This window comes from Gobius niger (assembly GCF_951799975.1).
Source record: "Gobius niger genome assembly, chromosome: 20".
Classification (NCBI taxonomy): Eukaryota; Metazoa; Chordata; class Actinopteri; order Gobiiformes; family Gobiidae; genus Gobius; species Gobius niger.
In genome coordinates, this window is record NC_136871.1 from 26,146,387 (window position 1) to 26,375,199 (window position 228,813).

At 41.8% G+C, this 228,813-nt stretch overlaps 6 protein-coding genes across 6 annotated transcripts; 4 read left to right on the top strand and 2 right to left on the bottom strand.

Annotated features, from left to right (window-relative positions):
* Nucleotides 1-22,605: 22,605 nt before the first annotated feature.
* LOC306979666 (leucine-rich repeat neuronal protein 1-like) lies at nucleotides 22,606-26,016 on the top strand. The gene has a single exon (XM_079578738.1). The coding sequence runs from the start codon at nucleotides 22,844-22,846 to the stop codon at nucleotides 24,986-24,988; it is 2,145 nt and encodes a 714-aa protein (XP_079434864.1). The 5' UTR covers nucleotides 22,606-22,843; the 3' UTR covers nucleotides 24,989-26,016.
* Nucleotides 26,017-26,483: 467 nt separating this feature from the next.
* sumf1 (sulfatase modifying factor 1) lies at nucleotides 26,484-31,899 on the bottom strand. Its single transcript, XM_079579465.1, has 9 exons — nucleotides 31,628-31,899; nucleotides 30,071-30,244; nucleotides 28,405-28,479; nucleotides 27,721-27,803; nucleotides 27,518-27,640; nucleotides 27,317-27,431; nucleotides 27,053-27,166; nucleotides 26,907-26,966; nucleotides 26,484-26,735 (listed from the first exon to the last, which is right to left on the bottom strand). The coding sequence occupies exons 1-9, from the start codon at nucleotides 31,889-31,891 to the stop codon at nucleotides 26,634-26,636; spliced, it is 1,110 nt and encodes a 369-aa protein (XP_079435591.1). The 5' UTR covers nucleotides 31,892-31,899; the 3' UTR covers nucleotides 26,484-26,633.
* A 593-nt stretch (nucleotides 31,900-32,492) lies between these two features.
* On the top strand, nucleotides 32,493-156,449 carry LOC306979668 (inositol 1,4,5-trisphosphate-gated calcium channel ITPR1-like). Its single transcript, XM_079578741.1, has 60 exons — nucleotides 32,493-32,718; nucleotides 33,937-34,046; nucleotides 40,131-40,201; nucleotides 53,497-53,606; nucleotides 54,031-54,117; nucleotides 56,298-56,456; nucleotides 62,918-63,016; nucleotides 63,109-63,192; nucleotides 64,390-64,536; nucleotides 64,660-64,755; nucleotides 66,357-66,401; nucleotides 68,348-68,502; nucleotides 69,050-69,149; nucleotides 70,971-71,131; nucleotides 71,235-71,376; nucleotides 71,710-71,868; nucleotides 74,801-74,973; nucleotides 75,069-75,188; nucleotides 75,701-75,895; nucleotides 75,978-76,229; nucleotides 76,378-76,519; nucleotides 76,592-76,745; nucleotides 76,885-77,075; nucleotides 77,815-77,947; nucleotides 78,025-78,079; nucleotides 78,153-78,318; nucleotides 79,417-79,575; nucleotides 79,671-79,742; nucleotides 79,823-79,960; nucleotides 80,577-80,702; nucleotides 80,814-81,014; nucleotides 81,860-82,111; nucleotides 82,377-82,502; nucleotides 82,794-82,922; nucleotides 84,378-84,498; nucleotides 84,936-85,120; nucleotides 89,912-90,060; nucleotides 90,155-90,266; nucleotides 90,644-90,679; nucleotides 104,712-104,756; nucleotides 107,440-107,569; nucleotides 111,229-111,413; nucleotides 121,150-121,333; nucleotides 121,549-121,802; nucleotides 122,480-122,680; nucleotides 122,788-122,898; nucleotides 123,352-123,447; nucleotides 123,514-123,660; nucleotides 124,691-124,798; nucleotides 125,272-125,464; nucleotides 127,917-128,039; nucleotides 134,531-134,706; nucleotides 137,610-137,774; nucleotides 144,339-144,528; nucleotides 144,771-144,863; nucleotides 146,572-146,711; nucleotides 147,266-147,431; nucleotides 152,374-152,534; nucleotides 154,252-154,413; nucleotides 155,904-156,449. The coding sequence occupies exons 2-60, from the start codon at nucleotides 33,955-33,957 to the stop codon at nucleotides 155,988-155,990; spliced, it is 8,211 nt and encodes a 2,736-aa protein (XP_079434867.1). The 5' UTR covers nucleotides 32,493-32,718; nucleotides 33,937-33,954; the 3' UTR covers nucleotides 155,991-156,449.
* Nucleotides 156,450-162,047: 5,598 nt separating this feature from the next.
* Nucleotides 162,048-165,420, top strand: LOC306979656 (class E basic helix-loop-helix protein 40-like). Its single transcript, XM_079578694.1, has 5 exons — nucleotides 162,048-162,195; nucleotides 162,317-162,380; nucleotides 162,572-162,679; nucleotides 163,101-163,224; nucleotides 163,320-165,420. Exons 1-5 carry the CDS (start codon nucleotides 162,122-162,124, stop codon nucleotides 164,201-164,203), a joined length of 1,254 nt encoding a protein of 417 aa, XP_079434820.1. The 5' UTR covers nucleotides 162,048-162,121; the 3' UTR covers nucleotides 164,204-165,420.
* Nucleotides 165,421-167,602: 2,182 nt separating this feature from the next.
* ttll3 (tubulin tyrosine ligase-like family, member 3) lies at nucleotides 167,603-176,464 on the bottom strand. The gene is made up of 14 exons (XM_079578832.1): nucleotides 176,429-176,464; nucleotides 176,239-176,336; nucleotides 175,581-175,746; nucleotides 174,319-174,374; nucleotides 174,087-174,215; nucleotides 173,759-173,873; nucleotides 173,547-173,645; nucleotides 172,923-173,103; nucleotides 171,715-171,863; nucleotides 171,405-171,642; nucleotides 170,521-170,742; nucleotides 170,147-170,360; nucleotides 168,940-169,242; nucleotides 167,603-168,064 (listed from the first exon to the last, which is right to left on the bottom strand). Exons 1-14 carry the CDS (start codon nucleotides 176,442-176,444, stop codon nucleotides 167,651-167,653), a joined length of 2,400 nt encoding a protein of 799 aa, XP_079434958.1. The 5' UTR covers nucleotides 176,445-176,464; the 3' UTR covers nucleotides 167,603-167,650.
* A 1,240-nt stretch (nucleotides 176,465-177,704) lies between these two features.
* slc4a8 (solute carrier family 4 member 8) lies at nucleotides 177,705-224,597 on the top strand. Its single transcript, XM_079578964.1, has 25 exons — nucleotides 177,705-177,987; nucleotides 197,993-198,074; nucleotides 201,165-201,314; nucleotides 203,357-203,492; nucleotides 204,576-204,736; nucleotides 209,102-209,278; nucleotides 211,049-211,131; nucleotides 211,704-211,861; nucleotides 213,109-213,196; nucleotides 213,295-213,441; nucleotides 213,648-213,745; nucleotides 214,241-214,415; nucleotides 215,229-215,362; nucleotides 215,502-215,747; nucleotides 217,110-217,215; nucleotides 217,884-218,045; nucleotides 218,276-218,389; nucleotides 218,464-218,625; nucleotides 220,143-220,394; nucleotides 220,804-220,872; nucleotides 221,710-221,883; nucleotides 221,996-222,127; nucleotides 222,289-222,392; nucleotides 223,356-223,455; nucleotides 223,556-224,597. Exons 1-25 carry the CDS (start codon nucleotides 177,952-177,954, stop codon nucleotides 223,559-223,561), a joined length of 3,252 nt encoding a protein of 1,083 aa, XP_079435090.1. The 5' UTR covers nucleotides 177,705-177,951; the 3' UTR covers nucleotides 223,562-224,597.
* The last annotated feature ends 4,216 nt before the right edge of the window (nucleotides 224,598-228,813 follow it).

Below are 228,813 nucleotides of genomic sequence, written 5' to 3' on the forward strand. Positions count from 1 at the left end.
ATATCGGGGTGCCACAAGGATGCTGTCTTAGTCCCTATTGTACAGGTTGTATACTTCTGACTGTGTGTCATAATGAGCTGTACTATAGCGATGAAGTGAGCGATGTAGAAAAAACATAAGCGCTCATTATAGACTTCAGGGGCCAGAAATCACACGACTGTTCAAGTTAATAGCATTCATGTTAAAATTGTGAGGACATTTTAAGTTTCTGGGCATTTATCTCTCTCCTGGTTTCTTTACATCAGCTGTGCAATTAAAAAAGCTCAGCAGAGACTTTATTTTTTTAAAGGTTTCTCAAGAAATATGGTTTGTCAAAGAAACACTCACTTTTTACAATCAAAAGTGTTTTGACGGGAAGTTTGATTGGATGTTTTGATTGGATCCCCTCAGATACAGACCTTGTACTCTAAGCACATGTGAGAAAAAGGCTCACAGTATTATGGAGGACCCGAGTCATCCCGCACATTCCCTCTTCTCCTACCTCCGTCTGCGGAGCCTCAAAACTCAAGACTTTCAGAGACTTTTTTTATCCTCAGGCTGTGAGGCTCACGAACAATAGCCTAAAGGAGAGCTGAGGTTTTAACGTTTTTATTGCTGGTATGCTTTGTTGTGTTGTATTGATGTTTTCATATATAGATTAGTTTCTTGTTCACGGAGACAGCGCCAGGGCAAAACTTTTTTTCATTGCTTTGGTCCCTTTTTACTTGACGCATATGACAAATAAACTTAAACATGAAGTTAAAACTTGAACTTAAAGGGACACTGCGTAACATTTGGACCATACTGTTGCTATCAGTGCAAAACATGCTCCTATTAACTAGCTCAACACAGAAAATGCTATTACTGCAGTGAATATTCAAAGAAAAAGGATATTCACTTACATTTATAAGTGAATATCCTACGCGGTGTGGCTTTAAAAGATCTGTATCATGCTATTTTAGCCATTCCAAGTAAAGTATAGGCATGTATATGATATATTGTACCTCTACCACTATGGAGTACTCATTTTTGTGATAAATATAAGTATTTTCTGGAGGTATTTTTCAAACCCAGAAGACAAGATGCTTGGATTGAGTTAACTCCACCCCTCTCCCCGAGTGGATGCCACCGATGCAACTTTTGCAGTAGCAGAAATATAAACATCACAGCAAAAAGTGAAGTGACTTCACAATGCAGTTATAAGGAGTTGACATTTGCAACACAGCTTCATAAATGACTGAAACACACAAGCTAACACACATTTTGATTGACTCACCGGCCGCTCCATTGTCACTGGTTATAAGAGTTTAATCCACTTTGGTTCTGGCCATGGTTCATCAAACATCCATCAGTGAAGTGACGGTCACAGAAAAACACTATTATGGCTGATTGTCGCTGAATCCTGGAAAGAAATTCCAACTTCTGGCGAGTGTCATCTCCTTTAGGAGAATGAATAAATAAAATTCAATAAATTGAATAAAGTCCTGTCCTCTCATAGCCAAACGCGCATTTTTGCCACATTATCATTAGGCAAGAAAAAAGAACAGGTGTCCAGAGAAAGAGCTCCTTCTTCACAGCTTTCAGTGCAAACATGACATCTGTTCAGACGCTCAGAGGGTATGTTTGTTTTCTCCACAGGAGGCAGCGCCGTGCGGACACGTCCAGCTCTTCCTTTTTTTTTTTTTTTTTTTTCTACCATTGACAGTATAAGAGGAAGCATGAAAAAGCTGTTTTACAAATTCAAATCAGGCCGTAAGGCATTACATTACAGGCGTCGAGCACTTCCGTTCATTTCTGACGTCAGAAGGGAACAAATAAGGTTGTTTTCCAGCAGAGGGCGGAGCAGCTGCTCATAGAGCAGGATTCATCAGGATTGCTGAGAACTGCATGAATGAAGCCAAAAAACATTGTTTTTGATAAGGAAATAGCACTACTGCTCAAGTAACCATATTTAAATAGGGAAAACGTGGAAGAGCATGGTCGCTTATAACTTCACCCAGGTTTGGCCCCATAGAAGAGCGGAGGAGAGGCTAAATGATAACAGCATCTTCGGTCTTTTTGCGTGACTGAGCGCACGCATAAAAAACAGACAGCTTCACATCAACTCGTCTAAGTTCAGGTAAGAACATATCTCCAAAACATATCTCCAAAAACAGTGGCCTGTTCCTTTAAGTTCCGGTCCTGAGACCTAGACCATGAAGAGAGTTGTACACGAGCGGAGCCAGTGCAGAGACCTGAGCACTGGACTAATATGGTGTAGTGAGGAGGCCGTTACAGATGCACACATAGATGAGCTAGTTCTTTACATGTTGGAAGAATAACATCACCCTTTAAGTTGTGCAATCTTTAACACTCTTCAATGTATTGAGGCAGAGACACGGGCGCAGACGATAGAAAACAAATTCAAAAACCAATGCAGCGCCTGTTCACTCTCTGCAATCTGCCAGAACGGCCTCACAACAAGTTTGACCTTTGAGAGCCACCGTAATATTTCTCCGTTTGTCTAAATGGAGGCTGTTGAGCCAATTGAGAGAGGATTGTCCTGTCGCATTTGTGCCTTTTCTTTTTTTTTCATTTGGAGAATGGATGATTTGTTTTGTGCTGTTGTCAAATCTGGACACACGGGAAGCAGTGAGATAAAAGATGTTGTCGATGTGAGCTTTTCTGACGCAGGTGCTTTTCTATTGTCTCGGGTTTTGTGCAAATATTTGAAGTGCAGCGGCCTGGCGGAAGTATTGTCCCTGGATTATTACGGCGTTTCACAAATTGCAAAGTGCAGCAGATCGATTGATAAAAGTGCGTTTGACAGGTTTTCACATTCTCTAATTAGTGCTTAGATTGGGATAGTGCCTGTGGTAAGAATTAATCTTCTTTTTGTCGCGTCTCTCGTGTTTTTTTCCTCCTCACCCCCATGTTGCTTGGCCTTCTCCCTGATGACCACATGTGACTGGAGATCTAATAAACCCCATGTTCGCTGCAGAGGGAGCTGTCGTCATGGTAACGCCGGCACTAGCTCCGGCAGGTGAACCCGAGGAGGGAAGGGAATATGACCGTTTTTTAAACACACACACACGCAGAGGAGGGGATGGTGCGGGGTTCAGGAACCGGCACTTGAGAGATGTGCTGTTGATGATAGATTTTTTTGTTTGTCTGGAAAGGATTTAGAAAGTGGGAAGGAGCACAGGCAGAGGTAAACAGACTGATTCACGGATAGTGCAGGAAAGTTCATATTTCAGTTTTTTAACCGAATTGCCATATTTGTGAAGGGGGAAAACAAGTGTGGTATTTTGCCAAAATTGGGCCACTGTGCTTATATGTTACATATCTGAGCTCATGGAACCAACAGTTTTGCCTCAGTTTCTTATATGCCTGTGAAAATCCTGCACAGGTCCATCCTGAAGAAAATGTCCCAGACCCCGGGTGTTGCTAGACTACAGCTGAAAGCTCAGGAACTCAGTCAGGTTTTAAATTGGCAGTTACATGGATGTTTTTCTCAGCCTATAATAATCCAGTTCACCTTCACACTTGTGTTATGCTCTGTTGTTCTGTAAATGACTGGCTTGAATGCTAGAATTGGAACATTTTGGTGCAAAATCTTCCTTTTTGTACATCACAGACCATCAGTGGACAGTGGGAGGCACGGTCTCGAACATTCATTGTGGGCTGATGGAAGCCTGTTAATGCAAGCTGTTTAGCGTTGGCGAAAGGAAGAAAAAAAAACAAGTAGGAGAATGTAGCACGTAATAACACAAAAACTTAGAGCAGGGTGTCCAAACTTTGTTTATCAAGGGCCACATACTGAAGTGTATATGAGGGGGAGGGCCACAGATCGGGGCTCAGTGCAGCTCAAGCTTCAAATGAGTGCATTTAGCAAAGGTTTCAACCATAGTTACTAAAGATTTGAACGTTCATTCCTGCACTCTCTCTCACTAGTATTTTATTTAAAGTTATAATTATGCAGAATAATCAGGCGTAGAGTCATTTCTGCCAATGTGGGACGCATTCGGCGGCTCAGCTTTCTCGAGTGTGGCCAGCAGACAGTGGAACATGTTGCCAACAGAGCTGACCACACTGTTGTGTTGTACATTTTTTCACACCAGGCCAAAAAATGGTTTCTTTTCAAACAAACCTGTTCCCACAATGTAGTGTAATTGGTGTGTATGCGAGAGTTTATTTGCAAACTAATGCTTAGGAATGAATGAAGTGTGTGTTCACTTTAGTGCTGTTTGGGGGAAATGTATTATTAATATTATTATTATTATCAGTGCTACACCCTGGTACAAGGTTAATGAGGTTAATGTACTGTATATTGTACATTATCCCTGTTCAAATAAATACATAAATAAAAATACTAAAGATTAGGGCCACAAAAATTGGTGTGAGGGCCACATTTGGCCGCACTTTGGGCACTCCTGTTGTGGGGGCAAGAATGCAACCCTGTGTCCAATAATGACTAAAAGGCTGGTGAACAAGTTTCAATGTAAAGTCCATTAGAGAAAAGGACTTCCGGGGGCCTATGGCACATCCTTAGGGTTTCCATAAGAGGTGTATAGTATATACCGTAGTATATATGGAGTCAATATTTAGGTTCTGGAGCAGGACCACGCCTCAACCTATCACACTGCACACCAACCACTCTTGCTTTCACCTAACCACGCCTCTAATGACTCACAAGCCATTATATACCAAGCCAAGCCTCATCATCTCAGTTTGTTTGAAACTGTCGACCCCTCCCTCCCTCCCTCCCTTCATGTCTGTTCCATTTCAGCAATGATTCTACTATTTAGAAGAGGGGGTTTCACTTCACACTATAACCTTGTAAATAAAATCTTAATTGCACTTTGTTGTGGCGTGGTCCTTGCTAGTGAAAAGTAGTCTATTGATTACAGTCTAGGGTTCTAGCTATATCGTCCATTAGCATTTGCCAAAACATTTTAAAAATGTAAAGAAAAGAGGCACGGAACAACATGACTGCAGAATATGATAATGTGTCTGAGTATTTCACATTTTAGCCTTCCTAATTTCACTAACAGGAAATTCAGAGCAGTGTGCCTGCATTTGAATAAGTCTGAGGACTCAATTCATAACCTTCTCCCTTTGATGCAGCAAAAATAATCCCTCTGTTTGCTTGATGAACATATACATGACCTATGATGCTTATAGTGTCTTATTGTCTCCCTACAGGAAGGACTGCTTCATGGAGGGTGACTTTGAGCCTAAAATTAGCAGCAGATATTCTCAGCTCATTCTCCACTATCAGCAGCGTGGCCATCTCTGACACACACTGAGATGAACCTGAAATCTGTCCACACCGGCGTAATTTGATCTGATTTGGTCCTGATTTGCGCTGATAATTTGTCTGTGCCATTTGTCCTCAGCACCTCGGAGGAATGACGGCATGTTTTCAGCCGGAGAGAGGAGTCACGCTGATCCCCAGACGCAGTTCAAATGCAAAATGATGAAATGATGTAGTCTCTAAGAGGGGAGGGAGGAGAAACAGTCACTTTAGATGAGTAAGTTAATGCAAAATCAGTTTTTAAATATTGTTCCATTGTCAAAAACGTACCAGGAATTGTATTTTGCTTTATTTGTGCATGTTTGGGCGGCCTATTCCTGTTTTCTTTAGTCAGTTCTACTAGTACTACTGCTACTAAAGTGCTCCTTTTTGTAATTCCTTGATTTTGTTGCATAAAGGGAACAAGGGAGTATACAGCACTATCTTTGTTTTATTAGCATGCTGTTAGCAGATAACAATGTGCAATCTTTCCCACAGAGTTACCACAGCTGCCAGCAGAGGGCGCAACAACATCACTTTGAGACGTGAACCAGCACAGACCATGGCTGGTTTTCAATTCGGGGGTATTTTGCAGAATTAGACTTTTTAGAGCTTTTGACCATGTTACAATATCTTATCAGAAACAGACTCTTTTGACCCACTTGCACATGTTTGGGTAATCTTTGAATCTTTCCTCGAGGCTATTATTAGCAGCATGGCTACTGCTCCCAAAAGGTTTCTCCTGAAGTCCTACGTACCCAGGTAATGCTTTCCTCACCTTTGGGTCTCTTGTTAAGAAGAAGTTAAGTGTCAAAATTGGATAAAGTTGTGTTTGTGATAATTACCAAATACCTGCAAAACACAATTTTGAAAAGTAAAATAAAAATAATGTATATATGTAAAAGATAATTGCTTACTCTGATCAAAGTAAGGATCTTTAACCTGTGTGGCAACAGTAAATTCAGATCCAGTACATGACATGATGCAAAAGTCACATTTCACTTTTGATTTAATGTTTTACTGGAGAATACAAGTAATATATATATATATTTTTTTTTTAAAGCAGACATATTTCTCCCTTGGTTTCTTTGAACCCCCTAAAATCTTGTATGAATATTTGATACCATATGGAGATTTTACTAAGCCTACACCACTGACGGGGTGAACAAAAAAAAAAGAAAAATAGCTAGATACCTCCGTGTGAGAGAGATCAGCTTTAAACCCATTTCATATAAAAATGTTATTAATAATTCAACTCAAGGGCACTGAATTTACACCATTGCGCGGCGCCCATGACACATAAATGTCTGGAGAAGTGTGTAGCATGCTCATTGCTCATTTATATTCCGTGAAATGCAGCAGTGCGCTGTATACGAAGGGCCAAAAAGCAATATGCGTCAAGAGTTATAAAAACAATTGAAGAACCCGCACATTTGAGCCAGTACAAGGGCATTTCTGCAACACTAAGCTGGAAACACTAAACCCCTTTGAGCTTTTTGGAATCTTTTTTTCCCCTCATCAGTTGTGTATTATTTCATTCTTGCGAATCCTGTAAGTCTACGTCAAGTGCTCAAAATGCTAGCCCCCACCTGCTGACAAAGAGAGGTGAAGAAATGCTTTTAGGGCCCTGCTGCAAAAATATTGATTCGATCCATCCTTTGAGTGCTTGTAACTGGTCAAAACTACCGCTGGGCCTTTTTGTCGTGAGCCAGCCAGAGTAGAAGGAATTGAAACTCGAATCTTCTTTCTGTGAGGGGAGAGTTTTACAAGATTTTGTTTTTCTTTGCACTTTGCACCATATCAATCAAACATAATGAAAAAAGCAAGCAAAACAAGTGCCTTGGTAAAAGTGTTAATAACAGCAATCGTCGGTGTCTGAGATTTTCCGGCCTCTCCATATCCTCAAGAGCAGTTTATTTCTCACGACCACATGTCTGTCAATGTGCTGCTAGTAAAAGGGCGTGCCGTCACATTGCACTTCCCTGTCCACGTGCACTTCTTCCAGCTCTCCTCGAAGGATTCCCGAAGAGTGAAGGAGCAGTGGTTCTACTCCAAGCTCCCCCCTCTGCATCCAAGAGCCCAGCCACTCTGCGGAGGAAACTCACTGCGGCCAGAGTTGGAACAAGGAAGGACCGGTGAATCAAGAGCTTTACCTTTTGACTTAAATCTAGGGCTGAAACAACGAATCGATTAATCGACAACTAATCGATTGCTAAAATAGTTGTCAACTATTTCAGTAATCGATTAATCGTTTTCTAGTAAACACGGACTAAAGTAGAGCAAAAAAGTCATGAAAATTATGTATTTTGGATGAAAACCTACTTTGTTTTTAAAGTGAGGGTCTGCAGTGTTTTGTACATTGTAAATTTCATAAATATCTGTCTTTGTCTCGTCCAATCAGAAAGCAGAATTAGCACAAAGAGCCTCCTACAAACGTTTACTTTAAGTTTACTCCATCAACATGTCCTCAAGTGGCGTCACTTTAGCTCTATGTGATAAAAAAAATCTTAATTTTTACAAGAAAAGCCCAATGAGAGTCCGAGACCAGTTCTTTTTCATGAGCACCCTACACTTATGGCTGACTATAACAATACAACATTTTCAAGAAAAAGCTTTTTTTCAATTTCAGTTCAAACAAGGGTTTTAGCACTAAAGGGTCCAAGCTTAAACGTCTCTGTACTTTGTTTGATTTGTGGGCGGTGTAATAGGGAGAAACGGCTCTACACTCCTTACTATTTTTCAGAACTAAACAGTCATGTGACCTTGTGCCTACTTGAGCTGAAGCCTCCCAACAAATCCTTTATGAATAAATGTGACAAGGAAGACCGGCCTACTTTGTCTAATAGTGATGAGTTTTGTATTTGTCACCATTTTGAGCCCTCGAGCCCCTGGTATGGTCAGTTTTTTATTTAGACATGGACAGTGCACAATTTAACACTGACCACATTGTACCAGGTAAGAGCCAAAATGCTACCTGTTGTCCCTGGGCAGGTTGATGTTACAATACAAAAACGATTTTAAATGTAGATATGTTCTTACCTGAGCTTAGACGAGTTGATGTGTACCTGTCTGGTCCTTGTGTGCGCGCTCAGTCACGCAAAACGACCAAGGATGTCGTTAGCATTTGGCCTCTCCCAGCATATTCCTATAGCTCCAAACGGGGGTGAAGTCGGAAGCGACCGCGCTCTTCCACAGGCACAAGGACCAGACAGGTACGCATCAACTCGTCTAAGCTCAGGTAAGAATCTCAGTAGTGGCCTGCTCCTTTAATTTAAAGAAGTTTAAACATTATAACGTTTTCCACAAATCCTTTTTCCAGGTCATCACTGATCACGAGAGCGAGTTTGATTTTGTAGAAGCCGCCTGATTGAGGGTATAGCGCTGGTCCAGTGTGCCACGAGTCACGACTGGGACAAAAAACAATGTATTGCACTTTCCCACCCCAATGGACACACAAAGGGCAATCGTATTCCAGTGTTAATTTTGTCAACTAAAATATCTAGTCTTAATTTTAGTCAAAGTGATATTTTTGACGACTAAAATTGGACTAAAACTAAATTAAAAGTTTTTCATGAGACTAAAACTATGACTAAAATGTCCAGATATTTTAGTCAACTAAACTAAGACTAAATAAAAATGAAAGGGAGAGACTAAAATCATCCAAACTTCTATTGAGCGTCTGAAAGAGCCTCAGATCATGTAACTTCTCTGCCAAAGGATCAGCTCTGAGCTTTGTTCATGTGGAGCAGCTCCATGAAGCAGAGGAACAACATTAAATATGATTATAATGAATATTATCAACGCAAAGTCCACTAAATTCGTCTTAAATTCAGTCGACTAAATTTACTTGCAATTTTAGTCGACTAAAACTAGACTAAAATCGAATTACATTTTCGTCAAAAGACTAAAACTAAAACTAAATTAAAATATGTTGTCAAAATTATCACTGTTGTATTCTATATCTAGAACAAAACAAAACATATAGGCTACAGTATATCCCCATATGGGCCTACAAAAAGAAACACTTGCTGACTTTGAATATCTTGCAACTAATTTATATTTTTGAAACCTAAAATTCCCCTACACTCACGCACAAGATGATGGATGATATACCATATGCTCTCTCACTCCCTCTCCCTCTCTCCCTCTCTCCACACCCCCCTCTCTCTCTCACTCTCCGTATCCCGGACCTGCGCCAGAGCGGAGGCAGCTGCTCGCCCGTGCGCAGCGTCTCTCCAAACCCTCTCTCCTCTCGTCCCACCTCATGCGCTATCGTCGAACCCCGGACCACGTACGCCATGACACGGCTCCCCTGCGTGACTTCGCCCCGCTCGCCGTGACTGCGCTGACAGCGAGGTGCGGACTGCGCGGGACGTCTCGCCCGTCTCTGGATGCGCGAGGTGAGAGATGCATGTGCCAGATTCCATGGCATGTTTACACAGTAGCGACCCCTGGAACTCGCGTAATGCGTATTTCTTCACTGGAATGCACCGGAGGGAATGCATTTCAACCAGAGAAATGAGGAGGTTTTTTTAGTAAGGAAATGCAATCCCTAAACCTTTGACTAGAGTCTATATATGCGCTGCTTTCTTTTTCTGCGCTGATTTCAAACAGTTAACTAATTATGCACCAAGTAAAAGGAAGAATAAATCTGTCTGCTTTGCCACTGAAGAACAAAACAATAGGAAGATGACATGATAACCAGCCTACCAGTCGTGCACCTTGTGTGTTTTTACTGACTTTGAACCGGCTCGTATTTACTCTATCTTTTTTTTCTCTTTTCTTTTTTTTTTACTTGTTAGCATTACGCGCGGAAATGACTGCAGAAACGTTGTGGTCTGCATCCCTTCTGTGGGATTTTCGCATCTTTATTGCGTCGATAACATTGACAAGAGTGGATCTATAAAAATAATGAGTTTGAAATGAATTGATTTCGTAGAAATATACGAAGCTTAGCTCTGGGACGGGCAATTACGCGCTTTAATTGGTACTCATCCAATTATAGTCGCTCACGCTATGAGGCAAGCAACTAACAGTCTTGCATAGCCAGGCCTACTGCAGGGTGATGGTAGTGGTAGGTAGAAGAGGTGGTGGTGGTAGTTGTAGCATTTGTTTTGTCAGGGGTCAGTGGGAAGGCAGCTGTTTCCAAATAGAGCGTGTGTACAAAGAAGTTCTCAGGATCCATTGTTGGGGTCACCTTTGTCTGTGGGCTTCTCACTGCTGCAGTACACCACCACCTGTTAGGCTGCTGCTGCTGCTGCTGGATGAGGAACAGGGAGATATATATATATATATATATATATATATATATATATATCTATATATATATATATATAGATAGATAGATAGATAGATAGATAGATAGATAGATAGATAGATAGATAGATAGATAGATAGAGATATTTGAATTCATCCGTGTTTGAATTTGAATCTGTGAGATACTTCTGTAGTTTGGATCAGATGTTTACCTCAGATGTGTTTACTCTTCCCCATTAACCCCCCTGGTTTAATGTAGTCCAGATTTATTTCTATTTTAGTCCTGGTTTATCCCTTAACCTGTTCTTTGCTGTAACCCCTGGTCAGGGAGGGTTAGGTTTAGTGTCAGGGTTTAGGGTCTTGATGTGATGTGATGTGATGTGATGTAAGTTGTGTTTTAGACACAGTTTTAGAAACTAGAAGGTCTTGGTTTTCAAATGAGATATCACACTAGCATATAGGCTGTAAACTCTCCTCTGAATACGCTTTGAGATTTGGATTTGCATAATTGCCAACCCTAAATCTAAGTCTAACCCTAAGCTGGCAGATAACAGGTTAACAAATGCCCTTTCCTTTTGGATACATTTGATTTTACTTTCCCTAAACGTCTTTCCATTTGGTGCAAATTCAAGGAGAGACTGCAGATCCCTAAGAGGTTATGCATGTGACATCATAGCAAATCAACACAGCAAGTCTGAATTGTTATCGATTTTCATTGTTGACTCTCAGTAAAGAACTAGCCTATGTGCATACCCGCTTCTGTAGGTCTTCAAACAGTCCAATTCTACATCTAAAGTGGTTGTATGGGCTTGAGAAGCAAACACATATTAAAGAAGGCATGCACGTGATTTGCTGTGTTGACCATTTCTGTTTTGGTATCCCTGAACAAGGCACAGAAGCAGAGAAGTCAAAGGGTTAGAGGTTGCAGCTGTAATGAGCGCCTGAGGAGAAGGGAGTGGGCAGATAGGCGGCAGCTATTGCCAAACCATGGATGTTCGGATGGACCATGTTTAGGGGGGAAGGGATCCTTCTCCTCTCCATTGGGTCTAGTCTAGATAGATTCCAGTTTTTCTTTTGTCTTGTTTCGTCAACATATTTTTATCAGAGCCCATTTGGTGCCCTCCTATGGCGCTCCCTTCACCTCCTGATTTCCCATTATCCCACAGGTTGTAGCAGCTACATGCACATTGACCTGGCTCATGGTCAGACAAAAAAAGGCAACAGCGGCACCACAACAAAACAATTACCTGTGCAGAGAGATGCAAAGAAGGAACCAAAGGCAAGGCAGGATGTTGTTGTTTGCAACTGAGTTGTGTCTCAAGTTAAGCAAAAATAATCAACCAAAGGAGAGGGTGGACGCTGTTGAGTAAGGAGTTTTTCACTCCTTCTCCTGTGTTGTCCACTCCCTTTAAACAATAAATGTTATTAACCACTATTCCCGTTTTGTATCCTAATTAATTACCCAAACGGCGGACAACACCAGGCGTGTTCAACACTGGAAGAAGAGTTAGTGACAAAACAACGCTACACTACCAGCTAATAACACATACCAGCATATAGATGACCAGGATTCAGGAGATTGAATCACGAAGGTTTATTTCCCTAACAGGTCATCTAATACAGAGCTCTGCTTCCCTAGTTCCCTAACATCGAGTCTACCAGCTGTCCATTGCCATAGGAGAGACTGGGTCAGACTAGGGAAGTCAAAGTATTTGTATCACATTAAACATTGGAATATTCATGAGCCTAAAACTAAATCTCATTGGTTCCATTGGCTCCAGTGCTTCTGCTGGTCACGTAGTTCCGCCCCGCGACCCCCAATTTTATGTCTTCAATGGAATGTTGCAACTGATAGGATCCTTCTGGAGAAAGGCAGTTGTTTATCTTACTTTTGGGGCGCGGCGGTTCTGTGCTCACACACTTTTCCTCTGTAACAAAGAACTGAGAATACTTCGCATACATTTTGTTAAGTCAAGCTAAACAGTAATACAAATAAAAAACAGTATAAAACCTTGTATATATTTTATAATTCTTCAACGCCATGGGTCTAACAGGTCAGGAAGGGGCCAAGTCAACATGTGCTGCACATTAAGGGCAGAAAAAACACTATATTAATCAGGATATAAGAAGTTGATAAAGTTGACGGCACCCAATCGGTTTATTAACAGGGCCGTATCACAGCTGATCTCCATGGTAACGCAGGACAGTCAGCGCCGTACTATGGGATAACTGATTTCCACAGACTTAAAGTAGGCAGAAACTGATCAATATCTAAAAAAAGTGTCAAATATCATAATTAAACCAAATTGCCTTTTGGTCAGGAGGAGGAAGGTTTCAAGCATTTCCACCGCAGCTTTCCGTCGCAGATGGCTTTTTATATTGCATTATGTTAGCCCTGAAAGCTAGTCACAGTTGCTAATCATTTGTTAGGATTATGGGCAAAATACATTGAAATCTTTTTTCTGCTTACAGATGTGACTGCCTCTATCCTGTTAGTAATACCAGCTGCCTCTCTGTGATAATAAAACAGTGAGAAAGGTACGATAGATGAGCAGATAGCAACATTCGATTCAGTTTGACTTTATTTGCATTAGAAATATTATCCAGTGTGGCAGCGGGTGGCGCTTCTAATACCAATTGTTATTAGAAGTACTAGATTTACCAGTAGTGACCAAGAAGTTCCTTAGCACTTTTGTTCCTTTTTATTTTGTTTTCAACTAATATTGGTCTATGCACAATGTTTGCTCGTTCCCCACAAAATGGACAATTCGAATGATAATGTTCAATTTAAAAACATCCCGGACTCTATTATCACAATGTCTGCATGCTTTGAAGCTACTACAAATAGAGTTCGGGGAAAATCTACAGTTACCATGAAGATCTGTCATGTTTGCGGCTGTTAGCATACATTTATCATAGACTAGCATTAGCTAAAAACAGCTGTGGAACAACTCTGTTAGCTGCTGAATTACTGCTGGTAAATACGTCTAACTCACCGTGGTGTCCAAGTGTTTTAAAGTGAACAATAGTATACAGTATCTGAACTTTTTAAATCTCCATTAGTTTATAAATGCTGCTAATCCCATGATGCTTAGCGATTTGACATCACATTCCCGAACTCTATAATACAAATACGGATTTAACTGCTTATTGTAGGGCTGTTAATCGAAATTCGATTACGATTTCGATTACAACAGTAAACGATGACAAAATTAGCATAATCTCAAAAAATCGATTATAATTTTTTTTATTTTTAATTTAAATAAACATTTTTAAAAAAGCAGACCGCTGGGATCATTTTCCCTTCGCTTTTCACGTGCCATGGCTCATGCTTTTGCCTGACATAAAAACAAACGGCGCTGTGTGATGATGTCATCAGGCCGCGCTGCTCAGTTTACTTGCGCAGGTGTGAGGGCTGGCCAGCAGGGGGCAGGTGTGAAACAGGGACCTCTCTTTAATCAAGGCAAACTTGAAATCATTTGTACTTTTATGACTGTCCAGAAAACATACAATATCATCAGTGTTGTGTTTTGATTAATAAATAAATAAATAAAGATACGTTTTTTTAAAGTAATCATTTGAATAATCGTGATTTCAATTATGACAAAAATAATCGTGATTATTATTTTTTCAATAATCGAGCAGCCCTAGCTTATTGTATTCGGAAATTTCAATTTTTGAGCCCTTTCCAGTTCATCAGATGATAGTTTCAAGTGAAAATGCTGTTTTCGATGGCGCTTGTCAATAAGCTAGCAAGTTAGCGGGCTTTCAGCTAGTGAGAAATTCCCCCTGTTGCTAATGCAGAAAACAGAGACAGGGTAGGGGAAAACCTAACACTGTCTCTTTAAATCATGGTAAATTGCGTGTGAAATGTTTTAGATGAAGTGTCAAATTCGACTTTTTATTCAATTTGAAGTGTGTTTTGTTTTCATTGTGCGGTGAGGCGGGCGGGTCAATACTTCACTGGCATCCCGATTGGATTTTCCGATACTGCGGCGATTGATGAAGCGCGGACAGAGCGACGCACATGATGAAAAATGATATGAATGCACGTCCAGTCCTACAGGGAAATAAAGCGGCGTATAGATTTTCAATGAAGGAGAAGATAAGTCACTCTCTGGAGCTGTTTGTTTATGGAGAAAAACATTAGGTTAGTTATTTCTTTATGATGATGTAAAAGTCTATATTTACAAATATTTTTGAATTTGATTGTTGACGTGCAATGGGTTTAGACATGTTCAGCCACAAGGACTCTCAGGTGTGCTTTTCGGACACAATGGAGAAACCCTGAGTCACTGTTTCAATTTTGCAAAGCTTTCATGCCAGATGCCCCTCCTGATGCGTTCCATTTTCCATTTACCACACCAAGCCACGTTGCGGTCGTATTGCACATCCAATTATCATAATTCAAGTCGCCGGATATAAAACAGCCATCTTAGGTTCAATATTTTTCATAACATGCGGTTAATTTGTCTCCCCCCGGTAGGCGCTGCTGTGTGGGATGGACGTGTTCATCAGCAGCTGCACAGCCCCTGAGTGCCCAGTGAATACTAATGCAGCCGGAACAGGACGCCTCTCTGAGCTAATATCCAGCTGCAGGGCTTACATAAGGACTCGGGGCTCAAAGTAATATGTTTGTTTGTTGAGATGCGCAACTGACAAGGCATTTCATACTGTATAAGGCATTGGTGTTTTGACCGGTGACAGGTAATGTGACTTTGTTATCTGTTTGTGGATGGGTTGTCGCAGGCAGGGAGTGAAGATTTTTGTGCTCAAAGCTGATGGAAAAAAATGACAACCTTGTTTGTTGAGAACTAGCAGACGAGAGTGATGTTTGCATGACAGTCACAGCAACATGAAAGTTGTGGAAAAAAGCTTATACTGTAAACCTGTCCCTGCAAAGAATTGTCTGTGTTGTTGACTTGTGTTAGGAAAGTTAGGATTGAATTTGGTTCACTGTAAAATGGATTGACACTTTCATTATTTGTAAAGACAATTAAAGCAGAACTAAGTAACTCAGGCCCCTAGAGGCCATAAGCGTCACTGCAGGTGTCGTAGCATGTTACGGTTTTTAACTCATTAATTGTAGCCTGTTAGCTTCTTCTTTGTGATTCCATTAGTGTGTATTGGTGCCTACGACCTGGTGCAGGGAAAGTTGCAAGTGTGGTTTTCTGGCCAGAGACACCAGAGGGAGATGAAAGACCCCCCCCAATCATCCCATTAACAGTTGTATTATCCCCAGAGGGACTACGAAAAGGATTTATTAAGGTAAACAAGTTACTTAGTACTGCTTTAAGTATAGGGTCTTTAAAACCTGCTTTAGACCCAGGCTTCATCCTGCGTTTATAGTCCTGAGTCAAATCCATGGTAATTTAGTGAGAAATTGTAAGGAAACACTTCCTATCAAAAGGACTGCTATCGGCTAATTCAACATTTGTGGGGGAAATAAAGCATTTTTACATTAAAACACTCAACTATAATTTGGGTGATGGCACGTCATTGTGGTGTAATGGAGGGTCCCAAAGTCATACCAGTTGAGAACCACTGTTTTAATGGATGTCTTTGGTCAGTCAAAAAATGGCTATGGAAGAAAAAGAGGTGAACCAGGCATTGTGTTGCTCAAACTAAGTATTGTAGATCATAACACAGGTTCTGATTAAAAGTAGCTGTAACTTTACACCACTATGTAAAGTTTCCTTTTGTAATACTCCACATTATACTTAACCAACCAAAAAAGAAAGAAACAAAAAACAATAGGAAATAACCCCAGATGATTAGCAGCAAAGTCTGCAGATGCCGTCTTCTAACGCGTTTAGGAAATTTATTGGCACAACGCAGACCAGCTCATTATTGCATTTCCTCATTTGATCCTAACCAGGAGCTAACGGTTGAACTTCCTGATATTAGCTCTGAGGAGCCCTGTAGTGTGGACACAGATTAAGCTTCATGGGGATATTGAGAGCGGAGTAAATCCAGGGGCTGAAGGGGCTGCAGACAGGAAAAAAAAAAAACATGAGCAGATTTTTCTTCAGTCTTCTCTCTGGGGCCTGTCAGCGAAGCATCTCACTGTAAAACCGTGAAGTGTTTAGGTCTGAAATCATAATCCGTGCTGCTCCACTGTCTGTTTCCCCGAAGCTTAAAGACAGCACAATTTCCTCGCCTCAAAAAGCAAAATGTTCATTGTATATGGTCTAAAATACAAACTATAGGCATTTAGAGGATGATAAAAGACAAATCAATATCCCAGTCTACACAGATAGTCCCAATACATTATGCAAGGGACACTAAGTAGACAGTGTGCAAATACCACACAGCCCAAATGTACCACCATGGAGCACCTGTAGTGTAATGTGAACAAAAAACATACTTTTGTGCATTTATATTTCATTTATTGTTAATGGGAAACATTGTGTATTATTACATTTACCAACCCGTTAAAGCAGTCACATACAGTACTGCGCCCCCTGCAACTTAGTCTCTATAGCATGGTATTGTGAGACTTCTGCCATGATAGTATAGTATATCACTTTCAATCTGTTAAAGCAAGCAGGATGTGCTAACTTTGTCCTGCAGAAGCTGAGACGAGCTCCACATCTCCCCTACCGCAAACTACAGGCCAATGTTTGCAGCAGCAGAAACAGTCAGAGTTTAGCTTTATGAAAGAAGTTGTAAAACCGCCTGACCGACCTGTTCTGATGCAGCTGAAATCCTCATTCATCGACCAATACCTACAGGAAACTAAATCGGGTGACCATATTCGCAGAGTCTGTATCAGCCACTAATGCGAGGCCCCCAGGGGGTTATGAGGCGTTCAAAGGGTGTGCTTATAAAACTTAAGATCTGTAAAAGTAGTTCTAAATGGAAGTATTTGTTGCCAAGTGAGGGGGGTTACAAAGCTTAGTTCACTACTGACAAAGATATATCATAGAGAATCGCTAATAGTGTCTTAAATTCTGTCTAAAATGTCTGTATAAGAAGTATAGCTGAAAGTTTCCCTTTAAATACTGCACCTCTGGTATTACAGTATTACCCCAAAAGGCACACCATCTGTTCTTTTCGAGAGTATTTCTTATTCCTCCCATTTCTTTATTGTTAGGAAACATATAACACACAATACAATTAGTTAAACCCTCCATGTAAAACTCAGTGATACTTTGGAAGAATGTATACCTGTGTAATACGGTCTCACAGAGGGACCATATGTGCCCAGCAGAGGTCTATATTCCACACAGAGAGGACAGGTGGGACCCCCCCAATGCCTCTATAAGAGAAGGCTGTACCCCAAAGACAGGTGCCTGAGTTCAGCCGCCTCTATATGAAGAAAGACATCTGTACATGTCTCCTACTGTTCTGTTCAATCACTCAAGACATTGCCATAGCCAGGAGGAGACAGATATGAGAGATACGTCTTTTGTAATGCCCTGTGATGAATAACAGTGGATAATGTCATGAGAAACTGCAATCTTCATTTGCATATGAGATGGATCAATTGCAAACATACTCATTCTGCATTCGAAATGGCTGGTTTCTAAAAGTTAGGTTTAATGTGTGGAATGGAGAGAAGACAGAGGAGGCACATGACAAATGGCTGATACTGACGGATGAAGTCGATTTATAAATCAACAAAGGACTAACCTCCTATGTATAAATGGGTTTACCACATAGAAAAAAAACCTCCTACTGGCACTTCACTACTATCAGCTTGACCCTGATTAAAATTCGGTTTTGCTTTTGGTCGTAATTTGATTATAATTCATGTTAAAAATGTAAATACGCAGCAGTCGATGGGCTAAAGCCATTAGCAGCAACATTTCATGCAGGAAACCTATTACTTTGTGATGTGGTATGAGAGAGAGATAATTAGGTTTTGGATAATGCACAGTGATGGATGACTGAGGACAATGTCAAGAGAGATTTATCTAATTAAATTGATACAGAATTTAAAATGATTTGTTTATATATATATATATATATATATACTAGCTGAGACCCGGCCTTTGGCCGGGCCTCGCTAGTTTGCACATTTGATAGTCTGAGATTATGAGTTATTACAAAGAAATGTCCAACCCGTCACACAGTTCAGCTGTAGAGCAGTGGTTCCCAACCCATTCCAAAAACTATGGCCACTACAAATGTTTAAAATAATTAATGCCAAAAATAATTTCAAAGAAACTGCAATTTGAGTGTTTGACGCACCCGTGCTCCTTTCTTATAAACTACAACGACAATATGTTCGCTAAAAGGGAATAGAATTCAAGAGACAGTGGAATAAGTATGGATAAATATTAGGGGTTCAGCTCTAACGGGTCGGTTCACGGTGCAGGACCCGTGGTTTGGTCCATCACGGTAGTGTACAATGTAAAAAAAAATAAGTAGGTTTTGAAATGAAATAGCCTAATGATCGTTATTAGACAGTATTCATAACCTTACAATAGAATTGGCAATGCGTTCAAAGCTGCTTTAGAATAAAATGTACCGCTGGGCTCACAATACGTGAAAGCAAATGACACACATCGCCCGGTTTCGATGCGCGCGCGCACACATACGCGCGCGCACACACACGCACGCACGCGCACACGCACGCACACACCGCCCGGTTTTGATGCACGCGCGCACACATACACGCACCGACGCACACACAAACGCGCGCACACGCGCACACACACAAATCGCCCTGTTTGGTGCGCGCACACGCACGGCAGTCAGATCTCCCGTTGTTGTGACGGCGGGTTGTCCTCGGACAGCAGCACCGCGGTCCATATGGACCCGTGGTCAATGGCCGCGGGCGGCGGGACCGCAACGTGGGGGCCGGCACCACGCACAAACTCAGTACTGTCGCCAGACTTCCTGATGTTCCCAAACGGTCTCCCATCCCAGTTCTAACCAGGCCCGTCCCTGCTTAGCTTCAAAGTCGGTATGGGAAATAAACATGGCGGCGCCCAGGCGGCGGCCATTGAGATAGCGTTTTCTATAATAGATATATATATAAAAGTGAGATATGTGTGCGGTTTAATGTGGTATTTTTCAAGGACACTGAAATGCTATTATCAGGGAATATATAAGTGGGTAATGCACAAAGATAGATGACAAAGCAGAATAATGTGAGGAGAGAACAGACATTTAAACTGTGACTTGTCCTTTTAATAAATAAACAGCACTGTCAATGATTCAATCCATAGCTAAAGAAAAACTAAACGCACTATGATACAATGATAATGGTTTAGGGTTATGGATGTTATTTTAAGTAACAAATATTGTGGAAAAGGTTCTTTGGAAGCAGCTGGGGTCACTTATGAAAAATAACAAATTAGCTTTGAAGTGGAGGATGCACTTGTGCATGGGGCTGGCTGGAAGTTTCTATTTTAGACTAAGGCTCCATGACAACACACTTGGAGAGAAATGCAGGCTCCACAGAAGAAAGGCTCAGATTCCCGTTCATTATCACATGAAGAGAAATAGATTTTTTCTGTGCTTATTTAACTCTGTTGTGTGATTTTTATTCAGTGACATTATGGACAATATTTGAGCTCATAATAGTATAAACAACAATAGTATTAAAATAAATAGTCACCGCACTGTAACTGGCGCATTAAAGGTGAAACACAAACATGACCCCAAAGGCATGGCAATTCTGCACTTGGTTTACACGGCACCAATGTTATGTTTATTTGTTTATTTGTCACGTCACAGTTTTAGATTAAAGTGCGTTTAAATGAGAGCGTGTTTGTGAGAACGGGTCGACAGATGCACCGTCTGACGTGGCGTGTTTACATGCATGAGTCCCATCATCACTACCCATTCACAAAAACAGAGTCAACACAATTATATTAAAGTTGGTAATTTTCCTGCAAACACAGACTGGTTTGACATATTTTGTGATGTTCATCATTCTACTTCCTGATAGGAAACAGGCATGCAGTATACGTGAGCGGGGAGTACAGGATGAGACGTAACAACCCTGTAACCGTCGCTATGGGCAACCACTGAACATGAGGACTGACGCCAATGTTGTTTAGAATATAACAATTTAAAGTTTTTATCCATTAAATTGCCACATGTCCTTTTCTACGTGCATTGATAACAGGTTTAAACCATAAAAAAAAAAAGCCAATATTTTCTTTGAACTTTATACACTATTTTAAGTCCTCAGTATCCCATGACCATAACCTGTGCGAGCGTTTATCTAAGCGACTTTAAACAGCTGAACTCTTGCTTTATGTGTGAGCGGTGAGTGTTGCCCTGGGGGAAGATGAGAGCAGCATGTGATTATAGCACAGTCGACCCCACACTGACTGTAGAGCTGGCTGCTAAACTGGTTGTGTAATGGGCACAGATCCAGGGCTGCTATCATTACACAGCCACCCTGTTTCAGTGAATCAGTGATACCAGGGAAACACTTAGACAATTCGGGGTCAGCAGTGGGTCAGGATATGGAGACGGTTACTCACAAACCTGATGGTGGATAGTTCCACGTCCCAAGTTCATGTTGTGTCACGGGCCCGGTCCTGTTCCTGCCTTGTTCTCGGTGGATGAATGTGAAGGCGTTAAAGCATCCTTGATTTAAAACTGTGCATTGAATAACCACAGCAAAAGGACCAGTGCATACATCGTATAAACCCAATGTGACTTACCAATGTTGTAATAACTCAGATTTTTCACACGCGGAAATTGTGCTTGTTGCAAAAATAGAGCGTCAACATACACATAAACACAACATCTGACAATCTGGTTTCCTGTCAGCTCAGTTTTCGAAATCTCTGCAGGTTGTGTTTTGAAAATCTTGCCCCACTTTCACGAGTTTGTGTATGCATTTCTGCTGAGCACTGAAGCTCTCTGGTGGATGCAGAAAAGTCGCTTTTATTGCTTTGCTGTGTTAAGCATAGTTAAGCTTAAACTGCACCAGCACATTTCAGAATAAAGGACTTGTTCGAGAGATGCAAAAAATGCAAAGTAATGATGGGTTTACGCAACGCAGTAGAGATTTACAAATATTGTTGACTACACTAGGCCTACTTCAACTTTTTTTTTTTTTCCCACACATGGATTTTGTCATTTAAGGCGAGACACTGCAGGGGAATAGGGAAAAAAAATAAATTTACAGATATCAATTTTGCTGTAGATCACTGGCATAAATGTGAGGAAAAAAATGCATTGCAAGTTTTCTGTCATTTTATCTTTTCATATAAGAACAAGGTGTTTTATGCCTAAAAATGCCTAAAATTTCCCATCTTTTCGGCGACGAAATCTGAATAATGGACAGAGCTAGCTACATTCAAATTTATGGTTTCATTTTATTGATAAATGAGTTATCAAGACTTTTTCAGAGGGGATTTTGGATTTCTTGTTTAGTTTTAAAATAAGCTGTTTTTTAGTGGAAGAATTTGTAAAAATTTAATTTTCGCCTTATTTTTTGACATTCAAAACTCAATAAATGGGGCTTAGGGATTAAATAATAAAAATTCCTTCTGAAAAAATCTTCCAAATATTGTTCAGTCCAAGGCTTTAGGTCCGACTGACATGGACATAGTGGCGCCACAATGACAGAAAAATGTGTTTTGAGAAAAAGGCCCTTGAAATTGCATTGTCCCATATAAGTCTATGGGGGAACATTGAATCAGCGCAATATTTAAACATGTTATTGTGAAGATTAGGCATATTTTCTGTTTCCGGGTGAAAGCTTATATGTTCAGAGACCAATTTAGCCCAAAACCTGAAAACTGAAAAAAAAAAATAGTCTTGCCTGTAGTGTCTCCCCTTAAAATAGGATTTGCAAGTAATGCCACATAGTTACTTAAACAAATAGTATTATAAGGGGATTTATTGTATGTAGTTGTACCCCGTTTACTTAAAAACAAAACAAAAACACAAGCATTATCAAACATTTCAGCTTTTTCCCCATTATCAGTAGATTGTGAATGCCCATTATTATTTTAGTTAACTCATTGTTTGTACATTACACTAAGTGCAGAATCAAATTGGATTTGTCTCGGTTCTTCACAGATGGATCAAACTGGTGTGGTTTCATGTTGGATTGCCTTTTATGTCCTTGCTTTTCCTGTTATAAATCATTTGTTTATAGATCTAACATCTTTCCTTTTGTCTCTGTTCCAGGTATAATCCGCTGCTGAGGTGTGACGCAGAAACACAACAACAGCTTATCTCAGAGGAGCTAGGACCAGATGTGCGTCTTGCCTCTTTTCTGCAAATAAACCAACACCGCTCGCAAAAGTGCCTACAACACAAGAACAACAAAAAAAGTGTACTAATGCTTGCGAGATTCCCCTAAAGCCCACTAAAATAAACTCTCATCTGATCTTGAAGAGAGCTACCAGCATGGCGGCCCGATCCCAGCATTGGCCTTTGTTAATCTGGCTTCAACTTGGATTGATTTTTGCTCTTCTATCGTCTGCTTGCGGCAAAGAATGTCCCAGACTGTGCGTTTGCGAGATTCGACCATGGTTTACCCCTCAATCTACCTACAAGGAGGCCATTACCGTGGACTGCAACGATTTGAGGCTAACGCGCATACCTACGAACTTATCGCTTGATACGCAAGTCTTACTCCTTCAAAGCAATCTCATCTCCCACACCAACGGAGAGCTGGAGGCGTTGTTCAACTTGACCGAGCTGGATTTCTCGCAGAATAATTTTAGCACAGTGGAAGCAGTAGGACTCCGAAGTATGAACCACTTAACAACTTTGCATTTGGAGGAAAACCAGATTACTGAACTGCCCGACTACTGCTTGAAAAATCTCTCAAATCTCCAAGAATTGTACATCAACCACAATAAGATTAACTCCATCTCTGCCCATGCGTTTGGTGGTCTTCACAACCTGCTCAGGCTTCATCTCAATTCCAACAAGCTGCATGTTATAGATAGCAGCTGGTTTGAAGAAACGCCCAATTTGGAAATACTCATGATTGGTGAAAACCCAGTTGTTGGACTTTTGGACATGAATTTTAAGCCTTTGGGGAGTCTTAGAAGTCTGGTCTTGGCTGGGATGGATCTTACCGATGTCCCAGCAGATGCGTTCATTGGCTTAGACACGCTTGAGAGCATTTCGTTTTACGACAACAAACTGGTTCGAATCCCACAACTCGCTCTCCAAAAAGTCCCCAATTTGAAGTTTCTGGATTTGAACAAAAATCCTGTTCAGAAGCTACAAGAAGGAGACTTTCGTAACATGTTGCATCTGAAGGAACTGGGCATAAACAACATGATGGAGCTTGTATCAATTGATCGTTTTGCTTTGGATAACCTTCCCGAGTTGACCAAACTGGAAGCAACCAACAATCCTAAGCTATCGTACATCCACAAGCAAGCCTTTCGAGATCTGCCTTCATTGGAAAGCATAATGCTTAACAACAATGCCTTGACCGCGCTTTACCAGAATAGCTTTGAAGCATTGCCAAATTTGCGGGAAATCAGCATCCATAGCAACCCGCTACGATGCGACTGTGTGATTCAATGGATGAGTTCCAATCGTACCATAGTTCGCTTCATGGAGCCGGCTTCCATGCTCTGCTTCTCTCCGCCCGAACTTAAAGGACAGAAAGTACGAGAATTGAAGTTGATCGAAGCAACAGAGCAGTGTTTACCACTCATTTCTCATGACACCTTCCCCAGTCACTTGAATCTCGAGTTAGGCATGAGCGTTAGCTTGGACTGCCGCGCGATGGGCGAACCCGAGCCAGAAATCTACTGGGTGACCCCTCTCGGGAACAAAATCACACCAGATACTGATTCAGAGCGTTACCATTTGAGCAGTGAAGGAACTTTGCACTTGTCGCATGTGAAAGTTGAAGATTCAGGAAGGTACACGTGTGTGGCGCAAAACACAGAGGGCGCGGACACCAAGGTGGCCACTGTCCGCGTGAACGGGACGCTAATAGAAAGCGCACAAGTGATGAAAATTTATGTCAAGCAAACAGAGTCCCATTCAATTTTGGTCTCTTGGAAGGTCAATTCAAATGTCATGATGTCAAATCTAAAATGGGCATCGGCGACTATGAAAATCGACAACCCACATATTACGTATACCGCTCGCGTTCCAGTGGATGTCCATGAATACAATCTAACACATCTCCAACCCGCCACCGAGTATGAAGTCTGCCTGACCGTGTCCAATGTCCACTTGCAGACGCACAAATCCTGCGTGAACGTGACCACGAGAAGCTCGACGTTCTCCCTGGACATTTCTGAGCAGCATCCCAGCGTAGCCGTGCTAGCGGTCATGGTGACGGCGTTAGCATTCATCAGCCTTGCTACGGTTGGCGTCTACACGGCTAAAAAATGGAGACGGAAAAACTACCATCACTCGCTGAAGAAATACATGCTGAAAACGTCCTCGATCCCCTTAAATGAGCTCTACCCACCGCTTATCAACTTATGGGATGTGGACCCAGAGAAGGACAAAGAGGCTACCGACGGAAAGCCATCCGCAGTCGACACCACGCGTAGCTACTACATGTGGTAAAAAAAAAAGAAAAGAAAAGCCCCAAAATAGCACACAAAAAAAGACACGACTTTTGCCATTTTTTGAGGCAAAAGTTCAAGTTGCTAATGTTTTTGTATTCCTGGCTTTGTTGACTCAAGGCGGAGGAATCGAGGACAGGATTTTTATTAGTATAGCGTATCGCCTTTTGTTTGATTTCTTGTGTTTTGTACTCTCCAAGATGGCAGCTGTATGACGCCTATACAGTCATTTCTTGTAATTGCTATATTGCTGTTTTTTGTGGTGCAAGTTCAAATCAGATTGACCTTTTTTGGTACAAATAAAGTTACCTTGACCTTGATAAGTTTAATGACTCTATGCTAAGGTAATACTATGAAGCTTTTACTGCTCAAAGTGTTTGTCATTTTTTCCCCTTCAAATTTTCACACTCGAGATCACTATTTTTATTTTAAAAATTGATTGGGAATAGGATATTGCACAATATTGCCATCAACACATTATTATTATGTTTTCTCCCTTCTTGATTTGAAGGTAATTTTCATTTAGGCTAACTGCAACTTTTTTTTGTAGTATTTTTTTGTTATTTCACCCCCCAAACACATAGGCCTTCTGCATTTAAAAATGTGTGTAGCACTCTGTAAATCCAGCCTCAAAAGTGTAGTTTTATTTTTTATTTTTTTTAATCTGCTACCAACTTAATAATTTGAAAGACACCGTCTCCACATTTTGAGATAAAGGTTACCCAGTGTTGCTTTAGGCTGCATATAGTATAACAACTGTAGGCCCAGCGGACCCTCTTGCTAATTAAGTAGAGATTAATGTTTCTTTTTGCTTCTGTGAAACAGTTTTTGTGCACTGATTGAAATGAAATTCAAGAGAATTTCATGGGAAGCTGACAGCGGTTTATTAAAATGTGGACTGGAGTGTTAGCGACTGTGCCGTAATGTTGTATCAACTATAAATTTGGATTTTCTTTCTTTAATTCAGTGGAGTAGAACTTAAGTTTGCTTATTATGTGGATTCTAGGGGACAATTTTATTTCACTTTTTTTTCTAGATGCACTAGAGATTACTTTTATTTCTTAAGACATATAAGCTGGATACTTTTTGTTTATCGATTAGTTGACTTGTTTTTGCTGTAACATGTAAACACAATAAGTAAAAAATAAATACTTTTTTGGTCATTTTACAGAAATGTGTTCTTTGCTTCCCCCATGGATTACAGTATTTTAAAGATTAAGGCCTTGGTTTTCTCAGTCAAGTATCACATAGAAAATTATGTCTTTTTTTTCCTCATTAAAACTAGGTCAGAGACATGAACAGAGATGGCAATAAAACATATGCCCAGTGGTTTGAACCAGTCCACTGCATTATTGAGAACATACTGCCCTCTAGAGGCCAGCCACTGCATTATTATTATCATCATCATCATCATCATTATGGGATAGCTTTCAAGAACGTTTTATTGTATAAGATATAAAAAGTGAATTATTATTTATTACAAAACATGTACACTGTACATTATTACACACAATTTAAGACTTCTCTCTTTTGTTATATTACATGTAGCATCTGTTAATCTACATACAGCATCTATTGCATGCAATAATTGTATTCAAATTCACAAACATTGTAAACAGAGTGGCAGTAATGACAGTAGGAGGAGGTCACCGTTGGTCCTGAGAGACACAGCGAAAGCCCAGATTTGAAGAGGAACTGTCTGGAGTGTTCTGACTTCTGGCTGCACATCTGTATCTGTAACAATATGACTGAAGAAAACAAAGTCGAGGGAGAAGGGGAGAAAGTCGGGAGAGGAGTCAGTTTTCAAACATTATTATTAAGGCACGAGAAAGAATAATTGCATTCCTGACATAAATAGCACTACTCTATTCTCTGGGTGTCGAGTGCCTGTAGACAAAAGGTCAAATATGGGAGTTTACCTTGTGACACATGTAGGAACCTCCTTTCTTCACCTTGTCAGATCCTGATGGAGGCCCTTTCTGAAAGTTTTCCACAAAGGCACGATTTAATAACATTGAGCAAATATCAAATCTATTTGATAATACATGTAATATTAATTTCTCACAGGGTTATTTTGTTTGTCTGTGGTGTGATGTACCGTCCACCAGTCTGCAGTCCACTCCCAGGCGTTTCCCACTATGTCGTACAGACCAAAGCCATTGGGAGGAAAAGACATCACCTGCGAGATTCAGAAATACTGTATTAAATTGAGAACCATTTGCAGTTGTACTAAGGGTGCAAAGACTATAAACTCACTTTTCAACACTTGAAAAATATTTCATTAAGTATCAAATCTGCTCAAGAAAGTTCAATGTTTAAACTATCTTACTGGAGACGTTTTGACAAATCCATCCTCTCCTGTGTTCTGTGACGGGAACTCCCCTTGCCATAGATTAGCGTAATGTTGCCCTTTTGGAGTCAACTTGTTTCCCCACGGATACAGTCTGTGGCGACACACAAGGAAGTAGAAGTGTTACAAATGATACATAATGAACTAATAATGAATATTTATCATGAATTGATATTGTACCTGTCTTTGAGCCCTCCTCTGCAGGCGAACTCCCACTCAGCCTCAGAGGGGAGTCTCTTGTGGAGCCAGGAACAGTAGGCCACAGCATCAGCCCAGGAGACATGGAGGACTGGGTGATCCGGCCTTTGAAACGTATGAGATTGAACAGTAGTCGTATTGTGCACAAATAGATCAAATATTCTTCCTATAAGAGAGATATTAACCTCTCTGCAACGCTTGAGTCTTTCCCCTCAGGATGTCGCCAATCGGCCCCTTTCACCGGGAGCCACCAGGGGGCAGCAGCCACCTACAAAACCAAACCATTCACAATCGTCTCGTTATCACAGGCACAAACTTTTAAATCTTTTTTGACAGGTGAAATTAAGCCTTAAATCCACATCGCTCTGGATTTGCTTGATGGTTGAAGACTTGCTCAGATTTCACCGCTTTCAGCACCCCTTAAAAAAATCTTCTACATGCCTAAAACGTCAAAGATAATCCTGCAAGACAGACGTATGGGAGTCTGGGGCTATTTCTTTGAATATTTCTGGTTGATAATGATTCAAAATGATAGCTTTTAAGACGTTAAAAAAAGAAGATGTTAAGAAGATGAAAGAGAATCCTATGAATTTAATGCAATGTAAGACCAAGAATGTAAACTCAATGAAGACATATAGCTTGAAGTTATTATTTGAGTTGGCACTAAGATCTGAAGAGAACTTCCTTACTGCATTCACGTGTGTTAGATACTGGTTATGTGAGTGATGATTATGTTATGAATACAAATAAAAGAAAGCAAATTAAGTTACAGTGTAATCTTGATAGCTTTGGGTAAACACAAGTTCTGGAGAAATGTCAGGATACTGTTATGAACAAACAATGATAGGAACAAAAAAAACAACACTTACTGCTTGGGAAATTCCATCTTTTACGGCTTCACTCAAAATCCCCTCAAAGACAAAAGAATCTCCAAACTTTTCTGCCTTAAAAAACAAAAAACAAAACAGCGGACCGTTATTCCCTGCACAATTGGCTGGACCAATGTTAAAGTGCATATGACACATTAGACACAATTATTGTTGGAACATAGGTAACACAATTATATTGAAGCTTTTTAAGATTGTACCCAGCTTTCTTTAGTTTGACCATTTTTGTGATGTTTATAGATTCGCTTCCTTATTGGACACTGACAGGAAGTGACATAGATCAAGGGAAACACGTCCTCGGTGGTGGCTCCTCCAAAACGGAGCCGAGTGTCCTCTCACCGCCGCTTTGAGCTCAACTGGACCGGCCTCTGGAGCGTGCGGCTGAGTCAGGTCACGTGTCAAATCATATAATAAAATGTCAATCTATGCTTACAAAACAACTGTTTATGAATAAAGTTTATCACTGTCAAGTGCATACAATTGCAGACTTAGGCTACATGAACAACCATAGTCCTAATTTCTCAATAAATAGGCCTATTTATTAGGCCTTTCATTAAGATCGATTTTATAAAAACCTATTTTTTCAAACACTTCTACCAATGATTTTATTATTACAATTTTTTTTGTGGAAATATAGTGAGTACAAACAAACAAAGTTTTGGGAGAAAAGGAAAGAAAAGAAAAACATGTTTGCAGTGCATTCTGGGTAATATTCAGCTCTCTGTGGCAGTGGAGGATCCACAGGTGCATCCTTCGTAAATGAGCCAAACGGAGGAGTCGAGCTGCGAGGGTGCGAGGGATCCAAGTGAAATGGAACACTACTTGGCGGCGTGTGACGACGCGGATTCCGTCCGAAGTGGTCGATACAGCCAATTTTAAACTGTTGCCGTGGCGACCATGTTGTGTTAATGGGAAATGATTGAGTCAAAGTGCTAACTTTCCCTCTATCTACTGGTTGGCACTTCCTGTCAGTTAGCTTGATCATTATGACTTACAACAGATGTTATCCATAAGTAATATTTACAATAGCAATACAACCTGTCACACTTTAAACATCGCTCTCTAAATGACCCTCTTAATTTTGAGTAGGTTTTGAAAAAAGTCTGCCACAAAACATGCAAACCTGCATTGGACCCAGATAAAATAACTTACACACCAACATGAGCTTTTTTTTTTTTTATTAAATGAGAGGAAAATTATTATTTTTTCATCTTTTTTTTTAAGGCAAGCCCGGAAATTTAGGATGCATTCGCTACATTCTCGAAATTTTGAGTCATTTATTGTTTTTTTTATGTGTAACTCCATGGTTCATGATACGCCAATTTCGATGCCGCCCTAGAGTTCTTGGGCAAGACACTTAACGTGCCTCACTTTTTTGCTTGTGTACAGCACACTATCTTAAACTTTTTTGGATCCCCATGGAGGAGCTGGAGGAAGTAAGTGTAGACTAGAGAGAGAAGTCTGGGCGTCTCTGCTTCAATCGCTGCCTCCGTGTCTCCAAAACGAGTTGAAGAGGATGGAGACGAGGCTGAGCAAATAACTAAATGCAATTGCAACAGCTACACATGCAAGACAAACATTTGAATCCTGCAAGTCAGAAGGATATTTAAAAAAAAACCCTCTCAATTTAGCAGACATGCCACAATACCTCAGTGATGTACCCGGTCGCATTGACAAAGCTCTGGAACTGGCGGTTGGTGACTTCTTGGACGTCCATGTAAAACGAGTCTAAGTGGACCAGCCTCTGAGGCCCCTCTCCATCTGCGGGGATCGCAGGACTGTCTGTGCCCATCAGGAACTCCCCTCCAGGAATCAGCACCATCTGGGCACGAGAGAGAAGGTCATGTGAGCTACTACTAGACGAAAGACTTTACTATATTTACCAGCATATTTGCAGATTGTACACAACTCATGATTCGGTGCAGAAAATGCATCTATACATTTGACAACATTATAGGAGTGTTAAGAGGGAACTACTTGGACAGAGGTGGAGAGAGTGACTTATTAAAAAAACAAAAACATTGTTAGTCCAAGGCTGGGAACACTGTCCTGTCCCAGAAATACAATTGAGCCAATGAATCAAAATCTCCACACAACAATCACTCACCAAAATGCTTCAAGGGCAAGAGCTTTAAATAACTCTCTGAAAAAGACTTTTGCAGGAAGGCTATAATTAAGGGTTAGCTGAAGAGTAGCGCTACACAAAGGAATGAGAAATGAGAAACATGGGGAAAACATCCCCAAATGTTGTCGCAATGGCATTTCTATGTAGCCAAATATAGGAAGCCCCCGATTATTGTTATTTTCAAAGAGTATTTCCAACTGGGCTGGACTCAGATCATTCACACACTACACATTTTAGTGGATGGAACAAAATAGGCTCCTATTTTCTATGTCTATGATACTTACTCTGTCTGATCTTCCTCATTAATAAGCAAAATCATCATCATTGCATGTTTGGTATGTTTTTCCATGTTTGGTATGTTTTTCCATGCTGAGATATGTTCTTACCGGAGCTTAGACGAGTTGATATACGTACCTGTCTGGTCTTTGTGCCCGTGGAAGAGCGTGGCTGCTTCTAACTTCACCCCGTTTGGAGCTATAGGAATATACTGGGAGAGGCCGATGCTAAAAACATCTTTGGTCTTTTTTGCATGACTGACGGCACACAGTTCTTCCATACCGAGATATATTCTTACCTAAGGTGAGATGAGTTGATATACGTACCTGTCTGGTCTTTGTCTGTGCCCGTGGAAGAGTGTGGTCGCTTCCAACTTCACCCCGTTTGGAGCTATAGGAATACATCGGAGGCCAAATGCTAACAACATCTTGCGTCGTTTTGCGCGACTGAGGCCACGCACAAAAAACAGACAGGTACGCATCAACTCGTCTAAGCTCAGGTAAGAACATATCTCAGTATGGAAAACTGGTAAACTGTTCCTTTAAGCTGAGCAATTGCCAAAAAAGTACATTTAGGTGAGTTCTACACAAATATGTCTAAAGTTTTATAAATCTTAACCACATAATTCATATTTATAATCGAAGCAGACGTAGAAGAAGACCGAGCTAACTATTGGTTCCCCAAAAGTCGATGATTTTTCCCCCCCCTTTTACAAAGATAGTCACAGTTTATGGATTATTATGGCTATGCTCCATTTGCTCGTAAAGCAAAGAACACCAAAGGGACAAAGTAAACCCAGCTCACCTGACTGCCTCTCCTCTCACTCCCTTGCCCCTGTGATGGCCGGTCATTTTCATCTTGGGAGTATTTGACAGCAGGGTCCACTGTCTCCTCTCCCCTTTCATCCAGGACGGTCTCCAAACCAGCGGTTCTTTTGAGGTTCCCACAGCCGCAACTCGCCGTTCTCGCCTGGGCATCATTGTGTGGCTCTGCCCCGCACGAAGAGTCCAGACAGAGAGCGGCGTGTGTGAATATAAACGCCAAAAACACGGGGAAAGTGCGCGGCATGGTTACAGAAAGGCGTCCATCTCCCCGCCGCTCATGTTGTTGTAAGCGTACTTCCGCATTGTCACGTGGGACGTCAGCTGCGTGCTACTTCCTGTTCGGGAAAAAAGTGAATCGATAACAAACAAATAAATGTAACTAATGTTATATACATCATAAATATAAAGAAAACAATAAAATAAAGTAAAAATGTTCAATTATAAGTTGATGCCATTTTTTTTTTTTTTACTTTAAATCACAGTAAAATAGTGAAAAGTATTAAAACACACACAAATATACCGTCTGAAATGAATTAAAAACATAATAATAATAATAATAATAGGTTTAATTAATGTAAGGTTAAACAAAAGCACACATGCAATAAACAGCCTTCATCCTAGTAGGCCATATTCATTAGAGTCAGATAAAGTAAATTAAAATAAATAAATAAAAAATCACAGCATTATTGCACATGTTTCTGGTTTCCCTGGTGACGAGCGGTTGGCGGCACATTGGACATCATTTCCCAGACATCCCCCTGTCCGTGCGCTCAGCTGCAGCCAGGAGCGGCACAGAGCCAAGAGACGATCCGAGAGCGCTGCGAGTGGATACCGCCTGTTTTGAGCGAAGCGCAGCCGAGGAGGGGGCACGGACAGCGGGCAGAGAGAGCTGTCATCCCCCCCCGGCCTACACCCCGTCGACAGTCGTGGAACTATTTACCCGCCATCGCGCCGAGGGACCGGACTCCTCAGACGCATGCCGAGGAAAGAGCGAGATATGCCTGCGCCCTAGCTCCTGCGAGGACCGCCGAACTGTGCGCACACATCCGAGGGTTTTGGACGACGAGCGAGGTAAAGAAGGGGCAAGTTTGGCTCGGAAACTTAGAATCAACATTAGCTATGCTCCTAACACGGGGAGTATGTCTTTACCTCAGGGAGCGAACTTGCCAAACTTTACTTTGCTATTCGTGCGTAATGGACAAAGCTTGGCGAATGTTGCTTTTTGACTTTCCAACTTCAGGCAAGAAAATGATGATGTTTTTGCACTTCTTTTGCATTTGTAGCTCTTTTTTTGTCCTCCTCATCACCATTGCAGGCTCTTACATCTGTACTAGGCAAACTCTAACCGTTATTGTTTTGTTTATGTAACTTTCCCCCGCTGCTCTGACAGATAGCCTTTGTGTTGGTGGCGTTTCTTTCCCACACACTGGAGCCTACCTGCTCTGCTGCTGAGACCTGCAGGTGCACTGGGCTCATCCGCATCTTATTCAGCTGCTACTAATCATGAACAGAGTTATATTTACTCATCCAAACACAGCTGCATATTCACATTATCATCATCCATGTTTCAGTGTTGTTGGTCTTTGGAGTGCCATGAATGTACTCTCTCTCTGTCCAACAGTTCTCTACTTCTTTAGGAGACTAAGTGCATATGACAGATTCGTTTTTTTAGTTCTTTTTTTCACAGTTTGCTCTTGACTCACTGGTACAATATGATTATGGACATCTTACCTCTACGCGAACATCACAAAAATGTCAAACCCGCGAAAACATGACAACTGTGTCGTTAACAATGTTTTGGAGAGTGTGTGTACTGAACCTTTTCTACAGTGTCTTTAATGGAACAAGTAATTGAACATACTGTACAGCAAAACAAAACATGCTGCCTTATATACATATTATTGGACGCGTTCTCATTAAGATCTGACTTTCTAAACCCGCTCATTTTGCTCGATTTTGTCTGAAATCAGGCCTGTTTGTGTGAAGAGTTATGCGCCTCTTACCGCACTCTAAACTTTGCCTGTAGGATATTTGAATAATGAACGGGACCCGAACAGGAAGTACCTCTGGGGGTGCCCTGTCTGTCAGCATGGCACTGCCTGTGACCGCATCTCACTCCGGGTGCTACCAACAAAGTTTTCTCCATGGGGTTAGCAGCGATGTCTGATGGTGATAGAATTTTGCAAGCTGGAGTCATGCCTTGTTTGAGTCTCGTAAAGAAAGAGTCAAGAACACTTCCTCGTTTAACCCGAATGACTCTGTTTTTTCCCCCTTCTTCTTGTGATCCAGCAGGTGACATTGTGAACCATGTCAGATAAGATGTCCAGCTTCCTGCACATCGGGGACATCTGCTCCCTGTATGCCGAGGGCTCCACCAACGGCTTCATCAGCACCCTCGGGTAAGTGAGTCCACTGTTTGGGAAGATCGGCGCTGTCAGATGGCGCCAGTGGAGGCTTCTTCACACCTCTCTCTGCTGCAGCAGCCAGCACCAGCCACTGTTTCTGCTCCCGTTGTTCGAGTGGAAACATTTTCGTCTTGTGTTCGATTGGTAGTTGTAGATGAGAGGAATCATTTGGGGCAGAATCGTCTCAGACAGTGGTACTATTTCAAGTATTTAAAATGGTGTAGGATTTGATTAAGCTGCGAGCTGACGTTTGTTTACATTGTCAACATAGAATGGCTTTGATTGCAGTGTGGTAAACATACAAAAGTTAAAGGTTAAGTGCTTTATTTTTCATATACACAAGTGCACACCGGTGATCTGATGGAGAGTTGGTCCTGAGCCGCTGCAACTGTGCACGCCATGACTTTGGGCTGACCTGACCTATGTGTTTTGGAGATGGAAGAAACCGGAACCCCTTTAGGAGGAAAGAGAGGCACCGTAAAAATTCTTATTATTGATGAGACGATCATGGTCTGCCCTGGTGAAGACTGTATCTGCACTCAGATTACATTGTACCTCTCTTTTTCTCTTGAAATTACAAAGTAAAGCAGTTTGTGAATGTTTTACTTACGGCACATTCTCTCATATATTTTTAGAGCAGATTTTTTTGATTTGGTGCTACACAGTCACAAAAAAAGCATATTTTATTTTTCAGCCTGCACTCGCTATCTAGCCTTGATAAATGACCCCTGTAGCGTTTTTCACAAGCGATCTTACAAATCGCTTGTAACGCCTCCTCAGGTGGCACAAATGCAATACACACACATGGACATTGCTTGCCTTTTTGCTGCAAATAATAAAAATGATCTGAGTATGTCATGTCTTTTTGATAGATGTAATGAGTAACCGTGGTGCCAGTCCAGGATACTTTCAGAATTCTGTAGCCTGTTCTCTGAATTTTATTCTGGCAGTCGTGAGCATTGGCCAATAGCCATCAAGCATTGCAAATTGCAGTATGAATGATCCAAATGTACTTGGAAACTGTCAAACCTATGTACTGTATACTGACTGTACTGTATTCAAGTGATGTTAAAGGAATAGGTCACCGTTATTCCATACAGAGATATGTCCTTACCTGAGTTTAGACGAGTTGATGCGTAACTGTCTCCTCTCCCAGCATATTCCTGTCTAAACTGGGGTGAAGTTAGAAGCTACCAAGCTGTTCCACGTTTTCCCTATTTAAATACAGTGATGTATACAGTTACATAGGAGCACTTCGACGTCAGGGCAGTAATATCTCAGTTTACTGCATGGGCGAAGTGCTCCTAAGGTGTTATTACGCCTTACAATATAGTACCCTTTTTATCCACTTAGAAAATCGATTAATTTAATAATTAGCTTAATTTTGTGTACGTGGATTGTCTAACTTTTCACGTAACTGTATTTAAATAGGGAAAAGCTGTATTTAAAGCTGTATTTAAACAGCTTGGTAGCTTCTAACTTCACCCCACTTTGGGGCTACACCTGTGCTGCGAGAGGCTGAACACTAGCAACATTTGTGTGACTGCGCGCACGCACAAAGACCAGACAGTTACGCATCAACTCGTCTAAACTCAGGTTAGAACATACGTCAGTATGGAAAAGTGGAGGCTTGTTCCTTTAACATCTGGTTAAAAATCACCGCTGAGTCTGTACACCCTGTTACTTTATTATAACATTTACCGGGTAAAACGTGGATTCACGAGTTAATTCATTAAACTCAATATTAGAATTAACTAAGAAAAAAAGAAAAACTATACTTAAATCAAATATATGGGTAAAACAAGAAAGTTATATGTAAAAATAGAATAAAAATATATATTTTTATTCATAGCCTACTGAGATTAAAGGTAGCATGCAAATATCTTAAGCATATCCTTCAAGAACAATATAAAATATACAGGTGGTTGAAAAAAGCGCTTTCATGGCCTCGCTTTCATAAATACTAACACTTCAGTGATGTGAATTCATTTTTTTTAATACAAAACACTAATCTATAACCATTAGAATAGACAGCACTACTTTTCTTCATGCCCTTCTGCCTACCCATCAGAAGAAAAGAAAGAAAGCAATCCCTGGTAGTAATGCACCCTTCTCAGTCACGGGGAGAACATGCAAAACTCCATATGGAAAGACGAAGACAAATCCGAATATCAGGAAGATGAGACAAATCCTAAAAGCAAAACAAAAAGTGATATTGTGCTGCTGATTTGAAATGCTGTTCTGGTCCCGTCTTACCCCCTCCGCTTTTACGAATAAGGAAGTGGTCGCTTATGATGGAGAGAGTTTTTTCGCTGTGACGGGTGTGGGGGCAGGGACATGTTAAGAAACGCATAGCACAGCGCAGCACTTAGCACCTCTGTTTACTGCTCACCCACTCACAGCATCAGCAGCGAGCGCAGCTTTCATCAAACCAGACTCATCTTTGAAAACAATAACAAAGGGGCACACGGCCACATAATGATGATTTATGACAGTATAACTAAGGCCTGCACCATGTTTGCATTGCGGGGCCATAGAAACCAAGTCGGTGTCAGTAATCTGGCACTTTCTCAAGAAACACCGAATAAATGTGTTTGTCAGGAGGCTGTAAACCTGTCAAATAAAAACTGTGGAGATTAGCCATCGATATTTATCACAGATCCATTTTTATCTTACTGGTGTTCAGCAATACATTTCCTACAAAAAGTCAGGCAACATGATTAGTGCATATCAGTAACATATTCACAGCTCTCCTTTTTTTTTTTTTAACAAATATTAGTGGGTGATGACACGAAATTGCTAAAAATAACTGGGACAATAAGCATTTATCCGTATCTGTGAGAAAACAAAGTCAGGAATGTCACTATTAGGGAAGTGCGGTGCTTATTCTGCATCCTCGTTCCTCGTGGGAAATCTTTACCTTGAGAAGAATGCAGTCATGAAGATGGATGAAGGGCTCATGGTTTAAAACTACAGCGTGATTTTAAACTTTGGATGTGACTGAGAGGGGGGAGCGGGAATCTGTGGGTGAGAAAGGCCGCTGCAGAGTCTCTTCTGTGGCCCCTCCATTTTTAATGAGCCATAGTGGGAGGTGGAGAGAGAGGGCAGTTAGAATTACTGACGCGGGTCAATCATGACAATAGATTAGATTAGATGAGATTAAACTTTATTGTCCCCTGAGGGAAGTTTGTCTTAGGCTCACAGCTGCTTGTTGATCTAGACAAACATACTTACAATACAACATAGACACATACATTATTGTCATGTGAGGCCAGTGCGTGAGAAAGTAAAGATCTAAACACTCAGGATATGGAACTGCTCTTAGTCTTACATGTCATGTTCAGCTTAGTTTGTGTCACTGCTTAGGATTGGTACAGAAAGATGCTAGATGCATGTGGAGCAGACACTCATGTTCTTACCTGTAAAATGAAGGGAGTAAATTCAATCATGGGACTGTCATTTATTCAATCTCATCCTACTTGTTGTCAGCAATGGTATAGCTCCAAACTGGGGTGAAGTTAGGTATTTAAATAGGGAAAACGTGGAACAGCTTGGTAGCTTCTAACTTCACCCCAGTCTGGAGCTATACCTGTGCTGGGAAAGGCTAAATGCTAACCACAGTGACTGAGCGCACGCACAAAGACCAGACAGGTACACATCAATTCGTCTAAGCTCAGGTAAGGACATATCTCTGTATGGAAAAACGGTGGCCTATTCCTATAATTCACGGCATTTCTTTCACAGTTATGTTACTCTGTGAACTACGACAGCTGACACTAAACTAAAAGTTGCAGTGTTAAACTAAAAGCTTACATGAACAAATCAGCTGATTTCAGCTGTAGGAAGTCAGGAAGCTCGTTTTGACCCGTGTTCCCCTGTTGTTTTCCTCAGTTGAGCGAGCGTTCATTTGCATTTTCCAACTGAGAAAACGTTGTCCCCACTTCCCGAGGACGACATGAACACGGCTTTTGTCACAATATTACATTTTAAATGAGAAGTTCATTGAATTGCCACTTTTCTGAAACAACTGTCACCACAGATGTTATCCTTCACATGAAGTCATTATTACTGGATAAGGACTCAAATCTGTCACACGCTCTTTAACATTATTTCATCAACAGCACAGTTCATTCTTTGCTAATTCATAGCGTTCAAAATGTGATTTTGTTTTGAATGTTGGGAAAAATAAAACATCATGATTTGAGCACTCATTTCTTAAAATCCAATTTACTGTGTTCTTCCACTTCCAGAAGAGAATGTAAATAAAAGTGAGTGGGCGTGTCGCTGTTACTATTTCAAGAAAGTTCAGAGCTCCACTCGTTGCATAATAATATTACATCTAGCTGTTTGCCAAAGCAATATATCTCTATAAATGCCACAACAGTTTTGCTTATGAATGAATTGTGTATTTCCTCTTTTGTTGCTATTCCAGTAATGCGTGTCTTTCCGTTTTATTTGTGCAACAGCGATGCAGCGACATTGTCCAGGCTTCATGTCCGCACTCCGCTCATCTTTAGGTCCCCCTTTGATGATCCATACGCTCAGTCACAGAGTTGTAACTCGTAACTCGTTCTTGTGGAGAAGCTCCGAGCTGCGGATCTGTTTGGACAAAGGCAAACGTTTCCCGGTGAAAAAAAGAGGAAAATCATGTGGGACTTGGCTTGTCTCCAGCTCAGTGTTATTCAGAGGCTGAAGAGACTTAGTTTGTCACTAAAGATCACTCAGAACATGTTATCATTTCATTACTTCAGCTCAACCAAGGAAAAATAAACGTAAGACTGGCCTGTACATTGCAGCAAATTTGTTTGACCTTGTTATACAGTAATAATTTCACTATTCAATCAGTAATACTAGGAAAAGTTTTTTAAGAACTACTGCTTTACATTGCTTTGTTTTACACTTTTCAAAATATTTCAATTAGTGTCAAACTGATTTTATAACAACATTCCTCTTGGGCTTTCTCTTAATTCATTCTGAGCCAATCATAGCAATTCATTCTATTGAATACTTACTGTATTGCGATATGAATGAGCTGGAATGATCTTCATGGCGACGTGTGAACAAGCAGCTGCTTCCCTCGCTCTCGGTACAGCTGCGTTTTTGCCTTTTTCTGCGAGCTGTATTTGTAGTTTCTGTGTTCCACATTGTTTACTGGATGCTTTTGTGCATCTTTGCCATGTTTTTGTGAGGTTCAGTGGAGTGTCCTTACTGGCCATGAGGGAAACAGCTTTTTAAAAAGTAAACAGCGAGTTGACATTTGAGACCTGCACATTTCATCTTCTGCAACACTGAAGAGGCACCAGGTGCCCCCCACACCTGCAGCACAGAGTGGAGGCGTCACAAGAGGCGCTACAGGAAACAAAAAAAGGGTCAAATGAGGAGGTATCAGGGCAAGACCAGTAGCTAAGCCACACAAATCTTCTGCCTGTATTAATGCGACAAATGTTCATTCACTGGAGAATAAGATGGATTATATTTGTCTGCTACGCTCTTCCCAGAAGATGGTGAAAGAGTGTTGTGCTGTTTTATATTCACTAAGTCCTGGCTCAATGTAAGGCGGAGTTTCACAGGTGACCCTCGGGTGAAGAATGATGTCAGAGTCAGGGGAGAAGGAGTAGGACGAAGAAGATGAAGTTGAGGAGGAGTGAGTGAAGACAGCACAGTGGGTGCGGAGGGAGCTGCGCAGAAGGAAGTGTATGGAGGAGATAGAGGAGATGACAGTGCAGGACACCACGCTGTGAAACAGGGACAAACCCAGGAGGCGCTGGGGAGGATCAGAGGAGACTGAAGGGGAAGGAGTGCTCCGGTTTCCCCCACCTCCAAACTTACTTCATGAATTTACCAACAAACAAGTACATAAATACAAACATTTTGATACATTGTTTTCTACTATATTCTTTTGTATTATTTTTCATTTTATCGTTCCCAGCCCTGCCATATTGAAATAAGAAGGGTTTGGTCGGTACATTCAAACAATGAGACCTTGGCCTCTAAATGTCAAACCATAATGTCCTGAAAACAACAACCCCCTGTTTAATCAGGTTTTAATAATAATATTTATCCTGTGTCTCTCCTCAGACTGGTGGATGACCGGTGTGTGGTGCAGCCTGATGCAGGAGACCTCAACAACCCTCCCAAAAAGTTCAGAGGTAAGATCAGCTGATCCTTCTTCTAAGAGCATGTAGTATTCAATGCAGTTGCAATCATGATAAATACCATCTCACACTATTGACCAATGAGCCAGACACTTCCTTTCTGCTTGTTGTTTGAGTTGCGGATTAGTTTTAGACTCTTCACACGTAAAGTATTGCAGCTTCCATGTCAACATACTGACAGCTCCTCATGGTAAGATCCCTCCTGACCACGGAGCTGAATGTGTTTTGTGACTGTCTTTGATGACAGCCCTCTGAACTTCAAAAAAAACGGCGCTTCCTTTGACCGTGCCGCTGTGCACTGAGAGCTGCTCGCACCTCGACCACAAATAGCCCAAATCCATCTAGTTTCCTTTGCACTCTCAGATATGCGCTTTACAAACACAAGGCGGGAGATTGGTGGAGGTGCTATTATTAGTTCACATACAGGAAGTAGGAGAGATGACCCGCAGCTCCGAGGAGGCTGGAGTTCATGTCGGAGGGAGGGAGAGGCGCTGGTGTAATGCATCATTCAAATACATTCTTTGGTTTAGCAAGTTTGATACAAGAATGTTGAATATTACCAAAAAAACATTACCCACCATGCTGTACTAGTCTATATCATGGGCAAAAGTGTTGTTTTGTTGATGAGCTGAAGAAACTATGTTACAAATGAGTGCCAACTGCTTTTATTAGCTTGGAGCGGACGTTAGCAACATTTGCATCACAAAGCTAACAGAGCGTTTTATAACCTAAAGGCTGAAATACTGTGTGGGCCGGGACCCAGTTCACAAATTGCGAACGGGTATTAGTGGACATCCAAGTGTTAAAGGGGGAACCTTATGATCTTTGAGTGATCTTTGAATCTTCCCCTGCTGCTGTTCTTGGCACAACGGCGGCAGCTCCCTTAAAAGGTCCTACATTCAGAAAATGCTTCCCTCCCCTCTCGAGCTAAGCTTAATCCTTTTATCATGGAGTAAAACACTCGCAAAGGCATCACCACAGCAACACAAGGGCTCTGGTCTTTTATTTTCCTTTCACTTTATTTAAATAGCTGCACAGCGAGTAAGGGGAGGGTTTGTGGGTGGCGCTTATGGTAGGACAACCAGGAAGTGAAACAACTGGATATTTTGTGTCAGCTGTTTTAGATCAATAATGCGTTTTGTAACGAACAAAGTGTAAAATAGTGATGAAGACGTACTTGAGATTATTGCCAAAATGCTACCAGCCCGGGCTGTAAGTGGATGTGTAGTAGTGGCCTCTGTCCCACTCCCGTCAGCTGCTGCAGACTGTGAGGACTGTTCATGTCTCCGAGGCAGAGTACCCTTCAGCTCGGAACTAACAACTATGAGAGCAAAGTGCGACAGAGGTGTATGTTTTCACATTGTTTGTCTTTGCTTCTTGTGGGAGCTGTTATTGTTGTTGCTCCTCCTGTCTTCAGCTGTCCCGCTGAGCCCCGTGTTAATCCTCTGATGTGGACTGATGAGAGCAGGGCACAGGGCCAGAGTCAGCAGCCTGGTACTGTCCTGGAGTAGTTATGTCTGACATTCCCTTTTTTATGTAAACACGCAGTAAGAGCGCTCTATTTAATGGAAACAGGCTCCAGCTCTGTGGAGGATAGCCACTGTCTGCAAGTGCTGCACACTGGGCTTATCTCAGTAGAACTTTACTGGTCTACAGGACTGTTACAGCTATTTCTCCTTAATGTTTACAGCGCACTAACATGCAGTCTCGACAAATTATATCATGTGTTTTTTTTTGGCTGCACAGTTATTTTGAAAGTTAAGGCAAGAAAATCTATTATTGTAGAGATATTTTAAGTGACAAAATCTAAATAATGGATGGAGCCAGGTTTAAATGTTAGTTACAAAGATTTATTTTAGATATTTTGGATATCATGTGTATATCTACGCTTGCCTTGTTTTTGGGGTTCAAAACATAATCCAGCTAGGAATTAGATGTAAAAAAAAGACTGGAGAAAAAAAAATGAAATGAAAGATATTGTTGCAAGAGCAGGAAAGCCTTATTTTGAGTAAACGGGACCTAAAGATTTGTAACGTCTCCGCATGGGTGTGTATATTACTACCTGTTTTTTGCTGCTGCTTTCTCTCCGAAAGGAAATGGATAACAGCGTCCTCTCAGTCGTCTTACGTCAGGGGTGTCCAAACTTTTTTCATGGGGGGCTACATATTGGAGCGTACACGGGGTAAAGGGCCATGGGTCGGTGGTTAGTTCCAAGAAACCTTCGAGTAGCAGAGGTTTAAATTGTGCCTCATGCCTTTATTTATGCTTAAAACCTTCATGCCAGCTCTGTCTCACAATCAAATGCAGTTGTTAGGTTAGAATTGTGTAGAATTATTACATATTAAATAAAAAGGACCATCTCTGATGATGTGAACCGATTCAGCAAGCAGCCCGAGGGCCACCAAAAATTGGTCTGAGGGCCACATTTGGCCCGCGGGCCGCACTTTGGACACCCCTGTCTTACGTACAACTCGTGGGCACCAAACATGTCGATATTTGTACATTCATACACATGTAACCAGGACGCCATTCGACAAAACATCCTAAAATATACATAGTAAAGCGTGAGATTTTTTACTCTGACACCTAAGATGTTGCGCGAAATATCGATATTTTCACCTGCCTCGCCTTAAGTTGTACTATATTACAATAGTCTCCTTAGCGACCCATCATTTAATGTACCTGGGGCAACCGTGTCAGGAGCAGTGGGAGAACTTTGGCAGTAACAGCATCTAGTTTTGAAGTTTGGATAATTACAATGGAAGATTTGTGTGTGTGTAATGATAATGTAAAGGACAGCGTCGTTTCCCTCATCGTTTCATCCGTGATTTATATAAAAAGGTCAGTCTTGTCTTGAAATGTGAGTCAACGCGTTTTGGCTTTCGATGTTCACTCCATGATTATTCTTCTCTGTTGTATAACTCTATGATGTTTCGTTTAATCGGTAGAACGGTGTCAATGCAGCCAAACGTGGGTGTCTGAGCATTTACTTTTAGAATGTCCCCTATTCCCTATACGAGGCTGCGTTTTTTTGTTTAGAGCAGACGGTAGCTTCAGGACAGTCACCAGGATCTGTCTGTGTCCTCGGTGCTTCCTGTTGCTAATAGCTCCAGAGAGGGGGAGGAATAGAGAAAGAAGAGAGGGGGGGGTGTAAGAGGAAGTGGTCATGGGAAGCCATTGGTCATGCTTCATTCACTGCACGTGTTTTTATGAGCTTTTCCTGTCGTCCCCTACAGGATATGAACACTAGACAGGACAATATTAAGAGTGCATTATTGACGTTATTGCACGGCATTGATCAGTGGATTAGAGTACATTATCATTTATATTGTGGTATTATGTAAAAAGCATTTCTTCATGCCATGTTTGTTTATTTCCAGTATTTTGTTACAGCTTGGTTGCTCCTGTGACTTGTGGCCCCGGAAAGCTCCCACCTTTAATATTATTCATTACTAATATTTTTCATGTTTTATCTTCCCCTATCCCAAGTCAATATGCAGACTCCTGTTGTATTTCAGCTCTGACTAATCCTATGTACTTCACACAAACTGCTGCTTTCATGGCTGGTTAACACCGGACTAATATTTAACGTCGTCTTAGTGAAAAATGCTCACTCCCACAAAATAACCAAAGAGCTGCTCTTGGAGCCGCGTGACTGGCTGTGGCTTTTAGGCATTTTACGATAACATCTGGCGGTTTTAGTCGTCAACCAATGCATAAAGTTTTTACTCAGTTGTTTCTATTCATGTCAGTTCCTAAACAATATAGCAGGCTTTGTATTTACTTAAAAAGACAATATCTCTTGGTTTAACTTTGCTTCAAAACATGATTACCATGTCCTGTTTTACTATAGGATTATAGTCATCTAGTTTAGACAGCCAATACTTTTTTTTTCCTGATACAAAATCACCAAATCCGATACATCCTCTTTTATCTGAAAATAATATACGTTTTTTGTTTATGCCAGATCTGTTGCTGCATTTCAGACAACTGGTAACTGGGATGTTTCCCACTTGAAAATCCAACTTCTGACCTCAGAGCATTCTAACTAAATAAAACCAATGTATACAGTTGGCTATAAATAAAATGCTGAAGTTATACAAATGTTCCTAATCCAAAACATGCTGAATAACGTTGTATTAATATATTAATGGGAAAGGCTCAGTTCACAAGTATTTCCCCCTTAAAGAATTTTAGAGTTAGATAATTTATATTTCTGTGAAAATGATCTTAATCCCAAGTTAAAGTTTTATCATTTACGTGGCTACACATCTTCTCCACACGGGTCGCCTGTATGGGACTCCTGTCAAAGACCCTAGCTCAAAGAAGAACTAAGTAACTTGCTGACCTTAATAAATCCTTTTCATAGTCCCTCTGGGGGTAATGCAAGTGTTGATGGGATGATTGGGGGGTATTTCATCTCCCCCTGGTGTCTCAGAAAACCATGCTTGCAACTTTCCCTGCTCCAACCCGGAGGCACCAATACACACTAATGGAATCACAAAGAAGATGCTAACAGGCTAACGGACAAAGCTAACTGTGGTCTAGTGCCACTTAAACAGTATTTACAGCCAAGTTTGAGTGACAGAAATGATCTCGTGTAATTGTGTAATTGGGTTGTGGTGCAATGTACAATATCCCTCTGTCCCTTTGTCTTTTCTGTCAGCGTAGTATTTACTCTCACGGACAATTAATGAGTAAAAAAAACACAACATGCTACGACACCTGCCGTGGTGCCTATGGCCTCTAGGGGCATGAGTACATGATCCAAGTATAGTTAACAATTAAACATGTTTATTTTCTAAGCGGATAAAGGGGGGTTCTATATTGTAAGGCGTAATAACACTGTAGCACTTTGACGTCCGCGCAGTAAAGTCGAAGTGATCCTAAGGTGTTATTACATATCGCATATATCGGGATATTTCAAATTCAGATAAGCTGTTAAAGGGATATTTCAGGATTTTTGACATAGGGCCGCATTTCCTAGTTATCCAGAGTGTTGCTAATTTCTGGAGATATTTTTTTTGTAATTCATGCAGTTCTTATGTTTGAAGAGTTTCGTGGCGCTAGGCTAATGCAAGGCTAGCACATTTCTACGATATCAGCTAGCCTGCATGTGTTTATGTTTACATTTTATAGTGAGTTTTCAATAAAACTACTTGTATGTGGCTTTGACTTAACATTTCATTTCAAAGCTCTCACATTGTGGAAAAAATATCGGGATATATATGGTACATAGATATATACCCTAAATATATCGGGATATGACTTTTGGTCCATATCGCCCAGCCCAACTTGGATCGTGTAACTACTCATGTAACCGTATTTAAATAGGGAAAACGTGGAAGTGCTTGGTTGCTTCTAACTTCACCCCCATTTGGGTCCATAAGGAGAAGAGAAGAGGCTAAATGCTAACAACGTGTTTGATGTTTTTGCGTGACTGAGCGCACGCGTAAAGACCAGACAGGTCAACTTGTCTTAGCTCAGGTAAGAGCATATCTCAGTATGGAAAAATGGTGGCCTGTTCCTTTAATGCTTTCCAATGAAGTCACTAATCAGGTGACAGTATTCGACAAAGTGTTTTATCACAGATAGTGCAAGCCCAGTGTAAATGATTGCTGAGTGACCCCCGGTTTGAGCTATGGCCTTGTTATTAAGCCCTCGAGGTAACTCTGCGCCCGTGTCTTGGGGAGTAGAGGCTGTAAAACATTTCTGGAGTCAGAGGAATGTTAACGAATGCGCCGCTCATTCGTGTGCAGTTCGCTGACCCCAGAAGGAACCCTCCATCTCACAACCCAAACAGTTCTGCTCCCGCTGACGGAGATTAAAGAGACCGCCGCTACACCGAGCAGTCATGGACCAGGCTCCAAACCTCTGTTATAGACTGTATGCGTGTTCAAAGTGTGATGAAGTGACTGTGTCAAAACAATAGGGAGGTCCATGTCACAAAGCTGCCTTGTAGAACTAGTACTGCTATGACTGCAGGGGTCACATGGTATCAGCAAAAGTCCCATAGTTGACCGGACAATTAGTCAGATTCGAATCAAAAACCGGATTCAGATCAAAGTCCCTTTTTAAATCGTGCAATTAGCAATTTAACAAATGCAGCAATTACAAAGCTTTATTGGCATGCATGAATATACATCTTGGCGCTTAAGATAAGATAAGATGATACTTTATTGATCTCACAGATGGAGAAATTGCATTCAACACAAGCAGAAGACATACAGTAGGTGTTATTATTGATGATAATATGCATGAGCTGGTTAGATGAGCGTTATGGGATGTCTTTCCCCCGGAGCCTGAACACTGATGGTGGAGTGGGAGCGGACAGAGGCGGTGACGGGGCGGAGGTGGGTTGCAGCACAGCCGGCAAGGGGACGAGGCCGTAAAGGAGAAGGGTTAAATGCGTGATCCTGGGCGATGATTGACTTCGGCGAAGGTATGGCTGCGATGCTGATAGGCTGAAGCGGAGGTGCTGCTGATCACAAGCTGATGATTGGATGAAGGCAATCTCCGCTGTAATGAGTCTTCGAGTTCGAATTCACGCCGTCGATATTTGAAGCATACAACATTCTTTGCAAGCAACAATGTATTATTTTTATTCTTATTTTTTCTGCACTCACAAACACAATCTCGTTCATCATTGCATATTGCACATGTTTTTAGTATGTGTGTCCTGATTCGATATTCAGTATCGGTATCGGTAACGGATCCAGTTTGAGAGTATCAGTTTGGATCAGGTCCAATACCGGCTGTGAATCTGCGGTCCTGGAGCTGCTCCAGCTTGCAGGTTTACTACAGCGCTGCCGGAGCCGCTATGCTATTGCTAAGCTACTACCGCTAACAGCCGCAGGTTGAATACTCACCAAAAACATAATAATAGCAAAGAAAAGTTCCTTGTTTCCTTTGCAGTGCTGTCATTGAGTTTTTACAGCGGAGTAAGAAACTCATGCAGAATCAAATCCAACAGGGTGATGTTGAGAGTGCTCTTGTATGTGCGCACTTTTTGCATAATTATTAGCCATGCGCACTCCTTTTTGTTTACCGGTATGTCTTTTACAGGCCCTGAAAATTATGCAATAGACCTGAATGGCCTTTAGAAGCAGATAGAGCTGAAACTATTTTATCTACTACTCAAATGCTGTAATAATACCCAATGAATGTTACCTTCTAATTTAAAATTCAAAGCTAAATCCAAAACTTCTGCATGTTTACAGAAAGGCCTGTAATAGACGCCGATTGAATATTCTGTAATATGCAACAGATCACAATTGACTAATTCTTACAAAGGATATAATATACATATTGTTAATATATGTTGTATAATATATTTTAATATATATTATATAAAAAAATGATAATAAGATCATATCGGGAGCTCAGAAAGTGGATCAGAACATCCCTAGTTTCTAGTGAGAAATCAGAGCACCTTAGGAAAATCTACGCAGACATTCCTTCTTGCTGTGAGACACGCTAACCGCTGCACCACCCATGTTTGAAACCTGCTAACCCTATACTAGTCTCTAGACCTCTACAGAGGTTTCATAGGGTAGAAATATGAACTCTTAGTTTAACTGCATATTTCTATTGGCTCTGTATGTTTAAAATGTGCACTGTGAACTGAATCTTTTCTTATTGCAACAACAATACATGGTAGAAATCCTACTAAACTAAACTGGCATTCTTTTGTCTTTTCACTGCACTGTTGTTCTCACATGAAACACTTATCGATCTTTAGAGCTCAAATTGCCTTTACTACAAGACATCTATTGCTAATATTCAACTTTGATGCTATCTTTTTTTTCTTTTCCTCCCCACTGTTTCATGAGTGCAAGCACTCATGAAGTCTTCGACACAGAAATCTGAATAGCTATTAATTGAAGTGCATGCCACCCCAGACCGTTAATTCTTCACATTAGCGGCTGCGAGAGTGATGCAGCTCGCTTGTGCTTGTGCCGTATCTGCAGACTTGTCTTCGCTCTTAACTCTCTCATGCTTTCACGCACTTCCTCTGCCCAATCTGATGTAACAGAGAAGCAGATCTACCAGACTGAGAGTTCACATTGGGAGTCCCCCCCTCTCTACATCTCTCTCCCTCGATCCCTCTCTCCCGCCATACCCAGTCCCTTTGGCCTTATTTGGTCATGTTACAGACACCATTGCAGAATCCCATAGCAGCGAGCGGGAGAGAGGGGGAAGGATGGACACATTGTACTTTAGAAATCTCTCTCTAGTCTTTTAAGTGGAAGAATGATGGTTTGGTGTCGGATGAAGGCATAAATACAGAGAGTGGTTCTTAGCATTTCAAAACAAACTAATTAAATGAAGACCGAGTAAGTTGCAGCAATGCTGGACATTATTGCGAGTCTAATTTTAATTAAATATTATTGTGAGCCGTGAAAGTCAAAGGTCGTTGAGCTTAGACTGTCAGCTGCTGCTCCTATGCGTTTCTAGCTCTCGCCAATCCTGATTGTTCTTGTTAAAAGGCATGTTTCCGCGCGTGTGCAGCTTTGCCAGACAGTGGGAGTAAATCAAGGCCAACCACTGCCATAGAAATACATTTTGTGCAAAAATAAAAAAAATTTTTTTTTTAGACCACAAATTGCTGCTGTGGCAATATCGACTTCCCCGGGTCTCTCTGCACGAGCCAATCCCGTGGCAGAAACAGCGTGTGGTTTGGAGCTGGAAGAGTAAAGTTATTATCATTGCACTGTCTCTTTTCTTGTTTGGGGTTTATTTAAACTGTCTGCCTCTGTCTGTCTTGTCTATGTTCGTCAGTGATATTACCAAAATATAGTTGAAGAAATCATTTATCTTATTTTGATATTCGTCCAGCCTATTGTTCTAGGCAATTTCTATAAAATATAAATACATGTAGAAAGTTGTTCTGTGATTCCAGCACTCATTACAGTGCATTAGACAAAACTGTAATTAAAACAAAGTTAATACTAGAGGTGCACCGATCCAACTTTTTTTGCTACCGATACCGATACTGGAGTTTGAGTATCTGTCGATATCCGATATTTAGACTTTCTTTGAAGTAGTTCTCTAATCTCAGAGAAAGGAGTCAATTAAATTTTTCACTCAATTTTAAAATCAAAGTCATATTTTATTGTCATGTAGTTACAGATCAATTATGAATTATATCTATTGGATTATCTAATGGATAAACATTATACAACGATCACTGGACTTTTCTACACTAAACATCCTTGTGTATATGACAGACTTTAGGTTACATTAATATAAACAACTCACATGAAGTGATCTGATCATTACAAATATAGATCAGGTCTCAAACTAAAATACAAACACTTGACTTCATATGGTTGTTTTATTGTATTAGGCTTCTTCCCATCATAGTTTCTGACCCAGCCTTGATTAGTTTTTAGTAGCAGTAGCATGCACCCGCTAGCTTTAGCATGCTATTGCTAGCACTGCATTTTGTGCGGCGATCAAAAATTGCAGAGTTTCAACGAAATAAGCGATTGAATTCTCCAGGTTTTTAGCTTTAAAATGATATACAGCATGCCCATATTCACTTAGATTTAGGTGGTAAAAGTGTTGTTACCCGATCGTATATTTTGTAGTATCGGCTCCGATATCTGATACCAGTATTGGATCGATGCATCCCTTGTTAATGCAATCACACACATTTTCACAAAGTTTTCACTGGTTTGACATTTTTTGTGTTTATCATTTGACTTCCTTATAGACACAGACGGCATCTCGTCATAGAAGGGGGCGTGGCTTCGCCGGAGGGGAAAATAGAATCTTTTGGGAAACACATGTTTTCACTCTTTTTAGCCTTTTTATGTTGGAATATGAACTTATTTATCACACATAAATAAAGTCAAGTGTAAATCGGGTCCATATGGATATTTTCTCACAGCAGATTGTTCAGTGAAAAAACGGCAGTTGTAGCTAGCGCTAGCTAACCGTTAGCATTAGCCCGATGCTAGCATGTAGCATCATGTTAGCATTCTCTGTTTTTTTATGCATTTATGGGCTGTTGAACCACTTTGCTCCTCTCCATGTCTTAGTACCTATATTTAATAGAAAACTATATTCATAATTCAGCATTTGTTACAGTAGTTTTTAAATAATTAGAGAAATTTTAGATTTTTTCAAAATTGTTTTCCCCCTTAACTGTTTTCAAGAATGACCATATATGGGCGATTCCAGAGATGCCGTCTGTATCTATTGGACAAAGGCACAGGAAGTGACATATGTAGAGGTTAACATTTTTAACCGTGGCCCTGTCAACCATGTCATACAGAATTCGAAAGAAATATCCGTTTATGTCACAAAAGACACAAAAAAAACATGATTAATACTTAGCGCAGATATTATCCATCAAACTAATTCAAAATAACAAAAAAGATTCAAACCTGTCCCTTTAAGCACAACTGCCTGTCTCAGTGAGCTATTTTTCTTTTCTTTTTCCGCCGTCGAGCACAAAGAGAAGCGCCGTCATGAGGTCACCACCAGAGCCTCGAACATAATTGGTTGCGCACTCAATGTTTTTGCATTCAGTGACAATAAAGGTCTGCTCTTTTCTAGTTGTGATTTCAGGGTCAGTGAGAGAGTCATTGCTCTGTGAAAGCCCAGCGTTCAAAGTCCAAATGAAAAGTGAAAGAGTGTTTAGCCCGCAAAGGAAGAGAAAAGAGGAAGTGCTGCAACTGTCCGAATGCAAATAGTGTTGAAATCCCTCGTGGCCAGGGCGGCTCCGTATCTATGAAAATGAGAGGACAAGAGCACAACAGGCTCGTCTCACTGTGTTCAAGGCTACACTATTATCTGAGGCACAAAGGGGCCGTTGTGCTCATCACCGCGTTATCAAACCTTTCTATTTTTTATCATCAGGAATTTCACCGAGTTATTTCAGCCTAAATAAACACAATATTTCTATTTTTTGCAGCTAAATATTTACGCTATTTCCACTTCTGCTTTAAATGTACTGTATGTTGGAATGATTAAATAACAATATATCCATCTAATATATCCATCTAAGCTCAGAATCAAAACAAAGTAAGACACAAACAAAGAAAAAGACAAAAACTGAACTTAGCACTGGAAGTAAAGGATGATCATGTCAGAATTGTAGGCCCTCGTTGTTCCAGTCCCAGTCCAAGTTTGAGTCACTTAGGACAGTGGTTTCCAAAGAAAGCGGGGAAACTGTTCCATTGTACAGGAGCTTGAGGAGAAAGCCTGTTCCTCCAATGGTGCTTCTGGAAACTGTAAGGACCGCCACAGACCTCTTGAACCTTTTGAGTTATGAGCAATCCGCTGTCCCTCACAAACTCACACCGGTTCATATGGGCTCTTGCCTTTTTGCCATATGTAACTTCTTCTCACAGTGTACGGACGTTCCTTTATCTTACACTACGATGACAACACAGGGCTTATTATGTAGAACATCTCTCTCCTCTGATTGTGGTTTAGAGATTTTGATTTATCTTCAGAAGCTGTGAATACTCACCATGTCGGCGGTGAATTTCCTTGAAGCTTCTATTGCCACTTTGATGTGGGAGCAGGACGGGGCTGTGTTTGAAGTGCCCACAGACACACGCAGGAGGGGCAGCTCTCGGACACACAGGACAGGGTTTGGGAGGAGAGGGACCCATTCGTCAGCGATGTAAACGGTCCACACTGTTGCTCACACTGTTTTTTAGGCTGCGTTTGTGTGTGCTTTGCTGAGTCTTAAAGAGTGTATTTCACCGTTGAGTTTACCCATATAACTTAGAGTGTCTGCTCAAAAGATGAGGCAGCTTTTGAAACTCTGTGTCCGAGAGTCATGTCCAGAAAAGGACAATATATACTCCAAGTCCAAAGAGCGGTCCTCAGGTTGACACGAAGGTCATGCGTATCAGACTCTGCGTCAGAAGAGGAGCACCAGTGTACAGGAGGCCCATTACCAAAACAGGCAACATTTTAAATATCATCCACACACTGCAAACCCAGGATACTAGAACCCGGAAGCATCCTGACGCTCCGATTTTATTGCACACATGGCTGCGTATGTGTGGGAGAGGGACCCAGGCCTGGAGCTTTAGCCCTCAGGCTGTGGGATCTGCCATCGCAAAGCCTCTGCCTGGTACTATTCAGCTTAGGTGGCTCCTGTGCATGCTGACTTTCAGACTTGATATGAATAAAAGACCACTGTAAATGATGGTGGAATACTTTCTGACAGGGGTGTCTTACATGAAAGTTGCAGTTTGGCATAATAAAAGTCTCAAAATGTTTACTTTGCTACATATCTTATTTATGCTGATACTTGCACACAAGACTAATGAGATATTTGTGTCTCATTGAGTCCATCATCAGTGCAGCGTGGGCTGGGTTAATGATCAGTTCATTTTCATGTAGTGTAAAGTTCTCTTACTTAACAAAAGAAACACCTTTCCTGACCCTGGGCTTGCACTTTTTGGAGTACCACAGTAACGGCTAATCTTAATAACAAGCAGAAAACTCTTATATTTATTTCAGTGTTATCGAGAAGATGATATTACTAAATTGAAATAAGAAAAACCCTCCAACCTTTATTAATTTGTTATATGATATTATTGAAGCACGTTCAATTGGAAAAGATCAAATTTGAATTAAAGGGGAAGGTGGAGATTTTTTATTTGACACGGGATCCGTTTCTGTGCTACTGGGCAAACACGCGTGAATGGGAGTGAAACATCTTTTGTTTTTTTAAGTGAGTCATCTTCATTTTACACATTTATTATTATTATTATTATTTTTTAAATAGAGTTCGGGAACTCTAACTTGAAAATAAATCGGGGTTTGCATAACATAACATGACAAACAATTGTTCAAGTTGTTTCATGGCCACTTTCCAGGGTCACTTTCACAGTATTGCAAGCAAAAACTAGCCTTCGAGCCTGCACAATCGCTAAAAATGCTTTACAATCACATGGACAGTATTTTTTCACAAACCACAGTGTGTTCAATATACTGAAGGAGGACAAAACAAATTTCATTTCACTAATAACAAATAATTGGGCACACATATTTTGTTTCCAGTATCAGCACCCCGAGTCACAATGTTTTTTTATTTTATTGTGTGCACTACACACTAAAATCATTATCTTTCTTTTGGGGCTATTTTTTTGTCTTGAATAAAAGTGAACAATAAAAGTGTCGTTTCTCTGGCTCATCGTAATAAAGGTTCACAGTTGGTTCAGGATGACTTTTTTTGGCCCCATACTGCATGACGTGTGATGTATCGCAAACGCGCCTTATTTCCATGCAATAAAACTCTTCATTTGTTTGTTTAGACTGCCTGTTCAGACTGTGCCCCATGAACCGCTACTCTGCGCAGAAGCAGTTCTGGAAAGCAGCTAAACCCGGAGGAAACACAGACACGGTTCTGCTCAACAAGCTCCACGTGAGTCAAAGTCAAATTCACAACATCATCACCTCCTTCTCGCTCTGCCGGATCAGAAATACTCCCACACAGCTCTCCATCAGAGGCCACCGTCTACTCATGTCCTGATGTACAGTACAATATGCAAATGTAATTTATGTGGCTGGTTTGTGCAAAGAACAAGGTGAACAGGAGCACTTGCAGGCCTTAAATGGCATCATGAAGCATTTCATTGGATTCAAACTGACATTAAAATTTGACAAAGGAAGATTGGAGTTGGATCATGCTTCTTTAAGCCATGCTGCCATAGAGATGCATAGATTATGGCCTAAAGTCGAAGCTGCTTCTAAAGGTTACATGCTCAAAACCCTTTCTTCTCACTTATCCCCGGTGAGTGGACTGTGCAGCTGGATTTACGATGTATTGCCGCCCCCTCTCTCTGCAGCACGCGGCCGACCTGGAGAAGAAGCAAAATGACTCTGAGAACAAAAAGCTCCTGGGGACAGTCATCCAATACGGCAACGTCATCCAGGTAACTTATTCCTAATACTCTTCATCGTGTCTGTTTCTGTTGTCGGAAGACTTGTCAGTTTACCAGTGGCCTCTGAGCGAAACACAAGGACATGGAAAATAAGCGTTTTATTTAAGGGCGTGAAACTCATCTACGAGCGTGCAGAAACAATGATTCCCCAATTACACCGTGCTCATGACAAAGAGAATCTACAGCGCTCCTGTCTCCTGTTGCTCAATCTTTTTAGCGATTGAGCGTAATAATACCGTTATGTTTGGTATTATTACCAAATATAACGGGTATGTTTGGTAATAATACACGTTATTACCAAACATAACGGGTATTATGTTTGGTAATAATATCTAACACATCTTTAGCACTATCTTACTCATCATTGGTCAGAAATAATGACCTAAAACAACTGAAACAAAAAAAAAAACAGTAGTTTCCCTTCCTGATTTTCACACAACCTCTCCATAAGGCAGGAGAACCTTTTTGCCCTTGGGGCCCAACATTTTCAGTGCAAGGTAACCCGGGGCCCAATCAAACAATTTATCGTTGGTGTGATTTATTTTTCACTTTTGAAGTGATGTGAACTGAGTAGTTATGTTACCGTTTAATAATTAAAATAATTACTTTGCTGGAAAAAAATGTATCTTTATTTAACATACGCATAATCCTGCACATGTTCATCCAATAATTCATAAAAACTAACCTCATATTAGGAACACAGGATAATACACACATTTATGATTGGGATCATATAAAAACAAAAATTACAAGTGGAAAGAAATTAGGTACTTTAAAAAAAATGCATCAATATATAATGATTTTTTTTTAATTAAAATACATAAATATATATATTTAAAGATAATGTGTAGAAAGTGTAAGTTATTCCCTTAATTGTGCAAATTCACATTTGTTCCTCCTACTGTGAAGGGTGTGTGCTTTTCCACCACGAGTGTGGATTAAAAAAAGTCATTTTAAAAGTGCTACTAATGAGATTCCCTCTCTCTTGATGCGACACACGCCTGCTTCCCAGATATGATCAGGTCCAGTCTGGGTGGAATGGGAGAAAGGCTCAGTCTTAGAGTCGCCTCCAGTGTTGTGCTGAGTCGGTTTGGGGCTTTAGTCTTGGTTGTGGTCACAATGGAGAAACCTGAATCACAAAGGTAAAGTGAAAGGGAGAAGCAGTTGCACAGCTCTGAGAGCAAGGCTTGGGCACTCCTTGGAAACAACAATCCAGAACGAGGCCAAATCCAGTTTGTCCCACTGCATCTTCAATAAATCAACATTACAATTAGTAAATTAGCACAGTTAAAAATTAGCACAAATAATAAGATCTATTCCTAAATATCTTAGAACACAGAAAAGGGATCCACTATCCATAAGCGTCCATCTCTGGGATCTTCAGGGAAGAACTCATCAAACTGTCCTGCCAGTTGTGAAAGGTGCTGAAACTAAATCAGTGATCAAGAATGTCAGACAGAAGGGAAACAATAGCCATCCTCATTTCCTGAGTCCTTTTAATCCACAAAGCAAGTTTTCTTCTTAAAGCTTGGATTATGTTAGCAACAAAAAATATGTTGCTATTTCTCCCTTGAAGTGATGTGTTCAGCTGGTTCAGGTGTGAAAAAATATCACAAAGGTAGGCTAGTCTGAAAATGAAATCAGTGTTTGTGAAGTGCTGTGCAAGAGGGGATTTTTTTTGTTTTGTTCATACAAACGATTAAGGACCAGTCGTCTTGATAGCCATCTCACCTCCCTTTGATAAAGTAGCTGCACGTGGTCTGCTGTATAATATGCTAAATAATGTTGTTGATGTGGGTGGTGAATGAAAGTGTACTGTCTAAGATGACACCAAGACTTTTGACCTGAGTGGAGGTGGGGATCAGACAGCCGTCAACAAGGATACTGAAGGACCAGGATCTGGTGAGGGTGTCCTTGGATCCAATGAGTAGGACTCCACTTTTTTGCCATTGAGTTTGAGATTATTTGTGCACTAAAATAAGTGTTAATTGAGACAAAGTTTAGAGTCCAGTCTAAGCATGGTCTTAAGAACTAAACCCGGTTTAGACCAGACTAAGTTTCCATAGTACCAGAGCCAGACTCGTGTTGAACCTGGTTTATGAAATGGACGTGGTAATGACGTGTTTGTTTCTTCACTGATGCAGAGTTTTGACATTTGTATGTCTCCTCAGCTGCTGCACTTGAAGAGTAACAAGTACCTGACAGTGAACAAGCGGCTGCCTGCTCTGCTGGAGAAGAACGCCATGAGGGTGATGCTGGACACGGCCGGGAACGAAGGCTCCTGGTTCTACATCCAGCCATTCTACAAACTGCGCTCCATCGGGGACAGTGTGAGTTATTCACCTTTTCTACCTTTGCTGTGCAACAGAGATGCTACAAAACAGAGGCAGAACTGACACAGAAACGGCTCATGGATCATTCACCGGTGCATTTGGTGAATGTCTATATGGGATTTTTTACTTTAGTGAATGGAACATACACTTCAAAGGCCCTTTGAATTTGTTTTTCTCTACTTTCTCTTCTGATGATTTTGCTCAAGTCAAGGTCTATTTATTTCTTTTGAGCAGAGTGTAATTTCTGTCTCTTACACACATTTGTAATTCACAGTGAATGCTCACTTTGAGGCGCCAAGTCACTGTCATGACTCAATCTGTCTGATGACTTTTATTTGACACTTTAAAACCTTTTTGTGAATGAAAGCAGGCCATGCTGTCTTGTGGGTAGGACCTGGAAAATACATACATTGACTCAAGAGTGTTTAAGCCTGATTTATGTTTCAGTGCTGACGTGTAGTCAAGCAGAAAGAACTTTAAAGCAACATTTCACCCAAAAAACAGAATGAAAGAAAGCATTTTGTGGTGAGCCGCTTATCTCTCCTCAGATCTGCCTGTAACTTTACTGAGAGCAGGACGTCTCCAGCTCGTCTCCATGGAGATGTTGACTAAATGTTGCCAAATATGAATAAATACAAAATAAATTGGTTTGGTCCTCATCCAAATCCTTTCTCGGATTAACCACTGCAAACTGAGCATTTTCTTTGTCTAATTAGTAGCTTGTCATTATTAGCACTTTTTGTATTGGCCCTATTAGAATCCAAAAAGTAATGCAGTGTGCAGCATGCGATGTGAAAAATTAGGTATTATTCCAAACTAGAAATGCATTGCGCCATTGCGATTGACTGCGGAATTGCGGGAAGCGAATGCAGAAATTGCATAAACTGTTTAAATTGCATAAATTGCTTAATTTGCATAATCAAATTTGCATAAACTGGTAAAATGCATAAAATGTCATGTTGCATAAACTGTATAAACTGCATAAAGTGGTAAAATGCATGAATGGGTTAATTTGCATAAATTATGTAAATCTTTAAAATTCATAAATCCTAAATGGCATAAACTCTTAAGTTGCATAAACGGTTTAAAATGCATAAAGTGGTTAATTTGCATAAATTGTTAATATTGCATAAACTTTTATATTCCATAAACTGGTCAAACTGTTGAAATGGCCTCAGTGCTTGATTGGCAGAAGCTGCACAAATGGCTGAAAGGCCTGGAGTCTCCCCATTGGCTGGATTCCCCCATACACACTAATGCAAAAATTCCAAACTCTCGTATAAAAAACTGGAAAACTGCAGAAGGCCAATTTTTTCTCAAAACCCACAAGTTGCAGAAGCTGAACATGCACAAAGTGCAGAAATTGCATAAAATGCAGAAAAAAGTGCAGAAAAGCATGGATTTGCGGCAGCCCCATTATAAGTCAATGGGAAAAATCTCCGACATTTTGGCCGATTGCGGAAAAACCGTAAGTTGCAGAAGTCCCAAAAGTAATAGCACCCTTCTCCTCAACATGCGGAACGTTTTGATGCATAACTTGCATAAATTGCACAAAGCATGAAGGTGCTGAAAGCTCTAGAAAATCGGGAAAAAGATGGAAGAGGAATAACTAGAAAATTTTGCAATTGCTGCGCAATTGCGATTGACTGCGGAATAGATCTAATGCAGAAGTCACCTGAAAAATCCTTGAAAATGCCTTGAAACTGTTACTCTTACTTTCTTTGAAACTCCTGAAGTCCTTGAAAGATTTGAAACATTGAAACTCCTGAAATCTTCAAAACTATTGACACCTTGAACCTCCTGAAATCCTTGAAATTGTTGAAACCTTGAAACTGTTGAAACCTTGAAACTGTTGAAACCTTGAAACTGTTGAAACCTTGAAACTCCTATAATCCTTAACACTGAATTCTTCACCACTCCTGAAATACTTGAAACTCCTGAAATGATCCGGTAACTATGGGAACCTGGTCTGGACTTGCCCTGGATTCTGTGGTTTTCCTGGTTATGGTTGTAATTCCGGTAACTATGGCAACCTGGTCTGGACTTGGTCTTGGTCCAGGTCTTGGGTCGGATATATGTCTGGGTCTTGGTTTGGGTCTTGGTTCGGGTCTTCGTTCAGTCTTGGTCTGGGTCTTGGTTTGGGTCTTATTCTGGGTCTTGGTTTGAATCTTGGTCTGGGTTTTGGTTTGGGTCTTGGTCCGGCTCTTGGTCCGGGTCTTGGTCCGGGTCTTGGTTCGGGTCGTGGTCTGGGTTTCGGTCTGGGTTTTGGTTCGGGTCTTGGTCTGGGTCTGGCTTTTTGCTCCGGTCTTGGTTCGGATCTTAGTCTGGGTCTTGTTTCGGGTCTTGGTCTGGGTCTTGGTTTGAATCTTAGTCTGGGTCTTGTTTCGGGTCTTGGTCTGGGTCTTGGTTTGAATCTTGGTCTGGGTCTTGGTCTAGGTCTTGGTTTGAATCTTGGTCTGGGTCTTGGTCTTGGTTCGGGTCTTGGTCTAGGTCTTGGTTCGGGTCTTTGTTTGGTTCTTGGTCTGGGTCTTGGTCTGGGTCTTGGTTCGGGTCATGGTTTGGGTCATGGTTTGGGTCTTGGTTCTGGTCTTGGTCTGTGTCTGGCTTTTGGCTCCAGTCTTGGTCTTGGTTCGGATCTTAGTCTGGGTCTTGTTTCGGGTCTTGGTCTGGGTCTTGGTTTGAATCTTAGTCTGGGTCTTGTTTCGGGTCTTGGTCTGGGTCTTGGTTTGAATCTTGGTCTGGGTCTTGGTCTAGGTCTTGGTTTGAATCTTGGTCTGGGTCTTGGTCTTGGTTCGGGTCTTGGTCTAGGTCTTGGTTCGGGTCTTTGTTTGGTTCTTGGTCTGGGTCTTGGTCTGGGTCTTGGTTCGGGTCATGGTTTGGGTCATGGTTTGGGTCATGGTTTGGGTCTTGGTTCTGGTCTTGGTCTGTGTCTGGCTTTTGGCTCCAGTCTTGGTCTTGGTTCGGATCTTAGTCTGGGTCTTGTTTCGGGTCTTGGTCTGGGTCTTGGTTTGAATCTTAGTCTGGGTCTTGTTTCGGGTCTTGGTCTGGGTCTTGGTTTGAATCTTGGTCTGGGTCTTGGTCTAGGTCTTGGTTTGAATCTTGGTCTGGGTCTTGGTCTTGGTTCGGGTCTTGGTCTAGGTCTTGGTTCGGGTCTTTGTTTGGTTCTTGGTCTGGGTCTTGGTCTGGGTCTTGGTTCGGGTCATGGTTTGGGTCATGGTTTGGGTCATGGTTTGGGTCTTGGTTCTGGTCTTGGTCTGTGTCTGGCTTTTGGCTCCAGTCTTGGTCTTGGTTCGGATCTTAGTCTGGGTCTTGGTTCGAGTCTTTGTTCGGATCTTAGTCTGGGTCTTGGTTCGAGTCTTTGTTCGGATCTTAGTCTGGGTCTTGGTTCGGGTCTTTGTCCCAATCCTTGAAACTGCAGAAGTATTTGAACTGCAGAAGTATTTGAACTGCAGAATTATTTGAAACTGCAGAAGTATTTGAAACTGCAGAAGTATTTGAAACTGCAGAAGTATTTAAACTGCAGAAGTATTTGAAACTGCAGAAGTATTTGAACTGCAGAAGTATTTGAACTGCAGAAGTATTTGAAACTGCAGAAGTATTTGAAACTGCAGAAGTATTTGAAACTGCAGAAGTATTTGAGACTGCAGAAGTATTTGAACTGCAGAAGTATTTGAACTGCAGAAGTATTTGAACTGCAGAAGTATTTGAACTGCAGAAGTATTTGAACTGCAGAAGTATTTAAACTGCAGAAGTATTTGAACTGCAGAAGTATTTAAACTGCAGAAGTATTTGAACTGCAGAAGTATTTGAACTGCAGAAGTATTTGAACTGCAGAAGTATTTAAACTGCAGAAGTATTTGAACTGCAGAAGTATTTAAACTGCAGAAGTATTTGAACTGCAGAAGTATTTAAACTGCAGAAGTATTTGAACTGCAGAAGTATTTGAACTGCAGAAATGGCTGAAAGATCTGAATTCCCATTAAAATGAATGGGCAGAATTCCCCATACAAATCAATGGCAGAATTCCCAAGCCCGTAGAAAAAAACTGGAAAACTGTAGAACTCAAATTTTTTCAGAAAACTGACAAGTTGTGGAAGCTGAACAAGCACAAACTGCAGAAATTGCTGAAACTGTGGAAAAAACTGCAAAATCTGTGAATTTGAGGAAGCCCCATTATAAGTAATGGGAAAAATCGGCCGAATATCGTCCGATTGCGGAAAAACCGGAAATCGCTGAATTCCCAAAAGTAATAGCAGGATTACGCAGTCAATCAATAATAAAGAACATGAAAACCAATAATTGACTGCGGAAGAATTCCGCAGTCAATCAATTAAAAAAAAGAGGACAAAACAGGAATAGCAAACTTAGCATCTTTTTGAATGAAATGTTTGTGAAACAATAGTATAGGTGGTTTTCATGACGTTCTTGGAGGTCAAAACACTTGCAAGCGCCATACTAGCAACACTGGCTTTGAAGGCTAGCAGGCTAATGTTCTCGCCCAGACCTTTAGATAAAAGTTTAGATAAATTTGTTGATTTGTTCAAGCTCCAGTGAAGTAACTATACATTAATTCACCAGCTCGCTTTAGCTAGCTGCTGTTCGCGCCTGGTGCTGTCATTTAGTAACACACTCCTTATGTTAAAATAAAACCTCACACAATAACAAAACAGAAAGAAAGGAACGGGAGTGTGAGCCCTATCCCCCCATTTTACCCAAAAGGTGTAGTTTATTCCATTTTGTATTTTTTTCAAGTGTCTTACAGGCTAACCGATACCCTACTGCTAGTATGTGGCAAAGACAAAGCAGTCATGTTATGATATATATATGATTACCGTCTTGCCAAGGTTGTGACCCTGAAGTGAAATGTATCTATTTATATTTGTATGTACTTCAAAATAATATTATTCAAGTGCTGTGCTAACACTACTCTAAATTTGCTGCCACATTGAGCCTGTAGTTCGAGAAATGCCACAGCTACCATAGAGATCCGCCATCTTTGCAGCTGTTAGCATATATTTCCACTGACTAACATAAACTAAAAACAGTATAAAAAAGTGGAGAAAAAAGCCGTGGAACAACTCCGTTAGCTGCTGAGTTACTGCTGGTAAATACATCTAACACACTGTGGTGTCCAAGTGCCTTAATGTGAACAATAACTCCAGTATTTTAACTTTTAAAATCTCCATTAGTTTACAATTGCTGCTAATCCCATAATGCTTAGCAATATGACATCACATTCCTGAACTCTATACTGATCTTCCTCTATAAAGTCCTCTGCGTTGGCTGAAAACAATGAGATGACCTTATGTTGACCTACTGCAGTGCTGTACGTCAAACAAAAACAGCAGCCACCATGAAACACTCCCTCTCTCCTAATCTCCGGTCTCCTCCCGCCTTTGCATGTCCTCTGATCTGAAATCTCCAGTTGGCAGAGCGTCTTCCCTGTGGCTCCTGCTCTAAGCTCCTAATCACCGGGCCACGGCAAACACAAACTAAACTGTTTGTCTTAGATACCGAGAGTTACCCGCGGGCAGAGTGTCCCAATGAGATCAATGCCCTCCTGCTATTTATAATGGCACCACGGGAGGCATTTGGAGATGGTTGATAGGGCAATTATCCTTGGAGTTAAAGGAGTGAAAAGGGCACTGTTTTTAGGGTTCTGCTTCAAACAGCCGGTCTGTGGCAATGCAGACATGACCACATTGTTACATTGTTACAGCTAAATAAGACTTGACAGTTGCTCAGCGGCAACTTAATGAATGAGTAATCTTTGAAATTATAAAATTAGCAGCTGGAAAAGGGCTCTGTAAGAATAAGTTTGATTTGACTTAAAAGGACTTCAACAAAAATTCAGAAACACATTTTGCTGAACAGGTCTAAACACCAGGAGTTACATCCCTGTGTTAAGCTTTATACACTGCCTGTTCCAAAAAAAAAATAGGTCAGGTCTAGGTTCAGCAACACCTTGTGCCCAAAGGATGAGATCAGCTGATGACCTGAACATCCTGAACGACCAGGTTATTCCATCAATACATTTCTTATTCCCTGATGGCACGGGCATATTCCAAGATGACAATGTCAGGATTCATCAGGCTCACATTTTGACAGAGTGGTTCAGGGGCGTGAGACATCATTTTCAGTCCCCATTGAAAACATCAACCTAAATGTATTTTTTCCAAATTGTATTCATATTTTTATTAATTTTAATGTTGTGGTAAAAGGAGATATGTGCCATTTTGTTCAAAAACAGCCTCAATGGGTGCCCAATGCAATGTTGAGTAATGAGTTGTTTATAAATCAGAAAAAAGTATGTTTTGCTTCAATAGTATGACAAACGCTCAAGTCGTGCGCACCTTTCACATCACCGTCTGAATCTGGAATGGGAATATACATTTCCTTTACTTTCTTCATGCTTGTGTGATTTCCAAATAAGATCCCAGTGTTTGTTTTTCTTGCAGGTCGTGATTGGGGACAAAGTGGTTCTGAATCCTGTGAACGCCGGTCAGCCGCTCCACGCCAGCTCCCATCAACTCGTGGACAACCCTGGATGCAACGAGGTTTGTCTAATGATGTGCTAAAATAAACATTTATGAATTAATTTTGTTTGTTGGGAATCCTAGTGTGTGAGATACAAACTTTTTCTCCTCAGGTGAACTCGGTGAACTGTAACACCAGCTGGAAGATTGTTCTGTTCATGAAATGGGGCGACAACCAGGAAATCATCCTGAAAGGGGTGTGTATTTCCGTTATTGATTTAGCAACAGTTATTTTTTTTGCCAGATGCTCTGCCTCCTTCGTCTATCCCTTTTAACGGGCTGTTTGCGCGCGAGCGTCACGTGACTTCCGGAGTAGGTTTGTCTTGTCCAAATAAATAAATAGCTCCAGATTACACGGCAGGCAGTGAGTTACTGACGAACAGTCACAGCATCATGTTGAAACATCACGTCAGGAGCAAAGAATTCACTGGAGGAAACTTCATGTTAGGTGTTTATGTCAGAACAGCGCCAAGATTTTGAACGAGCCTGCTTTAAAAAATAATAATCTTTAGTATAAATCCTTTTTCGTTTAATGTTTAATTTTAGAGGTCCAACGAGATCCAAAATTCCCTCCGAAAAAAATCTTTGTAGCTATTATATCAGCAGTATAATCCATTCAATAGATACAGACGGCATCTCGTCATAGAAGGGGGCGTGGCTTCGCCAAGGGGGAAAATAGAATCTTTAGAGAAACACAATTTTTCACTCTTTTTAGCCATTTTCTGGTGGAATATGAAATTATTTATCACACAAATAAAGTCAAGTGTAAATCGGGCCCATATGGATATTTTCTCACTGCAGATTGTGCAGTAGAAGTGAAAAAACGGCAGTTGTTGCAAGCGCTAGCTAACCGTTAGCATTAGCCCGATGCTAACATGTAGCATCATGTTAGCATTCTCCGTGATTCATGTATTTATGGGCTGTTGAACCACTTTGCTCCTCCCCATGTCTTTGTATCTTTATTTAGTAGAAACTATATTCATAATTCAGCGTTTGTTACAGTAGTTTTTGAATAATTAGAGAAAATTTACATTTTTTCAAAATTGTTTTCCCCCTTAACTGTTTTTAAGAATGACCATATATGGGCGATTCCAGAGATGCCGTCTGAATCTATCTCCAATTCATCTGTTATTTAGATTGTGACGCTGAAAATATGGGCAATTTTGACCTGATATCTGTCACAACTTCATTTTCTTCCTTGATTCTTGTTTCCTTGACTCATGTTTGTATTGGTGTGGTAATTGGATTTGTTATATCTGGCCAACATCAAGCTATATGTATATTGTATGTATACTTGTCAGATCATCAATACAAGATCTTTGGTGAGAAATGAATGCAACACTGGAGGAAATACTAATCAGCTTAATCTTTGACTCATATGTCCTTATTGATAGGGAGATGTGGTCCGACTGTTTCACGCCGAGCAGGAGAAGTTCCTCACGTGCGACGACCACCGGAAAAAACAGTACGTCTTTCTGCGCACCACCGGGAGACAGTCCGCCACCTCCGCCACCAGCAGCAAAGCACTGTGGGAGATTGAGGTAAATAAACATCCATGATTGCACTTTGCATTTCATTTATTTATACCTTTGTCATTTTAATTGCATTTGAATTATGTTGATATTTCCTTATTTTATCTGTTCTCTTCATGTCTGTAACATTAGGTGGTGCAGCATGACCCGTGCCGAGGAGGAGCCGGCTACTGGAACAGTCTCTTCAGGTTTAAACATTTGGCCACTGGACACTACTTAGCTGCAGAAGTGAGTCAAGTAAAAATGTACCGTACGTTACGTTCATGACATCGCGAAATCGAAATTGAGGTGGTGGGCAAAATTCAATGGTGGCAACGATGGCAACCGTCAAAATGCAGTTATTTTTTACTTGATTTACAGACACAGATGGCAACTTTGGAATTGCCCATGTATGGTCATATCTGAAACAGCCAGAGGGGGAAAACAAGATGAGAAAAAAACATTTGCACTTTTTGCAACCACTACTTTATAGCAGTACTAAGTTTCTCTTGCCCCTAGAGGCCATAAGCACAACTGCAGGTGTCGTAGCAGGTTGCGATTTTTAAACGTATTAATTGTCTTGGAGAGTAAATACTACGCTCACAGGAAAGGCGAAGGGAGAGAGGGATATTGTACATCCAATTATACAATGGAAATAAATGTTTTCACTCAAACTTGGCTGTAAATACTGTTTGAAGTGACGCTTGCCCGCAGTTAGCTTTGCCCATTAGCATGTTAGCTTCTTCTTCGTGATTCCATTAGTGTGTATTGCTTGCTCCGGTCCGGTGGTAGTGAAGTTGCAAGCATGGTTTTCTGGCCAGAGACATCAGGGGAGAGATGAACTACCCCCCAATCATCCCATAAACACTTGTATTACCCCCCACAGGGACTACGAAAAGGATTCATTAAGGTAAACACGTTACTTAGTACTGCTTTAACAAATGCTGAATTATGAATATATATTTTTACAAAATGAAGATACAGATAGGTGGAGTGGAGCAAAGTGGGTCAACAGCCCATTAATACGGACGCTAACTAGGAAGCTACGTTAGCTTCATGCTACATATGCTAACATTCACAATGAGTGGCGTTTTTGCTTCTACTGAACAATTTTCTATGCAAAAAAAACACCCAATTTTGGCTTGGTGTGTGTGGAATACATTGAGAGTCTGACAGAAAATGGCAAAAAAGAAGGGAAAATTGTGATTCCTATGAGAGATTTCCTTCCCCATGCCCCCTTTGTATGACGCATTGCCTGCATCTATGGCTCATATTTTTGTTATCAGGCCTACTCGGACAATCCACTTGAAACAAAGTCAATTACAAAGAACAACGTCTTCTCTGTCAGCGCCTATGAACTTAGGTCAAATAATTTTCTCATAAAGGTGTCCAAAAGTTGTGACAATATATGTATAAACATGTGTGTGATGTCGGCCAGCAGAATAGACTTTCATCCATAAGAATATGTCAGGTTTGTAAATCCACTCACTTAAAAAATAACGATCAGGGAAAACATTTGTCCATTTTATTTTTTGCAGATTTCTTTCAAAAATAGTCTAAAACGTGAACACAACCTACTCCTGATCTTGTAGTATAGCAAGAACTGTGGAACAAATCTATTCTCCTAATAATTTACTAAAATGATGCTAAATCTCAAGTGAAACCAAAAAAACTAATTTTTAAACAAACATGTATTGCCCTCTCATTTGCCACATCATGATGTGATTGCTGTGGTTAGTGGACTGCGGATATTTATTCATTGTCGCAGTCGCCGCGTTAGGAAATGTGTCGTAATGTGTCGTAATGTGATCCAGATACAAAGTACCTTAGGAAGTATTTTATTTGTGCAGGTAAACCCAGAATATGAAGAGGAATGTCTGGAGTCTCGATCCTCTGTAAGAGACACACTTTTGAAAATGTCATTAGCATAATTATTTTCAAAAATAACTGATTTCAGACATCAGCACTGGATTATTCTGTTATTTCACTCTAAAAAGCTATACTTTTTTTTTAAATGTACACTATCAAGCTATGACCAGCAGATGGCAGTGTTCACTTTTGAATTGATATGATTTGCGAGCTCCGCTTTCTACATGTGACTTTCCCATGTGCACATAGGGTTTGTGTAGGTTCAATGCCACTGTCCTTCGCCCCATTCCTTAATTTGCCTCGTCGTCCCTCTGATAAACCAATGCTGTTTGACATTTTGCCAATGCCAAATGCCACTTTGTTCATTTGATTATTTAGTGACGCACATTCTTGAACACTGAGTTTTATTGCCTCATTAAATCAATACATTTAACCAGAACAATTCCAAGAATGCCAGTTAATTGAATTGACACAGTTATTTCAGTTATTTGGCACCCATTCCCAAGAGCAGCTATACAAACCTTTGGGTCACTTCGCTGCTGCTTCTACAGGCCTGAAGGTTCATTCAATTAAATGAATAAAAAATGCTGAAGTTGAAAATCTAATTTCTATTACAAATAGATAATTATCTTCTGAAGGTTTTGCCATGGTCCTCACTGTCTCCAGACCTGAACAGCATTGAAAATCTGTGGATAGACCTTGAAAGGGCTGTCCTTGCTAGCCAGCTCAAACATTTCTGAGAACGGGAAGAATGGGCAGAAATCCATTCATCTAGAATTGTTTTATTCCGATAACGATATGCGATACAATATGGCCCCCACCCCCACCGCATACACAGACCATCACAGGACATGTTCAAGGGCAGCTGAACACAGACAATAAGCATGTGAGACAGAACATGACAACCAGCGGAAAATAACTGATACGATGCATTGCACAGATCCTTTTCGCACTCGTCTCGATTGCACTAATCCTTATTGCACTGATCACTATTGAAGTGATTCCTATTGCACTGACCCCAAAGGCACTAATCACTTTTGCACTAAACACTATTGCACTGATCACTATTGAAGTGATTCCTATTGCACTGATCCCAAATGCACTAATCACGTTTGCACTAAACACTATTGAACTGATCACTATTGAAGTGATTCCTATTGCACTGATCCCAAGTGCACTAATCACTTTTGCACTAAACACTATTGAACTGATCACTATTGCACTAAACAATATTGAACTGATCACTATTGAAGTGATTCCTATTGCACTGATCCCAAATGCACTAATCACTTTTGCACTAAACAATATTGAACTGATCACTATTGCACTATTCACTATTGCACTGATAACTATTGAACTGATCACTATTGCACTGATCACTATTGAACTGATCACTATTGAACTGATCACTATTGCACTGATCACTATTGAACTGATCACTATTGAACTGATCACTATTGCACTGATCACTATTGAACTGATCACTATTGAACTGATCACTATTGCACTGATCACTATTGAACTGATCACTATTGAACTGATCACTATTGCGCTGAACCCTGTTGCACTGAACCCTATTGCACTGATCATTATTGCACTATTCACTATGGCACTGATCCCTATTGAACTGATCACTATTGCACTGATCCCTATTGAAATTTAAACCTCTTGGCTTTGATTGTTTACAAGCTGTGATAGTACTTATTAGCAGGGTGCCCAAACTTTCACTGTGGCCTTATTTCCTTTTCTGGTATTTTGAAAATATTTGAGGGAAAAAAGGAGAAAAAGGAGAAAAGTTTGAAATGTAATGTGAATGTCTCATCTGCCTTCATACATAAAACAGACATTTTAACCAGGGGTGCCTAAACCTTTGCAAGCAACTCACTGTAGCTCTTATTATTGCATAGCTGCAGTTATTGATTATAGTGTTATTTCGCGTATACATATCATAGTGTACTCTTGTTTTCTTTAGATGGACTCAGAGCAGGAGGCACTCCGAGTTCGGCTGAGAAGCATCCAGGACAAAGTCATGTACACTTTGGTGTCGGTCCCAGACGGGAACGATATCTCCTCCATCTTTGAGCTGGACCCCACCACGCTGAGAGGAGGGGACTCTATGGTGCCCAGGTAACACGTTTCAAAGTGATATCTGGTGTTGTGATCTAGCACAACCGTTTGAACCAAGCTCCATAGCAGATAGCATGGGGCCATGGGCATTCTTAATTACTCTTTCCCCCAGAGACTTTCCCTTTAAAGGATATCAGGAGTGCTGTGTACTGTCATGCTCCTGACCTTTGTGATCGCGTCAGGAGATGATCTGGAGTTTTACTGGGCTGTGTGGGTGGGCACAGATGGAAAATGAATGCGGAGGTTTTTCATCCTCAAGCTCACGTAAACTCATTATGGCGTGACCTAAACCTACACAGCTGATGGGTCATATAAGAGGACAGGCTTGTAAACATTGTCCCAACATTATTGTGAATATGATGAAATTAAATAGGCTCATGATTTTATTCAAAAATGCTTCTTCTTCCAGTGTTTTGGTGCATTTGAACTTCAAATTAATCATATTTGACTGGAAACATTACTGGCGGGAAAGCTCAATTGTAATATTGTAATAATATAGTAATATTAGAGATTATTGAATTCAATTTGTCTGTTTTGTTTTTTCCAGAAACTCATATGTTCGTCTCAGACACTTGTGCACAAACACGTGGGTCCACAGCACGAACCAGCCCATCGACAAAGAGGAGGAGAAACCCGTCATGCTCAGAGTGAGTGAATGAGTTCATTCTTTAATGAAGGGACAGTTGACAGATTTGTCTAATAATAATAATCATCATCATCTATCCACTGTTTGGGCCTTGTGCTAGTGGAGAGATGAAGAGGACAAGGTGGCTGTTTTAGTCATAGATCAGGGTGGGGAGTGGGAACTTCCTTTTTGAAAAGTGTGTGGTGATGTTAAGGAGGGTCAAAGAGGGGTGGGTGAGGGCCCTATGGAATGGGCTGGATGGGGCGTTTTGTGTCCACACCTGTTTCACTTGCTAGTATGCTGTGCTCATCACGCTGCTACGCACCTTTCGTCACTTAAAATTCCCATGTTCCTGATCGTAAATAAATGTTTTTATAGGTGGATGCCTTCATGGATCATTGGTCCTTACTTTATTCAAGAAGATTGTCATTGTGTAGCTGTAAATTCAGACCATTATATGACAACAATACACATGTTTAAGCCCCTTGTGATTATTTCCTGTCAGGTTATCTCAAATCCCTGGTTTATATAACGATCGTCCACAGACACTGTGAGACCTGTGCTGGATGTACAGTTATTTATTTCATTTTCAAAAAAGGAAGTTCCAATACCCCACTCTGTATAATGATTGAGATAATCAGGGGCAATGCGTTTGCGTCTTTGTTTTCAGATTGTTACAAAAACTTCCATTAAAAATGTACTGCCCAACCAAAAAAAAGTCACCACCTGGATGTAACTGTTCTGATCTGTGGTCGCTGCAGTTGGTCAGGTCTAGGTTCAGCAACACTATGCGCCCACAGAATGCGATCAGCTGACGAGCTAAACATCCTGAATGAACAGGTTATTCCATAAATATTCCAAGATGACAATGTCAGGATTCATCACGCTCACATTGTGAAAGAGTGGTTCAGTGAGCATGAGGCATTTTAACACTTGGATTAGCCACTACAGAGACCAGATCTTAACCCCATTGAGAATCTTTGTGCTGTGCTGGAGAAGGCTTTGTGCAGTGGTCACACTCTCCCACCATCAATACAAGATCTTGGAGAAAAATGAATGCAGCACTGAATCTTTTGGCATTGCAGAAGCTGATGTGTCACAGCAAATGTGTGCTGTAATCAAAGCATAGAGCGTGTGACCGTTTTCTTTTTTTTTTGTAAAATCTTTTTTTGTGTGAAATCTTTGTTTATTCGGAAATATTTCAACATCATAATCTTATTTGTTCTGCACTATTATGTGACACCATCTCAGTCTAAATTAATCTGTGATGAAAGGAGCACTTAGCTCTAGAAACTTGTTTTGCTTAATGAACACAAAGATCCAGTTCAGAATAAATAAGATTAAGATGTGGACTTCAATGTTTCCTGGTGATTGACAGTCTTTATACTGGATTACAGTTAAGATTAGCCGTATTACCAGGAAATAAAGGGAACATGTGTTGTCATAAGTACCATAATTTCCATGTTATTCCACTTGTTGATACCATGCATTGTCTATCCCATTTATAACCGCGTTGTGGATATAATATAATTTAAATGAGTCATATTTCTTGTCCATGGCCCTTCAAATGCAGCCAATTATTTGAAATGCTTGATAAAGAATAAAATAAAAAATCTTTCTAGTCAGTCTAAAATTTAAAGTGACCCAAATAATTTCTCACACTGACCTACTTTGAACCCAGTTATGTGGAGCTGCTGGTAACACACCACGATTCATCTGCCACCTTTTATGAACACAATGCATCAATATCACAGCAGGATTCCTGGTAACATAGGGAGCATTACATCAGTTTTTGAGCTCTCACAAAAGACAGGACTGAATTTGTTTTGTGTTTTGTTCGCAGATCGGTACGTCCGCACAGAAAGAGGATAAAGAGGCTTTTGCCATCGTCCCGGTTCCGCCTTCTGAAGTCCGGGATCTGGACTTTGCCAACGATGCCAGTAAAGTACTTGCTTCAATCGCTGGAAAACTGGAAAAAGGCACCATCACACAGAATGAGAGGAGGTACAGCTGATCAATGGCATCTTTTTAGCCATTAGGTGCAGGGCTGCTAATATCAGACAAGGGATTATTCTTCAAATCATACTTATGTTGTGTTTCTAACCAGAGCAGTTACCAAACTCCTTGAAGACCTGGTGTTTTTTGTGGTGGACATACCCAACAACGGACAGGATGTTTTAGAAATCATGGTCAACAAACCGAACCGGGAACGCCAGAAACTAATGAGAGAGCAAAATATTCTGAAGCAGGTAACAACGCCAAATCCATCATATCACTTCTCACGCGTGAGTACGATATTACAGTACCTTTGGTACAAAAAAACCAATACTTAAACACAGAAGAACAAGACTTCCTGAGGCAGAGCAGAAAGGTCTGTGAGATGAAACCTGCCAGCTCTGCTGCAGCAAAGCCGATCAAACAGGCCCTGTCCAGATCATTGCTGAGCCCAAACACCACAGTATTGCACAGTCCACTGGGAAGAGCAACATTTTCAATAATATCTGGAGACATTTACTATTGTGCGCCACTATTTGACCAATAATATGACATTGCTACTGACAGAATTACGTTTTTGTGAACAGATCTTTAAGCTGCTGCAAGCCCCGTTCACAGACAGCGGCGATGGCCCGATGCTGAGGCTGGAGGAGCTCGCCGACCAACGCCATGCCCCGTTTAGGCACATCTGCCGCCTCTGCTACAGAGTCCTAAGGCATTCGCAGCAGGACTACAGAAAGAACCAGGTAACGCCCCTGTAACTAGCAACACAAGTCACATGACACCATTACTTTTATAGCATGGCAGCAGAGATTGAAATATCGTCAAGGGACAGTGTTGATTAGGTGAGGCTCACGGTGCAGTTACAGATCACCGGTGTTCCATTCAGCCCCATTCATAGTAATGATCCCGTTTGGTTTGGGAAATTAATATGGCTCAATCTCCTCCTACGAAGCCTGTTTCTTAAAAGGGCATAAGACGAGAAGCCCCGCCCTCAAATTGGCTACGAGCAACCACATAGCTCAAGAGCCTGTCAATCATGGATTTAGGCTTCCCTTTTTGATTTCTGATATTACTAGCTGAGACCCGGCCTTCGGCCGGGCCTCGCTAGTCTCCACATTTGATATTCAGAGATTGTGAGTGACTACAAAGAAATGTCCAACCCGTCACACAGTTCAGCTGTAGGCCAGTGGTTCCCAACCCATTCCAAAAACTATGGCCACTACAAATGAGTAAAAGAATGAAGGCAAAAAACAATTTCAAACAAACTGCAATTGGAGTGTTTGATGCACCCGTGCTCCTCTCTTATAAAGTACGACAATATTTTCGCTAAACTCGGGGAACAGGATTCAAGAGACAGTGGAATAATTATGGATAAATATTAGGGGTTCAGCTCTAACGGTTTGGTTCACGGTGCAGGACCCGTGGTTTGGTGCATCACGGTAGTGTACAAGAAAAAAAAAGAATGAGTAGGTTTTGAACTGAAATAGCCTAATGATCGTTGTTAGACAGTATTTATAACCTTACAATAAAATTGGCAATGCGTTCAAAGCTGCTTTAGATTCAAATGTACCTCTGGGCTCACAATACGTGAAAGCAAAATAGAAAACAAATGGTACAGCAGCAAAGTTAAAAAAAAAAGGGAAAAAAACTACGCAGTGCAGGCCATGCGCTCGTTAAGTGGTTTCATTTTCGCTTTGACTCACACGGAGGATAAATCAGTCGGAGCAGGGCGTTTGATTAGAGGCTCGTGTTTGAGCAGGTTTTGGGCACGCACGCACATACACACAGGCACACATCGCCCTGTTTGGATGCGCGCACACGCACGGCAGTCAGATCTCGTGCACTCGCGTTTGTGTGACAGCGGGTTGTCCTCGGACAGCAGCACCGCGGTCCATATGGACCCGTGGCCAATGCCCGCGGCCGGTGGCTTCCTGGTGTTCCCAAACGGTCTCCCATCCCAGTCCTAACCAGGCCCGTCCCTGCTTAGCTTCGGAGGAACGGTCTCCCATCCCAGTTCTAACCAGGCACTTCCCTGCTTAGCTTCAAAGGTCGGTATGGGAAATAAACATGGCGGCGCCCAGGCGGCGGCCATTGAGATAGCGTTTTCTATAATAGATACAAACAACGGCGTGGTTAAAAATATGACACTACCCCACATGGATCACATGGGTCGTAGCAACTTTTAGAAAAATAAAAACTCTTTGGAGCCAAGTTTACCAGGTGTCTTTTGGAGTCGCCCTTGGCCACCAGGGGGTGGCATTACAGCAATGTCAGCTCCATGAGGACCAAAGAGAGGAGCTTTCCTGCTTGTTTGTTAGAATAAGGCATTTTGTGCACATTTTCAGCGACGAAATCTATCTAATGGATATAATATATGGTTTTATTTTGTTGATGTATTATTATTATTATTATTATTATTATTATTATTATTATTATTATTATTATTATTATTATTATTATTATTATTATTATTATTATTATTATTATTATTCAACGTTTTTTCAGAGGGGATTTTGGATCTTGTTTTATTTTTTAATTTTTATTTATTTATTATTTTTTTATTTTTGGTTTATTTGAGCAGTTGAAATTCTGCTCAAAAGGAGTGGGCAGAAGCAAAAGTTTATTATATTATTTTTTTATAAGTTTTTTTGGGTTCAAAGCTCAATAAAGATATTATAAGATATTAATAAATCCCTCTGAAAAAACTTTAAAATCTTGTTAGGTCCAAGACAGGAAAGTTTGGAGTCCGTAGCTACGAAAGTGGAGCAAAATCCTCATTTTGAGTAAACCAGCCCTAAAGCTCTGTAACATTTCTCCACTCTTCTGTACCGGGTGTCTCGAAGAAAGAAAAATACCATATGTGGATATAATGTCATGTTGAACATGTAGATATAAAATATGTCAACATTAGCTATAGTGAAGTTCCGAGATATCTCCACCTCGCGGGCGACAAATCGTCATAAAAAAAAAATCGTACAGGATAAGTTTTGTCAAATTTGATACTCTGACCTGAAAACTAAAATGTTGTGGGAAGAAGAAACAAGCAAAATCTCCACTTCAACCACTGTGTGAAAAATCCAAATTTTAATAGAGTGAGATAGGGATAGATATATATATTTCTTTTTTACTTTTGCCGCAGATTACTGACATAAATGCCATTTTATTTATGTATTTACATAAAAATGGACAAACTTGTCACATTTTCAGTGACAAAATTTGTCATGCACTCTGTAGATCCGAGTGCGTGCACCTGCACAATCAGTAACATGAAACTCACTAACCCGTCTCGTTTGGGATTTGTTACCTATGTATGCCTGTAGTTTAGATGTTCATTCAACCCTGTTTTATGACATCAAGCATTTATATAGGTCCTTAGTTGCTAGGACAAGCCGTTTCCAAGGAAATGAACAAAAGCCCTAAGCTGAGAAAGATGATGCTAATAACCAGAAAGCACATGTAGACTTCCCGTACTCAGAATCAGAATTGTTTTACTGGCCATTGTTAGTGATCAGGTTCACAACTAGGAATGTTTTTTCCGATACATTTGTGCAACATGATGAATTGCCAGCTTTAGCTGCTTGTAATATCATTTGTTTTCTGAACAGAGCCTATAAATCAGCTTCTTTCTGTTGTGTAGCATCTGTTCTTCTGACAGTCTGTGCCTCTGTTTCTCAGGAGTACATAGCCAAACAGTTCCGGTTCATGCAGAAGCAGATCGGGTATGATGTCCTGGCGGAGGATACGATCACGGCTCTGCTCCACAACAACCGTAAACTGCTGGAAAAGCACATCACGGCGGCGGAAATTGACACCTTCGTCAGCCTCGTCCGTAAGAACAGAGAACCCAGGTGTGTGCATACCTCCTCACGCCACATTTACATTCTTTTGAATAGAATACATTTATACATATCGTTGTTATACCCTTTCTTCCATCTGTGTGCAGGTTCCTGGACTACCTCTCAGACTTGTGCGTGTCCATGAACAAGTCCATCCCTGTGACACAAGAGCTCATCTGCAACGCTGTTCTGGATCCAACCAACGGAGACATCCTCATAGAAACAAAGTGAGGGTTTTTCTGTAATTACTGCCATTAAATCTTGAGTTGATCCAAATTCAGAAACAAACAGTTCTTTTTCAACAGAAACTGCATCTAGAGACTTAAACCTTACACTCTTAGACATTTTTTCCCCTTTGCAATACATGACAAATCACATCTTGCCAAAAGTGGGACACAAAGCGTGTCTAAGTGGGACAAGTTCAGATCTGGACTCCAATCCATCTTATGCTCCCTGAACCATTCTATCACAATCCAATGTGAGCTTGAAATATGCCCGTGCCATCAGGGAAGAAGAAATCCAGTGTTGGAATAACCTGGTAAGTCAGGTAGTCGGCGGATCTCATTCTTTGGGAGTATAGCGTTGCAGAATATGGATCTGACCAACTGCTGCAACCCCACAATTAGTTACATCCAGGTGATGACTTTTGTTTGGTCAGGCAACACCAGCAAGTGGAAGACAAAATAAAACATAAACAGCAGATTTAATTATTACTAACCTAATGCCTTCCTTGTTTCAGACTAGTGCTGTCCCGTTTTGAGTTCGAAGATGCTCATCTGGGGGAAAGCACAGTGGAGTCAGAGGAGGACGAGGAGGAGGTGTGGCTCTTCTGGAAGGACAGTAACAAAGAAATCCGCAGCAAAAGCATCAGGGAGCTGGCCCAGGACGCCAAAGAGGGGCAGAAAGAGGACCAGGAGGTGGTCAGCTACTACAGGTGCAGGAATCAAATTTGTTGCACCATTGTAGGAAGCATATAGCAGATATTGTAGTATCTAGTCTCTATATTGACTCCGCAGGTACCAGTTGAACCTATTCGCCCGGATGTGCCTGGACCGTCAGTACCTGGCCATCAATAAGATCTCGGGCCAGCTGGACGTGGACCTCATACTGAGATGCATGTCTGACGAGGACCTGCCCTTTGATCTCCGCGCCTCGTTCTGTCGGATGATGCTGCACATGCACGTGGACCGCGACCCACAAGAGCAGGTCACCCCCGTCAAGTATGCCCGACTGTGGTCCGAGATACCCTCCCAGATCGCCATAGACGAGTGAGTTTTTATGGTTTTAATGGTGACGTATTATGCAAAATCAACTTTTTGGAACTTTTTTTTTTCCCCATACAAATACTAATATTGCCCCCTTGCAGTATTTCACTTTTATGAAGCCTAACAATACTTTTCCTTTGCGTGATCTCAGTTATGACAATGATGGCACCTCCAAAGATGAAATCAAAGAGCGTTTCTCTCAGACAATGGAGTTTGTGGAGAATTACCTCAGGGACGTCGTGTGTCAGAGCTTCCCATTCGCCGACAAAGAGAAGAACAAGCTCACATTCGAGGTCTGTACCAGTTATACTCACTCCCATCAGCCATTTTACTGAAATAATATTTGTCCTATGAAACCATTTTAGGTGGTGAATCTGGCCAGAAACCTGATTTATTTCGGCTTCTACAACTTCAGCGACTTGTTACGACTGACCAAGATCTTGTTGGCTATCCTCGATTGTGTCCATGCCAGTACAATGTTCCCATTCAACAAGATCGACAAGGGAGATGAGAATAAAGGTGGGTCTAATTTCATTGATAATGGACTTCTCAGCTTCTGTTTGTGTTTGTCCGTTGATGATAAGTTGCTCAAAGCCAGCATTCTGATTATTGAATGTGTGGCTGTTCCTGAAATAGTGTTCCTTGTTTGTGTATAAAGGCAGTAACGTGATGAGGTCCATCCACGGCGTGGGCGAGCTGATGTCACAGGTGGTTCTCAGAGGTGGCGGCTTCCTGCCCACCGCCTCCAGCAGCTCCACCAACAGAGACAGCGTCAAGACCCAAACCGAGCCTGAGAAACAGGATATCCTGGTCATGGATACCAAGCTCAAGATCATTGAGATACTACAGGTGAGGAGGGGCGGAGACTTTGGACTAATAAGCATGCATAACAAGGACTCTAACAAGGACTCTAACAAGGACACTAACAATGACTCTAACAAGGACTCTAACAAGGACTCTAACAAGGACACTTTTCAAGGACACATAACAAGGACACATAACAAGGACACATAACAAGGACACCATTTTTTAAATTTAACCGTTATTTAGCCAGGAAGTCCGCTGAGATAAATCTGTTTTTCGAGGGAGACCGTGCCCAGAGGCAACGGTGACATTTATAAAACAAGTTACAAATCAAATAAGCACAATGAAAAAATGTAGTCAGTCCAACAGTAACATTTACACACTCTTGGGATTAACACTAACAAGGACACGTATTGTGTTTTCAAACAGGCTGTGGATAAACTTGGTATGTTTAAATAGAAACCAGAATAGAAACCAAAAATATATACAGTGCGTGCATAATTATTAAACAAGTGATTTTTTTTTCCCATGTTGGGAAAATTGTGTTCAACTGAAAGGTATTGAAGTGTTCCATGTTATAGGATGTTATAGGTATCTATAATGAGAGAAAGTGTGGCCAAAGCACCGCTCTTAAAATTAAAAAAATATTGAAACAGGATCACAGAACTGCCAAACCTTTGTACCAATAGCCAACAACAGCCATTACCTGGGACACCTCAATGCAACACCTTTTCAGTTTTCAAGAAGCTTTCTTATAGCTTTTCCGTGATGTTTGTTCTTCCAGTTCATTTTGAATGTACGACTGGACTACAGGATCTCGTGTCTACTGTCCATCTTCAAGAGAGAGTTTGATGAGAGCAACTCCCAAAGTGATTTTTCTGTTTCGGGGACAGTGGAGGGACCAAGCAATATGCCTGGTCAGTTATTCCTTTCAGCCAATACATTTATGAGAAGTGTCTGATGATGCTATGCCTTTGGTTGCCTATGGTTACAGGAGCGCTGGACTTTGAGCAGATAGAGGAGCAGGCGGAGGGCATATTTGGCGGGAGGTGATAACACTGATTTTCATTCAGCGTATGGCCTCTGCATTACTTTGATGGTTTGTTTCACTTGTTATTCTAGCGAAGAGAACACCCCGTTGGACTTGGATGACCACGGGGGCCGTACCTTCCTGAGGGTCCTGCTCCACCTCACGATGCACGACTACCCTCCGCTTGTGTCCAGAGCTTTGCACCTGCTCTTCAGACACTTCAGCCAGCGGCAGGAGGTGCTGCAGGCTTTCAAACAGGTACAGAATTGAATGTATGTTCTCATGGCCAGAGTGTGGTCTGGGGGTTTGCATCGCAGAGCTGAGGCACATTGCTTTTCTCAGCGTCCACAGTTTGAATCCCAGCTGTGACAGATTTGTCAACGTTTCTCCCATTATACATTTTGTATTTAGCGTGTTTTTGTTTTTTTTACTCACAATGAATTTTTTCGATACCAGTACTTTAAAGAGGGGGTATTATGCTTTTTTCAGTCCCATAGCACCAGTCTATATCACACTACAATGATGACCAAACCTTCTGTTGGTCTGTAAATGCAGTAAATTAGAATAACTGCCTTGTATAAAATGTCTCTCTCAAAATGGCTGTAGTGAATGTCTTGAAATAGGCCTCTGTCTCTTTAAGAACCTCTGAGCCTTTCAGACACGCCCCCTTCACACGCTGTCTGTGGCATCAGTGGGGAGGGGGTTCTGCTGAGGAGCACTGGTTGGTTACTCGACTGGTGACGAAAGCTCGGAGGCGTCTCCAGGAGGTGGGGGCGTTCCTAGGAGGACTCAGGCAAACCTATCCCTAAAATGGCCGCCATCAGAGATTACTCAAAAATACGTGAATGTGCCAAGGCAACACTTCAGCCATGTTTTAAATGAGGGAATGACATAATGACATGATGTAAAGCTTGAAAAAGTCCATTTTGCATAACACCCCCCCTTTAACAATACTCGGTTTTCAGCATCCATTCCTGAACGATGCTTTTTCCGATACCAACACTAAGATATTTGTCAATTAGAATCAGAAAACAGAACAGTAATGTGTGAACAATGGGGGAAATTGTGGCAAAAATAAGGGGGAAAAAAATAGGTGAAGAATTTGGAATAAATCTGAGGAAAATATTAGCAATAAGAATGAGCAAAAATTTGGGGGGGAAAAATTGGAGCAAAAATAAGAAAGAGAATTGAGAATAAATAGGGGGGGAAATAGGCTAATAAACACTGGGCAAAAATGGGGAATTAATTGTGTGAAAAAAAAACATTTATTTGAGCTGAAACAACCAAGTCGCTTCCTTTGATGCTGTCCCTGGACCAACAACTCTATTTGAAAATGCCCACTCATCTTTTGTTCAGGTCCAGTTGCTTGTGACCAGTCAGGACGTGGACAACTACAAACAGATCAAGTCTGACCTCGACCAGCTGCGCTCGATCGTAGAGAAGTCCGAGTTGTGGGTTTATAAGAGACAGGGGACGGATGAGGGCCAGGACGCTGGGGACAACGTCGTAGACAAGGTGAACGTCGAGCAGCGCCTTAGTTCCTCTCCGATAAGTCGGTAACATATGAACAGCTGTCCATCACGTGGTTTTACAAACTCTTACATCCACAGGGAGGCGTCGGCTTTGACAAACCAAAGAAAGCAGAGAGCACCAGCAGCTACAACTACAGAGTGGTCAAAGAGGTACAGTGCTTTCTTTATAGTTTATTTTGCAGTCATTTTATTCCATTTATGTCACCTGTATTTATCTTTGCTTCTCTCAGATCTTGCTGCGCCTCAGTAAGCTCTGTGTTCAGGAGGGGCTGTCGGGGAGGAAGAGCCGCAAACAGCAGCAGAGGCTCCTGAGGAACATGAGCGCTCACGCCGTGGTGCTGGAGCTGTTGCAGATCCCATATGAGAAGGTCAACCACAGACACAACTTAGACAATCTCTTGATTGTCCAATAATACGTATTTGGTCTTTTAAGGATATTAGTGCTAAATTAACAGTAAAAATGCCCCCCTCATCCCGGTTTACTGGCCTGTGCCTCCTTGATCCAACAATGGCGTTTATTGTCTTCTGGTCTAATTGTGGGTGACTCTCAGGCTTCCTGTTGAGTTGTTTACTGCAAGCTTGATTATTCCACACGAATGAACATTGTCCTGTTCTGGCCGACCACCACATTCAGACATACGCAAGGTGGGTGAAGTGTCTTGCCCAAGGACACAACAGGACAGGGCTGGGAACAACAAGACGCCGATAAGATTCACCATTAAGATGAGTTTTGAAAAGAGTCCACCATTAAAAAGAGTCATTCATCTTTTCTGAATTTGTAACTGGTTAGTTTCTGAATTTAGGGATTAATCAAAAGTGGCTATAAAAAGTGCATGCACTAAAAAGCACTAATTATACAGAGGAGAATGTTTGCAAGTGTCCTTGTTATAAAGCAACAGCTCCAGCTTTGGGATTTTCGATTCTGTCCTTAAGGTTGTTCTATTGGGCTCCTTTTCTCATCCAACCCTTTTGAACCATTTTCAGGGTGAGGACTTGCGGATGCAGGACATCATGAAGCTGGCGCATCAGTTTCTACAGAACTTCTGCGCTGGAAACCAACAGAACCAGGCACTGCTTCACAAAAACATCAATCTGTTCCTCAACCCAGGGGTAAGCAGCATGTTAAAGCTGAAAAACTAGTCATTAAAGTGTTTCTTGTGCTATAACACTTCATAGTACTACAAGCAATGGACATTTCACTGTGTTTGATCCTGCCTGCAGATTTTGGAGGCTGTCACCATGCAGCACATCTTCATGAATAACTTCCAGCTCTGCAGCGAGATCAACGAGAGAGTGGTGCAGCACTTTGTCCACTGCATCGAGACTCACGGGCGAAACGTTCAGTACCTCAAGTTCCTCCAGACCATCGTCAAGGCAGAAAACAAGTTCATCAAGAAGTGCCAGGACATCGTCATGGCTGAGGTGCTACAGGCATCATTACTGTGTCATTCTAGCTTAGTTTAACTTTGATTATAAATCCAGTAAGGTGTCTAACACAAACAAGCACTGAGCGATTGAAAGTCTATGGCTTTGCTTATTCTAGTTCCTTTCAGCTCCTTGTAAGTTAATTGAAATTATTATTATTTATTTATTTTTTATTTTTTATTTTTTTTTTATTAAGTGATAGGTAATACACAGGTATAAAGTGATGGGTATATAGATATGAAGTGTGAGAAGGACATAGGACACAAATGGGGTACATTACACAATTAACACTTGTATTACCCCCAGAGGGACGATGGAAATGATTTATTAAGGTAAACAAGTTACTTAGTTCTTCTTTAAAGTAGGCTCATGGTGGCTACTTTGAACATGACCATATATGGGCCGTTCCAAAGTCTGTAGCTTTAGGGGAATCATTTTTGCTTCAAAAGTTTTACATCATGAAAGACTAAAACAAATTGCAGAACAGCTTACAGGTTCAGCGGGTCCATTCGTGTCTAATTGTTGCTATACATCAAACTATGAAGATTTAAGGTAAGGGCATCCAATTGGATTTGTAATGCATTTTGAGCACTGCTACTGAATGACCAGGTTATTTCATCAATGGATTCTTTCTTCCCTGGCGGCGCAGGCATTTTCCACACCAACAATGGCAGGATTCATCTGTCTCAAATAGTGAAAGAAGGGGGGTACAAAATAATCTGTCTCCATTTGGCATTCATGTGTATAAAACCTGCTATCACTGTATTTTAGACCTCTGCAAACATGTTCTGCGTGATCCGTGCGTCAGTTTGAAACGTGCACCCGCTGTAACCTGTGTGCAGTTGGTGAACGCCGGAGAGGACGTCTTGGTTTTCTACAACGACCGCGCCTCGTTCCAAACCCTGGTTCAGATGATGCGGTCCGAGCGCGACCGGATGGACGAGAACAGCGCGCTCATGTACCACATCCACCTGGTGGAGCTGCTCGCCGTCTGCACCGAGGGCAAGAACGTCTACACGGAGATCAAGTGCAACTCTCTGCTGCCGCTGGACGACATCGTCAGAGTGGTCACGCATGACGACTGCATTCCAGAGGTGACAATCAGACCCATCTGTCCCTGTCCTATCGGTTACAGAGATATTGACTATAAACCATCTTGTCGAGATTTGAAATTACCTTGAATTAAGCTTTTTGCTGTTTTTTTGCTGGTCTGTTCCTTTTTCGGAGACAGCCACAGCTAAAGACGGGAGAAATATACAGGCGCATGTGCAGACATTACAAACTTGGCTCGATCCATTATTTCCATATAGTCATTATCCCTCATCTGTAAATCCTCTGATCGTTTATTTTCAATGCCAGATAAAGATTGCGTACATCAACTTCCTGAATCACTGCTATGTGGACACGGAGGTTGAAATGAAGGAGATCTACACGTCCAACCACATGTGGAAGCTGTTTGAGAACTTCCTGGTCGACATTTGTAGAGTAAGTGATATTCTTCTGTTTTGTGTTTCTCCTACGAAACTTGACTCGACTATCCTAGTGTAATGGGTCTAATTTAAAGCAAATGAATGAACTATTGCTTCAACCTCTTACTCCCCACCTTAACCGAGTGCATTTTCTCCAGTTCTCCAGTAAAAAACATCCCTGAAAGCTTTAAGAAGATAAAGAAACACAAATCAAATTCAACATCTATACAATTAAGAAATCCACAAAAACAACAACAGCATTGAACACGTGAGGTAAACACAACTTATCTGTCTCCTATTCCTGTAGGTTTGTAACAACACCAGTGACCGTAAACACGCAGACACCATTTTGGAGCGATACGTGACCGAGACTGTGATGAGCATCGTCAACACGTTCTTCAGCTCCCCCTTCTCCGACCAGAGCACCAGCCTCCAGGTAACCCACTGTCATCTGTCATCTCTTCCCCAAAGTTCATTTGCTCACAAACACAGACGCTTTCCCCGCCGGCTCCTCTTATTGTCCAGCCTTCTTTATGCTCTAAGTGGGTCAGGCTAGCATTTCCATTAGACCCCAAACATGTTTTTCATCATAGGCATTTTCATCACCTCAAAAACATGTGTCTTTACCGAGAGGGGACTCGATTCTCCTCAGACATGGCCCGTAGGTTTGTTGGGATCGGGACGTCACCAGCTCGTCTCTATAGAGCTGTTGCCGATTTGCTTTGTTTGACCACAGGCAGCCAAACATGAGGTTTCAAATGAGCTATCAAGCCAAACGTCTTGTTTTGATAAACCCCTTCAAAACGGCATTACCGGCATCTATCTGGCATGTCTGTTAATGTGGTGAGTTCAGTGAAGTGGGGCCTGAAACACAGCGACATATACAACTTAGAATGTTAGAATGAGTAGTACATTTGAAATAACTGTGACAAAATAATAATTAAAAAACTGCTTTCAAAACAGGAGGATTTTGGAGATCATATTAAATCACGCTTTTATTTTAAGCTCTTTAGCATGTAGCTCTTAAATGTGTTCAGGTGAGAAGTACGTGCCCTTTATCCAGCATAACCATACACCCCCATATTAATGATTACCTCTTTTCATTCCATCTGATTTGGTTCAAGTCCCCCACAGGTGAATGGTTTTCTTGATTAATTTAATTGTTACATTGCAGTTTGTGGAGAGTTTTTCTCTCTAACTGTATAGGGGAAATGGGCCATTAGTCATAGTCCTGTAATGCACTTCACGTTAATTGTCCACCATTATGTGAAGTACTTTCTATTGTGTTTATTTAATCAAATTCACTTGTTCTGTGTGTGTAGGCGTCGTTTTTACATAACATATTTACGCTTTGGAAAGTTTCACAGTCGTCTGCCCAAACCTTTACAACTTTTTCTGCTTTCTGGGGGATAATTACAGTAATACAGTTCATTCTCCAATGCTTCAGTATGTTAATAACTTTTTATTTTAAACACCCATCGTAATTGCATCATTTTCCCCATACAGCACATAAAACTAAACGCAGAATATGTATATTATGGCTGAACACAATTTCAGGCAATGAAAGATAAAACCTTGTTATTCACCAAAAATATGTTTTTTCTTGATTAAAGACATCATGGTGAAAGTAATCAGCTCTGGTTTGACATTGCGAATATTTAGTTTCAGCTATTAACTGTAAAATTATACGTGCTCTGCTTGGCCGAAACAGGCTCTACATGGATTTTTTTGAAGTACAGCCTCCTTTTCTTCTGGATAGTTAGTGTATGTTCAGTAGCAGCGTCTGTGATTGGCTGTCTTCCCTTTTGTTTTTTGTTTTTTTCCACTTGAACAGTGGACAGTAGATAATAAAGTGTGTTTGTAATATTGCTGTATTGTCTGTCCTCCTCAGACCAGGCAGCCGGTGTTTGTGCAGCTGTTGCAGGGAGTATTCAGAGTCTATCACTGTAACTGGCTCGTGCCACTGCAGAAGGGCTCCGTGGAGAACTGCATCAAAGTACTGTCGGATGTTGGTAAGATCCTTGTTCATTTAACCAAAAATCCAACTAGGGCTTGGCTTTTTAACATTTTCAGTCGGGTATCAAATGCTCCATTATGAATACATAATGCATAATGAGATATGATGAGGAGCACAGTGGGTCAACAGCCCATAAATACATAAATAACGGCGAGTGCTAACCATATCACTAATGTTAGCTTAATGCTAAATGCTAACTACTAGCTGTGAATACCAGTTTTTCTACTTCTAGTGGACAATCTGCTTATTTTAATGCCGGAATGAGACAAGACCTTCACATGGACCTGATTTTGACTTGAATTTGTTTGCTAATATAGAAAGTATACAAAAATTGTGATTTCCATAGCAAGCTTCCTTCCCCTTGGCCAGGCCCTGTCCCCTGGCCATTGCCTCCTATATTTATTTGTCTGACTTTCTGTGTTTTGTCTGTAGCTAAAGGAAGAGCGATAGCGATCCCTGTGGACCTGGACAACCAAGTGAGCAACCTGTTTGTGAAATCCAACAACATCGTTCAGAAGACGGCCATGAGTTGGAGGCTGACGGCTCGAAACGCAGCGAGGCGAGACTCGGTGGTCACAGCTTCACGGGACTACAGAAACATCATAGAGAGGCTACAGGTATATGTTGTACAGCAGACCTGGGAAAGTTTGCCCAGGTCTGCTGAGATGATTGAGTCCAGCCTACGACTTGTAGGGCATAAATTCCTGAGTATGTAAAAGAAAGTCTCTAGCCCATTCCTTTGCAGAGCTATGGTTTTTTAAAGAAATTACCCGAATGCTCACTCCAGCCACAGGGGGCTGCTTAAATAAAAATAAAAGGGACACGTGTCCAGCAGCGAGCACTGACATAATGAGAGATCAGGATACAAACAACACATTGGCTGCAGTCCGGTCAGGCTCATTATTTTTCATTTATTGAATTTATTGTTCTCCCAATCAAAGCATAGCATTGAGGAGCTTTTATTAATGGACCCCGGCAATACACACCCCTTGTCTGTTTTGGACCCCAGGGAAATTTACTTGTAGACCCCTGCTATCGCTTCACTTCCCAGAAACTCTGTTTGAAGGAAGCACAGAGGGGCTTTCAGTGCGATAGTAGAAGTTAACGAGTATAAGGCGTTGAATAAGCTAAATAACGATGCACACAAATGCGTGTCCTTGGCTTGATATGGATAAATATTTTCAGAAAATAATAGTATTTCAGATATTCAAAATACACAATTTTGTGTAATGTACAATAGGATAAAGTTGCAGAATAAGTTTGAGTTATTGTTGGTGCGGCCCTCCGGCTCAATTCAGGCTTGTTATGTGGCCATCCATCCATCCATTTTCTTCGGCTTTATCCGGGGCCGGGTCGCGGGGGCAGCAGTCTCAGCAGAAATGCCCAAACTTCCCGATCCACACACACCTCCTCCAGCTGTTCTGGGGGGACCCGAGGCGACACCAGGCCAGCTCGGAGACATTGTCCCACCACCGTGTCCTGGGTCTTCCACGAGGCCTTGTCCCACTAGGACATCCCTGGAACACCTCCCGCGGGAGGCGACCAGGAGGCATCCGAAACAGATGCCCCAACCACCTCAGCTGGCTCCTTTCGACATGAAGGAGCAGCGGCTCTACTCCGAGCTCCTCCCGGGTAACTGAGCTCCTCACCCGATCTCGAAGGGTGCGCCCAGCCACCCTGCGAAGGAAACTCAGGAAACTCATTTTGGCCGCTTGTATTCGCGATCCTGTCCTTTCGGTCATTACCCAAATCTCATGACCATAGGTGAGGGTGGGAACGTAGATCGATCGGTAAATCGAGAGCTTTGCCCCGACTCAGCTCCCTCTTCACCACGACAGACCGATACAGCGACCGCATCACTGCTGACGCCGCACCGATCCGTCTATCGATCTCACGCTCCATCCACCCCTCACTCGTGAACAAGACCCCGAGATACTTGAACTCCTCCACTTGAGGTAAGGACTCCCCACCGACCTGTAGAGGGGAAGCACCTTTTTCCGGTGGAGAACCATGGCCTCAGATTTGGAGGTGCTGATCCTCAACCCGGCCGCTACACACTCGGCTGCAAACCAGGACCTTCAGCTGCCCAAGAGCAGCTGAAGGTCCTGGTTTGTTGAAGCCAACAGAACAACATCATCTGCAAACAGCAGAGTTGAGATCCTCGAACCCTCGAGCACCCGATGAAGGGTATGGAGCTGGTCCAGTGTGCCATGACCAGGACAAAAACCGCATTGTTCCTCCTGGATCCGAGGTTCAACTATCGGCCGGATCCTCCTCTCCAGCACCCTGGAGTAGACCTAACCGGGGAGGCTGAGGAGGGTGATCCCTCTGTAATTGTTATGTGGCCCCTTATGAAAATGAAATGCCCACCACTGGTGTACAGGAACAGCATAGAGAGACTACAGATATGTCAGTGTACAGGAACAGCATAGAGAGACTACAGGTATGTCAGTGTACAGGAACAGCATAAAGAGACTACAGGTATGTCAGTGTACAAGAACAGCATAGAGAGACTACAGGTATGTCAGTGTACAGGAACAGCATAGAGAGACTACAGGTATGTCAGTGTACAGGAACAGCATAGAGAGACTACAGGTATGTCAGTGTACAGGAACAGCATAGAGAGACTACAGGTATGTGTCGGTGTACAGGAACAGCATAGAGAGACTACAGGTATGTCAGTGTACAGGAACAGCATAGAGAGACTACAGGTATATCAGTGTACAGGAACAGTATAGAGAGACTACAGGTATGTCAGTGTACAGGAACAGCATAGAGAGACTACAGGTATGTGTCGGTGTACAGGAACAGCATAGAGAGACTACAGGTATGTCAGTGTACAGGAACAGCATAGAGAGACTACAGGTATATCAGTGTACAGGAACAGCATAGAGAGACTACAGGTATGTCAGTGTACAGGAACAGCATAGAGAGACTACAGATATGTCAGTGTACAGGAACAGTATAGAGAGACTACAGGTATGTCAGTGTACAGGAACAGCATAGAGAGACTACAGGTATATGTCAGTGTACAGGAACAGTATAGAGAGACTACAGGTATGTCAGTGTACAGGAACAGCATAGAGAGACTACAGGTATATGTCGGTGTACAGGAACAGTATAGAGAGACTACAGGTATGTCAGTGTACAGGAACAGCATAGAGAGACTACAGGTATATGTCGGTTTACAGGAACAGTATAGAGAGACTACAGGTATGTCGGTGTACAGGAACAGCATAGAGAGACTACAGGTATATGTCGGTGTACAGGAACAGCATAGAGAGACTACAGGTATGTCAGTGTACAGAAACAGCATAGAAAGACTACAGGTATGTCAGTGTACAGGAACAGCATAGAGAGACTACAGGTATGTCAGTGTACAGGAACAGCATAGAGAGACTACAGGTATGTCAGTGTACAGGAACAGCATAGAGAGACTACAGGTATGTCAGTGTACAGGAACAGCATAGAGAGACTACAGATATGTCAGTGTACAGGAACAGTATAGAGAGACTACAGGTATGTCAGTGTACAGGAACAGCATAGAGAGGCTACAGGTATGTCAGTGTACAGGAACAGTATAGAGAGACTACAGGTATGTCAGTGTACAGGAACAGCATAGAGAGACTACAGGTATGTCAGTGTACAGGAACAGTATAGAGAGACTACAGGTATGTCAGTGTACAGGAACAGCATAGAGAGACTACAGGTATGTCAGTGTACAGGAACAGCATAGAGAGGCTACAGGTATGTCAGTGTACAGGAACAGCATAGAGAGACTACAGGTATGTCAGTGTACAGGAACAGTATAGAGAGACTACAGGTATGTCAGTGTACAGGAACAGCATAGAGAGACTACAGGTATGTCAGTGTACAGGAACAGCATAGAGAGACTACAGGTATGTCAGTGTACAGGAACAGCATAGAGAGACTACAGGTATGTCAGTGTACAGGAACAGCATAGAGAGACTACAGGTATGTCAGTGTACAGGAACAGCATAGAGAGACTACAGGTATGTCAGTGTACAGGAACAGCATAGAGAGACTACAGGTATGTCAGTGTACAGGAACAGCATAGAGAGACTACAGGTATGTCAGTGTACAGGAACAGCATAGAGAGACTACAGGTATGTCAGTGTACAGGAACAGCATAGAGAGACTACAGGTATGTCAGTGTACAGGAACAGCATAGAGAGACTACAGGTATGTCAGTGTACAGGAACAGCATAGAGAGACTACAGGTATGTCAGTGTACAGGAACAGCATAGAGAGACTACAGGTATATGTCGGTGTACAGGAACAGCATAGAGAGACTACAGGTACAGTGTGAGGAAAATGTATGTGAACGCCTTAGAATATCTCACATTTCTGCCTAAATTGGTCATAAAATATGGTCGGATCTTTATGGATTACGAATGAATAAACAGTGTTGGCTTAAACTGCTTAAGCCCAAACATTTACATTAGATCATATTATTAATGGCCATAACATGTGAACATTCACAGGAGAGGGAGTGAACCCAGGAATCGCTGAACTGCAACAGTTTTGTAAAGAGGAATGGTCCAAGATTCATCCTGATCGTTGTGAGCGTCTGACTACAGGAAAGCAGTTATTGCTGAAAAGAAAGATCAGCCAGCTGTTTAATACAAGGGTTCACTCACTTGTTCCACGCTGTTGTGAATGTCTCAGGTCTTTCTGCAAAATATCTTGATAAACTTGTGAATTAATTTTTCCATTGGAATCATGGTGTGGGGCTGTTTTGTTGCCTCAGGACCTGGACAACATGATATCATCAATAGAAAAAATAATTCACAAGTTTATCAAGATATTTTGCAGAAAGACTTGAGACATTCACAACAGCATGGAATAAGTAAGTGAACCCTTGTACTGAATAGCTGGCTGACCCTTCTTTTCTGTAGTTGCAGATTAGACATGCACGATCAGAATGAACTTTGGACCATTCCTCTTTACAAAACTGTTGCAGCTCAGCGAGATTCCTGGGTTCACTTACTTTTTGCTCGCTGTTTACATGTTATGGCCATTAAAATATGATCAAATGTAATTGTTTGGGTGGTTCTAGTTTAGGCAGACACTGTTTATTCATTCTTATGATTTTGACGAAGATCAAGCCACATTTTATTATCAATTTACTCAGAAATGTGCGAAATTCCAAAGCGTTCACATATATTTTCCTCCCACTGTAGATGTCGGTGTACAGGAACATCAGTTTGATTATAACAAGTCTGTCTAATAAAATGGGCTAGAGCTAAATTTTAGTGGCAGTTACTACATACATTGAAATGGATAATGTCTCTGCTCATTAAAGTGATCCCAAAGTTGAGAGGGATTCAAATTCACATGGCCTTTTGAGAACTGTAACAATGCTCCTAACGGCAGTGTTTCTTCAGGACATAGTGTCAGCCTTAGAGGACCGGCTGCGCCCGCTGGTCCAGGCCGAGCTCTCGGTTCTGGTGGACGTCCTGCATCGACCGGAGCTGCTCTTCCCCGAAAACACCGACTCACGCAAGAAGTGTGAGAGCGGCGGCTTCATCTGCAAGTACGTTACACAGCAATTCAATCATTTAGGCCCCGTTTTAAATAAGAGAGTGCAGGTTAAAAAGAAAAAAACGTTTTCCTGGATTGTTTTGCAGGCTTATCAAACACACAAAGCAACTACTGGAAGAAAATGAAGAAAGGCTGTGCATCAAAGTCCTTCAAACGCTTCGAGAGATGATGACCAAAGATCGAGGTTATGGGGAAAAGGTAGGACAACAAAATATATACTTCATTCTTATTATCTTATAGAAACAGGCAATGTGCTGTCGACATTTTAATAGGACCGCGTTTCAATTACAGCACCTGCTATTTCATAACAAGCATAGAAAAACACATTGGTCTTAGCTTTATTTTCAAATACTTTCCAACTAAACTAAGCAATAGAAAATCATGAGAACCCGCCATATGCACTTGATGTGTTGATACTTTATGCAGACAGCTGTGTGTGTTACAATCGTATGCATCTCTTGAGTGGCTTCTCTGTGCATTAACTGTTTTTGCCATAATGGTCACTGTAACTGCTTCCACAGCCCTGAATGACTGCACCGCACTAACCTGTAACCCCTCACACTCTTCTGTTACAGCTCAGGGCCTTTGATGACGAGATCGATTTGCCAAAGGTTGTTTTTCCCAAATTTTCTGCTAAATTCTTATCAAAAGCATATGTCCATTCTCATCTCTGTTATATGTCCAATAACTGTCCGTGTCATGCTACTAGTGGCTACTTTCAGAGGAGAGGAGGTTACAAAAACAAATGAATTAAAAAAACTCGGAACACCGCGACCAATTTCAAGCTTTAATATTACTCATGCTCATCATTTTGTTTGTGTCACTTCCTCCTCTCGCATTTCATCTTTTACACTGCAGCCCCATCCTCTGGTGGCCATCCGGGATTCATAGAACCGCTGTTCCATGTAACTTTAGTTTGTCTAGTTCTTTAGCTGGTCTTAGGTTCGTGTTGTGGGAGGGCCCTGTCTGTCCGTGTGATTGTACTGTGCATTGTGCGGGTGAGCAGGACCCAGAGGCAGAGATGAGGTGTGTGCACTGTGTTGACCGCATATTTAAAGTCCATTTTACTGGACTACCGGCGCTTCCTATACGCCAATAACGCACGTTGGGCATCTCATTGAGGCCACTGTGATTGAAAGAGTTTGTACAGTATTTGTGCCGCTGGTTTATTAATGTTTTTAACAAAAAAGGCAGCCCTTATACTGCATTTTGAAGCATTGTTTGCCTTGGCTGCTAAGTGATTAGTTGCAGTGGAATGGATATAGTATTTTTAATGGTAGTAAACAACACTAAGGTCATTTTATGTTCTCTGAAAACCACTAATGCTAACTGCAGTGACAGTAATGTGACACTTGTTTTAGTTCACCATGTTACATATGTCGAATTTATTTATTTTAAAGGTGCATTATGCAACTTTTTATGTGGGAAAAATTGTTGATATTTGTGCGTATCTGATCTTGTAGTGACCCAGTGTCTGTGTGAGTGGTTAGCCTGGCGCCTTTGCTTTTCGATCACAGAGGTCTCTACAACACTCCAGGATCAATTGTTTTTAGTTCCTGGTAGGTGTTCACTGCTGTTGGACCTTTTTACCAGAAAAAAGGCGTCATGCTAACCACCCATACAGCCATTGGAACACAAAAATGATGCTCAAATATTCTTTTTTCTTTTCCCGCATAAATAGTTGCATAATGCACCTTTAAAGCTACACCGCGTAGAATTTTACCCCAAAAAACAAAATTGAAATACAAGCTTTTATTTTATGACAGATATTTTGAGCATTGAAAAATACCTCAAACAAACATGTGATTTTGCTGTAAGCGGCTCAGCTCTCCTAAGACATGACATAACATTACCGGGAGTGGGTACGTCTCTAGCTCGTTTCCATGGAGACGTCGACTAAAGTCAGCAGAATTTGAGATTTAAACTGGTTAGGTTCCCATCCAAATCCATTCTTTGATTTCTCACAGCAGAAATAGCATTTTCTGTCGACCTGGTCATTAGGAGCATGTTCTGTACTGATGGCAACAGTATAGTCCAAAATGTTACGCAGTGTACCTTTAAATGATGGTAAAAGAAAAATACATTGATTTCTCTTAACTTATCCCATACATTTTCACTTCATTCTATTTTTTTTTACACAAAATCAATATAAATAGAGAAATATGATGCAGGAATAGTGCTTTAGTTTGTGCTCTCCAAACATCAAAGAGCATCTTAAAGTGATAGTCTCGAAGTCTAAATGTATTACAAATTTGATCAAATGTTCAAAATCAACCAAATGCAAGACGAAGCAACTAATCAGAGTCTAGTATCCCCCCACGTTGACCGATGAGACGAGCTTTTCTTGTGAACCAGCCTGTCAGGTCCAATCAGGAGGGGAGGGGGAGGAGCTTGAACGTTCACTTTTGAAAATTCTGTTCCCGCTCTCCTCATTTTGCAAGAAAGGCTCTCTGGTTAAAGAGTGGAGAGATTAGATTGTTTACTTAAAAATTTCACTCTGTCGCCTCACTTTGCAAACTCACCTACTATCACTTTAACCACTGCTTCGAAATTTGACTTTTTGTATTGTTGAAATGGTGAGCTCATAAACATGCTGCAAACTTTACATCTAAGACATTTCTATACAAAACAGTACAGGGGCGGACTGGCCATATGTCCATTCTGGAAGAGCACAGAAGGGCCACTTGCTCTAGGGCCACCGGTCCCGCCTTAACCGAGCTTTACCCAAATCTAAAAGCTAAAAAGAAAAGCATCAAAATAGCGACCACAAAAACATGACAGAACCATAACAAAAAAATGATAGAAAAAATGTAACAAAAATGTGACAAAAATTCAACAAAAAAATGACAAAAATTCAACAAAAAATGACAAAAACCCAACAAAAAATGACAAAAAATCAACAAAAATGTGACAAAAATTCAACAAAAAAATGACAAAAATTCAACAAAAAGTGACAAAAAATCAACAAAAAATGTGACAAAAATTCAACAAAAATGTGACAAAAATGTGACAAAAATTCAACAAAAATTCAACAAAAAAATGACAAAAATTCAACAAAAAAATGACAAAAATTCAACAAAAAGTGACAAAAAATCAACAAAAATGTGACAAAAATTCAACAAAAAAGTGACAAAAACACAACAAAAAGCCACAAAAAGTAATGAAGAAACAACAAAACAATCACAAAAAATGTGGCGACTTGACAAAAAGCTACAATCACTTTTGTAGGTCTCAGCTTTCAAATGAGGCCTTACACTGTTGCTCTCCAGCCGAGAAGCTTTTAGATTTGGGTAAAGCCGAACTGGAGAAAATGCGCTCCGTTAAGGCGGGTGGTAAGTGTCACATTTACGCTCATTTGGGCCAGGCTGGTCAGACCGTCAGAGTCCAGAGCTGTTTTTCAGTCCCAGTCCGCCCCTGAAACAGTACAACTGGAAAGTACTATGACTTTCATTTCCTTCTCCCCAGTGCAGCTCCGATCTTTTTATAGTGGGTGTTTCCCCTGCCTTGCCTCCAGCCGCCTGCAGAGGGCACTGTGTCTACATGAATGCGAGCCCATGTGCGTCAGTGGGGGAGAGAGGTGTGCGGGGGGGAGCGGTGAGGGCTGTGGCAGTCACTGAGGCTGTGTCCTAGTTTCCCTGCACGATTCCTGGACCCCTGCCAAATCCGGGCTGCGGTTACATAAGAGCCAGGCTTTTTTTTCCTGGAACTCGGCCCCTGCGCTGATGTGTGACCTTCACAGCAATTGCCAATAAAAAAAAAGGTGGTGTAGCAGGAGCTTGTTTACCCACATTAGAGCTACTACTAAAGCTGCTGCTGCTGTTACCTGTAGGCATGTTAGGATAGCATTTTATACTACTACACTACGCAGTATTTGAACCAACTGGCAACATGATATACAAACATTACTTTTACTATTGCCGTTTTTACTGCTGAGAATGATGTTGCTGCTTTACTGTGACAACAGGTGGCCAAACATGAGGTTTAAATATCTCTTCCAATAGGTTCATCATGCTATGTAGGGGGCGTGGCCTGGCATGGGGGAAGAAAGCCTGTTGTTTGATTTACTACTTTTCACTCTTTTCTGATGTTTGTGGGCGGACAATAAGAATATTTGAGACATTCAAATAAAGTTGAGGTAAAATCGCGAACTTTTTGTCTTGGGGACCCCTTGGTTGTCCCCCTACTCGAACGGTGTTGCAGTTTATTTAGAAAGCAAAAACGCTTCTTGTAGAAAAAAAAAAAAAGACAATGTTACGTTGAGAATGTTACGTTCAAAATGCACCTAAAATTCTCCTCAAACTGCACATTTGACTGCAAAATATAGCTTTTCCTATCAAAATTGTGTTTAGTTTTCCTTTTTTTTTTTCAAGCTGAAATGGTTCCAAGTGCCCCCTGCCAGGTCCTCGAGTACCCACTGGGGTTCAAGTTCAAGAACATTTTATAACATTGACACTGTGATCTCTCAGTGTGATAATTGCCCTTTTCCCCAAAATGCTATACATGTGTTGATTGGGGTTTAACAGCCTCTACAAGGGGTACATGGCTTATCTTGAATTTTTTGTTTCAGTGATAAATAATTAAAAAAAAAACTACAGTTTGTAAGTAAAAATTAGTTTGAAACAGAAAAATCTAAATTCCGCCTGAATGAAAAACACATATTTGCGCCTAAAATGCTCTTTCTCTGTCTGTGCTGTAGCAAATAAGAACAGAAATGAAAAAAATCAATATAATGTGTGGTCCCTGCAGTCCCCCAGGCGGAATCTAACTGTGGCAAATTGTGCCAAAAAAAAAAAATATATATTTTTTTTTTAACAGAAATTAAGCATTTTAGTCATAGGGACATATCGGGTCACAAAATTGTATTCCATGTCTAAAAATGAACTTTTTTTCAAAAACATTACACAATAGCATTTATTTGTCACTGACCAAAATATGTACAACGAATTATGACAAATTGACATATTGTGGCTTGCTGTTTGAGCTCGGATCTGCTGATTTGAAATTGGAGAGGATGAATTTGTTGCTGAGAGTCCACTGAACACGGAGAGGTGAAAAAATGTGACTGACAGTATTTGTATGCAAAAGTTATGGCCCCGGAGATGCAGACACAAGGGGGGCGGAGCCAAATATGGCTGTTTAGAGCTTAAGGGGTTAATAGTATAAAACAAAAGCAAACCAAACAGACAAACCAAAATCAATTCCAGAAACTTATCCGTACAACTAGATCTGTCAAGTTTTGAAGATTGCTGGTTTGAGCGACTACTAACAATTATTGAGAACCATTATAGTTCTCTTTTCTATGTTTAGAAATGAGTTCCTATTGTAAGGATTGCGGCAGGCCTAGCTTACTGTTGCATGTTGTAGGCAAAGGTCTGAACACCTGTTGATGGTGCAACTGCCTGTCTAGCCATCAACAAGCCCCAAGGGATTGTAGTTCATATTTAAATATATCTCTGAGCCGCGCAGTGTTATTTAGAGATTACATCATGTGGAATCTGAATCTGCCGTGATGCTGTTTGAATGTGGGACTGAGTGTGAAGTTAGTAGCGTCAGTTGTGTGACTGTCACGCCATTGTCCAGGTTGTGGCTTACTTCATGGTCATAGTTGGCGCTGGTGATTCATAACAGAAAACAAATCAAAGCGTGAATTAACAGGAAATGCCAAGTCAGTGAACACCTACCTACGCCAAGGCATCATCAGCTCTATCTCGCAACCGGGACAGAACTGGACTTTAAACTGAGATTTCCAAGTTCAGATGTAAATTTCGGACTCCCTTGGAAGCGATTAGACTTGCAATGTTAAAGGAATAGGCCACCGTTTTTACATAGTGAGATATGTTCTTACCTGAGCTTTGACGAGTTCTTTAGGACCTGTCTGATCTTCCCCCGTGCCTTCAGTCACGTAAACACAGCGCAGACGGCGTTAGCATTTAGCCTCTCCCTCTCTCCTCTATAGCTCCAAAACAGGTCAAGATAGAAGCTACCAAGCTCTTCCACGTTTTCCCTATTTAAATATGGTTACGTGAAGTGTTACACTACAAAGTATAATTACACAAAATTAAACAATGTGGATTTTCTAAGCGGATAAAAGGGGGAACTCTATTGTAAAGCGTAATAATACCAGGAGTAGTTCGAAATACGAGCAGTAATCTTCACTTTACTGTGCGGATGCCAAATTACTCCTGGTATTATTATGCCTTACAATATAGTTCCCCCTTTTATCCGCTTAGAAAATCCACATTGTTTAATTTTGTGTAATTATACTTTGTAGTGGAACACTTCACGTAACCATATTTAAATAGGGAAAACGTGGAAGAGCTTGGTAGCTTCTCTCTTGACCTGTTTTGGAGCTATAGAGGAGAGAGGGAGAGGCTAAATGCTAACGCCGTCTGCGCTGTGTTTACGTGACTGAAGGCACGGGTGAAGACCAGACAGGTCCTAAAGAACTCGTCAAAGCTAAGGTAAGAACATATCTCAGTATGTAAAAACGGTGGCCTATTCCTTTAAAAATAGCAAAAAGTACAGAATATCTGTACATCAATGTCCCTTTACTGCCTACTGGGAGTTGATGTCTCTGACCCTATATGCCACAAAAACATGTATATAAAAAAAGTATCTAGTCGAAGAGTTGACCGAAACACAATCACAATCAGTCAAAATATGAATATTTTCGATGCAGGCAGTTTCACAGCAAAACAGAAACCTTTGGGAGCCGAGTTTGTCAAAAGTGTCATTCTTGGGTGAGTCGCAGTTACATAATGCACAGGCTGAATCCTCTCCTTCTGCTCTCTCACCTGAAAGAGCCTCTCTGTGCACCAGGTGCTCAATGAGGGGAGACAGAGAGGTCCTTTTCCCCAGCACAGAAAACATGCACACACTGAACGGCCACTTTATGGGGTACACCTGTGCTACTGCTTTTTAATGCAAATGCAGTAACACAATGACCCTTAAAAAATGAAAGGTCGCACGCTGTAATATTTGGTTTGGTCGCCGTTAGCACTGCAACACAAACTACGATCACAGCCTTCCTCCTGACACTTCGACTACTATTCTGTGCAAAAGTTTCCCAAGGTGCACCTTCGACTCAAGCGCATGGGAGAGCTCTTGGAATAGGCCACCCACAACCGTTGTACAGCTCTCGTCTTTGTTGTGAGTGACCATGAATCAGCTCGAACGCCGTCGCGGGCCTCTCCTCCATGTACCACTCATACCCCCGTCTTCGTAAAATGTCAAAGTGGCAATTACCCTCCCTCTCCTCTGTCATCTGGCTGCCTGAGTTATGTAAAAGCCAGGAGTGCGACGCATAAACAGCACTGGGCTCCCCTCTTCACCTGGCCTTGGGTTGCAGCCGGTTACATAAGACCTCCGTGTTAGAGTTTTCATGCTTTTACCTGCTTTGAAATATAAATATCTATTACATCACTCGGGAATTCATCATTAAATTCAAGTAAAAGTTCCACGTGATGTGACTTCAGGTATCCGCTCTTTGTCTGGCCCTGTGCAGCCACTGGTTACATAAGGCTTCTATCTCAATCATTTTGGCGAACATGAAGGCTTGTCAGATTTGAGAGAAAAGTGCAGCTCGTTTTAGTTTTTCATTTGCCCATGTGATATTGAGTTTCGTGTTTATATGCAACTGCCACTCGGAGCAACCGCAGAGGCGTTTCACAGCTGTGGGTGAAGTAGGTCAGCGCCATGGATGATGGCAGTGTGACATAATGGTAATTTAGGTGTTTTCTTGTTCAACTTCATGTTCTCTTAAAGAGACGGTCACAATATAGTTTGTGGTCTGACGCCAACAACAACAACAACACCAGTATAATATTTAGAAATGTTATTGACAGAAATTGTTTAGATCGAGTATGATAACGTAATTGTGTATTTGAACTACAGTAATGCTCTATTTCTACATGCACGGTAACCGATAGCAGTATTTCGAGTACATCATTGCTTTGGCCTGCAATTTGACGTAACCTAAGTAATATTAAAGATACAATGTGCAACTGTTTATGTGGATTTTTTTATTTGTATTATTGCGTGTTTTACCTTTCAGTGACCCAGCGGTTTTATGGTTGGTTAGCATGGCGCCTGTACCTTCCATCACAGTGGCCTCTACAACACTTCAGGATCAATTGTTTTTTGAGTTTTCACTGCCGATGGACCCTCTCACCAGAGGGCCGAGAAACCCACCTTGATCCATGGAGCGTGGGAGACTGATTGAAAGTAAAGATGCCATGCTAATCACCCATACAGGCATTGGGTCATTAATAGGTCAATTACGCACAAATATCACGTTGTTTTTCCACATTAAAAAATTCCATAATGCACCTTTAATTTACTTTGTGTGTGCGTGTAGTCCCTGAGTTCAACAACTAATCTGAATCCCCAGTGCCATAACTTTGACCAATGAGATGAGCTTTCTGTAGAAGAGAGAGGGAAAGAGCTTGATTGTTTACTTTTTAAATTACTCTCTCTCTCTCTTCGCTTTGTGAACTTACAGACGATCACTTTAACAGTAGTAGCAATAGCCACTGCTGTCCCTGGCTGACTGATTGATACCTGGCCTCTCAAGGCCGTAACCATGCATGTATCACGCTAAGGACGATGAGTGCTCTATCACCTGAGCCACGAGCTAGCTTTCTTAGATGCTTTCTGTGGGTCTTAATTTCTATTCATTTCTCCAACGGCCACTAGGAAACCCTATTGTGTAAATTATGATCTGGATTCTTCGTACATTAATCTATTCTGTGAAATGGTTAAGCTTAAGATTAAAATGGCATACTTCCCTTTTAAATGGAACACAGAAAAACATGTTGTGCGCAGCATCTCGTCTGTTTGTGCGTTTCCTCATTAGTTTAAACGGAGTGGTGGTGTGACCAGAACGGGGCTTACCCAGGGGGACTTTCCACTGGAGGGGGACCGCACTATACTCTCCTCCTGGGAACCTTAAATAAATAAATCTCTCAATTTTATGATTATGCATTTTGCAGATTGCATTTGCTGTGGCTGATTTCCTGTCAAACGTATGAATGGGTAGCTCTGTCACCTGCCGGCAAGAAAGTCCTGTGTTTGGAATAGGTCAAAGGTTTACTGCTGTATCATTTGACTGCTTAGTGCTGTGTCTGTTGGGTGTGTAGTGAAGTTGCGGATGTGGCTGCTGTTAGGGAGAACTTTGTGGGCAATGAGGTTACGAGCTTGGCTATACCTTCTGCTGCTGCAGCGGCGGTGGTTCAGATGTGGTTTGTCTGAAAACTGAAACTTACAATGTTGTCTTTGGCTTATGCAGCTAGTTTTTGTGTCAATGGTGCAATGAAGAAGTAATAATGAATAAAGCTTCCTGACATGAACGGAATACATAAAAAAAGGTTAGAGGTTCTAACCCTCACAAATTTACAATGAATTTACAGAGAAAGATAGTACTATATTATCCGAACTATAAATCGATCTGGAGAATAAGTCGCACCAGCCATAGCAATTACCTGGGAATGGAGGCGTATCTGCACCGTTGACAAGCCTCTCCCGGCAGCACGTTGTTCAAGCACCCATTTGCGAACTCGTTCCTCTAGCTGTGGCTCGTGACCCTCTTTTTTTTCTTTTTTTCTTTTTTTTTTTCTTCCTCGCAGTGAGAGTCTTTTTGACAGTCCCTCACAAGTTTCTGACTCCCTCCAAACTTTACCGTTTTAAATTTTTCAGTGGTACAGTAAGTGAAAATGACGAAAGTGAAACTATACAGTGCCTCTCGAAAGTATTCATACACCTTGAACTTTTGCACATTTTGTCATGTTTACAACCCTAAACATAAGATTTTATTTTCATTTTTTTACTGAACGTTCACACACAAGTAACAGACAACTGTGAAGTGAAAGCAAAACGATACATGATTCCGTTATTTTTCAAAAAATAGAAAACCGAAAAGTGGGGCTTGCATAAGTATTCATACAGCATGAATGAATACTTTGTGGAACCCCCTTTTGCTCTAATAAAAGCACAAATCTTTTGGGGTTTGACTCTACAAGATTTGCACATGTAGAGACTGACATTTTCGCCCATTCATCTTTAAAAAACAACTCCAGCTCTGTCACATTAGAAGGAGAGCGTTTGTGAACAGCAGTTTTCAGATTATTCCACAGATTTTCAATAGGATTTAGGTCAGGACTTTGACTGGGCCATTCTAACACATTAATATGTTTTTATTGAACCATTCCATTGTAGATTTATCTTTGTGTTTAGGGTCATTGTCCTGCTGGAAGGTGAATCTCCGCCCCAGCCTCAGTTCTCTTGCTGACTCCAGCAGGTTTTCCTCCAAAATGTCTCTATATTTGGCTCCATCCATGTTCCCAACTATTCTTACAATCTCCCCAGTCCCCGCTGAGGAAAAGCAGCCCCACAGCATGATGCTCCCCCCCGTATATTTGACACTGGGGATGGTGCACTCAGGACGATGAGCAGTGTCAGATTTGCTCCATACATAACGTTTTGCATTTGGGCCAAAAAGTTCAATTTTTGTCTCATCTGACCAAAGCTCCTTCTTCCACATGGAGCTGTGTCCTCCATATGACTTCTAGCAAACTTCAAACGGGATTTCTTATGGCCTCCTTTCAATAATGGCTTTCTTCTTCCACTCGTCCATGAAGGCCAGATTTGTGAAGAATACGACTTATAGTTGTCCCATGTACAGATTCCCCCAGCTCAGCGGCAGGACTTCACAGCTCCTCCAGAGTTATCTTGGGGCACTTGGTTGCATTTCTTACCAGTGCTCTCCTTGTTCAGTTTGTTAGTTTAGGTGAACGACCGTGTCTTGGTAAGTTGGCAGTGGTGCTTTACTCTTTCCATTTCTGAATGATGGATTGAACAGTGCTCCGGGAGATGTTTAAATCTTGGGAAATCTTTGTATAACTTAATGCTGCTTTAAACTTCTCCACAGCTTTATCCCTGACCTCTCTGGTGCTCCTTGACCTGCATGATGTTGTTTAGTGACCAATACTCTCCGACCACAGCTCTGAGGGCCTAAAAGAACAGCTGTAATTATACTGAGAGTAGATTACACACAGGTGGCCTCTATTTAACCGTTAGGCCAAGGTGTGAACATTCTGGAGTCATTAGGAATGTTATAAAGGCAATTTAATGCACTCAGAAAATGCTGTATGAATACTTATGCACGCCCCACTTTTCACTTTTCTATTTTTTGAAAAATAACGGAATTATGTATCATTTTGCTTTCACTTCACAGCTGTCTGTTACTTGTGTGTGAACGTTCAGTAAAAAAATCAAAATAAAATCTTTATGTTTAGGGTTGTAAACATGACAAAATGTGCAAAAGTTCAAGGTGTATGAATACTTACGAGAGGCACTGTATATTTTGATATAAGTTGCACCCCAAGCCAAACTACGAAAAAAAGTGTGACTTATAGTCCGGAAAATACAGTAAACATTTAACACCTTCTGTGAGGAAACACTTATAGAAAGTAAAATGTTTAATAATTCACTGAAATGATCCCAAATCATATATAAAAGATATCCCAATCTTCCCAAAAATCCCAAACAGTTTATTTTCTTAATTTTTCCCCCCGTGTCCCGAGATCACTATAATTACGCGCAGTTCTGCTGAAGATATAAACACATCGGACCTAGTGCTATTTAGAAGGTACAAGCTTGAACTCTTGACCTTTGGGTCTTTGTTTTGCACAGAGGAGGTGCAGTGAGCGGCCTTTGACTCCAAATATAAAGTGTGAGACCATAGTTGCAGGTGGGCCCTATACCAGTGTTAATTTTGTCGAATAGAATATAAAATGTCCAGACATTTTTGTCTAAAATATTTTTTCTCCAAAATTCCAAAGACAGTTTGAAAGAGCCCCAAGAAACAGCTCTGAGCTTTGTTCATGAGGGAGAAGCTCCATAAAGCAGAGGCCCTTGATTAAATATGATTATATATAAATCGTATTATAAATGCAAAGTTGACTAAATTCTTTTAACAAAAATGTAATTTAGTTTTAGTCCAGATTTAGTCAAATATTTGTCTTCAGTTTTGTCTAGTTTTAGTTGTGTTCTGTCAAAGTTGAAACAGCTCATAAAGTGTCCCATATTCGGGCTCTCTGTGTGAGTGTAGTACCCGTCAGCAAAGGACACGTCTCATCAATGTTGTTTATTCACCTGGACAAGCTGCATATTTCACTGTACAAGAATGTCCACCTTAAACATACCTTTACATGTTCATAGACAGTACATAGCAGCCGACATAGCACACATTGCAGTGACTGTCTTTAGCCTGAGCCTTTGAGTGGCAGATGGTGACGGCCTGGTTCCTCTCAGGGCCATTATATAACATGCCCTGAGCCTGCTCTGCTCAAGTCAGGCCTTTTACATAACCCAAGTTATGTAGAGCAGCGCCTCCCTCGCCCCTCTGTCAGCGAGCTGTACTGTACGTGCGGGGTTACAGTGGAGTTTAACCCAAATAACTTGTGTTTTTGCATCAACACAAGCAGGATTTTCAACATATCCGAGGTATTAGTTTGAGCAAAGTTGGCCCCTAAACTTTCCACCTAAATGTGGGTCCATGACAATTATTGTATGTAGTCTGAATATAGTCATTTCTTATATACATTTATACATATTGCCATTATCACAGTATGACTTAATGTAATATCCATATTGTAGGGAGACACAATAACTCACAACATTTCTGAGGTATTCCAGGTTTACATAGTGTTTGCTAACAGAGACAAAATCAATACTGCCTGGTAACTTCAAAATGTCCTGAAGTTCCATTTTAGCGTAGTTTTAGACCTGATTTAGTCTGTGTGCGCTCGTTCTTATGGCAAAACAAAATTGCCTGCGTTGATTGTTTAAATTCAGTGTAATGGATTGTTGAAATGACTTAATGCAAAATCGACCTTTTTTAGAACTTTTTACAATGTTAGAATGTTGTTCTCTCGTCAAAAACATACCTAAAGCTGTGTTTCGAGCTGCTTGCACATCTTGGAGTAATCTTTAGATCTTCACCTGTGGCTATTCTTAGCACCGTGGCGACAGCTCCAAAAATTCTCCTCCCAAGGTCCAACCTATTCACCTACGTAGCTTTTCTCACCAACTAAGCTCAATCCTGTCATCGCTAAATGAAAACACTCGCCATAGATCCAGACGGCATCGTGTCATAGAAGGGGGCGTGGCCTCGCCGAGGGGGAATATAGAATATTTTGGGAAAAACAATTTTTCACTCTTTTTAGCCATTTTCTGGCGAAATCTAAACGTGTTTGTGTTGTCACATCACGCCTTAATCGGGTCCATACGGATGTTTATCCACAGCAGATTGTTCAGTAGAAGAGAAAAAACATCAGTTGTAGCTAGCGCTAGATAGTGTTAGCATTTGCACAATACTAAAATGAAGCATCATATTAGTATTCTCCGTTATTCATGTATTTATGGGCTGTTGAACCACTTTGCCCCTCTCCATGTCTTTGTATCTTTATTCAGTAGAAAACTATGTTCATTATTCAGCGTTTGTTAAAGTTTTTTTGAATAATTAGAGGAAGGTTAGATTTTTCTCCAAATTGTTTTCCCCTTTAACTGTTTTCAAACATGACTGTTTATGGGCGATTCCAGAGATGCCGTCTGTATCTATAGCTTCACTTCAGCCACACAGTCTATTTTGATTTCTTCTCTTTACGGAAACACCTGCGAAGCAAAGGGGAGCCAGAGGAGGAGGAGGAAAGGGAGGGGCTTATTTTAGATTGCTCAGAACCCAGAAGTGAATCTACTGGAAATTTTGTTTCAGCTGATTTAGGTCAATATTGCATTTTTCTTACCAACAAAGTGTAAGATAGTAATAAAGACAAGGCTAAAAGGGAAAAAAATCCAGGAATTTTGACTAAAACCGAACTTTTGCACATTTTTAGATACTCCGTGATTATTATGCTACAGTATATTGTTGCTGTTTGGAATGGTTGTTAGACTGCTCGAACAATTTAATAGCAACAATGTTCAGAGGTGTGCAGGAAAGGATACATTAACTTAACTTAACATAGCTACATTATTACAAGTTTTGAGTAAAAATGAAGAATAAAGCAGTAATTGCTCAGCCCAATCTTCTGCTAATCTTCACATTCACTTAGTGCTGACTGGAAGATGTTGGGCCATAGCTTTGTGTTGTTTAGATACAAAATCAATTCAAGTCTGCACGGTGAGACCATTATCCCCAGAATTCAATAACAAGCCGCACACATTTCCCTTTTTTTTCTCTCCTTGCTTCGAAGATGCTGTTGGACCTCAGCTTCGTTTTGTTTATACAGAATCAATGGAAGTCTACCTGGTGACACCACTATCACCATAGCTCAATACGAAGCCTCACATGTTGCCCTTTCATGCTCTTAAACTGGCCGCCAAAAACGTGTAGCGTTAGCGGTCTTTTCCTCTCTGGGCACACACCCCTTCCCTGCTTCTGCAACGCACCACAATCAGCACGGCCTCTGTACCAGCTGCAATGTCCGCACTTTTGCATGGGCCGCCTCACCAAAGCACCACATCTCTTTGTTGTCGTCTCCTAACCACTATTATTAACCTTTGTATTGTGTTGCATGTGTCTAACTGTGATGTGCTTATACTGTATGTGTCCACCGCCGGCTGCGCTCCTGTTCTCTGGTCTCACAGCCGGACCAAACCCAACCCGAGAAGCTGCTAAATGACCAGAAAAGGGTATGTACTATCGAGCAAATGCAACCGAAACAAGCACGGAGCCGACCTTACAATGGCTTTGGCTGATATCACTCCCCCCCCCCCACACACACACACACACACAATATGATAATGTTTTGTGGTTCTAGATAACAAATAATATAGCATATTTATCAAACAAACTATCATTCATAAACCGAGGACTTTTAAAGCACTGTCCGGTACTGAAATAAATGTAAAAGTTCTGTGTTTTCAGTTCATGCTGGACCATGGCGTTCTTTATTGTGACTTTAGACAGACCACTGCAAACATGCACAGGATTTCCACGCGTCCTCGAAAATGGGGAAAAAACCTGGAGGAAGAACTTGCCTATTTTCCAGTCATGGAAAACTGGGAATTAGGAAAAAATGTCAAATGTTCTGGAAAAAAAATATTTTGACCTTTCCCCCTTTGATGCTCTGTAAGCAAATGTAAAGAGATTTTATGATCTTAATCCAATAATTATTGTATTATTGTAGTACTATTTGTTTGTAGTAAAAAAAAAAATCAGAGGGATATATCTACATACTTCAGGTTCCTGTTCTGACACACAGTACTTCCAGTATCCTACAATTAAAAACACAGTCCAGGAGTGTTTCTTTGTAATCTCTCAGATGTTGAGGAGTTTATTAGTACCATTAGTCGCGCAAAATATGTTCACTCTAATATCACAAGATAGTACTATGAACTCCATCAGTTTAAATTATCTCCTACGATGGAAGTGTAGCTACTTAATTGGTCAAATTGTTCTCGTCTCGGGGTCCCATACTGATGGTAAATAAACTCCTCCAATCTTTTGATCTACACTGTCTTGATCGATTTAAAACCCCCCTAAGAATGTGCCCGTTCAGACCTCTCCCTATGCCACCTCGACCTCCTGGACTGTCCTCGTCATGGCGACTTGCATAACTCCCCTGTCATCTCCCCTGGACCACCCGCCGGCCGCTGACACCGGTTTTCACATAATCGCCAAACAAACAAACAAAAATAACAACCTCCTGCTCCTTTTGTCTCTCCACCGTTGTGTCCCATGGGAGGTCTGTCGCCATAACAACGGCAGAATCGTGTCTGCGGATGAATCACCGGTTTGAGTTTGTGTGTGTGCGCGGCATTCGTGCGGTGCGGAGTTAAGAGGGTCCAGAGGCACAAAACAAGACCTCACATTTCGTCATTGCACAGGGGACATAATAGACGGAGATTGGAGAGTGTAGGCGGCGGTGCTATAAACACGCAGTGCAATGAAAATCCTACAAAAGTGAAAATGAGAGGTTGGGAGTTGGTTATAATGGCAAGCAGGTGTGTCGTATGGGGCTCACATAAAGGTGAACTTCCTTGATGCAAAGTGAGTTTGAGGTTTGAGTACAAAGAATATTACATTTAAATAACAAATGAAGGGTTTGAAATGGATAGGACAATTGTGTCATGACGTGGTTGTACTAAATAAGACTAACCAAAGTTAATTCTCCTGCATATGTTTTAATGTTGGGTTTTTTTTGTTTTTTTTGCTTCAAGCTGAGAGGCATCCTGGAGTCAGTGGGACCCTATTGTACTTGTTTTAGTGGTAGGGGAAACCAGAGGGGAAACTTAAGCAGACTTGGGGAGAACATGCGTCTCCACTGATACTGTATGTCCCGGAATTGAACCATTGTTGTGAGGCGGGATCTCTAAAAATGTTTTTGAAAAATGTAAAGGTGCATTACAGAACTTCTTGTGCTTAAAAAAAAAAAAAAAACAATTTGAAGTGAGTGCGTATTTGACCTTTAGTCGCCCACTGGCTGTATGGGTAATTAGCACGGCGCCTTTTCTTTCCCTCACAGTGACCTCTATAACACTCCAGGTTCAATTGTTTTTAGGGTTTCCACCTTGACCCTAACCCTGTCACAGAGGTCCCATGATGGAAAGCAAAGGCCTATAAAGCCACTGATTCATTAAAAGGCCAAATACGCACTAATATAAACTTTTTTTCACATAGGAAGTTCCATAATGCGTCTTTAATTTAAAAAAAAAAGTAAACATATAACCAAGGTGATACATAAGATAAGATAAGATATAACTTTATCAATCAAATTCATCAAATTCATTTGCAATACATGTCATTTTTACCCACATATAAAGGCATACACAATGTAAACCTAATTCCTAGTAGTAGAAGTAGGCCTAGTAATTAGTTAGATTGTATTTTTCAGTTGTGGTAACAGTACTTGATTTCATTACTTGAGTGAAAGTTCAGATACTACTAGTCAAATATCACTCCAATACAAGTAAAAATTGCTCAGTCAAATTATTACTTGAGTGAAAGTACTGAAGTATTTGCTGTAGATATAATATTTGAAATGCAAATCAGGAAAGTGTTATGAAAAATGTCTTTGCGACTTCAAAAACAAGCAAAATTGCACCCACTTTGTCCACTTTTATGGAAACAAGGCAGGGACAAACCACCTTCCTTGTTGTGAATCAGTGTCATCTGCACAGCGCCACCTACTGTGCATAGACTGTGAATTATTAGTCTTTGATTTTTTCCGCTTTAATCGCTCGCAGACTTGTTTTGGGGAACTCCGTTTGGAAAGTCTCTGAAGCGTGTGCGGTGGGGATGCGTCGCTGTTATACAACTCCTCCCTGTCATCATCTCCAGCATCACATCATTTCTATTTTCTGCTTGTTTCAGGGCGAGGCGTTGAGGCAGATCCTGGTGAACCGTTACTATGGAAACTTCCGGAGCGGTGGGCGAAGGGACAGCCTGACGTCATTCTCCAACGGGCCAGTGCTGGGAGCCGTGCACGGCAAGTCCCAATCAGGTATAGCACTGGCATTAGTCATCAGCCGCAGTGGCAAAGTTTTAGTACAAAAGGTTGAATTCAGCGGCGTTGTACAGAGCAAGAGATTCCGCCTACATAATAACATTGTCGCGCATTGAGGATAAAGTTAGGAGAGGGACTGAAATCTGTGCTCAGACACAAATTAGTAAGATAATAATCACGTACAATCAAGTGCCATTTGTGCAGCGTTAGTCATCGGCTGCAATGGGAAGTTTTAACACACATTATTCACTGGCGTGGAGAGCTGGAGCAAAAAGGCCGCCTACATATTTATATACTGACGTAGTGCATTGAGCGAAACCAATTCAACCGTGATTGACTGAAACAGACAAAAGCAGCGATTAGAAAGATTTATTGACATGTATGTATTTTTGGCGATCAGACTCCGGCTGTAGACATTGGTATCTGAATATATGAAGTTAGTATGGAATGGTAGGTTAGCATGGTGGTATAGGAGAACAGTGAAGGATGCAGCAGGGAGAAGCTGTGGTTCGAAGAGGCGGTGATGGGGTGGAGGCGGGTCGCAGCACAGCTGGGAAGGGAACGAGCCATTAGTCTCCCAGTTTGAATTTACAACTAGGGGAGATCTTAAAAAATAATTGATTCTTGTATGAAGCAAGGATGCCATCTACAATAACAGCAATGCAACATGGTTTAAAAGTACCATGATTTGTTCAATTAGAAAGTTCTATACATTTTTTTAAAAATTTGTTTTGCAAACAATGAAAGAGGTTGGTTAGTTGTTTGTTGTGGTCCAAGCGTATTAATCTGTTGCATCCCTTTTCTTCACAGGGACGAGTTTATAAGCATTTCACGTCTTGCACGGTCACTTTTCTGGGTCACTGTCACAGAAATTCTGGAAAATTTCTGTGAAACTTTCCAGCACGTTCGTAAAATCTATACAAATGCTCTATATTTAGATTCTGACTACTTTTTCCACAATTATTACAATAAGTTTACAATGCACTGCACTAGGACACACACTCAAAAATTCTACCACAACTTGAAATCAGTCGGATATAGGGCACTGAATCTGTCCTGTTTTGCATAAAGGTTAACTTCCATAATAAGTGCAATAATAGTTAACAAGATATATACATATATTTTTCTATTTCATTTCCAGATGCAGTACAATATTTACCCTTCGTCTTGAACATGCGCTGAAGTGCCTTATATAAGCTCACAAAGATGAGTCATCTCCAGCTATAGTATTTTTATTGGTTTCTATTTCTATAAAGGTTGAGGTGAACACTGTGCCCTTTGGGAAATTTGTCCCTGGTATCCCATAATGCCTCTGGAGCCACATTGCAGAGCAGAGGAGTACCCAGGTTTAGATCTGATCACATTTTATTCCTGTAGATTAAGGACATTTATTTGTAACTGTTGCCTCTGGAAAGTTCACTCTTTACTGTGATTGAATAAACTGGCTTGAGCTTGATGAGTTGAGACTTTACAATAAAAGGATTGAAAGTCAAAAATGGTGTGTATTTAAGCATTGAGCTGCATTAAACCAAGAAGTTCTGGATCACAACATAATTCCTCCAAATTGTCAGGAAGCTCACATTATGATTCTATATTTATTGTTAGTGTATGTGTGTATGTTTTAGGCCGAGGAGGCAAACTGGAGCCTCAAGATTCCCTCCCTTTCCAGCCTGGAAATCAAACCCGGAGCCTACTTGCTCAGTAAAAATCACTTTTTATTTTAAATGTGACAAATGAATGCTCTCCACTCTAGTACCATTTAACACAAAATAGATTCCTTTTTTAGTCCATGCCGATAATGCCACAGCCGAGAGCGCCAAACACTCTGCCACCATTCCGCCATGTTGCTTTATGAATCAATGACGCAGCGCCTGTAGCTGGACACAGCTTTATCTTTTGTCTGTAAATTCCCCGTCTATCGGTTTTCCTGTTACATAAAGTCTGACTCGGAGCCCCAGTGGTTATCAGCTCCAGCTGAGCGTCGTGCTGCCCTTTGGTCGGTGTGTGCGTAACTTTGTAATCACCAGCACACGATAACAAACAGTGTAGCCACATGGCACCGCTGCAGCAGAGCGAGCAGACGGGCATGTGGAAGACTGAGGGGATTTTACAAAATCACTATAACAACAAACTCTGTGATCCCTATGGCTTTTTTAACCGTGTATCATAATGTTGTGTCCTTTGCTTTAATCCTTTTCACTTCTTATTGTTTTTTCTCTCACCTTTATTTCCTATATGTCATTGCCACATAAAGTAAACATGAAGCTGTCTTCCACAATTTTAAAGCTCTTAAACTGCGGCATTGATTTGCTACCATGCACTTAGCCAAAAGTGAAAGCTTGTTTTCACTGTGTCTTGACATGTCTTTCCCATTAATGCCTGCAGAGGGAGCTCCAGGCCGATTCAAATCCTGACCAACCCATTTTCTCTTTCCTGTGTGTTACTTTATAGTTTTTAGTTTTTTGTTTGGACAACATGTCAAAGTTTTTATGTCCACTTTAATTCTCGGTCAGATATTAATTTTATTATCGCAGTCATGGGCAGTTTCTTTTTGTCTACAAGTGGGTAAGGACGTGAATGCGGACCTACCTACCATACACTTTAAAGGCGCTTTCTACTACATGCTTTTTACGTGCTCTCCAGATCAATTTTAAGACTCTTTATAATGTTGTGATGTCTCGTGAACACATCCGATTTTTAGCACATGCTGTACATGTGAGTAAATCCTGGCAGACTTCCATATAAGAAAGCCCTGACCATTCAGACACTGGCCCTGCTCCCTCTGTGTGTCCTCCCTGTTGCTCAGTGACAGGGTTGTACCAGGTTTAACACCTGTTACTGACTGAAGGCACTCATCCCATATGTTTGTAGCAGTGAGCTGAGGCCACGCAGGGAACAGCACACCCTGTACCACAGAGCATATAAGGACACTAACTCTCGCTGCTACAAGTGTTTGTGTAATGTAGGAACCACAGCATGGCTAGTGCAAGACAAGTTTAATCCCTCCTACCTACATACACCACCTCGGGTGAACCTGAAAGCTCATAACTTTATCCGCTTCCCTGTTCCCTTTAAGTGCACTTTAAGCACTTTCAAGCCAACATTGTGATTAAGAATATGCTATTAATGTTTTCTTGACAAAATAAAGGAAATGGAAAATTAAAAACTTAAAATATTAGTCGTGGAATAATGGAAAATACCACTCCCTGAAGACACAAAAGATTATAGCTTGCTTTGAAGTAAAGGTAGCTAACTAAAAATAAACTTAGAATTTAGAGTTTCTTTATGGTTGTTGAGCCGGCAGCAAAAAATAAAAACAATTGGATGATCGACTACATTAAATATCTCTTTTGCTGTTGTAATACTGCAGATAGTATGAATAAATCGGATTCAAAGTGCTCAATATTGACCCAATTTTTTAAATCTTTGAACGGTTATAAAATGTCACTCTACATAGGTTTGCAAGATATTCCACTGCAGTCATGGCCTCAGTGTTATCCTGTACGACCAAAAGATCATTTACTATAAATACAGTCAAAGAGCATAATATCCTTATTTTCTATCTATATGTCAAACACAGTGGCAGTGTTAAGATTGATGGGAAAAATATAAACAACATTACATTTTTTCAATTTCTCTTTTCTATGCACCCCCAGCGTTAGTCCCTGGAGGCCTGAGCCGCGGGGAGATGAGCCTGGCGGAGGTGCAGTGTCACCTGGACAAAGAGGGCGCCTCTGACCTGGTGATCGACCTCATCATGAACACCAGCAGTGACCGAGTCTTTCAGGAGAGCATCCTGTTGGCCATCGCTCTGCTGGAGGGGGGAAACACCACTATACAGGTCCGTCAGTGCTATCACTATTCTGCTGACTATTTGGATTATTGCAGTGTTACCCGTGTCTATGTAGAAAACAGAAATATTGCATTAGTTGTTATTTCATTTTATTGGTCAGTTTGGTCAATGGGCTATTGTGATAACCAGTTTACTATTTCTATTCAGGAAACAAATGTGTTATATGGAAACGCTGATAGGCCATGGGTCAAAGATATATTTTGCTTCAAGCAAATTAATTATCTCGTGACGATGTAGATACAAATTCAGTTTATTTGTCATTTACAGGATGCATGTAGGCTCCATTTTCAGCTCTCACAGGTTAACGGTAAACTTTATTTATCCCACTGTAAGTCAAATTGAAACTGTCAGGTATGGAAAAAATCTCACTGGACTGAATTAAAAGGAAATGTTTACAAGAGAATATATCGACGGTCCCGCAGTGGCGCTGGTATTGATGAGTGCAGGGCAATCACCACCCCGCAGAAACGTGATCAAAACTCTAGAACATGCCATCTCTCATTTTGTTGGTAAATGCACCGCACGTTCTTACGGACAAATTTGTTCTTGAGGCCTTCTTAGGAAGATTTTTGGCATTCACAGAACTTGTTCTTAGCTGAAAACGTTCCTCTGTAAGAAGAAATCCTAAGAACAGTCTGGAGGACTCTTTCGCACAAAAAAAATCTCCAGTTCTGTTCACAACCCTGCTCCTGATGGAAGCCAGCATTCTGAGTCATGTATATTTGTACATATTAAATCAGAATGTCTTTATACAGAAAAAAGTTGGTAATATCACTTGTCGTCTACTTCTATTAATGTACCAATGTATTACTGCTAAAACTTTGGAATGCTGCCGTTCACAAATAATGCAGCATTAAATGCACTGCATTAACGTAAGTTGATAAAGCCGAATGTGGGCCTCGATCTTGCGACCTTGTGCTTCCAAGGCCCCGCTGTACTCGATGAGCTAACCAGGCGGAGTGTTGGAAAGTCGCCGCATCTATTTAACGGACTGATCCGCAGGCAGGGAAGGGAACCTTTCCACGATGTACAGGTTATATCTATTTAAACATTTTGTAATGAGAGCTAATTCGTGTGCCCAAAGGGTTATTTGGGTCCTGGAGTGCGCGGCAGAGGTTTTGTTGGTTATTATTAGTTTTGGATTCGTGTTCGGTCATTCATTTCCTCCTTTACTGCCTTTTGCGTGCAGAACTTTTTTGTCTTTATATGGTGAATCAGAGGCGGTGACATAATGCTAATTAGTTTTCACATGCACGCGCTTGCAAGGTGGGATTCACAAACTTAAGGAGGACACAGTTGTGAAAGATTTTCCCTACTTAAGAACGTGTCGTGAACCTGGCGCAGTTTCCTGACACTGCCTTCGTAAGGACGGATTTTAAGAAGTTTCTTAAGATGTTCATGAATGAGGCCCAGTGTCCTAGTAGAGTAACTTGACCAAGATGGAAGTGGACACTGCATGATCAAAATACTTCAACATTAGTTGAACCGTACCCAATTTCTCTGTTGGAAATTTACACCAAGACGCTGGCTAACCGTTGGATCACTTAACTCGGTCACATTCTGAAAAAAAAGCTGCAACTCCTGCGAAACGCTCCTGTTACACATCTGATATCAATATCCTGGAAAAGTGGCGATACTATTGTCGAGTGTGCCGGGAAGAGTACATTGGTTCGCGTTTAGTACAAACAACACAACATTGATATGGGTGGTAAGGGCTGAACCTCCACCTTCTCCAAACAAAGTACTGCGTCACCACCAATGTTGTTTTTTCTATGCGGCGGATCTGCTTATGTGGGTCAGTGTGCCAGCATAGAGTCGTCACCAAGACACTACTGCTCCACCATCTCCAATACTGCGCTCGTTCGCTTCAAAAATAGGCCAGTGCTAATCACGCCACCAGGGAGCATATCGGTATAACGTGTTTGTAACTATAAATGTGTATGCCTGAGCATGTATTCCAAGTACTCTACTATTTATTTTGCACATTCTTTTCCTTTAATAAAATATGTATATGGTTCTTTCTTTCTAAAGTCAGTGTTTTTGCATGTTGTTGTTGCAGTTCATGTTTTGTCCTTTCTGAAGCCCAAATCTTGCTTCGCTTGCTTGAAATGATCAACAAAATGCATTATCTCATAAAAGTCGTGGAAACGGTTGAAGCGATTAGGAGAGAAACTCGGATCCTCATTCCGTTCCAGCTGCGTCTCCCCTTCAAATCTCCCCCGTCCCTCTCTCGGCGGTTGTGTAAGCGCAGGCCTTGCATAATCGGCCCGAGTGAACGAGAGGCCGCTGTGGCGCAGATAAAGCTTCCCACGACTCTGACTCGAGCGGCAGAGCGGAGCGCAGCCAGCGTCACGTGATCCGCCTGTTACATAAGGCTCCGGGTGAATGAACAATGAGGAATGTCTCAGCCTTCAAAACATTTCCAGCCTCTCCCGCTCATCGTTTCGCTGTCTCCTTCTCTACCTCGTCCTCGCTTTCTCTCTCTTTCGCCTTCTTTTTTTTTCTGTCTCTAAATCTCCATATTTCCTCTGTTCTTTCCCCACTTTCTTACCCTCTCTCCTCTCTTTCTTTCTGTAACTGGCTCAAACTGGGTCATGCTGGGCCTCCGGATCTGGGGCAGTGGGGAGAGAAGGTGGAGGGATCTGGGAAGGCATGAGTGGGGCAAAGTCGAGCTCATTGTACAGTAGTTATATAATCTCAAACCGATGAGCAAAAGTGCAAAATTATATAACGAATGACTTGTGTTAAATTTAAAGTGCTCTTAATTATCCTTGTTGGGAAAATGTGTCATTATTAACGCTGCTGGAGTTATCTGTCAAGAGCATTGGGCTTAACCAGACATTGAGCTATGTTAAACTCCCTATTGAACTGGGACATTCTTGCATGTGAGGGAGACTAACCACTCAGCCACATTTCTGACCTTTCTATAAGCAACATAATCCTAGAAACTGGGTGCATGTTGTCACAGAAACTATGAATTATTGGGCATCTTGGCAATAAAAGCAATCATAAAACCAAGCTAACGTCCCTACATTTGTGGGGGGGGGGGAAGAAAACCAAAGATCTTCTAGTTCAGGGGTAAAGGCTTTTTGTACACAGTCAAAACGTAGCTGCATTTCTTTCCCTGTTGATGCTTCTAGACAAGGTTACAATTTTCATTAGAATTCCGTATTATGTTTAGGATACAGTACCTATTGAAAATTCTGCAACTGTTTGAGAAGCTTTTGATCGTTTTTGTTATTAAAATCGTATCTAAATTGTGTGTTAGCATGTCCGTATAGCTTCCAGAACACACCAGTTTTGCCTCCATTTCACACTTGACTCCAGGTCAGTGCGTGTCACGGCGCACCTGTCACGCCTCGGCTGTGTCCTTCTCACATAACACTTTATACTACTCGCACTTGACCTGCTTAGCTGGGAGAAAACAGTCGCACAGTTGCACCAATGCATGAACTTATCTTCTATGACAGCAATGTGGCAAAGTTCATTTCGCTGGTGGCGTTGTGGTTGTTGTCACATTCCACGTTTTGCAGGTGCAAAGCAATGCTAGCTGCTAATGCTAACTTCATAATTGGTTGGCCATTTATTGAAGTTTTTCCTCTTTGCAAAATTTCCAAATCCTTCGGCTAAGTACTCCTCCTGACCATGAACCTGGCTCAAGATCTACAGATGGGTCTGCGGGCGCACGTCGTTCCTAAACGCTTACCTAAGCACCATTGTCTAATGCAGAGGACAAATTTCCATAGTATTAATCAGTTGAGTTTTTATGATAGTCTGTTATTGTTAACCTAGCTGCTAATGCTAACTTGTTGACGCTCATGCTTTTTCCAATTGTTTATAAACCAATCAATATCTCTAAATATCTTTTTCTTCCATACACACTGAAAGCTTCAAACATTTGCTTTGCATCTTTCTGGCGACAGAAGACTTTTTATGCTGCATGATGCTCGACCTGTAAGCTAATCACAGTTGCTAATCATTGGGTAGCATTTTGGGCGATATAGTAGTTGTTGTAATTCCTGTTGCCTCTCTATGACAGTAAAAAAAAAGGTGAAAAAGTCATGATAGATGAGCAAAAAACTTTGTAACTTCAATTCAGGTTCAGTTTGACATTATTTGCTTTAGAAAAATTATCCTGTATGGTAGCGGGTGGTGTTTTTGTTACGTGATTCTCAAAAAATTATTTCCTGTATTCCTGCACATATATATATATATATTTTTTAATCTTATTTGAAATGCTATACATGCATAAACATTAGTGAGCATAATATACAATTATGTGGGTTTATCCAATAGATATATGATATCAACATAGATTGGGTACACAAAATGGCTGCTCAAGCCCATGGTCAATGGTGGCTTTTTTCCTTCCTTGTTAGCAGCCCAGGGAACATGTGCACTGCGGCCCTGTTCTGACTGTTGAAGCAGCCGTCGTTGCATTTCTACGTCGTGTGCGTGCCTCGGCCTGGCACAGGTAGCTGGAGGAGAGTGGATCGAGGGAGGGCTAGCAGCACGAGCATAAATAGCTGTTGCATAACGTGGCTTTGTTGGTGCCAAGTGGAGAGAAATGGGAGGGAGAGGGAAGCGCTTTGACCTTGTTTTTTCAGTAATGGCCGCCCCCCCCTTTCCTCCCTTGCTCTCTCCTCCTTCCCTCCGGCTCGTCGCCATGGATACAGACAGACTTTGGTGTTTACCGACCCAAAACGGGAGCCCGGAGATCCACTCAGTCCACTCCTGGAGAAGTTTTTCCTCCCTCTCTCTCTCTCGCTCTCGCTCTCTCTCTCTCTCTCTCGCTCTCGCTCTCTCTCTCTCTCTCTCTCTCTCTCTCTCTCTGTCTCTCTCTCTCTCGCTCTCTCTCGCTCTCTCTCTCGCTCTCTCTCTCTCTCTGTCTCTCTCTCTCGCTCTCTCTCTCTCTCTCTCTCTCTCTCTCTCTCGCTCTCTCTCTCTCTCTCTCTCTCTGTCTCCTTGACCACCGATGTGCGTAAGACATCCCCTGTTACATCATCTCCATGTCCTGCTGCAGATAATGGCCTTGGTTTAAAAGCAGAGAAACATAAGAAAATCCAATTGGGACTGCACTTAATTGGGGCAGACCAGAAGACCCATTTACCGTATTCAATTAACTTATACATAAAAAGATCTACAAATGCTACTTTGGAGACGTGACAAGTAGAGTGTTGAAATATTTATACGTTTTCTGCCGTGATGATCTCATTGAAAACCAAAACGTTATTTGATATTTCCGCGGTATAGTTTCTCAAATCGAATCGTCATGTGATTCAAATTCTTTTGCATTATTTCTCAGCCCTGTTGGGTAACTTTTTTTCCCCCTCAGGACAGAAGAAGAAAAAAAACCCTGTTGCATGTGAAATCTACAACGTTCTCTGTTCAGCTCTTTGATGGATTGCTCTGTCAGTTTTGTGCTGCAGGTGAAACCGTTTCGGCAAAATGAACAACTTTAACCTTGATTAGTAAAACGCCCTCCTCCCCCTTCAACCATCATTTCTCTCAATAACCTTGTCTTAACACGGAGACTAAACAACAACCGTTTCGATTTGGGCGCCGTTGCCGATGCGCTCGTGAATACTTACATAACAACACGACAAAGTGGGTGCGGCGAGAGATCGCTTTCGAGGTGATTCGTGGGTGTGTCTCGTTGCTAAAATGGCATGTGCAGGGCGCGAGACTGCTGACCTACTTTTGTTGGCGTGTGTGTGTGTGTGTGTGTGTGTGTGTGGAGCTGCAGTCAGTCAGTGGGTGAGTTGCGAGCTCTCGTACTGTATCCGTGGGCCTGTTGTTATGTAATCCTCCGGGGCATGGGGCGAGGCGAGTGCGCGCCGAATGCTCTCCCCGTGTTGGGCCTCTGAACTCCTCTTACAGTACATGCAGGAAGGGAAATCACCACCACGTTATAGCTGGCGTTTTTAAGATGCAGTTTCCCTACAGAGATAATCGAGAGAGTTGAGATATGGTTGCACTCAATAACACATCCAAGCAAATAAGAAACTAGAGTTGTCTTTATTAAGTTATTATTAATGTCAGAGCCGGTTTTTCCTATAGGCAAACTATGCAAGTTGCATAGGGCCCCCGCAGCCACAAGCGCCCCACATCTCAGTCAAACTACGAAGTTGTTTCCCTGATTAAGTAACGCATTGTTATGGGACTATCTCATGCACACAGTTACTTACAGTAACTATGGTTCTCTGAATGTCTAGAGCAGTGGTTCTCAACCTGGGGGTCGGGACCAATTTGGGGGGTCGCCAGATCATGTAGATTAAATATACTGTACATACTTTTTTTTAGCGTATATTATAATATTTTATAGTCGCCTGTGTGTGCTATTATACCAGAGTGCCATTTTGTGTTTGTAATTTGATGAATTTTATTTCAACCATTGTGTTTTTCTTTTTTTAAGAATTATGTAGGCTAATGTTCCGATTTCTCACGGTGTGACCCGGGCGGGGGGTCACGAACCACTTTTACTGTTATAATGGGGGTCACAGCTCCAAAAGGTTGAGAACCACTCGTCTAGAGTCTAAAGCGAGTTGAGGCTACACACAGGCTATTTCTCAGTGGTCAGACAGAAATAAGCGTCAGGTGCAGGTTTCAGTTGGTTTTAAATCAGTGGTTCCTAAACTGTGGGTCAGGGACCAGAGGTGAGAGAATGGGACTATTTGCCATTTACCATTTTAAAAAGTTGGGAAATAGACTATAGTAGTCCTAAATAGTGGTTCTCAGACAGAGGGACGGGGCCTGAATTAAGGTCATTATGTTCCACTTCTGCCCTGCACGACTGCACAGTGAAACTCTTTTTGACCGTAAATGGATTCGATCTTTGTTGAATAACCATGGAATGCTACTGTAGGGCCCCTGTGTGGATTTTTGCTTAGGGCCCCAGAAGGGCCAGCACCGGCTCTGATTAATGTATAAGGAAATATCCACTGAAATTCTGAATCTCTTTTTCAGGGGGAAACATCAGAAACAGCCTCAAAATGATTTAATTAATATAGAATTAATAAGCTAAAGGCTGCATACGGCAACAAAAAGCCTAATCACACTTTCCATAGTAACTTTAGAAAGTGCTTGCTCCTGCTTCAAAAGAACACGTGAAAAGCCAACCTGTGTAATCAGAATCCCCCTTAGCTGCGTGAAGGGACTGCCAAATAGAGCACAAAGTTATGTGGCCAGACCAGACTGACACTACTATCGCTGCACCTCCCTTGGGCTCGTGGCCAGCAGTGCAGCAGCAGCTAAGCCCGTTTGCATTCTCTGTCATTGAGAGGCTCATTGCCATGCCCAGGACCCCATCACACCCCAACCTCTCCCCCCTCATAACCGGAGCGTCGCCCCGGATGAGTTTGCAGAGTGCGTACGTGCAGGAGGGCTGCCGCACTGTGGTGGAGTGATCCCCGGGGGGGAGGGGGCGGGGCAGTAGGAAGCACTTGGGGCATAACTTAGACAGACAAGTCATTGTGTGGAAAAGCGCAAAGTTCAAAATTGTGGTTCGGGCGTCTGGAAATCTCTCTGTTCTGTGGGGAAAACAAGCCGCTGCCCAAAATGCGAGACATCGGGTTCATGATATCTGCTGTTGTTGAATCAAAGAGGCGCAGAGTTTAGTATCTTTTCTGATCTAAAACTTCAAATTGTGCTTGACATGGGCAACACAAAAAGCCTATACTCCTGACTAGTCCTTTATGTACATACACAGTTATGTCATGGTTTGGAAAGGCACTTGGCAAAGAAAATTGGCTCTGTGCATGGAATGTTTTTGGCTAACTGCCTGTTGGCCAGTGTACGGTAAAGACTACTTCCTGTCCGCATTTTAAATAGAAAAAAAACATGAGAAAACATAAATAAAGTTGAGTTCAAATGGTGGTGCTATTTTACCGTTTGTTAGCATTAAATGAATGTTAGCCTTAAGCACCAAGGCTTAAACGGTTAGAAACACAGAACTCTCCTCTGGTAAAGTATTTCCACCTGAGTAAAGTTTTTCACAGGTTGTCGACGTAATTGTATAAAAGCTGCTTGTGCTGTTTAAATACGTATATATTTGTTTCAACAAGATACAGCAAACTTTCCATAGGAATAAAGCACAGACAGGAAGTTAGCAACACGTTCTCATGCAACATCCCTTGCTTAGAGCCTATCCATTTTTTTTATTTTATTTGCTACATTCAAAATGCATTTATCCTGATGCAACAATAGGCCTGACTTGACCCTTCCTAGGGGGTTGATTCTGAGTAGTATTTACTTTTTTCCCCCAAATGCACACTGCTTTAGTCACACAACTATTAGATCTCTTCTACTTGTATAACAAAACTGCGTTCATCTCTTGGCCCACCACAGTACATTTCCATTCTCGACTTGCTAGGAAAGAATCTGGGCACCCCTGGTCAAAACAGTGTCCACACACACAATTATGTCATTGTTAAGAAAGGCGCTTGGCAGAGAAATTTAAATTTGTACTCGGGGATGTGTAAGCCTCTTTGTTCCTCTCCTTCCTGATATCAACAACAGAGCGCGTCTTGTCCGCGTGGCCTTGTGACTGCTGCCATTTGTTTACTTCCTTCAGTAGCCCATTTTTTTAACCCAAAAAGACAGAAGGTTATGTAACAGGCTGGCCTACATACTCTCCGATAACATACCTCGGCTTTGTTTGTTTTTTTTGCTTCTTTTTTCCCCGCCTCCTTTCTTACCACCTCCATCAGGCGTATGTTTTTTTTTATCTCTCTCTCGTCTACGTATATGTGTAACTAGGGCAATCATCCCCTTTTGGCTCTTTCACCCCCTTTTGGTGGCTCGGTCCGTGCGAGGCTGTTCCATAGGCTGTGGTAGAAGATCACAGCGCTTACATAATCAAAACAACAGCTCGCCCAGTCGGGACACGGCGTATGGATGGCTCGAAAGTGTTCCAATTTCTGCCTGACCCCGTTTTCACAGCGGAGGGAGGCGCACTGTGTGAACCTTCGCTCGCAGCCAGAGCGGGCTTACATAATGTGCAAGCATGACTCGCCGCGGCCTATAGGGTGGCGTTAGGGACACGTTTTGCATGTGTAGACAAAGAGAAAGCTTGAACCCTGTCAAAGTTTATCTAATCAAAGAGCTTGCACGCCATCACATACTGGTTAAATGTTTTAGTCTAATCCAGTGAAATTACAACACTGCCGGTTTGAGTAATCTGTGAATCTTCTCTCGATACTATTCTTGGCAGCGTGTACTCATACTATCCAAGAAATGGTTTCCACACCTCTCACGGTCTATTTTTAATCTTGATTTTAAACAGCTCCGCAGCAAAGGCGAGCAAGAGGAGGGGGTGGGAGGGGAATCAGGACGTGACACTACTAGATACTTTGTTTCAGCAGTTTTAGGGCAATATTGCATTTTCCATCCAACAAAGTGTAAGATAGTGATCAATTCAATTAAAATTCATTATTGCATTAAATATCAATAAAAAAAAGCATTCAGTTTGAGTCCACCATGCATTCAATCTAAACTGATTTGGAAATAGTCACATTTTCTAAAAATGTTTTACGCCATAGCGAGTACAAGAAAAATCTTTTGCATTCTTTCTGTGTGAGCCCCCTTTTTTTTCCTCAAAGGTTTCTTGTTTTGTCCAAGTAGAGCTTTAAATTTCCACATTTTTCATAATTTCTTATAAACGTAATATAGATTGATGCCCGTTTTCGAATTCATTCCTCATTATGTCATTTTCGTCTCCTTCCAGCGATCTTTCTTTTGCCGCTTGACCGAAGATAAGAAGTCGGAGAAGTTCTTCCGTGTTTTCTATGATCGGATGAAAGTGGCCCAACTGGAGATCAAAGCCACGGTCAGCGTCAACACCAGCGACTTGGGAAACAGGAAACGAGACGAGGACGGAGGAGACAAGGAGGCACCTGTGAGGAGGAAAGGTCAGACCGAACAGACACTACTGAGTATCCAGCCTTTTCCATCAGAGCAAACCCAGATACTAAATAAAAATCCCTGGTTTCTTTTTACTTCCTTTTTGGAAATGGGCGTAGGATGTATGTAATGAACTGTCAATGAGCTACTGGAATCAGGAAATGGATATGTAGTAAATGGAAACCCCAATATTCCTCATCCTTTCTGTATTTTTGACCGTCAGCTCGAGACTCGGCGGTGGTGATGACGGAGGACGTGAAGGAGCAGCTTCTGGAGGCCTCCTCCGCCACGAAGAAGGCGTTTAACTCGTACAGACGCGAGGCCGACCCGGAGGAGCACTTCAGTTCAGCGGACGGCCACCCCAGCTCCGGAGACAAGAGCCAGGACGAGGGCGAGATGAGCTTCGTGATTGTCATCATGCAGCCGATCCTCCGCTTCCTCCAGCTGCTCTGTGAGAACCACAACAGAGACTTACAGGTGTGAGGAAGACTCTCAGCTCGGATCTCATCTGTTTGAATTGTTTTAATCTGATTTAATTACTGGAAAGCCCTTTAAATTATGACAATTATTTAAAACATCAATGGTTTACCTTCGTTCACTCATCCACTACAATTTACATGACATTTATGACGAGGTCTGTTGCTATTTCGTCTTCATTTCAGTCAAATGTAATCAATTTAATTTATTACAGATATTTTTATCCTTGTACAAACACCTAATAAATGAAGAAAGTGTGTTTGCTGTGAGTTCACCCCTATGATTTGACTGTAATTTTACTGGGAGCAGGACGTCTCCAGCTTGTCTCCATGGAGATGGAGACACAATTATGAGAAATACGTTTGGTTCTCATCCCAATCCATTCTTTGATTACTCACTGCAAAAATAGCATTTTCTGTGTTGAGCCGGTTGTTTTGAGCATGTTTTGTATTACTGGCAACAGTAGAATCCAAAATGTTACACAGTGTGCCTTTAATATGAATGTTCCGTGTCGATATGAAATTTTTGCCGTCTAAAACTAAAAAGAATGGTTTGACTAAATCCAAAGACTTTTACAGCAAAAGACCACGTCAGAAACTAAATGAAACATTTTTACATTTTAGAATTCACCAGACAAGACTTTTGTAGCCACTGTTGTGTTCTGTATTTTTTGTCAGAACTTCCTTCGATGCCAAAACAACAAGAACAACTATAACCTGGTGTGTGAGACGCTGCAGTTCTTGGACTGTATTTGTGGCAGTACCACAGGAGGACTGGGCCTCTTAGGACTTTACATCAACGAGAAGAATGTGGCCCTGATCAACCAGACCCTGGAGAGCCTGACGGAGTACTGCCAAGGCCCCTGCCACGAGAACCAGGTTCTTTTTCTCTTCCAATCATGCCATATTGTTGCTTTCATCAAAACTGAAACATATCAAGATCTGATTGAAAGACTGAGGTGATTATTTGCTGTATTATTTCGCAGAATTGCATCGCGACACACGAGTCCAATGGCATTGATATCATCATAGCCTTGATCCTCAACGACATCAACCCTCTGGGGAAAAAACGCATGGATTTGGTGCTGGAGCTGAAGGTGGGTGGAAGGCTGAGGCTATACATGCATTTGATGCATAACTGATGGATACATTTTATCTTTAAGCTTAATTTGATGATAATGACATGAAGTTTGTTTTTCTGTTTTTCTGCATCTCCATAAATATACTCCATAGCAGATGTAACTGTATAGGACGAAACCTTTTTGTGTGTACAATAGGGATAAAAGAAATTCTGAATCTTAGTGATACTTACCTGGTTAAATCAAGGTCAAATATGAGGAAGGGACATTGATGCCATGTGATTGCACTGTCTTTATTTCATCATTCCTAATGTCACTGGAACTGAACCTGCACCGATACAAGGTTTAGAAGCAGCACCGTCACTCAACATTTCTACCTAGGCTTCCAGTATTTTACAGCGGCCGTGATGTTTATTCCACTCAAAGCTGGCTCTTTCACAGCTTTTTCCGTCTTATCATCTGTGTCACTAGAACAATGCATCCAAACTGCTGCTGGCCATCATGGAGAGTCGCCATGACAGCGAGAACGCAGAGAGGATCCTGTACAACATGAGGCCAAAGGAGCTGGTAATGTTTTATCTGTTCAGCTTTGATCAGTTCTATTTTCAATGCCACATGTTTTATCGTGCTCAGGTGGAGGTGATAAAGAAGGCGTACCTGCAGGGGGAGGTGGAGTTCGACGACGGGACACAAGACGAGGAGAACGGTGAAGAAGAAGAAGAACACGATGCTGCTTCTCCCCGAAACGTTGGGCACAACATTTATATATTAGCTCACCAGGTTCGCCATTATCTTCCTTAAATGTGGTCGAATTGATTTGACAAGACTTTGTAGGTGTCTCTGTTGTTGAATTTAGTTTTGCTTTGTTGTTTTTTCATGTTGGTTGCTGGGTGTGGATCTAAATCCCATGCAAAACCTGCACACCTTCTATGAGATGTCTATCTGCCTCACTTAAATAGCTTTAAGTTACAGAAGTTATGTTGGTTTTGAGGAGGTTTGGACTTGAAGTAACACTTAAAATAAGAGAAATTAACTTTTTCCCTAAAACATTTTTTCACATGATGATAAGATAAGATAAGATAAGATAAACATGGAGATAAACCTTTATTGATCTCACAAAGGAGAAATTCACTTGTTACAGTCGGCGTTCAAGAAGATCACTCAGAGTTAATAAAGTGCAGCTGATACAGAGATTATTGCACATGTTACTTTACTTTAGACATTTAACATAATATATCTAAATGAAGATAAAGAAAAATGCTCGTGCCATCGACAGCCTTATTTTTGTTGCTGTCTTGTTTTAAACTAGTCCAAACATAATAATAACACAACAATTCGAGATAAATCTCTCGATAGAGCTCTTAAATAATTTAATTTGTTTTTTAGGACTTTCTTCTCCATTCCTGCTCTGTTTCTAGCAGGTTTGTCTTCAATACATTTCGGGACTTCACCCTAAAACTTGGGGCCAAGTACGAGAAACAGACAGAAACCCTGATGGAAACAGACCCAAAAAAAACAACTCAAAAATGCACCATACTCAACAAAAAATGTATATAGGACAGAAACCCGTGAACAAGAATATGTGAATAACTTAATTTCCACAAGACTGTCATATAGAAACTTGTGTCTCTGCTGCTCGGTCATGAACATCACATCACGAGCTTCCTGGTCCTTCCTTTGTCCATTACCTAACGGTCAGGCAGATGTACTTAATAAAGTGACCGGTACATAAATGTTGTATAACCCTGTGACACATGAGTGTTTCGATAAAAATGCCCATGGTTTGGTAATGGTGCTGTCCTTGTCCTAGCTGGCGCGCCACAATAAGGAGCTGTCCATCATGCTGAAGCCGGGGGCGGCCAGCGGAGATGGGGCTGAGGCCTTGGAGTTTTATGCCAAACACACTGCACAGATAGAGGTCAGGACACTTTTGTTAATCATAAATGTATTACGCTTAAAATGAATTACATAACAATGTCCTTCCTGCGTTCTTACATTTACTGTTCTCATCCACTCGCGTTTCCTAGAACTGGTGCACTACTGCATCTAAAAGGTCCGCCGTGAGTGAATGGGTGAAGTGGAAGTGAAGCATTAACCCTGAGATTTCTTTTCGTATTTTGGGGCCAATTGTGTGTACTTTTCTTCTTTTATTGTATATTTTCGACTGTTCAGTTAGTACAAAAGTTCAGCTGCTGACAACCTTTAAGAAATAATGCGTTTCATGTTTCAAAGATCGCCCCATTGCACCAGTTGAGCAGTATATATAAAGCGTTCAATGTGGGAGTAAAAGCATCATGCACACATTATGTCAAGTGGTAAAATCTGAAATCGGTTAACATGTATAACATTACACGATTTATAGCCGTAAAATGACGATTTTGCTTTATTCAGATTGTGCGCCAGGACCGTACGATGGAGGAGATCGTGTTCCCCGTCCCGAACATCTGCGAGTTTCTGACGTCCGAGTCCAAGCTGCGGATCTACTACACGACGGAGCGAGACGAACAGGGGAGCAAGATCAACGACTTCTTCCTCCGAGCAGAGGACCTGTTCAACGAGATGAACTGGCAGAAGAAACTCCGAGGTAGGCCCTCCGCTGACCGAAATAGAGACATTAGAAATAACAGCTAAACACACGCTGGTATTAAAGGGAAAATCTGCTTTTTGTGTATTTTTACCATGTTACAATATTGTTCTCTCATCAAAAACGTGGAGTCGTGTGTTTCAAGCCGCTAGCGCATCTTTGAATAATCTTTGGATCTTCACCAGAGACTATTCCCAAAAAGCTTTCCTCTCGATCTCTTACTAAGCTTAATCATCTTTTTGCGAAGTGTATTTTTTGTGTTTATTGAAACAGCAACACAGTGAAAGGGGGCAAGAGGAGAGAAGAGTAGGACTTATTTTAGCTTGTTCCGAGGATTAGGGATTGAAACGACTGGGTATTTTGTTCTAGCTGTTCTAGATCAATATTGCATTTCCAAACCAACTAATGGTATTACTACCAAATTCCTGTAAAAAGCAAAGTACCTCTCCTTTAAAGCCTTGGAAAAAGATTTGGAAATTTCAGTGAGACTTAATGAAAAACATACAAAAGGCCAAACCCGATCCGAACATCAAAGCCCCAATACTTTATTTTCAGATTTTATCCAGTCTCTCAAATGAATCGGAAATACCACTGGTTGGGCAATCAAAAAGGATTTCACGGTTCTTTTAGTCCCTTGTATTGAAGATTTGTATTTTGGAATGATGCCTCTCTCTCCCCCCATGAAACGGTAGCTAACAATGCGCCTCTGTTCATGATCTTATTCATGTTTCCACGGTCTAAATTCAGAGCGGGGCTTTCCACATGTTCCCAGCCCTGAAACATTTGTACAGTAACGTTATGAATCACACGCCTGGTTCACCCACTCGCCATCACTCAGAGGCAAAAGTCCCTCCAGCTGCCTCCGCCCGCTCCACTCTGAGCAGAGGTCACTACTCAAGAAAAAGGAGTTACTTTGACTCTGTGTGTAACGCTAGAATCAAGCCAGCGGTACATCCACAACCCGCACACAGTCATTTTCCGGTTCCAGTCCCGCAGCTACTTGCTACTTTACATGAAGAATAGGAACGCAAATCTGATAGGCAAAAGCGTCGCTGTAATGCTAATGACACGCACGTCCGCTCTGCCTTATTTCAGCGTTAGCAGGATAAACGGAGTAGAGTTTGAAAGATTAATCGCCCGAAAAGCTGTGAAATAATTAGAAAAATGCACAAATAAGGAAGTAGGCTAATGCAGCGACAGCTCTAGGCATTTGCGCCAGCGGCATAGCTAACGTTAGCATTTGATCTGTTGTACAAAAACAACATGCCTCAGAAACGTTTTATGCTGCCATTGATCCATGGTGACAAAGGAGCAAAACTGTTGGTGAACATCCCAAGGCTTTTACCATTGTGGAGGCCTCATCTGAGAGTGGCTGGGCAAGGGCGAGGGAGACGGTGAGGGGAGAGAAAAATGCAGTGCAAGGATGTTCGAGTCACCCGAAGAAACGTTCTTTCAGTTGAGAGATTAAATATGCGTTTTGTGCAGTACTAAGCAACTCATGCCCCAAGAGGCCATAAGCGCCACTGCAGGGGTCGTAGCATGTTGCGTTTTTTTTTTTACTCATTAATTGTTCGCGAGACAAAGGGAGAGGGGGATATTGTACATTGTGTCACAACTCAATGGAGATATTTTTTTTTCACTCAAACCTGGCTGTAAATACTGCGTTAGCCGCAGTGGCGTTAGCCCGCAGTTAGCTTCTTCTTTGTGATTCCATTAGCGTGTATCCGGGTCGGAGCAGAGAAAGTTGCAAGTGTGGTTTTCTGGACAGAGGCATCGGGGGAGATGAAAGACCCCCCGATTCATCCCATCAACACTTGTATTACCCCTAGAAGGACTACGAAAAGGATTTATTAAGATAAGCAAGTTACTTAGTTTTGCTCTAATAGTTTGGTATAAAGAGAGTTGAACTAATGAACTGATGAACTAATGAAGGAGACGAGCTGTGCTTTTACTTTCGTGTGCTGGTCTGGAACTGTAAATAACTGTGCGGGTTGTGGTGTTGATTCTAACGTTATGCACAAAGTCAATTTTTGACATTACTTATCATTATAAGTAGCCATGTTGCTTAGTAGGTACTACCAGACCGAGATCAAGATCAAATTAGGACTAGTCTTAAAAGGGTCTAAAATGGCCGTAATTTGACTATATTTTGTCTAAAATGAAAAAGGCTAAAATTGCAGATGATCCAGGGTCTCACCTGGAAAAGCCCAAACACTGACTGCAAGGAAAAACTCAAACACCCAGTGGGAGGAAAGAGAAATCTCAAGGAGAACCACGTTGAGGGAGAGATCCAGTTCCTTTAAACGGACAGTTCATAGATGGGGCTCATGGGAGAAAGGGCTGAACACTGTGGAGCTAACGTCCAGTCCTTGTTGGAGCTTCAGGACTGTGTGTTTTGACCTGACGTATTATAGAAAGATTGTAACTTATGGTGTGTTTGCCTGTGTCTCAGCCCAGCAGGTGCTGTACTGGTGCTCCCGGAACATGTCGGTGTGGAGCACAGTGTCCTTTAACCTGGCCGTGCTCATGAACCTGCTCGTGTGTCTGTTCTACCCTCTGGAGAGCGTCCACGAAGGTACCACACCACAGCTACATGTCCACATCCCGTCATACAACACAATGGTTTCCCCAGGGTAAGCAGCCCGTCTCCATGGAGATGTTGACCAAAGGCAGACAAAGGGGCTAGGTCCTCACGCAGTGTGCCTTTAATAACCTTCTTCATTTCTCATTCCTGATTTTGTCCTGTCAACGTGCCCTATTGATTGCGTGGCGTATGTGTGACTGTGTTTCCAATCTATCTCGAATATCAGAGCTATTGCTATGCACGTTATGGGAGGCCGGTTCAGCCAAAGGTCAGGCGCTTGTTGATAAAAACAGGAAAGACTCGCCTTGTTTGCTTCCTTTATACCTTACTTTTTATTCCTTGGCACGCATTGGAAAAACATTTTATTGGTTAAGAGGGGAAAGAAAACAAAGGTCTTCAATATGGAATGCCGATCACATGCTTGCACTTAACAGTTTGAACAGTGGCATTTAGCATTTTTGCGAAGCCTGCATTCTTTAGTTAAAATGTCTTATCTCCATGTAGTATTATTATGTGTAAAACCTGCTCATCCTGTAGTTTTGTCCTATGCAAACCAAAAGAACATTGCCATTTTCTAAGCTCTGTTATGATGAGGTGGTTTTATTTTTTATGACAGACCCATAAGGTTTGAGGAATCATATCCATTATGTCACTAATTAGGCCGAGCTGCTGTGTTTGTCAGACCCGGGCGTTTCCTCTCCCCCTCGCTCTCTCGTTCACATGACTTTGTTCCATCAAACGGCGAAAGGGCGTCACATGCTGCAGCCTCCCACAGTTTTGCACTTTGAAGAGCCGTGCCCAGCGTGACCTACTGATCTGTTTTTTCTGAATCACCTGAGCTGGATTAGTGCGCGCTAATCTACGTTCACCTGCCCGGCCTGAACTCGGCGTTTTAGCCATTAACGCTTTATGTTCTGAAATAATAAGCCTGAGGTCACTCTAAATGTCACAATGTACAGAAAATGAAGCAAAGATAAAGCAGAGGCGTTACTAGATGTGAGCAACGAAGGCCCCACAAAGTACTGAAGAATAATCAACAAGCTTACGCACAATTTTTTGTTAAATCTGTTGATGGCACTGCAAGCGGAAACCATTTTATTTTAATTCTGTTGTTTATTTATTTTCGTTTGATCTTAGGCGTATTTAAAAGATCTGATAAATGCCATGCTAAGTAGCTTTTAACTTTTTGTTTACATTCAACATTTGGGCATTTTTACCAATCAGTTTTATTTATTTATTTTTCATTTTAAAGCTGCACTACTAGGAATGTAACAATGCACTCAATTTATTATTAATATAATAAAAAATATTAATTTATTTTTTATTTTTTTTGCTTATTCTTACTAAATGAATATGACTCAGTTTATAGCCAAAAGATGTGTCTTCTATTTTAACATCTGCATTTTTATCCATGTAACAAAATGTAACTATTGTCTCAATAAGAACAACAATTTTTTATTTGTTTTTATCGATTTATTTTTCTTTTTTCGATGAATCGTTACATCCCTATGCACTTCCCATTCCCCTCTCTTTTAAACTCTTCACCCCCGACTTAACCAAGCACATTTTCTTCAGTTCAGTTTTACCCAAATCGAAAAGGTCCCAGTCTATAGGCCTATGTAATGTCTTATTTGAAAGCTAAGATCTACAAAACTGATCTAGAAGGATCTTCGTATTGTTGCCGCGTGGTCGTCACTGGTTAAAGTGCATATGACATGTTTTAATGTTTTTGAAAATATGACTTATTTACAAGGTTACCATCAGTTGCATAATTGTCATTTTATTTCAGTGAACCAGCAATTTTAAAGGGGCTGGATGCAAATTGGCCACTTTATACTCACTACTGCCACCTCAGGCCATATGTGTAACTGCACCTTCTATATTAAGCTCGTGCATGGCGGCAATTCGGGCCGAAGTGACACATTTTTGAGTGACCGTACAGGATTTTAGAGGCTGTTGTGGTGAACAGGTCTGAGCTCATTCTACACATTAGGACATGGCTGGAACATGTAGGGGGAAGAAAATACTTAATTTTAACATTTTTAAACTCCCTATAGTCCCTTTAATTAAGGAATGTTGGGCAGAAAAGTTATTTTTATTTGAATTCTTAAGCTGCCGACAGGAAGTGACATACAGACGGCATTGCGTCATAGAAGGGGACGTGGCTTCGCCGCGGGGCACAATAGAATCACAATTTTGCACTCTTTTAGCCATTTTCTGGTGGAATATGAACATAGTTATCACACCTAAATAAAGTAAAGTCTAAATCGGGCCCATATGGGTATTTTCTCACAGCAGGTTGTTCAGGAGAAGTGAAAAAACAGCAGTTGTAGCTAGCACTAGCTAGCAGTTAGCATTTGTCCAATGCTAACATGAAGCATCAATTTAGCATTCTCCGTTCTTAATGTAGCCTATTTATGGGCTGTTGAAACACTTTGCTCCTCTCCATGTCTTTGTATCTTTATTTAGTAGAAAACTATATTCATAATTGAGCATTTGTTCAAGTAGTTTTTGAATAATTAGAGAAAGATTTGATTTTTCTCCAAATTGTTTTACCCCCTTAACTGTTTTCAAACATGACCATAAATGGGCGATTCCAGAGATGCCATCTGCACGGCTTCCGCTTCTGGGTACTACCAGACCGGCAAATATGCGAGAAATAAAACATTAAAAAGTCTTTAAAACAACAACAACAAGTTACTGAACCTAATTATTTCTCAGACTCATTAGCCAAAAATGGCGCACCTACTGCTAAAAAGTATTATTTACTAAAGTCGGTACTTCCGGGGTTAGCGTAGCTGCTGCGCTGTTAGCATTTATCTCCACTAAATCGGAAATACCGATTTTGGTAAATATTACTTTTATAGCAGTAGGTGCGGCATTTTTGGCTAATGGGCCTGATAAATAAGCATGATCAGTAACTCTCCGTTGAGTTTCAGAAATATTAATTGTGGTTTTAAGGAGTTTTTTGTAGTTTCTCGCACATCTGCGACCCAGGAAGTAGAGCTGTGATGTCACCACTTACCAAACGTATAGAGGAAGGTAACATTCCAGAGCAGTTTGACTCATTTTTTCCCCATTGACTTAACATGGTTGGCACGGCAACAGTTTAATATTGTTTACCTTCTTCTATGTCAGTGTCCAATAACGAAGGGAAACTATAAACGTCGCAAAAACTAAAGAAAACTGGGTCCAATTTTTAGCAAAATCCTAAATATTATCGTGTTAACTATATTTTAGCAAAACATGTGTCTAATGTGTCATTTGCACTTTAATGTCGAACTGGAGAAAATGTGCTCGGTTCAGAGGGGGGTTAAGAGGTTCAAATGCCTCAACTCATTTCTCTCACAATACCTTCCAGCACAACCAGATATATGCAAATGTAAGCCAAACAACAAACAAATTGTCTATTGCTGTGAGTCACGGAAATGTTTTAACTTGTGCCTTTGTCAACTTAAACGACCTTCAAAAGCAAACAAACAAGCTACAACAAGGCCTCTCCAAAACAAATATTGCAACTATTTTTATTGACACGGCTGCGTTTTACAAACTGGAAAGACGAGAACGCCGAGCTCACAAATAATACTGGTATCTTAGCCGTCGTCTGAACTTGTTCACCCACCACCTCCAGTTTCCCCTCTCACACTTGAACTTTGAGCGGGTCACGCGAGCGGGTCCGGCTAGCGTCCGGCTGTAATTTTCATTGCTCTGGTCTCTCTATACCACCGCTCATACGGGTTTTACCCCTCCCCCCCCCCCACTCCCCCTCCTCCTCACCCCTGTGTTTCTCTGTGGGGCTTGGGAATGCGGGTTACGAGAGCAAAAGATCTAGGTCAGTATGTTCCCGTACATCCATGACCAAGTGCTTTTCGCTTAGCCCCGCAGCTGCACGCTCCGCCAACTTGCTAAGAGCATAACAGTTCTCAACCTATAGCCTCGGCTGCAGGTCATTTTGTCAATGCATTTTTCTCATATTGTAGTGGAGCTGAAGTTTAGATTCAGAGAACTTTAATGTGACCAAAGAGCAATCCCTCAGTAGAGCTCAAGTCAACATAAAACGAGAGAATGCCTTTAATTGGCTAAGTAACTTTGTCATCTTTGTGCTCTGTAAATGTAAAGTAATGTTCTAACTTCGTTCACACACCCAGTAAATAAACAAGCTAATATACTTCTTAATATAATAATAAATATAATGCTAATATACTCTTTAAATTCTGAATTTTCTTTTAAAATTGATTTGGCGACCTTCAGTAAATAGAAAAAGTGAAACATCCTGAGACTTGTTCTTGCTTTAATCTTAACTATTTCAATGACGGTTTGAAAATGTTAAGTTAATCACGATTTTTTTTTTTTTTAAACTCACTATGTTAAGAAGTAATAATGTCTCACTCTAAAGCTATTGAACAGTTTGCCACAGTTTAGTCTCGTGTGTGTGCAGCCCGTTCATTGACTATTGGCAGACTTGTGCAGCAATGCGGTGTTCCCCCCGTCCCCCGCTCCTCATGAATGTTTGAAGCGGAGGTATTTTTAGCACGGCTGTTATGCAAGTGGCACCTGTCATGTGATCTCAACCGGGGAGGGAGGGAGTTGAGCGAGAGAGAGGGAGGCACAGGCATTTTCAGCAGGGAGCCGTAAGCCCCTGGTCTGCACTGTATGAGCTGCTATTTGAAACACCATTACTCGTGCAGAAATCTTATTTATAGTCCAATTAATATGAAAGCCATAGGGACAGTATCTGAAATTATTATTGCACTGTTTTTTTTTTAAGTGTGTATAAATACTGTATATATCTATATAATATATAATGCAATTGTAGCCACGACTGCCCTGGAGTAGACGTTTTTTTTTTATTTTACAAAACTTAAAGAAGCATTATGCAACTTTTTAGGAATAAAAGACAGTTGATATTTGTGTGTATTTGACGTTGTAGTGACCCAGTGACTGTATGACTGGTCCTCATGGTGCCTTTACTTTCCATCACAGTGGTCTATACGACGCTCCAGCATTAATTGTTTGGAAGGTTTTCACTGCTGACAGAGCCTGTCACCTGAAAACCCACAAAACAAGTGATCCTGGAGCGCTGTAGAGGCCACCGTGATGGAAAGTAAAGACGCCATGAGGACCAGTCATACAGTCACTGGGTCACTACAACGTCAAACACGCACAAATAGCAACTTTATTTTTTGGAATAAAAAGTTGCATAATGCACCTTTTTAAAGGGCTGCACCAAATTTTAAAATAAAGAAGAAGTCGCTCTGTGATGGTTTTGGTTTGTTAAAGTAGCTTTTTTTGAAGCTACTTTAACAAACCAAAAAAGATTGGAGACTCCTGGTCTAGGCTCCTCCCTGGAGCAGGAAGTAAAAAAAAAACATTCAAAATCTCCATAGACTTTTCAGAGGGAAAATAAATAAATTAAGGGTTAAAAGAATGATAGCAGCTGAGCAGTTATTTGGTAACTCATAGACATAAAACGCATAATTTTAATTTGAAAATGTTTCCAAAACTAAATGTAATTTTTTTTTTTTTTAATGCCTGTATTCAAGTATTTGGTATTTTCTTTCTTGTAAAATGCCAAATGTCCTGTGAACCTGTGCTACTTCATCTTTTCTCTCCTGTCTGTTATTTTATTATCTGAACTGATAAACTCTTATTGACTACTCGTAATTGACTGGAGAACATTAGCTTTTATAACGTCAGGTGACCAACAGGCTTTGTTTACTTATACAGGATGTTTGCGCACACTGAGAAACGGCAACCAAGTTAACTGACCGCTATGGTCAACAAAAAGAAATCCTCCCAGGTTTCTCTTCAACTGCTACAGCATTAGAAAAAAAGATTGTTAAATATTAAAGAGTCTAAAAGGTCCTCAGTGGTTTGTGGGGAGTTGAGCCCAGGCAGGTCTTAGCCTTGAACTCCCTCTGAGCCGGTTGCATAAGTCCCAGTTTGACATACTTCTGTACAGTATGTATGTCTCTCTGTACCATACGCTAATCCTGGGCTTAGGGCTGTTCTTGTGTTGACGTGTTACTGAGAGCAGCTGGACCGCGTTGAACAGGGCGTTCAATAGGGACAACTTTAATGTACTTTCAACATTAGCTAGGGTCTATTTCACCTAAACTTATTGTCTCATTTTTATTTCCATCACATCATTTGACTTCACTGTAATCACTCAACCCGTTTGCATCCAGTTATAAACTTCTACACGTTTATATAACACAAAAACTGCAGAAAGCATAAGACCTGCTCTTTAAACATTGTTGATTGTCCAGATGATTTTTTTGAAGTGTTGGGGTTGTGAATGCAAACAGTGAAATAGATGGTTATATCTTTATGTACAGTATATGTACAGTATATCAGCACATGGCCTAACCTCACACGTACAGCTGAAATGTATTGCAAATGTTAATAAGTCATGAGGGCATTGTGGTCTTGAACAAGCTCATTTATTGCCTTCATTCCTTGCTGTTGTCCTCCGTGCTCAGGTATCATCGATCCTCACCTGTCCCTGCTGCTGTGGCTGGGGGTGCTGGCCTCTCTGGTCATAGTCATTATAATGCCTCAGCCTCTGGGCATCAGGGCGCTGGTCATCGTCACCATCCTCCGCCTCATCTTCTCCGTGGGCCTGGAGCCCACGCTATTCCTCTTGGGGGCTTTCAATGTAAGTATCAGGTTTCAGATATCTGAAAGAGTCAAGTGTCCAGGTTCTGTGAAATTACGTGTATTTACTGCAGTAACAAAACGCCAAGTTTAGCTTGATTTTAAAGCAAGACACGGCGGGTGAAAATGTTGACATTTTTATCTAGTTTTCCCCCTTAACCTCTTAACCCCCAGCTGAACCGAGCACATTTTCTCCAGTTCCCAAATTTAGACAATAACATGATTAAAATGTGGTGAAAAAACAGAAAAAAGAGCCACACGAAAGCAACAAAAAGCAACAAAAGAGCAACAAAAACATGCCAGAAAAGCAACAATAACACAATATAATAGCGTCAACAACACAACAGAAAATGTAATGAAAATCTGATAAAATACAAAAAAGTGATGAAGAAAGCAAAACAGACGAAACCAAAAACAGACAAAGAGACGAAAGCACTTTTTATGACTTTTTCCCACTGTTTTTTTCTTCTTCAGGTATTCAGTACAGGTAATCATGTGCATTAATTCAGAAATATTGACTTGTTAGGTATCCACATGTAGGTATCCACCAACGGGGCCTGAGATGGCACTGTTATCCAAATATGGCCATATTCTTTCTGGGAGACAGTCCCATTTTATCAAGATCAAGTTTTCCTTACACTCTTGAAACAACATCTCCAGACACCATGTATATCAATAATCTTCAGCAAAAGCTTCACATTGATATTTCTAAATGTATTTATATTTCTTTTTTCTCGTTAGCTTAGTGTCTCGCCCTAACTGTTTAACAAGTCCCTCATGTGAACTTCCCTCTCCCACACTCCCCCCCTCCCCTCTCTCTCCTACTTGACACGACCGCCCGTTGGTAGGCTGTGGTGCCCGTGACCATGCACTCTCTCCTCGCTTCCCGCTGAGTTACGGAGTGAGAAGTGCGTCATTCACTCCAACACTCATTCATCCGCCAAAAACTCTCCCAGTCCGTGCCATAAACATGAGCGAAAAGGTGTCAAAAACCCGAGACAAAAGCATCTTATGTAAGAAATACAGTGTTGCACTCTGCATTGTCAACATTTGCGCTAAAAGAGATCTTAATGTGTGAAATTTCCAAATTTTTCCCATACCATGAGTGTTCTGGCTTCCCCATCAGCTCAGAAACATGCTAAGAGTAAGAAGCCTCTGGAGATAGAAGCGATGCTCTGAGGGCATACACACCTTTTGTCATCTTTAGCAATGTGGCTCACACTGATCAAATCGAGTGAACGCCTGTAAATAAGACTTAGTCAGGAGTTGGGCTTTGATGCTCGGCTGCATTAATAAATAAGTAAGTAATGAAGTGCTTTATTTGTCATTGTACAAGCGTACAAAAAAATAGTGTTCAGGTGGTAGTCCTGAGCTGCGCCACCACTGTGGGTCAACCTGACCAGCATGTTTTTGGAAGTCAGCAGCTGGAGGAAGGAAGGCTGGCTGCACTCAGTCTCCTCTGAACCTCTGAAACAGTGCAGCGCGTCCTGGGTTTGTCCTCGTTTCAGAGCGTGGTGTCCTGCACTGGTCAGATCCTTCTCTTCCTCCTGCGCAGCTCCCTCCGCTCCACAACAGTCTTTCACCATCTTCTGGGAAGAGCTTAGCAGTTAATCTGTTTTATTCTCCAGTGAACGTCCATTAGCCAGAACAATAGGAGGCATGGGTGGCTTAACTGTGAGTCTTGCCAGGAAACCTCCTTGTTTGTCCCTTTGTTGTTTCCTGTAGCTCCTCTTGTGACACCTCCACTTTGCTGAAGGTGTAGGGGGCTCTTGGTGCCTCTTCAATGTTTCAGTAAAAGAAATTTGTAGATCTCAAATGGGTTGCTTTTCGCTTACATTTAAAAAGCAACTTTCTTCAGGACCATTATGGACTCTCCATACCCCCCACATCTTTTTGTGAGGTTTGGTGGGGCAAAGATAGACGAAAGTATCCAGTAAACAATGTGGAACACTGAAACCACAAATGCAGTTTGCAGAAAAGGTAAAAAATGCAGCTATACTGAGAGAGAAGGAGGGTGCTGCCTGTTCTCACGCTGCCTTGACCACCACATATAACATGATATAGCAATGGACCTCAGACAATGCCCCCTCTTTTGTTTGAATTCTACCTGTTCTACATGCTCTTTTTCACATTAAAACACTCTGCTGTGTCACAGGAAGGTATGTAGAGAGAATCATAAATTGTCTGCGGTCCATTGCTATATTACTCTTGGTGTCCAATACACTGCTGTTTGTTGTGAGAGTGATACATGGCCTTCTTCTCTCTCATTAAAAACACTGACAGCAGGGATCTAACCGGGTTTCTCCTAATCCTCACCCCAATTAAGAAACCAGGTTACTCTCTGACACTAACCTGCTTAATGGAGTGCCGTCACTCGCTGTGCTCTGGAGCGCAGGTTTAGTAGTTTGTAGCAGCAATAATCACACTAGATTTTCCCATTAATAAATCAATAATTCATTTAGTGAGATATCTCGGAAAAAAAACTTTACAATTTCGTTATAATGAGTGAGTAGTTTTTTCATTCACGTTCCACAAAAACAAAGTGTCGAGTTCAGTTTCCGCACAGCCTGGTGGATGAAGCTGTTCTTGTTGGACGTGTCTCTGATCGGGACCCGCAGTCTTCTCGGAGAGGCTGCGAGATAGGAGTGTGGTATCTCCCTCTGAGATGACCCTGTCTGCTCTGCCACAGAGAGGCTGGTCAAATGGGCCCTGTCCAGCCCATTGTTGAGCCAAAAACAAGCTTGATATTGAAAGACTGCGGTGGAGGCTTGCGTGGTTTAGCCTGGTCTAGGAACTCTCCTCTGTTTACGCTCTTCCTTTTTCTGCCATACATGGTTGGTTTGCAGTTTTCCCTTTTCTTCAAAACCTCACAGATTCCATTATTTCTATTTTATTTTCTTACAGGTGTGCAATAAGCTGATCTTCCTGGTCAGTTTTGTGGGTAACCGTGGCACGTTCACACGCGGATACAGAGCCATGGTCCTGGACTTTGAGTTTCAGTACCACCTCCTCTACCTCATCATCTGCTGCCTGGGCGTCTTTGTGCATGTGTTCTTCTACAGCTTACTGGTGAGAAACTTCCCCCTTTTGTTAACAGAGCAGTGTGCGACAATGTAGAGTTTGGGATCATGGGATTTGGGATTTTCTTTCCATAATAAATAGGGGTGTTTTTTTTACTGGTACGATGCGTATCGATTCAAACTATTTGATGTAAAATGATATATCTTTTTTCTATATGATATTCAATACTTTTAACATCAGATTTACAGCAAATTAAGCAATAATTACTCCAGGCAACTTAACATAAATACAAAAGAATGTTTTTCCACTGGATTTTATTTAAACATTCACTTCAGATTTGCTGATTGTTGTATCAAACCACTGTGGAAAAAAATAAAGGTGCAAAAGTGCAATAAACAGCTAAGATAAAGAGCTGCATATCTTTTTGGTTACAGCACAATCTTTTCTTCAGTTTATTTTCAGTTAGTGCTATTTGTGTGGGATACCTTCAGCATTAAGACCTCTCTTCTTGAGTGATGTCCCCAAATACAGCTTTTCAGTGAGTGATGACAGACCAGGAGCTGCAAAACGACACAGGATAAATAAAGGGCCTCTGTCACATTACAAGTTGCCTAACAAAGTTACCTGGGTGTACACTGCATGATTCTCTCACTCAGACTGTAGTGTCTATATTATGAACAATGGTCACAAAGTACCTCATCCTCTCGCTGCAGCTACTACCTCTGTTGAACGAATCGCCAACAAAATACGTCACGAGCAGCCCAGCGCCAAAAGCAACAATACCCAGCAATAAACAGACTGCATTTTACTTTCTCTGAATTTGTACAGGGACATAAACAGAGTTAGCGAGCGCCATCAGTTTGTCCACAGCCTGAAACTCTACAACAGACTTCAAACCTTGAACCATACGGCACAGCGGTGCAGGCTTATGATTTTATAATTGCCATGTCGTGCATGTAACATCTACAAATCTTCTAAGACAAAAAGACATCTTACAGTGTTCACCCAGCTTTAGACCCGACACAGAACTTTTTGCTACTTTTTCGTCTACTTTCCATCGATTCTGCCGATATGGAGGCTCTTGTAAATGCGTGATTGCTACATTTCCCTTGGCATTTACGTCACCACTTCGTCTCCATGGAGATGTTGACGTTGCTGCTTGACTACAGGTGGCCAAACATTAGGTTTAAGTACGTCGGGGCTGTGTCTGAATGTCCACTCGATTCCCTTTATAGCGGAGTATATAGTGTAGTGGTGTCCCAATGGCGTCCCAGAGAGATAAAAGTTGTGCATTCAAAATTTCCCTCAATGCATACTGAAAAGTAGTGAGCTGCGATGGTGATTAGATGGGTCAATATAAACCACAATGCATTGCAAGAGTCGCAGAAGAACAGCCAACAATGACAGATCATTGAACTAAGCATAAAAACAGCCCTTTTAATCACGCGTTGCATACTTTTCATGTATACATTTGTTTGAATATAAATTGCTATGATGAAAAGTTGCTAACGTTAGCTGCTAGGGTGACAAGATGTCCCAGTTTACTCGCTGCAGTCCCAGTTTTGAAAAATCTGGTCACCCTATGCTTGCCTTTAGTTTGACCTGTTAATTGGTCCAGGTAAAAAGGCAATGATCCAAGCTGTAGCGTTGTTGGCATGTAGCTGAGCGTTGGGATTGTGTTTAGCATCGCTGGCGTTTGTTGCTCCTGTGGCGTAGCAGCATCCGACCTGGAATGTTCCGCAGTGTGACTTTAATGACCTGTGTGATTGAATAACATCAGTGTGCATGTTTATATGGCTGAGAAATGAACTAATTGGATGCAGTGTTTTCGGTTTTCCACCCCAAACCTTCCCCTTTACACAGTGTGGAGTGAGTTGAAACGTGGTGCATTTGAGGACACCGCCGTTAGCTTCCTTATTGGGTGATTTATTGACAGCGTTGTGAGGTGCTAAGAGATTTATACGCTCGATTACAGTGTTTGCAAACACTTTTTCCCCCATGCATTCACAAACCTTTGCCAGTGCAGACAAACAGGATTTTACAAGTGGAAACGAACAGAGAGGAAACAAAACACAAAGTTGTTCAACCGAATCACACACACACCATTATATCAGTAGTGTAGTGTCTGTCTCTGCTTCTGTTCATACCTATTTCAAGCTTGAATGTGCTTTTATTGACTGCTTTTTTAACGCACATATAACTATATTTATAGATGAATTATTTCACAAAATTATAGAAAACATGTAATAATCAGGAATAAATGCGTGAGGCTGGAGAAAACTAGCCGTGTAAAGTTTGATGCAAGAGATCAAAAACTCACTGCTTTCTCCATTTATTAATGTGTTTATTTTTTCTCTTATTATGCAGTAAATGAAGTTACATTTGAAGAACAGGAAAAAATAAATGCATAAAGTGTGAACTTCTCTGGATGTAATGCATACTGCTTGGCCCTCATATTTTTAGTGGTAAATCCTGACAGTTGAATATTTCTGTTGAACTGAGCTGAAATGTACAGCATTATATTAAATTGCACACATTTTTAAAGCCTTCAAACCATTGCCAAAAGACTCGCACTCATACAGTGCCACATTCCATCTGAACACAGTTGGTCCCTTTTTATTTCTTCCTTATAGTTGTTTCTTGTTTATAGGAGTACCATGATGGCGCCAGCAGTGTGCACGGCGCTCCGTCTGTCTACTGCACTCTGGCTAATACTGGTTGTAACTTCTATCTGCAAGAATGTTTCAGCTCTTCTCGTGTATGATCGCCAGGCTCTCTTTAGCATCCGCATATCTCACGAAATATTTGCAAAACAAACTATTCGTGGTGACGAATGGAAAGACCCCCCTTTCCTCTCTGCAATACCGGACTACCTGCGGCGCGTAGCCCCAGTGACTCAGCGGAGACGCCCCAGAAAGCGAGGAAAGCGCAGCGGTGTTTTGGTTCGTGTAAGAGCTTACCTTCGTGCCCCGTGTGGATCTGATCTTTGGAGACGTGGTCGTCCTACAACCGGCCCGCTGTCGCCGGCTCTTTTGGGCCATGCGATCCCGAAAAGGCGGTGGCTCTATCCGGTCGCGCCTGCAACTAGCGTCCCCGTGGTGGATCAGCTGTTTTCCCCAGCGACGGACTACCTCTGCCGGCTTTCACGCTCTGACAGACGTGGCGTGGACAGAAGAAATCTCCGCTTGGTTCCTCGTGTCCGATCTCGGCCAAGCAGCGCGGATCTTCTCCTTCACTTCGCTCTGATCAATGTCAGATCAGTTACCAACAAGACTTTTATTCTGAATGACTTCTTCGCTTCAAGGGAGCTGGACTTCATGTTTATGACAGAGACTTGGCTCAACGTCGGTGAGTGCTTGCCTTTCTCAGAACTTCTTCCGCCCGACTGTTCCTTTCTCAACACTCCTCGTACAACAGGGAAAGGCGGAGGTATAGCCACGGTTTTTAAATCAAAATTTCCTTGCCAAGAAACGCTTTCAAAAGGATTTACAAGCTTCGAATTGCAGCTATTTGAGCTAAAGCTGCGCGTACCCGTGTTATGCGCTGTTGTGTACCGTCCTCCAAAGTTTAATAAGAACTTCATCAGTGATTTTTCTGACTTTCTGGCTGGAATAGCTCTCATCTCTGATCGCTTTTTAATTGTTGGTGATTTTAATATCCATGTTTGTTGTCCCTCTAGACAAATGGCCAAGGACTTCTTAAGTGTTGTTGACTCTTTTAACTTAATCCAGTCGGTGTCTGGACCCACACATGAGAAGGGCCACACTTTAGATCTGGTTCTATCATATGGGTTGAATGTTTGCGTCACAGAAATTGGTGATACATGCATATCTGACCATTCACCTATTTTGTTTACTGTTACTTTGCCCTGTTCTCACTTTAAACAAAGCGTCCCTGCTCGTCAAAGACGCTCAATGAACTTATTGACACCAATGCACTTTTCTAATGCTTTTGATGCCTCTGAGCTTCTTAACTTGGATGACCATGTACATATCGATGAGCTAACGAGGTTGTTCGATCTCACATGTACAAGGACTCTTGACTCTGTTGCTCCCCTTAAACTGAGACGGCCGAAGGCTGCTGGAGAGCCATGGCTTAATGACTGTACTCGTGCGCTCCGACGCAAATGTCGTCAAGCCGAGCGAAAATGGAAAAAAGATCAGCTCCATGTATCGCTGGATATTCTCAGGGACTCCCTTGCGGACTATCAGAGGGCTGTAAAATGTGCAAAATCACAATACATGTGTAACCTTGTGTCTGTCAATAGCCATAGACCGCAAGTACTTTTTAATGTATTGAATAGGCTGGTAAACCCCACTGTAACACCTGCCATTGCGCCGAGTGTCACACTGTGTGAAAGATTTAACTCTTTCTTTACCGACAAGATTTCTAAAATCCGGTCTTCCTGTACTGTTGTCCACCCTGTTGCTGATCCTGCTGTTTGTAATATTTGCCCAGTAGGTTTCAGTCACTTTGAGCCTGTGTCCCTTTCAGAACTCTCGAAAGTGACTCAAGCCCTAAGACCTTCTGAATGTCCTCATGACAGCCTCCCCCCTAAACTTTTAAAAAGTGTCTTTGAGTTTGTTGGGCCATGTATTTTAAAGTTGATAAACTCCTCTTTGAACTCCGGCTGTGTTCCTGAGGTGTTTAAGCATGCTGTTGTCCAGCCTCTCCTTAAAAAGCATAACTTGGATCCCTCAGTGCTGTCTAACTATAGACCGATATCCAAGTTGCCCTTTTTGTCAAAGGTTTTAGAGAAAGTGGTCTTCTCTCAGCTGCAATCCTATTTGGATGCAAATAAAATTACAGAGAAATTCCAGTCCGGTTTTAAATCGCTCCACAGCACAGAAACTGCACTTTTAAAAATTTCAAATGATTTGCTTTTAATGGCAGACTCTGGCCAGGCAGCTGTTTTGGTGCTTCTAGATCTCACTGCAGCTTTTGATACAGTGGATCATGAGACTTTATTGTCACGCATGGAATCCTGTGTTGGGATTAAGGACACGGCTTTAAATTGGTTTCGGTCCTACCTCACAGGACGACAGTTCTCCGTGAGCTTTGGCCCTTTTTCATCTGCAAAAGCCCCTCTAACCTGCGGAGTTCCCCAGGGCTCTGTTCTTGGCCCAGCTTTGTTCTCCCTGTATATGCTGCCGCTGGGCTCGATTTTTAGAAAATATCACATTTCCTTTCATTGCTTTGCCGATGACGTCCAGATTTACATGCCTCTTAAGTCAGAAAGCAGTTCAATGCAGTCTTTACAGAGCTGCCTCCAGGAAGTGAGAGACTGGCTGAAGATAAACTTCCTCAACCTAAATGAGAGCAAAACGGAAATTGTTTTGTTCGGCAATACTGAACAGACCTTTGATCTCGGTGTTCCCTTCAGCTCCCATGTAAGAAATCTTGGAGTCATGATTGACAGCTCTTTTAAATTTGACAAACAAATCAGCTCTGTGGTTAAAACAAGCTTCTTTCAGCTTCGATTGATTGCTAAAGTAAAACCATACCTGCCTTCTAACCAGCTGGAAAAATTAGTCCACATGTTTATTTCTACACGTCTGGACTATTGCAATTCTCTGTACCACGGTCTTGATGCTGCATCCATTCGTCGTTTGCAACTCGTACAGAACGCAGCTGCACGGCTCCTAACAGGCATCAGGCGCTATGACCACATAACTCCTGTACTACAGTCTCTTCATTGGCTCCCGGTGCCCTTCAGGATACAATTTAAAATCCTATTGTTGGTTTTTAAATCACTGAATGGCCTGGCTCCAGAGTATCTGTCTGAAATGTTGACTTTGTATTCTCCTGTGAGAGCCCTGCGGTCATGTGACCAACAGCTTTTAACCTGTCCCCGCTCTAAGAAAAAAACCCGAGGTGACAGAGCGTTTGCAGTCGCTGGACCCAAACTTTGGAACGAGCTCCCTTTGAGCATTCGATCAGCCTCATCCATTGAGAGTTTTAAGTCACTCTTAAAAACACGCCTCTTTACATTGGCTTTTAACACGAGCTGAGTTGATCATTCCATGTTGTTCTTTTGTACTGTGTGTATGTATATATATATATATTTGTCTCGCACTGAAACATGTACAGCACTTTGGGCAGTGTCAACTGTATTTTAAATGTGCTTTATAAATAAACTTTGACCTTGACCTTGACCTTGACCTTGACCTTGTTTCCTTGTATCATCGGTCACGTGAATGTGAATGGTTTCAATTTGAATTTTCATCCTGTATGATCCTGGAAATTGTTTCAATTTCACATAAAAGTTCTCAAATAAGTGGTGTGTGTGGGAGGGGGAGTTTACAGTAAAATGAAATTAGATCTGCCTGAGATAACGTTGCATCTGCATACGACTGTGAGCGATCGCTGCCCAATTGGGCATTTCGACTAATGTTTCGGTGAATGGCTGAGGCATTTTCTAAACAACAAAGTGTAAGATCGAGATAAAGATGACTTTGACATTATTATCAAATAATACCCAAATTATACCTCTTCTTTAATGTGTTTTGTGGTTATTTTATTTGTAAGAAAAACAATTGTTATATCTGACTGCTGCATTATAAGCCTAAAGTTAGGTATTCTACATTCTAACAAAACAAATCTCTCTTGCAGTTGTTCGACCTGGTGTATCGGGAGGAGACTCTCCTGAACGTGATCAAAAGTGTGACGCGAAACGGCCGCTCCATCGTGCTGACTGCCGTGCTGGCTCTGATCCTCGTCTATCTCTTCTCCATCGTCGGCTACATTTTCTTCAAAGACGACTTCATTCTGGAGGTGGACCACATCCCCAACTCCACATTGAGTAAGAGATTGCAAAAACGAGGGTTTATGTAAGATGTATGATGGCTGTAACACGGCAGTCAATAAAGGTGATAGTTTTGAAGCCATTTAAGTTTGAATGAGAGTGTGTTTGAGAGTGTGCATAGGGGACGGCGAATGGAAATTAGCCCAAGGCTACAAACCAGTAGGGCTTGTTCATTAACGTGCACTGTCCCTACCAAAGAAACTGAACAAAGAAACTGAAATTAAAAATCATATTTTCAGAGAACGGAGCGAGTCTAGCGGGGGAGTTTCAGTCCGGTGGGATGTGTTCAGGAGGCGCTGAGGGGAACTGCACCAATGGACTAGCGCAAGAAGGTACAATCTGTCCATCACTATTTACAAATACTGTTTATCCCATAGAGTTTGAAAGTAAAAGTGCGGAAACTGTCTCCTTGTGACCGTCTAATGTTTGGGGATTAACCTCTGCCCTCAGTGATGTGACCGCAGCAGCACATGAGATGTTTGGAAATTTGGTTTAAAATTCAGGAAATGTGGCTTTTTTCAAAACTAAAAACAACAATTTAAGCTTCAGTATTTTTGTTGTTGTTGTTGCTTGACCCCATTCATTTCAAGCCGTCTCTGTTTATTACTGTTTGGGTGGTCAAAACTGTTAAAACTGTCCTAACAGGAGACAAAACGACAAAAATGACTAAAATCAAGATCACAATATTTTTATACCTCTATACAAGTTTGGTCACTGTAAACACTTGCTCTGGACATAGAAGTAATAGGATAATGTAACAACATGTCCTGTTAAACTCAGCTTGTGACAGATTTCTCAATATCATGTAACTTCGTTTTTTCTGTATTTAATCTCATTGTTACATTGACCTATAAACCCTATCACACTGGATAAAGTGAACTGGAGAATGTGCAGTCCTTGGAGACACAGACTGGTCACTCCATAAACCCAAACAAAATGGTATCGTTGCATTTTTCTGACATTTGACTGGAGATGCCATGGAGTGATGTTCTGTTTTGGTTGCTGTTTTGATACACCTGATAGAGCTAAATAGAGATACAGCACCTTTGGAAGTTACTTACAACAGGAGTGTCCAAATTATGGCGCGGGACAAGATACAGCCCTCAAAGCAGTTTTTGCTATCTTGCTGAATCGGGCCAAAATGCGGTGTTTTTTTTCCCTGAAATCCTTTGCCATCACTACCTCAATAAAAACATGTGAGACACAAAGCTTTGAAGCCCGAATAAAGGGTCTTATGGCATGGAAAGGCCAAAATAAATGTAATATGTGCTTTGAATATGTGTCAATATGCGTCCCTTATTATTATTATTTTTTTATTATTATTTTTAAGATTTTGATTGACAAAAGGTTTGGACATCTGCCATGGAAGATGGTGTGGATTATACAAATATTATACAAACCGGAGGCTGGACTGCAGTAACGGTCTGCTTACAGGCCCTTACAAAAGCTTAAAACAGTTGCCATGTACTAAATGTGGCTGCTCAAGTCCTGACCAGAACCTGGAAGTCCGACCATATTAAGTCCTGAATATGGGTTCCTGAATAGACTCTAAGAAATACTGCATATAGCTGACATGTTTGAGCCATGTGAAACACCCTGGTTCTCAGAGTCTGACTTAACATGGTGAGGCTGCATTTAAAGGAACAGGCCACCGTTTTTCTATATTGAGATATGTTCTTACCTGAGTTTATAGACGAGTTGATGCGTACCTGGCTGGTCTTTGTGCAAGCCCTTGGAAGAGCGTGGTAGCTCTTTCAACTTCACCCCAACTTCACCAACTATCTGGAACAGGCTTTATTTTTTTAATTCTGATTTTAAATGTTTTATAACCGGATTAGTAGTCAAGCACTGCAGTGACTGAGCTACTGCCAATAACATGGTTGTTTAGTCAGAAAACAATGAAAACATCTATCTGTCGGTCATAATTAGTTTTTGAGATTCACTTGATGCTTTCTACTACTAATAATAATGACTAACTGCTACTGCTGAGATGTTCATGGAAACTAAAAAAGTTTTGCTACACACTGGATTCTTCCTCAGGGGCAGATGCAGGCAGCGGCGAGGACAACGACACAGAGCGGACGTGCGACTCCCTGCTCATGTGCATCGTCACCGTCCTGAGTCACGGCCTGCGCAGCGGGGGAGGCGTTGGGGATGTACTCCGAAAACCGTCCAAAGAGGTACCAAACTGGGGGAAGAAAAAAAAAATCCCTTTTAAAATCAGCCCTTGAATGTGTCACAGGCGTCGATTCTCCTCCCCGGCTGCTGATAAGGGAGTGGGTTGGTCATGTGAGCTGGCATTAAGCCTTAGACATAACGTTTTGCAATGTCTCCTCCACAGCTGTGTCGGCCCCTCCCTTGTTGAGAATACTTACTAAAGATACATTTCCACTGAACGAGTGTCGTCAGATGGGGATGTGAGTCAAAGTTTGGTTTGTCAGCGAGAGTTATTTTTCTGAAGTAAGTCGTAAAAACTGCCTCGTCTTACTGTTACTGACCATAACTGGGTTTTTCCCTTTTTGAACTTTTCATTGTGGTGAAGAAACACTCATGTTTTTAGAGGGGCTGTGTATGTTTTTTAAAGCGGCATCATATGTTTTCCTCACCTCTCGATCTCTTGCTGAGATGAATCCCTTCATTACGAAGTAAAAACACTCGCCATAGCTTCAGTGCAGCCACACGAGCCGCACAGTCTATGTTGTGTCTGAGGTCAATCTGAATCGTTGTGTTCCAGGAGCCTCTGTTCGCGGCCAGAGTGGTGTATGACCTGCTCTTCTTCTTCATGGTCATCATCATCGTCCTGAACCTGATCTTTGGAGTCATCATCGACACGTTCGCTGACCTCAGGAGCGAGAAGCAGAAGAAAGAGGAGGTCCTCAAAACCACCTGCTTCATCTGCGGTCAGGCTCCAATCCTACCGTTCATAGTTCTCCAGAAAATGTCAAATCTCCAATTCAATCACATTTTTATTCTCATCTTTAAAATGCACATGACACATTAGACACAGTTATACTTTATACTAACCCTAAAAGAAAAAACAAAACGTACCCTGGTTTGACTTTTGCGAGGTTGACTATTTCACTTCCTTATTGGACATGGGTAGGAAGTGACATATGCAGAGGTAAACAACAATTGCCATGGCGACCATGTTGAGTGACTGAGTCAGAATTCCCTGGAACTTTCCCACCATTTTTTTCCTAGAGCTGTTCGCACAACTATGATTAATGCTTATCACACATGTTATCCATCAAAACTGTCAGAATTACAAATTACTTTGTGTAAAATGTCCTGTTTTTTGTTGTTTACCACTTCCTTCCCCTTGTCACCCCCGAGACGCAAGTGCATCTCAGCTCACGTCTCATATATATATATATATATATATATATATATATATATATATATATATATATATATATATATATATATATATAGTATCAGGACAGTAGTTTGACAAATAGAAGTGAGCAAAGCTGTTTGTCTCAAAGGGGAGTTGAATCCAGCGACTCTCATGAGCAGGTCTCTGAATGTGCACAGTCTTAAAAACAAATTACCATCAGGATAATTCTCAGTGGTGTGTTCGAAACATGTTTCATCTAGTTTTAAATCAGCTGTTCCCAAACTATGAAAGGTTTCGATTATGAAATCTTTCGAACAACTATACTTTATTGCATTTCCTTGTCAGCCAGGTTCTTCTTAATTGTGTCCCTGGCATTGTCCTGTTGTGCCGCACTTCTCCGTCATTGCATAATCGCCATCATGAGGTCTTTGCCCTGTGACCTTTTCGACCTCTGAACTTCTTAGAAACTTCTCCAGAGGTTTCCCTTACCCGCCATTTTCCATTGAAGCCTAACTGATTTTCTCCTGAAATTTCCCAAGGCTTTGTGGTTGCGTCCAGTTATTTCCTGGAAGTGCTGAGTGAACCTGGCATCTCTTCCTCTTTACTTGTATCTTTTTTTTTTTTTTTTTTTAAGTTAGTTTCTGCAGAAGCTGAGTCAGAGGAGCAGAGCAGACGCCTCCTCACTGCTCCGTCTCACACGTACACACGCTGCTCTCCCACTCACACGCTCACACATTCTGTCACTGCTCACTTTTCACGGCAGCGGTTTGAGGATACAGCGTCAGCAATTATCCCCCGAAGCTTCGTAATATCAAAACAGAAACCATATCCTGCCAGTGTTTTAGTGGTTTACGTATCACTTTAGAGACATTTTGAGTTCTGAAGTTTTGACCTCACCTCTTTCTTCTGCCTAAATGTCTCAATTCATCAACAGAGCCGTTTTGAACTAATCTCTTCTATGAATTTTATAGAATTAGTTGAAGTTTAGACCTTGTAATGTCCTGCCCTAGACCATTTATACAACTGGTTTAGGTCTGGTGAGACGTAGCAAGCTAAATGTTTTCTTATATTGATGGTGATTGCTGATGATGGGAGAGTGTGACCACTGAGTAGAGGTGCTTCATGAAATTCGTTACAGTACCTGCTGTTTGCCGGTTTGTCAACTTTATTGCTCAAGGAACGCAGATTTGTGAAGGTAATAGTGGTGGCCGATTAAATCTTAACTTCTTAGTTCTTAACTCCTCGTCTTCCGCATTTCCTGCTCTGCTTGGATCTGATCATCCCCTGAGGAACATTCTCCAACAGCAAAGTGTTCGGGGGCAAGTCCAAAGTCCACTCCCGTAACTCCAGTAAAGTCTCTGGACTGTTGAAGCAAGTTGTTGCCTCTCAGGTGAGTTGTGGTCGGAGGTAGCAGTGACAGCCAGGATCCGCAGAGGCGAATAATCCACTAAATCAAAAGCTTTGTTGGTGGTTTCTTTCTCTCATCTTAAAGTTTTAAACTTCATGAGCTTGCGTGGCGAGTCGGACAAATGTTTAGATCGACATAAAACACGAACGAACGGAGCATGCTGACATACAGTGCGCAGCCGAGCAGCGCACCTCGAAAAAAAGTTGTTGATAATAATAATAATAAGTACGAATTGTATTTTGTGCTAGTCACAGTCGTAAGCCTTGGAACACTTGTTGAAAATGGAGGTGAACCAACATTCAGCAGAAGAATGTGGAGTCGAGCGGGGGAGTGAGCCACGAGGAACAATGCAGCCTGACCCATTACAAAAAGAAGATTTCACAGCTCGCCTGATGATGTCTGGGTGAATTACCGAATGCTCGCACTTCCTCCCGCTGTGTCTCCGTGAGCCACTTATAAGGTCTCCGGAGTGATCCCATTTTCAGGCTCCTTTGCCTCCTTGAAGAATCAGTTCAGCTAAACCATGATGCACTTTTCGACCACAAAACCAACAATTTATCGAGTTTATTCTCAAATGGCAAAATCATTTCTCCAACTAGTGTCAAACATTTGGAGGTTTTATGCTGATAAGTGATGTAGACCAGTTTCGTCGAGTTCTATCCCTAACATTTCCCCTGTCAGACCCGCCCCAGCGCATAAGCTCCTGTTTGCACACGTCTCCTATAGGGGGGTCATGCGGCTCCTCTCTCGCCGGGCGGTAAACATACGAAAGGCGCTGGTGTTATGTCACAGCGCTCTGACTCACAGGTGTTGAACGGGGTCATGCCACAGTCTCCATGGTTTCAGCGTGCGCAGGACACGCACAGATTAACCACCATGATCCCCACGGGCTTAAGTGCCATCTCCTCCATCTCACGCTCACTGCCTCGGTTGTGCGTCCTCCGAAAAACAGACCCAAAATAACACTCTCTCAATTTATCTGACCAGAGAAATCGTACGCCGTGAACTCGACTCGCTCTGTGGAGAACGTTCACCCGGTTTTGTTTGACTGCATTTGAATGGATGTTTTGACAAGCATGTTTGGCTCGTCAGATATAAATAGACGTTGAATTGTACTGGGATATTCAAAACCGTTTAGAATGCTTTCATATTAGCATACATGAACAGTCTCTTCTATGCAGAGGGTTGAATCCGTGAACCATAATTGGATTTGAGTCGTCTTCTGTACTCAGTGGTTGGAGTCTCAAGGCTTCGTCAGCGAACTAAGGTTCCGTTCAGCCCGCTCAGTTCGAGACTCCACCCACAGAAGACGACTCGAATACCTTCATTGAAGATGGACAACTCCTGTACAACTGAGAGCTTACACAGACACCATTGGATTTACATTTTATTGATCTTACATTCATCTTAGCGTTCATGTTGCCGAGCAAATACGGCATTCTCAGGTTAAATTCCCAGAGTCTGTATTTCTGTTATCTCTGGTCTGGAGCTTTGAGTTGCATCTATATCAACTTGAAATATGTAAAGGAGGCTTGATACTTCTGAACGAGACACTAGCGAGAACTGTGCTCTGCGGTCGTCCATCACTCCTAACAAAAGAAACTAAAAAACAATAAATATGAAGACCTGAAGATTCTCTTCCAAATTCTCTTCCAAAATCAAGGGACATTATTAAAGAATTTAGTGCACTATCTGGATTTAAACTCAATGAACGTAAATGTGAATCGTTGACAATAGGTAATCCCATTTGTCAAGCTCTGAAGGACAACTGTAAGTTCAACTGGGAAGCTTCAAAACTGAAATATTTATGAGTGTATATCTCCAATAATTTAGACCTCTTTGAGTTGAATTATTGTACATTGGAAAAAAAGCTAGGAATGTACATGAATAGATGGGGTTTTTTCACTGGGAATACTAAGCAGGATCGAAATGATTAAAATGATGGTCTAACCTCAGTACTTATTCTTATTTCAAGCAATACCAATATCATTGTCAAAAACGAATTTTTACTCTTGGAATTGGATGATTGCAGACTTTATTTGGAACAACAGAAAACAGAACTAAATTTAAACTCCTGTTAAAACCCAAAGAGGAGGGTGGATTCGGACTACCAAACTTACAGAATTATTTCTATGCAACCCAAATGCTCAGAATTATAAAATGGATGAATGTAAAAAGTGAACCAAAGTGGATTAACATCGAAAGGGCGTTGGTATATATACCTTTTATCTAATCACACAATACTTTTCATTATTTCAATAAGTCATATAAAAAGCCCTTTTTTCCCCTTAAAATCCAAATTGCGATTTAAATTCCCTAGAGTGAACTATAACAATTGGTTTTCCTGTACATCAGCAGTGCCAGCCTAACTGTATGTCTCTGGCGTTTTGTTTGGTGTGAAGAGTTCCCTGTCCTTGACTCCATTATTAAACTCTATTATTCAACTCTATCAGGAGCTGCCTGTGTCTTTACAAAGCCCGGTTTAGAGCTCCGGGCGATTGTAGGTATCAGCAGACGTGAGAGAGAATCTGTCAAGTTTAACGAGATATCCAACAGTAATCCTTTTTGACAACCGATAACATCCAGCGCCGCAAACGCTTCTCGAAAAACTAAAAAACATCAACAAATCCCAATTCAAATGGTTTGCTAATGATGCTAACTTTCTAGGGCAACGACTGTTTCCCGTTTGTGTTTTATTCCTATGGAGAGAAATGAACAAATATGTATTTAAAAAGTATGTGGTGAAAAATAAGCAGCTGTTGGATAGTGATTTATAACATGTCAAACACGTCATCAGAGGAGATTTACTGCAACTGTTTTAGCCTTGAAGCTAAAGGCTAGCGTTAATTTCAATCTAACAACCAAAAAACGCACCCCAATCTGGCCTAATTTTTCTGAAACAAATTTGGCTTGACATTGATGTAAGTTTTCTTCTGTTTTTTTTTTATTTACTTTAAATTGTGGACCATGTGGACTTTACCCTACACTGGCCCACAGGAAGTTAGCCAAAAACATTCCGTGCTCGCTGCTCAGAGCCTGTTGGCACCCATTAACAAATCCTGCATAAATCATATACCCCATTTCCTGTGGTTTTCAGGTCTGGAGCGCGACAAATTCGACAATAAAACGGTGACATTTGAGGAGCACATCAAAGAGGAGCACAACATGTGGCACTATCTGTTCTTCATTGTCCTGGTGAAAGTGAAGGACTCCACCGAATACACCGGACCAGAGAGCTACGTGGCCGAGATGATCAAGGTACAACCCGCTAAGACACCAATACCACAAGAACTAAATCTAAGAAATAGCAGAGCCCAGCATTGTCTCGTCAAAAAATAGACCTGGAGCTGTGTTTTGCCCCATTTCACTTCTTTGAGTAGTCTTTGAATCTTCACCCAAGGCTATTAGCAGCATGGCAGCGGCTCCTAAAAAGCTGCTCATGAGGGCCTACGTATCAAGGAAATGCTTTCATCACCTCTCGGTCGCTTGCTAAGCTGAATCTTCTCAATGCGAAGTGAAAACACTCACCAGAGCTTCACTACAGCCACAGAGAGGGGCTTATGCCTTGAAGTGAAGTGTTGTTTCGGCTGTTTTAGATTTTTTCCTAACCAGTGTATGATTGTGATAAAGATGTGTTTGAGATTATTACCAAATACCTACAAAAAGCATAATACCCCCTCTTTAAGTTTTCTACAAAGGGGCGTGTCCAGGGGTGGCCAGAATGGCACCCTGGAATCTGATTGTTCATCTCACTCAGAGGAGCTGAAGCAGTTACTGGGGTAGATTTCATACCTATTTTAATGTATCACTGAACATTAGAAATTATTTTTATAAAGCCCAGACTTACACATAAGTGAACGAGAATGTTGTAATGCCACCGTCGAATAACCCAAGTGCCACCCTTGGGCCACCCCAAAGAAAAACTCTGGACACGCCATTGATTCATTTTCTATTATTGGCTACTGTGGGTTCAAACATATCCATCCATAGGGGTAACCTTTTTCTTTTTTTCTTTTTTTTTTATCTCCCGTTGTATTTGCAAATCAACATGTGTGCGTGTGTTTGTAAATGCTACACTGGCGACTTCCTGAGTGCCCATGAGTGAATCAGTCGGTCAAAGAAATCATGTGACTTACTATTGTTCGGTGAAATCCTGTTTTTACAGAAGTGCCACAGACACAACAGTGAGATTGTTGTGAGAAAGACTTACAAAACAAGCAGCAACATTTTGAGACTTCGAACTAGGACAGACTGATGACATATTGGGTTGTGATTAATAAAAATAAATATTAACATAAGAACTTTGAACTAAGGTGGAGGTATCAGGAGAGATTATGCGATAAAATGTACAGTAAGCGAGAGTATGATAGATTTGTTTGGGAAAACATCTACCCAGGGGCCTAGGCACTACTGTGGTGAACAGGAGGAAATTGTTGGCGTGAGGTGGCTGGTGAGTCTGCTGCTGCGTTCGATGATACAGAGGGCCGCAGGAGTGCATTTATGTGAAAGGCTTGATCTTGTTTATGTTTGAAGGTGTTGCCTAGACAGTGTTACGATAACAAACGTTAGTCATTTTCTGTAGTGGCTGTTTTGACATCTCTCCTACAGTAACTGGTCACTCCTCCAGTCTGACGTCAAAACTAAGACCGGGAAAGTGTGAAGTCATGGTAGTTACAAAAGACTCCTATCCATTCCTGTTAAAAGGCTTGTGAGTGAGAGTTCAGCTTTGGTTGTAGAAGCTAGTTTTATCTAAATGAATAGATATTGCTATAGTGTTGCTTATAATTCAACATTCATGAAACTATTGTCTTTGTGAATTTAAATTACTTTTCAGTGATACAAAACTTTTAAAAATAGTTTCCTGCGCCATGTGAAAAGTGAAACAATAATTGCTGTATGTTATGTGCCCTTGATCTGCCCTTCATCAGACACGTCAAAAGTGAACACTCTGGAGTCTTTCTTTGTGGTTTTGCAGGAGCACAACCTGGACTGGTTTCCTCGGATGCGCGCCATGTCTCTGGTGAGCAGCGACGCAGAGGGGGAGCAGAATGAGATCAGGAACCTTCAGGAGAAACTGGAGTCCACCATGAGGCTAGTGACTAACCTGTCAGGACAACTCACCGAGCTCAAGGAACAGGTGCGGGGAGCGCAGTCTAAGATTGAACTGAAATTATGTAACATCTTTTCTCCTGTGCGTGGTGCTGAATACCTTTCGGATCAGAGGTCAACATTTTGGAAACTACGGAAACGATGCGTCCATATCACAAGACACTGCAATCACATAATATTGAATTGTTGTTTTTTATTAGTGGTGGGCCGTTATCGGCGTTAACGTTCTGCGTTAACGCGAGACTCTCATCGGGCGATAAAAAAAATATCGCCGTTAATCTAATCTCAAAGCTAGGTTGGGAGCCGGGTCTATACTCTGCAAGCTATGATGACTTTCACCGTGATATTTCATGGTCAGCACACACTACACGACTTTTATGCCCAATTCTGGACGCACAGGAGAAACGTGAGTGAATATAGCGTCTCCAAAGCGACACACAGAAGCAGCGGCCAATGACAGAGTGAAAAAAAGACAGAAAAACACTGCAGCGCCTCCCTCTTTCAAAACAGCGACATAAACAACTCATTTCATGGTCACAGCCCCACACCAAACAGCGCAACTTTATCACCAAAAGTTCACAAGAGCCTTTTCCAGGTAAATTTCACCCGCGAGCAGAGTTTAACCGCAGCACTTACTGAGTTTGGAGATGAACTTTCCAGCTCCTTTTCTCCGAGTCCGTTAGCTTCTCTTTCTCCGCTCTCCTCTGTCTCCTCCGCCTCGTGGCTGAGGCCCGTTACCTTTTCTTATTAAATCCAAAGAAACACGTCCCGCATCTTCGTGTTGTCAACGTTTATCTCCATTTTGACAGAACTATCGCCAGGTTGAAGCTCGTAGTAGCAGTAGCTGCAGTAGCATGAACTGCGTTGTAGTGACAGTGATCATGTGACACTGTTGACCAATCAGGAGACGCGCACATGTTTCCCACGCTCACAAACAGAGGCCTATATGTTCTGATCTGGTAAAATGGCCCACATTACCCGTAAATAAATACTTGGGGACTCCGGCCACAACTGTCCCATGTTCTTTAGCAGGTCATAGTGTTCAGAAGAGGAGATTTAGTTTGTCACAAAGCTACTGACTGTAAACAGTTCATCAGGACCTCTTATGTAGTCGGCCTACACTTCAAAATTCATGTTTAACTGAATAAACAGTTAGTAAACACAAGTGCATCTTCTTGAACATGAATTATTTTCATCACCAATTATCATAGTGGAACGTTCTCAAACAGTTTGTGATGCATTTTGGAAACAGGAGATGAGCCCCTGGTCTAACGCACCGCCTGACCTGAGAAACTCGTTCTCAAAGACTTACTTTTAGTCATTATTTGGGTAGCACACATATTCTGAATGGCTTCGGCAGAATTCCAGCGAGCCATTTTAATCTAGATTAATCTAGATTAAACAAATTAATCTATGCCCACCTCTATTTTTTATGTATTAGGTCATAGTAATAGACCATTATTCCAACCTGCTTAAAGCCCATAGTAGCTGACTAGTTTTGTGCTTGGTTCTTCACAGATGACTGAACAGAGGAAGCAAAAGCAGCGGATCGGCCTCCTGGGTCACCCCCCTCACATGAACATCAACCCACAGCAGCCAGCCTAAACATCCCGGACTTTTTATTCACTTCCGTGCCTCCAGCCTCCTCACTCCACAAACCTTTATCACAAAATGGATACTAATTAATATTTATTCCTTTTTGTTTGTACATCTGACATGTAGTGTGTACCAAGTGCCTTTTTGAAGACTGAGAAGAATGCCTTTTACTAATTATGACGACATGCCAAAGTTTTAAATAATAGTTGCTTTCCGAAGTGGCCTCTACTTGACTCTTTCTCTTGTGGTACTTTCTAAACTCAGGTCTACAGTGCGTACTGCAATTTCTGGTTCTCAACTGGTTCAATCATGTTCTGTAGCTGATTCCAAAAGATGTTTTTAGTCATGCGCTTTCTAAATGACTTACAAAATAGGTGAAGCACAGTAATACCGGTTTGGATAGAAGGTAAACATGTGACAATGAAAAATACATTTTAACACTTGTAATATTGATTTTCTCACATTTACAAAGCCATTTCTTGTTATGTTAGTTAGCTATGTGTATGCGGACCTCTTTGAATTGAGCTTTCTATCTCCATGGTGAAGCTAGTCCCTTTATTATGGCGAGGTACGACATGTCCGTTTCATGGCATTACTAGAATTTCTAAGGCTTCTCCATCATTAACATATAAGATGTTCAGTGGATGAATATCAGACCCCACAAAAAGCAGAAACTTAACTTAAAGGGATATTTCAGGATTTTTGACATAGGGCCTCATTTCCTAGTTCCAGGGTGTTGTTGATTTCTGGAGATATATTTTTTAATTCATGCAGTCCTTATATTTGAAGAGTTTAATGGTGCTAGGCTAGTGCAAAGCTAGTGCTAGGCTAGCGCATGTCTATGGTAACTAGTAGCCTGCATTAAAAACCTCTTCAAAATCATGGGCTCGTCCTCCAAACGTTGCCATATCTGATTTGTAGAAAACTCCTTTGTGAATTCCCTGTGTAGTAATGTCGGCCGCAGGTAAACAAACTAATGTAGATCTGGTAACCTGGCAGATCACTCCGCCGCTGCGTAGCTACAACCAGGAAGCTGATGCTGCTCAAATCTAAGTTTTTAAATGCATATAGTGCGTCATCGTCGTGCCATCCCTCCTCGTTCTGTGATTGGTTCCCAAATCACAAGTGAAAATTTCGGCCACGGTCCCCAGGCTGTTGTGCAGTTCGAAATAATTCGAGCGCACGCTGCAGTCTGACGTTAGCCAGGCAACTAGTTACCATGGACATGCGCTAGCTTAGCACTAGCCTAGCACCACTAAACTCTTTAAATATAAGGACTGCATGAATTAAAAAACATATAAATCTCTAGAAATCAACAACACAACAACTAGGAAATGTCAAAAATCCTGAAACATCCATATAATATGATTTAGCCCAAGGTCCCTTTTATACGCAAATGATTTTCTAAAGTAAACTGTATACAGGTGCTTGTCATATAATTACAATATCATGAAAAAGTGCATTTACTTCTGTTATTCAACTTAAATTTGGGGAGATTTGGGGTTTAAACAAACTGTGAGCCGTAAAAATCAAACAACAAATAAAGGCTTCATATCTCACTTTGCATGTAATGAATCTACCATATATTAGTTTCACATTTTAAGTTGAATAACAGAAGTAAATGCACGTTTTCATGATATTCTAATTATATGACGAGCACCTGTATTAACGAATTATTGATAACTAGGCTTTGATATCACCTACATGTGGGCGATGGGTTGACAAAAGCTGAAAACATTGTTCATAATTTGTGATGTTTAATAGCACAAGGAGAAATACTTTGAATGGACTAGCCGGCTTGCTAGCTGTCCGCAGTACAGCTATATTTACAATGTGTCACTTAAAACAACACATGGGTGTGTTCTACACATTTAAGCATTTAGTATTTCAAAACACTAAATGCTATTTAGTGTTTAATCATTTAACTAAATGATTAAAAGACTTAATGTGGGAAGGTGGAACCCTTCCCACGTTAAGTCTTTTAATCATCTGTCCATGCACTCACGTGCCATTGTTGGGACCGGCCCCCCCAGTTGAGAACCACTCATTTAAATGATTGTGGCTTCTATCCCACAATAATGGAGCTCCTCGAAGCTGACTCCTGTTTCCAAAGAAAAGTTCCCTTCATTTTCCCCATTGACTGTCCAAGACTGAGACTAATCAGCTGAAATACAAATGCTTCTGTAACTATTTTCTGTGCACATTTGTGGATATATCTTTAACGTTGAGTGTCTTGTGGTCATGAGTTGCCGCACAGACAAATGGCTTCCATCATTCTTTTGATGTGTAAACATTTTTCCAAAGAGAGTCTGTTGGGAAAACACATGGGGAATTTGCTTCCAGAACCAGAGCAAGTTTCAAAGTCAGCACAACAGTTGAGTTCAGAAGGAAACTTAATAATATGCACACTCTGTAAAGTATTGAGACTTTTTAGTTTTTCGATTTTATACCTTAAGATAATGTTATTTCTATTTAACTTCGAGAAATTAACCATATTGTATTTGAAATATTTGTGCTGCCACCATTTCCCAAGTATCTTTGATGTGTTTTGTCAGGAAGAAAACGAAGGCTCCACTATTTTTAAAGGTAGTTTTTTTAATATTTCAAATGTTGATATACGGTCACAGAGTTTATGGTGTATTTGGGGAGAAACACTACACACTAAAGTTTGTCCTTTCTGCACTGAGATAATAATCTGTATTTAGTTTTGACGCACTGAATGTTTGTAGCAGTAGTTCAGCACACAGGAGTTGAATGGTAAATGTCATGTTCATGTTACTGATAACTGGGGTGCTGCTTTAGATTTTTCCAAGTTTTTTTTACAAAGAAATGTGGAATTTATTAATGGCGGACTTTATTTAATTAAATAAAGCAAAGTGTGTAAAATGCTTTGGTGTGGCTTGTGTGGTAAGATTTGGTTTGGACATCACATTTGTAGACTGTCATTCCCCCTCCTTATTTACATGAATAACAATCCATGATGGCAGCTCCTCCTACAGAGCATGTTCTAGAAAACTCGGCGAAGCGGCAACAAACCTCAGTTCTCCAGGGCCTGCCAACCAAATCCCAAAGCTGAAACTTTAAAAATGCATTCAACAAAAACCAGTGTTGTTAAAAATATGATACTCTCCCGAGAGTCGTCCCAGGAGGAAGCTGTATTTATAGAAACAATAAAATTCTTCGGTGCCAGACTTTTAAGTTGTTTAAAACATGTGTAAAATCTGATTGTTTTTCCATATTATAGACAACTTTCCGGAGTCGCCCCTCGCCACTAGGGGGTGGTATTGTAGCAATGGCAGCACCCGCCATGAGGACCACAAAGAAGTGCTTTCCTCGACCGTTGGTTTTGGAGACAGACAAGCAAGGTTAATGAGGCTCTGGATAACTTTTAAAGATCCAATGCTGCAACAAAAATACCACAACAAATCTGAAGATAATCATTTCCTATATTTGAAAGCTGAAGCTTAAGCTCTTTTCTCATTTTTGTTGTCATTTTCATCATGTTTTTGTCATGCGTTTCCATCACATTTTCGTCATAGTTTTGTCACGTTGTTGTTGTGTTTAAATGCAGCCAAAACGCTTCAAAAATGACAGGCTTAGCTTTCAAATGAGGCGTTACCCTGGCCTGTAGGCTGTAAGTTCTCCAGTTGAGAAGCTTTTAGATTTGGGTAATGCTGAACTGGAGAAAATGTGCTCGGTAACGGGGTTAATATTAAAATTCAACAATAATGGCTTGTATTGCACTTTACGAGCCTGAATTGACAAGCTTCTCTACACGCGCTATAACTGTAGCCACAGCAGCCCTGAGGTAGCCGGAAGCAAGCCTGACAATCTGCGCCATCGCCTTGCCCAGGGACACGATCGTCAGCTCCTGGGTTCAAACTGCTTCCCTTCCAAATAGACTTAGATCAGGGGTGTCCGACCTCTTTTCCCCGGGGGCCATATACTGACATGTATAAGGCATGGAGGGCCACAGATCAGTGGTCAATGCATTCGAACGTTCAACTGCGTGTATTTAAGAGAGGTTTAAACCATTCCACACACTTAGAACCATAATGCCAGCTCAGTCCCACGATAAATGTTCATTTTTCAGGTTTTAATTGCGTGGAATTATTCAAATTGGAGTAAAATGACCATCTCTGGCAATGTGTGGCAATAAAACAAGAAGGCTGTGGGCCACCAAAAACTGGTATGAGGGCCGCATTTGGCCCTCGGGCCTCACTTTGGACACCCCTGACTTAGATACTATCACTATAGCGCTGACTTTACTGTGGGCTCACTGTGGAGACGAAATACACATTAATGACCCACTTTTTAATGAGTGGGTCTCTTTCATAATTTCTCTCAATCGTGCCATTATTTTGACCAAAAAAAAGAGAAAAACATAAATCTGGGCGCACTTCTGTTCAGTGAAGGAATCGTGTCCAAAAACAACGAACAGGTTTGGACATGAGGCTGAAATCTGAAACAGAGACAATGTGTTGGTTGTTCATGATATTTTTCATGTGACTTTCCAAAAATAGATCCCACCACATTTATGTATTCCCCATATTGTGCCTTTTGCTATAGTGTGGCTAGACAAAAAAAAAAAAAAAATCATGATCGAAAAAAAAAAAAAAAAGAACTAATACTAATTTTTGTTTTTTTTTTACAAAGAAATGTGGAATGTATTATTGAACTCCACACTGGCGGTCTTGGAGCGTCTGTCGCCCCGCTGTAACACCATCTGCACACCCTCGGAAGCGCCCTGACAGCAGTCTTAGGGTGACCCCCGTCCTCTGAGCGGAGAGCTGCGTGTGCGCGCACGTGTCCTGTGCGGCGACAACAATCAGGCGCGTGCTCCCGTGGGTCCACGGGGGATGCACGTGCCACCTCACCGCCTTCTTATGACAGTTTTTAGGCGCGTGCACAGGCGCATGAGACGCACAAACTCTACGCACGAGCGCTTTAGCTGCCGCACGTGTCGTGTGGTGACCCACCCAAATACGCACAGCCTAAAGGTTGTTTATATATATGAACAAAACAGACAAAGTACAGAATAACGTGGACCTTCTGCATCCTGAAACTATTATTATAACCATGTTTATCAGATTGAAATGTTATTGTTGTTGTTGTTTTTTAAATAAACTAGTTTGAATAAAATCAGGCTACCCTATATATTTATGTTTCAAGTTACTCTAAAGACTGGCCAAACATTCAGTATCGTGTGTCCTTTTACTCTCCTAGTCTTTGACACTTTCATCTGACAAACTGACCAGAGTCAAAAACAAAACAAAAACAAAACGCGTGTTTCAAAATAACGGAAATGGCCTTTTGTTTAGGAGCCTGCGTCTTTTCATCCGCCCTTTTCCAAATGAATTGTTTTTTATTATAAGGGCGCACTCGGGCTGCTCCGTCCTTGCTTTCTTTAATTCCAAACAAACTACGCGACTGGCATGAAACCTTCCTCTAATCATCCCCAACACGCCTCAAAAATGTCCCTGTGGCTCTCTGCTCTGCGCTCCGGATGTTGTGGAGGTTCTGCGGCGGCTCCAGCGCGTAAACGCTGTTATTGTGCTTTTCTTTTTTTCTCCTTTTCTTTTCTTTTTTTTTTTTTTTTATTGGCGGAAGGTCGGTTCATTTGAGCGCTCGCCCGCACGTTCTCCCGCCCCCCCTCCTCTCCTCTCTCTCTTCTCTTCTGTCTCGCCCTTCTTGTTTCCATACACTTCAGCATGGCGATACACGGGATCGGCTCCGCTCCGCCCCCCGCGCTTACGCCGAACCCCTTCCCACCAATCGGGCCCCTGATCCGGGGGACGGGGGGGCGGAGCGACGGCCCGAGCTCCAGCGCCGTTTAACACGTGAGCCTCATGTGACAGAGGCAGGTCAGGCTGAGCGCAGAGTCGGTTCGGTTTATTTTACTCCTCGCTCTGTCTCTCCCCACTCTCCCTCCCGACACGCGCCGGGGCCAACTCTCCACGTTCACTCGCAGAAACTGCCCCAATCCACGAGCCCTGCCGACAATAATGAGATATTTCCTCACAACTGTTGGACTTCTGAGCGCGTTTTAGCCGGTTTTGGACTCTCTTTTCCTTTTGGGGGGATCGCTTTTCTCTTTGCAAGTTTTGGAAGCGCGTGATTGGAATTACCCGCCGGGGAAAATGGAGAGAATCGCGAGCTCGCAGCCACATCCTCCGCCCGTGTCCAAGCACCACTCGGATCTGTCAGACGGGGGGTAAGTCAGCCGCACGTTCGGATCTCTCACTGACACGGGACTGAACGGTTTGCCCGTGCGCGCGCCGCTACAAAAGTGCCATTTTAACAGTCGTTTTGTTTGTTTTTGTGTGCGTGTGTAGGCTGGATTACCCCATGTACGTGTACAAACCGAGACGTGGCATGAAGAGGAGCGAGGAGAGCAAGGTCAGTACTGTGATATTTCTCTCTCACGCATTACGCGCAGCCCGTGTTGACTTAGCCCGTCCCGCTGGCAAGTGCGCTCCCGCGGCTCCATAAATGGCTGACCTAATTCCTGCGATGACATAACAGCCCGGACTCTCCCACCTCGGGTTCACGCACTCAACAGTTGTTTCCTTCTTCTCATCCTTCTCCAGGACACGTACAAGCTGCCCCACAGACTCATCGAGAAGAAGAGGCGCGATCGGATCAACGAGTGCATTGCGCAGCTGAAGGACCTGCTGCCGGAGCACCTGAAGCTCACGGTGAGTGTTTCTTTCCGCTCTGTGTCTCCTGAACGGCGAGAACAGGATCGCTTTGCCTGCGCTGCTGTGCGGTGTGGAGACGTGGGTTAGTGTAGTGGCATGCGCCCCCGAGTGGCTGTCTGGCGAGGTTGCGCGCTCGGGCGCCCTGTGCGTCAGCGGCGGGAGCAGTCAATGAATGGAAAAAAGGGGGGCGTGGTCGTTCCTCGGCTCAATGGAGGAAAATCCAAGCGTGAATTAAATGTTTGAAAATGTGCAGGTTGGCTGGTTGTGCCAATTCTGCGCGCAATTCTACAAATTCTTCAAATGGATGTGTTTTTGGATTGCTTTAGCCGTCTGAAAGTTACTAAAAAAATGAGGATTCTACATTGAAATTTCGATCCTTTTACTAATGTGCATGTGTTTTGTTTTGTTTTCCCCATAGACTCTGGGCCACTTGGAGAAGGCTGTTGTCCTGGAGTTGACACTGAAGCACGTCAAGGCCCTCTCCTCCGTTCTAGAGCAGCAACAGCAGAAAATCCTGGCCCTTCAGAATGGCCTGCAAATCGGTGAGAGAGCGTGCACACTTTTAAAGGAGCACACAAACAGGATTAGATGATGCAAATGTCCCGTGTGCTCAACGAGTTGTCTTTTGCGGTTACAGAGCAGCCGGTCGTGAACCAGGAGAAGTCGGAGGAGATGTTCCGCTCCGGGTTCCACATGTGCGCCAAGGAGGTCCTGCAGTACATCGCCAATCACGAGACCGACCGGGACTTCAGCCTGTCCCACGTCATCAACCACCTCCACAAGGTCGCCACGGAGGTGCTCCAGCCGCCCGCCCGCCCCGGCACTCCCTCCACCCCGCGTTCGGAAGACGCCCCGTCACACGGCCAGGCCCAAACCCCAGGAGAGGTCCACCCGAGGCTGAGTCCGCCCCCGAAGCCCACCAGCGAGGGCTACGTGAAGAACTGCGTCTCTGTGATCCAGAGGGCGTACGCCACGCAGAGCGGGGAGCAGAGCGGCAGCGACACGGACACCGACAGCGGCTACGGCGGGGAGCTGGAGAAGGGCGAATCCAGGGGTCAGGCGGGACGTCCCGAGTACTACAGCCAAGAGGGCCAGCTGAAACGGGCTTCGAGCGACAGGCAGGGCTCCCCCATCAAGCAGGAAGACGTCCCTCGACACAAGCGCCCCAGAGTGGAGTCGTCCGAGGATGAGGTGTCTTGCGGGGAGTCGTCGTCGTCGTCCTCGAGCGGCTACGGCAGCTACTCCAGCGTCTCCCCCACCCACGGCGGCCCCCCCCCTCACCCGCTCTGCATGCCTTTCTACCTCATCCCGCCGTCCGCCGCAGCCTATCTCCCCATGCTGGAGAAGTGCTGGTACCCCGGGGCCAACATCCCCATGCTGTACACGCCTCCCACCGAACGCCCACCCAGGGGGGACTCGCCCGTCCCATCCATCTCCTCCTCCCACTCCCCCATGGACTCGCCCGCCCTGCTGCAGGCGCTCAAGCAAGTGCCACCTCTGAACCAGGAAACCAAAGAGTGAAGAAGACGAGTCTATTCGCGTGAACGTTATGACACAGTATTAGTGGGAGGCGCGTAACCAGAAACTGAGCCATTTCAGACTTTATGTCCCACAACAAGACGCTTTTTTTTTAATGTTGAGAGTTCATTTAGCCTGGCCAGCCTTCCTAACTTTATTCTGCTTTATATCACCTCTAATCTCAAGGAATCCAAACAAGTGCAATTTTCAACCAGTCTGGGAAAAAGTAGGCGATACAAATATAGCATCTCTCTATGTCTTAGTACCAGAATAGCCTGCCCCATTTTAGTAGGCCTCTTTAAGAGGTTTGATTGGTTGATGGAAACAGGTTATTTGGAAGAGCATCACTTCACTTTGAAAACTCAATGAGCTACAAATATACTATTACAACCTTTGACGAAGTTTTTCTCAAATGGAAGTGGGTTTTGCTGGCCAGGCTACTTTGTATGCACTCTTTAACCGAATGTTCTTCTAAATGTATCCGATAAACTGGACCTGCCCTCCTCTCTTATGGATGAATGTAGAGAAAGACATTTTAAAGATGCTGCTGATTCGAAATTTTGCAGAAGACACTTTTTTGTTTTGCGTCTTTATTTTTTTGCCATCCCCACTTTTTTTTTTTTTTTTTTTTTTCATGCACCAAATGTTTTCAGCGACACGGACTCCAAAGTTCCCATCACACTGGGCACTCTTCTTCTATCTCTATGGCACACTGTGTTTCTTGCACGTGTGTACAGAACACCTGACCACAATGAATGCATTCTGAAACAGAACACAAGTTAACAGTTTTATGTAATTACTGTCCATAGCATCGTTGTACATTTCTATTTTTGATACCCGTTCTTGTTCACGGACAGAGACGTTAGCTGTAGGAGGGACAGCGGAGGGTTTTCTTGTATATTTGTGTGCATACTGTAGCACTGTGCTGGACCTGCGTATCTCAAATCAAACCTGGTGTTTGTATTTGCTGTTGCCTTTTACTGGTGAAGATAAAGCTCTCTTTATTCCCTCTGTACATTACTGTGAGGACACTGCAGTTTGGACGAGGAGGAGGACGTGAATGTCAAAGTTTAACCAGAGGACTAGTTTTCTATAGAAAGAGGTACTTAAGATTTTATATTTTGGGACCTACCTGAGAGATGTATGATGTAAATACTGTATTTTGACTATAAATGTTGATATACAATATAAGTGTATTAATAAAGTATTATTTTTCCCGTGGAAAAGAGCTCAGTGTCTGATTACTATTTGAGAACACAACAGTAAGTTACTCGAGACTTTTACTTACTATTTTTATTTAACCACACACACTTCTTTTTACTTTTAATTGCACAATAAAAAGTCAGTTTAATTTGTTGTCCAGCGGTAGTCTAGGGCATTAAAGTCATAAAATCAATTGAGCCAAAATGAAAGCCTTATATGTCATTAAAAAGCATTTAATTGGATTAAAACTAGCATTAATATAAACTTTGTGTAAAGTAAAGCCATTTCTGAACTATTTTTCTTGAATAGATTTATCAAAAATCCAAAGGTTCTGGTCTAAAACACATTCAGCTCCAGTTTTGGCTGAAATTTTGCCCTATGTTTTCCTCATCAATTTCCCATTGTGTCTAATTTGCTTCTTGATAACAACATTTCCCCCCTTTTTTTTGTTTGTGGCGTTAAATAGTATTTGGGCAAAGAAGCAGAACATTTGACTTCCTGCTACCTGTATAAACCCTGTCGTCATCTTTGTAGTATTAGTAGAAAGAGGAGCAGCAGTAAATAGTCTTTTTTACTCCACAGTTGTGTATCTTTTAAGTAAAAATACCAGAATTAGAAGTAAATTAGATGTCATTCTAATTTTATTCAAGAAATGTATGAATTGCTTTATATTTGCATAACAATACGTATGGAATGATACTGTAAAGTTTCTGACAACTTTAGCAGATTGTGAACCGTTGTCAAATTCCAGTTATTAGCAACAGTGTGAGGTAATCTGCTTTAATCTGTAATAATCTGACTCCACATGAGCCAGGTCAGCACAAATGGGTTTAATCTCTATGGGCCGAAACAGAATATTTCAAAATGACACAGCACAGTAAAAGTGCTTTGACCAGCAGTGGTTTGCAGTCTCTCCTACCTTAAATAACCAAATTGTGTGGCAGCTTTTCTGTGTGAAGTTTGGGTGGTTTGCACTATGGTCTGGAGCTAAAACATGCATAATAGGCAATCCTCCAGATGGGTGCTCTCGGGAGTGGTTCTTAAAGTGGAGGTCAGGACCCCTCGGGGGTGAAATAAAAAGAAAAATGCAACTGTTTTTAGGACATATTTTTTGTGTGAAACGGCATATCATTTATGAAATGTGTGAAATAAAAAAACAGTACATACATATGAACTCTATTTTCAAAAATATTTTTTTAAAGTAGCAAAAGAGGCAGTAACTTTATGTAATGGGGTCCCGAGTTGTTTACGTGTAAACTTTTGGGGTCCCAGCCCCCAAAAAGTTTGTGAACCCCTGCTCTAGGGAGCTAAGATCTTAGCTCAAGATCAGGTAGTCCTCGGTTACTTTTACTCAAGTACATGTACTTGAGCTGTAATGTCTTTCTCTGTAATTCTCAGTAATACTATTCCCAAAATACTTCCCAGATGATTTGGATGGCTACTTTTCACTTCACAGTAAGTTTTAATGATGAAACTGTGGTGACAAGAAAGTGTGTACATCTGGTGTAGTTGTGGAAGTAGCAGCCGTTGGTGAGAACACTGATGTATTTTTAGGCAGTGGCTAATTTGTGTTTTGGCACCTAGTGCTTACACACACACAGAGCCTGAGGCCACTTGTTATTTTGGCTAAAAGGACAATCGTTTGCGTACAAAGCGCATGCTCCGCGTCCTAACCAAATAGCAGTATCTGTTCATTGACGTCTAATTGCAAAAGTATTTTTTTGCTTGTAAGTTGTAGAAATCGGCAAAGAAATATTTTGTTGGGAGAAAATATGTAAATAAAAGGAACCATGACGCCATCTGCTGGTGGATATACATACACTACAGCAGGGGTTTGGGAGAACAGGTGACCTACAACTCACCTCATTTAGGGAGGATCTTAATGTTTACGGCTTTTGTTGGTCGTGCAGTGTAACCCATTTCATCTTGTAATCTGCCACTGATCAACAATACAATTAATACATGACAAATCTCCTAAAATGAAAGTGTAAAGAAAGGTATTCAAGTCCTCAAAAGCTTATTTTATTTCCAGTTTACCTTTAAATGTGGACAGGAAGTTGCCTACACTCTACCAGAGGTGTCTGTTTTCTTCGAGGCTCATAGTAAGTTTAAAAAGCTTGTGTCAGGCTCGAGAATGGCATCTGACAAGCGTTCCAGTTACTACACACTGGGAAGTGGGTGATTTGCTGTGATGGCAGGTCGTGGATTTTGCTCATACTGAACAGCAACAAGCCTCTTCAGTCCTGCTCACAATTTGGGTTCACTTTGAAGCAGAAGTAACTGTTTCCTCTGAGCGCTCGAATGAATGGAGTGAAAAGTTGGCTTTCGACTGGGAACTGTCCTGGCTATGACGTTGGTCCTTAGGCTGAAAACTTCAATAGACGGCAGGAGTTTTTGAAGGGGAAGGCCGGGACATATCCGGCACTGCGCGTCCAGAGCCGTATGGGGCAGAGTGAAGCGGTGGGAGGCGCTGAAGTTTGTGTTCGTCCTGGTTTGGGACACAGCGGGGGGGTTGAAGGAGAAGGACAGGCTCCGCGGGACCAGGGGGGCTGTGGTTGTGCTGTGGCCCAGACGGCGAGCCTTCCTGTGGGGTTCGGTGTGAGCTACGAGAGGCAGCTCGGGGGGGATACCGTGGCGGGACTTGAACGCAGAGGATGGGAGCTGGAAAAGAAGACAGTTCAAAAAATATTTAAACTCTACGGTCTCGTTCTTTCAGAAAAGTCAAATGTAGCCGCCAAAATAGTCAATATGATCATAATTCAAAATCATGGTAATTGTTTTTCACTTTCTATGGCAGATCAAATGCCTAATGTTTGAAAAAATAAATACAATAGACCCAATAATGTATTTGTCTTTATAATCCACATCATCTCATTTTGCGTCTCTGCACTTGTTAGTTGTATTTTGCATAAAACAAACAAACAAAAAATCCTCCTCATCTCAACATATTTTGAACCAAGCCAGCCGTATATTCTCTTCCTCTCGGGACACGGACAGTGTTTAACTCGCAGTACAAGTTTGTAGTTTGTCATGAGAGAGCTTAAAAAGAATTTGGCTTGAATGCTGAATCAAGCACATGAGGCAGCGCGATGTAAAGGGTGATGAGGGAGGAAGAGGTGAGGAGGCTGTGAAGGAGAAGCAGCAGCCACTTTTTTCTGAGCGACGCCCTCTTGCTACTGACTGCAGGTACTGGCGCAGCACTTGAGCGCATGCTACATTACAGCCTCGTCTGGACCAATGCTGTTGTTGCTCCAGACAGAAGATAGGGCCATGAGCTTAATATCGCTCTTTTGAGTCCTGGGACCAAATGAAAGATTATAAACTTGTCATGGTCTACTCAAAATAATAATACTTATTAAAAAAGGAAACAAAATACAATGATCAGGGTCTGACAATTGGCCTCATTGATATCATTTAGGTGTTAATTATGGGGGCGGCAAACAGGCTTTTCTGAAACACAAATTTGATTCTCACAAATGGCCAGAGAACACGAAGTACAGATGGACATTTCTTTTTAATTGCAGTGTTTTCCCGACCTTAGCTGCCGCCCTGACTTCCTGTCCGCTCTTGGCCGTGTACAGCGTAGTCTGCCTCCGCTTCTCCGTCCTGTTCTCTTTGTTGGTTTGGGCGATGGATGCGAGCGTGAGAGCCTTCTGCACTGAGGGCTTGTGGGTAATGTCCCCCTCCTCTGGACAGGGTGGGCCTGGGACAGCATCAGAGGGGGCGGGGGCGGGGGCGGAGACGCACACGGGAGGCTTCTGGACAGATTTGTGCTTTCTGATTGAAGCGCCTTCGATCAGCAGGTTCACCCCCACGTACTGAGGGACCTCCACTGCAGGCTGCGATTACAAACGCATTATCAACACCAAAAACAAGATGTGTTCATTCATATTCATGGATTTATCTGATTTATTTACTTAGATTTTGTTCAAGTTCTGCTAACTTAGTATGTGTTTTTGTCCATGTTTCTAAAGATAATACTTATTCCTAGTTATTTTTTATTTTTTTTAGTAATCTATAAATCTCACACAATGTATTTAATGGTATCAACAAAACTGCAACGAAGAACGTGTTTAAGACGACAGCTGTACTTAACATACAATAGTTGACTACTATTAGCATGAAATATTCGCCATTTACATTTACCACCGTTTTTCCATACTGAGATATGTTCTTACCTTAGCTTTGACGAGTTCTTTAGGACCTGTCTGATCTTCCCCCGTGCCTTCAGTCACGTAAACACAGCGCAGACGGCGTTAGCATTTAGCCTCTCCCTCTCTCCTCTATAGCTCCAAAACAGGTCAAGATAGAAGCTACCAAGCTCTTCCACGTTTTCCCTATTTAAATATGGTTACGTGAAGTGTTCCACTACAAAGTATAATTACACAAAATTAAACAATGTGGATTTTCTAAGCGGATAAAAGGGGGAACTATATTGTAAGGCGTAATAATACCAGGAGTAGTTCGAAATCCGTGCAGTAATCTTCACTTTACTGTGCGGATGCCACGATGCCTCGCTGTGTTTACGTGACTGAAGGCACGGGGGAAGATCAGACAGGTCCTAAAGAACTCGTCAAAGCTAAGGTAAGAACATATCTCAGTAAGGAAAAAACAGTGGCCTATTCCTATAAACATAGTAATGATTTAATGTATTCTGAATATTTGATTACTTATAAGGCTTATTAGAGCAGAGTTAGTGCTTCCTCAAACTTTTCTTTTGCCAGTAGCCAGTATCTCCTTCACCTGTTTGTAGATGAGCTGGAAGCCCCCTGTACAGGCATTGGGATTGGCTCGTCGGTCCAGCACCACTCTGAGCGTGTCTCGCTGCACGGCGGGGCAGAGGCGCGCCGTCACCTCGGTGGAGCAGGCCATGGTGGGACTGGAGTTGATCTCCAGCAGCCACGGCCTGAGATCCCACCCCAGCATGAAGTCCGCCCCGTAGATGGCAAAACTGGCCCTTCTCACACACACACAAAGCTCTAGTTAATTCATTCATTTAAGCAGCAGTTATCGGTACAGAAGACAATTGACATCACACACATCTAATCACTATCGCAATACTCAAAAATCCTGATCAGATATTTTCCAGAATCATTCATCTCCACAACGCGGCGTACCTTCGTGGTACCACTAAGTCCTGGGCGGTCTGCAGCGCCCTCACCACCGCCTGCTTCATCCCTGGGACGACCACGCTCTCCCACTGCCCCTCGCGGCCCTGCCCGGAGAGGAAGCTCCGAAACTGGGCACACGACCACATGTTGTCCTCGGGCAGAGCTGGGTTGCGGTCCTTCGAGGGCTGGAAGTGCTTCTGGATGGAGTTGTTGCACAGGTGGACTGAGCTGAGGGACAAAACAATTAGTTCGTATTATACTGTTGCCTGTCATTTGTTGCAGTTGAGGTAAGAAACATAAACTATCATGAAGGGGGACAGATCAATCCCTAGTGAGTCAAAAATGTTAGATTAGGAGCAAAAGGTTTAAAAAGGTAGCAGGTCAGACGGGAGGAAGCTCCATGGTGGAGAGGCAAAACAGCTTTTAATTCTTTACAATTCATTCTGGAAAACTTTTTAAAAATGTTGAATTGCAAACTTGTATTAGGTTAGCTATACTGCAGATATGTGGGTAATATCTCAATGGAGGCTTCATTCATTTCTTATAAGACCTGTTTTATCTGTATCTCTTGAATACAGCCACCTATCTGTCCAGCAACTTGAAGTGCAGTAAAATGAAGAGGCTCTGGCTTTTGGCTCACTACCTGTTAGCCAAGTGGGGGATAAATTATACTTCAAGGCAAATGTTTAAGAAATATGATAATAATCACCGTTATCAAGTTATTTTATTTTCCATTCATCATAAAATGTTGACAGGAAGGAGTCTTTACCCTTACTGGCCAACAGGAAGTGCCAAAAACATTCTATGCACTGACCCTGTAAAGTCTAAAAGTCCATGTACCACCACAGTAGCACGTGTTGAAGGCTGTATGTGTCGAGTGCCTGTGAGACCTGTGCAGGTTCTTGGTGGAGTAGGGCTGGGTGGAGAAGCGCAGGTAACACTCCCTGTAGAACCACACAGTCAGAGGGTTCCAGTCCGTCACCAGGAACCACTGGCGCACATCAAACTTTGTGTCATGTACCAGCAGGGGGCGCTCCAGGTACTTCTGCACCACCCACCGATTCTCCCTCACATTGTCCTTATCCACCAGGGCTATGATGTCGTCCAGACGGTTCATACAAATAATGCCTGGAGGAAAATAATAAAAGATAAACTCCCCCCCCCTTCATATTCCTGTGTTATGTTTCACGTGGGTCTGACCTCGGCCCCTGGACTTGGCCCCTGGCTTGATGATCCAGATGTTGTTGACTCCGTCGGTGTCGAATTGAGGACACACCTCTCTGAGCTTTGTCAACATCTGCAGACAGCGCTCCGCGAACATGTCAGCGCCTCTGATCTCAGCACCATGACTGTGCAGAGGAGGGGAGGAGGGTTTAAAGCAGTGGCTCCCAAACTCAACACACAAAAAACCTCTCTCTGACTAGAACTAACCCTGATCTAACGAGACTATAGTCAAATTTGGTCTAAAATAAGACTAAACTGTGACCAATGATCATAAATAGTACAAAACATAACGTAAACAAGCTGCAACTTCCCTCTCTCTTGATACAGCTGCATTTTTTGCCTTTTCCTGCCAACTGCATTTGTGGTTACTGTGTTCCACATTGTTTCCTGAATACTTTTGTACATCTGTGCCGTATTTTTGTGGAGTTCGGCTGATTTTTTTATTACTGCAAAGAGTCCACACTGGTCCTGAAGAAAGCAGCTTTTTACAAGTAAACAAACAGCTAGCTCAAGAGCTAAAGACATTTGAGAACTACAAATTTCTTCTTCTGAAACACTGAAGAAGCACCTAGAGCCCCCACACCTGCAGCACTGTGGAGGCGTCACAAGAGGAGCTAAAGGAAGCAAGGAAGAGACAAACGAGGAGGTATCCGGGCAAGACTCGCAGCTAAGCCACACATGCCTCCTGTCCCTACTGTTGTTCTGGCTAATGGACGATCACTGGAGAATAAAATAGATTAACTGCTGAGGTCTTCCCAGAAGATGGTGGGAGACTGTTGTGGGGCGGAGGGAGCTGCTCAGGAGGAAGAGAAAGGAGCTGACCAGTGCAGGACACCACGCTCTGAAGGCAGCCAGCCAGGTTTCCTCCAGGTACAACAGTTTCCCCTACCTCCCGAACAATGCTGGTCAGATTGGCCCACATTGGTCTAGCATGTGAACACAATTTCGCTTTACGGTTGTACAATGACAAATAAAGCACTTATTTATTTACTTACTTAAACTTGTCTAAGTAGAACAAAGGCTAGAAGTGTGATCACACATGAAGCATCCCATGTACCGCAGTTTGAGAAACGCAAGAGCAAATGGAACAATGAACCCCCGTTGTTCACTTAAAATCATTGATATTTCAAAAAAAAACAGTAAGTCTTCTGAGTAAAAACAAGTGCAGATGATTTAGTACCCACTGAACGACCAGGTAGAATTCCTGTAGAAAGCCGGCCCATTGCTGCTCCTCTGCGGACGGAGGGGTCTGCGCAATGCGGTCGATGTCACCGTGATCCAAGTCGATGAGGAACTCTTGGCACACACGGAGCGCGGTCTCGATGATCCCAGACTCAACGCTGCACCGTTTTCTGCTCCCTGACTCTAAAAGACACATCACAGGGGTCCAATTAGACTTATTAGCTCCTCTGAAGTCGGCTAAAGCCTGCCACTTGAGTGAGTACAACCAACGGAGCAGAAAGCCATTGAGATCTGGAAATACTGTATCCCACTTGGGACTGTAAACCGGGGAGAGGGAGCATGCAGCTTTCTCACACCTGGGATAGAGTTTTAAAGATGGCAAACTGCAGATGGAGCATTGTCCTGGTACTAAAGCAGCTGACCAGACATCACAACGACATCACAAAACACTTCTGAGGAATCAAGCAGAGGGCAGCCGAAACATGTCAAGGTTTGATACAAAAAGACAGTTCGGGCTTCGAGAATTATCGAATATTACTGACACATCACAGGTATTATATATATATAACATAATGGTTGGTTTAAAAATGCTATTGTTAGTGTATAATAGTTTGGATTGTACCCACTGTAACGGCTCTGTTGTTTGTCTGCTTGGGCCGCCTCTTTATCCTGAGTCTCCACCACATACTGCAGCAGACTGGTGCAGGCCGTCCTCCTGAAGTCCTCTGTACGACCATGAAAGCAGCATTTGTCATATCTTATCATGTCATTCAGTTTGCTGAGATCAAAATGATATTTCTGTGGTGGTAGTGGTATGGCAAAAAGGTTGTCCACAGACCTATGAATGCATGCTTCTCGTCCTCTGCTCCCAGTACGTAGCACCGGGGAAAGAAGGTGTCTGGATCGGCTGAATCATACCACTGCAGGTTCCTCAGGTTCACACACAGCCCCACCTGTGCAAATCGAGAAGTAGATGGGCTTCAGATGATGTCGTCACAGTGTCACAACACGCTATGGGCCAGTAGCGTAATAAAGACACAGTGTGGAACATTTATCTTGGAGATGAGCTGGAGAAGTGCAGTGATTTTTTTAATAACAACTGATAAAGGAATCTAGACACCCATCTGAGAGAGGGCCATTGTCATATGCTGGAATCTTGAAACAACCTTAGTGGTAAAAGTGGCAGCGTTTTCGTAGTGGTTGGTCATTTGGTCTTTCCGCAGCGAGTGCCAGTCGATGGTGTCCCTCCGCGTGGTCCAGTAGAAGAAGATGGTTTCGTTGCGCACCATACGGGACTACAAAATTACAAGTTCGCACACAAAGGAAAGGATTAGCCGTGGGCATAATGAGACAGTGGTCAGATAATGACCACAGAGGTGTCGGGTTGGAGAGACTCACCATGAGGTCGGTCATGTCATCACGGCTCTCCTCTTTCTCGTCTTCCTCCGCCACATCTAAGGAGATAAAGTGAGACATGTGTGAAGTGACGTGTGTCAGCACTCCGGTCACTGGTGATTCCACTAGGGCTTCACAACACCACCTTATTTACATTTTGTTGCATCGCTAACCTGAGAATTTGGAGCCACCGCCATCTTAACAAACCTTTATGATACACCTTGACGTTTTTTTTTCAATCTGATATTAATTTTAATTTACATTAACCTGTTGACAGGAAGTTGTCGTTACCCTACACTGGCCAACAGGAATTTCTGTGCACAAAGCCTGCAGGGCCACGGTAAACTGGTGGAACATCCAGCTTTGGCGGCCATTTTCTGAATGTGAATTCTACTCAAGAACTCATGTAAAATAATGGGGGATCTGGTTATTTTGGTGATTTTCTTTAAATTTACCATGTTCATTTGACTTTTTGTTATTGTGTGCTATCTAACATCCATGTTCTACTGCAAAAACTAAGGGGTTAAATAATTAAATATATATATATATATATATATATATGTGTCAAGAACACATATATATATATGTACTTGAGTGACTTTCCGATGAAATTGTACTTTTTAGAGTAATTCTATCATACAGTACTTTTTACTTCTACTTCAGTAAAATGATACTGAAGCATCTGTACTTTTTTACTCTTTCCACTGTGAGTGAGTTACAAAATGCTTCATTTTTACAAAATGGATGAAGATCGTCTTGTTTTAGAATTTTTCTTCTTTCTGGGAATTTTCTCTGGAAATATCATGAATTCCACATAGCCATTTATGGCGAAAATAAATCTGACTTTTTTGCTCAGTTACTCACACTCACACATTTTCTCCAAGAGTACTTTTTTACTTTTATTTCAGTAAATATTTGGGCCACTACTTTTCACTTACATTTGAGTAAACTTATTTAAAATGATGAAGTAATGTTACTCTTACTTGAGTAAATATTGTGGCTACTCTAGCCACATCTGCCCTGAACGCTAATAATCCAATCACCAGGTAAAGGGTTGTTTAAGTATGTACTACTCCTGTTACAGCCGGTAAACACAAGCGCGGTAATCCTTCTACATTTTTAAGTAATGCAGTGCAACAAGATGAGGGCAAGATCGTTTTAATGGTTCCTTGACTCAACGCTGAAACTTAAAGGGGCTTTAGAGATGATTTGCCTGTTCATACATCTATTGATCTTACACATGATAAATAATAACTGCCATTTACCAGCAGCATCCGGACTGATCTCCCCATCCTCGGCCTCCTCCTCCCCCGGGCTCTGACAGCGAGGCTTGTGGAGCGCTCGGGGCTGGCGCTTCTCCACCCAGCCCCTGGACCGCAGGGCCTGCCGGATCACTGGGTACGGGCCCTGCACTGAAAAGACTTTATGCAACTGAAACAAAAGAGATGGAGAAATACGACGGAGCTGTTATCAAATGATATATATGATCTTTTTTCTTTTGAAGATTTGAAAATTCTGGTTTTAAAAGAGATGGAAATAAAAGTTATGAATATCGTTGTGAATGACTTATTTTATTAAACAACCAGAGCACACTTTGGCAAGACACTGAAAAGAGTTGGTCGGTGTGGTTCTTGGCACAGATTGGCAGCCACACCCCTGGAGAGGTTTTGTTACAGCATTATACTACCAGCACCAGTATGCAGAGTGAATGAATAATGTAATGCAATGCAATGTGGGTATCATGAAAGGCATTAAAGGCATGATCAGCGCACTTCACTACCTTATCTGCGCACACTGGTGTTTGAAAATATGAGCATAAAATCCCTGCATTTGCACAATCTGCAATGTGATATTCATTTGGGCTGCCATTCATCAAGACTAAAAACTGAATGAGTTGAGAACCAGTGTAAAGTGTCTCCTCACCCTGACAGCCTTCTCCACTAGAGCTTTGGCGGCCCTGATCCGGTCCAGTTTGATTGCAGGGAGACAGGGAACAGAGCGGTGCAGTGGTGGCTGCAATACTAACAACAAAACAACAAAATATGAAGACAACTTTATTTCCCCAAGAAGCACTTTGTAAGAAGTGGTTTAAGCACTAGATGTTCATACACACCTGGCATCTGCTGCATATTGGAATCTTCAAAGGGACAGTCTGAGGGAAATGAGCCTAAGTCATTCTGAATTGCAAATAAATAGCTTAATAATAATAACAATAATAAAACCAGTCGCATAAATATAGCCAACACTTTGACAAGCTTTTACCTGCATGTCCAAAAGGATCCCACGCTGTCACTGGTTTAACTTAACGTTACATAACCATTAGGTTAGTTAAGTGGGTCTGAAGACATCTCAGTCTGGGCTCACAGCACAGGCAGACATGGCTGCAGACAGGACGACGCTGGAACTGGTTGCTCTGGCTGACAAACATGCAAGAAAACATTACTTGACCTGCCATGGCCTGGTTTACAGAGGCGATCGTCCCACGTGAGGCTTGAGACGTCTTGACACGTCTGTCTCAAGCCCCACGTCTGTTGCTCAAGGTGTTTCAAATAAAATACGCACCAGAAGACTCTCTGCCCGATTCTGCAGCCGCTTCACGACACTCGCACAGTTCCCATGACAACCCGCTCGGCTGTTTACGGTCGTCATGGAGACTGACCGGTTTCTCGAGGAGCGCAGGTGAACGGTCAGCTGCGCCTGTCCAAACTGCGCATGTGCCGGAGAAAGTCGCGCTTATCCCCCCACGTGGGAAAAGGACAGAGGCGCTCACTATGAGCGCGCGCAGCAGGCGCAGTAAGACACGAGCCTAGAAGCAAACCCATGGAGCAGCTGCTGCAGCAGCTGAGAGGCTGAACTCTCCCCCTTCCCTGCAACCTTTCACTTAGCCTACATGTGTCCCTTCCCCTCAAAGTCACTGATCTCCAACTCCGCCTTCCTCCATTGTGCAGCAACACCGTTGTGTCAACGATACACTGTTTTATTTTGATCGTGTTGGTCCAAGTCTTTTTTTCCCACTTTCAGAAACTTTGGTTTGGTCCATCTTCAGACTCAAATCACATGTTGTCATGCGTCATGCTTCCACCAGATGGCGCGCAAAGCTCATGTAACCTCTCACCAACTAAAGCTGACGGTTAAACGTGGTGTATTAGCCCCATTGTGTAATGCCACTAAGTGCCTGCTGTGTTTGATATCAAAATGCAGACAGTGGACCACGCGGTGTTGAGCCTGTAGAGACACCGTGTGAATCCGATCAGAATGATCATGTGGACCCTCTGCACTCTTATGACTGTAACCACCGGGCACTGCGCACAGGGCTCTGTAGGATCTGTGGAGCTCGTGGCCAGCACTGGGAGAGGGAGCAGCATTGCGTCGCAGGCTGTTCGCGCCTGATTGGCTGATGCAGCAGCGATGCTCTGTATCCTGCTCCACCGCAGGACAGGAGGAGCGCGCGCAGAGCAGCTCCAGTTCACACATGCCAGTGCCCTCCATCCACAGTTATGTTCACTCCCACCATGTCTGTCCGGACAGTAGCCGCAGAGAGCCTCTAGTGCCAGGGCAGAGCCTCGTCTTTCGCCGTCGCCAGAAGTCGAAGACACCTCACCTTCACCGCGCGGACCGCAGCTGAAGCACCACAACATGTCCAAAGAGCCCGACAGCCTCCTGAGCTACCAGGTAAAGCCCGGGGCAAAGCCCGGGGTAAAGCCCGGGGCAGCGCGCACCTCTGACCACTGCACTGAGCGGCTGCAGCTTCCAGAGTTCACCTTGTTCTCTCAGTTTGAACTGCACAGAATGTTTCACATCACCTCTGACAGTTTCTGAAACATTCAGTCAGACTTTGTGTTAGTTGTAGACAGAGATGTTGGTTTGTGGAGATGACTTGATGTCTCCGCAGGTGCGCAGTTGTGTAATTTCTCTTGGATGTTGTTATTGTTGTGCACCTCGAGCACGTGCAGCGGCAAAATGAGTCACCCACACTCTGAAACCAGCGCACCTGACAGAAGCCTTTACGCGCAGATTCAAGCCCAGGTATGGCTGTTAAACGCTGTGGATTATAATGTGCAGCCATAGGTGATCCCGAACGCTTGAGCCACACGTGTTGTCGCCTTTAGCAAGAAATGCGCGCTCATTTACCCTTATTTGACCTTGACGCCATCCTTACGACAGTGTGCAGCGCCTCCGCTCTGCTTTATGGCGGGGCGCGGGGTCAGAAGGTGAAGAGACACGGTGGGAATGGAATATTTGTTGCTTTGTTGGTGCGTAACGTGGCTGCTGTGGGCCATGGCGCGTGGCAAGAGGACAAACAGGGCATGGACCAGTTTAGCAGGAGACGGTTTAAGGTGTCAGGATAATTGGCATGAGAAACAGTCAAGTCCTGCCCTGATACAGAAACCAATGTTGGCAATGGGAATAAAAAACAACATAATAAACAACTATTATTGTGAAATGTTACATTACACATATCCAACATGTGTTTACTGCAAATACCACTGAGATTCCTAATCTCCATGTCAGGAGCCCAGAGGGGACCCGACAGACGATGTTTTAGTGAAATGGTAAATGGTCACATTTATAGGCACTCAAAGGCACTCTTTACATCAAGAAACCAGTCACCCATTCACTCTCACTCATACACCAGTGTGCACAGACGCCGGAGACAAGGTGGGCGAAGTGTCTTGCCTAAGGACACAACGACAGTGTGCACCTGTGGGATTTGAATCACTGATCCATCACAAGACAACCCGCTCAACTATGTGTAGGCAGAGGAAACCGAGCACAGATGTGATGTGGCAGATGTGGCCCTGCAGGTAAATAGGGAAAACGTGACATCTAAATATCGATTTGACTCTTTTCAAAAAGATTGCAGGCTATTTGTTAAAAAATATATAGTATTGCGAGTTTTGTTACCTTTTATGCATAAAAATGTCCAACAGCGTCTCTGTTTTCAGTGACAAAATCTGAAGAAGGCAGAGCCAGGTATTATTTTGCTGATGTATTAGATACAAAGAGTTTGGCACATTGAGTTGCCTTGAACATGCCTTGCCTTAATATTGTTCTATAGGCTATAGATTTTGAATAACAGTATAGTCAATAATATTATAGATTTCTGATAAGAGCTTGACTCTCTGTAGGTGTTACTTACTGTTACTGTTAAATGCACAAGTGAGATCAAATGACTTTTATTTTATTCTCCTGGTGTGAATGACAACAATAGTGTGTAGTCATGGATTTTCAAAATAGTGCTTCACAGATGGAGTAATTCTTCCCCATCAGCATAAAAAAGGAAAATCCCGGTGAAACCTTGTGAACACGGACATCTCTATAGGGCTACTGTCACCAGAATACATTTGCATTCGTTCGTGTCGAGCTCAATTGCCTCGGCATTAGAATGAGCTAAGGACGCTCCAATTTGCCCATCCTTTCTATCCTAATCAAGCGAATTGCAGTAAATCATGCAGAGACAGGACCAGAGGAGGATCGGACCAGGACAAATCATCCAGGAGACAGGAGGCCGAGAGGAAGACCAAGGCGGAGATTTATGGGCATAGTGAAAGGGGAAGAAGAGGGTGATCTGATTATGTGTCCCCGGCCAAAGCACTAGCCCCGGAATTACACAGAAAACAATTAGATCTGGGGCAGTGTGGTGACATGCAGAAGTGTGAGTCATGGTGTTGGTGGTGGTGGGCAGCGGCAGCAGTCACAACATGCCCCTCTCGCTCTCCTTCACACATTTGGACTGCTGTGTGTTGCAGAGACGTCGACGCAAACAATGACATGAACCACTTTCTGCGCCTTACAACAGGTGAAACCAAGTCGTATTTCAAAATTCATCTAAAGGGAAAGTTCAGTCTAACCGTTTGGCAGGATCTTCAAGACAGGGTGTACTCGCATTATAAGTAAACGACTTAAAGGTGCAATATGTAGCTTTTTGATGGAAAAAAAAAACAGTTTATATTTGTGCGTATTTGACCTTGTAGTGGCTCACTGACTCTGAGTGGTCAGCATGGTGCCGTTACTTTCCATCACAGTGGTCTCTACAACTACTCTCCAGGATCATTTGTTTTGTAGGTTTTCTGGTGAGAGGCTCCAGCAGCAGTGGAAACCTTCCAAATAATTGATCCAGGAGCGTCTTAGAGACCACTGTGATCGAAAGTTAAGGCGTCAAGCTGACCACTCATACAGCCACTGGGTCACTACAAGGTCAAATACGCACAAATATCAACTTTTTTTTTCCACATAAAAAGTTACATAACGCACCTTTAAGGGCTCCTAAAAATGTGGGAACCACAGCAGCACCAGACAGGGGTCAGCCCTTCGCCAATTTGGTGCCCTGTATGCAAGACTGGGCTTCTGCCTCCACAGACGAGTCACTATTGTCTTAAACCGAGTCCACATCACAAGTTCAGCCCATTTAAGAAGAGTTTTCTTATGGTTTTCCGAGCAGTTTTGAACTGCTTTTGAACTTAAACCATCATTTCAAAGCTTATTTATAAAACTGCAATTCCTCACAATTCTCAACACTTAAAGTCAACATATTTATTATGCATCGGTGTTGCTGTTGCTTCTATACAGAGAAGATAGTCTATGCAAGCAAATATAAATAAGACAGAGTAGACGGGGTCGTTAAAGCCAGCGCAGTCAGCATACGCCGCGCTTCAACAACTCTTCAGCACTGTTTCCTCCAGCGCAGAAAAGTCGCTACAACTGTTCTTGTTTGTTTGAACCTAGTGATCTTTAGCCATGGGATCTTGTGCTTTATTTTTAGTCTATCTATGCCTCAATCATATACCTTTTCTCCTAATTATTCTTCTGAAATCTATTCTTTTGAGTGAGAAATAGAGCGGACTTCCTTTATGAATCGCTTTGTGTCTCGGATTTTTCTAATTAGTCTTTTCCGATTGCACCAATCTGCACATGTCATTTGTTGATCCAGTTAAGTGCTGTTTATGGAGTACTTTTCTTGGATGTTATATATTATTGTTGGCGCCTCTGTGTGTTTGCAGCTCTCTGCCATTTCCGCTCTGATCTCTAGCTGTTAGAGATTAATTCAATAATGTGCTTTCATTCAAAGCTTTGTCTTTCAGGCCAGTGTGCTCAAAGAGAGAGCGGACGGGGGTTTCTGATCCTTGTTGATGCAGTTGTTTAACCGTTGTCTATATTAGAGCACAGTTTTTAAGGCTTTTTGAAACCGCTTTTGGTCTAGTTTTTTTGTTCTTTTGACAAACATGAAGTTTGTTTGGATTGTGATTTATTTTCTTATCATTTGAACTTGATCCAGGCCCAATGGTACTTGGAAGGTCAAATATTTTACTGAGGTTGTACATGGTGTGGACAGTTTGAGAGCCAGAGACTCTATTGCATAGAGTTATCAGTTCAGTGGCATGTAGAAAGGCAACTAGACCAGTAAATGGTCTACACAGCAGAAACTGGATTCTGTGTCAGAGTTTATATCCCTGTTTGTTGCTTCTGTGCACCAGGCAGTTTCATCCGGAATGATGTCTATTTTCAGATTTGTCCTGCTGAGAGAGTGAGAGAATGAGGGGAAAGTTTTGTGACCCAGAGCTCCTCAAACAAAAGATATCTTTGATTTCTTCTCTTGTACTCAGACTGTAAGACAGTACTGCGCTCACTCAACGGCTGCACAAAGAAGCATACACATACAGCATTACTTTTAATAACCTTTTCCCTTGGCCAAGGCAAGAAGACCACAATATCTTTTTTGTTGTCATAATGTGTTACGAGACTGAGGCGACGCACAGTTCAGATCATTGAAAAATACCCAAAAAATGACTTTGACTTTGCTGCGGGCGGCTCATGAACTGCTTGACCTGATTTGTAGCTTTACTGGGAACCAGGGCGTCTCCAGCTCGTCTCCATGGCGATGTTAACTAAAGGCAGCCAAACACATAAAAGATTTCAATAGGTTAGGTCCTCATCCAAATCCATTCTTTGATTACCCAAAGAATGGGTGGTGATTTTGAGTATGTTTTGTATTGTACAATCCAACATTTTATGCAGTGCCCCTTTAACATAATGGTCCTCAAGAAGAAGCAAAAAGTAGACCCAAGACTCATGTTTTATGTTTGAGTGTTAATTTAATCGGACTGACAAAACATATAATTACGTAAAAATTCGGATATCTCTAAAGAAAGCTCGATATAAAAATTAGGAATACCCTTAAAGCAGTAGTAAGTAACTTGTTTACCTTAATAAATAATTTCCGTAGTTCCTCTGGGGGTAATACAAGTGTTAATGGGATGATTCATCTCCCCCTGGTGTCTCTGGCCAGAAGCTAACAGGCTAATGGGCAGGGCTGGTCATCGGGAGATTCGGGAGTTTTCCCGGTGGGCCGACGCACTTTCGGGCCGGATGGGCCAATCACACCGAAATAAGGCCCATAATACCTTACACCGGCCCACAATTAACGGGAGTGGCCTTCAGAATCTCTATCATTACATTTATGCAATTATACGACTCTTCCACTAGAGGGGTGTGACGCCGTTTATACCCCTCTAGTGGCGCTTTCTTGAGTCATAGTTCCCAGATAATCTCGTATAATGAGCTATGGGCCTCTCAGACACAACACTCATGCCCCTCACATTGCGAATATAAGAGGAAATAGTTTATTGTAACTCCCTCCAGGACCCACGAAACCTTAGACCTCTATTTTTTGTACATTTAGACAAATGTTTGCAAAGAAGTGCATGCTGGGAGTTGTCAGGTGACTCTGTCTTGCCCCTCGTCGTCAGTGCAGTTTGTAAATCTTCTAGTTTCCATTGAAAGGATTTACAATGTTTGGCCTTTTTGGGACTTCTATCTTCACTCCACACCTCCATAGCTCCGTGGTGAGTTCTACCATTTAATCTTGAATCTACAGTGCGATAATTTGGTTGGTTTACTTTTGAGAAGTTTATTTGTGTTGCAGTCGTGAGAGGATCTTCATTAACGGAACACACATTTTAAGATTGTTAAGTAATTTTACAAAAGTTCCTTCAAGTTGTAAATGACAAGATTAAAGTGTTGAGTCTCTGAGGTGTTAGCTTGAATTCGGCAACTATTGTCCTCGATTTGTAGCTTATACTGTTCTAGTTCAAGCCAAGGGTTTATTGTTTTGCTCCTCACCTCGACTATTGCATTGAATATGACTGTTTTTTTGTTTTGTTTTTGGCGGGCCGGTCTTGACCCAAAAGTCCCGGGCCGATTTTTTCTGCCAGTCCAGCCCTGCTAATGGGCAAAGCTAATTGCGGGCTAGCAGCAGTATTTACAGCCAACTTTGAGTGAAAAAAAATATGAAATAATTAGATTTTATTCCTAAAGTCAGAAAAGCCGTCGCCATCACTTTGACCAATGGAACGAGCATTCCTGTGAACCGGCCATGTCAAGTTCAATCAGCAAGGAAGGTTGATCGTTTACTTTTAAAATGTCTTCCTTTCTCTCCTATTTCAAACTTCAACATTTTCAGTCTCCTCTATTTGCAAGTTTCATTCATTAAACGTTTATATTTTCATCTATCAACATTTTTTTTGTCTTTCACTAAGCTAACAATTCGTCTGAAATTTACTGTCCCGCCTGCTCGTGTTTCACTCTATTATTCACTCGATTGCCGCGTAGACAACCCAAGGACAGGCGGCCATTTTGAAAAGCATTACTTGTTGTTCGTCAGTGATTGGAGGTCGGTGGCTTGAAAGTGTTGAATGGAATTGCTCTTGAGTTTCAGCCTCCCCAGAGTCTGATCAGGCTGATAAGAGGCACAAAGACAAAAGAGACGTTGCCTGGAGATAAGTGGCAAAACAAGAATCTGCTAAGTCAGTGGAAATAAATTAAAAAACACTCTGTCACGAGGAGAGGGCAAAGGGCAAGCCATTTTTTTTTTATCAATCCATCAATGTAGTTTGGTAATTGAGTGGCCAGCTTTATGAACTGAGGAGAGCTGAGGTGTGAAAGACAGAGCCATTAACCTGTTCAAGGCATGTGACTGTTTCTTAATGCTAGTTACTGACCTGTGACCAGGGTGGGAACATGAAATTATGACTTCCTGAATAATTTTTAACCTGCTGACCAGCTACAGCTTTTTTTATTCAGCGGATGTCAATTTTCGGACCGCGATTTGGCCCATGTTCAGGTCAGATATCACTCCAGTCCCAACCTGATACTGCATAATGTGAAAGAAAGTGAGCAATGGTGTGTCAAATGACCTCATAAGGGCATTGTAGTATGGCTGAGGTATGGACCGGCAGCTTTCCAGTGTTGTTCAAAATGATTTACTTTTTTAAGTGCATATAGGTTTTACATGTTTTTCAAATTTTTACTTGATGGGATAATTAGGCTAAACACTGATCCCTATTAAACAACTGAACATAAAATGAATGTCAAACCCAACTTATTTTCTTTGGGAATGATGTGTGGTCAACCTTTGGTCTAGCCCCCCTGCGGTGCCTCTGAGGTCCCCCACAGTCTGTAAAAAACACATGGATGTAGCAGTGCTATTAACTGCTGAAACCTAATAGGAAATGGGGGCAGGCTCCGGAGGTTCCGAGCAATAACGGGCTTTCCATTAGAACCTTTGTGCCCCTCTTTAAGTTATTGAATTGAACTTATTCTGACCTCACCGTGGTTGCCTTAAAATACGCAACATCGTCCTAGTTTTTCTTTTTCTATATTCCAAATAAACTAGCTGGCTCCATAAACCCCGTCAAATTGCTAGCATGAATTTCACCGGGACAATAAAGTTAAATCCATTGACCCTCACTTTGTCCTTGGTCCGACCACAGTTTGGGAACCGCTGGTCTAAAACGAGCTTTTAATACATGACATGTACTGCACTCATGTAGGAATACATAAAATAATGTATTCTGGTTAAAGGTTGCAGCAGGAAAAAGTAATTAAACACGGAGCTTGCTGAGGTGTAAAGGACGATCCATTAACCTGCTCAATCTGATCTGAACTGTGACCAGGGTGGGAACCCGATATTATTACTTTCCAAATAGCTTTTTATCACTTATTCACTCAACTGCGGTGACGAAATTGTATCCTTTGTGATGGTTTACTCTGATTGCTTGTTCCTGGAAACAATGCCTTGGACGTCCGGATGTTGGCTGTGTTCAGAAATCCTGTACATGAATTAAAATTCAGTCCCTGCGCTCCAGGAGGGAGTTTGATATGGCAGGCAGCACAGTGATCCATCAGGACGGGACTGACCGCAGCCAAGAGTCAGATCAGAGCTGCGGTAGTGTTTCCAATCAGCCGCTACAGAAGCTCTTTTAATCTGCAGAGACGAGTGTGGAGAAAGAGACGAGTGTGGAGAAAGAGACGAGTGTGGAGAAAGAGAAAGCAGTGACGACGCTCCGAGCTTGCACTGTTCAAATCAGCAACAAAATCTGTGAAATCAGGGCGACAGTTAGTGGAGCGGGTCATCTCAAAGTCAGGGGTGCGAATCCCGCGTCCTTAAGGTGGCCACTGTTAACGTGTCCTTGAGCAAGACAGTTCAGCCACCTCGCCCCCTAATCTCTGCGTACTATGGTGTATCTGGTTTCTTGTTGTGAAGTGCTTTGAGTGCCTAACGAGGTAGAAAAGCACTATATAAGTTGAGTCCATTTACCATTTGAGTCCATGTAGTGGTGTTCAGATGTACTGTCATAGACACCGACTGACAACAAGGGAGAAGGTTTGCTGCCGTTCGCATAAGAATTCAGGTGCGATCTTCGTGTTTTTGCGCGCTTATTTCAACAGGTTTGTACTTGGTACTTTTGAATACCTAAGTATATTTGACAGAAAACACAGTACTTTAACGTCATAATTTGCAACTTTTACTTGCATGGGAGTAATATTTGAACAGGAGTGTCTACTTTAATTTGACCACCACTAGATTTGCCTATCCCAAGTACTCCGTGATGGAAAGTAAAGGCACCATGCTAACCAGACTAACCACCCATTCAGCTGCTGGGTTTATCAATTAATTAAACGGACACGAACGGCTTTAATAAGCATGACTATAAATCAGCCAGAATTCGACCAAGAGCCATTTTTCATTTGGAGTCTAGTGACAGATTTTATGAGTCACCCTAACACAGACCGCTACAGAGCTGACTGAAAAAAGCGCTGCTGCGATTACTGCAATTGACCATAGACTTAAGCACAGCTCCATTCAAATTCGGTTAATTGCACAGCGGCTGCACTCTCTCCTGCTGAAGTTCATAATGTGGCGATACAAAAGTGATATAGACTGCATATGTGTGGTGTCGTGCCCCGGGCAGAAAAGGTCCCGCGATGTGCTGGTATCGACCCGTTCCGTGCTTCAGCTGTACCCGCCTCTGTCAATGCTCCCTGCCGGGTCCTGCTCTGTAACTGGGACAACTCTCCTCTGTCTATTCGCCTAATAGTGCATTTCTAATGGACTGTGGCCCGGAGGCTCTACCCACACACACACACAGATACCCACACACACCACAATATGGCTAATTCAATACAGCTGCACCGCCTGATAACGCGCTGTGTGTACGTCTCTATAGTCTATATAGATGCCATAGATTTTCAATTTACAGCAGTTAATCAATGTGTTTGAAAACATCAATAAGTACTGCTTTGGCTGATGGAGTAGCTGTGTTTGAACGCGCTCCAAATGAACGCTCATTTTTTTCTGTTATGTCGTCAATATTTGAATTTGGCAAATTTCTCAGACCGAATCATTAGCCTATGTTCACCAAATAAATCTATTGTCCCTTTCACCAACCATGAATAAAAAAAAAAATCTGTTTCATTCAGACTGAAACATTAGGCATTTGCTACAACGTGAACTACAACCGCCTGAAAAGTTAGTATGAATAAAGCACGATTGATTCGAGTCAAAGAATTTAAAAAAGAGAAGCGACTTTCGATCCTATCATACACTGCGTTCCAAATGACTATGCAAATTGTATTTCAGTGTCATAAAGTTTTTCAATGAACCTCCAGATGGTATTGTGTCTCAGGGCTCTATCAATCTCAAACGCCTGGGATGATTAGTGGTCAGGTTAAGCCCAGTAAAGGGGAAAACTTCTGGACATTAACCTCTTAAGCCCTGGGTTTTATTATTTTAGTCTCAGATCTTGGGTCTTGGCGTTTCGTCACATTTGAGCCCCGCCCACTCTGAGTCTCTGTGATCTGATTGGCTTCAGAGTTACACAGTAGGTCAGACCCCGTGAGTCACAGTAACATGACGCTAAATAGTGAGCTCTTTATTTTCTGTAGAAAGGCTGAGGCCTCATTGCTCTTCAGGCACAAACTGAGAAGTGAAAAAGGAAGTCATGGAGATTCTGCGTTAGAACGTTACACTTCTGCTGGATGTAACAATAAAAGATAAAGTAAAAGTAGATCTACCACAGTCCTGTCCACATCTGTCACGGTCCACCATGACCCACCACGACTTAGAGGAACTGGGACAACCATGACCTACAGCAGATCATATATTTGAATATTTCTTCAACCTTTATAAGCATCAATCACGTGTTTGTTTTTTGTAATAATTTCTCCTATATTTGTTGCTTTTACCATATTTGAGTTTCAGAATATGATATAACTCTTATATCCAGCAGAAGTCTGAAGTTCTGTCTAAAGCAGAAGCTCCATGACTTCCTTCTTCACTTCTCAGTCTGTGACTGAAGAGCAATGAGGCCTCAGCCTTTTTACTGCAAACAAAGAGCTCACTGTATTTAGCGTCATGTTACTGTCACTCATGGTGTCTGACCTAAAGTCTCACTCTGAAGAAAGTCAACTTATATTTACACTGAGAAGGTTGGAAGGGCGCCCCCTTGTGTCACCTTGCATCCAAATGCCCGGACCAAAACAGTGGGTCTTATACGCGCTCAGGTATTCTAAGGGGTTAAAAGATGTCATCTATCGCGGTATGAAAGTTTACACCGGTGTCCAAAATCTATACCGGTATTACCGTGCACAGTATGATATGGACCAACCCCAATACTCCTACTCCTACTCCTACTCCTACTCCTACTCCTACTCCTACTCCTACTCCTGCTACTATAAACAATCTATAATGAATGTGTTTAAGTTATAATTAATTTGGGCTATCGGCACAGTGTCTCTGCGTGATTTCTTCCTGGACAATTAAATCGGCACTTTACTTCCTCTCCCCCATCTCTTACATTCACGATGAGCAGGTCCCACACAAATGAAGAGGATCAGGATTTGGTAAAGGACTGTGAGTTTCAGATGGACATCACTGCAGCGTGTTATAAACATCATGTTCGCTGTGAATCCTGCCCCAAAGGAAACGCCAGTGCTCATAAGGCAAGAGCTTTTATCTTGGATAAACATGTAAACAACTAAGTGAAATTCAAACTACTTGCAGGACGATCCTTTTGCACAGGCTCGTTTGCACTAGTTTTAATTTCTATTTTGTGTTTGCCGTTAGCCCCAAGAAAAAACGCCACCGTTCTGAACACAGAGGTTTCCTCCAGTGAAGTCATTACATCTCACGTAATGTTTTAACCTGCTCCAGTCACAGCCTAATCTTTACTCGCTGTCCTTTACCAAATCTTGAGCTGACTCTTCATTTGTGTGGGATCCTGCTCATTGTGAATGTAAAAGACAGAGGAGAGGAAGAACAGCACCGATGTTCCTGTCCAGGCTGAAATCTGGACAGTAACAATTTCATTGTGCTTTGAAATTGTCAAAGCACAATGAAATTGGACAGCGATAGGTAACAATTTTACCTATTTCTGTCCTAAATGAAAACAATCCACTAAATAAAAGAACATGAGTTAGGTTTTAAGTTAGGATTAGACTTGGGGATTCGTAGGGGGACGTTGGGAGTCTTGTTTTCCGAGTTGATGATGACCCAGGTGCAACTAGTAAGATTTTTAAATCTTTCCTCCTCCTGCGTTGCTCTGTTTCATCTCAGCTTCAGATTTCTCCAAAGCCATCTTCAAAGCCTGCATCTCCTGCTGGTGTGTAAGTGTCTGCTCCACCAGCTCCTTGGCCTGAGACACCTGACTCTCCAGTTGTGCGTTGACCATATTTGTGTGGTCCAACTGGTTCGTAAGCTCCTCAGCGTTTACCCTGGCTTCTTCAGACCTTTCCAATGCTGCTTTCAAGCCTTCTTGGAGATCCATAATTGTCTTCTCCAGCTGCGAGTTGACCATGTTTTTCTGGTGCAACTCTTTATCCAGCTCTGCATGCCTTTTCTCAGCATTTTCTCTGGCCTCTTCAGACCTTTCCAATGCTGCTTTGAAGCCTTCTTGGAGATCCGTAATTGTCTTCTCCAGCTGCGAGTTGACCACGCTTTTCTGGTGCAACTTTTTGACCATCTCTGCATGCCTTTTCTCAGCATTTTCTCTGGCCTCTTCAGACCTTTCCAATGCTGCTTTGAAGCCTTCTTGGAGATCCATAATTGTCTTCTCCAGCTGCGAGTTGACCATGTTTTTCTGGTGCAACTCTTTATCCAGCTCTGCATGCCTTTTCTCAGCATTTTCTCTGGCCTCTTCAGACCTTTCCAATGCTGCTTTGAAGCCTTCTTGGAGATCCGTAATTGTCTTCTCCAGCTGCGAGTTGACCACGCTTTTCTGGTGCAACTTTTTGACCATCTCTGCATTCCTTTTCTCAGCGTTTTCTCTGGCCTCTTCAGACCTTTCCAATGCTGCTTTGAGGCTCTCTCCGAGGTCTGTAATTGTCTTCTCCAGCTGCGAGTTGACCACGCTTTTCTGGTCCAACTGGTTCGGCAGCTCCTCAGCATTGACCCTGGCTTCTTCAGACCTTTCCAATGCTGCTTTGAAGCCTTCTTGGAGATCCGTAATTGTCTTCTCCAGCTGCGAGTTGACCACGCGTTTCTGGTGCAACTCTAAATCCAGCTCTGCATGCCTTTTCTCAGCATTTTCTCTGGCCTCTTCAGACCTTTCCAATGCTGCTTTGAAGCCTTCTTGGAGATCCGTAATTGTCTTCTCCAGCTGCGAGTTGACCACGCTTTTCTGGTGCAACTTTTTGACCATCTCTGCATGCCTTTTCTCAGCGTTTTCTCTGGCCTCTTCAGACCTTTCCAATGCTGCTTTGAGGCTCTCTTCGAGGTCTGTAATTGTCTTCTCCAGCTGCGAGTTGACCACGCTTTTCTGGTCCAACTGGTTCGGCAGCTCCTCAGCATTGACCCTGGCTTCTTCAGACCTTTCCAATGCTGCTTTGAAGCCTTCTTGGAGATCCGTAATTGTCTTCTCCAGTTGCGAGTTGACCACGCGTTTCTGGTGCAACTCTAAATCCAGCTCTGCATGCCTTTTCTCAGCATTTTCTCTGGCCTCTTCAGACCTTTCCAATGCTGCTTTGAAGCCTTCTTGGAGATCCGTAATTGTCTTCTCCAGCTGCGAGTTGACCACGCTTTTCTGGTGCAACTTTTTGACCATCTCTGCATGCCTTTTCTCAGCGTTTTCTCTGGCCTCTTCAGACCTTTCCAATGCTGCTTTGAGGCTCTCTCCGAGGTCTGTAATTGTCTTCTCCAGCTGCGAGTTGACCACGCTTTTCTGGTCCAACTGGTTCGTCAGCTCCTCAGCATTGACCCTGGCTTCTTCAGACCTTTCCAATGCTGCTTTGAGGCCTTCTCGGAGTTCCGTAATTGTCGTCTCCAGCTGCGAGTTGACCACGCTTTTCTGGTAAAACTTTTTGACCATCTCTGCATGCCTTTTCTCAGCGTTTTCTCTGGCCTCTTCAGACATTTCCAATGCTGCTTTGAAGCCTTCTTGGAGATCCGTAATTGTGTTCTCCAGCTGCGAGTTGACCACGCTTTTCTGGTGCAACTTTTTGTCAAGCTTTGCATGCCTTTGCTCAGCATTTTCTCTGGCCTCTTCAGACCTTTCCAATGCTGCTTTGAAGGCTTCTTGGAGATCCATAATTGTGTTCTCCAGCTGCGAGTTGACCACGCTTTTCTGGTGCAACTTTTTGACCAGCTCTGCATGCCTTTGCTCAGCGTTTTCCCTGGCCTCCTCAGACCTTTCGAACGCTGCTTTAAGGCTCTCTCTGAGTTCTTCTGACTCTTTCCGAGACATGACAAGATCTCTCTGCAGTTCATCGTTCTTTTGAGACTCCTCCCCCATCTCCCGAAGCATCTGTTTCCTGAGATCCTCCGCATTCTCTGTGAATTTTATCGCCTCTTCAACTGACTTTTTCGCATCTTGTTCATGTTTTTGTATCGTTTGCTCCAGGCTGTTTATAATGAGATCTTTCCCCTCAATATTCAGCTGTAGCTCTTTCCTCCGTTCTTGTTCTGTCTGGATCTGAATTTCCAGGGCGATCCTCTCCTCTCTCTCATTTTGGACTTGTCCCTGCAAGCTCTGAGATGTCTCCATGGCAGAGATCAGCTGGAGCCGAAGCTCTTTCACCAGTATAGCGTTGCGTGACGGTTTCCTTCTGAAAAACCACATCTTTGTAGTGTTTGTATGGAAGCAACTTAACTATTACTAGTAAGTTTGCTTCTGTAGCTAAATCCTACTTCTCGTAGTCTCAAGTGTGAGCAGATTATGTCCTGAAACAATGACAGCTGCTCTTAGCCAAGCACTGACTTCAGGAAGTGATGTCCCAGAGCTGGACGGATAAATGTGTCACCACGGAAACGCGGAACACTGTGGTCACATGACTTTTTAACATGCGACGACATAACTATAGAACCATCTTTGGAATCGCCCATATATGGTCATGTTCGAAGCAGCCAGAGGAAAAACTAATTTGTGACTCTTTCTCCCATTTCTCCGCCGTTGCTTTAACAAATGCTGAATTATGTTTATTTTTCCATTAAATAAAGATACCGTGACATGGAGAGACTAACAATGAACTGGGAAGCAAATGTTAGCTTCATACGACATATGCTAACGTTCATGCTTCATATGTGAAAAACATCCATATGGACCCGATTTAGACTTGACTTTATTTGGATGTGATAAATAAGTTTATATTTCGCCAGAAAACGGCTAAACAGAGTGAAAAATTGTGTTTCCTAAAAGATTCTGTTTCCCCCCTCGGCGAGACCTGCACGTGTGTGACCGTTCTACACATTAGGACATGTCTGGGACATGTCTGGAACATGTATGGGGAGGAAAATACTTAGTTTTAACATTTTTAAACGCCGTATAGTCCCTTTAACCTCTTAACTCCCGCCTGAACCGAGAGGATCTTTTTCCTCACGTCATCAGATTTTTTTCCATCATTTTTTTGTTGGGTATTCAACTCATTTTTGTAACTTTTTTGTCACATTTTTGTAATTTTTTTGTAATTTTTTGTCAGATTTTGTCAATTTTTTGTCAAATTTTCATCAATTTTTTGTCATTTTTTAATCACATTTTTGTCGATTTTTTGTCAAATTTTCATCACATTTTTGTCATTTTTTTGTCAACTTTTTGTCAATTTCTTATGACATTTTTATCACATTTTTGTAATTTTTTTGTAATTTTTTGTCAAATATTTGTCATTTTTTTGTCTGTTTTTTATCACATCACAAGGATCTCAGTCAGGCTCAACGACACAACATCAGCACAGAATCACAACAGGACTAACCCGGCACTTTTCCGTGGAAGTAAACACCGATATGCGGCACTCGTGGGCAGGAGTTATTTCACTTTTACGCTGTTTAACCTGAAGCTAGCTAGCTAGCTCAACCAGCTCAACTGTTTATGGAAACAGCTGCGGTGGAGTCGCTCACACCTGGGCCCCCCCAACTCAAACTTTTATGTTTGACTTTACTAATCCAGACAAAGATGCTTCAATGCAGGATCATTTTATACGCCTGAAAATGATGAATAGCCTTAACCGTTTTCAATAGAAATGTAAAGCTCATATGTTATTAACAGTAGCTAACCTAGCTACTCACTCTCCTCTACAAACATTTATCAAATGTTTTGTTTTGGCCAAAAACGTTGAAATTAACACAAAATCCATCTCATACGTTCCTGTCAGTCACTAACTACGCCTTTATCTGATTCAGCTGTGTCATGCGTTGCTATGTGTCATGCTTGCCAGCAGAAGTCTGAAGTTCTGTCTAAAGCAGAATCTCCATGACTTCCTTCTTCACTTCTCAGTCTGTGACTGAAGAGCAATGAGGCCTCAGCCTTTTTACTGGAAACAAAGAGCTCACTGTATTTAGCGTCATGTTACTGTCACTCATGGTGTCTGACCTAAAGTCTAACTCTGAAGAAAGTCAACTCACATTTACACTGAGAAGGTTGGAAGGGCGCCCCCTTGTGTCCAGTGGCGTCTGTTGTGGATTTTCTTGCTTAATAAAGCTTAAGAGATGTTTGTCTAGTCAACATGTGAAGTTTATTACACAAATGCATTTGCGGAGAGGGTTACGCATGACGCGGGGTCATGGTAAGCTCTGCTCTGCTCAGCCCTGGCACTACCTTTATAGGTGAGTGCCACAGACAGAGCAGCAGGACAGGGGTCATGCACAACAAAGGGAAGCCCAGAAACACAGAGAAATGGTAATACAGTTGGAGATGTTAATGCAGCCACCAAAAGGCACTTTGCATGGGAATGAAATCATGGTGGCGTTTGGAGGCAGAAGGAGATCTTTGTGCTGTTGGGGAGATGGGCCATTTGGGACCTTTGTCTAAAGGTGTGAGGGCCTCGTCTGGGGTCCAGGAAAGGCCGGTCTCTCTACCTGGTTTAGTCAAAGGCCCAGCAGGGGACCCAAGAACAGGACGCCAGTGTGGTCACCAATTTAACTAACTAAATGTGCCATAACACGTCCAACTGCCCAGAGCAAAACTGGCCCCCGATCGGGTGCCGTTAGGGTTGAAGAGGTTAAGCAGACCATGATTTTCAAGCAATATAGGAAAGAAAAAGGGTCTCTCTGCTGATGAAAAGCGTGAAATAGTTGAATGCCTTTATCATACTGATAAGAGATTTGTGGATGATTCAGAGCACACTCGGGTTTGTGCAGATAAAGGCACAATAAGGACTGTTTCTGCCAGACAAACACATGAGATTAAGAGAACACCTGCTACAAAGCAGCATACAGGTATTTGAAGCTGCTGGTGCCTCTGGAGTCTCCCGAACATCAAGGTGTCGGACCCTCCAGAGGCTGAAGTTGTGCATAAACCTTCTATCCGGCCTCCCCTAAACTGTTCATTGAAGCTGAAGCAGAAACGGCTGCAGTGGCTCAGAAATACATGAGGACTCATTTTCAAACAGTCTTGTTCACTGGTGAGCGCCGTGTAACCCTGGATGGTCAGATGGATGAAGTAGTGGATGGTTGGTGAATGGCCACCATGTCCCAAACAGGCTGTGACGTCAGTAAGGAGGGGGTGGAGTCATGTTTTGGCCTGGAATCATAAGGGAGAGAGCTGGTCGGCCCCCTTAGGATCCCTGAAGGTGGATCTATGGTATAAAAAGAAGAACAACATCAAAATCATCTCCATGCATGACAACGCACCATGTCATGCTGTAAAGAATACCTCTGCCTCTTTTTCTTATGATACGACTTAGCGGAATTAGCATATATAAGTGTGCTAATACTAAATCATATTCAGTTAGGTTTCTGCTGTTTGAGGGGTCGGATACACTTCAAACACTCCACTAAACATCATCTTATAATATGATAATGATGATGAAGAAACCACAAAAATAGATATACACTTTTGTAGGAACAACACTCAGATAGCTAATGGCGTTCTTGTGATTTTCCAAGGTAGATAAAGAGGTGGCTATGGTCACATACTCAAAAATACATTTTCTTCTGTATCTAGATTTCACTTTCCCATGCTAATGTAACAACAGCATAGCTGTTTTCATTCAGTAAGGTTGTGTTTTTATAGATCATGTGACTCTCAGATCAGAGTCATGGGACAAGATTGTCTCTTTGTAAAGTGATGCGTTATCGGGCTCTACAGAAAAGAAGATAGTGACTGAAAGGGCACACATACAGCCCCAAAAACACTGTGAGTCTGTTCAAAGATACAAAGCACACTTCAGTCATTTCGAATCATGCTTCAAAAAACACTTCAGAAGACACTTGGAGTAATGGCAACACATACTGAAGGTGTCCTGTGCAGTACTTGAGCTGACAGAGTAAATACACTCTAGAGTTCAGGAAAAGGAAGTGCATATTGTGTCCGTTATGTGCTGTAATACAGTGCACTAAGCACTCCACAACAGTAATAAAACTGATCATTTGTGAGCCGTGGTTTACCTCATCTGGATAATCGGCTCGACTAATGAGTGGACGACCAAAGTTTGCATACAGGTGTTGTCATATTTTCTCACATGGGGCTGACACAATATACAAGCACTCAGCAGATCTCGTTTGACAAATAAGATATGTGTTGTTTTACCAGATTCACACAGGTTGATGATGCCTTTTTCTTAACCAACACCACTCAATGTCCGTGCACATCCCATCAAATAAACTGTCTTTAAACACCAAATACATGCAGACGTCCCAACCGTCTTCCTCTCTGAACGCACTTTAAAAACCTTTTGAGCAGAACTCCATTGTCTGTCCTTATAAAGCCATATGAAGCCCCACCTCATTGTGTCATCTAATTAAACCTCTCCTCTCTGTCTAAAGGTCCACAGCTCTCCATGGACCCAGCAGTGCTCCGTCATAGAAACAGGAGAAATCCCTCCGGTCACAGTTAATGCAGGAGCTAAAGGCTGTGCCAGGACTCTATTCAATATCTTTGTACCCGAGCCTGCGCCAGCTTTTGCATGCGTATAATATTTTCTGTTTGTTAATGCTGTGGGGTGTTTTATGAGGCAGAGCTTTGGAGAATGTGAGAAGTGACTGCTAACTTAAGTTCACACAGGCCGTGAGTTGTGACTGCGTTGCTATAGGACAATTGTCTTCCATAGAGTAGTCCGAAAGCTCTTGACATTAAATTATACTTACATTATTACAGAGTAGCGACTCCCAAATTAAACAAAGAAACAAAATTAATACATTCATTCAAGAAATATATAATGTTTTTGGCTCTTGCCTCCCAAACGATCGTGTTCAATCCCTGAACCATGTGGGCCTTTCTGTGTGGAGTTTGCTTGATCTCCCAGTGTCTGGGTGAAATGTAAGATTTATTCAAAGGGAGTGGGCGTCTGCATTCAATATTTCAGAGCGACTTGTGCAGTTATGTAACACATGTATTCATATATAGCATGTTTTTATAATGTAATGATATGAATACGTTCAGACATACAGTTCATAATATACATATAATTATGATAATAATATTGTAATATAATAAGTAAGCCATACTGTGTAATAAAACAACTTTAAGAAGTACAGTTACTACAGTGACTGAGGGCCCCAAAGCTTGTCTTCAGCACAAGTACATTGAAAAATAATGAGTGTGAATGGAAATGTGCAATGTGCATGTATTTGCTGAAACCTGTTCAAATACGTATTTAGCCCACAGTCTGTTGGTTTTTGTTACATTAAATACAATTGTAAGGTGTAAGACACACAACTTACTTTGAATAGAATAATTATCATTGTTGGGGGGTCCCATCTGATCTTGGGATCGATTAGGGGCCCTAATGCTCCGGACTTTGTGAATCGCTAACATGTAACATATACAATATAACTTATTCGATATGACTTTTTTTTGTTACATATTGAATATTGCTGCATAACTTTAAACCAGTAGAAGCTGTTTTACACAAATGCTTTGCGTCGCTGGGAGAGGCTTAATGCTAACAACATTTGCGTGACTGAGCGCACGCACAAAGTACAGACAGGTACGCATCAACTCGTCTAAGCTCAAGTAAGAACATATCTCAGTATGGCCCATTCCTTTAAGAAATACCGAATTCTAAAAGTGTATATGTACATTTCTAATACTACAACATGTGATCTTTTACTCTTTATATATTTATTATGACTCAAAACACAGAAGTGAATTTATGGGCTAAAGTCGCCGCTCCCAGCATCAGTAGCATTTGGGCCATTTATTCTAATTAAGTTTGATTGGATTTCTGGGAAAGGGTAGAGCGATCTGTTGGCCAGCCCTCTCTGTATGTGGCTGTGTGTTGTGTGGCTTTAGTACTACAGCATCAGTGAAGAGCTGAGACGCCTGGCTTTTGAAAAAGATTGGACATTACACTATGACTGGATCTCTTTTCAAGCGTTGCTGTCTTCATTTGGTTTTGTGAGGATATTTTGGACGTTCGGTTTCTTCTATCTGGATTGGCAATGCGAAGGGTGAGCTTACTGTGACAATGTGGAACTCAGTTTGGTTAACGTCCTGTTTTTATGTCTTTACATTTGTGGCATTCTGCTTGCTGCTGAAGGCTAGTAAGCTGGCTCTTTGTTTTGCCATAAACCATGTAATAAAGTTGCTTCCTTATGAGAAAATGCCTGTTCCGCAGAGTTCTTTCATTCAAGCATGTTCGAGTAATCCCAAACAGTCTGCCTTCCTTACAAGAGCTCAAGACAAACCCACAAATTCCACTTACTGATCGCAGGGTGATGTTCCTCTGTGTTTTTGATGTCTAGACAACTCCACGGGACCCACACTGCTCATTTCAGCGCTAAAATTGCTTGCAATACAAATCATGTAATGTAATGATCTGGCAGCTCTTGTTTATAGCTACACCGTGTACCCTCTGTGCCAGTGGAGGACGAGTGTGGGCAATCCGTGTGCTCCGACTTACTGTACATTGCATTGTTTCCCTTAAAGTACAGATGGAATAGTTGATTTATTCTTCTTTTGTTTTGCTGCAGAGGCCCGACGAGGAGGTGGTGGTGGACCAGGGAGGCACCAGCTCAGGGCACAACATCCACTATGAGAAGGAGGAGCTCGAGGGTGAGCAACATGTGCTTTCTTTGAACAAAATAAAATAATATACAGGATGTTTGCTTGCTGTAGAATATTCAGTTTATTCCATAGAAAACACAGAAATGCCTTGAGCTACCTGAGCCTGTTCCTACAAATATGTACAAATGTTCACCTAAAGCTTGCCGGGTCTGTTTAAATTGAGCGTTTTTTAGATACAAACGGCAACGCATCATAGCCTACAAGGGGTTTCTCATGGGAATCACATGTTTTCCCTCTTTTAGCTGTTTTCTGGTGAGCTATAAACATATTTTTCACACACAAATAAAGTCAAGCCAAATTTGTCTTTATATGGATTTTTTTTTTTTTTAGTAGAATCGAGAAATGGCACTAACGTTAGCACATGTAGCGTGAAACTAACGTAACTTCCTGGTTAGCATTGTCCTTTTTTTAAGTAGTTTTGGGATATTGATCCACTTTGCTCCTCTTCATGTCCCTGTATCTTTATTTAGTAAAAGCAAATATATTCATAATTCAGTATTTGTTAAAGTACTGGTGCAGAAATGGGAGAAAGTTCAGTTTTTCCCCCTCTTAATTTCCCCCCTCTGGCTGCCTCGAACATGATGGCGAGATGCCTTCTGTATCGATCCCCATATAATACATATAATAAAACAAATGAATGGTGAAGCCAGTCCCTATATTAAAGTATGTCGAGGTATAGATATTTGTTCTTTTCGTGGCCTTTATTAGCCTGGCTAACGCCAGACTAAAATCACAAGTGATATTTAGTCTGGGGACCACCAATTCATTTTCTCGTAGGAGAGGTGTGGTTTAGGAATGTCTATCATGCGTCTGCAGTAGCCACAGCCAATCGTATCATTGTATCCAATGACGCATGACGTTCCCGCTGTGAACTTTCGAGCTAAACTATTTAGAACACGGCCTAAAGCTCGATCGAAAAATAGCGTCTGCTGCTGTCATGTTTGATCCGTAAATAAACTTTTTTTTTCAAATCCGTAAATAAACTACAAGCTTCCGTATATCTAATAGCTCGTCATCATCTTGCCGTCCCTCCTCGTTCTGTGATTGGTTCCCAAATCCATGCGAAAATTTCGGCCATGGTCCCCAGGCTGCTTCGAAATGATTCGAGCGCACACAGCAGCATGGTGTTAGCCAGGTTAGGCCTTTATATCATTATCTTTTTTTCCTTTGTGATTAACATATCATAAAATGAAGAAGAAGAAGATCTTTATTTATATAGCGCTTTTCACAGACATAGTCACAAAGTGCTTTACATGAGACAATATTACATTCACTCCATACTCAGTTGTGGTAAACTACGTTTTTAGCTTGACAAAAGCGCTGTCGCGACTGCACACGTCTGCGCCAACGGCTCTGACCACCACCTTACAGTCTCTCACACACATCATTCATCCTGGCCTATTGTACATGTTTTTAGTGGTAGGTGAAACCGGCGTACCCGGAGGAAACCTACGCAGACACGGGGAGAACACGCTAACTCCACACAGAAAGGCCCCGTCCTGGTGGGAATCGAACCCGGACCTTCTAGCTGTGAAACAAGAGCTGCGCTACCGTGAAATGAAATTTAGTGGCCATTGAATATGTGTCCTCACAAAAAGCAGAAACCTAACTGAATATCATTTAGCATTTAGCTCAGAGGCTGCTTTTATACGCTAATTCTTAAAGAAAAATCTTAAAAGATCTGTACATTGATTACTGATTTCTAAGGAAGTGTCAATTTAGAAAATCTGCACCTACCCTGTATAAAATTCGTTATACATTTCATTAACTCTCTGTATAAGTCAGAAATCTGCACTGGTTGCAACAGGAAACATAGGTGCTGAGAGATCATTAAACATGACAAGCTTTCCTCTTCATGGATCTGTGCTTTGATCAAATGAGCTGCAGGTCTTTGGATACAAGTGTGCATCACCCACAACGCTGTGCTGTTGAATGGGTGAGTCATCGCTCTCTGTAGGTCTATGTGTCTATGAGCAGGTTTTCTGTTCAAGGGCAGAAATAATAAGCCTAATCTCGAGTATTTTGTTTCACCTTTTCCTCTTTCATCAGAGAGCTGTGCGATCCATTTAAACTTCACTTTTAATAAGCTTCAGGGGCTGTTGGGATCCTGTGTCATAAAGGTGACTAATGCCTATGCCAGTTTGTCACTAAGAATTTTAAATATTATATCTTTTAAATGGTGAAAGGATCAAAGATTTAAACCGATGATTAGTTTCAATGAGTATAGAATATTAACATGATGTACTGTTTAAATAGCATGTTGGGTCTACATTGATGTACAATATGTTGCATCGTTCAACTCTCTTATGTAGCCAAAGTAAGCTCGGGAATGTTTCACTGAAAGTTTTAGGATTCCTGGTGCATTCAGTAACAGTAATAAACGAGAAGAGATTTTGAAATGTAACATACAGGAGTTATTGTTCATATAAAAGCAAGGTCACATTGCTGTGTGTAAATGCTCAGCAAATGGTTCCACTGTACCTCTTTTCTCTACCTTTTTTCAGTAACGGATTCTCTCGATGCAGCCATGGACTTTGTGTGTTCACTGCGCTGAAGATGAAATCAATGTTAATCTATGGTCACTTCACCACTCCTCCTCCCTTTGAGATACAGACCGGGAACATCCCACAAGAGCTGCAGATTAGGAGATTCTCTGAACCATTTAGAATCTGTGGTTTCCTTCCTTTTGTCCTTGAAGCCCCCCCTTGTAGGGGCCTTGTAGTCAGGCCGAACCCCCCCAGTCAAAAACTACAGTTGTTACAAAACATTAAAAATATTGCCAATAAGCATTAATTTCAAACAAAGAATGTGAAATTGGTATCATTGGTGTCACTGATATATGTAGCTTCTAACACATCAACTTGAGTCGTTGTTTGATGCAGTATGTCCTGACATCAGCAGTAGTTATTAACTAGCCAAATGCTGGCTGAGCGACCCGTGGACCCTACTGCCTCTTGCCATTACAATAGGTTAGACTGTTGTAAATTCATTTCTACGAGATCAAATCAGATCAATGCCTTGAGGTCTGCTCTGTTCTCTCCTAAACGTATTCACCCTCTACCCTCTACCCTGTCCCAGGCCACAGGACCCTGTATGTGGGGGTGCGCATGCCCCGACAGAGCCACAGACACCACAGACCCCACGGATCGAAGCACCGGAGGAGAGAGAGGAGATCGGGAAGCAGCGCCGCACAGCAGAGCGAGGAGATCGAGAAGAACACCAGCCACGGTAATACGGGCGCGGGCAGCCATTCAAACACAGGCGACCAAACTGCACTAAAATGACACAGATATAACATCAGAGGTCATTTTAAATCCCCAACACAATTTCTACCAAAAAGACACTTGATGAACTTGAGTAAAAGTCTTTCATGGCTTTCCCAGCTCAGCGTTTGCCCACAGTTGGCTCAGCAGTGTTCAGACAGGAGCTGAGCTGTCAATACAGACACATGCATTAGAGCCACAGTCCCTGCAGGCTTGGCCCATCGACAGGCCGTAATGAGCACACAGCAGCTGCATGTGTGGGGCCATGTGACTACGGGCGCATTCACACACTAAGCTGACGCTGTTCTCCAAAGATATCATTAGCTTTTTGACTGTCCAAGATGTGTCTTGTAGCAGGGGCTATTTGCATACATTTTTTGCCCAAGTATCTGTTGCTACCATCCCTGTTTCAAAAATGTAATACAACTTACACTGATATTATTCCTGTAAAGAAGTCCCTGCTTTATCATACCCATAGCTGTTAGCTAGTAATTATAATCGGGGAGTCGTAGGAGTGCACTATGAGATCTCCAATCTGATACCTGTATCAGATATTGGCTACAAATATAACAATACTAAACCAATACCACCACTGAGGCCAAATGTTTGTGTTTTAGTTTATGAAATGCTGGAAGAATAACTGACACATTTTTAATGCACAAGTTGTAATGATCAGATCACTTTATGTGAGCGTTTTATATTAATGTACAATAGCCTGTCCTGAGGATAGTGTTGACAAGCCAGTGATCAAATGTTAAATGTTTTCCATTAGTTTATTAATAGATTTAATTGATAATTGATCTGTAACATCAATTATCAATGCATGCATCTCTAATTTAGACCTACCACTGTATGTATGTCGGACACGGACAGTTGAGTTCTTGAGTAACTCAAGTTCTCAGTTTGACTGATAGAGCTTATAATAGGCCATAATGCTAAAGGAAGAACACAAGGCAGCGCAATGCAAACGAGGAGAAGGATGGAAGGCTGCTATAGGAGAGCAGCGCTCAGTGCTGCTTGGAATAAACCATTACCCAGTTGACCTCTTTTTGATAAGCAACTCCCTCTCACTAGCAGCGCAACAGCCAGATGACAGCTGTCTAATGTCGATTTGGAGCAGGGCTGTCCTTGCGCCTGGCGGAAGACCTGGCCATATGTCTTCTTACTTTATTGTCCACATAGGGAAATTCATCCTTCAATGCTGCTGGCAGGAAAGGTGGGCAACCGAAGTGCAGCAAGCAGGGCCCTATCCTGAGCTATGTTTGAACCTAATTGTGCATGTATTAATTTGATTAATTGAGTAACAGTGGAAACCCACACAGGCATGGGGAGAAAATGTGCGCTCTATAAGGAATATGGTCCAGAAATCAAACCTGGGTCCTGCAGCTTCGCAAGAATCCTAGTGACTCAGGAATAGAAAATATCATATTGCAATGTTAGGTGATGCAATATCTGTATCACAAGGAACACTACATCGCAAAATTGCTGAAGTCTTCTCTCTGACTGAGACTGGCACATTTTTTTACCAACTCAGCCTAAAAGAAAAAAATGCAAAAGTTCAGTTTTCCTAATTTAATTCCGTTTTACCCTTATTTTGGCGCTGATTTTGTGTTTTCTGAAGTCATGTATGCTGACCATACCCAGAATGTTTATGTTTAAATTGAATGGGAGATGCCGCGTTGAAGCGGTTTGGTAAAATATAGCAATAATATCCTTATCGCAATGCTGCACACCTGTATTGCATATTACAAGACCCCCTGTTGAAAACCACAACATTACTGACTTCTAGAAGATGTCCGGTTTTAAATTGCTTGTCTCAACAACATTTGACCACCCCCAAACCTTTGAACCCTATGAAAAACTCTGCTGAACCAGGACCAAACCGTCTTCAAAGTCGTCTGTGGTCGTCGTATCAGTGTTTACTCCTGACCAAGACATTTTGTACTGTGCTGTGTCTAACCGTGTCTTGTCTTGTCTCTCCTCCATGGTCGGCTACCCTCTGCCCAGACACTCCGTCCCAGCGGGTGCAGTTCATCTTGGGCACAGAGGAGGACGCAGAGCACGTGGCCCATGACCTGTTCACCGAGCTGGACGAGATCTGTGTGAGAGACGGGAAAGACACCGAGTGGAAGGAGACGGCCAGGTCAGTGAGGACAAAAGAGAAAATCAGCACGTCTCTATTGTGTTTGAAACAAGACTAGAAAACAAGAAGAAATCTTTGAGTACATTCACTGGGGATCTGCCCTAATAAGGCTTCACAGGGGAAAACAGCAAAGTGCAGCGAGTCATGTGTGGTTATAAGAAAGTCGACTCCAGAACTCTCTCGGATTCTCCGATTCATCTAAACAAGTAGAAAGGCCAATAAAAAAACAAATCCATTTAACTGTAAACTAATTTGATAATCAAAAATCATTGCAAAAGGATTGGAGGAAAAAAAAAAATTACAAACCCAGATAGCCCAAGAACTAAGAGCTGCATGAGGAAGTATGGAGGATATGACTGTACATCATTTTCATTCTAAACAGAACCCTCAAAGTTCCAGACTGAGCGTCAGAACAAATTAAAAAACAATTTCATAATGCAGTGTTTTTGGCTTTCTGTTGCCAAGCTCTGACATAATCCACGTACTCTCACTGTCAGAAGGCCTTTATTTATCGGCAAAGTCTCTGAACTGGACAATGGAACACTCTGGGAATTCAAATAATGAAAATATTTAAGATTTTCTTTTTGGATTAGAGTGAAAACTGGGATGGTCAGCGTTATCGGCCCCATGTGACTTGGTGCTCGGGACGTTAAAGCCATTTGCCTGCGAGAATGCAACCACCACCCCTTTGGAGAGCGGTGTCTGTGAGAAACTGGCATAAACTTTCTTTGTGCAAGTCAGTAAAATGAATAGGCCTTTTGGAACTCAATGGTCATGTAATCGAAACACTGAAAACAACCTGGTCTGTATCTGCTATTAGAAACATAATATTCAATTCCTTTAAGAGGTTCAGCAATCTTAGGGTAATGGGGTTTTACGATGCGCCGTGTCTCGCAGAATTGATTAGTGCAACAAAATATTCAAGAGCAGCTCTAAAAGCTTGTATTGAAATGACTTTGAAATGAATTTAGTCAAAGCAGAACACAGCACATGGACAAAGTCTGACGGTTTGCTTAAAGCTTAATGGTACATTTAGGATCTGTGCAAATGTGAAAGAAAATGAGTGAGGTTTGTGTTTTCCAGGTGGCTGAAGTTTGAGGAGGACGTGGAGGATGGGGGCGAGCGCTGGAGTAAACCGTACGTGGCCACTCTGTCTCTGCACAGTCTGTTCGAACTGCGCAGCTGCATCATCAACGGCAGCGTGCTGCTCGACATGCACGCCGACAGCATCGAGGAGATCGCAGGTCAGTCCAGCAATGGAACATGTATTTATACATTGAAACAGCACAATAGAAACAAGACAAACAGCAATATTAACGATAAAAAGGGAACTAGCTGTTAGCATGTAGCATAAAACTAGCGTTAGATTATGTTCAGTATCCTCCATTATTTGTGTATTTATGGGCTGTTGAACCACTTTGCTCCTCTTTGTGTCTCTGTATCTTTATTTGGTAGGAAATACATCCATTATTCAGCATTTGTAATAAGTAATGGTGGAGCAGTGGATGAAAGAGTAGTTCTTTCCCCCTTTGTTTTCCCTCTCTGGCTGCTTTGCATGTGACCATTTGTGGGCGTTCCTTGAGATTCCTTGAGATATAGATCTGTGTTTATATTAGGTGATGCAATATCTTTAATACAAGATACACAGGTCACAATATATTGCAAAATCACTTAGGAGATTTACAATTTCAAGTCATGATTTTATATAGTCGATACCCCTACAGTACAAGCTATTCTGACATGATTCTTAGTTAAGCAGTGCATATTTCAGTTTACTGTCAAATGATACTGTCCTTGACATGTTTGAAATAGTCAGCAAAAAGGCAATTGAATATTGAATTATTATTGAATATGAAGGAAACCAATCTCTACAGCATCTCTGTCTGTGTGTGGTGTAAACACTTGGTGTTTGCTTCAAAGGTCGGTGTATTGTGCTGTCAATGCCATAGATTATCTCCTACGGATCTTAGTTGGAACAGGTGGCAGCTGAATTATTGAATTATTAACATGGCATTTCTTTTATCACATAACTGCCACTCAATGGATTTTTCCTATATTATGAGCCCACGCTTTGTAAAATGTAGAGGCGGGTGATGGCTGTGTAACTCAGACCAGTCCACCTTGTTTAAAGTGAACAGAAAGTCCCAGGACTAAACGACAACTAAACCAAAGCAAAAACCAACACTAAACCAGGACTTTCTTCTCCATTCTATTGCTTGAGTTGAAGTTCTGCCTCCATCAAAGGTCTGGCCTAAAGCCACTGCCGCCTGTGTGGATGATAATATTAGCATTGACGTAGAACACCGCAGCATCGAAACCTAAAATATGCCAAGTTTTGCGATAAATATAGCGATACCTTCTCCCGTCTGACGTCCTTGGGCTGTGTGGGCTGTAACCCAGGAAGTGTAGATGGATCGATATGACCCGCAGTGAGAGGAGACAGGCCGCAGGGAGCTTTATGCAGCTATATGCAGAAACACACACAAGAACTGACTGTCTGAGAAACATCACAGTGGGTTATAAATCTCTCTGCGGCTTCTATCAAAATAACAGTCGTGCTCTGTGTTCACTAGGGCTGCCATATTAGATGTAAGTGGATCACAATGTCTGAAATTAATAAGGTTCTACAATGTCCTCTGCAAACAGCAAAATGTCCAGTCACCACCGAGTGGGGAAACTTTCTGACCATGTTGTTTAGATCATGTTCTGTATAAATGTAGTTACTTTTCTATTTTAATAGCTGTTGAGGTCTCTTATTTAGTGAAATCTGTTCAGTTCAAGATATGGTGGCATTTCATGGTATAAAGTTATTCCCGTAGCTTGACTAGTATTTTACTTCACCTGGATGGATGGATGGATGGATGGATGGATAAATAATGAGGTTTAAGAAACTAACAATATTTTGAATATATTTTGAATATTTTACAACTATTTTACCTCTGTTGTGTGCAAAAATATTTATTATTATTATTATATATTTATTGTTGGGGACCATCATTTGGAGTGGTCTGCCTCTAAACTAGAAGTAAGTGTACTCTGCATCCATCTAACGTCCATAACTCATCACTGGACCCATTCTTGGCTTTCTGCACTGCGTTTATCACGACACCATCAATCTTTTAGCTTGCCGTTTTTATCTTGTTGCAGGCTTGTATCCTGTTTTTATCACATGTAATTCTGTTTCCAGCAGAGTGCCTCCAAACTACATGGGAGACCCATAAAAAAAGCCTTTTTGTTGTCATTGGCACAATGAACATAATGAGTAATTAACAAGAGGCTGAAGTTGTTGACATGGTGTTCTCTGATTGTTATTTGCAGAAACAAACTCTGTGCTCATTTCATTTTGAAAACTCTCTCAGACATTCTTGGGTCTTGACCCCAAAGCCCTATTTGCTTAAACTGAAGTACCAAACGATTTATTGTTACTTATCTACTTTCCCAAAGACACAAATAAACACAAAGCCTTCACAGCAAATCTATAAAACTATGTGCCACTGCTGAGGTTATGCATGAGTAAAAGTCATGTCCTCACCTACAGGAGAACGTGTCCTTTATGTAAAGGTTACCTGTCTTTAGGTGACGTGAAAATAATTGCCTTTTTTTCCTCTATAAGATTCATTTGAACATTTCCACCCTCTATTGTCAATTGTGTTTAGTGGCATTTCCTGTCTGCCCGCCCACCTCTTTCTCCCTCCCACCTTCCATCCATACCTCCTTTCCTCCTCTCCCGTTGGTGTGACTCCTGCCAACAGCACCTGGACTTCTTATGGCACAGATAAACACTAACCGTCCTGAAGTGATGCGCCCCGGTCAGTGATACTGGAACATTGTATGTACGCTATCCTGGTTCTGCTAACGAAACACATACAATTGAAACATGCCTATGCTGGACACAAACTACAGGCACAAGGAGCCTGTAAATTGGAGTCTGTCGCTCAGAAAAAGGATCTGATGTAAAATGAGTTACTGCTTTGTCTCAAGGAGGCGGGTCCATAAATTCAGTGCAGATCCAAAGCTGACAATGCACCTGAAGAGATCACAGAGACAGCGCTAGAGCGCTAGAGGCGTTAGAGGCGTTGACAGTGAGAGGCCTTTCAATAGGAAAACCAGACGTGCTAATTATGGAGCACTCAGGGCTAAACATGCTAAATCAGGAGAGGGAGCTACCGTTGGATTTTAGAAACTTGCAGAACTAACTGGGTTTGTGTTTGTTTGGGGAGGTCTCTTTACTAACGTAGAGCAAAAGTAAGCAAATGGAGAGAGAAGACTAGCTTTCATGCAGCTTTAGATAACTTTTAGTCGTTTCAATCTATATTTGCATTTTCTCCAGTTCGGTTTTACTTCTTGACTGGAAGTTTGCAGCCTATAGGCCACGTGTAGCGCCTCATTTGAAAGCTAAGACCTACAAAACTCATCTAAACTGATCTTTTTCCTCGCGTTGTTGCTGTAGCTTTTTTCGTGTTCTTCTTTCTTCTCATTTTTGCCACTTTTTTGTTGCACTTTTATCGCTTTTGTTGTCACATTTTTGTTGCGTTTTCATCCTTGTTTTCTTCTCGTTTTTGTTGTTATTTTGACACTTTTTTCAAGAAGCTTTTAGAAATGGGTAAAGCCAAACTGGATAAAATGTGCTCGGTTCAGACGGGGGTTAAGAGGTTAATATAATGATACTATAATGGCTTCCACTTGTATTGCGCATTAGAAGCTTGTGTGCTACACCGTAGTTATTATTCATTCACTGCCCTGGGGCAGACTGGCTGACGTGAGGCTGCCAATCCGCGGCATCAGCCCCTCTTGCCACAACCAGCCACTCACTCACATACCTCAGGGTGGAGCGGGGCAACTTCCTTTTTTGAAGATGAAATAAAATCTGTACACATTTCGAAAACTCTTCAGTCTTATTTTTTGTTTATCACACAATTTCATTTTACACAGTTTTGGAAAGAATATCTTTTAAATGTTGGCCTCCATTGTCAATACACTGATTCAGATCCTTTTGAAAGTTTTGGTCCACTTTTTCAACCTGTATATTGGTGATTTCGGTTCAGATGTTGTTCTGTAGGTTTTCCAGTGTCTGTGGATTATTGTTTTAAAGCAGGGATTTGAGAGAACCCACAGGAAATAATCACACGGGATAAATCAGGCGAGCACACAGGCCAGTTTACACCCCAAAACAATCCATTAAATCATTTTGTATGGGGGAAGAAGGAGTTCATCGTGAAGAATTGGACAAAGAGAACATCCCAATGTTATTTTCGAGTAGAAAACTTGGGAGAGCGTAGCATAGACATTTTCAGGTGTTGTAATGGACCTCTTCAGTCCTTTTGGACACTATCCCTGTTTCCATGAAGGCATTCACTCACTATGAAATAGATTTTTGATCAAGAGCACGGCTTCACTGGGGATTATTGAAGTGAACAGCATATTTAGTTGTTTGCATGATTATTTGATTTGTTAATTAGTCAGTTCTCTTTCACGACTCTGTGAGCTCCAAATCTCCTAAGAGGAGGATAATGACTGTCGACCTCCCTAGACTTCCAATTAAAATGGCATGAGTAACCAAACACTGGCGCTGTGCTTTTAATGCGCACAACCTGTTGTTTGTGCTGCAGATATGGTGTTGGACCACCAGGAGGCGTCGCAAGAGCTGGACGATAGCATGAGGGTCAAAGTTCGCGAGGCTCTACTGAAGCGACACAAGCATCAGAACGACAAGAAGAAGAACCTCATCCCGATGGTCCGCTCCATCACCGAGGGAGCACGCAAACAGTCCGAGCCGCTCATACCAGGTAAATAATACATGCATCTTTTAGGAATCCTGTGGACTTTGGTTGTTTCTTCTTCTACTGCTGAAGCACTCTGATATTACCTGTCCTGAGCAGTTCAGCGCTCATTTATCAAGGCAGGTGCTAAATAGCAAGTGCAAGCTGCAAAATAGGATCTCGCTACTTGTGAGCATATAGACCCTTTCGCTGCTTACATCATCAGTGACATCAGCTGGAGGCAGGAAGTGATTGAGAGAAATGAGATTAAACTAAAACTAGCGATTATAAGTGGAAAACTACAACTAAAAAATGTGGTCCTGGTGTAGCTTAATGTGCAAGAACAAGAGGAATGACATTTGAGATGATAAAATAAGGTTTATCTGATATTTCTAATAACAGTTAGACATTTGTTTATCGTTACCATGACAACAGCTACAATGGTAATAGATAGGACTCTAGCTTCCCACCTCCAGCTATTGTTTACAAACAATTAAAGCTATGGTCATAACTGGTCCCACGGGCTCCTAGGGCCGGTCTACGTGCAAGACACACTCTGAGAGTGCAAGGAGAGTGAGCGTGTGACGAGCCGCAGACCCGCCCGCCACAGAGGGTCTTTGACATGTCAAACAAACTCTACGGGCGCTTACGTTTTTTCAGGATGCAAGAACACTGTATGTCTGCCGTCTGTACGGCCAGCGTATGTCTTTCGTACGTTTTGTATGAAACTTTTTCCGAAGGTCGCACTTGAGTCCTACATATGTTCGTTGCACGCCACACGCCACCATTAGTGCGGCCAACGTTCAGATTCTCCTACATCCTCTATACATGTCGTGTATGCCGTTCGTGAGTCGCCCGTTCGGTGAGAGTACATCAACCGCACGAAAACTCCAATGTATAAAGCTTCAGTGGTGCCATTTATACAAAGTTTTTGCGATATGCCGAGGGGGAGAGGGAAGGGAAGGAGAGGGGGAACAGGTGAGGGAGGAGAGAAAGGGTGGCAGACAGGGCGTACTCACTGCGGCTTTCTCTCTCCAACTTCTGTCATACTGCCCAAACAGGCGCCTTCTCTGTATCAAAAGACAAAATATATAGACTACACCCCTCCAGATAACCGGGATATCTCTGTTGGTGCACACAACGCACACATCGTGTGCAGTTCTTGCAGACTTCATACGAAGCCCGCATGGCATCCACAGTCAGCACGTGTACTGCAGTTCGATCGTGCGTTTGCTGTACGAATGAAGTGACAGCCGCACGTCCGAGCAGCCTGCGTGTGACGCACTTTCGCGCTGATCTGAACACCACAACTACGTTCTCCACGAACAAAAAGAAACGCAGCAATTTGGAAAAGAAATCGCACGACCAAAAAGTCATACGACCGGTTGTCGGCATAAAGGCTCTATTGCATCTCATCAACCATTTGAAATTGTGTGAAAGTGTTGACAATATTCAAAATGATGAGCCTGATGTTGGCCAGATGAACAGACTTTCAGCCATAAGATGAATGTGGCAGGTCTGTGAATCTAATCACAAATAAGGATCAGGGAAAACATTTGGACACAAACTGTTTGGAGATTTCTTTCCAAAGCTGCGTCTCTTCCATTGAGTTGTATTGACCCCTGCTCCAACTGAAACTATGACATGACATTCTGGACTGTGGTGAACGCAGCCTATAGAAGGTGTTTAAGCCTCATTTATTCTTGGTGTATGTCCACTTTAATGTTAGATTGTTGGTGGGTTCCAAAGCTAGAAAATTGTTAAAAGTCCTGAATGTTTTACCTTTGATTTTTCCAGGGAATACAAATGCTCCTCCTCAGCCCGCTGCAGTGAACGGAGACCATAAAAATGTCTCTGCACCAGATCCAGATCTCAGTAAGGTGCGTCACATGTCATTTAAGTAATACAAACTAATCACTATTACTTTTAGTCTAGTTTTCAAAGCCTATAACCTATTCTTGCTCCTTCTGCCCTTTGCCAAAAACCCACGCAAAGGCAGGATAGTTAAAGCGGTACATGCTTTGCAAAGGTTCACAATACATGGAAGAGGAAAGCAAGTTTGTGACTTTTTGTCCTTCATGAGGAAACAAAGATCTTTTGATGTGAACAAGAAACTCTTTCAAACTATTGTGGCCTGGTTGCCTCGCATGCGGTGCTTCGCTGGAGGTAATGCTTTGGGATACAGGGACACGCACAAAGAAAAGAGTTGTTTCAAGTTCACCTGTTTCCTGATCCTTTGTGGTGATGGTAATATTTCTCTTCTTTTGAATCAGCAGAACACATTTCATTGCTGTCATCATGATCTTGATCTCTATTATATTTGTTCCCTCTCTAGTATAACTCATGCAGCAAAGACTAAAACTATAAACGGGTCTCACTACAGAACCAAGATAACTGCCTGTTATTTTAATGTGACCTTGCGTGCGTCATCCAACTTGCTTCATTTTCACAGGTGGATATGCACTTCATGAAGAAGATCCCAGAAGGAGCAGAGGCCTCGAACGTCCTGGTCGGAGAGCTGGACTTCTTAGAGCGACCGGTTGTTGCTTTCGTTCGTCTGTCTCCGGCTGTTCTGCTCACAGGTCTCACTGAGGTGCCCATACCCACCAGGTACGACACTATCCTCCATCATCACGTGCTTCACAAATATCTACTGCAATATACGGTGTGGCCTCGTTTTTGTGTAGTTCCAGTTGAGTTTTTCCCAGTTTATTATACTGTATCTCTGCTTTAGTCCAGTTTTAGAACTGTTCTTTTTTTGGTGTCAATCTGGTTATGGTAAACCTACCGTTGAGACCTCATGATACAGGTGGGGTGGCGCAGATTTTATTTTTTTATTAGTTTATTCATTATTTATTTGACCTTTATTTAAGGGAAAGGAAGGAAGGAAAAGCACTTCATTTATATATAAGTGCCTTTCACAGACATGGCCAGAAAACACTTTACATGCAGCAATTTGAGTTAAAGCTGACTGAGGACCAATTCATTTTCACTTTAACCTGTTACTTTCCACCAGGGTTAGGTGTAGGGTTATGGTTAGGCTTAGGGTTAGCAATTATGCATATCCAAATCTTAAAGTGCATTAGCAGGAGAGCTTACAGCCTGTATGCCATTGTGATACCTCATTTGAAAGCCAAGACCTTCTAAATCTGTGTGAATGAAACATAACTTACTTAACCCCAGCTCCCTGATCAGGGGGACGGCACGTAACAGGTTAATGTGGAAACAGGGATCGAGGTTCGAAGTTTCAGTGACTTTTGTAGCTTGTTCCAGTCGTTGGGAATGAATGACCAAGTGAAGTGTAGACTCTTGTAGTATCCATGGTTACAAAGTTACCCGATTATACTGTAGGTTGCAGGTGTTATTTACTATATATTAAGATGATAGAGGTGTTTGCGGTTCGATTCCTGACTCCTACTGGTACAGACTGCCACTGTGACACCTATGCATTAATGTAGTGTCTTGAGTGATTGTTTGTGGTTAGTAGGGCCGGTGGAAGAGATTGGCAGCCCCGGTTAAATAAATGGTAAATGGTCACATTTATAAAGTGCTTTTCTACCTGCTTTAGGCACTCAAAGCGCTTTACATCAAGGAACCACTCACTTACTCTCTCATTCATACACCAGTATACGCAGACACCGGAGGCAAAGTGGGTGAAGTGTCTTGCCCAAAGACGCAGTGACAGTTTGTACCTGCAGGATTCGAACCACCCTACTATCTGCCCCATCCTGTCGCCCCATCCAGGGATTATATAGTCAAATTGAATGTCCAAATGCTAAGTTTTGATGCCAAAATGCAAGTATAAGCCAGTATTATTATTATGAGGGCTGTTTGGCACATGTTCTCTTTTCTCTCAGGTTTCTGTTCATCCTCCTGGGCCCGGATGGAAAAGCACAGCAGTATCATGAAATTGGCCGCTCCATGGCAACGATAATGACCGACGAGGTATAAATCCAAAACCAATTCACCCACAATGCCCCTCACACAGGACAAAATGGGCATCATGAACGTAATTAGGCTCAAGTTTCAACCCTCTACGGCAGATTTTCCATGACGTGGCGTACAAGGCCAAGGACAGGAGTGACTTGTTGGCCGGGATCGACGAGTTTTTGGACCAAGTCACCGTCCTGCCCCCCGGGGAGTGGGACCCCTCAATACGTATCGAGCCGCCCAAAAACGTGCCCTCTCAGGTGAGCAGATCTGGACAAAGTGCAAATAACAAAGAAATGTTTTAATATGTTGAAACAAAAACACACATGTACGGTCCTTGGAATAGGCAATGTCCTAAACCCCATTCTCTGGCTCAGAACTAACTTTTGCTGCTCTGAGCCCTTTCAGGAATAAGTGCAGGCAAATGAACGCTTGAATAATGAATGTGCGGGTTTTTGTGTTTTAGGAGAAGAGGAAGATGCCCTCAGTCGCTAATGGCACAGTCTGCCCGGTGGAGGAGGAGCACGGAGAGCACCACGGGCCAGAGCTGCAGAGGACTGGGAGGTTTGGTCTTAATTCCTCTGAGCTTTCCCCTTTCTCGCCTTAGACATCAAGCTGCAGTATGTGTCTACTAGATATTACATGCTTTCTGCAGGCAGCCATTCCTCTGCAGCTCCTCTTTTCTGCCTTTAAGGGCTTGGGACTGGTACAAAGAGTGGCTATAGTGTATTGTGACACACTGTTGTGGCTGGTAATCTGTAATGCATTTACTATAGATTTTGGCCAAATAACAATAAAACTAAAGCCTGATTTAGTTATCTAGCACAGCCATACCCAAAATCCAGAGCTCTGTGTGACGCTTATATAAATCCTAATATTCCATGGGGTCTGTATGAATTTACTCCATTCACAACAGTATAATGTGTTCAAATACTGAACTGTGCAGTTATCATTCGTGCATTACTGAACAAACCAAAGCAGCAGCTTGATCCACATTGCCTTTGATTTGAAAAATAAAGCTGTTTCTCGCCCTTGCCTTATTGTTTGTCTCTTGTCCAGGTTGTTTGGAGGTCTGATCATGGACATCAAAAGGAAAACTCCGTTTTATCTGAGTGATTACAGAGACGGGCTGAGCCTTCAGTGTGTGGCGTCCTTCCTGTTCCTGTACTGCGCCTGCATGTCCCCAGTCATCACCTTTGGGGGGCTGCTGGGGGAGGCCACTGAGGGGCGCATCGTAAGGACTTCATTTATATCATACTACTGAAGTAAATGTTGGTACAATGTTTAATGTTTAACAAGTTGTTACAAAAACTTGTTATTCTACATTCTACAACCAGAGGCTGTAGAATAGCGATGGATTCAGTGAGGGCGGCTTCCCCATAGCGTAATAGGCTAACTGAAGCTCGTTCATGCTAGCAATTTAGCAGGGTTTTTGGAGCCAAATAGGACAGTGTTGCACATGTTAAGACACATGGAGTTAAGAATGACAAGCCTATGTTCAATAATGACCTTAAGAGAAGCAAAAATGTTTGAATGGAAAGTCCAGTATAGCAAGAAACTTCCGGAGCCTGCCCCCATGTCTCATTAGGCTTCAGCAGCTGATAGCGATGCTACGTTCATGTTTTTCCACAGTCAATGGTTGCAATATGATGTCACTATGTCATTATTAAATCAAGCGCTTCCACCTTTTTCCTTCTCTGCTTCTCACTCCACTTCTTACTTCTTAGGTGTTAACCCTGACGTTACCTCGTTCATCCAAATCCAAACCAAAGCTTTTTAGTAAACAGACCAGGATTCTTATCTTTCAAAACCAGAAATTATCTCAATTCCAGTAAGGGCTGAACCTAGACAAAAGTAGAATTAAGCCTAAAACGCTTAAGAACAAGTCTGAAAAAGAACCCGATGAATGAATTTGAGCAGAGGTGCTCATACAACAGTTTGAAAATCCCTGAAACCATGTCCATCAAGTCCACGGTTTGGCCCTGCATAAGCTTTGATCTTTCAAAATAACACAACATTAAAAAACATGTCTAAACTTCCATTGCAGAGTGCCATAGAGTCACTGCTGGGAGCCTCCATGACTGGAGTGGCCTATTCACTGTTTGCTGGTCAACCCCTCACTATTCTGGGCAGCACTGGGCCTGTCCTGGTCTTTGAAAAGATCCTCTACAAATTCTGCAAGTACGTACGAATAAATACACTCTCAAGCACTTTGAATAATGGAAACTTAAGCTCTGAACTTTATTTATTTATGCCTAGAGTGTTGCACCACCACCAGATGTAATAGGGAAGTTTTTAAACTTTCTTGTTTGTGTTTTAGGGAATATGGCTTGTCCTACCTGTCCCTGCGCACCTCTATCGGTCTGTGGACAGCCCTCCTGTGCTTCATTCTTGTAGCCACGGACGCTAGCTCTCTGGTTTGCTACATCACGCGGTTCACAGAGGAGGCCTTCGCTGCGCTCATCTGCCTCATTTTCATCTACGAGGCCCTGGAGAAGCTGTTTCACCTGGGGGAGATCTACCCCTTCAACACACACAGCGAGCTCGACAAACTCACCCTGGCATAGTGAGTACAGTGTCATTAATTCAGCCTGCTTTGCTGAGCTAATTACCCCCTTCTATGCAATCCATTTTCCTTCCAAATGCCCAGTCGGGTCTTCCGCTGAACACAGCTGGATATGCAGCAGTTCACAGAAACAAAAGATTTACCGAACAGTTTATAAGGATAAAAGGTCTGCATGCTATTCTGGAGCTATTTTTGGAAACTGGATTTTTTCCAAAATTACTGGAAATGTCAGTGAAGAAAAAAATGATACAAATGCTTAAAGCCACACTGCGGAACATCCCACTTTAGACATAACATATTTAACCAGGTAAATGAATTGTTGTTAATGGGGTTTTTTTTGGTTCTCAAGACTAGTATCCAACCAGAAAGCAGAATGAGCCCCGCATTTAAAGAGCAACTACAGGCCAAAACAACTTTTTACTGCTGATAAAATGTATATCTGCTGAGTATTATTATTTTTTTGTAATTTTGGTGTAAAGTATATTTTGCACTTATATAGGCTAAAACCGTGTGTGTACTGCACCCTCGTGGCTAAAAAGTATATGGAATTGTGATCTCGTAAACCTCCACTGTTGTGTAAAAGCAGACTCCATGTCATGAGAACACGGCTCTGATAAGCGGATCATTTACCGATCACGCTCGGAAGTGTAGGGTTTCTGTATTACATTCACGAAGCACTAGGTGCGTGTGTCGTTAGCACTGTCGTTAGCATCGGCTGCGTAGTGTGAGAATTTTCTGTGTTTATTTGGCGCTGTTCGCGGCGGCTGTGTGACTCTGGAGGTTCTTAGCTTTCAAATGAAAGCTGGCATGTTCACATAATTTCAATTTATTGGCTTATGTAACTATATGCAGCTTAAAGCGACCCAAGTTCCAACATAATTAAAGCAATTATGTTTAGGTACCTGTAGATGAAACCGTGATGTCCCGCTCCTAGTGGTATTACTAGAGGAGCGACGAGGCTGCTCAGTAAATATATGTACTAGAGGTTTTAAAAACACCGGTAATAACATGCACGTTTGTATTTTATTTAATCAATCAGAATGGCTATACGTTTAAAATGATCTGTAGGATATTCTTTGCATAGCATTAATTTAGCTGTACAAGTGACTAAATCTTTCCCCATTGGGTCAGTAAAACTAGTAACAACTTTCTAATTAATCAGATAAATAAACTTTGTGGCTCCAAGAATTGATCAGTTCTTTAGATTTTTAATTAACTCTGGGAACCTGTTCTTTACCATTGCAAGATAGATAGTACCAAATCCCTATTGATCTAGTCTATACTTTTTACACATCCGACTCTAATCTTGAGTCTAATCTCCACTGGAATCTCCAATTAACTATTGCCCCTGCTTTTCTGTAGCTGCAAATGTGCCGAGCCTAACAACCCCAATAATAAAACCCTGGCGCTGTGGAGTGAGAGGAACGTCACTGCTGCCTCTGTGTCCTGGGGCAACCTCACAGTCAAGGTAACAAGACTATGTGCTCTAAAAGTCTAGAGCACATAAGCACATAAACACCACAGAAGCTGCTGTTTGACTCAAACTCAGCAAACACAGGCAAGGACATCGTAAGACTCCCTCTCCGTCCGCTAATGTGTTTGAACGGACCGAGACAAACTCATTATACAGAGACCTCTTACTTTTTTATTATGTGATCTTCATCTGCTCTGTTGCTAGAAATGTGGTTAAATTGTATGTGTTGCCATAGTAACTGCGTCCGTGTCTGGATTAGGCGCTCGTCACTAATGGGTTAGGACTTTAGGAAAAGGGGTTAAGTTAGGTCAGAACATGAAACACTATTTTGGTGCTTATAAATGATGAATAAATGTTTTATAAAGGATGAATTGAGTATTTGCCAATTCTTTAAATGCTTGATAGTATGTAGTCACTAAAGTGTCACCAAACTATCTGCGCTGATTGTCCTATGACAAAAAGTTTTGAAAATTTAAAAAAAAACTACAATTTCATGGTAGCATAAGTATTCAATCTACCTCTGAAATCTCAATGCATAAAAGTTTAAGTCTGCTCTGATTTCAAACATCCAAATATTTTTTGTTATCAGACTTTAACATCATAATGGGCATTGATAGACGGGTATGAATAGTTAATGTACCCACTGTAACTCTGTGTAACAGGAGTGCATTGGGCTTCATGGTCAGTTCGTTGGGTCGGCGTGTGGTCATCACGGGCCCTACACCCCGGATGTCCTCTTCTGGTCCGCCATCTTGTTTTTCTCCACGTTCTTTTTGTCGGCGTTCCTCAAGCAATTCAAAACAAGCAGATACTTTCCCACTAAGGTAAGCTAATTCACAGGGAAAAAACATAATGTACATACAACAAGTGTCCTCGTGATTCCCAACAGATCTGGAACACTCTTTATGAGCTGTGTTGAGAGTCATTTTGCTTTCACCAAATCGGGGCTAAAAGATGGCAATAGAAGGAATAAACCATTTGAGCACTTGCCTCACCAGTTGGGAACCCCAGCTATAAGCAACATACATTAAGTTTTTGCTTTTCGTTTCTTCAGGTTCGGTCAATGATCAGTGACTTTGCCGTTTTCATCACAATTCTCTCCATGGTGATTCTTGATTATATGATTGGAGTGCCCACCCAGAAACTGAAGGTTCCCGGCAAATTTCAGGTGGGTGCGCTATAATAAAATGTGACATTTACCTGCACTTTACTGAAGTGTTTATGTACCTCGTGTGTTCTCAGCCGACTCGAGATGACCGGGGCTGGCTCATAAGCCCGATAGGGCCTAATCCCTGGTGGACGGTGCTGGCGGCTGCGATCCCCGCTCTGCTCTGTACCATCCTGATCTTCATGGACCAACAGATCACTGCAGTCATCATTAACCGCAAAGAGCACAAACTACTGGTAAACAAGAACCTTTTTATGCTCTCTCCTACAATGCAGACACAATCGTTTTGCTTTATTAGGCATTATTAGCCAGTTAATCTTGACCAAAAACTAGATCTGGAGATGGGACCTGAGTGCTGTACTGCGGTCACCCACTGCTCCTGAGTTGTGTGGGGTTAACGTGCCATCCTGTGTTTGTGTTATAATCTCAAACACATCCTGATCACTATCTTACATGTTGTTTATTAGAAAATGCTCTAATGATCTAAAAAGGCTTAACAGTCCAGCTAGCACACTCTCCCTAAGCCCATCCAATCCCTTCACATAGATTGTAAAATTACGAATGGACTGAGGGAGCAAGGCTGCATAGCGTTCAGCATGGGCTAGCTGAAGCTCGCTCATGCTAGCAATTTAGCTGGGTTTTTGGAGCCAAATTAGGATGATGTTATGCATGTTAAAGGGGCTAGATGCAAGTTCGCCATTTTATACCCACTACTGCCACCTCAGGTCATACGTGTAACTGCACCTTCTATATTAAGCTCATTCATGACGGCAATTCGGACCCGAAGTGACACCTTTTTGAGTGAGAGTGCAGGATTTTAGAGGCAGTTGTGGTGAACAGGTCTGAGCTCATTCTACACATGAGGACATTGTTGGAACATGTAGGGAGGAGGAAAATACATAATTTTAACATTTTTAAACTCTGTATAGTCCCTTCAAGATGTAAGTCAAGGTAAGAATGACAGGCCAGTGTTCAATAAAGATTTAAAGGGGCTGCAATTTCCTGATGGTTACAGGAAGAAATGAGGCCACAAGTCCAAGTCCAGTCTTAATTTTACTGTCTATGCCCCTTCATAGCAAACACTGGGATTTATGGCTCTTTAATTGGAGCTTAATCTTTGGGATCCGTTCATTTTGGAAAGCATTTCCTAACCTTGGTATAATGCACATGACTTTACAGTCTTAACACTTAAAAATGCTAATTGGCATTTGGTTTATAACCTTTGGACACATCACTCCGACATTTTCTTTTTCAAAATTTTCACAATACTTACCGGATCGCTTATATGTTGTGTCTTTACCACAAAATACCAAATACAAATAAATCAAACTCGGAGACAGATCAATGCGTGAACCTCCATTTTTACTTTGCTTCACTGCAGTATAACATATCAGTGCGCAGACGTGTTACTTACACGTAAACCTATAACTCAGGGAGTGATTCCGCAGAAAATACTGCACTCTACATATTGTATCAGCCCCTAAGTATATGCAATATATCACAAGTAAAGCGGATCATCCCAGCCCTAGAAAGGATTGTTACGGGAAGATTTAAAGATTACTCAAAAATGTGCAAGTGGTTCAAAACAAATGATGGAACAACACTGTGGTAAAAACCTCTAAAGAGTTCATTTTGCTTTAAGGTTCATTTCAAAGCCTTTTTATGTATAAATGAACCTGACACATAATCTGCAAACTTACTGAACACTGGAATCTTTTGCAATCGTTTGCAATCCTGCCGTGTGTTGTTGCAGAAAGGCTGTGGGTACCACCTGGACCTCCTGTGGGTGGGCATCATGCTGGCTGTGTGCTCGGTGATGGGCCTGCCCTGGTTCGTAGCTGCCACAGTGCTCTCGATCACCCACGTCAACAGTCTAAAGCTGGAGTCGGAGAGCTCGGCCCCCGGGGAGCAGCCGCGCTTTCTGGGCATTAGGGAGCAGAGGCTCACGGGACTGGTCATCTTCCTCCTCATGGGCTGCTCCGTGTTCATGACGGGGGCCCTGCAGGTAAACACGTGACAGTCAACGTGACGATTTGATAAAATGACTACAATTTACAATAATCTTATCTAATGGGTTTAGTTATAATATACAGCACTGTTAGTATGGAATCATTGAGAAATGGAAAAAGCATCATTTTAGTTATTAACACATATTTAGGAGAAAAAGAATATTTCCGATACAGTTGTGTAAAGTTGGTTGTCGATAAAACAAATGGACAGATGTGAATAAAGGATTTCACAAGTTTCTTCAACTTGTCAACAACTGTAGCATAAAAGCTCAAGATTTTTTCTCACAATTGTATCACTAAAATTTGACATTGGGACACTGTGAGGCAGGTGCAACAGTGCCACCTGTTGGAGACAATGGGAAACATGTAGCATTGCATGTAAATCACAACTTTGTATCTCCCCAGTTCATCCCGATGCCAGTGCTTTATGGGGTTTTCCTGTACATGGGAGCATCGTCACTAAAAGGCATCCAGGTACAGTCATACTGAAATCATTATGACGTTCGATCTCTCAACAAAGATGATATTACTGTAAATGAAGTTATGTTTTCTTTGTATTTATTTGCATCTTCACACACAGGGCATCATCCCCACTATCTATGTTAATCTAATGTTATTTTATCCTTAACAACCACAACTTTATTTATATTTTCTTAGGTTCAACCTTCCTTCAGGTTCATTTCACGCACCAGTTAAGAACCACTTATGTTTTGGTCCATAATTCAAAATGATTGCATTTGTCAAACCACCACGCAACTCTTGCCTAGAAATCCATAGTTATCCCTCTGTATATAATACACAATTCATTCTGGACGCAGCTCTACCAATAAAGGCAGACAGATTATTATTATGCATATCCTCTTTCATTTTCTTAATTTTTTTATATACAAATATTTTATTGAATTTCATCTTCATTTATCGTTCGAAATCCATTTCTTCTGAACATGTTAGCATTTTTCTGATTTGTTGCCATATTACTCACTTTAAAAAATAAAAACGCAACACTTTTGTTTTGGCTCCTATTTTCTATGTACACAAAAGATCCATTTCTCCTTTGCTGACATAATCCATCCCACCTCACAGGTCAAGAGACCTAGACCCATTGCACAGGTGTACCTTAGGCTGTCTACAATAAAAGGACACTCTGCACTGATCAGTTTTGCTTTATTGGAGGGGTCTGGGCGAGGTCAGAAAACTAGTCAGTATCTGGTGTGACCAACGTTTGCCTCACCCAGAGCAGCACATCTGCTTTGCATAGATCAGGTTGTTGATAGTGGCCACTTCACTTCTCTTTTCTTGACATGTGTCCAGTTCTTCGACCGTCTGAAGCTGTTCGGGATGCCGGCCAAACACCAGCCGGACTTCATTTACCTGCGGCACGTCCCTCTGAGGAAGGTGCACCTGTTCACCGTCACTCAGCTGACCTGCCTCGTGCTGCTGTGGGTCATAAAGATGTCACGCGCTGCCATCGTGTTTCCCATGATGGTGAGGGCCACGTCGTAGTCTTGGAACCGGACAGTTTGGGAATGTTAGATATTTCTCCCCCTCATCCATGAAACTCTAAAGGATGATTTAACTATTTTTCTTTCTTTCTTAGGTTTTAGCTTTGGTCTTTGTTCGCAAGCTGCTGGACCTGTGTTTTTCAAAGCGGGAGCTGAGCTACCTTGATGACCTGATGCCAGAATGGAAGAAGAAAAATCTAGACGATGCCTCTAAAATCAAAGATGAGGTAATCTAGATTGAGGATTGCAGGCTAAATGATGAACACCCGCATGTATGTAGAGGCTGTACCTTTCTGTAGCACTGTCAATGAATACAACTTTTTTAAGTATCAGACTGCTACATAATTCAGTGGAGATAATGAAATGTACACTACTGTATGTCCAATAGGAGTCCCACATGATTCTGGAATCTAAATCCGAGGAGTCGACGACAGTTCAGATCCCCATGGAAACGTGTAAACGTGCGCAGACGCCTAAAGCACATGACCCAAGGTGAGAGAACATTTACACTCTCACCTCAGGTGCTACCTTTCCTGCTGTTATATGGTATAGGCTGCAGAAAAAGATTCTCATCCATGCTGATTTCACATCTTTACTTTTCCGAAGCAGATAATCTGCTCTCTATCATTGTATCAATTTAAAATCAGTTATCTCGGCTTCGGATGGACAGAAAATGGTTCTATTCTACACATACAATACAGAGAAGTATAAAAACTTCAGTTAATTATACAATTTCTATGATCTTTCAAGAATATTGTCTTCACGTTTTCTTATTTGGAAGTCCTTGTAAATAAGAAAATGGAGCAAGTTTCAAGTTTCAAGTTTAATGGTTTTGTATAGCCCAATATCACAACAGAAGTCGCCTCACAGGGCTGCACCAGACATCAAGGCAATAAAACAGAGCAATAAATATGACAATTAAAAGTTCAGGTAAATATAATGGCAAATATAATGTCCAATAGGAGGTAGCGACGAGCGGCGTGGGCGTCCCCCAAAAAACAATACGTACAGCAAGCTATTTGTTTAAAAAGAATAATACAATTTTGGTTATATGCATATAATTTATACATGGACAAAACCCCTCTTAAACCAGTCCAGTAGAAAAATATTCTCAGAGATGCATGTTTGGCTGTGCTGTCTTTTTGTGCACCTTGTAAAATGATTCCCATCGTTCAGGCATCTGCAAGCTATGGTCTTAGAACCACAATTGAGTCACTTCTGCTCTTTGGCTTTGTAATGAAAAACTGTCTAAATTGACTATGATTGAGACCAGATTAGACCAGATTAGTAAACATACAAATTAAAGTTGGTCGCAGCTCTTCACAGAAAGAATATTCTCAAGAAAAATGGCTGTTATGATCCAAAAGGTTGCAGACTCCTGCCATGTCTTAACCCTGACTCACCCTTGACTTCTCCTCATCTGTGTTTCCCTATTGAACCCTGCTGCCCTCCCAGGTCTGACCCCTCTGACATTAACATCTCTGATGAAATGTCCAAAACCACTGTGTGGAAAGCCCTCAACTCCAACCACAAAGATACGCACAGCTCCAAAAAGGCAAGAGCGCTCCCTTGATCATCCCGGCGCGGTCACCTGACGTGTCATGTTGGTGTTTACGGATTTCCTCGGCTTGACTGTGTGACCTGGTCTTTTACAGGATTGAAGGGATCGCATTTATTGATGACTAAAAAGACGTCCTCCATCTCGGAAGACTGCCGGATGCTAAGATTTGGAGGCTGCTGGTGCAAACTTGTCCAATGCATTTTGGAGGTTGTATCCGGTTACAGGTTGGGATCTAAAACCAACATAAAAGGTTAATTATTAATCCCATCTATTTATTTCTATAGCAATTTTTTACTCAGTGAGGAAATACTAAAAGTGGACTTAAAAGAAATTAACAAAACATCTGCTTAGTAATTGCCTAGAATGTTCATTCAACCAGTGGCTTGGGCTTTAAACTGTTTTGATCATTTCATTTTATTGACACATTTCTCTGTTGTCGTTTCTAAAATTCATAAAGAAAAATCATCACCTGTACCAGGTTGTTTTAGAATTCCTTGGTTCAACTTTTCACAGGACGTCTGGATTAATTGCTTGCCTAAAAAGTGAAGATTAATGCCTGTTTGTCATCTAAATTGTAGAAGGCAAACAGTATGACTATATAAATGTAATGTTTGTGTAAGTCATCAGTCGTACAGAAGTGCCATTGCAGAAAGCCTTTCAAATCATTGTCATCTGTACTGGATTGTTTTGGAATTGAAGACTTCGAAATCAAAATGATTCTGATAATCATTTATGCAAATATTACATCTCTGAAAAGGAAGGTTTTTTTTTTTTTTTATTCCAAAAGAACCCAGTGCGGATTAAAACATTATGTGGTCAACACTACAATTATTTATCGCCTACAGGTAATACTGACATCCCCATTTACCTCTACATGAAAACAGATACTCATATTACATTACAATGAACATTTCCATCATGAATGTATTCCAATTTTCACTCCTAATCAAGCTATAAATCATTTAACATAGATTTCCCTCATGATATTATAACATTGATTGTATTAGTCCTACTGTTGTCCACGGGAAAATCCTCAGCAAGTCTATCTCCTCATCATGACGGCTCTAACATGATCATATTTAGATAAAGGCTACAGATGCAGTGCACTCCCCTCCCTACAGCAGAACCGAGAGGCTGCTAACAGATTAAAATCCAGGAGCTCTTCATTTGGACATAACTCACTGGGCTGTGATAAATGACGCTGGGTCTGAAGCCCAGGGCCTCACAGAGAAACCACAGTCAGTGCTGTGTAGGCCGTAGCTACAGCTGCAATCTGATCAAACAGGCACACGCTTCATCTGTCACAATAATGCAGTGCTTCTTATATTGCTGACGACAGGGGAGGTGTTCCAGCCCCTTTAGTTGCTAGTTTTGTTGTTCATAGCATAAAAAAAAAGAAAATCCAAAAGTTATACATTTATCGTTTGATTATAATTTCACAGTAACAACATGGTAGAAGTTTTCTTTTTAATCCCGACTTTAGAAGATTTTACAGAAATATTTTTGGACTTTTTCATACGAACATAACACTTTAATTTGCTAATAAACAAAAAAATGTATAGAGTGAGCTTGTGATAAATTAAAAACAATTATCCTAAATAAACGACTCATTCAGTGATGGAATAATCAATGTACAGGATAAGCCAGATCAATGTAAATTGATGAAATTCTCTGCCGAATTATTAAATTGTCAATGGCGATACTTGAGTGTAGCTGTGGATAATAGTTTTAAAAAAGCATAGATGTTTAAAGTGCATATGACCGGTTAGCCTACACATTTCACTAGTACACAGTGAATGCCAATTATTTATGATATATATTTGCAATTGGATTCATGAGGAGAGGTAAATATACAGCCGGTGAGCAACGCTGCTGTTCTTTCCCTGGAATATGGAAAGCGTCATAGCGCCTAGCAAATTATTTAAATACATGAAATTATACTTTTCCCACGGTTTTTAGACATATTCTGGCGGACCATTCAAATATTTAGCAAATAAAATCAAGTCAAGATCATGTTTTCACAAATTGTCCACGGTAGGGATGGCCGGATCGATACCAAAGTATCGATATATCGATACCAAACGGCTACTTTTTAAGTACCGATATTGGGCAAAAAGTATCAATACTAATTTGCATATGTAAAAGGAAGGCGGGGCAGCAATTATCAACACAAAAGGATGATTTCTTTCTTTGTTCTGAGCCAAAACAGTCACAACAGCAAAGGATTGAACTGAGCCAGGCATATCATTCTGGTTTCGATTCTGTTTGTCATTTAAGTATTAATTTTAAATGTTGTTTATGTATTTAATTTCACATTAACATTGTTTAATTAACTAGTTAAAGTAATATCATTTTAATTGACCAATTAATTATATAAAACAACCAGTTTTAGAAATGTATATTGATTGAAATACATTTACCCATATGAAATGACCAGTATCGGTATCGGTATCGACAAAATAGACCCCAAAAGTATCGGTATCGTATCGATTCCAAAAAATGTGGTATCGCCCATCCCTAGTCCACGGGCGGCACTCGACGCTAGCGTTAGCGTGTTGCCTGAAGCTAACGTTAGCTATAGTTAGCATTCCCTGTTGTATCACATTTGGGCTGTTGAACCACTTTGTCCTGCTCAGTGTCTCTATATCTTTATTTGGTAAAAAATACATGCACAATTCAGCATTGGTTAAGTAGTGGTGGCGTTATTGGTGAAAGAGTAGTAGTTTTCCTCCTTTGTCAGGGTTTAAATTTTTAAAATCTCCAACGTTTTTCCCGCCTTTCTTCATAGCATTGTTCCGTAAAGCGAAACAAAAATTAGTAGAAGAAAACAAAACAGAAAACCGTCGTATGCACTTTAAAAACACAGACCCCCTTTATAAACCTACAAAGCATCTTTCCCGTCACCCAAAATGTGTTTTGTAGCTAAATGTGAAAGACTCCGTTGGTTCTCTTTAATGACCTGGTTAGTGTTGTCATGTAGCTTCAGTGAGGTCACGTGGTAGACTAGGGTGTTTGTTCAGTGTCTTTTACCTCAAACCTGTTCGCTCCTGCTCTGCACTTTGCATCAAGAAAGTGAATCAAAATAAAACACAGAGATGAGTTTGAAGGAGAGCAAACGTAACCTTTATTTAGTTTTTTCAACTTATTGCTGCATACATTTACTAATAGCAATAATTTAGCCCAATGTGGCCCAGAATAAAGACTGAAGTTGCGTGTTTGACTTGAGTGATGAGCGCAGGATGTACAATCGTGCTCTTTAGTAGAGATATGGATACAAGCACTGACCACGCTACTACTAACCAAGGCCGTGGGAACCCAGGGTGCTGAGGGCGCTGCAGCACCCCCTGGTGGATAGTTTGTGAACTGCAGGCAATATTAACTCCTTAACTCCCACCTGAACCGAGCACATTTTCTCCAGCTTTACCCCAAGTCCAAAAGCTTCTGGAAAAAAGGTGTGAAAATAGCAACAAAACTGAGACGAAAACAAGGATGAAAATGTGAAAAAAGTGAGAAAACATTGACGAAAAAGTGACCAAAAAATGTCAAAAATGGACAAAAATTTGACAAAAAAGAGAAAAATTTGACGAAAAATGGAGAAAAATGGACGAAAAAGTGAGAAGAATTTGACAAAAAAAATGTGAATAATTTGATGAAAAAGTGACAAAAAATTTGCAAAAAAATGATAAAAATTGACAAAAAATTGACAAAAACGGGAGAAAAATTTGACGAAAAATTTAGAAAAAATGGACGAAAAAGTGATAAGAATTTGACCAAAAAAAATGCGAATAATTTGACAAAAAAGTGACAAAAAAGTCACGAAAATTTGACAAAAATTAGATGACTGCCCAACAAAAAAAGTGATGAAAAAAAAATCTGATGTGAGGGAAAAAGATCAATTCAGTTTTGTAGGTCTTTCAAATGAGGCGTTACACTGGCCTACAGGATTTGGGTAAAGCTGAACTGGAGAAAATGCTCTCGGTTCAGGCGGGAGTTAAGAGGTTAATAAATAGGATTTAAGCACAGAAAAAGTATTTGGGGGGTAAATTTTGTCCCTCAGCGCCCCCTAACTAAAATATCTTCCCACGGCTCTGCTAATTTTTAGTGGACTAAAACAAAAATATCTAACTTTCCTGTGAGCATTTGACAACATTCTGGGAGGGGGGGGGATCCATGTTGTTTGTTAAACGTCTGCAATGTTTCAATCGTCCACTAGAGGCTGCTAAGTCCCTCACACAGCACCTATAAAATATATTGTATGTGCCAAAATAGCTTTTACTAATTTGCACAACGTTAGTGTTACAGATGGGGAAAGAAACGGAGGGTCTTTTATTCCACTAAATAATTTTGAATAATTTATAGTTGCACTTTCTGTATAAAGATTTTGAGATATATTTTATTTGCAAGACGATTATAATATAACAATAATTTATTTTGTAACACAATGTTTTATGTAAATAAAATAATCTATGACAAATGACAGATGAGGTGTGAGGATAGAAGTTGTTATTGCAATGATTGTTATGGAAAGAAGAAGTGTAAACTATACTGACAGCATAAACTTAAGACCTAAACACAGATACTACTTTTACAAATGATATTCATATAGTACAGCCTTCGAGTACTATCTTAGTTGTTAAATGCTAATCACTTTTATTTACTCCGTAGAGGTGGAAGAAACTAAACACTTACAAATTCACATGTTATGTATCAGCAGTAAATTATTTGACAGAAGTATCTGCATTTGAAGTAACAATGCTTTCATTTGAGTCCACAGTTTGAGTGTTTCTTCCACCTCTTCACAGCGTCGTGTAACAGCCGACACTCCCCAGAGTTACTGTATTCTGCTGTCAATGTGAACACTCCAATAGAGGTAGTAACACATACCTGAATGGCATGATACAGTGAACCCCTGTTGTAAATAGATTTTCCACTCGAATGAATGTATCCCAATCAAATACGCTTCCATAATAATTAATCGACCAAATTGTAAAACGTGAGATTGTGCTGATTTAGCAGAGCAGTGTCTTCGATGGTGATTGTAACCCCCTATTTTCATAACATCGTGGAGCCTTTCTGTGGTACATAGCCTTCATTTCACTCATAGGTGACTATATGAACGGGTGTGAGTAAATTGAAATTGGTGATGTTTTATTGAAATGATCACTATATTAAAACTGTGTCTTTTTATGATATGATGATGTGACCTGTTAAAACTGACAAGGCTCAGGTTGAAAAACACACGTGGGCTGGCCACATTATTAGGTACAGCCTATCCATATGCTTTGAACGTGCAATAGTTTGTGAACAGGATTGAGGTGGTGGGTGGCTATATGGTAACTATAGCAACTGTCA

What these genes read in the sequence shown, in the direction of transcription:
- LOC306979666 (XM_079578738.1), top strand. Translation starts at nt 22,844, where the DNA reads ATGGCGGCCCGATCCCAGCATTGGCCTTTGTTAATCTGGCTTCAACTT.
- LOC306979668 (XM_079578741.1), top strand. Translation starts at nt 33,955, where the DNA reads ATGTCAGATAAGATGTCCAGCTTCCTGCACATCGGGGACATCTGCTCC. An exon ending in AGGACATCGTCATGGCTGAG is followed by an intron (nt 81,015 to 81,859) that starts GTGCTACAGGCA and finishes ACCTGTGTGCAG; the next exon opens with TTGGTGAACGCCGGAGAGGA. An exon ending in ATGACGACTGCATTCCAGAG is followed by an intron (nt 82,112 to 82,376) that starts GTGACAATCAGA and finishes TTTCAATGCCAG; the next exon opens with ATAAAGATTGCGTACATCAA.
- slc4a8 (XM_079578964.1), top strand. Translation starts at nt 177,952, where the DNA reads ATGTCCAAAGAGCCCGACAGCCTCCTGAGCTACCAG. An exon ending in ACAGCCTCCTGAGCTACCAG is followed by an intron (nt 177,988 to 197,992) that starts GTAAAGCCCGGG and finishes GTTTTGCTGCAG; the next exon opens with AGGCCCGACGAGGAGGTGGT. An exon ending in GGGGCAACCTCACAGTCAAG is followed by an intron (nt 217,216 to 217,883) that starts GTAACAAGACTA and finishes TCTGTGTAACAG; the next exon opens with GAGTGCATTGGGCTTCATGG.
- sumf1 (XM_079579465.1), bottom strand. Translation starts at nt 31,891, where the DNA reads ATGCCGCGCACTTTCCCCGTGTTTTTGGCGTTTATATTCACACACGCC. An exon ending in GACTCAAGCGTTGCAGAGAG is followed by an intron (nt 27,641 to 27,720) that starts GTTAATATCTCT and finishes TACGTTTCAAAG; the next exon opens with GCCGGATCACCCAGTCCTCC. An exon ending in GTTCCTACATGTGTCACAAG is followed by an intron (nt 26,736 to 26,906) that starts GTAAACTCCCAT and finishes TGTTTTCTTCAG; the next exon opens with TCATATTGTTACAGATACAG.
- LOC306979656 (XM_079578694.1), top strand. Translation starts at nt 162,122, where the DNA reads ATGGAGAGAATCGCGAGCTCGCAGCCACATCCTCCGCCCGTGTCCAAG. An exon ending in TCGGATCTGTCAGACGGGGG is followed by an intron (nt 162,196 to 162,316) that starts GTAAGTCAGCCG and finishes GTGCGTGTGTAG; the next exon opens with GCTGGATTACCCCATGTACG. An exon ending in AGAGGAGCGAGGAGAGCAAG is followed by an intron (nt 162,381 to 162,571) that starts GTCAGTACTGTG and finishes ATCCTTCTCCAG; the next exon opens with GACACGTACAAGCTGCCCCA.
- ttll3 (XM_079578832.1), bottom strand. An exon ending in GATCAGTCCGGATGCTGCTG is followed by an intron (nt 174,375 to 175,580) that starts GTAAATGGCAGT and finishes TTATCTCCTTAG; the next exon opens with ATGTGGCGGAGGAAGACGAG. An exon ending in GAATTCTACCTGGTCGTTCA is followed by an intron (nt 171,864 to 172,922) that starts GTGGGTACTAAA and finishes TCCTCTGCACAG; the next exon opens with TCATGGTGCTGAGATCAGAG.